Genomic DNA, 288,358 nt, shown 5'->3' on the forward strand with positions numbered 1-288,358 from the left:
AAGTAACCAATTAAAACATTATTTCTTTCAAGGGATGCAATAATCCATTGTCAACCTCCTAGCAGCAATTTCCTAGCAACTAAAACAAAAAAACAAAAAAAAACTATACTGTTGGAGTTTCTACTCTGTTTTAAATAATTTGGAAATTGAATTCCCTTGCTTTCTTATTTACATTTCATTCCATATTTTTTGACTAACCACTTAGTAAATGCAAGCTTGCACTCACAAGAATGATCTTTCATAGAATAAGTATTTCAAGCTAGGTCATTCTGTACAAAATTAGTTTTTTGGAGAAAAGTAACTGTTTCAAAAAAGACCCTATAAATCTATAAATATGATTACTTCTGTAACTATTTAAAAGAGCCTAATTTATTTATTTACTCTGAAGAAAATGAATCTGACATTATCTCAAAAGAATGATTGATTATTTTTTGGATGGCTTAAACAGAGACCCATGTGGAAGACCAGGAGCCATGAAGCTAGAAAAGCAGATGTTGTCATTTGATTTCTAATTAGTATATCTTGTTTGGAGAATAGTCTTTAGGCCGCTAATGGCTCTTGTCACATCTGGGACCATGAGTGAGAACAACCCCAAGTTCCCAGTGTCCTGAGTTGGCTTTTCAGAGCAGCGCACCACTGGGGTACAGACTACTCACTGAGAAAACTTAGTAAGACAACACACAGGGTCAAATATAAGGAAACAATAGCAAGATAGCTATATATTTTCACTGTACCATGGTTCAGTAAATGACAGTCTCATTCCAATTTAATTTTTCCATGAACAGGTAATTAGCAATGGAAACTGTACAAAGTTAGAAACAAGAAATACGTATATAGAGGGAAAATAAGTTGATCAGGAAAGTAATTGTCAGCAAGAGTAAACTGGAATAAAATACCAAGAATAAACAAACAATTCAGTGGTACTGAAAATAGAAAATATAAAAGAATAATAATATTTTAAACCATGAAAATACACATTGATTTTTTTAAGTTATAGTTTATCAATAAGTTGTGCACATGATGCTTATTCATGTACATTTTGGTTAAATGTCTTTCACCCAGGTATATCTCTAGCACTTAATACTTAGAGATGACCTTGCTTGAGTCTATGACATGAAAGAATAAACAGGGAGTTAAACTATAACTTATGTGGTCTTCAGGGTCAAGAACAAAATGATCATTAACCATTGAGTAATTTAGCAACAGTAATCAATAACAAATCAGTAACTAAGACTAATATTCTTATCTATAGATTTTCCACCAGAAAAGTAAAACATGTCACTCTGAGACGCCAGTTGAGAAACCATCTGGGGTCGGTTTTCCGACCCCAGGATCATATCTTGTTTTCAAGATTATGAACTGTCCCCTCTGGACTGGTTCCAAGAGTCACATGCCTTATAGCATCCAGTTTATCAATAATTGTAAATTTATTTTGCAGCCCTTGCTGGGGCCTGCTTTCCTTTTATTTTTCCTGTCTCCAACAATGACAGCATTTCAGTCAAGAGTTTCCACTGACACTGTGGTATGAACCATTCAACTGCGACTCAAGAAGTTAGTAAAGGCCAGGTCATTAAGGAAACACAATGCCAAAGTAGCAAGCAATTTCCAGTCCATCAATTTTCCTGAACCTTGGGCATTCCATAAACATAAAACTACATTTAAATTACAAGTACTTCGAAAATGAAAGACCAATTGTCACAGATCATATTGCAATAATTTCTTAATTTCTGACACATTAATTTTTTTTATTTCTTTGCCAACTATTGTATTATCACTAAACTCTAGCATCACCATATGGAGGAAAACACCACACCAAAATTCTAAAAATAGAAAAGACCAACATTTTATTCTGAAATGGTCTCTATGGGCAAATTAAATAAAAGTGGTTTATTCAACAAAGAGATTTTAAGGAAAAGACTTTCAAACAAACAAAACTTATTAAAAATAATGTAAAATAATTTTTCTATATAGTCATACATCTTCTCTCATTCTATTCTAAGTTGAAAAGTTCCATTCACCAGCCTCTTTACTGTACTTTTTCTGTAATGATATACATATATTAAGTCTTCTCTGAATGGTGTATTACCAAGTTTGTAATCTCTGTATAATAACTTCCATCAGAAATGCAGAAAACATGACCCTTTCATAAAACTCAAAAAAATGGGACAAAAGAGTTATTCATATTCTTGAAAAGAGTCAATTTTTATTGTTTCTGATCAAATTATCTACACTTACATGATAAACATTATATATTGTACATGAGTTAATGACTCTGATTTGAGAATTTGTAACTTTCAGAATTGAACTAAAGATCATACAAAGAGGAACAAGCTGATAAAACAATGCATACAATTTTAAATATATTTTCAGCATAGTTTCCTGAAAAATATGACATCATCTGGACAGGAAAGTAGACAGACATCAGACTCAGGAAGACGCATTTTAAATCTACAGAAAAAAATAAATAACACCATAGAATAGCTGTACTTTTTTTGGTAGTCTTTTAGACATCTTGGCTCAGGAATAATAAATCACTGTATATGACATTATAATAGTACATTGAAAATATATGGCACATTTTCTTTTCATTTTGTTTTCCACAGCAGGTTATATAATATTCATAGAAAGGCAGTCTAGTTCTATCTTTCCCAAGTATCATAATCTATCTTACATTAAAATACAAATTTAAGGAAAAGCCATTGCATAATTCATAGAGATGAAAGTGAAAGAGTGCAAAATTATTCAAGCATGTTCATTACAGTCTCACTCTGAACCTTTCCTGACCTTTGATCCACAGGTTCTTACTCTTCATTTACATTACAAGCCAGACTGAATAATGAATATGTAGTGGGTTTGCCTGAAGACACCTTGGCTAAAACCATCCCAGAAAAAAAAAAAAAAACAACAATTAAAACAACTTCATTCATTAAATTTTTATTATATTAATAGCTTTGCTCTGAAAATATTCAGTTCAGTTCAGTTCAGAAAATATTATGTTTGACTGATACAGTGAAAGTGTTAGTCACTGAATTGTGTCTGACTCTTTGAGACCCCATGAACTGTAGCCCACCAGGCTCCTCTGTCCATGTGATTCTCCAGGGAAGAATACTGGAGTATGGGACTTCCTTGGTGGTCTGGTAGTTAAGGCTCCCAATGCAGGGAACCCAGATTTGATTCCTAGTCAGGGAACTAGATCCCACATGCCACAACTAAGACATGGTGCAACCACATTTTAAAAAAGAAAAGAATACTGGACTGGGTAGCCACTCTCTTCTCCAAGGGATCTTTCCAACCCAGGGATCAAATCCTGGTCTCCTACATTATAGGCAGATTCTTTACATCTGAGCCACCAGGGAAGCCCCATTAGGGTTTTTTTTTTTTTTTAACAGATTGATATCATGAAATACATTGTTAAACACTTAATTGAAAATTATTGCCACATTATAGGAAAACATTTAAAGTTACTACAAATGATTTACATAGAATTTTATCAATTTCTATTTGTTGACAAAGATAATTTTAAATTTCATTGTTTTATGCACCTGAAGCATCTCATTGTTGAACGCAAGTGTATCAATAATTTACTTAATTTAGAATAAAGTTAGTGATAGGGGATTAAAAAGGAATATTGATGAAGCCGCCACACAGGAAGTAGATAGGAAAAAACACATGATGCACTGTCCTTAAGGGGATGGGGGAGACTTAGTTGCAATATATTAAGTAAAAGTCATTTCTTGATAAACTTTTTTTTTTAACTACTTAAAGCTGTGTTACAGTGGAAGAGGCTGCATTCAGAGTAATGAATTCTCTGTTGCTCTAAGTGTGTCACGAGAATGTGGATAATTTTGTACCAGGAATGTACCAGAGATGGTGAAGATTCTGACATTGGAAGGAAAGGTGAACTGAAACAACTCAAAGGTTTATTTTTAATTTTTAATTATAAGGATACAAATGAGAAATAATTACAATGAATATGAAGAAAGAAACATTATAAAACATTCAGTGATAAATTGAGTATTATATGAAGAATAGGTTTGTGTATGTTCATGTCAATTGTTCTCACTTGTGGAACTCTTGTCAATAACCCAGAATTCCATACTTACTCTGAATATACTGAATTCAACACTCACAACAATGCCAGGTACCTAGAAGGTACTTTAGGAATGTTTGTTAAACCAATGACTGAATTATAAACTCTCACGTTGAACACCAGCATGTATACATGTTCAAAAATGTGTGTAAGGGATATTAAGGTTCAGCCAGGAATCAAAATCACTATTTTTTAAAATAATACTCTACCACCATCAAAACCCTTTTAGTGTGTTTTATACGTAGTACTAGTTATTACTGATTGTCTTTTGGAAGAACTGTTTGACAAATATTTAGTCATTCTTCAAACACAGTCCAAGCAGTGTTTTAGAATTCTATCATTAATAGTTGGAGAAAAATTTGACCCACATAGCTTTGTTCTTATGTTGTTGAGCCAAAATATTCTGGTTTCATAAATAAGAGATGGCCAAATCAAATGACTACGCTGTTCGTATTTCCCACCAGAAATCACTGATATTACAAAACACATCACAGAATTAAGAGCATCCTCCTAGAAAAGCTGACTTTCTTTGCATTTCCAATTTGAAGACATTTATCCCACAGCAGCAATGATAAGTGTGTGTGCACACACACACGTGTGTGTTTGTGAGAAGGGAAGGAAAGAGATGAGGGCAACATAAAAATGGTAGAAGGAAAAATGAGTAAGAGTATCCTAGCAACTGGCTCAGGATTCTGTTTTTAGGCTGATTTCTGATAGAAGCTTCTCCAGAATATTTTCCCTGCCCAAGTTATTTTCAAATCCTTGGGGGCTATATTTTACACATGGACTCTAGGCATCCTTGTTATCAAAGAACACGTGCTTCACTTTTTTAGGTAATTAGAACAACAGCCATTTCCTTATGGAAGTTGAGGATATTTTTAAAGAGGAATGGTGGCTGGGATAAAAGTTTAATTTTAAAGTTATTAAATTAACACAGTTCCTTCCTACTGTGTCCTACTCGTTTATTCATAGAGAGTTTATATAGCAATAAGAATAAAACTAGATTGCTATATTTTATCACTCTTTGTTGGGCCTTCCCTCGTAGCTTAGATGGTAAAGACTCTGCCTTCAATGCAGGAGACCCAGGTTCAATCCCTGGGTCGGGAAGATCCCCTGGAAAAGGGAATGGCTACCCACTCCAGTATTTCTGCCTGGAGAATCCTGTAGACAGAGGAGCCTGGCAAGCTACAGTCCATGGGGTCTCAAAGAGTCAGACACGACTGAGTAACTAACATTTTCACTTCACTTTTCATCACTCTTTGTAGTACCTGAACCAGAAAATAAAAACCAATGCATCTGCTGAGGAAGGCAGATCAGATATTATGGGTATTTTTATTTGTATTCAATCAAAGGGGAACCTGTGTGTTCATATACACTGTAGTTTATGAAATATTTAATTGAAAAGCACCCCACTGTTTTCCAGACACAAACTTTAATTCTTATGATTTTTTAGCATACTTCATTAAAGAGATGAGTTGGTGAACTTCAAGGTCTAAAATACACCATGGAAACTGAGATGGTGACTGTTTGCTTAGTTAAAGTTGTTACTCACTGATCACTGGGATGGACAAGATTGTTTCTGCACTGTTAATGAATGGTCCCAAGAAGAGGATACAGTAAGGAATTATGTAGGCATTGTGGAGAGTAAGATTTGGTTGCCATTATATTCAAAATTTCAGTCTTTTTTGGAATTCTAAGCCTCATGGTCTTACCTTTCCACTGCCCATTGTTCAGGAAGGTTCAGCTAAGGAAAGTGGTCTTGTCAAAAAATATTGGAAAAACTGCACCAGAAAATCCTTTAGTTTTGCTTCAGCAAATTAGACAGTTCAGGATACAGCTTTAAGATATATTGAAACTTGTCACTAAAAAGTTGTGCAATTTTTGCAACTCAGTTCTTCTCTGAAATGCACATGACAGCGGCAAGCTTTTGTAGTCTGCCAGAGCTGACGATGGTGCTAAAATTCCAATACCTCCATAATCGCATGTAACTCAGTCCAAAAGCCAAGGGTAGGCAATAAAATGATCTAGTTTAAAACCTGAATACCCAAATGAACAAGCAAAATGTCATTACCATATTTGTGCTTGATAAGTAAATATAACTCAAAAGACAAATTTACAATTATACAGGTGCAGAAACAATTCTTTGAGTCACTGAAACAATTTCCAACTAATCCCTTAAATGAACCAACATAAATATTAATGCATAGGCTCAGTTTCATTGATGATATTTTCCTTGGATAGACTGTTAAAATTAAAATGCCTTGAGGTGGAACCTATACTTATTCTCTTAATGTGCTTCAGTCAAGTTCATTACCTTGAAGTCTTTGCCTTGTCAGCATTAATGAGTATGGACAGACAGACTATATAAAAGTCAGTGCCGTGTCCTTAGGGTGTTTTGCTTTTCTTTACTAGGTCAGCATCAACTAGATGAGAAATACAGATGGTATATGCTCGTAAATTTTGAGAACTTTTCCTGTTATCTATGTTTCAAGGTCTGTGAAATCTATTTAGAGTTGGAGACAGGACCTCAAAGATTAATAATGATTCATTGGTCTAAGAACTGTGGCTTTTATGCCTTCTGAGTTTCATTCTGAGAGGGCTCCAACAGGTTGTCAGGGGACATCTGTGAATGTCAGTGTTGCCCACTTCCTATTTATTTTATATTGAAAGAATTTTCTATGTTTAATATTGGCAAGTCCCATCTTTCCTTGAGTACTTTTCATGGAATGTGTACTTTGTAGATGAAAGAACGATTTAGCTGCCAATATAACTCAGTCTTCCAAAGTGAAGCAGGTTGAGGTATATCATGTTAAGAATAGAAAAGTATATTTTTAAAAACAGGGTGAAAGACATTCAGAAAAGGGAATGTATAGTATGGAGGATACACTTATTTTTCTCTTAAAATCTTAAAAACTACATAAGTTGCACAGAGTGCTAAAACAGTTAACAACTTTCTCTCTTCCATCAAACATGCAGCCTCATTTGCTCACTGTTTTGCCCTAAAATTTCCATTATCTTCCATAAGATCCTGGGAATTTATAAGCACAATGCATGTATCCATATTTTAGGGATATATAGATTGAAAGCATCTGTAATTTAAAATTAAAGTTGTTAGAATGAATATACCTATAGAATAGAAATTGACTATAGGATAAGTAGTCAGAACAGTCCCTTAAATTCAGCAGCTGGGAGTGGCATAGGCTCTCCAGGTGAGTAAGTGTTCTGGAGAAACAACCAAAAAGTATGGAGACATTTTAGAAAGCCTTGGCTTTCTGCTTCTACAGCAACTTTCTGGAATCTGTTTTAAATAGTAAAGAAAGCTCTAGGTCCTTACTATAATTAAACTCCAATTCTAATAGCTGGAAAAGAAAAAGATGTTACACAGTATATGCCAAGATATCAATACAAGGTTTCCTAAAATTCACATGCAACCACAGATTTCAGTGGTTGAGATACAAAATTAGAAAAAAAGTGAAGCAAACTGCATGTAGGAAAATAACAAACTTCCTAATGTGACTATTTCAAAATGCTTCAGAATATCCATATTAGAATTTCAACCTATGTGTGGGTACTCAGGGCATATGCACACATTTTAATTTGCACATCATTAACAGATTTGCAATTGGTTTAATTTGAAATATCAGGGTTTGACACAGGGCTCATTTAGGCAAATACTGCCTTAGGATGCTAATTACAATAAAGTTTCACCATTTGAAAGGGTATCTAGGAGTTCATTTTAAAGGGTATCTTCGGGAGTTGGTAATGGACAGGGAAGCCTGGTGTGCTGCACTCTACAAGGTCACAAAGAGTCGGACATAACTGAGTGACTGAACTGATCTGAATTGAGGAGTTCATTAAAGGGGACAGGTTCCTTTAAACCTTTTGCATTCAGATATATTTGCGATGTCACTGTTACCATATGAGTGAAACATCAGAGTATTTTATTTATTTATTTCTTGGCTGTACCATGTGGCATATGGGATCTTAGTTACCCTATCAGAGAGTCTTAATCACTGGACTGCCAGGGAACTCCATTTTAAATTAAAACAAATTTTTTTCAGAGTATTTTCTTTGCATAGGGAGACAATGTTAAGTATATATACCTAAGTAAAATTTAATTCTTTTGAGAAAGAGAGATTTCCACCATATCAACACCCTTGTGGCTAGTATTTTTATATTCCAAGTTTCAAGCTTTAAAAAAAAAAGATACTTTTAATATTCTCAAATGTAAAAACAAGTGATGTTCATAAATTTCTTTAGGGGCATAGGTTCATTGCCTATGTCTATGTATGTCTAAGCAAACACTGTACATTTGCTTCTGGCAGAATTCATTTAATTTAAGCAATAATGAAGAACTTTAAAAATAAGATGTATTAAGTATAGAAAAATGTGTTCAAGTATTTCAGAGATATGTTGAGACAACACATAGTTTATCATCGATTCAAACCCACTAGCTTATCCTCAGAGAACACAAACAACATATCTACCTTTAATCTACCTTTAGTACAAGAATATATTTCCATGATTTTGGTTCATAAACACTCAGTGAAGAAGGACATGTTTAACCTCGAGATGCAGAGTCCTCAAAATAAAGTACATAGTAGTATCTTCTGCTGTGGCATTTTCATTTAATGGCAACCCTTTTTTCCCCCTAATTGTACTTTAAAGTACCTACAAAGTCAGAAAATTTGGTGTTTTAGTAGCAAAAAATGCCAAATATGCATTATTTTTAAATTTACTTTTTTAAAAGTACAATTAGGTAGACCAAAGTTCAATAATATTGAAACATTTTAGCTTTAAATGGCAGCTCTTGCTTTTAGTTTAATAATAGTTAAAGATCAGAAAATAGTAGTGTCTTGTTCAAAAGTCTGTTATTTATCCCTCTTAAATCTGAGTTAGTTGTTTTTTTCATGATTAAACCCTTCTCCATCAGTAATTTGGCTTGAGTTTCCATCTAGAGAATCTGACCAGTAATTAAACATTTTTAAAAAGGATTATAGAGCTTTTAAAAAATACAATATTTATGATAAAAATAATGCAAAAAATAGCAAAACTGGAAAAGAATCAGAGCCTAGTTTAATTTAACCCCAAAACTCTGTCATATATTTTCACTTAATTACACTGCACGAAATGAGTTAATGCCCCATTGTAGTTGAAATAATTCCATGGGGTTGCTGATAAGTTTTAAGTAAAATTTTTATTTAGAATTATTCACCAACTAGTGGATCTCTTATAGATTGAAACTATTAATTCAGAAATACAAAACAATCAGTTCTTATTTATAGAAGTGATTTATTTATATAATTTAGAATTAAAATCTTCCTTATATTTAGGGCTAGGATTTGGAACGCATATAACTTTGATGGGAAGTCTGTTCTTACTTTAAAAATATCTGCCTAAATCTATTTTGATTTTTATTAAATTCATTTTTACCAAAATGTAAATACTATAATCCCATTGAATTTTCAAGTCTCATTCTAAACTAAAATATAAAAGTCTTACTGAACTTTGTTCAACTATATCAAAACAATAAACATAATTACTTATAGATGATTAAGCAACTATTAAAAGTCTAATAAAACAAAGATGCTGGCTTGAACTTTTTCAGTGTTTGGCAACAAAGAAAAATACATAGCTATAACACTTTTTTAAAACAATTATGTTTTTAGTATATCTACATTCATTCACAGATATATAAAGTTAAGAAAAGTAGAGTTTATGTATAATATGATTGCTTTGGCCATTAAAAACATTTCCAAAGAGGGAAATTTGATATTTTAAAGAATTAAATTTAGTACATAAACAATAAAAGTTTCTTACTTTAATCTTCTGATTTTAATTTTCTATTACTTAAGTTGGTTCTATAGCATTTGTATGTACAATTTCCTATTATAATTGAGTGAATTTGTCACTTAACTATCTATTTTTCTATTTTGTAACTACAAGTATAAGAAAATATTTTAAAGCCTGAAGCTACATTTTAAAAATCTTCAACATTTCCTGTTTTTTCTATTTAAAAGTTTTCTGTGCAAATTTTACTTTTGTGTTATTTAATACTGAATTGAAAAATCAAAGAATTTCAAAGCAGTTTTCACGTGTACTATTATGTGACATCATATTACATACAAACACATTGACAATAATATGTCCACTTGTAAAATTTACTGTGACAGAACAGATAATCTTAATGAACTAGAATCCCAATAATACATATATTTTGTATTCATTAAAGGAATCATAACTGCCTCATGACTTTGCATAGCAAGTCATAATAACACCTTTCTATATGTCACTTGAGCACAATGGTCATCATTTGTATACCACACACACACACACACACATACACACACACACACCCTTATGGCAAAAACCTTCCCTCTGAGTTGACACACTGAGTTTGTACACTTGCACACTCCCCGAGACTTAATCTTGCTGCTGATGAATATCCTCATGCCTAAGGATTTTATAGATAACCCAGTAGAAAATATTAAAAATCAAAAAGGCTAATGGGAAGCAGGCTCGTGAGATGGTGTCAATCTTCTTGGCCCGGTCGATAAAGACCTTCCTCATCTCATCTGGGCTCTTCGGCATTGCTTGGACAGGATGGCTGGGGCCCTTTGGAGTCACACCTTCTTTGGTTTGCAGACACGGCCCCATTCCATAAGCTGTGAAGCTGAACCGGCTTTCCCTTATCTCATCATCCTGTCATAAGAAAAATAGAAGCACTGAAGTCATAGAATCAGGCAAGGCATGTATAACAAGTGCTTCAGAATCATTACTGAGGCTTTATAATGATAAATGGTAACATTTTTATAATGAAAAGATAAAGCATATCAAGGTGAGTTGACTTTTGTTCCTATTCAAGTTTTAATGATTTATCCTGCTGTATCACATAGATGAGTCTATTCAATAAAACTCTCAAGTGTTATGTTTTAATGGAAAAACTAAATATTTTGGTATTCTCTACATATTGCCAGACCACCTAAATAAATTGGACAAGAAAAAATTCTATGTGGCTAATAAGTTATCCAACATCTGTTAGGTCACTGAAAAAGCAAGAGAGTTCCAGAAAAACATCTACTTCTGCTTTATTGACTATGCCAAAGTCTTTGACTTGTGTGGATCACAACAAACTGGAAAATTCTGAAAGAGATGGGAATACCAGACCACCTGGCCTGCCTCCTAAGAAATCTGTATGCAGGTCAAGAAGCAACAGTTAGAATTGGAAATGGAACAACAGACTGGTTCCATATCGGGAAAGGAGTACGTCAAGCTGCATAGTGTCACCCTGCTTATTTAACTTATATGCAGAGTACATCATGAGAAAAGCTGGACTGGATGAAGCTGGAAAGCTGGAATCAAGATTACTGGGAGAAATAACAATAACCTCAGATATGCAAATAACAACACCCTTTTGGCAGAAAGTGAAGAACTAAAGAGCCTCTTGATGAAAGTGGAAGAGGAGAGTGAAAAAGCTGTCATAGGGTGATGGTGGCCTCATAGAATGAGTTTTGAAGTTTACCTTCCTCTGTGATTTTCTGGAACAGTCTGAGTAGGATAGGTGTTAGCTCTTCTCTAAATTTTTGGTAGAATTCAGCTATGAAGCTGGTCCTGGGCTTTTGCTTGCTGGAAGATTTCTGATTACAGTTTCAATTTCCATGCTTTTGATGGGGTCTGTTAAGATTTTCTATTTCTTCCTGGTTCAGTTTTGGAAATTTGTACTTTTCTAAGAATTTATTCATTTCTTCCAACTTGTCCATTTTATTGGCAAATAGTTACTGATAATAGTCCCTTATGATCCTTTGTATTTCTGTGTTGTCTTTTGTGATCTCTCCATTTTCACTTCTAATTTTGTTGATTTGATTGTTCTCCCTTTGTTTCTTGATGAGTCTGGCTAATGGTTTGTCAATTTTATTTATCTTCTCAAAGAACCAGCTTTTGGCTTTGTTGATTTTTGCTATGGTCTCTTTTGTTTCTTTTGCATTGATTTCTGCCCTAATTTTTAAGATTTCTTTCCTTCTACTAACCCTGGGGTTCTTCATTTCTCCCTTTTCTAGCTGCTTTAGGTGTAGCTGCTGCTGCTGCTGCTGCTGCTGCTGCTCCTAAGTTGCTCCAGTCATGTCCGACTCTGTGTGACCCCAGAGATGGCAGCCCACCAGGCTCCCCCGTCCCTGGGATTCTCCAGGCAAGAACAACGGAGTGGGTTGCCATTTCCTTCTCCAATGCATGAAAGTGAAAAGTGAAAGTGAAGTTGCTCAGTCATGTCGGACTCTTAGCGACCCCATGGACTGCAGCCTACCAGGCTCCTCCATCCATGGGATTTTCCAGGTGAGAGTACTGGAGTGGGTTGCCATTAGGTTATTTATTTGACTTTTTTCTTGTTTCTTGAGGTAAGCCCGTATTGCTATGAATCTTCCCCTTAGCACTGCTTTTACAGTGTCCCATAGGTTTTGGGTTGTTGTGTTTTCATTTTCATTCATTTCTATGCATATTTTGATTTCTTTTTTGATTTCTTCTGTGATTTGTTGGTTGTTCAGCAGTGTGTTGTTCAGCCTCCATCTGTTGGAATTTTTAATAGTTTTTCTCCTGTAATTGACATCTAATCTTAATGCATTGTGGTCAGAAAAGATGCTTGGAATGATTTCAATTTTTTTCAATTTACCAAGGCTAGATTTATGGCCCAGGATGTCATCTATCCTGGAGAAGGTTCTGTGTGTGCTTGAGAAAAAGGTGAAATTCATTGTTTTGGGGTGAAATGTCCTATAGCTATCAATTAGATTTAACTGGTCTATTGTATCACCCTAATACCAAAACCTGACAAAGATGCCACACACAAAAAAAGAAAACTACAGGCCAATATCACTGATGAACATAGATGCAAAAATCCTTAACAAAATTCTAGCAAACAGAATCCAACAACATATTAAAAAGATCATACATCATGACCAAGTGGGCTTTATCCCAGGGATGCAAGAATTCTTCAATATCCACAAATCAATCAATGTAATACACCACATTAACAAATTGAAGAATAAAAACCATATGATTATCTCAATAGATGCAGAGAAAGTATTTGACAAAACTCAACATCCATTTATGATAAAAACCCTCCATAAAGCAGGAATAGAAAGAACATACCTCAACATAATAAAAGTTATATATGACAAACCCACAGCAAACATTATCCTCAATGGTCAAAAATTGAAAGCATTTCCCCTAAAGTCAGGAACAAGACAAAGGTGCCCACTCTCATCACTACTATTCAACATAGTTTTGGAAGTTTTGGCCACAGCAGTCATAGCAGAAAAAGAAATAAAAAGGAATCCAAATTGGAAAAGAAAAAGTAAAACTCTCTCTGTTTGCAGACAACATGATCCTCTAAAACCCTAAAGACTTCACCAGAAAATTACTAAAGCTACTCAATGAATATAGTAAAATTGCAGGATATAAAATCAACACACAGAAATCCCTTGCATTCCTATACACTAAAAATGAGAAAACAGAAAGAGAAATTAAGGAAAAAAATCCATTCACCATTGCAACGAAAAGAATAAACTATTTAGGAATATATCTACCTAAAGAAACAAGACCTATATATAGAAAACTATAAAACATTGGTGAAATAAATCAAAGAGGACACAAATAGATGGAGAAATATACTGTGTTCATGGATCAGAAGAATCAATATAGTGAAAATGAGTATACTACCCAAAGCAATCTATAGATTCAATTCAATCCCTATCAAGCTACCAACACTATTTTCAGAGAACTAGAACAAATAATTTCACAATTTGTATGGAAATACAAAAAACCTCGAATAGCCAAAGCAATCTTGAGAAAGAAGAATGGAACTGGAAGAATCAACTGCCCGACTTCAGGCTCTACTACAAAGCCACAGTCATCAAGACAGTATGGTACTGGCACAAAGACAGAAATATAGATCAAGGGAACAAAACAGAAAGCCCAGAGATAAATCCATGCACCTATGGACACCTTATCTTTGACAAAGGAGGTAAAAATATACAATGGAGAAAAGACAATCTCTTTAACAAGTGGTGCTGGGAAAACTGGTCACCACTTGTTAAAAAAAAAAAAGAAAGAAACTAGAACACTCTCTAACACCATACACAAAAATAAACCTAAAATGGATTAAAGATCAAAAAGTAAGGCCAGAAACTATAAAACTCCTAGAGAAAAACATAGGCAAAACACTCTCCGACATAAATCACAGCAGGATCCTCTATGACCCACTTCCCAGAATATTGGAAATGAAAGTAAAACTAAACAAATGGGACCTAATTAAAATTAAAAGCTTCTGCACAACAAAAGAAACTATAAGCAAGGTAAAAACACAGCCTTCAGAATGGGAGAAAATAATAGCAAATGAAGCAACTGACAAACAACTAATCTAAAAAACATACAAGCAACTCCTGCAGCTCAATTTCAGGAAAATAAACTACCCAATCAAAAAGTGGGCCAAAGAACTATACAGGCATTTCCCCAAAGAAGACATACAGATGGCTAACAAACACATGAAAAGATGCTCAACATCACTCATTATTAGAGAAATGCAAATCAAAACCACAGTGAGGTACCATTTCATGCCAGTCAAAATGGCTGCTATCCAAAAGTCTACAAGCAATAAATGCTGGAGAGGGTGTGGAGAAAAAGGAACCCTCTTACACTGTTGATGGGAATGCAAACTAGTACAGCCACTATGGAGAACAGGGTGGAGATTCCTTAAAAAAAAACTGGAAACAGAACTGCCATATGACCCAGGAATCCCACTGCTGTGCATACACACCAAGGAAACCAGAATTGAAGGAGACACGTGTACCCCAATGTTCATTGCAGCACTGTTTATAATAGCCAGGACATGGAAGCAACCTAGATGTCCATCAGCAGAAAAATGGATAAGAAAGCTGTGGTACATATACACAATGGAATATTACTCAGCCATTAAAAAGAATACATCTGAATCAGTTCTAATGAGGTGGATGAAACTGGAGTCTATTATACAAGTGAAGTAAGCCAGAAAGAAAAACACCAGTACAGTATACTAACGCATATATATGGAATTTAGAAAGATGGTAACGATAACCCTGTATGCAAGACAACAAAAGAGACACAGATGTAAACAGTCATTTGGACTCTGTGGGAGAGGGCAAGGGTGGGATGGTTTGGGAGAATGGCATTGAAACATGTATATTATCATATGTGAAACGAATTGCCAGTCCAGTTTCGATGCATGAGACAGGGTGCTTTGGCTGGCGCACTGGGATGACCCAGAGGGATGGTATGGGGAGGGAGGTGGGAGGGGGGTTCAGGAAGGGGAACACATGTATACCCATGGTGGATTCATGTCAATGTATGGCAAAACTAATACAATATTGTAAAGTAATTAGCCTCCAGTTAAAATAAATAAATTTTTTTAAAAAGCTGGCTTAATACTCAACATTCAGAAAACTAATATCATGGCATACAATCCCATCACTTCATGGCAAATAGATGGGGAAACAATGGAAACAGTGTCAGACTCTGACACTGAGTGCTCCAAAATCACTGCGGATGGTGACTGCAGCCAAGAAATTAAAAGACGCTTGCTCCTTAGAAGAAAAGTTATGACCAAACTAGACAGCATATTAAAAAGCAGAGACATTACTTTGCCATCAAAGGTCCGTCTAGTCAAAGCTATGACTTTTCTAGTAGTCATGGATGAATGTGAGAGTTGGACTCTAAAGAAAGCTGAGCACCAAAGAATTGATGTTTTTGAACCGCGGTGTTGCAGAAGACTCTTGAGAGTCCCTTGGACTGCAAGGAGATCCAAGCTGTCCATCCTAAAGGAAATCAGTCCTGAATATTCATTGGAAGGACTGATGCTGAAGCCGAAACTCCAATACTTTGGCCACCTAATGCGAAGAATGGACTCATTTGAAAAGACCCTGATGCTGGGAAAGACTGAAGGCGGGAGAAGGGGACGTCAGAGGATGTGATGGTTGGATGGCATCACCAATTCAATGAACATGAATTTGAGTATGCTCCAGGAATTGTTGATGGACAGAGAAGCCTGGCGTGCTGCAGTCCATGGGATCACAAAGAGTCCGACATGACTGAGCCACTGACCTGAACAAAAGATGTATAAGTAATTGACTTTTGAGTAAATAAGTCTGAAATGAACGCTGATGACCCTATGTACACGTAACTGTTGTAATCTTACAAAAAAACTGGAAACTGATTTTCTAGTAGTCTTTATAAAGGATGTTCATTTATACTGCCAATAGTTTTCACTTATGTGGGATTGTTTAGGGTAAATAACTGTTTTCTTTGATTTTCCTTTTTCTTTATGGAGAAATAATTGACACAGAACTGTATAAATGTAAGGTGTACTGTGTGATGGCTTGACTTACATATATTGTGAAATGATTACCACAGTAGGTTTAGTGAACATCTATCATCTCATATAGACTAAAAGAGAGAAAAAAATTATCTTTGTGGTGAGAACTCTCAGGGTCTATTCTGTTAAAAACTTTCCTATATGTCATATGTGCTATATCTTACAGCAGTGTTAACTACAGTTGTGTTGTACATCATGTCCCTAGGGCTTACATATTTAAAACTGGAAGTCTGTACCTTCTAACCCTCTTCCTCCACTGACCATCTGTTCTAGAGAACTGAGTATTTTCAAACCTTCAGAGAGCGCCCCACATAGACTCTTACCTCAAAACAGAGAAAATCCTCTTCAGATTTAACATATGTCATGAACAACTATATGTTTCTCATCGTGTCTTTCCAGTGAACTGTGAGTAAGGGGTTAATGCCAGGCCTGGCTGTTGAGGACTGCAGAGAAACACTAGTTCTTCCAGCATCATTTCCTTGGAAATAACAATGGCCTTAAGGTAACAGGAATGAGGAGTGTGTGCCCTGTGCTGTGGCTCCTGCCCTGGGGGAGCTGTGTGGTGGCCCAGAGTGTGGGGCCAAAAACGCTCTTGAGTGGCTGCCCCCACCCCCACTCCCGAGATGGAGATGCTGTGTCTGGTGTGTTGCCTGCCTTGTCTGCTCCTAGAGGACTGAGTAAACACAATATCAGGTTAAAGTCTATTGTGTCTGGAGGGTCTGACTGACAGTTTGAACGCAAAACCTCAGCGGTGATGACAGAAGGTGACTTGGCTTTCAGATCCTTTCAGCCTCAATGTGGCCCAAGTTTCTGGGAGGGAGTTCTGATGAGAACTTGACCCTGTCCTCCCTGAGTTTGAGATAGCAAACCCTGCAGGGAAAATCCTGGGGATAAATTGTACTGTTGGGAGACGGATGACACAGCTGTATGCCCCGTAGAATTGGCAGGAGGGTGATCATTGAGAGAAAACCAATGGGAAACTAAGTTATAAAACAGGGGAAAGTGGCTCAAGATACAACTGATAACTGATAATCTCTGTGCAACTTGGCTTCCCAGGTGGCTCTAGTGGTAAATAACCTGACTGCAGTGCGGGAGACATAAGAGATGCGGGTTCCATCCCTGGATCAGGAAGATTCCCTGGAGGAAGGTATGGCAATCCACTCTAGTATTCTTGCCTGGGAAATCCCATGGATAGAGAAGCCTGGCAGGCTACAGTCCACGGGAGTCTCAAAGTTCATTGCAGCACTGTTTATAATAGCCAGGACATGGAAGCAACCTAGATGTCCATCAGCAGATGAATGGATAAGAAAGCTGTGGTACATATACACAATGGAATATTACTCAGCCATTAAAAAGAATACATTTGAATCAGTTCTAATGAGATGGATGAAACTGGAGCCTATTATACAGAGTGAAGTAAGCCAGAATGAAAAACACCAATACAGTATACTAACACATATATATGGAATTTAGAAAGATGGTAATGATAATCCTGTATGCGAGACAGCAAAAGAGACACAGATGTATAGAACAGACTTGTGGACTCTGTGGGAGAGGGAGAGGGGGAGGGTGGGATGATTTGGGAGAATGGCATTAAAACATGTATAATATCATATATGAAACGAATCACCAGTCCAGGTTCGATGCATGATATTGGATGCTTGGGGCTGGTGCACTGGGACGACCCATAGGGATGGTATGGGGAGGGAGGAGGGAGGGGGTTCAGGATGGGGAACATGTGTATACCTGTGGTGGATTCATGTTGATGTATGGCAAAACCGATACAATATTGTACAGTAATTAACCTCCAATTAAAATAAATTTTAAAAAAAGAAAAAAAAAAGTCAGACATGACTTAGTGACTAAACAAAAATTAATAATAATAATAGAAGGAAAATAAATTAGATTCTTCAAGCCTTATCCTCTGACCTACACTCTGGTAGACATGGTAATTCAGGGACTCCCCTAGGCCTGGGTTCCCAGGTGGTTCTCCTTTGGGCAAAGAAGGAGGGTATGTATGATTTGTGGAGAGGTTTACCCTAGCAGTTGACATGCTGGGTTCCACTGATGGGAAAAAAAAAAAATCTGGGCCATTCAGAAGAAAGAGCTTGGCCAGAGGAGAATCTATCTATCAGCTCTCATGAGGTGACTTTTAAAACTCAGACTGAAAAGAACGAAAATTGACAGGATTCCTATGAAAGGTTTCCTGGCAGGTTGTCACCAGTCGGGAGGAAGGAAATGGTTTCAAGTTCCTGCAGCTGCTTCCCTTAAGGAACCCCATTCAATCTGCTATTTTCATCTCAGAAGTTAATCCAGCGATGCCAATGGGAATGCAAACAAAAGGGGCTGACAGGGTGGCTGAATTGACTCCATCTGCAGACAGAAAGAAGTCCGAAGGCCAAGTTCTCCTTGCCCAGTTCTGAGTGGGGTCCCAGGCTGTGCCATTGTTAACACAGAATAGCCGTGGGTGGTAAACACAGCTCTTTGGAACTGTGGAAGCTGGTATACCATGTGCAGTCAGACTGTTGAAAAATGAGAAGATGATATTAAGAATAATATTGATAAGCTGGTGGGGCACAGTGATGCTGGGTTTGTAGGCATCATGGTCATAGCAGAATGACCATGATGACACACAGATAGGAAAATAAGGAAATAAGATATGTCCACTGGGCTTCCCTTGTAGCTCATGGACAGAGGAGCCTGGCAGCCTATAGTTGATGGGGTCGCAGGAGCCAGACACGACTTAGCGACTAAACCACCACCTAGACATATCCCTGATAGCTCAGTTGGTAAAGAATCCATCTGCAAAGCAGGAGACCCTGGTTTGATTCCTGGGTTGGGAAGTTCCTCTGGAGAAAGGGAAAGGCTATCCACTCCAGTACTCTGGCCTGGAGAATTCCAAGGCCTGTATAGTCCATGGGGTTGCAAATAGTCGGACATGACTGAGCAACTTTCACTTTTCCTTTCAAGATAGGTCCAGTAGGTCGCATCAGCCAAAGACTAAATGTATTAATATAATTGGAAAGGATGTGACCACGGATGAAGGACCTGGCTATTTTCTGTCTTGAGCCTAATCTTGGGCTATTGTTCCTTGTGCCTGCTGTGTGCAGTCATATCCAGCTCTTTGATGGCTGAACACTTGAGTTCACTAAAGAAATTCCCCCAACAGCCTCTACCAGGATGGACATGGCAAAAACTGTTTAGGAGTTTCATTATAGGAATTCCAGTGTAGAATTAATTAGGTGATAGAGTCCCCATCTAGTTGCTGGCTCAGAAAGGAACTATGTGCCAAGGCAATGTCTTAGATTGGCCTTTGACATAGTCATGGTGGTGTCCAAACCATGAGGCAATGGATATAACATGTCCCTCTGTTGCCCTCTGAAGCCATTGATGTGGTCAGAACTTGTCCAGAATATTAACAAGATTAAAAAAAAAATTGCTCGGGATTGCTTTTGGGTTGAATCTCCCGAGGACAAGCGCTAACACAAAGCTGACAGATGGAATGCTACTAGGGTGTTTGCCCAGGGCTCTTGGAGGAGTCAACTGACTATAGAAAAAATAGGGCTTCCCTGGTGGCTCAGACAGTTAAGAATCTGCCTGCAGTGTGGGAGATCTGGGTTCAATTGCTGGATTGGGAAGATTCCCTGGAGAAGGGAATGGCTACCCACTCCAGTATTCTTGCCAGAAGAACTCCATGGACAGAGGAGTCTCACAGGCTACAGTTCATGGAGTCACAGAGAGTTGGACACAACTGAGTGACTTTGAGACAGAGAGTCCATATTTGGCTTTGCTTACACTATAACAAAAGCCACAGCCGAAAATACTATTTATGGCTTGAAACAGGTACTTTCATATCAGTCTGGGCCCCTGGAATCAATCTCTTTGGATAAAGGAACACATTTACAAATGATCAGTGTATAAAATGGCCCAAGAGCACAACATAGTAAGAGTATATCAAATTCCATCAGCTCACAGAGCAGTGGTTGAAACAGAAATTTAAACCTTACTACTAGGGACTTCCCTGATAGTCCAATGGATAAGACTCAGATCATAAACAATAGAAGCTATATTGAAACAAATTCAATAAAGATTTTAAAAATGGCCCCCACAAAAATATAAAAATCTAAAAAAAAAAAAGAAAGAAACACCATTATCACTAAATACAGGATGGTCAGGACATGAAAGGTTGCCTGGTTGGGTCACTGGATGAGTACGCAGACCACACAGTGACAGTAAGAAGCAAACGCCTTTAGAAAGGTTTCTGGTTTCTGGTAGTGGACATGTATGTGTTTGGCAGTGAGGGGTTGGGGGATAGGAAGGCTATTACTTAACTCTGTCCCACCTCACAGGTTTCCCTTTTCTATCCTTTTGTATCACCTGATATCATGGTTTTGGGTCCACAACTGTATTTTCCAGTTGAATGGCTCATTTCTACTCATCATACTATATGTATTTATTTAGACTAGAAAACCATTCATGCTCTCTGTGGAAGAGGGATCTAAACATCCTATGTGCTTGAGTAGCTGAAAAGCCTCCCACTTAGATGAAAACACTTCATCTGCTGTCTCTCTTGCTTCTTATCCTATTGAAGAGCTGAGCAAATGCCATATGAGATCAAAGCTTATTTCTGTCTTGAAAGTACAAATGCCTCCTCAAACCTGTAATCAGAGCTATGGAGCTGCACTGACAAAGCTACTTTACTTTGGATATTGATTTTAATAGAGAATGACACCTTTGAAAAATTGAAACTTCAACATCATCATGCAGCATTGGCCTGGCATGAAAGCTGGCCACAATTTGTAACATGACCACATTTTATGTGCATGCAATAATGACAGTCCAGGCCAGGACAAGACTTCTCACACTGAGGTCCATGCAACAGCTGTCTCAGAATCATCTGGAGTGCACAGATTTGCACTCATTAACATTTAGGTGGACTCTGTCATCTGCATTTCCAAATTCTCCAGGTGATCATAATGCTTAAATATGTAGAAACAAAAATTCCCAAAAGACACAATGCAGCTATCCTAGTTAGCTAGAATTCATGGTAATGTAACATTTTTTGAATTCCTCTAACACTTTCTAATTTAAATTTAAAGTGGTAGTTTACGAAAAACATACTCTGTAATGACATTTGATGCTTTTGAACTCCGGTGTTGGAGAAGACTCTTGAGAGTCCCTTAGACTGCAAGGAGATCCAACCAGTCCATCATATAGGAAACCAGTCCTGGGTGTTCACTGGAAGGACTGATGCTAAGGCTGAAACTCCAATACTTAGGCTACCTCATGCGAAGAGTTGACTCATTGGAAAAGACCCTGATGCTGGGAGGGATTAGGGGCAGGAGGAGAAGGGGACAACAGAGGATGAGATGGCTGGATGGCATCATTGACTCGATGCACATGAGTTTGGGTGAACTCTGGGTGTTGGTGATGGACAGGAAGGCCTGGCGTACAGCGATTCATGGGATCACAAAGAGTTGGACGCTACTGAGCAACTGAACTGAACTGAATGACATTTGGGCTAGTACTGAGGTATTATTTTATTTTTAAACAATTCTTGTTTTTAAGTAAGGATGTGTCTAGGAGAGGCTGTATGTGAGCCTATTTATGTGAACTATATCTTCATTCATTTTTAAATTTATGATGGACCAAAGAATTTTTTAAGAATAGAATTTTGACAGTCACATTTTATAATGTGATTTGGTGCTGCATTATTTTCAAAAGCAACTGGGATATGATTTCACTAACAAATATACCACCAGTGGCTTTTCTATTAATTTTGGAGGTGAAGAAATAGAAATACCCCATTTCAGTAAAAATATTTCCCTTGTTAAAACCTGTCATTCAAACATTTACGGGGGGCTTCCCAGGTGGCACAGTGGTAAAGAACCCGCCTGCCAATGCAAGAGACGCAGGTTTGATCCCTGGGGAAAGAAGGTCCCCTGGAGTAGAAATGACAACCCATTCCAGTATTCCTGCCTGGAAAATTCCACGGACAGAAGAGCCTGGTGGGCTACAGTTGATGAGGCTGCAGAAAGTCAGACATGACTGAACAACTACGCACCTAACTAAAAAGTACATCAAGTTGTTTTATGACAACTAATTTTTCTGCTTTGTAAAACTCAGTCAAAAGATTATCCTGTGTTTATGTGTGTTTACAAGTGCAGTGATATTATTTATTCCAATTAGCACTCAAATATTTTTTTAAGATAATTCAATTTTCTGGAGTTACCTTCAGCTTGGCTTTCTAATAGAGTGAAAGGCACAAAAGCAAGGTTTACACAAGCATCTAAAACTTTTGACTCACTATAGGTTAGCTAGTGTTTAAAGTTCATGAAATTAAGCCCCTTTACAACTCAAAATATAGACAATAATAAAGATTAAATAGAATGAATTAAAAATGAACTAAAGAACATGGCTGATTCAAAAAGTAAAATTGAAGAAACAGCTTAGTTTATCCACAAGTCAATCGTCTCAATATGCTTCAAGAAAGTTAGAAGGATAGGCAATAAAAAATATAAAAAGTCATTTTGTTGGTGTATAATTCTTTCTACAGAAGGACCTGTTTTCACTAAATATGGAAATGAGAAAAATGTTTCAGTAATTAAGCAACAATACCATACTGTGAAACATTCTCAGTGCTTTTCCACTTTATTTAGAGAATTATGCCAAAGATTGACTCATGTAACATGCATATTATAACTAGAATTATTACAGAAAGAAAATTCATGGGCAGATATAGTAATTCAATTGAATTTCTTCATCTTTATCATCAAACATGATATACTATCATATATATGAGAAAAGAATTAATTTCCTATCCTCTTCTTAGTTTTAAAATAGCAACAAAAAGATCTTATTTGTTTGCTGGCATGGTGAAAGCATGAAGATTGCTAGTGAGTAGTTACAAATCATTAATCATATAAGACAGCCTGAATGATGATTAATTATGGCAATTGTTGTGAGATACAACAGCATTAAATATGTTATTTTCATCCTTATGTTTTCCCTCTAGTGGATACCTTTGACGTATTCTTTATACAATGAAGATGCTAAGTAAATTATCCTAAAGGTTGTTTGGTTTAAATAACTTTCTGTAACTTTTAATTGTCAAGTAGGAAAATGATAGAAGAAGGAAAAGTAAATTGATATTAATTCACATTTATATGATTTCAAAGTATGCAGATTTTTTAAATGTTTTTTAAATTTTTTTTAAATTGCTAATTAACAAAACAATGGCTTGTTTTTGTTGAGAGAAATAAGCATCACTTAGAAAATTTTAAGGCAAGGTGAAGTATGTGAAAGACTTAAAAGTTGTTCTCTAGAATAAGTGTCAGCCTAAAACAAAAATCCTGTTTAATACATCTGTGTACATTTCTGTATCACCCACCCAAATATGGAAGGCTTAAAAGAAAACAACTATGTATGATGTTAAAAATACTTTAGACTTACAAGTCAATTGTCAATATAAAATTCCTTGAAATTTAGCTTCCAGGAGAACCTTGCATTTATTATAGATGACATATGAATTAGCTGGGCTTCCCAGGTGGCTCAAACAGTAAAGAACTAGCCTGCAATGCAGGAGACCCAGGTTCAGTCCCTGGGGCGGGAAGATACCCTGGAGAAGGGGATGGCTACCCACTCCAATATTCTTGCATGGAGAATCCCATGGATAGAGGAATCTGGCAGACTACAGTCCATGGGGTCATAAAGAGTCAGATACAACTGAGCGACTAACACTTCCACTTTCATTAAGTAGTTATAAATTAGGCAAATTTATGCTTGGTGTATTGAATTTAGATTCAGAAATGGTTTGGAGATTATTGAATGGTAAAATATAAGCTTAAAAGGATGAATATTTTAGGTGAAACTTTATGAAAATATGATATGTATACATACATAGGGGAATTGAAAAGTCAATGAAATAATATTTTTTAAAAATCTGTATATCTGTTTCTAACTTAACGTTCTAGATTCTTTCAGTGCCAACTTATCATCATAGGGTGACATAAGATAATATTTTATGGTAGATAGCATATATAAAAAGCGGTGTGCCTATTTTATTTAACCGTGTGATGGAAGTCACTATACAGCATGTGAACTTAAGTAGAGACTATATTATTGTACTGAATATTATTTTCCTAAACAGACATTTCAGAGGGGATAGAGCTCTAAGAAATAGTTGTATTTAACATACACTCGGAATACTTGTTGCAGGAAATAATCAAATTTTTATAATTTTTCTTTTACATAAGAAGAAATTTCTAACCCCTGTGCATCAGTCATTCAAGTAGAATTTAGTTTGAAATTGTTGAGAAACTACTTTTTTTCAAGTATATATCAAATACTTACCTATTGGAAGAATATCTTCTATTTTAGAATATAGCATAAACTGACCTCCAATGGAAACTTTCTAAAATAATTCCGTGTATACAGGTACTACATTGCTTCCAACCATGAAGCCTCATCCCTTCAACCAAAATAGTATACTTATAATTGGGCTTCCCTGGTGGCTCAGTGGTTAAGAATCTGCTTGCAATGCAAGAGATCCAGGTTCAATCTCTCAGTCAGGAAGATTCCCTGGAGAAGGGAATGGCAATCCACTCCGGTATACTTGCCTGGAAAATTCCATGGACAGAGGAGCTTGGTGGGCTACAGTCCATGGGGCCACAAGGAATCGGACACAACTGAGCAACTAACACTTTTTTCACATTTTTCATATTTATATCTGTCCTAAATTTATATTTCATATTTATATTTATATTCTAGACCTCACAAAGGGTATTAATACAAGGCAGAAAAATCAATTATTTGTTATCCTTAATAGTTACCTTGAGTTATTTTTTAAAGTAATACAGGACATAAACACATACATAAATAAGTTTTTGTACAGATAATCAATATGTAGTCAATTATTTTAAAAAGAAAACAAGCAAAAAAATACACTTGGCAATTAGTTTTTGAATCTAGAATTTGTGGTCCATTCTTATTTCATTTGCATACCCAAGTAACAATTAATATACAAGAATAAGTAGGAATATATACCAGAACACCACGCATATGTATTTTCGCTCAGCAAACTTTCATTATTACACTGCAAAGCAAAAGCTGTATGAAATGCATTAAAGCAATCCCATATCATCCATATTTCTCAACAAGTTACGTATGTTCAGAAATATTTCGGCATGTGTTTAAACCCTCTAGGACTAAAGTAATGATATCATACATGGGAAGAGCAACTTCTAACCAAAATGCTTTTGTATCATGCATACACCCACACACACACACACACAGCACTAGGGATAAGCATTTATGGCAAGGTGCAGTGGTGTGTGATTGGCACACAGCAGGCTAGAACAGTGTGGGGTGGGGAAATTTGCATACAAGTGCGAACGTGTATTCTTTCACAGTGTACAAAAAGGATCCCTTGTACCTTCAGGGGAAAAGGTAAGGCGTAAAAGATCGTATGCAGTGCCTAGGCCAAATGCTAAACCAAGTTAAAACTTTCCCTGGAATAATATGTTCATCAGTGTAAAGCCCTTTGTCATGTGAAGTTTTCTATAATGGGGCAATTTTATTTACTGCCTTTTCTGCCAAATTAAAATACTATGAAAAATATGCAAATCAGTACTCATGAAAAGAAAGGCTATTCGGTTAATTTTTAGACTTATCTTGGTTATGTTAATTTAATGATTTAGATTGCTTAGACTGTCATTAAGCAAAGTACATACTTTTGTTTTTAATGATGAATTCATTTGGCCCAGAAGACTATTAGGCTGAGAAAAATTGTTTTCAAAAAGTGAAAATGATCAACCTTAATTATCATCAACCTGAATGATAATTAGAATGTTATAAAAATAAATGTGATGCATATATTTCCAATCAAATGTATTTGCATTTATTGTATTTTTAAAATGTATTTGCATTTTCTTAAATAATACAGTTAGTAAACCATATTGTTTATTTTTTAAAAAATAAGTATTTATTGACTGTTAGCAAAAGGAAATCTGTATTTTCATCAGAGTTATTTTTGTACTGTTTTGTCAGGCAATATCTAATTGAATATATATTTCATACTAACATTCCTTATATACTGTTTAGTTACTGAAAATTTAAATATATACCTCTCCCAAAGAGGCAACTATGTGTTACTATGAAAATTCAAGGCAATGAATTTTTAAAGAAAATTAGTTAGGATAATCACATAAAACTAATTGGATCATGTGAATTTTGCCCCCAGGGATGAAAATTGAGGAAGTAGGTAGCTACAGTGGGAACAACTATGAAATTTTAGTAGAAAAGAAAAACAGTTGAAGAAGTATTATAATATAGGAATATAATTAATAACTGCTTTAAAATAATCTTTGGTCTAGATACTTGTTATGAAATAAAGATCACTTCACTATTCATCTAACAGTATGTCTGTTGTGTATTCACCTAGTTATGTCTACTTTTAACTGAGATTTGTGGTGAAAATCATCTGGAGAGGTATTTTTAAATACAATTTATTCCAGAAATTTTAATTTAGTAGACTGTACTGTTTGGATATTATTTCCCAAGCTAAATGCTCAGCTTTGGGTATATTTAAAATTTAATTAGAGTGATATATTGTGGATCTCCAAGTCAAATTACTAATATGCTCTACTGTAGATTACATTTCTAAACACAGCCATTCTAATTGAAGGTGTGTCCTTGTTATCTATTTTAAATCAAACATTTCCAAGAATGCTGAAATCAAAACCCAAATCATTCATTTACTCTAAAGAATCTCAACATATATTAACATTAAAAGTAGTTTCTAAAGATACATAAATTGGATAAAGCATTTTATTTTTGACTTATTTTTAGGTCTTTATTTTCTGGCAAGAGGAGCTGTTTTTAGAACTTATTTGTACAAATAAATGTCCCATCTATTTTGCAACTACTTTTGTCAAAGTGTATGATTATTTTCTCTACAGAGAATATTATAAGATACATGTGATATATCTGTTTAATATATATTTTTAAATTATTTCAACCAAACAAATAACTCAGTTCATAGAATGAAAGATAACATTTCAATTTTTTTTACTGAATGAAGAGAGACAAAGGGAATTATTAGAAAAAGAGAATATCCTTAGCTGAAGGGGACTGGTGGTTGTTCAGCTTCAAGTGTGCAGGGGTCTGTGTTTCCCCACCCAACACTGCCTGAGTGCAGAGGATGCTGTCTGCCTTTTTTTTTTTTTTTAACTGATGACCGCATTCTTCTACTTAGAGTTAAGAAAATGAATTTACCGTGTCTGAGAAACGGTAAAACTTCTCCAATGCAAAAGCTTCTGTCTGTGGGAAGGTAAAGTGGACCAACAGGGATTGAGAAACCAGAGAATCAAGTCATAGACGGTTAAAATATAATCGCACAATTGGCTTTCATTGCACAGATCATCTTAACAAACGTATATATCAATTAATAGTTTCTCACATACACAAGCTATCCAGCCCCAGAGTATGAAGTAAAAAAAAAAAATGAATTTCTTTACTGCACTATATCTTAATTACAATATATGTTCACTGAGTATTTCATATGGTGATTAGAAATATAATCAGATGTTACTGTTTTTGCACTTTGACACTTTTCTAGAGTGCCAATCACTAGAAAAATTCATCTTGCTGTCTTTCTGTGAGCTAAATAATAAAGGGTGTCAAATATCTTTATCCCAATACACTTACAGGTGGTAAACTGAATAAAGAGTTGGTATGGATTTTTTTAAGGAGGAACCAGAAATGAATGTCTAAGTTTGTAGAGCATTGGTGGGTGCAGAAAAGGTCTGAGCTCTCATCTCCCCTTGGAACACCACCTGTGTACGACTCCTCATTTCTGGGGTTGGCAGCACGTGGCTGATACATCCTACACTGAAGGAAGGAGGAGAAAGGTAGAAAAATGTAAAATAAATGTGAAAAAGTGAATCAAACTGAGAGGGGGAAATAAGTATTGCTTTACTTTTGATTCACGATGTTGGAAGGAAAAATTGTCTTGATGAGTCATTCAGCGGGGAAAAAAATGACCACACCTTCACTCCTGGGATACAGAATGTTCTGTCTTATCACAGTGTTTCAGCCTGTGCCAGGTATCATGAGAAAAAGGAGCAAATGAGAAGTAAGGGAGGTTAGAAAGAAGTGGAGGGGTAGAGGAGGGGGCAGAGTGAGAAAAGTGTAAGGACACCGCAGACTAGGAGAGGTTGGGGGCAGGAGATAAAGTTAATCTCTCCACGAAGATATATGTTAATATATAAATGATGTGCTTTAATGTTTATTAAAAAAAAATGGTCAAATACAAGCTCTGGCATTGTTTTTCTGTCAGCCGTCCACCCAGAGTATTGCAATGCTGAAATTTCTCCCATGCTACAGATTCACGGGATGTTTACTGGAGCAGGTGATGATTCTGAGGAGTCAATTAGACACTACTGAATAAATTATTGCTTCAGATGTTTAAATTGAGTAGACTCAGCACTGAGAGATCATGGCTTAGGGATTTTTAAAAATTTTTATAAATATATGAATTACAGCCAGTCCTTCAGAAATTCCTTAAAAATTAAATTCTTAAAAATGCATGCTATATATAAACCAGACTATTCATTTTAAGATTTGAGCATGTTTCGACTTAACTATCTCAGTATATTGGGTTCTGGTCACAGTTTCCCCTGTAATATATGACTTTGCCATTTCTCTATAGCTTGAGACCATTTGCTTTTTTAAAATGTCAGCTGGCACATTCACATTAAACGTAAACTCAAAGATAGGTTGGCTGATAGAAACTCTTTCAGAAAAGGATAAGGGTTGATTGAAATTATGTGCATATAAAGAGAGATGACATTATAAGTCTTATTAGAGGGGAACAACCTCATCCTGTACATCCAAATCCAATTAGAAGATTGCTTCTACAGTTTCCTGTGGTCTCCCAAGGATATTCCTGATTTATCAGGCAATAGCAAGGCAAAAATACACCTTACTGTGTTTCCAGTGGGGATCCAGAAGAAATGTCTCAAAAATACAAAAATACATATAAAAAAGAGACCACATAGCTTTATGTGAACATCAGAGTATTATAAAATAAATAGATAACATTTGATTTAAAAATTCAAGGAATTAGTTCAAAAAAAGAAAAAAGTAATAGCAATAGTTTATGACTTGTGTCAAGTAAAGCCATCAGAAACATTACAGTGATGCAAATAAGAAATGATAGATTTTACTAGTTGAAGCAAAAAATGATGTTGTTCCAGGACAGATATTAGAAAGCAGTCAATAAAGCTCTCATGTCACCAGATCTGCTGTGTAAAGTATTGTAAAGCAGCTAGATGTTATTATTTTCTCCCTGAAGCAATTTTTGACAACGTAAGTTTCAGTTGGACAAAATCAAAGAACAGTCATCTCTTTGAGTTTCTGTCTCCATTTTCTTTCTGTACATCCCTATTAAACATAACAAATTCACTTTCCAGGGAGAATTGTATCCCAAGGAACTTCATGCATTTAATCACTTACCTTACTCCTTCTCTTTCGTCGAAATCTCAGAAGTTCTTTGTGTTGTCTTGATACAAAATTTACCGCTGCATATTCCAGAAGTGCTGAAAACACAAAAAGGAGGCACACTGCCATCCAAATATCAATAGCTTTGACATATGAGACCTAATCAGGAAAGAGAGAGTGAGAAAAGTGACTTGTTACTCCATGGAGAACAAAAATGGACATCTGTTCCTAAATTATACCATTTATATACTAGTAATTTTTTACTTAAAATTTTTGCAAGTTTTATGTATTAGTCGTACATTAAAATGTGTATTTCTTGCTAACATTTTTTTTCAAATGAAGCACTAGACCAAATGTATGATGAAAGAAAATAAGATGAAAGGTAATTTTATCTTCAGGGTAAGATAGTATCATACTTGAAAAGTATGCAGTAACATTGAAAGATACCTGCAGAGTAGCAGAACGCTTGAGAAAGTCTGAAGCAATATTGAGATATAGAAAATACTATTGAACTTGTAGCTTCATATTTTCTTAAGTAAAATTTATTTTTTACTTTGAAATAATTTTAAACTTATAGACATGTTGATGGAACAACTGGGAGTAAAAAGAACTCCCAAGTTCAAGAGTTGTTAATGCTTGCTTGCATTTCTCTCCCCTCCCTTAATCTCGATCTCTTATGTTTTTCTCCCTGAATTATCTGACTATAATATGCAGACATCATGGCCTGATACTTATGTGTTTTTCTAAAAGGACACTCTCCTACACACACTCAGTTGACCCTTCAGGGCTCAGGATAAATTTTGCCAAAATCTGATGCAGAATCCTATGACGTCTGTGCTTACCTGAACACACTGCACTGTAATTGCTTATTTCTTGTTTTCTTTTTGTTTAGAGTGCGAACTCTTTGAGGACAGATGGCATTCGTTTTGTTCACCACCACAGGAGTGTGTGACCGATGTGTGCATATTTGCTGACTGAATGAGCAGATAAATGAAGGTGCAAAATGTTAAAACACCAGAGAGGAGGGAGCCATATATATTGGTTCATGTGGAAATTCACTATCTCGAGTGATGCTCTGTTAATACCTTGAACTGAATTGATTTTCTTTTAAAAAGAAGTGTCAACTTACACCACTTCCAATGGTGTCAATTTACATGTGAGATGTGCCAACATGCAGGCCCTTTGCATCTCCTCCTGTATCTTAAGTGTGATTTCTGCTGATCAGAAAGAACTCTACCAAGCAGAGATGTATGCCCTCAATTTATTCCATGGTTATGCTAATTGTCCATATGTTTGTAAAGCGTAGATTTAAATCTCATGAGTTCTGCAATTGTGTCAGAAATTTCTGGCTGCCCTCAAATGCATATGATCCCAGAAGATGTAATACAGTTTTTTTCCTTGGAAAAATAGGACTCATAAAGTGTGTGTGCATTTTTTTTCAACAACCTGGATCTATAATGACATGAACCAAGAGATCAAATAAGAAATTTGGTTTTCAAATGAACCTGACAACTGTTTTCCTATGACAATAGAACTATGCAAACATCATCTATACAGCCCACATTCTGCTTCTTGTGATCAATACTTGATTGCTGAGACTGAAAAGTCAGCTCTCCTCATCCTCTTCTCTGACTCCCACCAACTTCAATTCTCTCTCTCCTCCATCCTCACTGACCCTCCAAAGCCAGCAAGCACAGGCCCTGGAAGGCTTGGGACTCCTCTAGCACTAGTAACTTTAAAATAACACAGCAGTGGGCCTTCACTAGTGGTTAAGTGGTTAAGATTCTGTGTTTCCAATGCAAGGGGCATGGGTTTGATCCTTGGTCAGGGAGTAAGATCCTATATGCTATAAAGTGTGGCCAAGAAATAAAAATAAATAAATAATTTTAATAATTCTACCTGTTTAAAAAAATTAATAAAATAAAACAGCAGTTTCCTCACCAACACGTTGACAACATATTCATGACATACAACACTCATCGCCTGTGATTCTGGTACCACCTTGTTTCCACCCACTCCTGCCCCTGTCCTTTGTGCCAGCCTCATTCTAATCCAGCCAATCCCCCTGGACCACCTTGCCATGGCCCCATCGTTCACTGTGCTATTGGAAACTTGACCTTATTTTAAGTAACAGTCTCTCCTGGGTATTATTCCTTGGGTACAGGCATATGAGAAAAGGAAGCGTAATGTTTGCTGACTAAACACACTAGTCAGGAGGACCGTTGTCTTGGAAACCAACCCAAAGCCACGTGTGGAAGACTGCTTCCTTCCTCAAGGTCGTTCTTCCCCTGGCTCCTTGATCTGCATTCTCTGGGTTTCCTCCCTCCATCCCACCCGATTCGGCTCTCTAGGACTTTCCTCTTCTTCCTGAGATCCTCAGAGACAGGGCCTGGGCCCCTTCTGTTCTCACACTGAAACTTCTCATTTTCAGCCCTTAACTATTACTTTGGATCCAATTTCTCCTTTGCACTCAGGGCCTCCCACCTCCGTTTCCTGACTAAACCTCCCCCTAGCCAGTTTCTTTAGTAGCTTTTGGATGTCTCATGCTTTTCAGACTTCATTTGACTGAAAAAGAAGCTAGGAATCTCTACTGGACTCAACCAGCAAACACACACAACTGCCTCTTCCTCCTCATTAAAGGCTAGAATCTATTCATCTCCAAATCTCACATCAAAAAACCAAGTCTGGGAATCCTGATGCTGCTGCTGCTGCTAAGTCACTTCAGTTGTGTCCAACTCTGCGCGACCCCATAGACGGCAAGCCCACCAGGCTCCCCTGTCCCTGGGATTCTTCAGGCAAGAACACTGGAGTGGGAATCCTACCTTTTAGCTATTTCTGAAATTCATCGTTTTCTGTCCTTTCTTACTGACATCGTATTGTGTATTGATCTCAACCACCATAATCTGTTTCTCAGTTTCTCTTAGGGCTGAAGTTACAAAGATAGTAAGACAAACAAGCTATATCTTTTTTTAAATTGGGGTACTATTGCTTTACAATGTGGTGTTAGTTTCTGCTGTACACAACAAATGAATCAGCTATGCGTATACACACATGTATTCCCATCTGGGACCTCCCTCTTACCCCTCATCCCCCTCTAAGTCACACAGAGCACTGAACTGAGTTCCCTGTGCTATTGGAACCAACATTCTAGAGTGGGGAAATAAACAGCGAAAATAATCACATAAATAAACGTAAGTTAAGAGAACTGCAATAATGAAACCCCTGTAAGGTCATGGGAAAGGGACAGTGTGACGGGGGCTGTTAGGTGGGCACAGTTCCTGAAGGCCTCTCTGAGGGTGTGATACAATGACCATCTCAGGCCACTTTCTTACTTGCCCATCATTCTTCACGTTTCTTCCCCTAGTTCTTGGCAAAGAGACCAATGGACAAGCTCCATCCTGCCTCAGCAGCTTTGAACTCCCTATTACTTCTGTCTGAAACACTCCTTCCTCTATGGAAACCTTGTTAAATCCTTCAGACTTTAGCTTAAAAGCCGTGATTTCAGGGAAACCTTCTCCAAATGCTCAGATCAGTACAGCCCTTCTCACCTTCTTACCTCCACTTTCCTCCTCGAACCCATCTCTCAGATGACTCATTGCAGTTGTAAAGATATTCATCTGTGGGTAGCTCTTACAAGGTGACTACTGGAGAGCATCATTTAAATGCACCCCCCCCTTCAGCTAATTACTCTGTTCCACAGCCCCTAAGGGCCATTTTCCTAAAACTTTGGGTGGAGGAATGAAAAAATGAATATGTCCCTGAGGATTTCAAGGTGAAATATCTATACTGATATTTTAGCAAACTATGTGTTGACAGCAAACACCAAATAATTAATCTTATTATTGGCCTTGCCCCACTGTATCCTCATTATCCATTTACATATCTTTCTCCTTTTAGACTAATGTATCTTGTGAGTTTAGGCAAGGGCCAGGTCTTATTCACCTCTGCGTTTCAAGGACCTAACACAGTGCCAGTTATATGACGGGCTCTCAGATAATATTTAATTGATTGAATCCTGTGGAGTGATTTGCAATCACTGGCCATTTATTATTAGAGAAATGATTATAATAACTAGCATGCCAGGAATGTTCTTAGGAGTATCTGTAGAACTACTGAGTATTCTTAGTAATTGTCCGAAAGTAACACTTTTAACCCGCACAGCTATTCCTCTTTTAAAGGTGAGGAGACCGAGACATGTGAAATAACTTGTCATTATATACACTCAGTTCAGTTCAGTTCAGTAGCTCGGTCATGTCCGACTCTTTGTGACCCCATGGACTGCAGCATGACAGGCTTCCCTGTCCATCACCAACTCCCAGAGCTTGCTCAAACATGTCCATTGTGTCAGTGATGCCATCCAACCATCTCATCCTCTGTCGTCCCCTTTATACTACTCTGTGTAAAATAGATAGCTATTGGGCAGCTGCAGTATAACACAAGGAGCTCAGCTCAGTGTCCTGTGATGACCTGGAGGGGTGGAGTGGGAGGGAGGTTCAAGAGGGAGGGAATATATATGTAAGTATAGCTGATTCATTGTTGAATCATTGTTGCACAACAGAAATTAACACAATATTGTAAAGCAATTATAGTCCAATAAAAAAAATAACATCACATAGCTACTGCTATACACTGCATATGGTCCTTCAAAAATCCTGATGTTGAAATATACCTCTAAGGTGATGGTAATAGGAGGTGGGATCTTTGGGGAGTGGTTAGGTCATGAGGGTAGAACCCTTGTGAATGGGATTAGTGTTTTTATAAAAAGGACCCCAGAGTGTGTGTTGCCTCTTCCATTATGAAAGAACGCAGCCTGTAGATTGCCATCTATGAACAAGGCAGTGGGCTCTCACCAGACACTGAATCTGCCAGCACCTTGATCTTGAACTTCCCAGGCTCTAGTTTCTATTGTCTATAAACCACCTCATCTACGATATTCTATCATAGAAACCTGAACAAACTTAGGATGCTACTAAGTTGCAAAGCTAGGGTTTGAATACAGGTCATCTGGCTAAAAAACCTGTAAATCAACTACTATTCTACATCACCTGGTTATTAGGCTCCTTCTATTTAAGCTACCACCATAAGTTAACAACCGTGAGCACACTAAATAGAAATAGCTATCTGTATCTTAATATTCCAGGCTCTTCAATTTTTACATGATAGTTAAGGGTTAAGTCATTACATCGTATACACATTGGAGGGTTCTGTATGTTTGCTGATCCTAAAATCCGACAATAAACTTCCTAGTAGACAACGTAGAAAAGGAGTTGTGAGAATGTAATTACCACATTAAAAACCAAGTATTTGCTCTGCAGAAGCGAAACTATCAGGGAAACATTTTATCCTTTGAAATACAGTGAGAGTCCCCTCAACAATATTCTTACATTAGTTCGGGTGAAGTGTTTTTATGAGACAGTTGTCTACTTGCCACGTGATATTCTGGGAAGAGATCAGCTTGATAAATTATCACTTGAATGTACAGATAGCTGGGTTACTGCAAAGCCTTATCTTTTCCATGTTAAAAAATAAGTTTTATAATGTGAGGAAGGAATATATAAGCATCATTGATTCTACAGACTTCTTAGATCATGTGATTTTTTTTTTCCAGAAAAATTGTCTATTTATTTTAATCTGAATGAACTTTTTGGCCAACCCAATACTTTGCAATGTCATCATTAGAAAACAGAGAAAATCTGCTTCTGGAGTCCTGAAAAGATGCATATTGGATTTTATCATTATTACTTATCCTGGTTATAAAGATTGGGATCCAGTCCCCTTGACCTTGGGAAGCATTCATGTTCAGGAAACTTGCCTAAGCATGAATTTCTTTACATCTGTTTCCAATGATACAAAGAAGTGGGCATAGGAGGATTCAAGCTAGGATTTGATAAGAATAACAAACAACCCCAAATCTCACTGGCTTGAAACAGCAAAGCTCAACCTATGTCCACTCAGAGCTGATGGAGACTCTGGACAAGCGTCGTCACACTGTGACCTCAGCTCCTAGTGTGGTCACTCTCTGGAACACTGGTGGTGACCACAGCAGAGGAAAACTAGGGCACAGGTCATTTCACATTTGGTAATAAATACTCCAGGCCAGAAGAGGCACAGACCACTGGGCTCAAAACTCATTGTTTATGTGTTTGTGCCTATATGCTCAGTCATGTCAGGTTCTTTGGGACCCTATCGGCTGCAGGCGGCCAAGCTCCTCTGTCTATGCGATTCTTGAGGCAAGAATACTGGAATGGGTTACCATTTCCTCCTCCAGGGATCTTCCAGACCCAGGGATGGAACTGAGTCTCTTGCCTTATCATTAGCCAGAACTATTTATAGTCAACATGACAAGAACAGACCTGGGAGGTGCAACCTCATCGTGTGTCTGGAAGGAGACAAAGCTCATAGGTGGCAAAGTGAGTGGAGGTGGGGAAGGGTCTACTCTGTGCTTCTGAAAACAAACAAACAAAAAAAAAGGATTCTGACAAGTCCAGGATGGAAGACAAGTGTGGACTGTGATCTGCTCACTGTGATATCTTGAAGGGAGAACTGGAGCAGCTTTCTGCTCTGTTCAGTTCAGTCTCTCAGTCATGCCCGACTCTTTGTAACCTCATGGGCTGCAGCACGCCAGGCCTCCCTGTCCATCAGCAACTCCCGGAGTCCACCCAAACCCATGTCCATCAAGTCGGTGATGCCATCCAACCATCTCATCCTCTGTCATCCACTTTTCGTCCTGCCCTCAATCTTTCCCAGCATCAGGGTCTATTCAAATGAGTCAGCTCTTCGCATCAGGTGGCCAAAGTATTGGAGTTTCAGCTTCACCATCAGTCCTTCCAATGAATATTCAGGACTGATTTCCTTTAGGATGGACTGGTTGGATCTCCTTGCAGTCCAAGGGACTCTCAAGAGTCTTCTCCAACACCACAGTTCAAAAGCATCAATTCTTAGGTGCTCAGCTTTCTTTATAGTTCAACTCTCACACCCATACGTAACTACTGGGAAAACCATAATCTTGACTAGACAGACCTTTGTTGGCAATGTCTTTGCTTTTTAATATGCTGTCTAGGCTGGTCACCATCTGCAGTGATTTTGGAGCCCCAGAAAATAGAGTCTGACACTGTTTCCACTGTTTCTCCATCTATTTGCTATGAAGTGATAGGACCAGATGCCATGATCTTAGTTTTCTGAATGCTGAGTTTTAAGCCAACTTTCTCACTCTGCTCTTTCACTTTCATCAAGGGGCTCTTTAGTTCTTCTTCACTTTCTGCCATAAGGGTGGTATCATCTGCATATCTGAGGTTATTGATATTTATCCTGGAAATCTTGATTCCAGCTTGTGCTTCTTCCAGCCCAGCGTTTCTCATGATGTACTCTGCATATAAGTTAAATATGCAGGGGGACAATATACAGCCTAGACATATTCCTTTTCCTATTTGGAACCAGTCTGTTGTTCCATGTCCAGTTCTAACTGTTGCTTCCTGACCTGCATACAGATTTCTCAAGAAGCAGGTCAGATGGTCTGGTATTCCCATCACTTTCAGAATTTTCCACAGTTTATTGTTAGCCACACAGTCAAAGGCTTTGGCATAGTCAATAAAGCAGAAATAGATGTTTTCTGGAACTCTCTTGCTTTTTCAATGATTCAGCAGATGTTGGCAATTTGATCTTTGGTTCCTCTCCCTTTTTTAAATCCAGCTTGAACATCTGGAAGCTCACGGTTCACGTAGTGAAGGCTGGCTTAGAAATTTTTGAACATTACTTTACTAGCATGTGAGATGAGTGCAGTTTTGCGGTAGTTTGAGTATTCTTTGGCACTGCCTTTCTTTGGGATTGGATTGAAACCTGTTTCAGTTCTGTGACCACTGCTGGGTTTTCCCAATATGCTGGCATATTGAGTGCATCACTTTCACAGGATTTGAAATAGCTCAACTGGAATTCCATCACCTCCACTAGCTTTCTTTGCAGTGAGGCTTCCTAAGGCCCATTTGACTTCACAATCTAGGATGACTGGCTCTAAGTGAGTGATCACACCATCGTGATTATCTGGGTCCTTAAGATCTTTCTTGTACAGTTCTTCTGTGTATTCTTGCCACCTCTTCTTAATATCTTCTGCTTCTGTTAGGTCCAGACCATTTCTGTCCTTTATTGAGCCCATCTTTGTATGAAATATTCCCTTGGTATCTCTAATTTTCTTGAAGAGATCTCTAGTCTTTTCCATTCTGTGGTTTTCCTCTATTTCTTTGCATTGATCACTGAGGAAGGCTTTCTTATTTCTCCTTGCTATTCTTTGGAACTCTGCATTAAAATGGGTATATCTTTCCTTTTCTCCTTTGCTTTTTGCTTCTCTTCTTTTCACAGCTATTTGTAAGGCCTTCTCAGACAGCCATTTTGCTTTTTTGCATCTCTTTTTCTTGGAGATGGTCTTGATCCCTGTCTCCTATACAATGTCATGAAGCTCTGTCCACAGTTCATCAAGCACTCTATCAGATCTAGTCCCTTAAATCTATTTCTCACTTCCATTGTATAGTTGTTAGGGATTTGATTTAGGTCATACCTGAATGGTCTTAGTGGTTTTCCCCACTTTCTTCAGTTTAAGTCTGAATTTGGCAATAAGGAGTTCATGATCTGAGCCACAGTCAGCTCACAGAGCAGTTCTGTTAAAGGGCAAAACTCGCTGCTTTAGAGAGAGCAGCTGTTAAGTAATGAGAGGACGACAGAGGGGAAAAAAAAAAACAGTGCTGATCTTTAACTCCACATTTGTTCAAACCATGTCAGGTCAGAGTTCAGTAAAATTAGTCATAAGCAGGTTACAAAAGAATCCAGATAGGGCTCTGAAGCGTTGATTTAATCTACTTAATCTAGCAGAGATTATTCAGATTATAAAGACAGGCAGGCTGCCAGGTAAATTTAGGCATGTTAATGGTGTGCTTGTACCACACAGGGTCTCAAAAAAAAAAAGAAAAAGACTGTGCCTCCAAGTATGGACCACACCTCAGGCTGTGTTCCTCTTTGATTCAGAGGAAGAGATGGCTCGCACGTATCTCAGGCAATTCTTCATAAATCAATTTTTTAAGGCAAGTTTTTGGTGAAATAATTAAGTAGCAACAATTTTAGATTATATTTCTTTACAAGATCATTGACTGAGCTAAACTATATGAATGGCACCACCTGCTGTAGTTGAGAGGCTTCTTGTCAAGATACATAACTTTATCTTACCATGCATAGAAATGATCAAATGGATAGCCTTAGGACAAATACTGTCCTGGTGGTAGATGATAAGACATGAATGGGTAAATATTGATTAGACTATAAGCCAGACTACTAAATTATAGCAAATTATACTTACTAATTTATAAGTTATAACCCAGACTACTATTAATCAAGAATTTCTAGAAATAGAAATTTATAGTGCACTTATAAGAAGCACAGCTTTGAAGGATAAGAAACTGATTAAACCAGAAAGTGGTGTGAATCTCCAAATCCAATGCAAACCAACACACAGGCACTCTACAGGGTTAATATCCCAGGACAGTGAGCATTTTCTCAATTCTTCTCTCAGTTCAAATTTGCTTTTTATTTGAGAAAGAGGTATAACAAACATCACAGTATATTGCTTTTGATTAGTTAAAACAGTCCTTTCAGTAGGGTGATTCATTCTCCGTTGGATGATGACCAATCCTGGTAAATTCTCCCAGTTCCTGTGAATTGTCGAATCGATGAGTAATTCTGGCTGTGGAATGGGCAAGTGGCTCAAAGGATTTTTTCTGAGTTATGCTGAAAAATTCCCTGCCTGTGTCATGGCTTTTATCCAAGGTGGGGGGGGGGGTGTTTCAGATCACATTGGTATTTATTTATCTTTCGATCTGTAAAACCCTAATTGTAGTACACTTAATCCCTCATTTCTTCCAGTGTAAAAGCTGTATAAGAATTTTGAATATTGTAATGCTTATAGGAAAAATTATTATATTAGTTTCAAAATTATTTTGAGTTTCATTTAAGACTAAAAACCAGAGAGATGAAGGAAAAAAAATAACTTTTTTAAGTGTTAAAGTAAAATGAAGCAAACGGAAAAAAAAAATGAACTGTCTGCAGAACTGTATTCTTGGAATTCTAGGTGGTGAATCACACAGATTTTGTGAACTCTGATGTTTATCATCCTGGAGGGCAATTCACAACTGCAGAATCCTACACGTTATGTTCATACTAATTACGATCCTCATAAACTTAGTAAGTGAATGATGCTTTGCATAGAGTCTTTATTTGCCATGTAAAGGCTTTTGCTTTAACAAATGAAATGTATCAGAGAGTCATAATGGCAGAACTGCATTATATCCTAAGTCATGAACTTGACAAATCTTTCCAATCACCAGATGAGAAAAACACAATTAAAAAGGGTAAGGTATTTTGAAAGGTAACTCTGACTTTTGCTTCAGTTAAGGGAGCTTTATTGCCATCTTTTCTATAGGACATGATTCTTAAGACTAGCAAAAAAAATCTAGATGTTGCTAGAAATGCTACTTAGGTGCACATTGTTACTGACATTTGTTAATATTTTGTGTGCATGACCTGCTTAAGGAAAGTCGAATTATATTTGTGACTTCTCTCCCCTGTGCATTCTTGCACTGAAAGTTTTGTATTTCTAGAACATCATCTTTATTATACCTAAATACCTTTCCAATCCCTTTTCCCAACACCTCAAGATCTGACATTTTCATATTTAACTTCAACCAGAAATCAGGAAGACAGATAAAACTTGTAAGCTATGTCTAACACTGATTTGGGGACCAAATTCTTTATTCCCTTGGCAAAGGGGGAGTTTTACATCAGATTCTCTCTGTCGGCGGGGAGGGTGGGCCATGGTATGGACTGTAGGATTTATGCGAACACAGTAAAGGGAGTTTAAGACATTAAATAGGGTAAAATTGGCTCCAAGTTGCATAAACACCTTTTGTTTGTAAACTTAGTTTGATGTTAAAGCTCCTGTATTATATCATTTCAAACATTTTTAAACTTTGTGATTTGATCATGTATTTTCTCCCAATTGTGCCATCAGATTTAAGAACTTATGTCACGGCTCTGTCTCTATGTCATCCACAGAGAACCTGCTCGATAATTGCTAAATTCAACTGAATGAGACCTAGTAAGCCTATTAATTGTAGGCACTAAGATCAAATATAGAACCAGAGACAACTATCAATTTCTATTCTTACTCTGGGATCTACCAATGTTTAGGAATTACTTATTTACTGAAGATAGAAAAAGCAGTAATAAAATTGAATAATATTCATATGTGGTATATCTTTTGCTTTTAAAAGAAAGGGCAGGAGTAAATAATTTTTAAAATTTTTGCACCTTTTTTCTTTCTCTTTTTCCTATAGGAATAGGCAGGGGAAAAAAAAACTATTAACATATTCAATGAAAATACTTTTAAATTAAATATATTACATCAAATACTGTATTATAAACTTAAATATACTTAACAACTATTGTGTCATGTTAATGAATTAAAAATGAGCCCACTTGTATCATATTTGTATTGAACTTGATTGAAGTAATTTTTGTTAACTATACTTTGAATAGAGTCTTTTTTCAGAAGATTTTTTTTCTTTAATGTGGACCATTTTTAAAGTTTTTATTGAATGTGTCACAATACTGCTTCTATTTTATGTTTTGGTTTTTTGGCCCCAAAGCATGTGGGATTGTCACTCTCCCACCAGGGACAGAGCTCACATCCCCTTCACTGGAAGGTAAAGTCCTAACCACTGGACCTCCAGGGAAGACCCAATATTAGAATCTTATATTCAAATAGTGAGAATCAAAACATTATCGACAGTAATAGTTATCAATAGGAAAATCTGATTACTATACAACCCCTCTCCCCATTTAATTACTGCTGATATTTACAATGTACTCTCCTTTAAAACTGCAGGGTAGTTTTTATTTTTATTTTTTAGAAGAATGAGAACTAATTAGAAATGGCAATAGTGAATACGAATACTTCATTTTCCTTCCCATTCCCTGTCTTTTCAGTGTAATGCCAATAGACCTCTGTGTGCCCACATAATCACGGTATCCAATTATAAATATCTCAGTTAGATTTATTTTATGTAATCATCATAATCACTTCTATAGTTGATGATTTCAAAAATAAAAGTTAATATGAAAGCTATAGTAATGTTTTCTAAGAACCATCATTTTTATTATACTGCAAGGTAGATACATGCAATATTTAATACCTTTTTCATTAATTTGGTGATTCTCAGGGGCACATATGATTCTTCATAAATAAAAAGTAATTCAACTGAGTTTCTACATTCTTTTTGGAGGGACAAAAAATGGCATATTCTTGCTTTCTAAGTTAACTACTAAGCAAAGTTTAAAACCTCACATTGTCTTTAAATATCTGCATGACATTTACTCTATAGACCTATATCATGTTCTGAGGATAAAAATATGTAAAAATTTTGAGGCTATTCTCTCATAAAGCTACTCCTGGTGGGTTTCACAGACCGGAGAAGGGAAGATACCATTGTATACCTAGACTTTCCTGGAGTTTCCTAAAGCAATTCTTTCTAGAATCATAGTTTATAAATTAAAATTATATTTTGTTCCTCTTATTATTTTCTCTATTTCTACCCATCTCAATACTGAATAAAAAATATATTGAATAATTCCCTCGGTGTCAAGATCTTAACAACATTTTAATATAAATCAAATATATACTAAAAATAGTTTAATGACTAACACTACTCTCTCTTTCACCCAGGTTAAAATCTAATTCTCCCAAGCAGTATTGCTTTTCCACATCTAGAAAAAAAAAAAAAAAAATTCACAAAATGTTGGTAATCTCAAAGAGCTTGTGAGAAGGGTTTAGAGGTAATTGGGTCTAGGCTGTAACTAAGCTGTATAACCTTTTCTTGTGCATGGTGGAGACAGAGTGCTAGAGGAAAAAAGGAGGGAAGACACTTTGAATATACAGCATATACACTAAAATATACTTTGAATATACTTCCTCCTCTTTCTGGACTTTCATTTGCTCTTAGAAGAATCATCTCTGGTCTGCTTCCCTATCAATCTGTAGTTCCCTCCTTGTCTCAGGTCTGGATGGCCCTGGTCAGAACTTTGAAAGTTCTGACTTTTTGACAATTCAGTGTGGCTATCATACACATCTAAAAGTTAACAGGCTTAACCATAGACCTCTTTGACCTTCCTCATGAGTAAATATTACGACTACATGCCATTACCCAGCTGAAAGCCACTTTTGACTCCTGATTTTCCCTTAATCCTCAAAATTCAGTTCAGAAGCAAATCCTGTCTCTTTCACCTGCAAATATACTTTCTCTTAAAAAAAAACACTACATCTTTCTAACTCCACCTGCGATGCTTCATCTCTGCAGCTACTAACCTAGCCAGATCATCCTCGGCCCTGAACTATCGTTTTCATGGTAGCACCTCTGCTTCCATTTTTACCTCTTCTATCTGATCTTCACATAGAAATGAGACTGATCACTCCTCTCAATAAAACCCTTCCAAAATCCATCCAAAATAAGCTTTATGCTTACCAAGTTTTATAAAACCCTCCATGACATGGCTCTGTGATCACCACCATTTCTCCTCATTCATTCTACTCCAAATAGATAATGTTAGGAAGTATTCCTAAAGTTTTCTAACTTTGAAAAATCGCTGGCAGTAGGATGCATTGTCACCTCTTCTGGCCACCTACTGCAGGCCCTGCGGAAATGCCAGATTGCTCCAAGCTCCAAGAATGAATCACAGGAGTTTTCTTGCTTTGGGCTATCATACTCCTGATTTATGACACTGTTGAGGCCAGTGCAACAGGAAATTTCAGAGAGGAATCTCAGGTCTATAGTTCATGAGGTGCTGGCTCAAGTACATTCTCAGAGATTTTCTATTTTGACTTTTATTTGACATATTTCCAAGCTCTTTCTTATCTACAGGAGATGTACTGGCACAGTGCCTGACAAAACACTTAGCGATGATCATAAATTAGTGATTTATCATTTCTTCCTCCCATGTCTGATAATCCCCTATTGTTTTCCTGAATTTAATTTTGTTTTCCTCCTTCCTAGATTTCGTTAATAGGAAAATGGTGGATGTTTCCATGGCAAAATTTTCAGGCATCTGAAGGTTCTTTTGGGAGGGTGAGAATAGCAGGTCTTAAGGGGCATGGTTTCACACTTCTTTTCCTAAATCCAGTGTAAGCCCTTGCCCTTTGCCTTTCCAAATCACAATATCAGGAGTGCATTTTTTTCAAGAGACATTCTACCCTTTTGAATGATCCCATTCAATAGGAAAATTTTTGTTTATTCTCAGACTTCAGCGTATGCCATCCTGAATTCTAATGTACATAACTGCTGTACATCACCTGTGCCTTAAATATCACAAAGGCTAAGATAATTACTGACTCTTAAGATATCTGTTTGCTAATCAATTCTTTCTTATGGGTCAAAAATAAATCTGCTATCATATTTCCAGTGTCTCTATGATCTGAGAGATAGACTTTGTATACATCTATGTATGTAACGTAACTGACTTCATACTTGAAAATTTATTCCTTCCTTGAGATCATGATGAAATTAATGCCTTAAAAAAATTTCTTAAGAAAAAGAATGAAGTTATCTCAGACCTTTCTCCTTTAAAAAACACTCATGTCTCCATTCTGTTTCTTTTTAATTTACTGCTTGCTTTATTTCTGCTTCATCCACCCACCCCTTCATGCTCTCCTAATTCTGCCTTAATCTCTTTATCCAAATGTGTTTATGCTGTGCCTCATAGAATCCGTAGTTTCCTTAAACAGATCATTAAGTACCCCCACTTTCTGGATAACAACTTATGGAATGAATGAGCTTTCATTTCTGTTTAACTCAGTGAGGAAAATCAGTGAGTAAACTGGTAATTTCATTTACAAATCGACTATGAAACTTCAGTTATTACTCAGAGCCCTTGAGACATTTATACGTGTATAAATAAGCACCTAATCTTACAAGCAGATTTACAGTTTTCACTTGGACAATATTTTATAAAACACTAGTTGCTATGGATCATTTTGAAAATACAATTATATGTTAATAAAAGTAAACCTTAGTTTGAAAGACAGCCATTCAGTCTTAGCAAGGCAGAGTGAGCATTGCTAAATATTAATTCTTTCAATAGTAAATAACATTTTTAATGATAAAATATTCTGCCATCAGCTTTTATTTATTTAGATATTTAGCTGAATAAATAGTCAGAGATGCAATTCATAGTAAGGGGTAAAGGAAGCCGTGACAGCAGGTTTATAATTTCCTTGGCATGGTGGGAAAGTAGCATCGAACACGCAAGAAAAGTTAATACGATTTTATTACATTAGTGTACATTGTCGTAATGAAAAGAATAGTGGAGCTTGTTGGAGGCCAGACAGGATTACTTAATTTAGATAGTAGAAATTTCTTTCTTAGGAACCACTTAGGAAAAGAAAATAATTTTCTGTTGCTATGCTGCTAAATGGATATAAAGGACTTCTATGTTTTATTTCACCACATCTTTAAAAAAAACGGTACTGGGTCTTTTACAAACCTCATACAGGAATAGTTTCAATTCTGGCAGCTCAGCACAGACTGAAATATTATGTATTAGGTAAGTTTTTCTTTTTATTGACCTATGGCTGCTCAAAAGCCAAAGCAAACACACGTACAAAAAAAGTAAACACTGTATTTGGCCCAGGGCATTTTCTACATAGGGCATTTGACCACAGGCATCTTCATACAGTACTTGTGGAAGTATAATTGTTATAAATTTTTTGTCAAGGGTAATTTGGCAATACAGATCAATGCATAGAGCTATCAGTGCAACAATTCCAGTTCTAAGAATTAATACTAAGAAAATAATACAAAATGCATGCAGAGTTATATATTCATGTATGTATATGTGTGTGTACACACTTGCACATATATATTCATGTATATAACAATCATTATATAAATATTCATTGTTGTGTTAGTCCTAATAGAGAGTGCATAGATTATCATGGCACATCTATACTATGGAGTCATATACTGCCCTTTAGTTACTCTATAGATTCAACTTACATGCAAGTTTGATATACTTCTAAATATTTAAAAATCTGTAGATAATAAATTCTATCGAGCATAAGAGTATTATTGATGTTTAAATAATTGGGGGTCATAACACAAACTATGGATAAGAGATATTGTTTGGTAGAATTTTTTCCTTCACCTATGTCTCCATTTTATAATTTTTTTCTGCTCAATTATATATTACTTTAAAAACTGGTGATGAAAACAGTTCTTCCTCAGTTTATGATGGGGTTACATCCAGATAATCCCACTGTAGGTTGAAAATAACCTGAAGTTGAAAAAGCACTTAATACCCCTAACCTATGAACATCATAGCTTAAGCCAGCCTACCAGAAACATGATCAGAACACTTAGTAGGCAAAATCCCAAAGCCTGTGTGCTCAGACGCTCAGTCGTGTCTGACTCTTTGCGATGCCATGGACTGTAACCCACCAGGCTCCTCTGTCCTTGGGATTCTCCAGGCAAGAATACTGGGATGAGTTGCCATTTCCTCCTACATGGGATCTTCCCAACATTTTATAATAAAGTATTGACTATTTCATGTAATTTATTGAATACTGTACTGTCAGTAAAACATAGAATGGCTATCTGGGTACAGAAGGGTTGTGAGTGTATCCACTGTTTACCCCCCTGATCACATGGCTGATGGGTGCTGTAGATGCCACAACCCAGCATCCTGAGAGCAGATACCATGCAACATTGGCCCAGGCAAAGATCAAAATTCGAGGCTGGAGGTATGGTTTCTGCTGAATGCTTGTCACTGTCACACCATACAAAAGTCCAAAAAATTTAAGTCGAACTGTCACAAATCAGAGACCGACTGTAAATACACTGAAAAAGATCTGGCAAAAATAATGATACACATACAAATGAGTGCACGCACGTGTGTCTGCCCTTTCAGGGCACTCACCTTTGGTAAGGAAGCCCGTGATCCTGAACTCTGTGTGGTCATGGTCAGCACAGTGGTTATTCCCAAGGCTACCCGGGCTGGGGCAGCATCCATGTTGATCCAGAAGGAAACCCAGGAGAGAATGACAATCAGGAGGCTTGGAATGTACATCTGGATCAGATAGTAGCCCATTTGTCGTTCAAGATGGAATCGCACTTCTATACATGTAAACTTTCCTAATTGGTTGCAAAATAAATGCAGCAGTTGGTTAAAAGAGGTCTTCACTATTGCATCAAAGGTCACAATGTTGTTTTCTCAATAGTTTTGCCCTAAACACTATAATGTTATAATGAAATGGGATCCTAAGTCATATATGCAAATTGGCTTCTGAAAAATATTTTTTTATGTTGGCACCTAGAAACAATGTAATAGGAAAATGTGTTATTTCAGGAAATAATACATAAAATTATTATTTCACATTTTATTAGCACTTCATAGTTGTCTAGGTACTAAAAGGTCTATGATTTTACGTGATTCATGTCTGCTTTTGTACCTTCTTTTAAACACTGTACCTTGAGGTTCTAGCCAGGATAATTAGGCAAAAAAGTAAAAGGCACTTAGATTGAAAAGTAAGTAGCAAAACTATCTCTGTAAGCAGAAGCCATTTACTTTGTATTTAGAAAATCCTAAAAAACTCATTAAAAATCTATTTGAGCTGAAAAGTTCAGCAAGGTTACAAAGATACACTACCAATACAGGAAAAGCAATTGTGTTTCTGTACACTAGCAATGAACAATCCAAAAATTAAATTGAGTAAACAATTCCATTCATATAAGAACCAAATAAAATAAAACATTTAGAAATAAAGTTAACAAAAAGTGCAAAACTTATACAATAAAAAATAACAAAACAGTTGAATAAAATTAAAGATCATAAAAAAAGGTCATTGTGTAGCCATTAATCAGAAGACTTATATGGTTAAAATTGCAATATTTCCCATCCTGATTTACAAATTTATTGAAATTTCTATCAAAATCCCACCTAGTTTTTATGTAGAAATTGACAAGCTGATCTTAAAATTAGTATGAAAATGCAAGAGACCTACAATAGCCAAAATAGCCTTGAGGGGAAAAAATAACAAATTTGGTGAACTCACAGTTTGTAATTTCAAGACATGCTGCAAATTTACAATAATTACAAAGTGTGGTACTGTATGATCATTTATGGTCAATTGATTTTTAAAAAAGGATTAAGACTATTCAATAGGGAAAGAATGATCTCTTTAATAAATGGTACAGGGCTTTACTGGTGGCTCAATGGATAAAAAGCCACCTGCCAATGCAGGAGACAGGGGTCCAATCTTCCAATCCTGGAAGATCCCACATGCTGTGGAGCAACTAAGCCCACACAGCACAGCCAAAAATAAATAAGTAAAATTACGTTTTTAAAAAAGAAGCTAAAGTCAAATAAGAAATAAATGGTACAGGAAGAACTTTGCTTTGGGGAACTTTCTGGAATTTTTTTCCAAATATTTTCATTCCCCAGTCGGTGGAATCTTTGGCTATGAGCCCGTGGATATGGAGGACTGGCTGTGCAATGGAAGTCAGGTCACATTTCTGAAAGTGTTGAGCCCGAAAGGAATCAGTTACTCAAAGGATGTTAGTGGAAGGGCATTCACGCACCACATGGGAGCAATATTTCAGATGTGGGCAGTTTAAGGGAACTTGTGAGAGTAGGTTAGGAGTTAGAATAGATATTACAGGAGTATCCCATGCCAACTGGGAAAGGTGAACAGATGACATGAGTGTACAAGTTTTGCAGTCCTTGATGTTGATAAATGCATCTGATATTTATCCTCAAAGGTAACAGGCTATTGCATCAGTGTGAGTGGTAAGTGCTTAGTAAGTATCTTGAAATGTATGACATTGTGGCCAAAATAAAAAATTAGGCAAGAGAAGCCTTAAATATATATATATATATATATATATACATACATATATATCTTTCCTTTTGTTAGCAAACACAATGTTTATGACCCAGGGAAAGTTGAAAAGTACATTTTACTGCTCACATAGAAATTAAAGGAACTTTTTGGAAAAGAGCATTATTATTTAACTATAGGTATTTCAAAAAGAGAAATTATTTAAATATAACTGAATTCCAAGCATTTCTTTCGTTCCATACAAAGCAATTATATAGCAACATGCAATGAGTCAAAACTTCTGCAAATTTCAAAGATGTCCATTTTCTGCTCGATGACTATAAAAAACATTCAGCTATAAACTGCTGAAATAATTAGCCTAGCACTATAAGAAGCATCTGGAGAGCATATAACTACAAGCCATAGGTGAAATAAAGAACACTCAACCCCTACCTGTGTTGTAATGTTTAGTGCAGTATCGTAAATCTTTCTCTTCTTTCAACAAAAACTGGGGTAAAGTGAGTCCCTCTGCCACTTGTACAGGTGCCTCATCTTGCCATTCAAATATGAGATCATTCATTGTGTACCCAACTAGACAAAACATAATAAAAATATTTAGAATGTAACAGGGCATTAAAGGTGAGAAATTTTAACAAATCACTAGTAGATTTCCCATTGAATGAGAAGACCAAATAGTGTCATCTTAACTCTAGTGACTGAGCTATGCATTGCACAGTGTCAGGCTACTGAAGTCTATTTATATGAAATGTTTATCAAATAACATAAGAAAATGCAGTAAGCTATTAATAAGTATAGCATATATATCCTTTCCTTAGGATACGCAGATACTGCATTCACTCAGTGATTCATTTTGTTTCCAATACATTAGGTCTCCTTCACCTTTCCTCAAAGTATTCAGGGCCCTTTCAAACAAAAGCTGAAATTGTCACTGGTTAGGAAATGACCTGAACTATAACGTCCAGGGAGGGAATGTACAGTGCTGATCCCTTTCTTGGTTTAATCATTAACCGCTTTTGCTTATCGCATCTGTTTCTCTGCCCCGAGTCCCAAAGAGGACAAAAGAGTATTTTAGATAGAAATGTTTGCTATCCAGTGTACAAAAAAAAAATTCACAAGTTTGTGGAGGGATTAAATTCTTGTACATGCAATGACTCAATTAAGGACAGAATTAAATAATGTATTTTATAGTAAGCCAGAATGTTTTAGTAAATTAAAATGCCCTCTGTCTGTAGAAAGAAAAGAAAATGAAAGTGAAGTCACTCAGTTGTGTCCAACTCTTTGCGATCCCGTGGACTGTAGCCCACCAGGCTCCTCTGTCCATGGGATTTTCCAGGCAAGAGTACTGGACTGGGTTGCCGTTTCCTTCTCCAGGGGATCGGCCTGACCCAGGGATCAAAGGGATTGAACCCGGGTCTCCTGCAGTGCAGGCAGATTCTTTAGCAACTGAGCCACCAGGGAAGCCCTCTGTCTCTAATAGTAGTAGTATCTTTTTTTCCCTGTGAGTGAGAAGCTGTTGAAATGTACACGTGAAGCCTGTTGCAGAGAAGAAGTCAATGTGAAATGTAACTTGTGGGGGAAGATGATTGCCAGCATTCACAACAGCCCTGGAGGTAGGCCTCTGAACTAAATCAATCAGTTCAGTCCAGTCGCTTAGTCGTGTCTGACTCTTTGCAACCCCATGAACTGGAGCACACTAGGCTTTCTTGTCCATCACCAACTTCTGGAGCTTGCTCAAACTCATGTCCATTGAGTCGGTGATGCCATCCAACCATCTCATCCTCTGTCATCCCCTTATCCTCCTGCCTTCAATGTTTCCCAGCATCAGGGTCTTTTTCAATGAGTAAGTTCTTCCCATCATCTGGCCAAAGTACTGGAGCTTCAGCTTCAGCATCAGTCCTTCCAAAGAATATTCATGACTGATTTCCTTTAGGATTGACTGGTTTGATCTCCTTGCAGTGCAAGGGACTCTCATGAGTCTTCTCCAACACCACAGTTCAAAAGCATCAATTCTTCAGTGCTCTGCTTTCTTTATAGTCCAACTCTCACATCCATACACGACTACTGGAAAAACCACACTTTGCATAGATGGACCTTTGTTGGCAAAGTAATGTCTCTGCTTTTTAATATGCTGTCTAGGTTGGTCATAGCTTTTCTTCCAAGGAGTAAGTGTCTTTTAATTTCATGGCTGCAGCCACCATCTGCAGTGATTTTGGAGCCCAAAAATTCTCCAAGCCAGGTTTCAAAAGTAAATGAACCATGAACTTCCAGATGTTCAAGCTGGATTTAGAAAAGGCAGAGGAACTATGACTCAACTCGACTTGACTATGAGGGCTATTCCATTTCTAAGGTATCTTGCTGCAGTCATAGATATTATGGTCATCTGAGTTAAATTCGTCCATTTCAGTCCATTTTAGTTCACTGATTCCTAAAATGTTGATGTTCATTCTTGCCATCTCCTGTTGGATCACTTCCAATTTACCTTGATTTACAGACCTAACATTCCAGGTTCCTATGCAGTACTGTTTTTTATAGTATCAGACTTTACTTCCATCACCAGTCACATCCACAGCTGAGTGTTGTTTTTCCTTTGGCTCTGTCTCTTCATTCTTTCTGGAGTTATTTCTCCACTCTTCTCCAGAAGCATATTGGGCACCTACCGACCTGGAAGTTCATCTTTCAGTGTCCTATCTTTTTGCATTTTCATACTCTTTATGGGGTTTTCAAGGCAAGAATACTGAAGTGGTTTGCCATTCCCTTCTCGAACTAAGTCAAGGGGTCAGAAAAAGGAAGCAAAACTCTAGGTGGATGAAAACAGCAAACACGACAAACTCCCAAACAAATTCTCTGCTAGTTAATGTTGTAGCTAGGAGGCTGTGTGTGTGATAATAGTAGAAATAGCTGGTGATGCACAGATTAGACTGAACAAAGTGATGTGTCTGGAAGGAAACTGATCACCTTCCCTCCTCCCACAATACCTGGAATAGGATGTCCCTGAAAGAGCTGAATTACATCCAGCTGTGGTGGTGGCAACTGGAGCCTGACACCTACCCCACTCACCCGACCCGTGTGCACCCCTCAGAGCATCCACTCCACTGGACATGGAGAAGGTGGTACCAAGGGCATCCGTGGTGAGAGAGTCTGTGTAGACTGTCTGGGATCCTACTATCAAACTTTTAGCAGCAGCTGCCGCCATGTGATAGCTTATTACGGAGCAAGTGTGATTTGGTAGAGGTTGTCAAGTCCTCCAGATTGAAGGGGACATACATGAATTCTGGTTCCCAAACACACATGAGAACCTGCAGGACTGTCTTCCAGATGACTGGACTTAGCACAACAAAGACTCGCTTACACTGGGATATATTTCACTGAACCCTGCAATGAATGATTTGATGGATAATAATAAAAGGCTTTCAATTTTATTTGTAAGTCTCTTGATATAGCCATTGTAAATATCATTTTACCTAGAGAGGAAATAGATGCATGTTTCTCAAGGATCAAGAGTTAGCAAAATATACCTTGATTCTTATCTAGGTAAACAGGTACCTTATTCTTTCACACATGCAATCCCTAAACACAAAATATGTGATACATTTCCCAACTTAGATAAATGGAGAAATGAACTGAAACCCGGTTTTGTTTCTTACATTCTAAATTTTTCTTAGAGTCTTCTGTGAAAAGAAGGTAGCTCTCTGAAATTCCCTCAAATAGAAGCTTTAGTTAGTCTCTGATGCAGTTCACAGGCAGCATACATAACCCGCTCTTATAATAATCAGCCACACTAGGGAACTTGAGGCTTGGGTATATCCTAACCATGGGGCTTTCCAGGTGGCACAGTGGTAAGGAATCCACCTGTCAATAAAGGAGACACAGGAGACTTGGATTCAATCCTTGGGTCAGGAAGATCCCCTGGAGAAGGAAATGGCAACCTGCTCCAGAATTCTTGCCCGGGATATTCCATGGACAGAGAAGCCTGATGGGCTATAGTCCATGGGGTCGCAGAGTCAGACAGGACTGAGCACACACACGCTCTCCACATATCCTAATCAGAGTATGATATTTCCTTCAACTATTTAAGTTTGAAGTCAGAAGAAAAATAGTAAGATGGCAAGTTTAGTTGGGGGGGGGGGTAATACTTTTATTGAGTAATTTGCTGGGTGTTCAAGGAAAATAACTGAATGGTAATTTTGCCTCAATAAGCCTTCAAACGTAACTTTAAAAAGATCAATACTTTTCCACACAGTCCACAGTGTTTTAGCATTCTTATGTTTTTGGCTGGCAGAACTTTATACAATTCTGGGAATTGCCAAGGTGAACAGACTGGCTAATGAGTTCAAGGCAGTGAGTTGGATTGACTTGTATCATAATGAGTTTCACAGGAAGGAATACTTTATTGAGGGACCAAAGACATTAACTCTATATTCAGCCAACAATCTCATAAGGGATTTGCAGGGAAGCATGCAAACAAATGACTCAGTGAAACCAAACACTTGTTTCTTCAACAAGTATTTATTGGGCACTGGCAATATGTAAAAGCATCCTACTGGGAATGTTGGGCATTAGTACCAGGTACAAAGTAAGTGTCGTGGTTGAGATACAATGTGCTATGTGCCTTCAGAAGAGGGGTCTATGATATCCACTTAAACCTCATTTGAGTTGGACCTTGAAGAAAAGCAAGACCTGTATATAAAGAACATGAGAAAAAGTGAGACACGCATGCAAAGGAAATAGTATGACTGGTTGAAAGAAACCACAAACTTCCAAGGTTTATAATAGGAATAGCAATAGAAACAGTTTGCATGAGGAAGCATATGGAATGAAAAGATGAATTAATGTAAGATCATATAAAATTTAATCTCAAGGTTGAAAAGTTTGATTTTTTAAAAAATTTCCTGTGGGTAATGGTAACCAGTTGGAATCTTTTGAGCAGGGGAGTGACGTGACAAAAACTGTTTTAGAAACATTACTCGAGTAGAATCTTTTCATGGGATGTACAAGATCCAAACTGCTTTCATACTCATAAGACATTATCTGGCCTTTTTCATTGTATTGACATTTGCCCAGATGATTAAAAAGGAACACAATAAGCAAAACTCCTAGTGTTTAGCATAGTTAAAAACAGTGGCACCAAACTGTGCTAGTGGTTTTTGTATTCTTTACGGCCACATCTTGCATTATAAATATTACCACTTTTATTTAAGAATGCCCTAAATCCTAGATAAAAACAGTAACAATCACAATCTCATTAAACTTTGACCCCTCTGTCAATGTCCTTTTAATATTCTGTGTTTTAAAATGGAAAGTATGGATAAAACACTTCAGCTGCACACTGTAAACACAATGGTTGTTTTAAGGAAAAGCACTGGTGTGACTGATTTGCAAGTAAGGAGGCTGGTTTTGCTTGAAATCCTATTTTTACTTGAAAAAATAAATGACTGGCAAACTGTGGTTATTAACCTAGAGGGATGGGGTGGGGAGGGAGGTGGGAAGGAGGCTCAACAGGGAGGGGACATAGGTATACCTACAGCCGATTCATGTTGATGTTTGGCAGAAACCAACACAATATTGTAAAGCAATTATCCTTCAATTAAAAATAAATAAATTTAATTATTAAAAGCTATGGTTATTATAATTAGCTATATGACCACATATTTTGTTGAAAATAAAAGAAGTGAACCTCTCATGTTGAGGGAAACAGACACTATTTGTTGTCAATGGTAGATTTTGAGCTTTTTATTCAACATTAGACTTTGGGTAAAATTGTTTTTCCATCCCCTAAAAATTTTCTTTGGATGAGCTCAATGGTGATATTAACAAATGTGACTTTTCAATATTGTATAATGTTATGTGTTAATGTTTGGAATATCTGAGTAACTCATTAAGCCACTGTTTTCCAAATGATCAAGGCATAATTTTAAAAATCATGCATATGGTAATGTTACTCTTTCCATACATCTGTAAAATAGATAGCAAATGGGAATTTGCTGTATGCCTCAGGAAACTGAAACGGGGTCTATATCAACCTAGAGGCGTGGGGTGGGGAGGGAGATGGGAGGAAGGTTAAAAAGGGAGGCGACATACGTATACCCTATGGCTGATTCATGTTGAGGTTTGACAGAAAACAGCAAAATTCTGTAAAGCAATTATCCGTCAATAAAAAATAAATAAATAAGTAAAATCATGCATAGATAAGAGATCCATTTAATATTCAAGATGGACACACAGATTTTAACTTATAAGAGTCTGAAGAGTTCATTACAAGTATATAGCGAAATGATTCATACCACTTTGAAAAATATATATGCATTTTTTCAGATTATTTTGCTGAATTTTACTGTACACTTGAAACTAATACAATGTTGTAAATCAACTGCACTTCAACAAAATGAATTCATTGCAGGGGTTTCCGATTTCACATTGCAACCAACCTTTAAGAAACTACCACCTCTAGAAACTGAAGGACTTTCCCCCATATTACAGAATTGCCTTCTTTTTAGAGGTTGACTAGTACCCTCTTGTTATGTATATACTACATTTTCTTCATCCATTCATCTGTCAATGGATATGTAAGTGGTCTCCACATCTTGGCTACTGTGAACAGTGCTGCAATGAACACAACAGTACTAGTATTTTTTCAAGATCCTGATTTTAACTTTTACAATAAATGTCCAGAAGTGAGACTACTGGATCATATGATAGTCTTATTTTTCACTGTTGCAACCCATGGATGAAGCTTGAAGATATTGTGTCTAGCGAAATAAGCCAGTCAAAGAAAGGCAAATAGGGCATGATTTCACATACATGCAGTATCTTAAATTATCATATTCATAGAATCAAAGAATGGAATGGAGATCGCCAGGGGCTGAGGAATGGAGAAATGAGAAAAATCAACAAGCATAAAGTTATAGTCAAACAAGATGAATAAGCTCTAGACAACTGCTGTATGACATTGTACTTCAGTCAACAATAATGTATTGTACATTTAAAAAATCTGTTAAAAAGGGAGATCTCATGCAAAGTGTTCTAAACACAATATAAAACATTTTAAAAGATATGTTTGCATTCTTGAGAAGGTGAAGAAAAAACTCTCATTCTTCCTCAGTGTTTCTTCAGGAAGTCAGAGGTGATACTTTAGTAGACTAATTTGTCAAAATAGGGGAAAAATATAGACAGAAGGGAGAATAAGAAGTTATAGAACTTTTCAGTTTCAAGCCTAAGTCACTGACACATAGCTATGCCTCAGTTCTTTGCTGACATAGACTGTGAGTAGACTTCTCTGACCATCTTATAAAATATTTTTATTCAGTAAGTCTTTCCTGCTTATTTTTTCCATCGAACTTTTCTCTACCTGACAGTCGTGTCTCTTTGTGACCCCATGGACTCCATGGAATTCTCCAGGCTACAATGCTGGAGAGGGTAGCCTTTCCCTTCTCCAGGGTATCTTTCCAACCCTGGGATCGAACCCAGGTCTCCTACATTGCAGGTGGACTCTTTCCCAACTGAGCCACCAGGGAAGCTCTGACATGGTAAATAGTCACCAACTTTTTATTTGGTTTGTTTCCTATCTAACTTCCTAGAATTTAAACTTTAGAGAAGCAGAGGTTATTCTGTTTTAATCACTGGCATGTTTTTTCAGTACCTAAAATAGTATGTAGCATGTACCAGGAACTTGAATATATATATATTCACTGACATATATACACTACCATGTGTGAAAAAGCAGAAGAGCTCAGCTAGGTGCTTGGTGATGACCTAGCGGGGGTGGGATGGGGAGGTGGCGGGGAGAAAGGCTCAAGAGGGAAGGGATATATGTAAATATATTTATACTATGGCTGACTTGCATTGTTGTAATGCAGAAATCAACACAACACTGTAAAGCAATTATTCTCCAATTAAAATTTTTAAAAATTGAAAAGGGTTAATTACTGTTACAGAAGGGTTTCCCTGGTGGTTCAGCGGTAAGGAATCTGTCTGCCAATGCAGGAGATGCCAGGTTGATCCCTGGGTCAGGAAGATGCCCTGGAGAAGGAAATGGCAACCCACTGCAGTGTTCTTGCCTGGGAGATCCTCTAGACAGAGGAGCCTGGTGCGCTGCAGTCCATAGCGTAGCAAAGGGTCGGATACAACTTGGCAACTAAATAGCAACAACTGTTATAGAGACAGAAAGACTGATCGAAGGAAACAAAGATAAAGTTTAGGAAGACATCTAAGCATGTATAAACATGAAAAGTTCTGCCGCCTGCATACAGCACTGTAAGAGGTAGGGGGTCTAGAGCATCAAGTGTAATATAGCCATGTGAATGTCTGTGGGTTGGGGTAAGACATAGGTGTAATCTTGAGGCATTCAGAAAAAGCTTCTGGAGCCTGAACTTCAGGTAACTCCGGGGCTAGTCAAGAGTGGGCAATGCCACAAAAATGCCCAATGTTCAGCGTTTGGTGGTTTGTTGATACCCATAGGAGTAATTGTCTATTAGCAGTCTGTCTATTAGCCGACTGATAGTCAGTCTATCAGTAATAGTCTGATAGATTTTGGTTCAAGACTCCCATAGACCCAAGTCATGAAAGGTAGCAAATCATGAAAAGATATGGAGGAAACTTAAATGCTTGTTACTAAGTGGAAGAAGTCAATCAATCTGAAAAGGCTACATGCTATATAATTCCAACTCCATGACATTCTAGAAAGGGTAAAACTATGGAGGCAGTGAAAAACTCAGTGATAACCAGGGGCCTGGGGCAAGGAAGGAGTGAATAGGCAGAACAAAGAGGATATTTAGGGCAACGAAACTATTCTGTGTGTGTGCATGCTCAGTCAGTCATGTCCGATTCTTTGCAACCCCATGGACTATAACATGCTAGGCTCCTCTGTCCTTGGAATTTTCCAGGCAAAAACATTGGAGTGGGTTTCCTATTCTATACAATACTATAGTGCCATTTCCTATTCTATACAATACTATAATGGAATACAAGTCATTACAGACTTGTCAAAACTCAGAGAATACACACCATCAAGAGTGAACCCTAGTGTAGGTCCATGGATTGTAATAAGTGTATCTTTCTGGTGTGGGGTGTTGATACTGGCAGAGGATGTACTTATGTGTGGGGTCAGAGACGTATACAAGAAATTGTTGATTTTTGTTCAATTTTGTCATGAACCTAAAACTGCTCTTAAAAAGTCTATTTCTAAAAGAAGTTGTAGTTGTTAAATTGTTCATTTTTATGTGAACACCAAGTGACTGAACTATAACTCTGTGTGTGTGACAAAGCTGATGTTGAACCAAAAATTGTATTTCATCAAGGCATAACATGTTGTTCTATTTACTGTTTTTCATCAGCTAAATTTTTTTAAAAATTTGAACATTTGAAGAGTTGCTTTATAAATCATCTTATATATTCTGCAATGGTATTAAACTTTCAGTAAATAGATTCTCCAAATTTTTGTTGTATTTATTCAAAATCAGTCAGAAATGTTTAGTCAAATTATTTTACAAATGCAGCACAAAAATGTTAGATCCTGAAGCTTTTTAGCAAATGGAAGTTATAAATATGATGCTTATAAACAGTAACACATTGAGATTAATCCCTACAACAGAAAGAGAGAAACACTGAGGTCTCAAAAGTTGTACAATATTTACTTTTTTATGTATGTAATAAATCTATTTTGGAACATCTTATGTGAAGATTATATTGATGGGCTGTTTGTTTTTAACTGGATAATTTATACTGAAATTCAATGGAATTCAGAAGGCATATTTTCCAGCAAGTAAATTAGGTGGAGAATTTGAAAAGATTCCTAAATAAAAATGACTAGTTTGACTGAGTTTTGTCCTATAAAAATTTTTTTGATGACAGTTACTCATTGAAGAGAAAGGCAATATCTGTAAATATATATGGGTTGAACTAGTTAGCTATTAATATTTCAATACAAAGAAATTGAGTTCTAAAATCATCAAATACTTTAGCCATCTCAACTATATAGAGATTATTTTCTCAATAAGACCATTATAGTCTATACAGAAGGGTCCACCAATGGCATCAACAATTACAAATTTAGTACAAAAATTGCAGCTTTAAAGATGGCTCCAAATTATTTTGATTTGCTTTCATATACTTTGTATATTTCTTTAGGAAGGATTATATTTTATACATTAGAACTATAGTTATCCTCTAATATAAAAGACATCAGTTAATAGATATTACAAAGATACAGTAATTTAAATACTTGTAGTGCCCTTCATTTATCCTCATAAGCACCCCCATTTTGATGATAAATTACAAGGTCACCCTGATGATAAGGAGAAAGATAGAGACCGAGCTGGATGTAATCCAGCTTGAAATCGCCTGTTCTTAACAAACAGCTGGAATTTTAAAAACGAAAAGAAGAAAATGCTCACATGTGGCAGGTGCTGGCAGTCTTTGGCCAGAAGAGATGTTACGCCAGTAAATTTTACTGACCTGATATATGTGACTGCCATGTCAAAATGTACTTAACTAAAACATTATAATTCATAATGTGTACATTTCATTTGAATAATTTTACTAGAAACCAGACTGTTACATGTGGTTTTAGGTTCTTAGGCTTGTTAAATTATTTTCACTAAACTTCCCTGGTATAAATAACCTATAAGGATTATTCTGGGCTTCCCAGGTGGCGCTAGTTGTATAGAATCCACTTGCCAATGCAGGACACTTAAGAGATACATGTTCAATCCCTGGGTTGGGAAGATCCCCTGGAGGAGGGCATGGCAACCCACTCCAGTTATTCTTGCCTGGAGAATCCCATAGACAGAGGAGCCTGGCAGGCTACAGTCCATAAGGTCACAAAGAATCAGACACTACTGAAGCGACTTAGCACGCACAACCATTATTCTACTAGTATTTTGATTACATTTGTCTTTGAAGACCTGAAACACTTTATCATAGATCATCTGTGTAACCTTTCTCCCTTTCTCTCTTAAGAAAATGTTGGAAAAAAAATTCCTGACTCCTAATCTATCTTCTCAAATGACAATAACTTTGTTCACATTTTTCGAAACCTCACAAAATTATCACACATTGAATGTACCATGTTTTAAAGTTCTTATGAGAAATCTCAACTAAAGTCAGAAAAGGACCTAATTTTGATCCCATTTTAATGAGGAAAAGGTATATAATTGGTTCTGGCCTGGGAGAAGTATGAGAGGGCTCTTTGGAAAAACACTGTGTCTGCCTATCAGAGTGTTAGAGATTCAGATCTGCTCAAATTTATGAATTGATTAGTTTATTCACAGACCCAAACAATTCAAACAGACTCTGAGCCAACATCAGTTTTGCAACACTTAAAGTTTGTATAATTGGAGAAGGAAATGGCAACCTACTTCAGCATTCTTGCCTGGAGAATCCCAGGGACAGAGGAGTGGGCTGCCGTCTATGGGTTTACACAGAGTCAGACACGACTTAGCAGCAGCAAAGGTTGTGTAAGGTTTGAGTAAAGAATAGGAAGGCACTATAAACCTTTGATTGGACCAAAGTTTTCCTGATGCCTGATATGTCAGTATAACTAATCATTCACAAGAACCAAAAGCTAGGTTAACTTTAGAGAAGGAAGTCTTACATGATATTAGCAAGAAAATCCATTTCAGGATCTTAGTTCCAGAAGCATTTGAAGAGTGTCATTACAAAATTGCAGAAATTTTAACACGGCTAGAATAAAATTTAAAAACTTTAGTTCAACTTCTCTTCAAGGTGAAATATTATAAAATGTCTCTCACTACAATACATTCATTGCAGTACACAAGATAATATAACTAGCATTATGGTAATAAATGGATGTCAAATGTTGAAATTCATATCCAATACATAGAACAACAAAAATGAAATAATAGAATTATTATTTTACAATTTTCCATATAAACAAACTACATTTTTCCTCTCAGATATCTTGGAATTTATATATTTTTCCTATTCTTAATCTTTTTACTTATTTTTAGAACTTTAAACATTGCCAAATGAAGCAAAAGATAGCTGATGTTTTATATGCAATAGAAGCCTACATGTGAAAAAAACTTCTATCTAAAATGAAATGAAACTGGAGGATATAAAATGAAGAAACTCAGGCATGTATCCTCAGAAAGGAACTTAAGAACTGAAAGACTGATTTTCTGCAGAAGTCTGACTTACAGAGATGGAGACTTACCTCCTGACCAACAAACATCCACCAAGAATGTCTCCCCATCCCCAAGACAATGAACTTCCTGCTTGGACTCTGCCTGGACTTGTCCCTCTTTGCACTCCTTGCCCATAAATAGACTTCCAAGAACAGAACCCTCTATGGACGTGCTTGGAACTTGCTACAGCATGGATTTCTCGAATTGCATTTCCCCTGCTATTCCCAATAAACTCAATTTCTGGTCATTTGAGCTTGCTTTCATTTACTTCTTTACTTAGGTCAACATCTATAACATCAAATATACCTAAGGTGAAAGTGACATTTGTGCAGAAAAGTATCTGAATAACAGGAAGAAAATGACTTTATTCTTTTTCTCCTCAGATAAATTATGCAGTAAAATCAGCACTGACTCATAAAAGATAGATTTACAGGAGCCATAAATACAGTTGTGAGAACTTGCAATAATAAAATTTCAACTAAATTAGTATGTTTACAAATGGGATGGACTTTTGATGGACTCATCATACCAAGAGGTGTTGAGGGCTTTACAACTTAAAGTTGCATGTGTCTTAAATTGCTCATCACAAATGAACCAGAAGTTTAAAGCTTTACTCAGTGGGCAATATCTCTATATTATTTTAGATAATTAATGTTTGTTATTTAACAAAATTTTTTGTTAAATTATTCAATTTTATTGCAATCCATGCTACCAGAGTATTTTTGTGCTCTAAGTCACTAGTTGCTAGCTGAATGCTGATTATTTCAGGTAAACGTGAAAAACTAATTTTAAGAATTGAGGATTTTTGCATCCAGAGGATTATATCGTGGCTATTCGCTAGTGGAGATGAGAGAAACAGTGATCATTACAGGCTGAGAAGGAAGGTTTAATTACCATTGAGAATGTCAACTACTTCCAGAGCAATTTTTAGAAGACTGACCCAGGCTGTGTGTCCAGAAGTGTCCAGTGGAGGTGTGGGTCGACAGTGGACGGCTGCAGGGTCAGGAGCACTGAACACAACAGTGCATGCACAGGCCCTTTTGAAGGAGGTCGTGATTATCTTTATCACCCCTACCACAGTGTGGTCTCAGTCAAACACAGGGAGGGTACACAACCCTGCCCATCAATAGAAAATCGGATTAAAGTTTTACTGAGCATGGCCCTGCCCATCAAGACAAGACCCAGTTTCCCCCACAGTCAATCTCTCCCATTAAGAAGCTTCCAAAAGCCTCTTGTAAGGCCTCCCCACACAGCCATTTTGCTTGTTTGCATTTCTTTTCCATGGGGATGGTCTTGATCCCTGTCTCCTGTACAATGTCACGAACCTCCGTCCATAGTTCATCAGGCACTCTATCTATCAGATCTAGTCCCTTAAATCTATTTCTCACTTCCACTGTATAATCATAAGGGATTTGATGTAGGTCATACCTGAATGGTCTAGTGGTTTTCTCTACTTTCTTCAATTTAAGTCTGAATTTGGCAATAAGGAGTTCATGATCTGAGCCACAGTCAGATCGTGGTCTTGTTTTTGTTGACTATATAGAGCTTCTCCATCTTTGGCTGCAAAGAATATAATCAATCTGATTTCGGTGTTGACCATCTGGTGATGTCCATGTGTAGAGTCTTCTCTTGTGTTGTTGGAAGAGGGTGTTTGCTATGACCAGTGCATTTTCTTGGCAAAACTCTATTAGTCTTTGCCCTGCTTCATTCTGCATTCCAAGGCCAAATTTGCCTGTTCCTCCAGGTGTTTCTTGACATCCTACTTTTGCATTCCAGTCCCCTATAGTGAAAAGGACATCTTTTTTGGGTGTTAGTTCTAACAGATCTTGTAGGTCTTCATAAAACCGTTCAACTTCAGTTTCTTCAGCATTACTGGTTGGGGCACACACTTGGATAACTGTGATATTGAATGGTTTGCTATGGAGACGAACAGAGATCATTCTGTCATTTTTGAGATTGCATCCAAGTACTGCATTTCGGACTCTTTTGTTGACCATCATAGCTACTCCATTTCTTCTGAGGGATTCCTGCCCGCAGTAGTAGATGTAACTGTCATCTGAGTTAAATTCACCCATTCCAGTTCATTTTAGTTCACTGATTCCTAGAATGTCGACGTTCACCCTTGCCATCTCTTGTTTGACCACTTCCAATTTGCCTTGATTCATGGACCTGACATTCCAGGTTCCTATGCAATATTGCTCTTTACAGCATCGGATCTTGCTTCTATCACCAGTCACATCCACAACTGGGTATTGTTTTTGCTTTGGCTCCATCCCTTCATTCTTTCTGGAGTTATTTCTCCACAGATCTCCAGTAGCTTATTGGGCACCTAATGACCTGGGGAGTTCCTCTTTTGGTATCCTATCATTTTGCCTTTTCCTACTGTTCATGGGGTTCTCAAGGCAAGAATACTGAAGTGGCTTGCCATTCCCTTCTCCAATGGAAAGATATAAGCATCTGAATGCACAGTCCCAAAGAATAGCAAGAAGAGATAAGAAAGGCTTCTTCAGCGATCAATGCAAAGAAATAGAGGAAAACAACAGAATGGGAAAGACTAGAGATCTCTTCAAGAAAATTAGAGATACCAAGGGAACATTTCATGCAAAGATGGGCTCAATAAAGGATAGAAATGGTCTGCATCTAACAGAAGCAGAAGATATTAAGAAGAGGTGGCAAGAATACATGGAAGAACTATACAAAAAAGATCTTCATGACCCGGATAATCATGATGATGTGATCACTAATCTAGAGCCAGACATCCTGGAATGTGAAGTCAAGTGGGCCTTAGAAAGCATCACTATGAACAAAGCTAGTGGAGGTGATGGAATTCCAGTTGAGCTGTTTCAAATCCTGAAAGATGATGCTGTGAAAGTGCTGCACTCAATATGTCAGCAAATTTGGAAAACTCAGCAGTGGCCACATGACTGGAAAAGGTCCGTTTTCATCCCAATTCCAAAGAAAGGCAATGCCAAAGAACGCTCAAATTACCACAAAATTGCATTCATCTCACACGCTAGTAAAGTAATGCTCAAAATTCTCCAAGCCAGACTTCAGCAATACGTGAACTGTGAACTCCCTGATGTTCAAGCTGGTATTAGAAAAGGCAGAGGAACCAGAGATCAAATTGCCAACATCCACTGGATCATCAAAAAAGCAAGAGAGTTCCAGAAAAACATCTATTTCTGCTTTATTGACTATGCCAAAGCCTTTGACTGTGTGGATCACAAGAAGCTGTGGAAAATTCTGAAAGAGATGGGAATACCAGACCACCTGACCTGCCTCTTGAGAAATCTGTATGCAGGTCAGGAAGCAACAGTTAGAACTGGACATGGAACAACAGACTGGCTCCAAATAGGAGAAGGAGTACGTCAAGGCTGTATATTGTCCCCCTGCTTATGTAACTTCTATGCAGAGTACATCATGAGAAATGCAGGACTGGAAGAAACACAAGCTGGAATCAAGATTGCCGGAAGAAATATCAATAACCTCAGATATGCAGATGACATCACCCTTATGGCAGAAAGTGAAGAGGAACTAAAAAGCCTCTTGATGAAAGTGAAAGAGGAGAGTGAAAATGTTGGCTTAAAGCTCAACATTCAGAAAGTGAAGATCATGGCATCTGGTCCCATCACTTCATGGGAAATAGATGGGGAAACAGTAGAAACAGTGTCAGACTTAATTTTTGGGGGCTCCAAAATCACTGCAGATGGTGACTTCAGCCATGAAATTAAAAGATGCTTACTCCTTGGAAGAAAAGTTATGACCAACCTAGATAGTATATTCAAGAGCAGAGACATTAGTTTGTCGAAAAGGTCCATCTAGTCAAGGCTATGGTTTTTCCTGTGGTCATGTATAGATGTGAGAGTTGGACTGTGAAGAAGGCTGAGCACAGAAGAATTGATGCGTTTGAACTGTGGTGTTGGAGAAGACTCTTGAGAGTCCCTTGGACTGCATGGAGATCCAACCAGTCCATTCTGAAGGAGATCAGCCCTGGGATTTCTTTGGAAGGACTGATGCTAAAGCTGAAGCTCCAGTACTTTGGACACCTCATGCGAAGAGTTGACTCATTGGAAAAGACTCTGATGCTGGGAGAGATTGGGGACAGGAGGAGAAGGGGACGACCCAGGATGAGATGGCTGGATGGCATCACGGACTCGATGGACGTGAGTCTGAGTGAACTTTGGGAGATGGTGATGGACAGGGAGGCCTGGCGTGCTGCGATTCATGGGATTGCAAAGAGTCGGACACGACTGAGCAACTGAACTGAACTGATAAGCCTCTTGAACATGAAAGTGAAGTCGCTCAGTCGTGTCCGACTCTTTGCGACCCCGTGGACTGTAGCCCCCCAGGCTCCTCCGTTCATGGGATTCTCCAGGAAAGAATACTGGAGTGGGTTGCCATTTTCTTCTCCAAGGGATCTTCCTGACCCAGGGATTGAACCCAGGTCTTCCACATTCCAGGCAGAGGCTTTAACCTCTGAAGCTATGAACCATGCTGTGTAGAGCCACCCAAGACGGGTCATGGTGGAGAGGTCTGAAAAAAATGTGGTCACTGGAGAAGGGATTGGCAAACCACTTCAGTATTCTTGCCTTGAGAACCCCATGAAGAGTATGAAAAGGCAAAAAGATATGACACTGAAAGATGAACTCCCTAGGACAGCAGGTGCCCAATATGCTACTGGAGAAGAGTGGAGAAATAACTCCAAAAAGAATGAAGAGGCTGAGCCAAAGCAAAAACAGCACCCAAATGTGGAAGTGACTGGTGACGGAAGGGAAGTAAAGTCTGATGCTGTAAAGAAAAATATTGAACAGGAACCTGGAAAGTTAGGTTCATGAATCAAGGTAAACTAAGTGAAGTAAGTGAAGTCGCTCAGTCGTGTCTGACTCTTCGTGACGCCATGGACTGTAGCCTCCCAGGCTCCTCCGTCCATGGGATTCTCCAGGCAAGAATACTGGAGTGGGTTACCATTTCCTTCTCCAGGGGATCTTCCTGACCCAGGGATTGAACCCAGGTCTCCTGCATTGGAGGCAGACACTTTAACCTCTAAGCCACTAGGGAAGATACTGCTGCTGCTGCTAAGTCACTTCAGTTTGGAAGTGGTCAAATAGGAGATGCCAAGAGTGAACATAGACATTTTAGGAATCAGTGAGCTAAAATGAACTGGAATGGACGAATTTAATTCAGATGACTATTATATCCACTACAGTCAGCAAGAATCCTTTTGAAGAAATGGAGTAGCACTCATAGTCAACAAAAGTCCAAAATGCAGTACTTGAGTGAAATCTAAAAAATGACAGAATAATCTCTGTTCGTTTCCAAGGAAAACCATTCAATATCACAGTAAACCAACTCCATGCCACAACCACTAATGCCGAAAAAGCTGAAGTTGAATGGTTCTATGAAGACCTACAAGACCTTCCAGAACTAACACCAAAAAAAGACATCCTTTTCATCATAGGAGACTAGAATGCATAAGTAGGAAGTCAAGAGATACCTGGAGTAACAGGCAAGTTTGAGCTAGGAAACGTGAAGCAGGACAAAAGCTAACAGAGTTTTGCCAAGAGAACACACTGGTCATAGCAAACACCTTCTTCCAACAATGCAAGAAATGACTCTACACATGGACGTCACCAGATGGTCAAATTTGAGATCAGATTGATTATATTCTTTGCAGCCAAAGATGGATTAGCTCTATACAGTCAGCAAAAACAAGGCTGGGAGCTGACTGTGGCTCAGATCATGAGCTCCTTATTGCCAAATCCAGACTTAAATAGAAGTAGGGAAAACCACTAGACCATTCAGGTATGACCTAAATCAAACCCCTTATGATCATACAGTGGAAGTGACAAAGAGATGCAAGGGATTAGATCTGACAGACAGAGTGCCTGAAGAACTATGGACAGAGGTTCGTGACATTGTACAGGAGGCAGTGATCAAGAACATCTCCAAGAAAAAGAAATGCAAAAAGGCAAAATGGTTGTCTGAGGAGGCCTTACAAATAGCTGAGAAAAGAAGAGATGCTAAAGGCAAAGGAGAAAAGGAAAGGTATACCCATCTGAATACAGAGTTCCAAAGAATAGCAGAGATGAGAAAGCCTTCCTCAGTGATCAGTGAAAAGAAATAGAGGAAAACAATAGAAAGGGAAAGACTAGAGATCTCTTCAAGAAAATTAGAGATACCAAGGGAATATTTCAAGCAAAGATGGGCACAATAAAAGACAGAATGGTATGGACTTGACAGAAGCAGAGGTGCTTAAGAAGAGGTGGCAAGAATACACAGAAGAACTATACAAAAAGATCTTTATGACCCGGGTAACCAGAGTGGTGTGATCACTCACCTAGAGCCAGACATCCAGGAATGCAGAGTCCAGGGGGCATCACTATGAACAAAGCTAGTAGAGGTGATGGAATTCCAGTTGAGCTATTTCAAATCCTCAAAGATGATGCTGTGAAAGTGCTGTACTCAATATGCCAGCAAATTTGGAAAACTCAGCAGTGGCCACAGGAGTGGAAAAAGTCAGTTTTCATTCCAATCCCAAAGAAAAGCAATGCCAAAGAATGCTCAAACTACCGCACAATTGCATTCATCTCACATGCTAGTAAAGTAATGCTCAAAATTCTCCAAGCCAAGCTTCAAGAGCACGTTAACCAAGAACTTCCAGATGTTCAAGCTGGATTTAGAAAAGGCAGAGGAATCAGAGCTCAAATGGCCAACATCTGTTGGGTCATAGAAAAAGCAAGAGAGTTCCAGAAAAATGTCTGCTTTATTGACTATGCCCAAGCCTTTAACTGTGTGGATCACAACAAACTGTGGAAAATTCTTAAAGAGATGGGACTACCAGGCCACCTGACCTGCCTCCTGAGAAATCTGTATGCAGGTCAAGAAGCAACAGTTAGAACTGGACATGAAATTACAGACTGGGTCCATATGGTAAGGTTTAGGTTTAGTCACTAAGTCGTGTCCAACTCTTACAACCCCATGTAGCCTGCCAGGCTTCTCTGTCTATGGGATTCTCCAGGCAAGAAAACTGGAGTGGGTTGCCATTTCCTTCTCCAGAGTATCTTCTCGACCTAGGAATTGAACCCAGGTTTCCTGCATTGTAGGCAGATTTTCCAAATTGGTAAAGAAGTACATTAAAGCTGTATATTGTCACCCTGCTTATTTAACTTATATGCAGACTACATCATGTGAAATGCCAGGCAAGAAGAAGCACAACTGAAATCAAGTTTGCAGGGAGAAATATCAATAACCTCAGATACACAGATGACACCACCCTTACGGCAGAAAGCAAAGAAGAACTAAAGAGCCTCTTGATGAAAGTGAAAGGAGTGGAAAAAGCTGGTTTAAAACTCAACATTCAAAAAACTAAGATCATACTATCTGGTCCCATCACTTTATGGTAAATAGATGGGGAAACAATGGAAACACTGACAGACTTTATTTTCTTGGCTGCAAAGTCACTGCAGATGGTGATGGCAGCCATGAAATTAAAAGATTCTTGCTCCTTGGAAGAAAAGCTATGACCAACCTAAACAGCATATTAAAAAGCAGAGACATTACTTTGCCAACAAAGGGCCGTCTAGTCAAAGCTATGGTTTTTCCAGTAATCATGTATGGATGTGAGAGTTGGAGCATAAAGAAAGATTTGATGCTTTTGAACTGTGGTGTTGGAGAAGACTCTTGAGAGTCCCTTGGACTGCAAGGAGATCCAACCAGTCCATTCTGAAGGAGATCAACCCTGGGATTTCTTTGAAAGGAATGATGCTAAAGCTGAAACTCCAGTAATTTGGCCACCTCATGCGAAAAGATGACTCATTGGAAAAGACCCTGATGCTGGGAGGGATTGGGGGCAGGAAGAGAAGGGGACAACAGAGGATGAGATGGCTGGATGGCATCACGGACTCGATGGACGTGAGTCTGAGTGAACTCCGGGAGATGGTGATGGACAGGGAGGCCTGGCGTGCTGCGATTCATGGGGTCGCAAAGAGTCGGACACAACTGAGCGACTGAACTGAACTGAACTGAATGAATATAAAACAATTGTGACATTATCTTTTTGAAAGATTTGTGACTACATGGTCTTTTATTATATTGTCAAACACTCAGAATATCTGATAATTAGCAAAATTCAAATTACAAATATATGGACATATTAGAAGAGTTAAATAGAATATGTTAAATAAATGTGTTAAATAGAATGGACTATTTAATGTTTAAGCGGGAACTGATTTTCCAAGTAGTTAGTCAGTTCATTAGTGAATATTTTTGTCTTGCGAAAACTTGCTTTCTAACCACCATTGTAACCACAGAGGCTTAAGTAATAACTACTCAGAAAATAAGAACAATTTGTATCTCTAACTAGCCAGGCAAAAAGCATAATATTATTTTGAATAATATTCACACTTTTTTAAAGTTATGAAAGAGCTTGAATAACAATAGAGATTATTAGGAAATAACTGTAACCTTTTAAAAAATTAGTCTTAACATAAATTGCAGAGCAACCAGTCTGAATCTTATCGGACATGGTTTCAAAATGAATCTGAAAAATTAAATAACAAAGAACTCTAATCTATTTTAGACATATCTATTCGAAAACCTCATGAAAGCATATTTCAAAAGCTTCTTAAAATTTCAGTCAGTAATTTTTATTCATTTTAACTCTTATAAGTAACTTTTACTGTAATTTTAGGGACTTAAGCTGTCCTTTGCAGAAAGAATTCTTTCATCAATGAATTTTTTCCTCATATTTTCTTTTCCAAATTGAATAATTAAAATTTCTTTAACTTCTCTGGTGATGTTTTCCTCTTTTGTTACCTACATTCTTCTTTAGATGTGAAACGCAGAATTATACTGTTTATGGATATAGTGATAGCTTACGTATCCTATGCCATACTGTCTCCAACTACAAATTGGCACTTACCATCAGTTCCATTCAGTTCAGTCACTCAGTCGTGTCCGACTCTTTGCGACCCCATGAATCGCAGCACGCCAGGCCTCCCTGTCCATCACCATCTCCCGGAGTTCACTCAGACTCATGTCCATCGAGTCAGTGATGCCATCCAGCCATCTCATCCTCGGTCATCCCCTTCTCCTCCTGCCCTCAATCCCTCCCAGCATCAGGGTCTTTTCCAATGAGTCAACTCTTCGCATGAGGTGGCCAAAGTACTGGAGCTTCAGCTTTAGCATCATTCCTTCCAAAGAAATCCCAGGGTTGATCTCCTTCAGAATGGACTGGTTGGATCTCCTTGCAGTCCAAGGGACTCTCAAGAGTCTTCTCCAACACCACAGTTCAAAATTCTTCTGTGCTCAGCCTTCTTCACAGTCCAACTCTCACATCCATACATGACTACTGGAAAAACCATAGCCTTGACTAGACGGACCTTAGTCGGCAAAGTAATGTCTCTCCTTTTGAATATGCTGTCTAGGTTGGTCATAACTTTTCTTCCAAGAAGTAAGCTTCTTTTAATTTCATGGCTGCAGTCACCATCTGCTGTGATTTTAGAGCCCAAAAAAATAAAGTCTGACACTGTTTCTACTGTTTCCCCATCTATTTCCCATGAAGTGATGGGACCAGATGCCATGATCTTCATTTTCTGAATGTTGAGCTTTAAGCCAACTTTTTCACTCTCCTCTTTCACTTTCATCAAGAGGCTTTTTAGTTCCTCTTCACTTTCTGCCATAAGGGTGGTGTCATCTGCATATCTGAGGTTATTGATATAGGCACTTGCTATTTACCTCTGAAAGAAAGTGTTAGTCACTCAGTCGTGTCTGACTCTTTGTGACCCCATGGACTATAGCCTGCTGAGGCTCTTCTGTCCACAGAATTCTCCAGGCAAGAATACTGGAGTGGGTTACCCTTCTCTTCTCCAGCGGATCTTCCCAACCCAGGGATTGAACCCATATCTCCTGCACCTCCTGCATTGGCAGGTGGATTCTTTACCACTGAGCCACCTGGGAAGCCCTCTACAAAGATTAAATCATGTGCTGCTGCAGCTGCTGATCTTCAACACCCATTGAACGGAGTTCAGGGTGGAGAATGGGAATGAGGCAATCTGTGCTCAAGCAAAAACTGGCAGAACAGGTCTTCAGATAGATATTTTCAGGAGCCAATTTTATGAGCCCAATTCTCTGATTTCCTCATAACTATAAAAGCACTACAATCCTTCATGGAGATGACTGCTTCTTGTGACTAACAGAAACCTTCTATAAAAAAAATATGTGTTTGATTGCATGTATTCCCTCTTCACCAAAATTACATACATACCCATTCCCCCGCTGCCGCTTTGGCTCTTTGGAACAGTGTCTCAGAGCTCTCTGATATGTATTCTGGGCTAAGTCCTCATTTTGTCCCAAATAAAATTTAACTCACAACTCTCATGTAGTACATTTTTTAAAGTCAACACTGTCTTTTAATGAACAAGAAAGCTTTATTATGACTCAAAGAAAGTACTATCCAATATTCTTTCAAGATTAAAAATATCCTCTATTCCTTTTTTTAACTAGGGGGAAAAAATTGCCCATTTAGAAAGTTTCTTTATGACATAAATGAAAGCTGAAAACTAAATCTTTTTTTTTCCTTACCCCTATTTCTGCATGTTGCTTTGCACTGTAAATTCCTTAGGGGCGTAGTCTAAATTATAAAATACCTGTGTTTCCTTCCCTCGTAGATTAGCTACTTATGAAGGAAACAAGTAAGATGCTTTTATAAGTAAAACAGCAATATCAATGAAAATTTATTTTTTTAAAAGATAGCCCTAAGTTTTACTTCATACAGTCAATTAAAAATAAGTGAATCATGTATTGAATCTTAAACTTCAGTAAACTAAACTAGTACATCTCATTCTGAGAAGCAAAGTTAGTGATCACTTTAATATTTAGTTCATCTTCACTAGAAATGCCACTCAGTTTTATATATTGCCAGCAAAAATTGGGGTGCAAATTATAGCTTATTTTAAAATTAAATAAAACTCTTAGTGAAAAACAGGGCTTCATTGTAGAATGCTATATTTTATTAGGCTTCTTCTGATGTAAATTTTGGAAAATGCAAATTGTCAAAGTAACTGGCCTGTATTTTCTGGCTGGACTTGGAGAGTAAAAAAATGACTACTACAAAGAAGGAAAAATAAGCTAACACAATTTCTTTTCAACCCAAAGCAAGCATTTACTGTATTTATTTCAGAATTCTCTTCTGAGGTTGAAAGAAGGATATTCAAGACCAGAAGAAAATGGTAAGTTAAAATTTGGGGTAAATAAAAGCAGTTGGGTAAAACTCTGTTGAGATTTGAGGAATAAGTAGACCATGGCAGTGGTCTCCAACCTTTTTGGCACCAGGGACCATTTTTGAGGAGGACAATATTTCCACAGACCAGGGGGAGGAAGAGATGGTTTGGGAACGATTCAAGCTCATTACATTCGTTGTGTACTTCATTTCTATTGTTATTCCATCAGTTTTGCCTCAGATCATCAGGCATTGGATCCTGGAGGATGGGGACCCCTGGACTGTGCGACAGGCCTCTAGATTTCATAAAGGAAACATCTGAACTTGGGCCATATAAATGGACCACATTCTTCCTTTATTTCAATGGAATTCTCAGTGATAGGATTCAGCATTTCAGGTTAATCTAAGGGTACAGTTTCCATTTTTCCTTTTGATACTCTCCATGGGGTTCCCGCAGCAAGAATGCTGGAGTGGTTTGCCACTCCCTCCTCCTCACCATACAGTTGCGCTCATTTCACATGCTAGCGAAGTTATACTCAAAATCCTTCAAACTAGGCTTCCATAGTACATGAACCCAGAACTTCCAGACGTATAAGCTGAGTTGAGAAAAGGCAGAGGAACCACAAATCAAATTGCCAACATTCATTGGATCATAGAAAAAGGAAAAGAATACAAGAAAAACATCTACTTCTGCTTTATTGACTATGCTAAAGCCTTTGACTGTATGGATCAAAAAAAAAAAAAAACTGGAAAATTCTTAAAGAGATGGGAATACCAGACCACTTTACCTATCTCCTGAGAAACCTATATGCAGATCAAGAAGCAACACTTAGAACCCTACATGGAACAACTGACTGGTTCAAAATTGTGAAAAGAGTAGGACAAGGCTGTATATTGTCATTTTGTTTAGTTAACATATGCAACGAAGAGTCGGACATGACTGAGCGACTTCCCTTTCACTTTTCACTTTCACTCACTGGAGAAGGAAATGGCAACCCACTCCAGTGTTCTTGCCTGGAGAATCCCAGGGACAGGGGAGCCTGGTGGGCTGCCATCTATGGGGTCGCACAGAGTCAGACACGACTGAAGTGACTTAGTAGCAGCAGAGTATATCATGCGAAATGCCGGCTGGATGAACCACAAGCTAAAATCAAGATTGCGAGGAGTAATATCAACAACCTCAGATATGCAGATGATACCCCTCTAATGGCAGAAAGCAAATACGAACAAAAGAGCCTCTAGATGAGAATGAAAGAGGAGAGTGAAAAAGCTGGCTTAAAACTCAACATTCTAAAAACTAAGATCATGGCATCTGCTCCCATCACTTCATGGCAAATAGAAAAGGAAAAAAGTAGACGCAATGCCAGATTTTATTTTCTTGGGCTCCAGTGTCACTGTGGATGATGACTGCAACTATGAAATTAAAAGACACTTGCTCCTTGGAAAGAAAGCAATGACCAAATTAGAGAGTGTATTAAAAAGCACAGACATCACTTTGTCAACAAAGGTCCATATCGTCAAGCTATGTTTTTTTAAGTATTTGTGTATAGATGTGAGAGCTGAAAGAAGAATTGATGCTTTCAAATTGTGGTGCTGGCGAAGATTCTTGAGAGTGCCTTAGACTGCAAGGTGATCAAACCAGTCAAACCTGAATATTCATTGAAAGGACATTGAGACTCCAATACTTTGGCCACCTGATGCAAAGAGCCAACTCATTGAAAAAGACCCTCATGCTGGGAAAGATTGAGGGCGGAGGAGAAGGGGATGGCAGAAGATGAGATGGTTAGATAGCATCACTGACTCAATGGACATGAACTTGAGCAAACCCTGGGAGACTGTAAAAGACAGGGAAGCCTGTCTTTACCCCATGTTTCAGTCCATGGGGTAGCAAAGAGTTGGACACATATGAGCAACGGAACAACAGCAACCTCTAAATGTAGGTCTTTCTTAAGAGTTGGTTCTTCTTTGTGGGTTTGCTTGCATCTCTATACTCTCTCCTTTGGAAATTTCATCTTGTTGAACTACTCTGTAGATGGCTCATAACAGTACCTCTTCATAACACAGTGAGCTCAGCTCTGTGTCTGTGATGAACTGGAGAGGTGGGATGGGGCGTGGGAGGGAGGCTCCAGAGGGAAGGAATAATGTGTACACTTATAGCTGATTCACCTTGTGGCACAGCAGAGATCAACACAACATTGTAATGTAATTATCCTTCAATTAAAATTATATTACAAAAAACAGCACATCTTCAGTGCTAACTCCTTCCTTTGGCTTTTTATGTACCTTTCCCAAATCACAAATATATTAAGACTGGATTTATCAATATTCCTCTTAACATTTACTTCTCATTCTGTTTTTTCCTCTGTCAGTATTTCCAAAATGATTCTACTTATCTAAGCTCTTTGTCTCTGACTAACTGGGCACTCAGAGACTTTGCATTCCACTTTGTATTGAAGTAAATGAAAACAGTGGAATATGTACCCCTAAAATATGCCTCTTCGGCAGAAGAATGATTTTAAGCTAAAGGCACCTGGAAAACAGCAGGTGTGAGAAGGGCATTCTAATCTCTCCTTTTCTTTCTGAAAACAGTAGATTAAAAACGTCCATGTAAAGATGTACTCCTTGTACTAGGAGAAAAAGAAACACTCTTCAACAGGGGATCAAAGCCAAGAGAATTCTGTACAGATCTTGTTAAAATAATTCTCATCTTCCTTTCGCTTCCTCACATAGCATCACTTTTCCACAACCGTTTCTCGCTTTTCTTTGTTTAACCTGGTATAAAAGAATTTAGGCTTTGCCACTTCCTTGGCTATTCATTTCCTTCTGTAAAACTTATATTAGATAAATGTGTATCCTTTTCTTCTGTTCATATTTTATTTCTGCTTAATTTTCAGGCCAAGGCTGAGGAGCCTAAGAAGGTAAAGATAACATTTTGCTTCCTCTACAGCATCAATCTGTATTGTATATACCTTCCATACTGCTCCTCTTTGCTCCTACTTTTATTCTTTTTATTGGAATATTATGGAACCTTCTTAAATAACTTGGTTCATCTGTATGAGAGAATCTTCAAGAGCATAATATTAACCAACCAACTCATGTTCTTGCTCCTAAATCTTCCACAGCTCCTCACTATTGGATAATATTTAGTATTCTTAAATTAATAATTAGGGAACCAGTCTGTCTTAGACTATTTTTCATATGGTTTTTTTTCCTCCATACTCTCCATGTACCTAATTTTGCAACAAAGATACCTGTCTTTAGAATGCCTTCAAGGTAGAGTTACAAATCAACACTGCTAGGAATCCTGTATTGCTTCCTACTCCCAACTCCAACCTCCCATTCTTATTGCTAAATAGCTCTTCCAATTAAAACTAAATTTTTTTTCCTTTCATTTAATTTATCCATGGGTGTGATCAATATTTAAGTTGAAAGTGAAAGTGAAGTCGCTTAGTCGTGTCCAAGTCTGCAACCCCGTGGACTGTAGCCCACCAGGCTCCTCCATCCATGGGATTCTCCAGGCAAGAATACTGGAGTGGGTTGCCATTCCCTTCTCCAGGGGATCTTCCTGACCCAGGGATTGAACCCAGGTCTCCTGCATTGCAGGCAGATGCTTTAACCTCTGAGCCACTAGGGAAGCCCTATATTTAAGTTAATAAAATGTAAATATTAATTGAGTAAATTAATATATTCACATTAATTAACTTATATTAATGAAATTAATCCACTTACTTATATAATGTATTTAAATTTAACAAGAAGATATTATATTATATTCCTGCTAAATTTTATTACCAGAGAAATAGGTATTTGCACTTCCTTACTTTAAGAGAAAACCAGGGTGCAGGGTTGGCAGCAAGTCCCCCTATGAAGTAGGCATGCCCTCTAGTGGCAGATTCACCACACTACAGCCCTGGACTCTCGCCACCAATTCTGAAGTTCCAGCTGCAGTTTTTTTCTAAAAGAATATGTCAAACAGGCATTTTTTTCTAAATATGATTTTTCACAAAATCATTTTTCACAAATAATATTTTTCACAAAAATATTATATAATGTCGCCTTTGTGTATGGCATTAAAAACTTAAAACCAACCAAGTTTGGGGTAATAAACAGATAAGTTTAAAGAAAGAAAAGGACCTAAAATTTTCATGTGTTAATATTTTGGACAGAAAGAAGGACATTTTTGAGGGAAACCTGACAGAAGGAGATTTCTGACAGAAAGAAGGTCTTTTCTGGGAAAGAAACTTGACAGAAAGAAGGTGTAGTTTGTACTTACCACCTCGATAAATTGGGGTAAAAATACTCAAAGTAACAATTTATACAGGTGGAAACATGACAATAACAACAGTTCTGTTGTGTGTATGAGAAATAACACATAACAATGTTTGGATTCCAGCACACGCTTCATTTAAAAAAGTACCATATTTTTCAATGTTAGCATCCATTTTACCATTGATGAGTATAAAGAGAATAGATATTTCTTAATCTTAAAAAATGGCATTTCTAGTTTGAAATTTACTTTAAATAGCAATATAAAGTGTATAGAGTGTAAGACAGATACCAATCCATAACAGGTGCAAAATAACATGTCTTTCCAGTAAATGTCAGAAAAAAGAAACTAAAAGACAAATAATATATATCATCAATTGTTATAAATCTACTAATTTTTTACATGTTTTTTTCTAGAATATTTTTGGGGGAAAAAAAAAGAGAATTCAGATAGAAACTAGATAGCAAGGAGATTTCTGACAGAAAGAAAATGTTTTTCTGAAGAAACCCGACAGAAAGAAGGCTATTTCTGACAGAAAGAAGGATGCTTCTGAGGGAAACCTGACACAAAGGAGGAGATTTCTAACAGAAAGAATGTCTTTTTCTAGGAGAGAAACCTCACAGAAAGAGGGTGATTTCTGACAAATGACGGAAAGAAGGATGTGTCTAAGGGAAATCTAATGGAAAGAAGATTCCAGACAGAAATAAGGTTTTTTTTTTTTTCTTGGAGATAAACCTGACAGAAAGAAGACAATTTCTGACAAAAAGGACATTTCTGAGGGAAATCTGATGGAAAGAAGATGATTTCTGACAGAAAGAAGGATGTTTCTGAGGGAAACCTGACAGAAAGAAGGAGATATCAGACAGATAGAAGGTCTTTTCTGGGACAGAAACTTGACACAAAGAAGGGTATTTCTGACAGAAAAAGGTCTTTTCTCAGAGAGAAACCTGACAGAAAGAAGGCACTTTCTGACAGAAAGAAGGCCATTTCTGAGGGAAATCTGATGGGAAGATGGAGATTTCTGACAGAAAGAAGGGTATTTCTGAGGGAAACCTAACAGAAAGAAAGAGATACCTGACAGAAAGAAAGTCTTTTCTCAGAGAGAAACCTGACAGAAAGAAAGCAATTTATGACAGAAAAAAAAAGGACAATTCTGAGGGAATCCTGACACAAAGAAGGGGATTTCTGACAGAAAGAAGGTTTTTTCTGGGAAAGAAACCTGACAGAAAGAAGGAGATTTCTGACAGTAAGAAGGATGTTTCTGAGTGAATCCTGACTCAAAGATTTCTGACAGAAAGAATGTGTTTTGGGGGGGATAAACCTAAAAGAAAGAAGGGAACTTCTGACAGAAAGAAGAATGTTTCTAAGGGAAAGCTGATGAAAAGGAGTTTTCTGACCAAAAGGTCTTTTTTGGGAGAGAATCCTGACAAAAATAAGGCAATTTCTGACAGAAAGAAAGACATTTTTGAGCGAAACCTAACATAAAGAAGATTTCTGACGGAGTATGTTTTCGGGGAGAGAAACCTGACAGAAAGGAGGATGTTTCTGAGGGAAACCTGATGGAAAGAAGAAAGTTTCTGACAGAAATGTCTTTCCTGGGAGCAAAATCTGACAGAAAGAAGGAAATTTCTGACAGAAAGAAAGACATTTCTGAGGGAAACCTAATGGAAAGATGGAGATTTCTGACAGAAAGAAGGGTGTTCTGAGGGAAACCTAACAGAAAGGAGATATCGCACAGAAAGAAGGTCTTTTCTGGGAGAGAAATGTGGCAGAAAGAAGATAATTTCTGACAGAAAAAGAGGATGATTCTGAGGGAAACCTGACACAAAGAAGGTGATTTCTGATAGAAAGGTGGTCTTTTCTGGGAGAGAAACCTGACAGAAAGAATTTCTGACAGAAAGAAGGATGTTCCTGAGGGAAAACTGCCAGAAAGGAGATATCAGACAGGAAGAAGTTCTTTATTGACAGAAAGAAGGACGTTTCTGAGGAAAATCTGACAGAAAAAAGGAGATTTCTGACAGAAAGAATGTGGGTTTTTTGGGGGGGCGGGTGGGGCGGGGCGGCGTGGGAAACCTGACAGAAAGAAGAACGTTTCTGAGGGAAACCTGATGAAAAGAAGTTTTCTGACAGAAAGGTCTTTTCTGGGAGAGAATCCTGACAGAAAGAAGGCTATTCTGACAGAAAGAATATTTCTGAGGGATACTGAAAGAAAGAAGATGTTTTCTTCCAAAAAGAAGATTTTTCCTGCGAGAGAAACCTGACAGAAAGAAGCTGATTTCTGGCTAGAGAGGGACTTTTCTGAGGAAAGCTGACTTAAAGAAGGAGATTTCTGACTAAAGTAAGGTTTTCTTTGTGAGTGAAACCTGACAGAAAGAAGGCAATTTCTGACAGAAGGAGGGACTTTTCTGATTGAAGTAAAAGTTGCTCAGTTGTGTCCAACTCTTTGCAACCCCAGTCCATGGAATTCTCCAGGCAAGAAGACTAGAGTGGGTAGCCTTTCTCTTCTCCAGGGGATCTTCCCAACCCAGGGATCAAACCCAGGTCTCCCACATTACAGGCAGATACTTTACCAGCTGAGCCACAAGGGAAGCCTAAGAATACTGGCGTGGGTAGCCTATCCCTTCTCTGGCAGATCTCCTGACCCAGGATTCAATCTGGGGCCTCCTGCATTGCAGGAGGGTTCTTTACCAACTGAATATCAGGGTAACCCTTTCTGATTGAAACCTGATAGAAAGAAGAGATATGCCAAAAAGAAGGACTTTTCTTTGATGGAAACATGATAGGAAAAAAAAAAAAAGGGAGACTTCTGACAGAAAGAAGGATTTCTTTGTGATAGAAACCTGATAGAAAGATGCTATCTATAAAAGCTTCCCTGGTGGCTCAGATGGTAAAGCGTCTGCCTGCAATGCAGGTAAACCCGGGTTCAGTTCCTGGGTTGGGAAGATCCCCTGGAGAAGGAAATGGCAACCTACTCCAGCACTCTTGCCTGGAAAATCTCATGGACAGAGGAGCCTGGTAGGCTACAGTTCATGGGGTCACAAAGAGTCGGACACGACTGAGCGACTTCACTTTCACTTTCACTTATTTTATAGAAACCTAACAGAAAGACGGAGATTTCTTTCTGTCTTTCTTTCTGTCTTTAGACAGACAGAAAGTCTCTTCTAGGGGAACCTGAGAGAGAGGAGATTTCTGACAGAAAGAAGGACTTTTCTTTGAGGGAAATCTGACAGAATGAAAGATTTCTGAGAGAAAGTAGGACTTTTCTGAGTAAATTCTGAGTGAGGTTTATAGGAGGGAATTCTGAGTGAAGGAATTTTATACTTATTTCAGTCTTTCTGTCAGGTTTCCTTTAGTGAAAGGAATCCTGCTTATAGGTGAGTATGAGGGAATTTTTACACCTTGAAATTGAAATTCAATTTTGAGAAAATGAGATTTGAGATATTATTGTGAAGAATGAGATTCCATGTAATTCTGGGAGAAAGATTGAGAGTCAGGGAAATGTGAGAGATAGAAGGAGATTCCAAGAGAATTCTGAGAGTAAGCAGAGTCTGAGGGAATTCTGAGAGAAAGAGGGTCTGCAGAATTCTGAAAGAATCAGAGGTAATTTTTAGAAGAATGATAACAGAAATAACTTTGAGAAGTTTGGTGAAAGGATATCTGAGTGAGGGAGGGTTTGATTTCATTATCCATGAGAAAGAGTATAAGGGAATTCTGAGAGAAGGAGGGTGAGATGGTGTTCTGAGAATGATGTTCAGCGAGTATTCTGAGAGAAATCTATATCTACTATTGTTTATAAATATTAAGGAAAACTTATGTTATTCTTACTTACAGCTTTCCAGTTGCATTATACATGTTTGTACATCCATCGGAAAATTCTTGAGATCCATTGGACAGGAGAGTGTTAATGTCAACCTGAAAGAATTCAAAGTAATCATTTTATAAAGAAATTTATTATATCATGTTAATATTCTACTATTCAGGATACAATGGAAAACAATGCTGTTTAGGTTGTGGCTAACATCTACTCAAGAAAATTTGCTCCAGCTTGTATATATAGTGTGAAATAACCTTTAAATAAATCTAGTTTTGGAGGAAAGAAAAGTTGTATATATAAACATCTAATCACAGTTATTTATTTTTATATTTATGCTTTCCTTTAGATAGTACTGGAGATATCTAAGAGTGGTCTCTATTTCCAGAAAAGACCCTTTTTAAAAAGATATTTGAGAGTAAGCTTTATAAAATTGATGCCAAAGCCCCAAAGACAAAATTCCCCCATATCATAGGGAAAACATCATTGAGGCAAGTATTGGTTGACCAAAAAGTTCATTTAGGTTTTTCCATAAGATATTACCAAAAAACCCAAACAAACTTTTTGGCCAACCCAATAGATCCAAGGTTTGGAATCTGGATGTGAAAAGGCTGAGTGCCAGAAAGTAATTTCATGTGACATCTTTTACTGTCTTTGTAACTACACTGAAGATCTTCTCAGTGAACATCCAGCGGGAAAAAATCTCTGGATCTAGAGGACTCCAAAATTCTCATTATTAGGGCTTCCCTGTTGTGGAATTAGAGCATTTCACCACATTGTATTAGGTCCACAAAATAGCCCTCTCAGACACGTGTGACATATTCTGTGTTCAGCAAACAAACTTTTGATGTGACTTCACACAAAGTGAGATGACATGATGGTGAACCCTACTTTTCCTCATGTCAGAATGTATTATAATGTTGACTTTCCAGGTAATTCACTGCTCGATTTTTTTTTTTCCTTTAAAGAGTACATGACTTCAGGGATTATCTATCTTCATGGATTACCAATAATTTGTAGTTTCTGGATATGAGAAAAAGAAGTCCACATCCAAATAAATCCAAATTTATTCAAATGAAGTTCTTTTCTAAGAAATCTCTGCGGCTGCTGCTAAGTCACTTCAGTCGTGTCCAGCTCTGTGCGACCCCATAGACGGCAGCCCACCAGGCTCCCCCGTCCCTGGGATTCTCCAGGCAAAAACACTGGAGTGGGTTGCCATTTCCTTCTCCAATGCATGAAAGTGAAAAGTGAAAGTGAAGTCACTCAGTCGTGTCTGACCCTCAGCGACCCCATGGACTGCAGCCTACCAGGCTCCTCCATCCATGGGATTTTCCAGGCAAGAGTACTGGAGTGGGGTGCCATCTAGCCAGCCCCTTTTATTGAAAAGCTTTCCCACTGAAATGCAGTGTATTAGTGGACATCGTAGGCTGAGTCATTCATCTAAACTCTGTGACCAAAGAATTTATGGTCTCCAATTATGTCATTTCACTCTATTTCAGTTTTCACTTCTCCAAAAGGAAGGTAATAATAATACCTATTCTGGAGAGAGGTTGTGAGCAATATATTAGTTAATCTGTGAAATGCTCAGTCAAGTGCTTGACACCTAGTAAACAATCAGCATTAGTTATTAAGGATTACTAGCACATTCTCACTACCCCAGGCCTCCCCATTTCCTCCTCCCCCAAATTATACAGTATGCACACAAAGATGACAGGATTAAATCACTTATTTAAAAACTTAAGTTTTAGCAAAAAATAACCATCAGCTCTACTAAATGCAACCACATTCTCTGAAGTAGCATTTTTTATGTGGGCCATAGACATAAAGCTATAATGATGTACATCTGACAGTGAATACTCTTGGTAGGGTCCCAGTGACGTCATTTGAGAGGCATAAGCTGACAGAGGGTGAAGCTGCTGAATTTTTAAGAGTCCCAGGGGATCATCTGACAATTCATTCAAGTTAGAGTCCACAGCACACTAAAAGAACCCACAGAATTGATTCTTCAAAAGCAAGTTTTCTCCTAACTCAGCTAGGTTAAGTGATCCTGCAAGTGTGATATTGTCCATCTGCAAAATTCTCTCTTCAGAAGGCAATTGTAAAATCTGCTGGACACAATGTTCTCTGTCTTGTGAAAAGGTTTATTAGAAGTATATGCACAAGTACAATTTGAACGTACACTCATTAATTTCCCAAACATCCAAGACTCTCTAGCCAGCCAGTTTCAAATATTGGCTTAGAGAATTACTTCTGTGACCTTTTGTATGGAAGTAAATAGCATTCTTAGAATTTTTCCAGGCTCTCACCATGCATGTGATGTCAAATTCATATCTTTGGTATTTTTCTGGTGTAAAATAAAAAATGGACATTGCATAATTCTTTTTTTTAAAAAAAAAGATACTTAGAAGGAATTATTTGGCAATGAAAAACACTGTTTGTAGGATTTCTGTCATAAATCATACCCTGAATAAAAATCCATTTGTTGACTTTCTTTTTGTTTAAGGTATAATACAATAGCTTCTTTAACAGCACAGGGATGAAAAAATGTGTCACCTTGGTGAGTGTGATCCTGCATTTCTTTATTAAAACATATAAATTAAAGATTTGTCCTGACCACATCAAAAGAAAACTAAGTCAAGATGTAATTAATCACATTCTACGGTTTAGGAAATACTGTGTAAGAGAGGACATGGCGTTCTCTTTTCTGAAACAAGACACGCAAACAGGATGTGTGTTTCTTTCATTTTCCCTTAAAACATCTTGGCTTAGTTAAGCAGCAATGTCAAAAAAAAAAAAAAAAAAGACTATGACTGTAATCTATTCTAAACAATTCACCTCATTAAAATCAAGGTATTACCAATTTCAAACAAGCATTGCTTGTTTGCCCAGAGTATGTGGTCCCAACCATTAACTGAAGTATTTTGTAAAATGGCTTTTTGACTCCACTTTAGGCTTTATTTGCAAACAATAAGGATTTTATTAGTTTTTAATATTTCTAAATGTACTGTTATAAGGACAGTTGCCTCAACTATAAGCATTGAAATATTATCTGTAATATCATACTAGGTAACACTTTTTGCTTACTGTGTGGTAGGCACTGTTTTAAACACTTCATATATGTCTTAATTCATTTATTTCTTAATATGAATTTTCAGGTAAGTGATGCTACCTTTACTGAGAGATGAGGAGATTAAGACTTAACTCTCCTGATATGTAAAGCAGAAATTGATAGAGCTGAATCAATAGACCTGAGAGTCTAGCTGTAGATTCTATGCCTTTAACCTTTAAGTCTACTGCCTTTCAAGGGCATTAGAATGCTTTTCATGAAAATGAGTTCTCTAATTAATGACTTTGAAAATGTGCATTTCTGTAATGTAAAAAATGATGATTTTCATACACTATATGTTATTAAGGTAAAAGACATGCGGTTTGTTCAAAAAGAGAAAGATAAATATCATATATTAATGCATGTATATGGAATCTAGAAAGATGGTACCCATGAATTTATTTGCAAGGCAGCAGTGGAGAAACAGACACAGAGAACAGACTTACAGACACAGGAAGAGGGGAGGAGAGCGTGGGATGTATGGAAAGAGTAACATGGAAACTTACATTACCATATGTGAAATAGATACCCAATGGGAATTTGCTATATGGCTCAGGAAACTCAAACAGGGACTCTGTATCAACCTAGAGTGGTGGGATGGGGAGGGAGATGGGAGGGAGGTTCAAGAGGGAGGGGACATATGTATATCTATGGATGATTCATGTTGATGTTTGACAGAAAACAACAAAGTTCTGTAAAGTAATTATCTTTCAATTAAAAACAAATTTTTAGAAAAATTTTTAAAAGCATCAAGTGAAATAAGTTTGCTTTTTTATTTAAAAATAGATGGGAAACTGGTAACAGTGTCAGACTTTACTTTTGGGGGCTCCAAAATCACTGCAGATGGTGACTGCAGCCATGAAATTAAAAGACGCTTACTCCTCGGAAGAAAAGTTATGAACAACCTAGACAGTATATTCAAAAGCAGAGACATTACTTTGCCAACAAAGGTCCATCTAGTCAAGGCTATGGTTTTCCCTCTGGTCATGTGTGGATGTGAGAGTTGGACTGTGAAGAAGACTGAGCGCCGAAGAATTAAGGCTTTTGAACTGTGGTGTTGGAGAAGACTCGAGAGTCCCTTGGACTGCAAGGAGATCCAACCAGTCCATTCTGAAGGAGATCAGCCCTGGGATTTCTTTGGAAGGAATGATGCTAAAGCTGAAACTCCAGTACTCTGGCCACCTCATGTGAAGAGTTGACTCGTTGGAAAAGACTCTGACGTGGGGAGGGATTTAGGGCAGGAGGAGAAGGGGACGACAGAGGATGGGATGGCTGGATGGCATCACTGACTCGATGGACATGAGTCTGAGTGAACTCCGGGAGCTGGTGATGGCATGCTGCGATTCATGGAGTCGCAAAGAGTTGGACACGACTGAGCTACTGAACTGAACTGAACTGAACTGAACTGAACTGAAAGTTTCTTCCTGGTATTGGACGGTTAATACAATCATGCTTCTGTGGTATAAACAGTACAGTTGGATGTCTTGGTGTGCATTTGCAGTGTTAGTAAAGGAAGCACTGAACTGCCAATAATGTGCTTATTATCTAGTGATGAGGATTTACCATTCCCATTTCACAAGTGATAAAACCCAGGCTTAGACTGACAATTCACAAAAGTTCACAAATTTGCTCATTTATGGATTCTGGAAAAGACCAGAATTTAAACTTTTGGGGGTTTTATTTTCTCTTCAGAAAGATAAAAATAAAAGCTTTAGTGCTAATTGTATGCCTGGCACTATCCAGGTGATTTACGTAGATGACTGCAAATATTTTCACCATCATGCATGTAAGAAGAAAAATGACCCTTTCACAGGTAAAGAGACCTGTCCCAAACCACAGCCAGTAAGTAAATTTACCTCCTGTTGAGTCTATTAAGAATGGAAGGCTCTGACGATCCTTTCTCCTGAACCATTTATTTCTCAGGGTTGTTTGTGTAGCTGCTAATTCTGAGAGATGAGATCACATTCCCGTGGACAAAGAGAAGGCTTGCTTGCTGCTTGCTATGAAAGCAGTGGATTCCCCAGTCTCAGTGTCCACAATTGTGTGGCAGATCCCTGGATGTGTTGTGTCCATCTGTGTCTGCTGTGTTGTTCCCAGGAGACCTGAGGACAATGCAGAAGTTGGGCCAATGTGCTGAGGCGCATGCTGCTTGGCTGCAGTGAGTAATTCATTCCTGTCTCTGATCCCAGGGACCTGTGTTGGCAGTCAGTACCCATGAAGTACATACTAAGCTAACTCTGTAAGCAGAATAAAGTCAAATCCCAAACTTGACAATCCAAAATCATGTGTCTTGTCCCAACACCTTCACTTGAAAAGCATTTCACTCCAAGAGGGAGGGAATATATGTTTACATACAGCAGATTCACTTTGTTGTGCAGCAGAAACTAACACAGTCGTAAAGCAATTATACTCCAATTTTTTAAAAAAATTTGACATAAATGCAAAATTCTTCTCTTGCAAGTAAATGAGTAAAAATCATGTTTAAAAAGAAAAGAAAAATTATCAACATAATTAAAAATTATAATAGAAGTTATTAATATAGTTTACTTAAAATTTATCAATGTAATTCACAGATGTCATTTAGAAGCTTGAGAATTACATAAAACATATGGAAAAGAGCTTTGCCCCACCCATCCCTACCCCCAGTTCAGTTCTAGCTCCTCAGAGGCAACTTTCTTTGGAAATCTGTTTGGGACTTACATTCTGTATCTAAATTGCTATCACATTATGCTGGACTTTTTAAATATGTGAAGTTTCCTATTAATTTGCTACCAAGGAAAATAAGAGTATATTTCCCTTATATCACACTCTATGTACACTAAACGTTCCAGCAGAATTCAGAATTTAGTTATGCAAAAATTAACAGTGAAATTAATATTCAGTGTTTACATGTTGTGAATATGCAGAATATGTAATTAGTGTTCATAGTTAAGGTTAGTTGTTTGCCATAATTACAGCTCTTGGACAGTGCTTGTTTACCCTAGTGTTAATAACTGTCTTACTTTAATGATCACTTCAGTTTTTATTCCCTACTATTACTTCAAACTCAACAAACTGCTTATCAGAACCAAGTCCTTCTCAGTGATTAAACAGAGCAGACAGTGGATCTCTTCCTTATTTTTCATGGAGGTCTCTATTTCTTTTCAAGTCAGATATCAACCCTCTGTATTGATACTCCACTTTTCATATCCTTTCTTTCCTATTTCTCAGTATCTGGATTCTGCTTCTTGGCAGATTCTCCATTTCATCTTTCAAATATTCCAGTAATTTTTTTTTCCACTTCAGTTTACTATCTGTACTTTCTTGTGCTCTGAATGACTTCATTGCTCCTTTCCTGAAAGTTTCCTATTTCATTTCTGTCCAGAGATTTCTTTTCATGGTCTCTTCTGCTTCTTGCATTTTCTCTTGAGTAATTTTTTCTCTTTAATTCTCTTCTTTTTGCTCTTTATTTCCTCTGCATGTTTATTCTGACCCCTGCTTCTTTTTTTAATTACTGTTATTATTATAGGATGTCCTCCAATGTCTGTTTACATTTAAGAATGAGGTAATAAAAACTAGTTGGAATTCAATGAGCAGAAGATGATTCATTGAGTAATGGCATGATTCCTCCATCATAGGATGGCTGCTCAGATTTTTCACTGGTGGTTCCCCAACTGTCTGTAGACCGTTCCTGTTAAACATTCGGCAGAGAACAGGCTACACCACTCAGTGCGCAGACCTCACACCATCCTCATTTTCTTGATGTGATGCTTCTGACAGACCCAGCTGTGCCTGTAGTCCCTACTCCAGAAGCTCTGGGAACAACCTTGTTGGAGTTTTCTGTCCTCCTGCTTTCTGCCCAGATCAGAAGGCATAAAAGTAGATCCTAGTCTGAGAAACATGGGCAAGAAAGTGAAGATAAAGGGCTCACTGTTGTTCCTGTAAAGTTTACATTAGATTTTTTTTTTTTTAATTTTTAAAGACTTTTTGATGTGGACTATTTTTAAAGTCTTTTATTGAATTTGTTACAATATTGCTTCTGTCATTTATGCTCTGGTTTTCTGGCTGAGAGGCATGTGGGATCTTAGCTCCCCAACCAGAGATTGGACCCACACTCCCTGCACCAGAAGGTGAATTTTTAACCACTAGATTGCCAGGGAAGTCCCTCAACTCTTTGTTTTTTATGTCTCCTTTCTAGCCCCCTCTTTCTGATGTCCTAGCTATCTCAAATTTCTAAAAATTTGAGGACATTATTTTCATCCTTTTAGGTTCCCCCATTTTGTCTTAGGTTTTCTCTATCTCTGTGAAGTCAGTTTTCACAAGTGCATTCATTTTCAAGCTTCCTAAAATATCTTATCACTCATCTGTCACTCTTATTTCCCATTCCTCTCATCTTCCTGTGTGTTAATGTCATTTCATTCCTTATTCAGTTTATTTCTTTGTTTTAGTGGCTTTAAGGAGGAAGTACAGGGAAATTGTAAGTTCAATAGGTCAAGTTTGCCAGGACATTCTTCTTTCTTTGAACAAGCAAGAAAGCAGATCGCTCATGAAACATCACAGGTGCTCCATTTGTAAATCAAACAAGATTTTTTTTCCCAAGCACAACTTTTGTTAACAAAGAAACTGCTTGCCATTTGAAATTTCTAAGTCCTGTGAAATTTCCAAAAACAACTGAAAAAAACATGAATTTAGTCTTTGATCATGAGAGCCAGGATAGAGCAAACAAAAACTAGATGCCAAGAGACATCGTCTGTTTCATCAGAACTCATACTGAAAGAAAGACACAATTCTGAATTATTCTATAACTTTTCTCAAAATATTAGAAGAAATGTGGGCAATATATAATGGATGGCACCATTTTCCTAGTCCATTAAGACTTGATATAAACAACTAAATAGGCACAATCATACAGGATACAATAACACATTGTTATTTCAAGAAATCTAGATATTATAATTTTGCAAAATGATTTTCCAAGTTACTTGGTGATATATTCTTGCAATTTAACAAATTATGTCTTCCACAAAGTTTATTTTTAAGTTAATGGGAAAAGAAGTAACTTTGATTTGTTTATACCTGTTATGGATCCCCTGATAACCATCACAAAGCCACATCACAGAGGAGTCAAGGATCATGCCTTCAGGTTAAAAGCCTCTGTCACTTAAAATATATGTATTTAATTCATAAGTAAAATATAACTCTCACTAAAAAATTCAAATAATATAAACTTACATACAGGGAAATTTATAACTCATCTTTATTTCTACCTAAATTCTAAGGTTCTTTTCCATAATTGGTTATTTTTAACAAATTGTGGGTATCCTTCTGAACTTCCTGTATGGAATTAGATATATGTGTATTTTTTTTATATTTTACTTACTTTTTTTCAGTTAAGAGCACAATGTTAATTTGTTTTTTGTAACTGGAGGATAATTGCTTTACAGTGTTGTGTTAGGGAGTCAGCCATATGTATACATGTTTCCCTTCCTTCTGGAGCCTCTTCCCAATTCCCCCACCCCACCCCTCTAGGGCATCACAGTGCATGGAGCTGAGCTCCCTGTCTATACAGCAGCTTCCCACTAACTACTTACTTTATACATGTATATAGTAAGTGTATATATGTCAATACTGCTCTCAAAGTTTGTCCAACTCCCACCAGATATATGTGTATTTTTACATACACTGTTATGCTTAAATACATAGAATGTTTTAAACAAAAATAAGCATGAAACATTTCTAACCTTAAGGATATTTTGAAGGTATTTTCTTATGAATTCATTTAGGTCTAGATCCTGAAGAGTATTTCATGACTTGGGGCTATCATTTTGTTCTGCTTTGTTCTCATTAGTGAACATACAGAGTCTTTTATTGCTGTTTCAGTGGTGCAGTGTGTATCTTTGTAAATGTGTCTTGTTGTACACACGAACACATAAATAACATAAATTTCTAGAAGCAGAATTGTTGGGTTGAAGGATAAATGTATTTTACATTTTTCTATAACCCAACAAATCATTTTACAAAGTCATCTGCCTACAAAAGGGTATTCAGTTCAGTTAGTTCAGTCACTCAGTCATGTCCAACCCTTTGCGACCCCATGAATCGCAGCACGCCAGGCCTCCCTGTCCATCACCAACTCCTAGAGTTCACTCAGACTCACGTCCATCGAGTCAGTGATGCCATCTAGCCATCCCATCCTCGGTCGTCCCCTTCTCCTCCTGCCTCTAATTCCTCCCAGCATCAGAGTCTTTTCCAATGAGTCAACACTTCGCATCAGGTGGCCAAAGTACTGGAGTTTCAGCTTCAGCATCATTCCCTCCAAAGAAATCTCAGGGCTGATCTCCTTCAGAATGGACTGGTTGGATCTCCTTGCAGTCCAAGGGACTCTCAAGAGTCTTCTCCAACACCACAGTCCAAAAGCATCAATTCTTCGGCACTCTGCTTTCTTCACAAACCAACTCTCACATCCACACATGACCACTGGAAAAACCATAGCCTTGACTAGACAGACCTTTGTTGGCAAAGTAATGTCTCTGCTTTTGAATATGCTGTCTAGGTTGGTCATAACTTTTCTTCCAAGGAGTAAGCGTCTTTTAATTTCATGGCTGCAGTCACCATCTGCAGTGATTTTGGAGCCCCCCAAAATAAAGCCTGACACTGTTTCCACTGTTTCCCCATCTATTTCCCATGAAGTGATGGGACCGGATGCCATGATCTTCGTTTTCTGAATGTTGAGCTTTAAGCCAACTTTTTCACTCTCCTCTTTCACTTTCGTCAAGAGGCTTTTTAGCTCCTCTTCACTTTCTGCCATAAGGGTGGTGTCATCTGCATATCTGAGGTTATTGATATTTCTCCCGGCAATCTTGATTCCAGCTTGTGTTTCTTCCAGCCCAGCGTTTCTCATGATGTACTCTGCATAGAAGTTAAATAAGCAGGGTGACAATATACAGCCTTGACGTACTCCTTTTCCTATTTGGAGCCAGTCTGTTGTTCCATGTCCAGTTCTAACTGTTGCTTCCTGACCAGGTATTCGACAGCACTAAATATTACATCTCATTAATTTCTGCCAATGTAATTATAAAAAGTTCTCTTATTTCTTATTTGGCATTTTCCCTTACAGCAGTGTTATAATTCCTGCTTCAACTGTCAAGCGTAATTTAGAAAATTCAAGAGGAGAAGAAAAGTCTATCATATTTGCTCATATTTCTGATAACAGTCTCCTTTCTTCTTTCTTGATGCTTCAATGCTTCTTCTCTTATTGGTTCCTTTCTGTTTAGAAAACTTCCTTTAGCTGTACTTTCAGGGGAGATCTGCCCACCTACCTGCCTGCTAAGTCACTTCAGTCATGTCATGTCCCACATTCTTTGCAACGCTGTGGACTGTGACACATTAGGCTCCTCTGTCCCTGGAATTCTCCAGGCCGGAATTCTGGAGTGGGTTGAAGTGCCTTCCTCCAACTCGCCTCTCTTACATCTCCAGCATGGCAGGTGGGTTCTTTACCACTAGTGCCATGAAGGGGAGAAGGCAGTGGCAACCCACTCCAGTACTCTTGCCTGGAAAATCCCATGGAGGAGCCTGGTAGGCTACAGTCCATGGGGTCACGAAGAGTCAGACACAACTAAGCGATTTCACTTTCACTTTTCACTCTCATGCATTGGAGAAGGAAATGGCTACCCAGTCCAGTATTCTTGCCTGGAGAATCCCAGGGACAGAAGAGCCTGGTGGGCTGAGGTCTATGGGGGTCGCACAGAGTCAGACACGACTGACGTGACTTAGCAGCAGCAGTGCCATGAGGTCTATTTGTGACAAATTCTCTTAATTTTCTTTTATCCAAAAATGTCTCAATTTCCCCTTCATTTTCACCAGGTGAAAGTGAAAGTGTTGGTTACTCAGTCGTGTCTGACTCTTTGTGACACCAGGCTCCCCTATCCATGGAATTCTCCAGACAAGAATACTGGAGTGGGCTGCCATTTCCTTCTCCAGGGGATCTTCCCGACCCCAGGATGGAACCCAGCTCTCCCACACTGCAGGCAGACTTTTTACCAACTGAGTCGCCAGGGAAGCCTTTCACCAGGTACAAAGGTCCGTATAGTCAAACTTATGAAGTTTCCAGTAGTTATGTATGGGTGTGAGAGTTGGAACATGAAAAATTCATGCTTTTGAATTGTGGTGCTGAAGAAGACTCTTGAGAGTCCCTTGGACTGCAAGGAAATCAAACTAGTTAATCCTAAAGAAAATCAACCCTGAATATTCATTGGAAGGACCGATGGTGAAGCTGAAGTTCCAATACTTTAACTACCTGATGTGAGGAGCTGACTTACTGGAAAAGACCCTGATGAAAGTAAAGGGTGAGGGCAGGAGAAGAGGGTGGCAGAGGATGAGATGGTTGGATGGCATCATCAACTCAATGGACAGGAGTTTGAGCAAACTCCAGGAGAAAACAAAGCCTAGCGTGCTGCAGTCCATGGCGTCGTCAAGAGTCAGACACAGCTGAGCGACTGAACAACGAGATGCCAGGGGTACCGGTTCCTTTCCTTCAGCACTTGAAAAATGCATGTCTTCTTTTTGGTTTCTATGATTTCTGATCAAATTAGCTAGCATTTCAATTGCTTTTCCCCTACAGGTAAGGTTATGTTGTTCTCAATATTATCTGTCTTTTTATTTAGTTTCAGAAGTTTGCGTGTGATGTGACTTGGTATTAATATTTTTGGGATTTAGGCAGTATCTTGAATTCATAGGTCTATGCCTTTTGCAAAATATATACATTTCACCCATTAATTCTTTTAATATTTTTTGTAGCTCTATATCTTATTCTCTGTCTCCATCTGAGACTCCAACGACACGAATGTTAGATCATTTGTTATACTGCCACAGGTCCCTGAGGCACTGTCCTCCACTGGCCCAAAATCTATCATTTCTCTGTTGTTTAGAATGTGTAATTTCATTATTCTTAGAGTTCACTAGTTCTTTCCTCTTTTCACATGGAATAAAAACATATGAAAATCATACATATTGGGACAAGGAATTAGCATGATTTACAAAACAGCTTTGTATAAAAATGTTTTCAAAATCACTAAGGTACTAAGATTAAATTTTCATTCCTGTTGTTTCTATTTTATATTATTTCATGGAAAAAATAACAACTATCAAGACCTTTTAGAACTAACACCCAAAAAAGATGTCCTTTTCATTATAGGGGACTGGAATGCCAAAGTAGGAAGTCAAGAAACACTAAGGGTAACGGGAAAATTTCGCCTTGGAATATGGAATGAAGCAGGGCAAAGGCTAATAGAGTTTTGCCAAGAGAACACACTGGTCATAGCAAACACCCTCTTCCAACAACACAAGAGAAGACATTATACATGGACATCACCAGATGGTCAACACCAAAATCAGATTGATTATATTCTTTGCAGCCAAAGATGGAGAAGCTATATACACTCAGCAAAAACAAGACTGGAAGCTGACTGTGGCTTAGATCATGAACTCCTTATTGTCAAATTCAGACTTAAATTGAAGAAAGTAGGGAAAACCACTAGACCATTCAGGTATGACCTATATCAAATTCCTTATGATTATACAGTGGAAATGAGAAATAGATTTAAGGTACTAGATCTGATAGATTGAGTGCCTGATGAACTATGGACGGAGGTTCGTGACACTGTACAGGAGACAGAGATAAAGACCATCCCCATGGAAAAGAAATGCAAAAAAGCAAAATGGTTGTCTGAGGATGCCTTACAAATAGCTGTGAAAAGAAGAGAAATGAAAAGCAAAGGAGAAAAGAAAAAATATAAGCATCTGAAGGCAGAGTTCCAAAGAATAGCAAGGAGAGATAAGTCTTCCTCAGGGATCAATGCAAAGAAATAGAGGAAAACAACAGAATGGGAAAGACTAGAGATCTCTTCAAGAAAATTAGAGATACCAAGGGAACATTTCATGCAAAGATGGGCTCTATAAAGGACAGAAATGGTATGGACCTAACAGAAGCAGAAGATATTAAGAAGAGGCGGCAAGAATACTCAGAAGAACTGTACAAAAGAAATCTTCACGACCCAGAGAATCACGATGGTGTGATCACTCATCTAGAGCCAGACATCCTGGAATGTGAAGTCAAGTGGGCCTTAGAAAGCATCATTATGAACAAAGCTAGTAGAGGTGATAGAATTCCAGTTGAGCTATTTCAAATCCTCAAAGATGATGCTGTGAAAGTGCTGCACTCAATATGCCAGCAAATTTGGAAAACTCAGCAGTGGCCAAAGGACTGGAAAAGGTCAGTTTTCATTCCAATCCCAAAGAAAGGCAATGCCAAAGAATGCTCAAACTACTGCACAATTGCACTCATCTCACATGTTAGTAAAGTAATGTTTAAAATTCTCCAAGCCAGGCTTCAGCAATACATGAACCGTGAACTTCCAGATGTTCAAGCTGGTATTAGAAAAGTCAGAGGAACAAGAGATCAAATTGCCAACAACCGCTGGATCATCAAAAAAGCACGAGAGTTCCAGAAAAACATCTATTTCTGCTTTATTGACCATGCCAAAGCCTTTGACTGTGTGGATCACGAGAAAATGTGGAAAATTCTGAGAGAGATGGGAATACCAGACCATCTGACCTGCCTCTTGAGAAACCTATACGCAGGTCAGGAAGCAACAGTTAGAACTGGACATGGAACAACAGACTGGTTCCAAATAGGAAAAGGAGTACGTCAAGGCTGTATATTGTCCCCCTGCTTATTTAAATTCTATGCAGAGTACATCATGAGAAACGCTGGGCTGGAAGAAACACAAGCTGGAATCAAGATTGCTGGGAGAAATATCAATAACCTCAGATATGCAGATGACACCACCCTTATGGCAGAAAGTGAAGAGGAGCTAAAAAGCCTCTTGACGAAAGTGAAAGAGGAGAGTGAAAAAGCTGGCTTAAAGCTCAACATTCAGAAAACGAAGATCATGGCATCCGGTCCCATCACTTCATGGGAAATAGATGGGGAAACAGTGGAAACAGTGTCAGGCTTTATTTTGGGGGGCTCCAAAATCACAGCAGATGGTGACTGCAGCCATGAAATTAAAAGACGCTTACTCCTTGGAAGAAAAGTTATGACCAACCTAGATAGCATATTCAAAAGCAGAGACATTACTTTGCCAACAAAGGTCTGTCTAGTCAAGGCTATGGTTTTTCCAGTGGTCATGTACGGATGTGAGAGTTGGTCTGTGAAGAGGGCTGAGCACAGAAGAATTGATGCTTTTGAACTGTGGTGTTGGAAAAGACTCTTGAGAATTCCTTGGACTGCAAGGAGATCCAACCAGTCCATTCTAAAGATCAGTCCTGCGTGTTCTTTGGAAGGACTGATGATAAAGCTGAAACTCTAATACCTTGGCCACTTCATGCAAAGAGTTGACTCTTTGGAAAAGACTGATGCTGAGAGGGACTGGGGGCAGGAGGAGAAGGGGACGACAGAGGATGAGATGGCTGGATGGCATCACTGTCAACACACATGAGTTTGGGTGAACTCCAGGAATTGTTGGTGGACAGGGAGGCTTGGCGTGCTGCGATTCATGGGGTTGCAAAGTGTCAGACATGACTGAGCAACTGAACTGAACTGAACTGATCCCTGATATTGGGCAGATGAACTTAAAATCAAGTATATCCATTCCTGGTGAGAAGAAAAGTTAAAAAATAGAAAATAGAGAGGTAAGAGTCTAAGGAAATAACTTTCAGGCTATAGATCCAATGCCTAGTTTACCTTGACACTTTGAATGTATGTTACTGGTGATACACATATTTTTGAAGCAATTGCCTATTGCTATAAATAGAGCATATTGTCTCTTCTAAGAAATATGATATGAATTCTGATCCTAACCTTCTGTTCTTTTTAAAAATATTAACTAACTGACTAAAAATAATTATGGAAAATCAAGATTAAACTAAGAGAAAATTAAGATAAATTAATTTAAGAAATTTGAGATAAATTAAGATAAAATTGAAATAAGTAGGAGTCATTTTATTTTAGAATTTTTTCAAATGGAGCACAGTTATTCAAGTAGTTTAGTGTAAGTACCTATTTACTGAATTTATACCTATTTGATATTAGGTATAAATAGCAAAACTGAATTTGAATGAATTCTAAAGTTCAACTGTCAAGAAATGTTACTATTAATGTTTATATTTTGATATTATTGCTATGTTTTGGTATTAGCTTTGAAAGGCTACATGGTCTTCTGAGAAATGTATAGTAAATAACTAAAATGTAAATTAGATCTTTTTCTAAAGACTGACCACAGAAGTTCAAGGACATCTTTAAAAAATACATACACCTGATAAATAATTTATGGGAAATGGATCCCAGAGAAGCAAACCTAAATATTACCTCATGTATAAATATTTAAAGGAAGTATGCATACATTAAAATATAATCACAACATATGATTCAAACTACATTCAATTTACCTTTAAACCACCCACCAGTTTGGCTGATGCAAGAACCTGGGTCATTTATTTTAAAAAGTGGATTTCCAAGAATTACTCATATAGTTCCTGGATCTGGAACTTGGTGTCTTAATGTTGATTAAACATATTTGGGAAATGGTATATCATAGGAACTTGAGTGGAACAATGAAAGCACTTACTCAAACATTTCAAAACACTCACTAAAAGCTAAAAAACAAACAAACCACTACTCTGTTTCACTGAAATGCTCACCTTATTGAATAAAGAACATTCCCATTCTTGAAAATCCGTAACAATTTGTTGTCTGTAGTCACTTCATGAAAGTTGGCTCCCTTTTCATTGGCAAAGAACAAATCAGGTTTCCAAATGGAATCCAACATGGAAGGGTCTAGGTCTAAGGAGTCATCAGGGTATTCACTATATGCAAGACGCGGGTCGTTCCATTTCTGACGAAGAAAAATATTCACTCTGTAATCCTGTGACAAAAGAAAGAAAGAGGGGGAAAGGCCTGTTTTTAAAAGCTTTGAATTGTATGTGTTAGTCTTTCAGCTTCTCTGAATTATAGCAAAAACTGCTGACATCCTTGTGAGATTTCCATACCCCTCAATCCTTAGTCATTACCACCAAGAGTCTCTAGTTCTGAGGCTTTGCCCATGTTTCTACATACCTCCAAAGAAAAGGCCACAGAAGAGTATATTTTTATCCTGCTTATATTTTGCTGTTCCATTCTAATTTGACTCTCTCGAATAAAATACTGAATTGCTATTGGACACTCAGAATAAAATATTTTAGAATCACTTCTTTTAGTAGGTGTCTGTTAGCATCCAGAATGCATTTAGTAAAATTTTCTTGAAAGCTGCCTATTTTGTAAAAATAAACATATGTATTTTTTACAATAAAGCCCCATTTTCTCATATTTAACATATCACAAAGGTTCTATGAAACTGGTGAGTGGTAAAAATAAAAGGTGGTTTTGGAATAATAAAGGAACGTTATTGCCAGTAATCCTTTAAGATTTGACTTATGAGATTTCCCAGTTAGATCTTTCATAGTTATTAATGAAAGAAAAGTCAAAGATTCCAATCAAATTCTTGCTTATAGTTTCCAGACTAAGGTTCAGTTCAGTTCAGTTCAGTTCAGTCCTCAGCCGTGTCTGACTCTTTGCGACCCCATGAACCACAGCACGCCAGGCCTCCCTGTCCATCACCAGCTCCTGGAATTTACCCAAACTCATGTCCATCAAGTTAGTGATACCATCCAACCATCTTATCCTCTGTCATCCCCTTCTCCTCCTGCCCTCAATCTTTCCCAGCATCAGGGTCTTTTCAGATGAGCCAGTTCTTCTCATCAGGTGGCCAAAGTATTGGAGTTTCAGCTTCAACATCAGTCCTTCCAGTGAATATTCAGGACTGATTTCCTATAGGACTGACTGGTTGGATCTCCTTGCAGTCCAAGGGACTCTCAAGAGTCTTCTCCAACACCACAGTTCAGAAGCATCAATTCTTCGGTGCTTAGCTTTCTTTATAGTCCAACTCTCACATCCATATAAGACTACTGGAAAAACCATAGCCTTGACTAAGGTATAGATTGACAAAGATTGACAACCATGTGTTTGTGTTGTATTTGTACATAATACATAAGCAATATCTATGACTATAAAATTTTGAAATGAGCAAATAAACATGCAGAGTTAGTACAAGCATAAGTAAAATGAACATTTTTAAGAAAGCTTCATTTCCATGGAAGATAGCTAAGGCTGCAGATATTCAGAGAAACTGAATATCTGTTTTCATCTATTTTATCATTCTTTACATACCAAATTACCAGTCACCAGAACTGAATAACCAAACAATCAGAAAAAGTGCTTCCATAATATTAAACCCAAAGATTGTTTATCTTGCAATGAGGTCAAATTCAGAGTTTGAAGTGCATGTTACAAATATATATGTTCCCTTGATCATTATTTTTGCACTGGGACTCTTATATTCTAACTGGAGCTGAGGTTACACACCAGATAGTACTTTTCTGCTTTCTAGTTGCTCCATGTATCTTCCAAAGTGACAATGGAGCAGAGATCACTTCAACTTTCTACCACAAAACTCACATTGATGTGGAAATCTCACAAGCCACAAGGATGGGTCATCCTCCCCTAGCATAGGGCTCAGAGCCCAAGAAGTACAGTTTCATGGCTGGTGGTCAGTTCCCATATTCGTCACTGTCCTGTAATCCGTGCCTCCACCCTAACTACCACCAAACGCATCAGTGATGGGTCTAGAGTCAGTTTGCCTCTGCCTGATCTATAGGGAAAGACTAAAACAAGACAAGTTATGATGATATCGGCCAGGAAAAATAACTGATTATTCCTTTAAGACGGATTCTTAAGACATTTTTTTTAAAAGCTGACGAATTTTGACATGAATCCACCATGGGTGTACATGCGTTCCCAAACATGAACCCCCCTCCCACCTCCCTCCCCATAACATCTCTCTGGGTCATGTCAATGTATGGCAAAACCAATACAGTATTGTAGAGTAAAATAAAGTAAAAACAAACATTTTTTTTTAAAAGAGAGAGAGACAAAAAAATAAATAAATAAAAATAAAAAGAGAAATGATATAAGAATTTGATCATCACATAATATACAGAAGTATAGACATCTCAAACTCCAAAGTGAGTGGATTGTAGCCTTCGACACTCTATTCATGGAGGAGATAGAAATTTAATTTCTGCCAGACAATACTGCTTATGATTTTAATTAATGAATTTTGTTGCCTTTTGAGTTTTATGTCTATTCACTTTGTGAATATGAATTTATAGTTGTTTAACAAAGAAGTTATACCTAATTTAATGTTTGTACAAAACATAATAAAAATATATTAAGTCAAAAATTAAAAAGCTGACGTATTTTTATATTGTAACTAATTTATTGACGGAGTACTCTGCAATGCTAAGAGTACTTTCAAGCTGCAGTGTATGTGATAAGGCGGTGCTAGTGGTAAGGAATCCACCTGCCAATGCAGGAGACTTAAGAGACACAGGCTTAATCCCTGGGTTGAGAATATTCCCCTGGAGACGGGCATGGCAACCCACTCTAGTATTCTCGCCTGGAGAATCCCATGGGCAGAAGAGGGTCACAAGAGGAAGGTCCATGGGGTTGCAAAGAGTCAGACATGACTGAAGAGACTTAGCCTGCCCATATGTGATACAATTTCATTGCCTCTCCTCATCTTTATGTGATTGATTTAGTGATCAATTTGATACACACAATTGCAGCTTCTTCCAGAAACAATTTTTACTCCAAGAATGAGCTGAAAAAAGAGACATCAAGTACCCTTCAGTTTGTTTGTAAATCACACAAGGAAAACATCAACTGTCATCTGTCACCACAGCCAAATATTTTCCGGCACCCAGTGTGCTCCTTCTGTGAATAACCAGAACTATCTTTGTTTACTAACATGTCTAGGTCTATGGTTTAGAGCCAGAGTCCAAAGTATAACTGAAAAATGACCATTTCTTTATAACCCAGAAACTTAGGTTTTAACAGTCCACACAGTTTAGGTTTTGACCTGCCTGCAAATGAACGTTGTGATGGGAAGCTTCCCTATCAAACAATCAACTTCAGCTTTTTGAAAATAAACTTTTAAGCCCAAATCTTCAAGCCAATGCATCCCATCTATGCTCATCAACCTATTATATTAATTATTTTTGAATTCCGAAAAGAAGTTAAAGTGTAGTCTCTCAGTCATGTCCAACTCTTTGCAACCCCATGAACTGTTGGAGCCCGCCAGCTCCTCTTGTCCATGGAATTCTCCAGGCAGGAATACTGGAGTGGATTGTGATTCCCTTCTCCAGAGGATCTTCCCAACCCAGGGATCAAACTCAGGTCTTCCACATTGCAGGCAGATTCTTTATTGTCTCAGCCACCAGAGAATCCCTTATGAATCCTGGTCATATGTGAAAATGTGCAAAGACAAGGGTATAAAACAACGTATTCAAATAACACCACTCTAAAAGAAGAGTAACTCAACTTGTTATGCATGTAACTCAACTTGAAATAAATTGCTTATAACAAAAGATCATAGATCAAAGAAGGAAACATCTTCGCAAAACAGAGACAAATAAATGTGTATGCAGCCTACAGAGAAAAAAAAAGTTACATGGATTTACTAAAGTCAGTTTAGAAATTCAGTCATTCCTCGGATATACTTAAAGACTAAGTATCTTTGGTGTTTTGGGTGCTTTTCTGTTTTATTTATTTTTATTAACAATTTTGTGTTAGTTTCAGGTGTGTTTTGTTAATGGGATTTTCCCTGTTCTCCTGGCTCTGCTTCTATAAGGGAGAAAATGTAGAAAGGTCATATGTGAGTTTTTTTAAAAATGAGGTAATACATCATGAGACTAAAATCAATATTTTTATCTCACATTTCTAAAATCTACCCATTTAATAAATTCATTCCTAAGTCTTATAAGGCAGCTGAATTGACATTTACATGCCTGGAATCATATTTTAGGACAGAGACATTAATGATTCTTTTTCCCTAGAATTGTCTTTTGTAGTAATATATATACGCTTGCAATCTCTTCAGAAGTTAATTTTATTTTTTTCATCATTTTGCATGCTATATAATTAATGAGTTATTTCTAAATGTTATACCAGTGTATTAATCTTACACAACAGTGATAGAAACATTATGATTATTTCATAAATATATAAAAACTAATTTTGACATTTTGGAGTTCAAATTTATTATTATTATTAGAATAGAGTGCATCATGTTATTCTAACTACTTTAAATTAATTGTGCAGGAAAATATTCTGTTGACCAAGTAAAATTATATACCATGTTTGGATTTGAAAAGAAGCATCCATTAAAATGTGGTTTAAATTCCATATGTATGTCACATAGTAAATAATTATAGAACCACACTACACTTTCTCTCCTAGTATTTGAAATCTTACATTACGAGATACAAGCAAATAGTAATTCTATTAGGTAAATATTATAATGATTAATACACTAGGCTCAGAAGTAAATCTTCTTGCTATCAAATATCAGCTCTCCCAGAGAACAGCTTTCTTTTTCTAAATTAATTTTTACTGGAGTATGATTGCTTTACATTGTGTTAGTTTCTACTGTACAGCAAAGTGAATCAGCTATACATATACATATATCTCTTCTTTTTTGTATTTCCTTCCCATTTCAGTCACAACAAAGTGCTGAGTAGAGTTCCCTGAGCTATACAGTAGGTTCTCATTAGTTACCTAGTTTATGTCGACCCCACTCTCCCAATTCATGCCACCCACCTCTTCCCCCCTTGGGGTCCATACGTTTATTCTCTACATCTCTGTCTCTATTTCTGTTTTGCAAATAAGATCATCTATACCATTTTTCTATATTCCACATATATGCAATATTTGTTTCATATACAGTATTTGTTTTTACTTTCTGACTTACTTCACTCTCTATAACAGTCTCGAGGTCCAGCCGTGTCTCCACAAATGATAATGCAGTACATACACACAATGGAATACTACTCAGCCGTACAAAGGAATGAAATCTAGTGAATGGCTTTCTACTCCCCCTGTCCCTTGTCTGATCAATGGTGAGATGGGGATGATTATAACGCCACTTCCTCTGATAGCGCTCTTGTGAGCACTGGATTATCTATGTGAGGTACTTGGCACCACACTCACTAAATGTTAGACTCTCAAAATTAACAGCCATAGTAAATAGAAATTTGCTTATATTTTCTGTCTAAATTGGTTTTGAAGTACTAGCGGCATTTTTATTTGAATTTGGAATAACTGAATTTGCCATGGAAGAATACGGGATGGATAACTGTAATGCTGAAATCTGGTGAATAATATCTTTGAAAAATTGCAAGACTATTATGATAAACATCATTAACTTTTGTATTTCAACATTTCTGTATTTTTATGTTTTCTGTGTTTATTCCATTGCCCCTTCTCTCCCTTTATATATAAACATACATACATATACACATATTAAATCTGTTTTGAGTATATAAGGCCCTTTTCCATCACAGTAAGTACAGTTTACATTTCACTTTGTGTCGATGTTACACTAGGTGCTCCGTGGATTACTTCTACCATCCTCAGAGAAAATCTATAAAGTAAGTGTTATTAGGTGTACTTAACTGCACAGGTATGGAGAACAGAACAAAGACACATTAAGGAACTTCAGCAGGATTACAGACCTATCAAGGGCAGAGCTGTAATTCAGACCTAGAAGTTGTGTTTCCAATTTTAATGATGTACTTACTGACTGTGTGATCCATAGCCATTCATGATTCCCCTGCATGCAAACCAAACATTTTATAAACAAATACAGATTCTGCTCTATGTGGTTAATGGTGGGGATTTTTTGGTAAGGAATTTGGGGATTTACTGATCGACATGCTCTCTGATGGGAAATTACAAGCACTAAATCTAAGTGTGCCCAGACTAAATAATAGTTGCCACGTTGTCATTTCTCCTGGTGGGAGAACAAATTTAGTAGAAAACATAACCCTATGTATTAGATCAGCTAAAATGACATATAGAATACTATTTTCATCTTTTGCCTTCAGTTCAGTTCAGTTCAGTCCCTCAGTCGTGTCCAACTCTTTGCGACCCTATGAATCGCAGCACGCCAGGCCTCCCTGTCCATCACCAACTCCCAGAGTTCACCCAGATTCATGTGCATCAAGTCAGTGATGCCATCCAGCCATTTCATCCTCTGTTGTCCCCTTCTCCTCCTGCCCCAATCCCTCCCAGAATCAGAGTCTTTTCCAATGAGTCAACTCTTCACATGAGGTGGCCAAAGTATTGGAGTTTCAGCCTCAGCATCAGTCCTTCCAATGAACACCAAGGACTGGTCTCCTTTAGGATGGACTTGTTGGATCTCCTTGCAGTCCAAGGGACTCTCAGGAGCCTTCTCCAATACCACAGTTCAAAAGCATCAATTCTTAGGCTCTCAGCTTTCTTCTTCTCTGGCGTGCTGTGTGTGATTCATGGGGTCGCAAAGAGTTGGACACAACTGAGTGACTGAACTGAACTGAACTGAACAGCTTTCTTCACAGCCCAACTCTCACATCCATACATGACCACTGAAAAAACCATAGCCTTGACTACATGGACCTTTGTTGGCAAAGTAGTATCTCTGTTTTTTAATATGCTATCTAGGTTGGTCATAACTTTCCTTCCAAGGAGTAAGCATCTTTTGCCTTATAGGGATGTATATGATTGCTAGCAACTAACTGAAATGACCAATTAGAAAAAAAAAAAAATAGTAGAGAGAAATAATAGCTTAATGTTAACAAAGCAAGTTAAGTGCTTGTCTTTCCTTTGATCCATAATTCAGTTCATTTTTAAATTCCCTGGTGCTTCTGGAAATTTCTAACCCAGCAACTAAGCCTGCCCCCAACCCTTCCCTGCCTTCCTCTCTACTCCTGTTTCTGTGTCTGTCTCCTCCTTCATCTTTCTCCGCCTGCCCCTCACTCACACACACGCACAGGGCACACCCAATCTTACTACCTCTTTAGGACCTGCTGCCAAGTTTCTGTTTTGTTGTTGTGTGCAGGTGTTTTTACATTGTACTGTTACAGATTAAAAAAAAAAAAGATGTAAACAATGCTAGCACTGTTGATAACTTGATACTTTGCTTTTCTCTTTCTGTTTCCTACACACTGTCACACAGTTGAAATTCTCTCCTACCTGCACTTTTGCCTCTTTCATGTCATTCAATGTATTATAGCATTTCTTGGTATTCTTATTCATCATTCCAATGACTATATGATGCCCTTTTTTTACACAAATACTTTTTCATATGATTGAATAGGATCTAGTGCATATGCAATTATGAAAGTTGCGAAAAAACTTAAGTGCTCATTTATTTTCAATAGCCAAATAAATTTTTGCTCTATGTCTCAATAAATCTGAGCAAGAATTAGTAGTATAAAATACTTATAAAGAATCTGTGGAGCATATTATCAGAAGATAATATTTCTGAGAAGAAAGCATTTAAATGAGAAATTAATATCAAAGACACTTAAAAACTCCATGTATTTGGAAATTAAATGTTCACTTTTAAATGATGGGTTTATCTAAGAAGCCATTACAATGAAAATTAGAAAATATTTGTAACAGAATAAAAATGAAAGAAGAATTTATCAGAATTTGTTGCATGCAGCTGAAGCATGCAGTGTGGAATCTTGAATAAGGTATGACCCAGAGAGATGTTGTGGGGAGGGAGGTGGGAGGGGGGTTCATGTTTGGGAACGCATGTAAGAATTAAAGATTTTAAAATTTAAAAAAAAAAAAAAAAAAGAAAAAAAATAAATAAAATATCTGTCTGTCTGATAAAAAATAATAATAATAATAATAAAGGAAGAAAGCATTCCATTGGAAAAAATAAATAAATAAAGTCATATAAGATCAAAAAAAAAAATAATATACCTATATATACACATTTATATACATTATTTATATATATACATATATAAATTCACATTTATAAACACATGTAAACAGATATATATGTACATCTTTATCTAAATTAGCTATTAAAATAATAATTTGTGCAAGGGCGTTGGGCAGACTTATTTTAAAATAGTCTGTATCTTTAATTCTGTGGTTTAAAGTGGTTATCTGTATAACTTTGAATTGGAAGGGAAAAAATAATTCTATAATAACATCAGATTATAAAAGAGAATATACATAATCACCAGTACTTAACACATAAATACTGTTTAGTGATGCAATATGACATTCTTTTATACAGAACATCTTTTCACCTAGGTTCTTAATACTGTTTATGAAATCAAACATATTACTTTGTAAGCTCTCACACAAGATGTCAGAATCTTTACATATTTTGCTTTCTTCTTGGGTATTTCTCTATTCATTTTATTTGTGACGAATTTCAAGATTTACTTTAAGACTCTGCTCAAATAAAATCTTCTTTCAAGCTTTTCAAAAAAAAAAAAAAAAGAAAACAAATAATGGACACAAGCATAAAATTTTGTGAAATTTGAATAAAATCTATACTTTAGTTAATAATACTGTATCACATATTAATTTCCTGGGCTTTTTTTAAACAACATAGTATTTATATTCTCAGAATTGGATTATAAGCTTCAAGTCTTATTCAAAAATTTTTTAAATAAAAAAAATTACTTTTGGGAAACAAAAAGTTTTTAAAAAGCTAAAATAATAAGCTTTCTACACTTTTAGCAGTAATATTAAATGCCAAAGTAAATGGAACTAAATCAAATTTTCAGTGAATATAAATTGGAAATCTAGCATTCTGTTCAAACTTGTGGTTGTAGTTGTGGTTTAGTTGCTAAGTTGTATCTGACTCTTGCAGTTCCACAGACTGTAGCCCACCAGGCTCCTCTGTCCATGGGATTCTCCAGCAAGAATACTGGAGTGGGTTGTAATTTCCTTCTCCACTGTTCATGCTTAGTCTAACTTTATTGAAGCTTTCAATGGCTAAGTCAAAGATCTCTCTTGATAAATGTCATTTTGCACTTAAAAATATGTGGGTTATTCTCAAATATCTTTTGATATTGATTTTTAACATAATTCCACAGAGATAGGAGAACAGACTCTGTATGATTTCCATACCCTTAGACCATGAAATTTTTGCACCTTGTTTTCTGTCCCTGGATATGTTCCAGTGTCTCCTGGTATATAATCAATGGGAACTTGAATAGAATTTGTATTCTGCTGTTGTGTGAAAACTGTATAAATCTTATACATGTTGAATAAAGATATTTCTAAAACAAGACTTTGAAAATGGTGTTGTAAAAATAATCATCACAAAATAGAACAAGAAACACCAAACGGTATTTTTTTCTGGATCACTTGAATATTTCCCAATTGACTGTAAAACTTATCATCTAAAATTGAGTTTATAGTGGCAATTATCACTGCCTTTCTTATTTATAATTTGATTTAATGAGATTGGCTTGACAAATTATACATTTACATACTAAATTTTGAAAAGGATGTTCTTTCCCAGGTAAAAGAGCTCAGTTGCTTTGCTATCCCTATTTTTAAAGTTATTGATGATGTTATCAAAAATGTTGTTAGGAAGTGGTACTTAGCTTGATTAAACTATTGGAAATTTATTTTACATTCATATAATTTTTAACTTGATAAAAATTTTGCCCCAACATACCATTATTCAGTTACATTCTGCAAAAAGTAAGATGTGAATACTTAACGGTACATACATGTATTTGAGCATGTGTATGTTGAAAAGTTGAGATGGAATATATTTATTTTCTGTACGTTGAAAAGTTGAGATAGAATATAAAAAGATCTTAATGACCCAGATAATGATAATGGTGTGATCACTCACCCTCAGCCAGACATCAAAGACTGAAGTCAAGTGGGCCTTAGGAAGCATCACTACAAACAAAGCTAGTGGAGGTGATGGAATTCCAGTTGAGCTATTTCAAATCCTTAAAGATGATGTTGCACTCAATATGCCAGCAAATTTGGAAAACTCAGCAGTGGTCACAGGACTGGAAAAGCTCAGTTTTCATCCCAATCCCAAAGAAAAGCAAGGCCAAAGAATGCTCAAACTACTGCACAATTGCACGCATCTCACACACTAGCAAAGTAATGCTCAAAATTCTCCAAGCCAGGTTTCAACAGTATGTCAGCTGAGAACTTCCAGATGTTCAAGCTGGATTTAGAAAAGGCAGAGGAACCAGAGCTCAAGTGGCCAACATCTGCTGCAGCACAGAAAAAGCAAGACAGTTCTAGAAAAAAATCTATTTTTATCAAAGCTTTTGACTGTGTGCATCACAACAAACTGTAGAAAATTCTTAAAGAGATGGGAATACCAGACCACCTTACCTGCCTCATGAGAAGTCTGTATGTGTCAGGAAGCATTTAACAGGAAGCTTCCTCTGTGCTGTTTTGAATCTGTCAGGAATCCTCTGTTCCTTATAAATTCCTGAATATTCAGGAATTAAGAGGAGAGGCAAGCGTCTCCCAGGGCTGAGAGATCCAGGCATTTCCTTCCTTAGTTTTTCTATACGGTGATATGTACCCTCTTCCTTCTTGTGAACCATATGGTAAAAGTGATGATTTACAACTCTCTCTCTCTTTTTAATATGGATTGCTTATGTTTTGTAAGTCTGGAATTTTAATCTTTATCTTTGCTGAGAATAACTACAGTATATATGCCCACACCATGTTGATTAAAACACCTTTGCTCCATCAGAGCTCTGGTCTCCGCGTCTTTCTTTCTCTTTCTTTCTCTATCTCTCTCAGGCTATTTCTTTGGAGTGCAGAGGCCTTCTGAGTTCACTTTCCTGCCTGGGCTTCTAAGACCCTCTTGAGAAGGCGCTCTGCACCTTCACCCCATTGAGAGGGCGCCTGAGGCCTCTGTGAACAGAGCAAGCCCCATGTCAGGGGCTTTATTGGCTTTCTGCATAAACCAAGGAATATCAGCCTCTTTCTCTCCTTTACTTTCTTGTCAACTCCTGACCACCAGGTTCCGGTCCATTAAAGGACCACAACATGTATGCAGGTCAAGAAGCAGCAGTCAGAACCGGACATGGAACAACGAACTGGTTCCAAATTGGGAAAGAAGTATGTCAAGGCTGAATATTGTCACCCTGATTATTTAACTTATATGCAGAATACATCATGAGAAATAGCAGGCTGGATGAATCACAAGCTGGAATCAAAATTGCCGGGAGAAATATAAATAACCTTAGATATACAGATAACACCACCCTTAAGGTAGAAAGTGAAGAGGAACTAAAGAGCCTCTTGAAATGAAAGCGGAGAGTGATAAAGCTGGCTTAAAACTCAACATTCAAAAAACTAAGATCATGGCATCTAGTCCCATCATTTTATGGCAAATAGATGGGGAAACAATGGAAACAGTGACAGACTATTTTCTTGGGCTCCAAAATCACTGCAGATGGTGACTGCAGCCATGAAATTAAAAGACACTTGTTCCTTAGAAGAAAAGCTATGATGAACCTAGACAGCATATTAAAAGCAGAGACATTACTTTGCTGACAAAGTGCCATTTAGTCAATGCTATGGTTTTTCCAGTATTCGTGTATGGATGTGAGAGTTAGACCATAAAGAAGGCTGAGCACCAAAGAATTGATGCTTTTGAACTGTGGTGTTGGAGAACACTCTTGAGAGTCCCTTGGACTTCAAGGAGATCAAACCAGTCCATCCTAAAGGAAATCAGTCCTTGAGTATTCGTTGGAAGGACTGAGGGTGAAGCTGAAGGTTCAATACTTTCGCCACCTGTTGGGAAGAGATGACTCATTGGAAAAGACCCTGATGCTAGGAAAGATTGAGGGCAGGAGGAGAAGGGGATGACAGAGGATGAGATGGTTGGATGGCATCACTGACTCAATGGACATGAGTTTGAGCAAACTCCAGGAGTTGGTGATGGACAGGGAAGCCTGGCATATTGCAGTCCATGAGGTCACAAAGAGTCGGACATGATGGAGTGACTGAACTGAACTGATGTTGAAAAATTGAGGTAGAATATATTTATTTCAGCCAAAAACTCACAGAATTTATTCAAGTTAAAAATATGAAAAGATCGAAGTTATTTAGAGTTGTCCAATAAATATTTATTTATCATGTATTGCTAACCTGGAATTTAATTAAGGGCTGATGATACAATATTGAAAGATAATGTCTGCTCTCAATTTGTCCCCTCTATTATAAAAGACAAACTGTAAACATATTTTTTTCCATTAAAAGTGCTATGTTGAAGTGCACAGCAAGCTATGGAAACATAGGGAAGAGATAGCTATTTTATCATGACATTATTTTACTAAAGATGAAAACACACATGAGTATGCATGGACTTTAAGTGGAATACTATATCAAGAATAGAAAATAAACATATAAAATGCATTTTAAGAAATAAAAGAGAGAGTTGATAATAGGAAGCTATAATACCAGATATATTTTTAAAAATAATCAAGTAGAATAATAAATGAATGAAAATATACAATTGTTGATATTAAAGATATAGTGAATATGTGAAAGCATGTAAGAATCAGTTGAAAATAGAAGTTGAATTGAATCTACAGCTAAAGAAATATCCCACATTAAAACAGACAGAAAATAATTTCTTAGTTGAGGGGAAGTAGGAAGTGACATGAATTTTAGGGAAAAATAAATATCCAAAAATCTTTGTGATGATGGTTGCACAACTGTTTGAATACTAAAAATCATTTAAGTCTATACAATTTTAGCTAGATTAACTGTCTGGCATGTGTACAGTAAGCACTTATCACCTATACTGGAAAATACTTAGACTGGCAGCAGACTTCTCAACATTAATAATAAAATTCACAACACAATGGGTCAATTTACTCAAAATACTAAGAGGAAATTATAGTTAACTTTGAATAGTGTACTCAGTAATATAATCTCAAAATTGAAGGTGAGTCAGTAAAGAAAAATATACAGTTTAATCTTGAACATTTACAAAATGGACTTCTAATTAATTTACTTTAAAAAGACAGTACAAAACCCACAGAATTCTGTTCTGAAATGTAAAAAGAAATTATGAATGAGAACTGGTCCAAGTGGATATAAATTTGACACTAGTTTTTGAATTTATGGGGTTCAAATGAACTGAAAAATTGAAAAGATATTATCATATACTAAGACTAAAATCATATGTAGAGATACCTCTAAAATATGTTAAACTCTTTCATGCAGAACATTTCATAATTTCTTGACAATGTAAATATTTAAATGGAGAGAGATGCCATGATTATAAAAAAAGATTAAATATTATGAAGTGAGCAATTCTTTCTAAATTAGTTGTTAGATCCAGTGCAACTTTTATCAAAGTCCATCAAGTTTTTTGAGGAAATTGACAAGCAAATCTTATAATTTGTATGATTATAGATTATAAGATCCAGGAATAGCCAAAACATGCTTATAAATAAAGAACAAACATGGAGAGATTTCATGTAATAGATGCCTAAAATGACTAAAATACTTTAAGAGATTATGATATTGGTACAAAGATAAACTAATAGGACTAAAGGAAGAGCCTGAAAACAGTCCTTATTTGACAAAAAAAAAAGAAAAGAAATTTTCAGGTGAGAGCTGGGTGCTTAATAAATGATTCTGCCTAGGGCAAAAAGGTCACATTCTATGTCTACATGATACCACCCAAGAAAGCAAGTTTGGGTAGATTAAAAGTTCAAGCAGAATAGTAAAACTGAAAAAATAGAAGAAAATCTAACAGAATATTCTATGGCCTTGACGTGAGGTAGATTCATTAATAAATTCTGTGATGTCAAAATTAAGAAATTCTATTCATCAACAGGCTATTTAAGGATAATGAAAAAACAGATCACAATGGAAAAAGATAATTGCCACACTGGTAGAACTTATGATTGGCCATTGCCAGAATATAAAAAGTCTCACACCAATGTACGAGAAAAAGACAAACAACAGACAGAAGAAGAAATACTTCACTGGACAGAGATCACAAATGTCCAATAAATATGTGAAAAAATGTTTAGACTAATTTGTGAATAAAGATGTACTAATTAAGATATTGAGATACCACTTTAACCTGCTGGGTTATTAAAAATAAGAGGTTTGGTGACACAGATTTTGGCAAAAGCATAGAGCCAAATGATAGCTTATATACTGCAGCTGAAATAAGAAAAAGTGGGAAAAATTGACACTGTAATTTTTTAATTGCAAAAACTGTATTGTAAATTTGATATGTGAATCCTCAAGATACCAAAATTTTAGTTCTAAGTATAAATCTTAAAGAAATCCTTCCACTTGTGCACCAGGTGATATTAACAAAATATTTATAGCAGCACTGTTAGTGATAGTGAAAAACAAAACAAAAACCGAAACCAATTCAAATATTCATTGGCAGAAGAATGTATATTATAATATGTCCGAAAAATCAAGTACAATATAACAGTGAATATGAATTAATACTACTATTGGCAATGAGGATAAATCTTAGAAATGTTAAATTTAGTAAAAAATAAAATAAAAGATATGTTATAGCACCACTTTTGTAAAATTAAAAACCAAGCAATGTCTCTCTCTCTCATCCACCAGCCTACCTACCTACCAATCTATCTATCTGTGTCACTTTCCATCTCTCTAATAAAATTTTGAGGACAAAAGAATTATAAACACAAAATGGTTGACAGTGGTATCCTAGGGAGACCTTAGGAGAACAGGATTCGGGAAGTTTTATATAGGTATGCTTAGTATTGGTAATGTTTCAGTTTTGAAATTTGGTGGTGGTAGAACAGTGTGTTATTAAATTATACACTGACACTTACATATATGATTTATGTAACTACTTACCAAAATATTAATATATGAATATGAAATTAATCACTGGAAATGCTCATTGGAACTACCATGTTAATTCAGGGTGAATACCCTACACATTGTAGTGTGTTTCCATTTATATACTTTCAGTTCAGTTCAATTGCTCAGTCATGTCCAAATCTTTGCTACTCCATGGACTGTAGCATGCCAGGTTTGCCTGTCCATCAACAACTTCTGGAGCTTGCTCAAACTCATGTCCTTCAAGTCAGTGATGCCATCCAACCATCTCACCCTCTGTCATCCACTTCTCCTCCTGCCTTCAAATTTCCCAGCATTAGGGTCTTTTCTAATGAGTCAGATCACATGAGGTGGCCAAAGTATGAGAGTTTAACCTTCGGCCTCAGTCCCTCCAATAAATATTCAGGACTGATATCTTTTAGGATTGACTGGCTTGATCTCCTTGCAGTCGAAGGGATTTTAAAGAGTGCTCTCCAACACCACAATTCAAAAGCATCAATTCTTTGGCACTCAGCATTCTTTATACTTCAACTCTCACATCCACACATGACTACTGGAAAACCATAGCTTTGACTAAATGGACTTCTGTCAGCTAAGTAATGTCTCTGCTTTTAATACGTTGTCTAGATTCATCCATAGCTTTTCTTCCAAGGAGCAAGCATTTTTTAATTTCATGGCTGCAGTTAACATCTGAAGTGATTCTGGAGCCCAAGAAAATAAAGTCTGACACTCTTTTCATTGTTTCCCCACCTATTTGCCATGAAGTGATGGGGCTGGATGCCGTATTTTCATTTTCTGAATCTTGAGTTTTAAGCCAACATTTTCACTCTCCCCTTTCACATTCATCAAGAGGCTCTTTGGTTCTTCTTCGCTTTCTGCCAGAAGGGTGGTGTCATCTGTGCATCTGAGGTTATTGATATTTCTCCCAGCAATCTTGATTCCAGCTTGTGCTTCATCCAGCCCAGCATTTCACATGATGTACTCTGCATATAAGTTAAATAAGCAGGGTGACAATATTCAGCCTTGACATAATTCTTTCCCAGTTTGGAACCAATCTGTTGTTCCATGTCCAGTTCTAACTGCTGCTTCTTGACTTACATACAGATTTCTCATGAGGCAGGTAAGGTGGTCTGGTAGTCCCATCTCTTTTTCGACAGTTTGTTGTGATGCACACAATCAAAGGCTTTGCCATAGTCAATAAAGCAGAAGTAGATGGTTTTCTAGAATTCTCTTGCTTTTCTATGGTCCAGTGGATGTTGGTCATTTGAGCTCTGGTTCTTCTACCTTTTCTAAACTCAGCTTGAACATCTGTAAGTTCTCAGTTCACATACTGTTGAAGCCTGGCTTGGAGAATTTTGAGCATTACTTTGCTAGTGTGTGAGGTGTGTGCAATTGTGCAGTAGTTTGAACATGCTTTGGCATTGCCTTTTTTGGGGATTGGAATGAAAACTGAGTTTTTTCAGTCCTGTGACCACTGCTGAGTTTTCCAAATTTGCTGGCATATTGAGTGCAACACTTTCACAGCATCATCTTTCAGGATTTGAAATAGCTCAACTGGAATGCCATCACCTCCACTAGCTTTGTTCATAGTGATGCTTTCTAAGGCCCACTTGACTTCACATTTCAGGATGTCTGGCTCTAGATGAGTGATCACACCATCGTGAATATCTGGGTCATGAAGATCTTTTTTGTATAGTTCTTCTGTGTATTCTTGCCACCTCTTCTTAATATCTTCTGCTTCTGTTAGGTCCATACCATTTCCGTCCTTTATTGAGCCCATCTTTGCATGAAATGTTCCCTTGGTATCTCTAATTTTCTTGAAGAGATCTCTAGTCTTTCCCATTCTATTGTTTTCCTCTATTTCTTTGTGTTGATCACTGAGGAAGGCTTTCTTATCTCTCCTTGCTACTCTTTAGAACTCTGTATTTCAGATGGTATAGCTTTCCTTTTTTCCTTTGCCTTTAGCTTCTCTTTTCTCAACTATTTGTAAGACATCCTTAGACAACCATTTTGCCTTTTTGCATTTCTTTTTCTTTGGGATGGTCTTGATCACTGCCTCCTGTAAAATGTCACAAACCTCCGTCCATAATTCTTCAGGCACTCTATCAGATCAAATCCCTTGAAACTATTTGTCACTTCCACTATCATCGTAAGTGGTTTGACTTAGGTCATACCTGAATTGTCACCCTGCTTATATGCAGAGTACATCATGAGAAATGCTGGGCCGGAGGAAGCACAAGCTGGAATCAAGATTCCCTGGAGAAATATCAATAACCTCAGATATGCAGATGACACCACACTTATGGCAGAAAATGAAGAAGAACTAAAGAGCCTCTTGGTGAAAGTGAAAGAGGAGAGTGAAAAAGTTGGCTTAAAGCTCAATATTCAGAAAACTAAGATCATGGCATCCGGTCCCATCACTTCATGGCAAATAGATGGGGAAACAGTGGAAACAGTGGTTGACTTTATTTTTCTGGGCTCCAAAATTACTGCAGATGGTGATTGCAGCCATGAACTTAAAAGACACTTACTCCTTGGAAAGAAAGTAATGACCAACCTAGACAGCATATTAAAAAGCAGAGACATTACTTTGCCAACAAAGGTCCATCTAGTCAAGGCTATGGTTTTTCCAGTAAACATGTATGGATGTGAGAGTTGGACTATAAAGAATGCTGAGTGCCAAAGAATTGATTCTTTTGAACTGTGGTGTTGGAGAAGACTCTTGAGAGTCCCTTGGACTGCAAGGAGATCCAAGCAGTCTATCCTAAAGGAAATCAGTCCTGAATATTCATTGGAAGGACTGATGCTGAATCTGAAACTCCAAACTTTGGCCACCTGATGTGAAGAACTGGCTCATTTGAAAAGACCCTGATGCTGAGAAAGATTGAGGGCAGGACAAAAATTGGATGACAGAGGATGAGATGGTTGGATGGCATCACCGACTTGATGGACATGGGTTTGGGTGGACTCCGGGAGTTGGTGATGGACAGGGAGGCCTGGCGTGCTGTGGTTCATGGGGTTACAAAGGGTTACAAAGAGTCGGACACGACTGAGCGACTGAACTGAACTGACTGAATACCTGAATGGTCTAGTGGTTTTCCTTACTTTCTTTAAGTCTGAATTTTGCAATGAGGAGTTCATGATCTGAGCCACAGTTACCTACCAGTCTTATTTTTGCTGACTATATAGAGCTTCACCATCTTTGACTGCAAAGAATATAATCAATCTGATTTCAGTATTGACCATCTGGTGATTTCCATCTGTAGAGTCTTCTCTTGTGTTGTTGGAAGGTATTTGCTACTCAGGGATTGAACCCAGGTCTTCCTCATTGCAGGCAGATTCTTTAGCAGTTGAGCCACAAGAGAAGCCCTTTATATACTTAATGCAACATATTTTATGATTTATAACATGTTTTTATTAACATCTTTCTATGCACATCTTATATTACTTTGTAGGTAGAGTGGTAGCCCGAAGACTTTGAATTTCAATCCTCAGGACCTGTGAAGGTGTTAACTTTATTTGGCAAAAGAGATTTTGTACATGTGACTAAGAACCTAGAGGTGAGTTATCCAAGGTGGGCTCAATGTAATCACAAGGATCCACAGGAGTGAAAAAGTGGCAGAGTCAGTGTCAGAGTGATCTAGTGTGGGAATGGATTGGTTTAAGATAAGGGAATGGGACCATGAGACAAAGAATGTAGGCAGCCTCCAGAAGTTATAGAAGGCAAGGGGGTGAATTCACTCCTAGAGCCTCCAAATCATAGCCCTTCAGAAGCCTTGATTTCAGCCCAGTAAAACCTATTTTGGACTTCTGACTTCTGGAATCATAAGAAAATACATTTTGTTGTTTTAAGCCACTAAGTATGTGGCAGTTTATTACAGCAGCATTAAGATACATACATACATACATACATATATCCCTTAAAATCCCATACATTCTCATCCTCACTTTTTGAAGACAGTTCTAGAACAAGATTTTTTTGTTTGTTTTTTGGGGGGGGGTTTCCTTAGTCATTGAAGAAGGTAGGACATGTAAGGCAAAAAAATCGCTGGATTTATAGCCAAATGAAAGAAATAACTCAGAATGTTTTCTGTTTATAAAAGCCCTAATCAGAGGCCCTAATTTCAAATAATCAGAAAATAGCTTTTCTTCCTAAAAGAAACAAGGATAAAGAACAAACTCCCTAACAAATGTTTCTCTGGTTTAGTGATACAAGATTGTCTAATTCAATATTGCCAACATAGGTTACCATGCTTCACAAAGTTGGAACACAATAGGCAATAGTGGAATAATTGCTCCTAACATAAGCCCTTGTTGCTTATACCATCTGCTCTAGAAACCTCACCACAAGGGGGATGGTCATTTGGGGCCACTGATTCTGAAATAATGGCCCATTGGGAAAATGTTTCTCCATTCTCACTTGCTACACCAACAGGGAAGAAAGCAGTTTCATAAGAACTCTTCTGAGGCTCAGAAAGGTTATTTCTAATCTCCCCTTGGTGTCTTCATTATCCATATGTTTAGTTAAACTCTAGAAAAGGAAGAATTACTTAAAATTATAATTTTTAAGGAAACCTACTTATATACAATCCTGGAAACATAAAGTTAAGGGATTGATCTTTTTTGCAAAGCAGAAATAGAGATACAGATAGATATACAGAACAAATATGTGGATACCAAAGGAGAAAAGGGGGGAATGAGAGGAATTGTGAGACTGGGATGGACAAATATATACTGTTGATACTATTATAAAATAGATAACTAATGAGAACTTACTTTATAGCACAGGGAACTCTACTCAGTGCTCTGTGGTATCCCGAATCGGAAGGAAATCCAAAAGGGAGGGGAATATGTGCATACACGTAGCTGATTCACTCTGCTGTACAGCAGAAAATAACACAACATTATAAAGCAACTTATACTACAATAAAATTAACTTTTTTTAAAAAAGACTGCACAAAGTTAGTACTTCCAATAGTTGCTTCCTACCTATGAAAACCAGTAATTTACGTTGATCTTTGGTTGTAAGGTCACAGAGGAATCTTTGCCTTCGTAGCTCCACAAGGCTCCATTTATCCAGCAATGCCCTTCTGTCCCCAGGGTTCTCTTGCCTTCTTATTCTAACCCCTGGTATCTGCAAATTGTATGCCCAATGCTCAGCCTTCCCACAAACTGCCAGACAGTCAAGCAGAATGTTTTCTCTCCTTCACAGCAAGTCACACCAACAAATCTACAGATGGGAGAAAATGGCATCATTTCCTGCCTTACATTGCTGCCGAAATCAGCGCCTAAAATGTTTGTTCACTCCACTTTATACTATACCAAGTAGGAAGAGGAAGTTTATATGTTTCTGCCGGTTGAAGCGACATGGACACAGAAATGTTGTCACTACCATTTCCATTCGTGATCCAAATTTTCTATCAAAATTTACACCCAAGATAGAATGTGCTCATTTGTTTGTTATATTTCTACTTAATGTTGATCACAAAATTGGCATGTTAAAATTAACGGAACCCTTTACATATATTGCTTCTTAATTTTCAATTTGTATATTGAATGACATGTTGGCAGTGACTTATTATTAATTATCTTCAGGTCTTCCATTAAGTAATTGTTTCACTACTGGAAATATGACTTGGATTACAAAAAAATCAAAGTTGGGTCTTCCCCGGTCGTCCAGTGGTTAGGACTTCGTGCTTCCACTGCAGGGGGCCTGCGTTCCGTCCCTGGTTGGGGAACTAAGTTTGTGCAAGACTCATGATACAGTCAAAAAACAAACAAAAAGATCAAATTCTCCTGGAAAATGAACTGTCATTTGGTCTTCAGAACATCCTATTGTCGATCAACACTTTAAGTGAAAGTGAAAGTGAAGTCGCTCAGTCGTGTCCGACTCTTTGCCCTCCCCGTGGACTGTAGCCTCCCAGGTTCCTCCCTCCGTGGGATTCTCCAGGCAAGAGTACTGGGGTGGGTTGCCATTTCCTTCTCCAGGGGAATCAACACTTTAAGAGCTCCTCAAACCAAGCAAGAAATTCTAAGGAACCGCTAACAGGAAGAATAGTTTTCCGAGGATAGCTGAGGGACACTTCACAGTCTAAAAGACAGGTAACAGAACCATAGAATAATAATTTTCTGAAGATCTTCCATGTTTCCTTGAACATCTAATGTAAACTATATTATATTTTATGTGTATTTCTCTTTAAATTGTAGTCAAATAATACAATGTTTGACATCAATGACATGTAGTACATTCACAATATGGTGTAACCATCACTCTATCTAGTTCCAGAAACCTTTGTGTCCACTAAGGGGTCACTTGTCATCTTCCTTCCCTCCAGTGACCACTAACCTGTTTTCTGTGTCTACAGCTCTGCCTACTCTGAAGACTTCATACTAATGGAATTATACAATATATGGTCTTTTGCATCTGGTTTCTTTCACTCAGCATAATATTACCATGGTTTATTATATGGCTGTTTTAAAGTGTGTTTAAAAATACACAGAAATCACCTGTTTAATTTACAGAAACCTGAAGAATCTCATTGAGATAATTATATTTGCAAGGTGATATAATTTTAAAGATATAAATGTTTCTGGAAATGAATGTCATATAAATATATATATATATATATATATATATCCACAATAAACATAGAAGATGAAAAGAGCAACTATGTAAACTGAATGATTACTAACTTTCAGGTTTGAAACTAGATGCCTTAAATAAAATTTATAATTGAAAATAAATACTGATTAAAATCTGCCTTGCATACACAAGTCTTCAGGAATATATTTAACCTTGGAAATGACTAACAGTCTCACCTTGCATTTCAAGTATTTTTCCTGATAGCAGAGTCTGATGTTTTCAGAGCATTACCTAGTCACTTCCCAACAATCAGGTCTTATTTTATTGCTACCTGAAATTGGGGAGTAATGTTACAAAACAGACTAACAAAGGAAGGAAGATTTATTCTGAAACTATATAGCATTAAACACTACCAAAGTAGATAAATTATGCAAATCCTTTCTTTACCTTAACGTATTCCTACTTTAAGTATATTTAGATTTTTAGTTATACACCAACACAATTTTTACACTTATTATTTTGCAGTAATGTTCATACTTCCCTTCAGAATTTTAATGAAATTTGAACACAGCTTGGATTTGGGGAAAAAACTTGGTTTGATACATAAAAACTAATACATCTTATTTACAAAGGACTTTTATTTTGTGTTTTTACACTTGTCCTCAGTAGAAAAAAATTGGTCACGTAAACAAATTATTCCAATAAACAGTTTCAGTAATTTTAAATTGTTCTTAACACTGAAGCTTAAAATATAACACTTTTATATTTTAATGGATATTTAAATATTCGTGTTTTTTTTCTGAAAAACCTCCTACGACTTTGGTGAATCTTTTGATTAGTGAGGGCTTATGTTGTACATTATTTACTTTGAAATGGTAGATGTTGATTATTAAGAGAAAAAAGTTTCACTTTGGAAAAGTTTTAGTGAGACATATATTAGATGTTCAAGACAAAATTAAATTATATTTAGAACAATGTTTTCCTTCTGAGCAATCCAGATAATTCTCCACTAGCTGTTTGATGATTTGGAGATTGGCCAAGAAGCTGTGCAGAGGCTATTAACTGCACTTTAAAGCTGTAGAGGAATTAACTTCTTTTAGAAATGATTACAATTACAGCCTTATTTAGGATAGTTCTTAAGAGTAACAGATGAAGAGTTTGCTTCTTCTCTATCAAATGAAACAATCCCTTAAAAAAAAATCCACAAGTTACTATTAAGGCAACTACCTAAATATTATAACACATATGCAACCCACAAAAATCAGAAAGAAAATGTAGTCAATCACTAGGTATTTTGCTTCTTGGGCAGAAAACACTATATATTTCAATATTTTTATATTTACTAATATTTAGGATGATGCTTATATATTTAAAAGTATTCAGGTGTAGAGTAACATCACAGGCAAAATATAAATTGCCAAGTTTCCATGTGTTTTCACAATTTTGACAAAATGTTTGGCAACATATAGGTAGGCTCTTCTATTTGAATTTGTAAGCCCAAGGACACACATTCTTTATTAAATGCAAATTCTGGGGTGGGTTTAGCACAATTTGGATGTGAGAACTTCTAGGAATACTTATTTATGATTATTACATTTCCACATCTAGCTTTTTCCTGGCTCATTTTTTTTAATCTACTGGTGTATTATTTTCCCTTTGAATTAGCTTGCTACTGATTCTTGAATACTTTCATAACTGGAAAGTTACTTTTACTGGAAGTATGCATGGAATAAATTGTCTTCACTGATGCCATTTTATAGGGCAAGAACAAATGCTGAGATCTCCCTCGTTTCCATTCAGGCCTTCAGCCCTCACTGCATGATTCTCAGTCTGTGGCTTACTACAGACAATACCACCTCAAAGCCAAGGTGGTGGCTCTCTTCTATGGTGGCTGATTATTTTGTCTGCCTGGTCCATCCACCAGCACCATCCCACTGTGACTTCTGTAGAAATCATGTGAAAAAGGCCCAGAATAACTGCCCCAAACTTTGACCTACAAAATTATGAAATTATTGTTTTTGTACCAAGTTTTAGGAGAGTTTGCCATTTAGCAGTACATGAAATGGAGTTTGTTGTTGTTCAGCTGCTAAGCTATGTCCACCTTTTTGCAGCATACCACACTCCTCTATCCTCCATTATCCCCCAGAGTTTGCTCAAATTCATGTCCGTTGAGTCGGTGATGCCATCCAACCATCTCATCCTCTGTCATCCCCTTCTCCCCATGCCCTCAATATTTCCCAGCATTGGGGTCTGTTTCATTGAGTCGGATCCTCGCATTAGTTAGCCAAAGTATTGGAGCTTCAGCATCAGCATCAGTCCTTCCAGTGAATATTCAGTGTTGATTTCCTTTAGGATTGAGTGGTTTGATCTCGCAGTTGGGTAACTAGAAATGGGTGCTCTGGTGAGAAAAACTGTAAAGCACATGCAATTGACTTTGAAACCAGAGAATAAGCAGAAGTTTCAAGGGTTTTGGAGACTTACGCAAGGGCTGAAAGTATGAGGAGGAAATTGTTATTATAGGATGAAATAAAAAACCTTTATTTTGTAGCAGCAGAATGTTTGGTAATGCTGTCATCTCAGTATGTGGGAAACAGAAAATGTAACTAATGAACTGTTGCGTTGTTTTTAAAGGAAAAATAGGAAGAAAATATTTTAAAATTTTAAGAAACATTTTTATTAGGAAGCTGAGAAGCCAAAATTGAGTCAATGGTTCAATATCTGCATTCATATTGACCAGAAGCATATCTAAATAATTTGAGGTTAAGATAAATCATTCGGTGTTTTTAATATATATGTGACATATTGAGAAATATGATTTGAAAAGTAAGAGCAGTGAAGCTTGCTTCAACTGTTGACGTGGTCAGAATGGATTAAGTTTTATTACATAATCCTCAATAACTGTAGTACTAAAAATTGTCAAGGCAAACAATTTAGCCCTAATAAGCAATAAGAAATTAAAGCCCCAGGAAAGAAAGAGGATTACAAAATATATTGACTTTTGAATCTAATAGCCACTGGGCTTTTTACAGGGCAAGATACAGCTTCAACTGATGCAGAAATTTAAGAAGGTAAAGTATCTCTCTCCTGTTTGAAATGTTTGACTTTTCCTCTCTGTTTCAAGAGTTAAAAAACGTTAGACAGGAATTCGGACTTGCAGTTTAAGCTGTTTGCAAGTTGTAAAGTCCCCATGATCGCTGCAGAGGAATGACAGCTCGTAGAGCTATTTCATCAGCTTTCCCAGAAGGACATGAACTCCTAGAGGAGAATTTCTGTGAAGACATCCTCTTATTAAGACACCAAGTCCTAAGGAAACCCAATCCCGTCCGAAGGATCAGAGCTGATGGGAAGGAACAATGCCACATAGGAGAGATGGCAGCTGACCGGAGATCCACGCTGCTGCCTCTTCCCTGTTTTTCTGCATCTTTCTCATTTCACAGCAGCAAGAAAGAACAACCTGTTGGATTGTACAAACTTCCATATATGTTGTTGGATAAAAACATTTCCTTAGGAAATCCAGAAATGAATAAATAAATCCAGAAATAAATCCTTTCTGATTTTAGACTTGCTGATTTACATAAAGAGTAGAGAGTTCCCTGTACACTTCTGATCCACCTTCCCTTACTGTTATTATCTTCTGACAATATAGTGTTTGAAACCAGAAAATTAATGCTGATACCATACTGTGCTGTGCTGTGCTAAGTCACTTCAGTAGTGTCCAACTCTTTTGCGATGTTATGGACTATAGCCGGCCAGGCTCCTCTGTCCATGGGATCCTGCAGGCAAGAACACTAGAGTGGGTTGCCATGCCTTCCTCCAGGGGATCTTCCCAACCCAGGGATCGAACCTGCATCTCCTGTGGCTTCTGCACTGGCAGGCTGGTTCTTTACCACTAGTGCCACCTGCGAAGCCCCTTGATACCATGCTACCAAACCTTTTTTAAAATTTCGAGAATTCCCTCTCTAACGTTTTGCTTTTCCCTGGCCTAGGATCCATTGCAAGATCCCACAATGCATTCAGCTATCCACGAGCTCCAGTCTGTGAGAGGCCTTCAGTCTTTTCCAGGCTTTCATATCCTTGACACTTTTGAAGAATACTGGCCAGTGGTTTTATAGAATGTCCCTCAATTTTAGTTTGTCTGATACTGTCTCACAATTAGGTTGATATTGTTAATTTGTAACATGAAATGAACACTGAAAGAATATTGTTTTTTCCCCAAGTGCATGCCATCAGGGACAGTCAATGTTCCCACACCTCATCGTTTGTAACTTTAAGCTGAATTACTTAGGTAAGTGGTGTCTGCCAGGGTTATTCCCATTAATGCTACAGAGACGTTTATCTGTTACTGTGTGCATTATATTGGGGGTCTGCCCACCCCAAATCCTGGCTGATTTCAATTATTTGTCTGTTTTTTGCTGAGGTAAAACATTTACTGTGAATAAACCTGGCAAGTAAAAGAGTATCTTATCTTCTACAGCTTCATGGGTGAGGGGTGCATGGCTGAAAAATAGATGGAAAAGATGAACCCGTGGGATACTAAACCAGAAAGCACACACGATTCATTTCCTTGCAGAGTGACAGACGCTAATGTTAGGGCCTTGACTGAGAAGGGGCGAAGCTTCAAGCATATGCATGGGTTGGGAGGATTTAGAAACCTCCAAGTACGCTGAGCAACAAAACTCTACTGCTCCTGTGTTTGCAAAAGCTTCTTCTGGCCAGTGTGATGAGGGGTATGCCTGTTCTCACTGGACTCTATCTCTACCATCCAATATTCCCCCCTTGATCTTATAATTAAGATTAGATCTCAGAAAGCAGTCAGTTACTACCAATTCCAGAAGTTTTACACCCCAAGGCACTGCTAGAGGCTCCTAATTTATATGTGCATAAATATTTATATGTGGAATGGATTCTGAGAGTACTAGACCATGGAGCGTGAAATGAAATTTTAGAATCGGTTAAATTTATTGATCTGGGTGCACTTACTGAGATTCTGGATTTAGTGTGTTAGAGCTCAGGGAGTTAGGAGTGGTTCCAATTGCTTGCTGAGTTGGTTAATTAAAAGCTAGAACCAGCAGGGATATGTGCAGAATGAGGCTGGTATACTATACATTTGTTAGTCAATCATCAAAGATCTCTAAAGACTTAAGAATGGAGATGTAGCCAGTTCTGTACCCTTGAAAAATACCCTGATTAGTGACAGAACAGGGTCTTTTCCCATATTTTAGAAAGTTTATTTTGTGTGTGTGTGTGTGTGTGTGTGTGTGTGTGTGTTGGTTTCTGCCAAACATTAGCATAAATCAGCCATATGTATACATATGCCCTCTCGTTGTTGAATCCCCCTCCCACCTCCCTCAGAACAGTTCAGTTCAGTTTAGTTCAGTCACTCAGTCATGTCTGGCTCTTTGAGACTCCATGGACTGCAGCACGCCAGGCTTCCTTGTCCATCTCCAACTCCCGGAGCTTGCTCAAACTCATGTCCATCAAGTTGGTGATGCCATCAAACCATCCCATCCTCTGTCATCCCTTTCTCCTCCTGCCTTCAATCTTTCCCAGCATCAGGATATTTTCTAATGAGTCAGTTCTTCACATGAAGTGGCCAACGTATTTGAGCTTCAGCTTCAGAATGGGATCTTTTTAAAAAGCACTGTGATGGGTGTGCTCTGAAAGTTATTGCTGTCATAAGATATGGCCACTGAAAAGGCTCCTAGAGTTTAGTGGTGAGATAGTTGCCAGGGTGACAAGTATCACTTAGTATTACTTATTACACTTAACCCCAGAGACAAAGCAGGCTTAGTTCCCATAACTGGAGCAGAGTTGGAGTGCCTATTCAGAACAGGTGGAACACAGTGGTCTTTGATGGTAGATGGCTGATCACAAGGACAATAAGCTTGAGATATATGGGTAGCTCACCAAGGAATATCCAACTTGCCCTGATTAATCAAAAGAACTTTAAGGCTGAGAAATAGATAATTTATTCAAGTTATTGAGACACACAAATGTCATTTAAATAGAAGACATGAGTGAATTCAGAATCAAGGTCCCTTGGAGAAGGACCTTTAGTACATCACAGATGCATGCTGTGTTTCTTCTACAGAACTCAGAAGCAATATATTATGAATATATGCTGAGAAACAGGAGCTGCAAGGATCAATGCTTCTGAAAATGCTGGGCGACAGATCTTAGTTAACTCAATGCCTGGACATACAAAATATTACTATGTAAGCTGGTCAGAGTAGCAAGTTATGGGAGAGTCAGATAGTCATTAAATTTTGATGAGAGCTTGTCTCACATTGGTTTCAATGATTCTGTGAATTCATTTTGTTTTATGTTTTTGTTTCCTAAATGAATGGCTGTAGAGTTTATGTATATAAAACCCCATCAACTGCAGAATCCTGACATAATCTCTTTGACCTATGAAGTAAGAATTATTAAGATGAGAAGATGCACACGGAATCTTCTAAAGCTGTTTTCTTCTCAGTATAGCTAAGGAAAAGCAACATGGAATTTCTGAGGGAGCCAAAGAAATGAGTGACTCCTTCAAAGGTCTGTATCATGGTACAGCAGTGATTCTCTTCACATCTCCATCTAACTTTCCTTTCAGACTATGGAGAAGAGACTTAAATCTTGATAAATGACAACAGACAATCTTAATTTCATTCAGCTATTACTTCCATGATAGCTGTTGTTCTATATTTAATTTCTTTATTGGACCAAATTATTTTATATTCACTGGCACCTGACTTATGATTGATGAATGAGATATACTTTTTCTACATTCTACAGCAAAGAACATCAGAAGCATCAGCTTGCATCCAGTAGAGATATCTTTGCTGCTTTGCAAAAACAGAATAGATCCAATCCTGCAGCCTTGTGTCATAACTAAGTCTATGAGAACATTGATCTTCCAACTTCACGAGACACCCTACTGGTCTGCTATATTGAAGATCCCATGCTGATAGAATAGGTGAGTAGAAAAGAGCAGATGCCTTTGGAAGAGCCAGAGAATGGAAGATAGGCCCCAGAAGACTTCAGCAATGTTTTAGGGCATAGAGGGATTAGAGTATGACTGGATAACTCTAAAAACGAAGGACAGTGGAATATTATTCAGCCTTAAAAAGGAACAATACTGGGTCATTTGTAGAGATGTGGATTAACCCAGAGACTGTCATATAGAGTGAAGTAAGTCAGAAAGATAAAAATAAATATCATATATTAACACATATATGTGGAGTCTAGAAAAAATGGCATAGATGATCTTATTTGCAAAGCAGAAATAGAGACACAGATGAAGAGAACAAATTCAAGAACACCAAGTAGGGAGAGATGCTGGCATTGACTGGGAGATTGAGACTGACATACATATATAAATAATTGATACTATGTATACAATAGACGACTAATGAGAAGCTACTGTATAGCTCAGGGAACTCTACTCAACACTCTGTGATGACCTAAATGGGAAATAAATCCAAAAAAGAAAGGATATATGTATACGTATATGCATTGCTGTTCAGGGCCTCACTTTCACTTTTCACTTTCATGTATTGGAGAAGGAAATGGCAACCCACTCCACTGTTCTTGCCTGGAGAATCCCAGGGACGGGAGAGCCTGGTGGGCTGCCGTCTATGGGGTCACACAGAGTCAGACACGACTGAAGCAACTTAGCAGCAGCAGCAGCAGCAGAAACTAACATAACATTGTAAACCAACTATACCCCAGTAAAAGCTAGTTTTTTAAAAAATGAAGACTAGTTTTTTCCTTCCCATGAAGAATGAGAAGCAATATTGATTGATTGCACTGTTTTTAAAATTTATTTTTACTGGAGTACAATTGCTTTACAATGTGCCTGGGCCATTTTTTAAATTAATTTTTACTGGAGTATAGTTACTGTATGATATGCCTGGGTCCTTTTGAATCATGGCAGCAACATATACCACATTGTGTATGATGTTTGGCGCCATTCATTAAATAACCATGAGACTGCTAATTCTGAGTGATGATCAACCTGGAGCTGCCTTTACCAATCCTTCCAACACTTCTACAAGAATTTTCATCTTTGTACTGTATCCATTTCAACCTAAAATAACTAGAGTGTGCTTTGTTCTTATGCAATTTGATGTTGAAAGACAGGAGACAAAAAGAGATTTGAAATTAACATCAAAGGTTGAGATGTCTGAATCTGTTCAAACTTTCAAGTAGATTTCAGTTTTGACCAACTCCTGGATATCCATAGAGGTGGGTGATGGAAGTGAAAAAGGTGCTTACAGAAGATGAGGTCTGGGGGATGGAGGTGTTGGATGCTGCACCCACTTAGAACTAAGGCTGACCTGGAGACAGAGGACAGCTGCCAAAATCTTAGATGAATGGAGGGACCAGAGCCCTGGTGTGTAACAAGCCTACACAGGGAAGGAGTGTGAATGGTCAAAAATAGTAGTTTCAAAGCCAAATTGAAGAGGAAGTCTGGAAGGGAAACAATGTCACTGCCTAACACCGTTAAAGGGATGGAGGCAAGTCCAGAGGATAGAGAAGGAGATAAGAGCTCAGTAGGGTAAATGGAGGAGCCTGGTAGGCTACAGTCCATGGGGTTGTGAAGAGTCGGACATGACTGAGCGACTTCACATTCACTTTTCACTTTCATACGCTGGAGAAAGAAACGGCAACCCACTCCATTATTCTTGCCTGGAGAATCCCAGGGACAGGAGCCTGGTAGGCCACGGTCTATGGGGTTGCACAGAGTCGGACACAACTGGTGTGACAGCAGCAGCAGCAGGCTAAAGTGGGGGGGGGGGGTGGATTCTTCACTAATTCAAAGGGGAAAAAAAAGAATGGAAAGAAGAGTCCTAGTTGGGCTGAAGACTTAAGGAGGAAGCAAGCATTCCCAAATGTCTTCCCTACCCTATGGTGAAAAATAAGACTTTATTATCATCTACAGAAAAACTGAATAGGTTGGACAGATGATGGCTACCCAGGACTGATTTGTGAATATCTGCACTTTATCTTTTTAGTGTTGCTATATGTTGTAAGATCAATTTTGTTCATTAAACCTCTTTATATAAATGCCATGAAGAGGAACACCATTGTTGTGAACTGTTCTTGGACTCGGATCATTTCTATGTCTTGTTAGGTGGCCAACAAAAGTGCTTAATTGATCTTGTGACAGTAAATTCTATAGAATTATAGACATTCATTTTATAGAATGTCCTCCACTAGAGAGGACCATGTGCAAATAATAGTCACTTTCCACTACAAATTAGTCTACAGTAAGGCATGAAGAGGAGCTAAAAAGCCTCTTGATGAAAGTAAAAGAGGAGAGTGAAAAAGTTGGCTTAAAGCTCAACATTCGGAAACAAAGATCATGGCATCTGGTCCCACCACTCCATGGGAAATAGATGGAGAAACAGTAGAAACAGTGTCAGACTTTATTTTGGGGGGCTCCAAAATCACTGCAGATGGTGATTGCAGCCATGAAATTAAAAGACGCTTACTTCTTGGAAGAAAAGTTATGACCAACCTAGATAGCATATTCAAAAGCAGATTCATTACTTTGCCGACTAAGGTCTGTCTAGTCAAGGCTATGGATTTTCCAGTAGTCATGTGTGGATGTGAGAGTTGGACTGTGAAGAAGGCTGAGCACAGAAGAATTGATGCGTTTGAACTGTGGTGTTGGAGAAGACTCTTGAGAGTCCCTTGGACTGCAAGGAGATCCAACCAGTCCATTCTGAAGGAGATCAGCCCTGGGATTTCTTTAGAAGGAATGATGCTAAAGCTGAAACTCCAGTACTTTGGTCACCTCATGTGAAGAGTTGACTCACTGGAAAAGACTCTGATGCTGGGAGGGATTGGGGGCAGGAGGAGAAGGGGATGACCGAGGATGAGATGGCTGGATGACATCACTGACTCGATGGACGCGAGTCTGAGTGAACTCCAGGAGATGGTGATGGACAGGGAGGCCTGGCGTGCTGTGATTTTTGGGGTCGCAAAGAGTCGGACACGACTGAGCGACTGAACTGAACTGAACTGAAGGCAGAGAGAGCGGAGTTACATTAAGTGACATATGTCTTTGATACTACATTTACCCCTATAATCTTCTTCATTTTTTCCCAACCCAAATATTTCAAAACAAAATATAATTAATCTTTCAATCTACTCCACCATAGTAAAAGGAAACTATTAATACAAGAACACATGTTCAAAGGAAGGAGAGAAATTACAGAATTATGTGCCCGACAACTCCCTGCTCTGAAGAGAGTACTCTTTCTGTTTTCTTGCATCAGTTTCTCTTTGGCACTTCCCCCCACAGAATTGAAAATATGCTTTCAAACTTTGTGTTTCTTTTAACAATATGGTGGCACAACTGGACAATTGTATTCTTTGGGATATTCTTTATAAGAAAAATTTACCTGGGTGAATAGGATTTGTACACTGTCTTTTGGGGGGATACAGTAATTATAAGGATGGTTTGTAGATGACTACACTAGGCAGAGATTTATTCCTATTTCTATGGGGTCACAGGATGTGTGACCTTCATGATACCTTATCTTTCTGCAACCTCTCCCATAAATATTGCCTGTTTCTGATTCATGCTTATAAATGAGAGTTCAGAACACATTCATGCTGCCAGTCACTGGTTACTCATGCTTGAAATTAAAAATCTTTCAGACCAATACCGCTGCTGTATCTGTTGAGACTTTACCCATCTCTCAAAGTAAGAAAAAAAAGGCAGTGAGGATAAGATATTAGCAGACACATTGCGGAAAAGATAGCAGGATGCTTTCAGGTTATGCTTAAAGTAAGTGAAATAGCATTTGTCTAATTATATGTTATATTCAGATTATTAAATTTATAGATATGAATGAGACAGAACTAGTCACTGAACACTATTATGGCACTCATTAAATAACTTCTTTTACAATAACTGAATTGTTTGGCAAAAAAATTAGAGGACCCTTGACTCATTTGGGGAAAGGTTACAAAGAAAAAGAAAACAGGAAAAAATGGACTTTTCAAATTATACACACTTCATTCCTAGTGTCACGAAGAAAACATTACTGTGAAACATAGTTGATACCTGAAATAATTGCATCCCAATACTTTTTATTTTTAAACATTACTCTTCAAGTACCATAAGCACTATTTAATAGCTCTTATTTCTTATCATAGAGAACTTCTCTGTTGGTTACTACGAGTGAAATGACACAGAACATACAAGACATATGAGACGCACACAAGAGACATACACTCTGGCCAGAGGGACAAGAACTGCACCAGCAAGGAAGCTCATGGTTTATTTTTATATAGCCCCCTTGGGCAGAATGCCAGACTGTATGACCAAACTTGTTCAGTACAGCGCATGTGCATAAATGTTATCGTACAGCAAAAGGGAGTGAAATTCCGGCTTACTGCAGAGTCTGTCCAGAGCCCTTATCACAAGAAGGGAATGTTCCCTTATTTGCAAGCGACCATTAATCTCAAGGCTGGGTCCGTCTCCTTGGCAGAACATGCTGTTTGCAAGCAGCACATCTCCACTTTCCCTATTGTGGCTGCATTAACCCTTCACTTCTCACACTGTATTTTAGCATTCTTAATGAATTTATCTATCAATACAGCTAAAAAAATACATTTGAGAAAAGATTATAAAATTCCATGGGAAGTTGTGAATTAAAACATCAAGTTCATTTGGGCAGTAGGAGTCAGCATTGTGTACAATAGTTACTTAGCTTCTGTTTTAGAAACTTTAGCGCCAATTTAAGATGGCGACTAGGACTCAGACTGTAAAAACAGATCATACTGCAAAACAGGGAAAAAATAATAATTTATTCACTTGTGTTAAGTACACAATAGCAAAGTTCTCTTTTTAGAAACAATACTTCTGGTTAGCCTATATATGTGTATACACATATATAGGCTATATACATATATATATATATATATATATATATATATATACACACACACACACACACACACACACACACACACACATATCTATGGGGCTTCACTGGTGGCTGAGATGGCAAAGAATCAGCCTGCAAAGCAGGAGGCCTGGATTCGATCCCTGGTCAGAAAGATCCCCTGGAGAAGGGAATGGCTCTCCATTTAGTTTCTTGCTTGTAAAACCCCAAAGACATTTATATGTGTACATATATATTCAAAAATATATTTAAGAGCTACTTTGTGTGCTAAGATTAATCTAGTCATTAATGATATAATTATTAATTTATCAGAGTGGACTGTGCTCCTATAGCCTATAATCAACAACAAAAAATTTTAATGCCGATAGATTTAAACAAAATATTAAAAAGGAAAAGATGAATAAAACATAAAAGTAAAGTGGATAAAATATAGGATGTCAATGAAGTCAATTTGATAAATCAGTACAAGGAGTTAAATGACTTTCTAACAGAGACAAAGTAGCATTAAAAACAATCATATTGTAGTGTGTGAATACATTTTCTTTGTGTAAGTTGTTGAGTTATTTGTACTGAAGGAATCTAAAATGGGTTGATATGAAATTACAGCTCACAGTTCATGTATTGCTGAAGCCTGGCTTGGAGAATTTTGAGCATTACTTCACTAGCGTGTGAGATGAGTGCAATTGTGGGATAGTTTGAGCATTCTTTGCCTTGCAGAATAAAAATCCGTGTGTGAGTTTATGAAGAAAAAGGAGCTAAAACCAAATTATCATTAAGAGGAATGAAAATGAAGGCAGTATAAGTATTCCTCAGATGAAAGATTGTAAAGGATTGAGGTAGTAAATAAGTTTATGTCAATAATTTGAAAGATGTAAAGAAATGGACAAATTCCTCGGAAAACAAGACTTTTTCAAACTGTATACAATAGAAAAACTAAATAGTCCAATATTTGTTCAAAGAATGAAATCTATCATTTAAAATCTTTCAACAAATAAAATGACTGACCCAGAAAGCATTTTTGGTGAATTTTACTAAATACTTCTAGAAGAAATAACACTGGTTTTACACAAACTATTTCAGAGAGTAGAAGAAGGAACACTGCCTAATTGTCTGAAATACAGCATAATATTTTTACCACACTGTTCTCTTGGCACTGTAGAAAAAAGATATTCATAGTTCAATATCTTAAACCAGATGTTAGAAAATTAAATCCAGCAATAGACAAAAGGACAATCAATTGTGGTCAAGTAGGACTTAACCAAGGAGTACAAGATGATATACTGTTTGAAAATCAATTAATTTATTTGCATATATTCTATAATATTAACAGAATAAAAGAGAGAAGGCAATCATTTAAAATTGAATGCTGAGGTAGTACTGAAGAAAATTCAGTGCTTCTTCATAGTTAAAGAAAAAAACCTCAGCATCCAAGGAATGGGAAAAAACTTCCTCAATGTGATAAAGTTCATTTAGGAGAAACCTAAAATTAATACTATTCTTCATTGTGAAATTTTGCATGCAAACTAACTGGTATCAGAAAAAAGACAAAGGTGTCTAATCTCCATCCATTTTTTAGCATCATATGTAAGTTATGAATTAGCACAGTAAGATAAGAGGACAAATGGAGAGAGGATGAGTAGGGAAAGGAGGAGAGCAAGATGAAGCGAGATTTAAAGCATAAAGACTGGAAGGGAAGATGCACAAATCAAAGGTGTGTTTAGGAGGTATTAAATATCAAGTCTAATTTAACGCTATAAAAACAATATGACATTGATAAGCATAGACAAATTGGTCACTGGCACAGAACTGAGAACTTTCAAACAGACTCATTCAATTTAGGAACATATATGACAGAGGTATAGTTACGGATTATTGGAAATAATTACTCAATTGTGAAGTAAATGAAAATTAATGCTTCCTGCACATCACACACACACACAGAACTGCACAAAATTCCAAGTGAATTCAAACCTACATAGGAAAAGCAAAAGCCTTTTTAGGAGAAAATATAAGAAGATATCTTTGTGAGCTTAGGTGAGAGAAGAATTTGTTAAGACAAAGAAACACAAGTCAGTAAGTAAAACAAGGTTACATTTTGTAAACAAAAATTAAGATTATTTACACATCCAAAGACATCATAAACACATTGAAAAGAGCAGAACTGGTATTTATATGTATGCAATTGACCAAGTACTCACCTTTGGAATAATGCGTGTACGTGTGTGGGTGGGCTGGAGGTTACATTTGTGTGTATACAATAAAAGCAAACAAATATAAATTGGGAAGCAATGCATAGAGGCATTTTGCACAAAGAACACCAAAGTGACTCCAAAACACTCAAGAAAAATGCATAATCTCACTCGTAATCAAAGAAGTATATGATAAGAAACAATTAAATCCCAAGTGGGTAAATACTAGCTGTGGGAAACTTAAAACAGGAAATCTCATAAGTCTGCTAGTAGGTGTTTCAGACTGGCCACTTTGGAAAGCAGTGTCTAAACCAAGTGATTTTACTCCTAAGAATATCAACTTGGGCCAAATTATTCCAATTCTGGGTACATACGTTGTAGAAGAGGGCTTCCCAGGTGGCTCGGTGGTAAAGAATCCACCTGCCAAAGCAGGAGACACGGGTTCAATCCCTGGGTGGGGAAGATTCCCTGGAGAAGGAAATGGCAACACACTCCAGTATTCTTGCCTGGGAAATCCCATATACAGAAGCGCCTGGCAGGCTATAGTCTATGGGGTCACAAAGAGTTGGACATGACTGAGTGGCTGAGTGCACACACACTCACATACACCACTCACACATACCCTACAGAATATCCTACATATGTATATTGGAAGATAACGTGCAATAATTTTGAAGGCACAGTTTTTTATAGAGGCAAAACATTACAAACAATCAATAAGTCCAACAAATGTAAAACAGATAACTACATTATGGAATATTTGCTCAGATGAAAGTGAATATCGTAGTATAAGCCTAAAACCAAGGATTATCTCAAAAAATACACATTTGAACCAAAAAAATGAAGTTATATATGAGTATTACAGTATGGCAATCCTATTGACATTTTCAGTCATGCAGAATGAATTTAATATTAAATTCAGGAACAAAGCTTTCTTTGGGAAGGTAGAGAAATGCGCTTTGGGCAAGAGTTCATAGTCAATTTCAATTTGTCTTTGTAATGTTTAGTTTCTTAAGATGGTGACAGTTGCATGAGCATTATTATGTTATTAATAGCTATGCAAAAAGTGCATAACTTTATTTGATAAAAATACACTTAGGAAAAAAGACAGTGTCGGAGTTTTAAAGATTCCATTAAGAACACGTAAATGACACTATCAATTTTTTATGCAATATTAGCTTAGATTTCTCTGAGGAATCTAATGATCCAGTGATTTGAAGTAACACCTACATCTGCATGATTACTATTGCAACTAAAATGTGAACCTATAATTTGTGTGGAAAATGGAAAAGGCGTACAGTCCGACCATTCTGTGAGATCACAGCAGACCATCAGGCACTCTCACCCAGTCCCACTATACGTCTCTGTAGACAGGCATCTGAAAAAGCATTATACCAAACACCTCACCCTTTTTGTTTTTATTTTGTAAAATTAATTTATTCTATGGGCCTGGTGAAAAGCCACAGTTCACTGAGTAAATATTGAATTAAGGCACATAGCAGAGCAATTCTCTCTCCAACATATGTGTGGCAAGATGGAGAGCCATCTGTTTGCTGAAGATAGGCGGTTATGCCAATATATCAACTTTGAAATACTATGCTATATACACACCCAAACTGCTGCAGAGGTATATGTGAGGCATGCTTTTTATAAAAAGCCCAACTTACAAATGCTGTCATCCTGGCATATAATCCTTATGCACAACTCATCACAGGTTTACAGGAATGTGCTTACCAACATGCACTTAATGCAAAGATGTTAAGCTTCACCTCATCATAACAATAAAAACAATTACTATAAATACAGAATAAATTATTATTTGGGGAATTGAAAAAAAAAACCATTATGAGCCCCTCTTGTCACCACCATTTTAAAAGACAGGATAAATGCACCTCTCTCACCAAGGCCATGCTGTAAAATGGAAGGGTGACTCATGATAGTAAGCAAGTTATATTTTTAATTTAATCTTTTTTAAGAACTATGGTTTCTGACAATTGTTAAGTCATTACCTGCTGAAGAAGAAAGTGATTTTGGTAGAATAGAGGCTGAACAAATCCTTAGAGAATCTCATTATATATAATGACATCTGACTCTGAAAAAGTGAAAGTTCCTCAGTCGTGTCCGACTCTGTGACCCCATGAACTATACAGTCCATGGAATTCTCCAGGCTAGAATACTGGAGTGGGTAGCCTTTCCCTTCTCCAGGGATCTTCCCAACCCAGGGATGGAACCCAGGTCTCCCATATTGCAGGTGGATTCTTTACCAGCTGAGCCACTAGGGAAGTCCATCTGACTCTAACAGAAGGGAAATAAGGAACTTCAGTATTTCCACTACATACATGGAAAAATTTCAATGAGTCTATCTCAAGAATAATAAAATTATACTCAAGTGAGAATGATTGGTAATGTATTATTCAGACGAATCAACATTGGGAAAGGATGAACTTCACAGTTAAAAAGAAGTTTGAACTTATGCTATTGGGAAGAAATGCACATAAATACTAAGAAAAACGAAGTTGGGGCAAGAAGTAGATGCAAAATAAGTTAAAGATTCGAATTAACTTAATTTTCCAAAAAAAAAAAAAAGGCTAAATAAGCAGAATATCAGCTAGAGAAATTTTCTCAAAAATCAAATCATTACCTCAAATGGACTAATGTTTATTCTTAAATGGGGAGAGATACAATAGGTTAGAGACTAGATCAGAGAAGGGAGCTTCATCTAGTTGGTTGGTAAAAACACTGAGCATGGTTAAGGTCTTCGTTAAGCAAAGACATAAAGATTGGGAGAATTATTTAGTTTTATTTTAGATATGACTTCTCAGATGCAAAGATATCCATTAATGATTATAGGTCATTTGAAATTCCATCCTCTGAATGTAATACACTGTCTTAGTTGAATTCAGTTATTTACTGTAAGAACAAAAGGAAAGTACATTTGTACAAAAAAATGTGAATGTTGAGTAAAACTGGATGAACGAGTAAAAATAAGTTAACTTAATATTATGGCAAGTAAAGCAATGGAATAAAGTTTAGTTGCAAATCAGCGATGTTGGAAATGATGCAATTAATACATCAAAGTAATTAGGGGTAGCAAAAATAGTTTATGATTTTAAATTTAAAGATATAACAACAAGTTCTAATTTCTTTCTATGCCTGTATAGACAGACACCATATTTCAGATACTATATTTAATACCATTAATTTTTTAAAAAATACTGAATCTGATTATGTGGATAAAAATAATGTCACATGATTTAGGGGTCTTGGAGACTAAAGGGAAAGATACTAAGCTGGACTTAGTTAATTTTATAATATTTTACCTCTAGGATGTTTCACTAGTATTCACTGATGCTGCTCGTAACTGAAGAGGAAGATGATAGATGCTAAAAATAATTTGAAAGTGATACATTATGATAGAAGATGAAGGAATGGACAGGATTTCTACACTGGAGAAGGGAAATAAAACTGAGTGTCCCTAAGAAGGTGTATTTGTAATATTTTTAAAGCTTTGGGTATAGTAGTATTCTGCAAAGAAATCTGCCTAAAATTATTAAGGGTAAGAAATTTAGCAGGTACAGTCATCCTACGCAGTTTGTGTTATAACCACTTGGTGGGAGACTGATGAATTATGTCATAAAAAGCAGAGACCTTCAGGAACATGACAGTTCTTGAGGTTTTAATGAGGAAATCTGGCCATGTTCTCTCTTTTTTCCAAATCCCTTACTCCATCCCACAAAAACAAGTCAGGCTAGAAACCTTTCCAACTATTGCTGTTGAAACTGTTTTGCTGAAGTGATCTTGCAAAAGATAAAGTATAAACATATGTCCAAGCTTTCAGGATGACACAGTGTTGGATAATAGCAATTAAAAGGAGAAAGTTGCCAGGGCTAGAAATATAGTTTGGAAAGTCTAGTTAGAAAAAAAAAATCAGTAGAGTTTCCTTTATCTATGAATATGATTTGAACTGGGTATGGACAAATACAGGATTATAAATCAGGGCCATGCATTCAATAAGAATCCATAATAGGTCAACTTCTGAAACAGGATTATAGTGACTTCAGGGTCAAAACAACACCAGAACCACAGTATGCTTTTACAAGCAAATAATATAATTTTCTCTGTGTTTACACATATGTACATACCTAAGAGTTAACTTATATAGTCCAATGAAGATAATTCTATGCAATTTCCCCAAAATGAATTCAGTTCTTTTCCAGTGATGCTTTCATTGTAATTACACTGTATTGAGTTTTAATAGAACCACAGAGATGGTGCTAAATGACTAAATGTATACATGAGCAAAACAGCATTTTTAAAAGTGGTGCTTAAATAAAATCTCTTCCTGTTGAGAAAGATCTTCTATATACACATATATACACAGATGCCCACACACCCAACTCCACACAGCTCCCCATAAAATAATTTACATATTAGATTATTTTTCCTTAGAAAATTTGCTATCAAGTCATTCTGATACACGTAAAATAAGAATAATTGTCTTAATAATGGTTTTAGCTAATAAATCTTAAAGTTCTTCATATCATATTTTAGCTAAAAGCAACTCTGAAAATTAATTTGGATTATATTTGCTAAATTTAGGAATGAAGTATAACTAGGTAAATTAAGAAGCACAATACATAGTTTCAATTTTTAAAAATGTCCCTGATAATCTTAAGAGATATTCAGTGGTTCATGAGTCTATCTCTGCATTTTCATTTTCCCTAAAATGCACAGTGAAAACTATAGGACAAAGAAAAGACACACCATGATCTTTACAAAAAGTTATAAAATCCAAATCAGAGTCAGCTGGGCTTGGAATGATAATCTGTTGGGCTTTAATAACTTGATTAAGTTCTCAATCAAGCAGTAATGAAGTCTCAGTTCAGTGTGCTTAGTTAAATTAAAGCACACACCACAATTTGCAAAATATTTATGATATTTAAGCAGATACCATATTCATTTGGAAAAGTAATCAAAATACTTAAAATAACATTATAAGCACACTTAAGTATACAGAATAATTAAACATGACATTATTTACTCCTATGCTTATTTCTGCTTATTAAAGAGCATTGAAAATGAATAATTCATATGGCAAAATTTTAGTTTTTTTTTAATTTTAGTTTTAATGTGAGATCTAATAGTTACTGAAATGGGAGAGATCAATTGTGTTTTCACTTACATTTATTCTCTAATATATCATCTGTAAATGAAACATTATTACCTGCCTTGATTGTAATTTAATTATACAATCAAATTGTATCCTTTAAAATTTCATTATATGAATTTTAGCTTTAAATTACGTAACATTAGCAGAAAAAATTGACATGAACATTATTATAAATTACTCCAGTGTGCAATTCGTTATAAAGTCAACAGGCCTACCTACCATGGTTGTCTCAGCAATAGAACCAAAGCTGTTTATGAATATGTTGCATGTGACGTTAACTGCAGGACCTGAAAGAGAGATTAAAACAGAAGCGCTGATTGGATGCTTATCTAAAATATTTTCAAATAATTCCATGCATCTGATATGTCATTTTAAAAAAAGAATTCAAAGCATTTCATTATCTGGCTACAAACTTTGTTATTAGGCTTGATATTATATAAGCCTTGTTATTAGGCTTTATAGCTATATAAACAAAAAACACTGAAATACTGTGTGATAGGAGTTAAAATAATTCAGTTCATCTTGTCTAAGCTAGTCATATAAAATCACCAAAACTGATACCTAACCAAAAATTTCTTTTGTTAGTTTATTTTCACATAAACATAACTGAGTCTCTAAATCAGTTGTGAGAGCTGGACTGTAAAGAAGGCGGACAGCTGAAGAACTGATGCCTTCAAACTGTGGTGCTGGAGAAGACTCCTGAGAGTCTCTTGGGCAGCAAAAAGATCAAACCAATCTTAAGGGAAATCCACCCTAAATTTAGTTGGAAGGACTGATGATGAAGTTGAAACTCCAGTAGTTTGTTCATTTGATATGAACAGCTGACTCATCGGAAAAGTCCCTGATGCTGGGAAAGATTGAGGGCAGAAGGAGAAGAGGGTGTCAGAGGATGAGATGGCTGGATGGCATCTCTGATGCAATGGACACAAACTTGGGCAAACTTTGTGAGATGGTGAGGGACAAAGAGGCATGGCATGCTGCAGTTCATGGAATCACAAAGAATCAGACATGACTGGACCATTGAACAACAATGTGGGACCTAGTTCCCTGACTAGGTATCAAACCTGGGGCCCCTGTAGTGGGAACATGGAGTCTTAGCCACTGGACCACCAGGGAAGTCTCCAGTTTTACATTATTATGACAAGGTAAATAGTATCCCAACTAACCATATAATATACTATGATCCCTGTTTCTTTTCTGCAAAACATGTTCCTGAGGTGGATAATTGTTTTATGTGTTTCATATAGTTTCTTCCATATGTATCATCAGATTATCCACAAGTTCTGAAATGTCTGAACTGTGTTTCCATATCAGACTCATCACATATTCTGTTAACTCTCTCTTCCTTCAAGCTTACTCCATTCTAGATTTATTATCCTGGAGCATAACAGTCATTCATGCTCTCCCATCATCCTCCTATAGGAGATAATGGAAACTGAGAGACTCTACTTTGGGGGGCTCCAAAAATCACTGCAGATGGTGACTTCAGTCAGGAAATTTAAAAATGATTGCTCCTTGGAAGAAAAGCTATGACCAATCTAGACAACATATTAAAAAGCAGACAAAATCTTCTGTTATTTTGCTGACAAAGGTCCATCTAGTAACCGCTATGGTTTTTCCGGTAGTCATGTATGGATGTAAGAGTTGGACTATAAAGAAAGCTGAGCACCAAGAACTGATGTTTTTGAACTGCAGTGTTGGAGAAGACTCTTGAGAGTCCCTTGGACTGCAAGGAGACCCAACCAGTCCATCCTAAAGGAAATCAGTCCTGAATATTCTTGGGAAGGACTCATGTTGAAGCTGAAACTCCAATACTTTTGCCACCTGATACAAAGAACTGACTGGGAAAGATACTGGGAAACATTGAGGGCAGGAGGAGAAGGGGATGACAGAGGATGAGATGGTTGAATGGCATCACTGGCTCAATGGACATGAGTTTGAGCAAGCTCCGGGAGCTGATAATGGACAGGGAAGTTTAATGTCCATAGGGTCGCAAAGAGTCAGACATGACTGAGTGACTGAACTGACCAAAGGGAAGAAAAAGCACAGATATTTTATTCCATGGTCACTTTATCCCATCATAAGAGACATATAAAGTCACAATTAATGGTTAGAAGATACATTTATATAGTTAAATATGTATATATGTATTTTACTTAATGTAAGTGGTGGTGAACTCTAAAATATATACACAGTTACAGTTACAGTTTAGTCACTCAGTCTGAGCTCTTTGCGACCCCATGGACTGCAGTAAGCCAGGCCTCCCTGTTCATCACCAACTCCCAGAGCTTGCTCAAACTCATATCCATTGAGCCAGTGATGCCATCCAGACATCTCATCCTCTGTCGTCCCCTTCTCCTTCCACCCTCAATCTTCCCCAGCATCAAGGTCTTTTCAAATGAGTCAGCTTTTCACATCAGGTGTCCAAAGTATTGGAGTTTCAGCTTCAACATCAGTCCTTCCAATGAATATTCAGGACTGATCTCCTTTAGGATGGACTAGTTGGATCTCCTTGCAGGCAAGGGACTCTCAAGAGTCTTCTCCAACACAGTTCAAAAGCATCAATTCTTCAGTGCTTAGCTTTCTTTATAGTCCAACTCTTACATCCATACATGACTACTGGAAAAACCATAGCCTTGACTAGATGGACCTTTTTGGCAAAGTAATGTCTCTGCTTTATGCACCGGCTGACTGAAATCTTGAAAAGCTAAAAACCAATCTTTGATACTTTCTAAGTGTTAGTTGTTCAGTTGTGTCTGACTCTTTGCAACCCCATGGATTGTAGCCTTCCAGGCTCCTCCACTTATGGGATTCTCCAAGCAAGAATACTGGAGTGGGTTGCCATTTCCTTCTCCAGGGGATCTTCCTGACCCAGGAATCAAACCTGCATTTTCTACACTGAAGGCAGATTCTTTACCCTCTGAGCCACCAAGGAAGCTAAGCTATTCTCTTTTTCTCTTGAGAACTCAAAACTCTGCTATTTTCCTTTGCTGGTGATAGCCATGTGAATCTGGGGGATACCCTTTTGCTTAAGATAAATTCTGTTGTGCTTTATTGACTCAAATCCATTGGAAGAGGGAAAACACAAATGTTTTAGTATTGGGTTAATTCACCTTCCAATAAAATGCGGCTTCAGGAACATCCACATTGGATGTAACTTCTGTAACTGTTGTTACAGAACTGTCAGCCCAATCTGCAATTTCTTTGGCTGAAATTGGAATAAATAAAACAGTGGGAAGACGATTTTCTTATTTTAACTTAGCAAGGACCAGGGGATTTATTTATTTATTTATTTGGTCTCATCCTTTAAATTAATTATAATGCATAGAATCGTAGGTAAAATTGGTGAAAAACTGGATTAGTTGAAAATTCAGTGTAGGCTTCGGTAACCTGAAGTTAATAAAGTCTGTTCTGATGCATTCCTTGGGACCAGGCACTATTCAGTACCGCCTAATGACTCCAGAAAAACTCTGAAAGGAACAGTATTAAGCACTGTGCTGGGAGGAGTGCTCCTGGGGTACATTCGTTTTCTCTCTAAAATAGCATGTTTCCACAGAAGAGCCATGGTCACTCGTAGGGGAAGCGGGTACTGAGGACTGGCCCTAACAGTTGGGAGCAGGATGCCTCACATCAAATGAACAAGACTCTAGGTCTTGCTTCTCCAATATGCCTCCCACCAGATGCAAAAACATCTTCTTAACAACAGAAGGGCAACCTGGCTTCAAAATCTCAGTTTGATGTGTAGTAAAGTAAATCCCAGTGCTTTCATGTCTAAGCTTTATTGTCCAGTCCATCAGTTATCAGACGTGTTCCTCCCCTGGTTATTAGTACATACAAAAGAGCAGATCTGGTTTCTATTTTACTGCTTATTTGTTATGTGTTCTCTTCTTCAGCAGAAAGAAAGGCGAAGGGATTCGGGCACCAAATCTTAATTTCAAAAATAGAGCACTCCCTTGAAAGATATACATATATATACCCACACGATATGTATATATGCATATACCTGAAATACATATCCATAATAGAATCAATTTTTTAACTTAAAAAATATGTTAAGATATGAAACAATGTGAAAAAAAATGTCTATTGTTTCTAAAGATAGTCTCAGGCTAGATCATAGAAATTCTACAAAGTAAAATCACATTATTTTGTAATTTACTTCATGAACATGAAGGAGTCATTACAAGATTCTTTATCATGAGAGTGAAGTAAACCAATACAACATGGTGAATGGTTGAATGGATAGCAAAAGCTTAGAGACAGAAAAAAACCGGGATTTATTGTAACTGTTCAGATGGGAAATAGAATGACCCTGACCAAGGATAGCGACAATGGAGATAGGTTACCAAGAACAAGATAGATACACTACCATAATATTTACAAAGCAGATATTCTACATGTTAAGCTTCTGGTCCATGTCAGATCAGGGCAGGTCATGGAGAAGTCTTTTTACCTTCACTGTTATTATATATTGGAAGGACTGATGCTGAAGCTGAAGCTCCAATACTTTGGCCACCTGATGCTATGAACTGACTCACTGGAAAAGACCCTGATGTTGGGAAAGATTGAAGGCAGGAGGAGAAGGGGACAACAGAGGATGAGATGGTTTGATGGCATCACCGATTCGATGGACATGAGTTTGAGCAAGCTCCAGGAGCTGGTGAAGGACAGGGAAGGCTGGTGTGCCCCAGCCCATGGGGTCACAAAAGAGTTGGACACAACTGAACAACTGAACTGAACTGAACTGATTCTATATACAGCATTAAAATGTTGTATAGAAAATGATGCTCAGAGAAGACTGTAGAACTTCTATTGCCGTTATAGAGAGCACCTGTTTAGCAGTTGTTGGTCAATTTGTTACTTCTGTGCCAAAGCAAAAGCTATTACATCCATCTGATATACCTGTATGTTTAGCAACAAAACAAATAACTGCTATAGGATCTATATGGCAAGCTGTGCTTTAAAACTGTTCACTACATTAGCCATCACTGGCCTGAAAAGCAAATGACAGTAGCTGCAGATGTTTTCAGCAGCATGTTTTCTTTTAGATGTTTCTTAAATAGAATGTGGCTTTTAAGCTCAGAGGTGGACCAAGGCAAAATGGCAAAGTACAAAGCAAAGCCTTGGCAGTTACATTATTGTGATTCATGTTGGGGAAAAATTGTTCACCAGGAAGATACAGAGCAAACAAATAGACAAACAAAAAAAAATCCAAGTGTTCATGAAAATGACTCTAAAAATTTTTAATATAATGTTGCATTAAAGCCTCACCCTTATTAAAGATATAAGAATGCAATCAAAAGATTAAATTTTTAAAAAATCTGCTTAGATTTTGTTTTTATGTTTAATTTGTTTTTATTATATATATATATAAAATAGTCATGTCACAAGGAAAGATTTATTTTGATTGACAAAAGAATATTTGATGACTTTAAATCCATATTTTCAATTATGTTTCAGACACTAGAAAAAAGGTTTGAAAAGGATGGCCTGGATTCAGTTTATTCTTCCCCTTACCTTTTATTCCTGAAAAATGTAGCCAAAAGCCATTCACTTGGGCAGTGCACAACAGGCTTCAAGCTGGGGATGGCTGCGGGAGTGTGGTCAACTAGAGCAGGGTGAGAAGGATTTCACAGCACCGGGTGTTGAAGCCTGAATGAGGCAGCCAGGTGTGGGCTATTAGAACCAGAGAAGGGTGAGGAGCATGTCCACATGGGGGCATCCTGGCAAGGGGAGTGACCATCTGAACAGGACTCTCGGGCAGGAGAGGGAGTGGCAACAGACAAAGGAGATTCATTATGTACTGATCAAACATGTAATCAAATTAAAGATAATGGGAGTCAAGACTTCCCAGGTGGTCCAGTGGCTAACACTCCACGCTCCCAATGTAGGGGGCCCAGGTTTAATCCCTGGTCAGGAAACTAGGTCTCACATACTGCAACTAAGAGTCCACACGCCACAACCAAGATCCAGTGCATTAAAATAAATAAAGAAAGAAAATAATGGGAGCCTTACTGTCAAATGAAGGAGTTAAAGCATGGAAATTCAAAAACTAGAATAAATGTATGGTAGTATAGCTATCAGCAAGAACACATGGTTTTCAATAGATAGAGATATAAATACACAGATGTAAATTAACACGTGTGTGAATATTTACATGTATATGTGTGTATATAGGGACACATTCTATCAGGAATCCACTTATCCAGTTAATCAGAACAAACATCCTCAGTCATGGCAAAAATTTACAAGGTCCACAATCTAATAAGGTGCAATTAGAACACAGCATCATTTCTGTGATATTCCTATCAAGATGCATCATCTAAACTGAATCATGAGGAAACATTGGACTATTGCAAATTGAGAAACACTCTGTTAAATAAAGGAATAATATTTTTTAAATGCCAAGATCATGACAGAGGAAGGAGGGTCTGTTCTGCCTAAAGGAGACAATGAGAAATGACCCATGAAACATAAGACATGAGTCTAAACTGGATTCTTATGCTATGAAGCCATTATTTAGATAATTGATAAAATCTGAATGGGGGCTCTAAATTAAATGGTAGCAATATATCCCCTTGAGAAGGAAATGGCAACCCACTCCAGTATCCTCCTGGGAAATCCCATGGACAGAGAAGCCTGGCAGGCTACAGTCCAAGGGGTCTCAAAGAGTCAGACATGACTGAGCACAATATATCCATGTTAATTTGCTTGTTTCAGTGATCAGACTGTGGCTATCTAAGAGAATATTCTTATCTGTATGATACACCCAACCATTGGGGCATCAGGTCAACAACTTACTTTCAAGCAGTTTGGGGAAAAAATAGTCTGTGCTAGCTATACTTGCAAATCATCTGTTAGTCTGAGATTGTTTTAAAATAAAAAAGGGTGTTTTTCTTTCTGGCTTACTTCACTCTGTATAATTGGCTCCAGTTTCATCCATCTCATCAGAACTGATTCAAATGAATTCTTTTTAACGGCTGAGTAATACTCCATTGTGTATATGTACCACAGCTTTCTTATCCATTCATCTGCTGATGGACATCGAGGTTGTTTCCATGTCCTGGCTATTATAAACAGTGCTGCGATGAACATTGGGGTACATGTGTCTCTTTCAATTCTGGTTTCCTTGGTGTGTATGCCCAGAAGTGGGATTGCTGGGTCATAAGGTAGTTCTATTTGCAATTTTTTAAGGAATCTCCACACTGTTCTCCATAGTGGCTGTACTAGTTTGCATTCCCACCAACAGTGTAGGAGGGTTCCCTTTTCTCCACACCCTCTCCAAACACCAATACAGTATACTAACACATATATATGGAATTTAGGAAGATGGCAATGACGACCCTGTATGCAAGACAGGAAAAAGGACACAGATGTGTATAACGGACTTTTGGACTCAGAGGGAGAGGGAGAGGGTGGGATGATTTGGGAGAATGGGAATTCTAACATGTATACTGTCATGTAAGAATTGAATCGCCAGTCCATGTCTGACGTAGGGTGCAGCTTGCTTGGGGCTGGTGCATGGGGATGACACAGAGAGATGTTGTGGGGAGGGAGGTGGGAGGGGGGTTCATGTTTGGGAACACATGTAAGAATTAAAGATGTTAAAATTTAAAAAAAATAAAAAATTTAAATAAATAAATAAATAAATAAAATTAAAAAAAATAAAATAAAATAAAAAAGGGAAATAATCACTACAGAAAGAATATATTAAAGAATAATCAAACAAAATCTAAAAACATGGTGCAGAATTTAAATCTGTGAATCTTTCAGGTGTTAGTCTACAGTTCTAGAAAGATTTATTATTAGGGATTTTTCTTGTTAAAATGACCTTGCATGATATAAAAATGCAAATAGAAAATACAGCTTTTTCAAAAGAACAACTGTGAATTTTATTCAAGAAAAGCAGTGTCTGGATGGATAGGAATAATTCAAATGGATACAGAGATTCTAACACTTTCCCTGAAAAAAAAAATGGGCAGAAATGAGTACTGGGTACATATACCATTCTGGGGATAGAATGTGTTATAGCAGAATAGACTATATGAAAATTGGATTTATGAAATGGGATAAAAGGATTAATACAGAGGAATATCACAGATGAAAAGACAGAAAACACAAAGACATAGTGAAGGCAACAGTGTTATTCCTGGATAAAGGGTGTCGTCCCTGGAAACAATAAAAAAACACCAATGCGGTAAATGTCCAGGGGGAATACACAAACAGGTGACTGCTGGCAGTCCTTCCTGCCTGGATCCAAATTAGACTTAAGGTTATAAAGACCAACTGAGGGCCTAAACAATAGAGTCAAAGAAAAGCAATAAAATCTAGAAAAAGCAAGCAAAATAGTCTGGTGAAATAATATTTTATTGCCTATGGACATCCTCTTATTTGCTATTTGATTGCTTTTTATCTGTTAAACTGGCTTCTAGTTTCAAATGACTCCTGGAAGCTTCTCTTTCAAGAAGGAAGATTGAGCATGGTTGTCTTACTTTCCGAGGACATAAAAATATTAGTGAATAAAAATGAGACTAGACATATCACACCAAAGAGAATGACAGGAAAGTCAGCATTGGTTGAATGATATAAAATATAGAAGGCAGAAGAACACAATTGATATATGAAACAGAGAAAAGCCTAAATAAGTGATGATTAGAACAACATGGAGAAGGAAGCGAACACGCTAAGAGGCACAAAATTCAAAGTCGCCATCAACAGGAAAGGAGGTGGGGCATCAGAGGGAGTAGCAGAGGGCATGGATACCTGTCCCAAAAGGCTCCCTGCCCCCATCCATCGTCCCCTAGAGCAGGGCTGGCCTGGGGTTTCCATGGGTTTGAAGGATGCACTTTTTTTTCTCCTTTTTGCAGACATAATTTATGAAGGTGATTGGAAATAATATGAGTCTGTAAGCAATGCTAACTTTTTAAGTGTTTTCTTTTTCCAGCTTTATTGAGATAAAATTGACACACCACATTGTATAAACTTAAAATGTATTAATACAATGTGTTGATTTGGTACACTTATATACTGCAATAAGATTATGACTTTAGCATTAGCTAACACCTCCATCATGTCACATACTTACTATTTCATTTTGTGGTAAGAACATTTAAGATCTACTCTATTAGCAAATAGTATGGATGAACTTGGGCTTCCCTTGGGGCTCAGTTGGTAAAGAATTTGCCTGCAATGTGGGAGATCTGGGTTCGATTTCTGGGTTGGAACAATCCCCTGGAGAAGGGAAAGGCTACCCACTCCAGTAATCTGGCCTGGAGAATTCCATGGACTATATAGTCCATGGGGTCGCAAGGAGTCGGACACAACTAAGCGACTTTCACTTCACTTCATATCATAGATGAACTTACTTGCAAAACGGAAAACATGGACACCAAGGGGGATTGCGGAGGTGAGATAAACTGGGAGATTGGGACTGGCGTATATACATATATACACTACCGATACTATGCATGAAATAGATAATTAATGAGAACCTGATGTATAGTACAGGGAACTCTACCCAGTGCTCTGTGGTATACCACAAGGGAAGGAAATCCAAGGAAGAGGGAATATTCTTATACGGACAGCTGATTTACTTTGCTATACCGTAGAAACTAACACACCATTGTACAGCAACTATACTTCAAAAAAATTTTAATAAATTAAAATGTACTTCAGGAAAAAAAAATTTTAAGTATATAATACAGTACTGCTAACTATAACCTCAAGGTTATGCATTAGATTTCCAGAATTTATTCAACTTCTCTTTACAAAAAAAAACAAGATTGGGAAAAAAAGAGTTCCTGACAGTACCTCAAAACTAAAGTCATCTCTATTCTGGCATTTGGAGAACCCCAGACCAAAGCCTAGCAACTCAGCCCTCAGCTTAAACAAAGCTGTGCCCAGGGCAGAACCATCTCTGTCACACGTCCTTTCCCTGAGAGAGAAATAGCACAAAGCCACCTCCTTCCACACACACAGCAGACAGAACACGTATCAGCACCCAGGCAAAAGGACTTGGTCCCTCCTAAACTACAGAGCATTTCTATTACATGCAAGAAAACTAACAATCAAAAGAGAGTGAACAAGATGAATAAATATTGCTCCTGCAGGAAGAGAAATCATTGGCCAAAAAAAAGTAAAACAGAAGAGGTGGAATGCAAGAATGGAGACATCCAATTAGCAGTCGAGTTAGTGCAAAGAAAGGTCATAACACCTTCTTTGTAAGAGGCCTAAAAAGCCGTCAGAGATTAAACAGATGCTCACTGCAAATTGCCAATTTTCCTTTTGGAGTGTTTGCCTCTAAGAAGTAGAATTGTGCCAAAGGACTGTTGAAGCTATTCATCACTAATATTTTTGGACAATTTAGCTTTTACCAAGTTCAGGTACATGATATTTACTACCGTCACAAAACAACAAACAGATAAACGTATAAAGTAGCACCTGCCTAGCAACTTGGAGCACCATCTTTCTGTAGTTTGTGTGGCTTCTGCCTGATAAACTGTGCCTCTTCCATTTCTGCTTTTCCCTAAATAGAAAGTTCTACAGGAAACATTTCAAATCCCAGGAAATAAGTACTAGCATCTACCTATTATTTTTGCTTTTCAAAATGGAAATAACTGCTTCTATACACATCACTTCTTCTGCCTAAGACCAAATTTTTGAAATAATGATTTGTACAAAACTCTGATTTGTTTTGAATGATTAACTAATTTAGTGAGATATGGAGCTTTATTTACCAATTCTTTTTTAGTAGACTCCCAGATTATTTCTAAACCCAATTATAGTTATTAAATGCATTCTTTATAATAGTTCAAAATCATTATATTTAATAAGTCTAAGACATAACAGATTTCATACTCCAATTATGGTAAAGGCACAGAGTCTTTCTTGGAGAAACCTGATTCTCAGAAAGATTTAAGATGAATTATGACTATCCTGGAGGGAAAGAGAATAGTTGATTAACCCATGGAAGGAAAAATAATAATAATCTTAGTAAGTTAGACGTCTAAGTGTTTTAATGTCTTTAAATATTTAGTTTTATAAATAGCTAACATTTATATTTAATTATTTACTAACATAATTTTCAATGGAAGAGACCATCCTATCTGTCCTCAGGACCAATTTAAAGTAATTTAAGAGAATTATTTATTTCTACTTTTGTGTAATGCATTTTAATAACATTTAAAATATTTAATCTCAAGTAAATCAAAATTTTTAAAATGTACTATATTTTAGAGAAATTACACAAAATCATACAAATAAGTATCACAATTTTGTTTAAAGAAAAATGTCTACATCTAGGGTTTTTATTGATTGTTAATTAGATTGAATATTCTTATTTAATTTTTGCAAATTGTCTGAGAATGTCTCTACCGAGATTATTTCGTTTTCCTCTTACAAAATTTATAAGTTACTGAGAGGTCAAACACACAAGTTTTTCCCAAGAATTTTATATTTTAAAAACATTTTCCTATTGCCTAATCATCTATCTAGGTATTTTCTAAGAGTTTTCTTTTGTCACCTTTCTGCTTTAAAAAAAAATTATTTTGTATGGGGGTATAGTTGATTAACAATGTTGTGACAGTTTCACGTGAACAGCGAAGGGACTTAGCCATACATATATTCAATACATGTGTTCATTCCCCCACAAACTCTCTAAAGGTTTTTTTTAACTATGTCACCATGACCATCACTTCATAATGTATAAAAAATAGAATCATGAAGCTGTACACTTAAAACCAACGTAATGTTGTACAATCCAAAGAAGACAAAGTATGATAGCTATTAACACGAGAATATATTTCTTCTTTGACCAACATGGTGCTTGGAGGATTACTGGAAATAAGTATTAGAATTCAGGGGGGAATCAATTTGGAAATTTGTCTTGCTTAATCATATATATTGTAGTAAGCAGAACAATTACCTTTAAAATTGGGTCTGATTCTCGCATCATACCCCGACGTCCTCCCCATTAATTTATCTAGAAAGTCAGAAGGTGACATTGGGGCACTTCGAGACCTTGCACTGTCTGTTTCCTTTGTTGCAACCAAACTGCAAATGAGAGGAAAAAAAATAGATTTTTACCAAAAAGTCTTCCTAACAGTTGTTACCTTAAAATGTAAAATTAAAATGCAAAGCAAAGAGTACCTTTGAAATCAAACCCCCAAAAAGGTCCATATACTGTAGAATGAATATTATCATGACAGATGTTTATAGATTTACAATCAGAATTTACAAGTTTTCACATGTATTTAGCAGTGACAATATTTGTGTTAAGTCTGGAAACAAAGCTACTCCAAATTATTAGGCTTTCAAAATTTGTATTTACCCAAACTTTATTTCTGATTGCAATGTTTAGCTAAAATTACCCTTTGTGATTCAAGCATAAGAAAATGTGAATGTTCAGCTGTAAAATACAGCTCCTATAGCTTTTATAGAGGGAAAACACACCACCTTTTAGGTTTTGAGAATTTTTCTTAACAGCAATAAATTCTGCTCTAAATATTAAACAATACTGTTCTTTTCATCAATCAGAATGAGTGCTTCCTATATTAGTAACATGTTCAGTTAAATTTATTCTGTTTTCACTTTGTGTCTCTCTTCTACAATACATTTTGTTCAGGTCTAGAATGTGTGCATGGAGATTGAGAAATTACCATAAATGTGGTCTGTGTACTTGGCTATTATCCAATGAGAAGCTGTGTCTGGGAAAGGTAGAGGGTTGAGGGTTATTGCATTTTTTTTTTCATTCAAACATGTTCCTTAGACGCCCACAAGCGACTGCACCCCCATCCAGCTCCTCGTTTACCTAGGCTAGTCCCCAGAAGGTCTGGGCCTGCTTGCTAGTGTCAAATGAATCTTTTTATTTACAGAGCTTTGCTCAAGAAAGTGAAGCAGACTTTCTGAGGACACGTGTTTGATATATATATAAATATATTTGACCTGATGTTACTTCCTAGAGGTTGTCAGTCATCACATCCTCCCAGCTCTGTCACTCAGAGCATTATCAAACTCTGAACCTTTGTGGTCACTCTCAGAAGTATCAAGTTATTAAATTCCTCCTGCCAGAATTTCCAACAAGTAGTGAAAATGGGCTTAGAACCATAACCATTAAATTGCCTACTACACTCATATGAAAAGTGAAAGTGAAGTTGCTCTGTCATGTCAGACTCTTTGCAACCCCATGAACTGTAGCCTACCAGGATCCTCTGTCCATGGGATTTTCCAGGAAAGAGTACTGGAGTGGGTTGCCATTTCTTTCTCCAGGGGATCTTCCCAACCCAGGGATTGAACCTGGGTCTCCCGAATAGTTTGTATTCAGTAATTAATAAGCACAATTGTAAAATCTAATATCAATGATAATGTGAGAATAATATTTATAAAAGTATAGTATCACAGCTAACAGCACCTATTAACTCTTGTCCTGTTCTAGAGGATGTATCTAGTTCTGGACAGTCTAAGTCAGTTATCTTCCCAATAACTGTCTTTCTGTCTCTCTTGCTTTCTCTCTAAACAGAAGCTTCTTCTCTCTCTATTCTGTTGCTTCCATATTACTTTGTAATCCTTTATCTCTGATCATTACTGGTCAGTTGAACCCCTTGCCACGGTGATCTCTGGAAAGTTTATTCTAAAGTCACAATAATCATCATGAAAAGAAAAATAAAAAAACCTACTCTCTTCTCAGTAACTCTAGAACTTTCCCCTACCACCTGGCTTTAAGAAACTTTTGCCTGTCCTTCAGCATTTGCTCATTTTCCATAGCCCAAGAACAGTGGGCAGAAAAGGGCATTTTGAGGGCTCTCCTGGCTACATACTGTTGCTTCTAAACTATTCCCTGGGTTTCTTTTGCAAAACCCTTCCTTTCACTTGTCAGAAAATAAAATTCTACATTTTTTACCAACAAAAAAACCCAGCTTACCTGGATCTCGATACTCTGCCCATCAACTTTTAAAAAATAATACCCTGAACTGGCTAGCACTCACATTTTGCATTTGTGGAGAAGGTTGTCGTAGGTTATCTGGGTCAGCTCTGTATGCAGTGACATGTAGCCTTAGAAGAGAAATGCAGTGGTATGTTTGATTGTGAGTGGAAGAGGAAAGGCCGTGTGGCCACAGAGGCAGACATCAGAGCGGTGTGCCCATAGCCAAGGAATTCCAGTGATCAACAGAGACTGGAAGAGGAAGGAACAGATTCTCCCCTAGTGCCTCTGAGGGTGGGTGGTCCTACTCACATCTTGTCTGGAGCCCAGTGAACTCATTTCAGACATCTGGACTCCAGAACTGTGAGAAAATAAATTTCTGTTGTTTTAAGCTACCCAATTTGACTTGTTAACGACAGTCATAGGAATCTAACAGAAGCCTTCTGGTGAATTTTTTTACTCTACTTTTCAACTGAAGAATTACTCTTCTGTTCTTCCTGCAATTCGTTTTCTTTATTATTTGTTTTAATTGGAGGATAATTACAATAGTGTGATGGTTTTTGCCATACATCACCATGAATTGACCACAGGTACACACGTGTCCCCCACTTCCTGAACCTCCCTTCCTCCTCTCTCCTCCCCACCCCACCCTTCCAGGCTATCCCAGAGCACTGGCTTTAGGTGCCCTGCTTCATGCATCAAACTTGCACTGGTCATCTATTTTACATATGGTAAGGTATATCTCTCAATGTTATTCTCTCAAATCATCCCACACTCTCCTTCTCCCAGAGTCCAAAAGTCTGTTCTCTACATCTGTGTCTTTCTGTAGTTTCCATCTCTCTGTTGGTATTTTGTATTTGGTGAGATACTATTGTCATGACTTTCTTTCCAGTTCTTTGGGCATGGTATCCTTTAGTTCTTTGAAAGTACTTTAAAAAGCTGATTTTATGTCTTTGGCTATTAATTGACTTTTCTGAACTAATTCGGTAAAATCTACATTCTTTATAATATGACTGTGGGAATATCTGTTTAGTTCACTTAGAGACCACCTAATAATTAGATAGTGATTTTTTTAAACTCCTAGGGCCAGTAAGTCTCCCAGTATTTTCTGGGGGCCCTAAGCTCATGGGGCCATTCTTCAACATTGAGTCATGCAGTTGATGAAGCTGCTGTAGCCTTACTTCCTATTTGCACAAAAGACCCAAAGACACTGGAGGGAGCGCAGAGTCTTCTTGGTATTCGTTTGCTAGGGCTCTCTTAACAAAGTACCACTGGCTAATGGTTTAAACAACAGAAATTAATTTTCTCACAGTTCTGGGAGCTAGGAATCCAACATCAAGGTGCTGGCAGGGTTAGTTTCCTTCGAGAGTCTCCCTCCTTTGCTTCTAGGTGGCCATCTTCTCTCCGTGTCTTCACATGGTCCTTCCTCTCTGTGTATCTGTGTCCTAATCTCTTCCCAGAAGGACACCAGCCACATTAGGTTGGAGTCTACCAATATGACCTCATTACACCTTAATTATCAACAAATAAAGTCACATTCTGAGATACTGGGAGTTAGAACTTCAACATGCAAATTTTGGAAAGATGCAGTTCAGCCCACTATACTGGATCTCATGACCACAGACATATGTGTGGACTTCTAGATGCCCAGGAATATATGGGACTTTTCAAAACCCCTAGGGATATTTATCATTCCACTGCTTTTTCTTTCAAGCTTCTTGGTTAGTCTGTTGTTTACACTTACTGATCTCTACTGCCTCAGGTACCTGTGAAGTTAAGAAATACAAAAGCAAATGGAGTCTCCCAGAAAACCTCCAGACAGGTAAAATCAGGGCAATTTCCCAAGAATATGATTTTAAAGAAATTCAAACTCCATTCTGTCCCCTCTGGTAACTACCAGGCTGCTGTTTTGACTATGACTGTGTGCTATTGGCTTACAATGCTACTAAGGAGCTCAGGAAAAAGAAAGGGAATACGGCAAGTTACAAGCCAGAAATCCCATTGTTCTTACCAAGGTTCAGACGTTTTCCTTGATTAAACTACTTCATGGATTACTGCAAGTCTCTAATTACCAGAGTTCTGGGAAAGCTGATTGTCACTTTTTTGGGACAGTTTTCTCATTCCTTTCATGGAGGAAGGAGTTTACAGAAGTTGGTATTCCATTAATTTTGCTATCACTGTTCTGACACTATCTTCACAGATTTCTTTTTGTATTTGTTTTATTGTATTTATAAGTTAAAGAACCACCATGGATAGAGCTCACAGTTCCATCCATTTTTCTCTGCTTGGTACTTACTTGTGTTTACTCCCATGGTAACAGCTAATTCCCATAATACTATTTTGTAGAACTCTCTAAAAACTCTTTTCTTGTAAGTAATGTAAAGATTTGTTTTTAAAAGAAAAGATACAGAGTTTACCTTTTGGGTTGCCCCATAATGAATAGTCAACAATTTTAATTAACTAACAGTAAATATTCTACCAATAAGAGAGAAGAAAGGGGAATCATAAAGAGAGAAATATCAACATGAGTTAAATATCAACATGACAAATGTTAGTTGATCATTTTCAAAATTTGGCTACCTATATTTTCAGATATATTAAGTATTATATAGCACATTAAAGAAATAAAACTGTGAAGGGCAACAAATGTAATTAAGATTCATACTGCATGCTTACAGTTTTAACAAAATAGAAGCAATTTGATTTTTTTAGGCAGATAAATGCTAAATTTTATTGACAATTGCTTGCATTCATACAGTACCTACCTTCCAAAAGAGTCTGTCTTTTCCTAACACATTTTATTACCCTACTTATAAAATAATTTTTGCAAATGTTACATCTAACATTAATCTTAAAATAGAATAAGAGGCTGGGAAGAAGATGGAAGAGGAGTAAAATGGGGAGATCACAAGCCTCCCCCCAAATACATCAAAAACTCATCAGATACAGAACAACTCCTAAAAAGCAACCTCTAGGTGACAGCAGAAGACCCCAGGCCTCCAGGGGGACAGGCTAAGCTCCCTGAAATGAGAACACAGGCACAAGTCACCCTCAGCAAGAAATCAACACACACCACCCAACCAACGTTTCCCTCCAAGGGCAAAAATCAAAAGGAAGAAGTACCACAACCCTAAAGCCTAGGAAAAGGAGACCACAAGTGGAGCAAGTTAGAGAAAAAAAAAAAGATGAAAATACAGAGAAATACAGCACAAATGAGAAAGCAAGGTAGAAACTCACAAGACCAAATAAATGAAGAGGAAATAAGTCATCTCCCTGAAAGAGAATTCAGAATAATGATAGTAAAGATGCTCCAAAGACTTGAAAATATAATGGAGAAAATGCAAAAAGCATTTAACACAGTTAATACAATCACCAAGGACATAGAAGAAATAAAGAATAAGCAAACAGAGATGAACAACACAATTACTGAAATTAAAAATACTCTAGAAGGAACCAGTAGAAGAATAACTGAGTCAGAGGAACAGACAAGTTAGCTGGAGGATAAAATGGTGGAAATAACTGCTGAAGAGCAGAATAAAGGGAAAGGAATGAAAAGAATTGAAGAAATCCTCAGAGACCTTTGGGACAGTATTAAATGCACCAAAATGCAAGTTATAGGGGTCCCAGAGGAAGAAGATAAAAGAAAGGCACTGAGAAATTTTTTGAAGAAATTATAGTTGAAAACTACCCCAACATGGGAAAGGAAATAGTCAATCAAGTCCAAGACGTGCTGAGAGTTCCCTACAGGTTAAACTCAAGGAGAAACACATTGAAAGACATATTGATCAAACTAACAGAGATTAAGCACAAAGAAGGAATATTAAAAGCATCAAGGGAAAAGCAACAAGTAACATACAAGGGGAAACCCATACAATTAACAGCAGATCTTTCAGCAGAAACTCTACAGGCCAGAAAGGAATGGCAAGATATATTTACTAAGTACTGAAAGAGAAAAACCTACAACCATGATTACTATAACCATCAAAGATCTCATTCAAAATTAACAGATAAATCAAAAGCTTTACAGACAAGCAGAAGTTAAGAGAATTCAGCACCACCAAACCAGCCTTGCAACAGATACTAAAGGGACTTACATAGCCAGTAAACACAAGAGAAAATAAAGACCTACAAAAACAAACTCAAAACAATCAAGAAAATGTTAATAGGAACATACGTATCAATAATTACTTTAAATGGAAATGGATTAAATGCATCAACCAAAAGATATGCACTGACTGAATGGATACAAAAACAAGACCCATATATATGCTGCCTACAGGAGACCCACTTCAGACCTAGAGACACATACAGACTGAAAGTAAAAGGATGGAAAAAGATATTCCATGCAAATGGAAAGCAAAAGAAAGCTGCAGTGGCAATCCTTATTTTCAGACAAAATAGACTTTAAAATAATGAATATCCTAATAGACAAAGAAAGACACTACATAATGATCAAGGGATCAATCCAAGAAGACATAACAATTGCAAACGTCTATGCAACCAACATAGGAGCACCTCAATACATAAAGCAAACACTAACAGGCATAAGAGGAAAAGCTGACAGCAACACAATAATAGTAGAAGACTTTAACACCCTACTTTCATCAATGGACAGATCATCAAAACAGAGAATCAATAAGGAAACATAAACCTTAAATGAAACATTAGACCAAATGGATCTAACTGGTATTTTCAGGACTTCCCATCCAAATGCACAATACACTTTCTTCTCAAGTGCACATGGAACATTCTCCAGTATAGACCACATCTTGGGCCACAAATCAAGCCTCACCAAATTTAAGAAAATTAAAATTGTATCAGGTATCTTCTCCGACCACAATGCTATGATACTAGATACCAACTACAGGAAAAAAACAGCAAAAAACAGAAACTCATGGAGATTAAACAACACGTTACTAAATAACAAAGAGGTTACTGAAGAAATAAGAAAAGAAATCAAAAGATTCCTAGAAACAAATGGCAATGAAAACAGGGTGACCCAAAACCTATGAGACTCAGCAAAAGAAGTTCTAACAGGGAGGTTTATAGTGATACAATCATACCTCAAGAAGCAAGAAAAGCATCAAATAGACAGCCTAACCTACATCTAAAGCAGCTGGAAAAAGAAAAACTAAAAACCCTCAAAGTCAGCATAAGGAAAGAGATCATAAAAATCAGAGCAGAAATAATTGAAAGAAATGATGGAAACAATAGCAAAGATTAATAAAACTAAAAGTTTGTTCTTTGAGAAGATAAACAAAATTGACAAACCACTAGCCAGATTCATCAAAAAAAAGGAGAAAAATTGAATCAATAAAATTATAAATGAAAAAGGAGAAGTTACAACAGACAACACAGAAATACAAAGGATCATAACAGAATATTATGAGCAAGCATATGCTAATAAAATGGACAACCTAGAGGAAATGGACAGATACTTACAAAAGATCAGCCACCCAAGACTGAACCAGGAAGAAACAGTAATTCTGAACAACCCAGTTACAAACACTGAAATTAAAACAGTGATCAGAAACCTCCCCCAGAACAAAAGTCCAGGGCCAGATGGCTTCACAGGGGAACTCTATCAAACAATTAGAGAAGAACCAATGCCTATTTTTCTGAAACTCTTCCAAAAAATTTGCAGAGGAAGGAACACTTCCAAACTCATTCTACAAGGCCACAATCACTATGATACCAAAACCAGGAAAAAATAATACAAAAAAAGAAAATGACAAGTCAATATCATGATGAATATAGATGCAAAAATCCTCAACAAAATTATAGCAGACAGAATCCAACAACACATTAAAAAGCTCATACACCATGATCAAGTCAGGTTTATTCCAGGATCCAAGTATTCTTCAATATACACAAATTAATCAATGTGATACACCACACCAACAAACTGAAAGATAAAACCATACAATCATCTCAATAGATGCAGCAAAAGCCTTTGACAAAATCCAGCATCCATTTATGATAAAAGTGCTTCAAAAAATGGGCATAGAGTAATACTCTATTGTGTATATGTACCACAGCTTTCTTATCCATTCATCTGCTGATGGACATTGAATCAGTTCTGATGAGATGGGTGAAACTGGAGCCAATTATACAGAGTGAAGTAAGCCAGAAAGAAAAACACCAATACAGTATACTAACACATATATATGGAATTTAGGAAGATGGCAATGACGACCCTGTATGCAAGACAGGAAAAAAGACACAGATGTGTATACCAGACTTTTGGACCCAGAGGGAGAGGGAGAGGGTGGGATGATTTGGGAGAATGGGAATTATAACATGTATACTGTCATGTAAGAATTGAATCGCCAGTCCATGTCTGACATAGGGTGCAGCTTGCTTGGGGCTGGTGCATGGGGATGACCCAGAGAGATGTTGTGGGGAGGGAGGTGGGAGGGGGGTTCATGTTTGGGAACGCATGTAAGGATTAAAGATTTTAAAATTTAAAAAAAAATAAAAAATTAAAATAAAAAAAATAAAATAAAATAAAAAGTATGGAAGGAAATGTCAGAGAAATGCAAATTAAGACTACAGTGAAATTTCATTTTTTTACCCACTAAATTAGCAAAAATAAAGAAATCTGACAATAGCTACTATTAGGAGGATATGAATCAATAGGAATACTTCAACACTGCTGATGAAATGCAATGCATTACAACTTTGGGAATGAATTTGGCATGATTTTGTAAAGGTAAATCTTTGAAGATCTCATGGCTCAGCAATTCCACTTTAAAATATATGATGACTCATAGTTCCTCAACATAACAACTGGAGACAAGTAGAAGAAAATTCAAAAGAGCACTGTTTGCAACAGACAAACTGAAACAATCCCACTAAGCTTATTCTCACAAAGGAATATTATACAGCAAAAAAAAAAAAACTACAGCCAAATGAAGTAACATGTGGCATTTAGAAACATGATATGGAGTGAAAAAAAGCAAACCCCAGAATATTATATACAGTCTAATATTTGTATAAAGCTCAATAAAGCAAAATAAAAAATATGTTGATTATGCAAAAAAAAAAAATGGGCATAGAAGGAACCTACCTCAACATAGTAAAGGCCATATATGAAAAGCCCACAGCAAACATTATTCTCAATGGTGAAAAACTAAAAGCTTTCCGTCTAAGATCAAGAACAAGGCAAGAGTGTCCACTCTCATCACTATTACTCAACATAGTTTTGGAAGTCCTACCTATGCAAATTAGAGAAGAAAAAGAAATAAAAGGAATTCAGAACAAAAAAGAAGTAAAAGTCTCACTGTTTGCCAATGACATGATACTATACATAGAAAACCCAAAAGAAACTATCAGAAAATTACTAGAGCTAATCAGCAAATTCAGCAAAGTCACAGGATACAAAGTCAATACACAGAAATCATTTGCACTCCTATAAACTAACAATGAAAAATCAGAAAGAGAAATTAAGGAATCAATACCATTCAGCATTGCAATAAAAATAATAAAATATCTAGGAATAAATCTACCTAAGGAAACAAAAGACCTGTATACAGAAAACTATAAGACACTGATGAAAGAAATCAGATGATATAAACAGATGGAGAGATAGTCCACGTTCCTAGGTAGGAAGAATCAATATTGTGAAAGTGACTATACTACCAAATGCAATATACAGATTCAATGTGATCCCTTTCAAATTACCAATGGCCACAGAACTAGAACAAAAAAAATTTGCAATTCATATGGAAACACTAAAGACCTCAAATAGCCAAAGTAGTCTTGAGAAAGAAGAATGGAGCTGGAGGAATCGACCTTCCTGACTTCAGACTATAATACAAAGCTACACTCATCAAGACAGTATGGTACTGGCACAAAAACAGACATATAGACCAATGGAAAAGACAGAGAACCCAGAGATAAACCCATGTACCTATGGGTAACTTATTTTTGACAAAGGAGGCAAGAATATACAACATGGCAAAGACAGCCTCTTCAATAAGTGGTGCTGGGAAAACTGGACAGCTACATGCAAAGGAATGAAATTAGATCACTACCTAATGCCATACATAAAGATAAACTCAAAATGGACTAAAGACCTAAATGTAAGACCAGAAACTATTAAACTGTTAGAGGAGAACATAGGCAGAATACTCCACGACATAAATCAAAGCAAGATCTTCTATGACTTACCTTCTAGAGTAATGGAAATAAAAACAAAAGTAAACAAGTGGGACCTAACTAAACTTAAAAGCATTTGCACAGAAAAGGAAACTACAAACAAGGTGAAAAGACAACCTTCAGAATGGGAGAAAATAATAGCAAGGGAAACAACTGATAAAGAATTAACTTCCAAAATATACAAGCAGCTTATACAACTCAATATCAGAAAAGCAAACAACCCAATCAAAAAGTGGGAAAGGGAGCTGAAGAGACATTTCTCCAAAGAAGACATACAGATGGCTAACAGACACATGAAAAGATGCTCAACATCAGTCATCATCAGAGAAATGCAAATCAAAACTACAATGAGATACCACTTCACACCAGTCAAAATGGTCAACATCAAAAAGTCTACAAACTATATATGCCAGAGAGGGTGTGGAGAAAAGGGAACACTCTTGTATTGCTGGTGGGAATGTGAACTGATACAACCACTACGGAAGATGGTATGGAGACTCCTTAAAAGGCTAGGAATAAAACTACCATAAGACCCAGCAATCCTAGGCATATACCCTGAGGAAGTCAAAACTGAACAAGAAACATGTACCCCGATGTTCACTGCAGCACTATTTACAATAGCTAGAACATGGAAGCAACCTAGATGTCCATCAACAGATGAATGGATTAAAAAGCTGTGGTACATGTATACAATGGAATACTACTTAGCCATAAAAAGAAATGCATTTGAATCTGTTCTAATGAGGTGGATGAAACTAGAGCCCATTATACAGAGTGAAGTAAATCAGAAAGAGAAATATAAATATCGTACACTGACATATATATGGAATCTGAAGAGATGGCACTGATGAATTTATTTTCAGGGCAGCAGTGGAGAAACAGACACAGAGAACGGACCTATGGACAAGGTGGAGGACAGGAGGAAGAAGGGGGGATGTATGGAGAGAGTAACACAGAAATTTACAATACCATGTGTAAAGCAGATAACCAATAGGAGTTTTCTGTGTGACTCAGGGACCTCAAACAGGAGCTCTGCAACAGGCTGAGGGTGGGGTATGGAGAGAGATGGGAGGGAGTTCTCGGAGGGAGGGGACATGGGTGTACCTGTGGCTGATTCTTGATGTATGACAGAAAACCACAAAATTATGTAAAACAATTATCCTTCAGTTAAAAAAAATTTTTAAGGGTTAGAATAGAATAAGAACATTAAATAAAAAACTTTTCATCTCCTATCAAGCAATCATTTATTCATTGTAATGGGTTATTATAAAAGTTTTATATTTGGACTAATGTGCAGAATAAGACAGTGAATATTTCCCAGTAGTTAGAGATGTCCACTGTATATTTTTTTCTCTAATTATTACCCCACATTCAAGCTAGTGGTCAGTGCTATCATGCTAAAGACATGTTATGTCGTAGTTTGTATAGTGTGTCATCACATTACTTAAGAACCCCAGGAATTCTGCACCCCTAGGGGAAGATAACAGGATTACACAATCAGCATATAATATTTTCTGTGGTTAATGTATGATTCCACTAATGGTTATTTCTGCACTTGACTTTTAACATAAAGAAATATAGAGTAGAAACAGTATGCTGTGTTCTACTTGCTTCCTCTCTGTATGTATCTGAATAGAAGCAAGATGACTCACCACCATCTTACTAGATAGTAACTGAGCCTCTTCCACAGAACACATACACACACATTATACCTGCACTGTCCCAAATTCCCGGTGGAATATCTTAAACTCTATTACCAAGAACTATCTGCTCTCACCCATCTCAAATTATTTGAATAATTAAATAATAAAACCAAGATTATTATCTTTGGATAAGATGAAATTTTTAATAACTGAATACTAAAACCAAGAATATTGTGTTTGAATAAAATGAAATTATTTGAATAAATAATGAAATCAAGAATACTATTGTTTGAATAAGATGAAATAGTTCTTGATTCTTTTAAGATTAATAAATTATTGCTTTAATCTTTTAATATAAATTTAAATTCATTTTAATTTTAATCTTTTACTTCTAAAGATTCATAGTTTTAACTCAAAAGGAATTATCAGCAAAATTACATTGATTAATTTGGCTTAAAAGCATTTCTACACAGGCTATCCCTTCACTTCTGAAAGTGATGGAGGCTGTGCATATGGGTACAGCTTCCAATCACCTACTATTCTTGCTCTGGTATATTTTTTCTAGATCTTTCTTCCAATTACAGTAATATGTGAAACAGCACTGTAGACTGTAGTAGACTGTCTTCAAAGAACTGTAATCATTTAAGAGAGCCGATGGTAATAAATACATGCATGCATAGTGTGACACTCCGCATGACCAATCTGGGATCTTAGTTTGATTTTTAAATAGTCAGCAGCATCTCTATATACATATTCAAAACTATGTTTCTTAAGTTATTAAAACTCCTATTAAGTAGAGGGAGCTGCCATATGATCCAGCAATCCCACTATTGGGCATATATTTGAAAGGATATATGCACCCTAATATTGATTGCAGTGCTGTTAACAATAGCCAAGACATTGAAGCAACCTAAATGTCAACAGAGAAATGGATAAAGAAGTGGTACATATATACAACGGAATACAACTCAGCCATTAAAAATAATGACATAATGCCATTTATGGCAACATGGATGGACCTGGATATTATAATATTAAGTGAAGTAAGTCAGATGGAGAAAGACAAATATTATATGACATCACTTATATGTAGAATATTAAATAATGATACAAATGAGTTTATTTACAAAACAAAAACAGACTCACACAGGTAGAAAAAAAACTTATGGTTACCAAGGGGAAAGGGATGAGGGAGGGATAAATCAGGAGCTTGGGATAAACATACATCCTACAATATAAAAAACAGATAACCAACAAAGACCTACTGTACAGCACAGGGAACTCTACTCAATATTCTGTAATAACCTAAAGGGAAAGAATACATACGTGCATAACTGAATCACTGTGTTGTACACCTGAAACTAACATAGCATTGTAAAGCAACTATGAAAAGTGAAAGTGAAAGTCACTCAATAGTGTCCAACTTTGTGTGACTCCATGAACTATAGTCCATGGAATTCTCCAGGCCAGAATACTGGAGTGGGTAGACTTTCCCTTCCCTAAGGGATCTTCCCAACCCAAGACCTGAATTGAATCTAGGTCTTCTGCATTGCAGGTGGATTCTTTACCAGCTGAGCCACAAGGGAAGCCCAAAATAATCCAATATGAAATAAAAATATTTTTAAAAAGAAATAAACTCAGGGTAAGGGGAGGCAGTAAGAAGAAATCTAAGATGTATTTAGAATGAATTTTGCATAGGAACCTTTTTTTTTTGTCTAAACCTCATACTTTCAACACAACTGTTGTATTTACAGCAAGTTACTAAGTTGTTAGCAAATCACTCATGATCAATACTTTTGAAGGAAGTATCTCTGGATATTTTAGGAGTCTTCTGTTTATGAAAAATCTCTGCACTGATCTGCCTGCCTCCCACACTTGGCTTATCTTTTCTATGCTGTACCAAATACTAAATTTACTATTAACTTTCTCAGAAATTCTATGTGGGCTCATACACATTCACATCAATGAACACTTTTTCACTTAAGAATCTTATATATTCTTATTTTTATAATGATATGCCACTTGAAGTTCAGAGACTTCAATTTCTTAGAGACTGACAGAAACTTATTTTCTTAGGCATTAAAATCAAATATCAAAATTCATCAAAAAGATAGTCTCTTTCCCTTCTCTTGTATTCCCTCCCTTCCTCTTTCATGAGACAAGAAAGTAAAATACATCCAAGTTTGGAAAACAGAAATAACCACTAAATACCACTAAATATAAATGTTTTAAAGATGAATATTAGTTCAGTTCGGTCGCTCAGTCGCGTCCAACTCTCTGCGACCCCATGAATCGCAGCACGCCAGGCCTCCCTGTCCATCACCAACTCCCGGAGTTCACTCAGACTCAAGGCCATCGAGTCAGTGATGCCATCCAGCCATCTCATCCTCTGTCGTCCCCTTCTCCTCCTGCCCCCAATCCCTCCCAGCATCAGAGTCTTTTCCAATGAGTCAACTCTTCGCGTGAGGTGGCCAAAGTACTGCAGTTTCAGCTTTAGCATCATTCCTTCCAAAGAAATCCCAGGGCTGATCTCCTTCAGAATGGACTGGTTGGATCTCCTTGCAGTCCAAGGGACTCTCAAGAGTCTTCTCCAACACCACAGTTCAAAAGCGTCAATTCTTCAGCACTCAGCTTTCTTCACAGTCCAACTCTCACATCCATACATGACTACTGGAAAAACCATAGCCTTGACTAGACAGACCTTAATCGGCAAAGTAATGTCTCTGCTTTTGAATATGCTGTCTAGGTTGGTCATAACTTTTCTTCCAAGGAGTAAGCATCTTTTAATTTCATGGCTGCAATCAGTTGCCTGCTAAAATGCACCTTAAAATTGAGAGGAAAATATGAAAGCTGTAGCTAGGAAACATAATGTGGGTTTGAGACAAGTCTTGGCAGCTGGGGTCACAAATCTTTGTGCCTCTGTTTTCTTGAGTTGGTTTGCACAGACGAAAAAGTGACCTGTGGGGAATAAATCATGCTCAGACTTCCGAGTAGAGAAGGTTCGGGGTATATGAGAGAAAGACAGTTGGACATGTATTCTTTAGCTTTAGAAACCAGTCCCATGGGATTACAATTCCTAATGGGGGCAAAAAAAAATATCACACATCATTACTTGGAAGTTTCTGAGTTGTCAGAACAAGCAATTGACACTTCAAGCCTCGGTTTGAAAAATAAAACCCAGAATGGGAGAGATGAGCCAGTTCTTCCCGGTTCTTTATGGTTTTAGGCCCTTTACAGGAGAACTAAAGAGAAACAGACATCTGAGAACACGTGGAGTTTTGAGCATTTTGCACTAAGGCATCATTCCGTCCTCAAGAGAAAGCACTGTTTGCTGTGATGACACAGGAAGTTTAGAAAATCTGGAAAACTCAGCAGTGACCACAGGACTAGAAAAGGTCAGTTTTCATTCCAAAGAAAGGCAATGCCAAAGAATGCTCAAACTACCGCACAATTACAGTCATCTCACACACAAGCAAAGTAATGCTCAAAATTCTCCAAGCCAGGCTTCAACAGTTCATGAACCATGAACTTCCAGATGTTCAAACTGGATTTAGAAAAGGCAGAGGAACTAGAGATCAAATTGCCAACATCTGTTGAATCTTCGAAAAAGTGAGAGTTCCAAAAAAACATCTATTTCTGCTTTATTGACTATGCCAAAGACTTTGACTGTGTAGATTACAACAAACTGTGGAAAATTCTTCAAGAGATGGCAATACCAGACCACCTGACCTGCCTCCTGCAAAATCTGTATGCAGGTCAAGAAGCAACAGTTAGAAATGGACATGGAACAACAGACTGGTTCCAAATCGGGAAAGGAGTACATCAAGGCTGTATATTGTCACCCTGCTTATTTAACTTATATGCAGAGTACATCATGAGAAACTCTGGGCTGAAGGAAACACAAGCTGGAATCAAGATTGCAGGGAGAAATATCAATAACCTCAGGTATGCAGATGACATCACCCTTATGGCAAAAGGCAAAGAACTAAAGAGCCTCTTGACAAAAGTGAAAGAGGAAAGTGAAAAAGGTGGCTTAAAACTCAAATTCAGAAAACGAAGATCATGGCATCTTGTCCCATCACTTTATGGCAAGTAGATGGGGAAACAATGGAAACAGTGACAGACTTTATTTTGTCGGGCTCCAAAATAACGGCAGATGGTGACTACAGCCATGAAATTAAAAGACACTTGCTCCTTGGAAGAAAAGTTATGACCAACGTAGACAGCATATTAAAAAGTAGAGATATTGCTTTGCCAACAAAAGTCCATCTAGTCAAAGCTATGGTTTTTCTAGTAGTCATGTATGGATGTGAGAGTTGGACTATAAAGATAACTGCTCACTGAAGAATTGATGCTTTTGAAGTGTGGTGTTGGAGAAGACTCTTGAGAGTCTCTTGCACTGCAAGGAGATCCAACCAGTCCATCCTAAAGGAAGTCAGTCCTGAATATTCATTAGAAGGACTGATGCTGAAGCTGAAACTCCAATACTTAGGCCACCTGATGCAAAGAACCTCCTTATTGAAAAAGACCCTGATGCTGGGCAAGATTGAAGGCAGGAGGAGGAGGAGACAACAGAGGATGAGGTGGTTCAATGACATCATCAACTCAATAGACATGAGTTTGAGTAAGCTCTGAGAGTCGGTGATGGACGGAGAAGACTGGCGTGCTACAGCCCATGGGGTCGCAAAGAGTTGGACACAACTGAGCGACTGAACTGAACTGATTGAACAGATTCTAGAACATCTTTGGAGATTCAGAGATATAAATAAAAATTAACAGAATACTGGGATCTTAATTCTTACCATTGTGAGCAATGTGCCAGTGGAATATGATTATCATTTTAAAGTGATCTTGTTTCCCCCTGCATTTTGGTGAGGCCTGGGATATTTTAATTAACCTAACTCTGCTTATTTAACTTATATGCAGAGTAGATCAAGAGAAACCCTGGGCTGGATCAAGCACAAGCTGGAATCAAGATTGCCGGGAGAAATATCAATAACCTCAGATATGTTGATGACACCACCCTTATGGCAGAAAGTGAAGAGGAACTAAAAAGCCTCTTGATGAAAGTGAAAGAGGAGAGTGAAAAAGTTAGCTTTAAGCTCAATATTCAGAAAACTGAGATCATGGCATCTGGTCCCATCACTTCATGGGAAATAGATGTGGAAACAGTGTCAGACTTTATTTTGGGGGGCTCCAAAATCACTGCAGATGGTGACTGCAGCCATGAAATTAAAAGACACTTACTCCTTGGAAGGAAAGTTATGACCAATCTAGATAGCATATTCAAAAGCAGAGACATTACTTTGCCGATTAAGGTCTGTCTAGTCAAGGCTATGGTTTTTCCAGTGGTCATGTATGGATGTGAGAGTTGGACTGTGAAGAAGGCTGAGCACCAAAGAATTGATGCTTTTGAACTGTGGTGTTGGAGAAGACTCTTGACAGTCCCTTGGACTGCAAGGAGATCCAACCAGTCCATTCTGAAGGAGATCAATCCTGGATGTTCTTTGGAAGGAATGATGCTAAAGCTGAAACCCCAATACTTTGGTCACCTCATGAGAAGAGTGGACTCATTGGAAAAGACTCTAATGCTGGGAGAGATTGGGGGCAGGAGGAGAAGGGGACGACAGAGGATGAGATGGCTGGATGGCATCACCAACTCGATGGACATGAGTTTGAGTTACTCCAGAAGTTGGCGATGGACAGGGAGGCCTGGCATTCTTCAATTCATGGGGTTGCAAAGAGTCAGACACGACTGAGTGACTGAACTGAACTGAACTGAACTGAACAGTAAAAATGGAGTTGCTTCCTGATCTTTCAAGCACAAGATTCATATAATTATGGTATCATTTTTTTCTCATAACAACTTTTCTAGCAAGATATTATTACTTGTGTATTACAGATGAAGAAACTGCAAGGTGTTTTCTCCCCAGGCCAGTCAGATATTGAATTTATAACCCAATATTTTAAGTCAAATTAAACTTTGCACTGAAAACACTAGACTCAGTTCAAAAGAAAACGAAACAAAACCATGCATTAGAGAGCTAAAAACAAAGTGGAAAAAAAAATCATATGGCTAAGATCTAAGACAGCTTTCTCTGGTGGGTGACTTAGAGGTAAAGAATCTCCCTGCCAGCGCAGGAGACATAGGAGATGGGGTTTGATCCCTGGGTGGGGAGTTCCCCTGAAGGAGGCCATGGCAGCCCACTCCAGTATTGTTGCCTGGAGCATCCCATGGACATAGGAACCTGGTGGGCTCCAGCACAAAGAGTCGGACACAACTGAAGCAACTCAGCACAGCACAGCACAAAATCTAAGACCAAGTAAAGTCACAGAAGTAAACCAGGTATTTTAGTGATGGGAGCAAACTTCAGAGTATCAGCTGAGTGGTTAGCAATCTGTGCACACATTTTGAAAGCTTTATGGATTTTAGGGACATAAAAAGGAGTGAATACCTATGAGTTGGTTTGAAAGCACAAAGAATTACAACTGTTGAGGACGAATGAATCAAAAGTACAGAGGTCTTAGCAGGAAGCTAAGCATCCCTTGAAATCCTCACTATTTCTGAAATTGGAATAAAATAGTCACAGATTGCCAGCAGCCTAGCTCTCTAATAAAAGCAAACATAAAGCAAACTCTTACTATTCTCACAAAAGCTTGTTTCTTTTCCATTCTCCCCAGACTTTGCTAATGGCAACTCCATCTTTACATTTTGGGGGAGGAAAACCTTTGATAACTCGACTGTTCTTGGATTCCACATATCATATTCATATCCATCCAGTTTGTCCTACTTTCTAATTTTATCAGTAATCCAACCACATCTCTATCTTCTTCAGCTCCTTTGGTACAACCTTCCAAACTGTTTACTCAAATTTTTTGACACTCTTCTCTTCAAGGGTGGAGCTTAATCTTCCTCTTCTTGAATGTTCCCTATGCAAAGTAACTGCTTGATGATGCGAATCCTGTAATTCAATCATAAAATTTGTTGCTATTTCCACTCAGCTCTCTTTTGGATTATTCACTCTTCCTCAGCCACACAAGCAGCTACATGGAAGAAAATGAGAGTTTCTATCAGTACAATTCACCAACTCACCAGTTATCTGACTGAGACACCTTGAAATCAGATTCTCTACTTCAGTCAAGCCTTCACATAGCTACAACCAAAGTTGACATCTTGACAGCAGCCTAATGAAAGATTCTTACCTAGAATAGCTGTTAATACTTAAGCTGTTCTTGAATTTCTGACCCATGGACTAAATATTCATTTTTCTTTCAGCCCACTACATTTCAGGATAATGTGTTACACAGCAGTAGTTAAATGACATCAACTCTTAGCTTTCTGGCTTGAGCAGCCAAATGGATGGAAACACCATTCACCAATATAAGATAGTGTGTAAATGGAGACCAACTTTGAAAGTTATGATAGTGGGTTCAATTTTGGACCTGTTGAATTAAAGTATGGTTTTAAAACATCTAAGAGAAACTTACCCAGTATAATAGGTCATCTCTATTGAGAAACAAAAATTTGGGATGATTTTTTACTGGATGGTTCCTTTGAAAAGTTTTAATAAGCATGCTGGCATCTAAGAGCCCTCACACTTGCCACTTCTTCTGCTAGGGCACTTTCATCTAGAATCTACCATATTGCTCCTTCATCACCTTCAAGTCTTCACTCAAATGGTCTCCTTGAAACTGTCTTCCCTTCTGCATATATACACTACTACATGAGCTTCCCTGATGGGTGAGTGGATAAAGAATCTGCCTGCAATGCAGGAGACTTGCAGAAGACCCAGATTCAATCCCCTGGGTCAGGAAGATACCTTGGAGTAGGAAATGACAACCCATTCCAGTATTCTTGCCTAGGAAAATCCCACAGACAGAGGATCCTGGCAGGCTACAGTCCATGTGGTTACAAAGAGTCAGACATGACTGAGTGACTAAGCATACTACACATATGAAAAACAAACAATAAAAACCTACTGGATAGTACAGAGAATTCTACTCAATACACTGTCATGGGCCATATGGGAAAAGAATCTTTAAAAGCATGCATATGTACATGTATGTGTACAACTGATTCATTCTGCTGTACACCTGAAACTCACCCAACATTGTAAATCAACTATACTCCAATAAAAATTCATTTCAAAAAAGAAAATGTCTTCCCTTCTCACATATTCTCTCTTGCCTTTCTGTTTCTCTTTTACTTTTCTCCATAAAATATATCATGAGCTAAAATTACTATTTATTCCCTCTTAATTTGATGTTTTCCTCTAATAGAGGACAACATCATAGGGATCAGAGCAGGGATTTTTGCTTACTTACTACTGTATCCCCAAATCCTAGAACATTGATTGGTAAATAGGAGATATTATATAATTTTTTGGAATAAATGAATAAATAGTACTTGAAATATGTCATAAGATGGATAAACTATATATATAACCAAGAAGACTTGGAACTCAGTAAGCTTTCAATAAATCATATAATGTGTTATTATTTTCACAGACATTAAGTCTTCAAGAGAGCAGTTCAAGTAAGGATATGTTTTCCCAATGATGCTATCTGATAAAGTCAGTGATTCAGCTCTTTCAACTTTACTGTAGCTCCAGAGAGCAATAAAGGCACCCTTTATTTGATTTAGAATATTGCTGTCTCTTTGGGAAGTAGAGCACATAGAGCCTTTGTCCAGATGCTACTTTGTATGTTCTTTCAAAAAAAAAATCTCCCTTGAAAAGATCAGGAGCAAGCTCCAGCAAAAACTTCTGAAGATTATAGTTCATGCTCTTATTCCCTTTAAATACTCTTGGTAAATCATTTTATTTAACCTGAGAAGTGCAAAGTTGTGAATCGGGCATTTACAATAATTAAGTTTAAAATTATAAACTTAAATCTTTAGTTTTATACACATATATCATTACACGAATCACTGTAGGCATAAGTGTTTCAGTAAAAGTACACTGAATTTCCCAAATAACAACAAAAGCACGTTTTTAGGAATCTAAGAATAAATCAACAAAAAAATTTCAAAAATTTGATAGAAGAGTAAAATGAACAGGTTGCCAAGTTAAGACAAAGGGGATTTGTTCTTCTGTATTTTATTTAGTATGTAACATATAAATGTATATATGTAAACAGACAAGAAAGGAACACGTAAGTAATCAAGATGATTAGAGATTGCTCCAAGTTCTCAAGAGAAAATAGCCAGGATGACAAAACAAAATAAATGAGAGCAGCCATGCTGGATGGCACGGTGGATGAAGACTTTCTGAGAGGCTGAAATGTGAGCTGAGTGGGAGCAAAGGCAAGGATGTCTCAGGCAGAAGGAACAGCTTCAGACCACCAGCACAGCAACAACCAACCGTATATTATTGGCAAAATAACATCAATTTGATCTATTTCATAGCATGAATATAAACTACTTTCAGATGGTTAAAGCTCTAAGTATAAATATGTAAATAATGAAATGTATATTTTTAAATAGTTTAAGAGCAAGCCTGTGTATTTATTCCCGCTTTCTTGTAATATTTTTTAAAATAATACCAAATGTACCAAAAGAGGTATAAACTTTAATTACAAGACAACAGGAAGGAGATATCAACAAATAAGAGATTCCTACAAGTTCTGCAAGATGAGAAAAGAGGAATAAATAGAGAGATAGATGGAGAGACAGAGGTGAGGGAGAATCTTCAGAAATAGATAAAAACAGAGTGAAGTAAGCCAGAAAGAAAAACACCAATACAGTGTACTAACGCATATATATGGAATTTAGAAAGATGCTAATGATAACCCTGTATGCGAGACAGCAAAAGAGACACAGATGTATAGATCAGTCTTTTGGACTCTGTGGGAGAAGGTGAGGGTGGGATGATTTGGGAGAATGGCATTGAAACATGTATATTATCATATGTGAAACGAATCGCCAGTCTGGGTTCGATGCATGATACAGGATGCTAGGGGCTGGTGCACTGGGATGACCCAGAGGGATGGGATGGGAGGGAGGTGGGAGAGGGGTTCAGGATGGGGAACACATGTATCCCCATGGCAGATTCATGTGAATGTATGGCAAAGCCAATACAATATTGTAAAGTATTAGCCTCCAGTTAAAATAAATAAATTTAAAAAAACATATATTTTCAAAGTGAATGAGCCCACTGAGTCCAAATAGAGAATTATGGTAGACCTATTATTGAAAAATTGCCAAACATTAAGATTTAAGAGACAATCCCAAAGGAATTTGAAAGAAAAAGGAAAACACAAAAGAATGAGACAAGACTAGCTTTAGGCAAATGGGCATTTGTATATGCTACCAGACAACAAGAAAAAGCCAGCAAAGTTCTTGCCGGCTTGTTCTTTCATTCCATATACCCAATCCAGTATTACAGCCAATCTATGGATCAAAGGAGAAGTTGTTAAGCAGCCACAAATTCGAGGAATGGAGCAGTATACCTGCATAAATGTTCTCTTGAGAAAATCATGGAGAGGATACTGTAGTGAAATGAGGGAGTAAACCAGGAAACAGAACCGTGGAAGGAGCTGACACAACTTAGAAAGTAGCTGTGGGATTTCTTCAGATGAGTTCTCTGTGAAAAACATCAGAAAACAATCTCATTTTTATTGGAAGTAAGAAATTTAGGAAGGTCGTTTTGCTATCAGGCTCACCGGGGCGTGAAGTTTAGAATATGTGCGTAGAATTAAGAGTGTGAGGGAAAAGAAAGTGAGTCTTTCAAGAAGCATTTCTTGTAACTAAAGGCAAAGGAAACAAAACATAAAGCAGTAATAATAGAAGAATATTGTTCAGGTTATGGGAGAGGCCTTCAGAATAAGTAAAACACATTTAAAACGGATTGTTCTTAGGAAGGACAATTAATTGCAGTGAAGATGGGATGGAGATGGGCTATGAACAATGTTTCAGCTCTCTGTCCCATTTGATTTTTAATCCATGAGCAAATTATATTTGGAAAAAAAATGATTATAGTAAAGGATTTTAAAAATACAAGAATTTGTTTAAAACTTGTCATGGACAAGGCAAGACAAAAAATGAAGGCTGATGCATTTAGTACTCACACTTACTTTTTCTCTTTGTTAGATGCTGAAAACTGTACAATATGCCTAGCATTGTTTGGAGGCTTTGAATTCAGCAAAAACCAAAACAGACCAAAATCCTTCATTTCCATGAGCTTATATTTCAGCAGACTGGGACATAATTAACAAAAACTATTACAAAGTAGTAAATTCTTTACTATTTTGAAAGGAAGGAAAATTTAGAACAAAGCAAAAGATAATCAGAAGTGACAGGTCTTGGGGGACCTGTGAACATTTTACATAGAGTTGTTAGGGTAAGCTTCACTGAGGAAGGGTCGCTTTATCCACGTGTTGAAGGAGATCACGGAGGTGGCCACTTAAAGCAAAGTATCTATTCCAGATAGAAAGAGCAACCAGTGCGAAGGTCTAACTAAGCCAGGGATACACTTGATATATTCACAGAACCAAAAGGGACCAGATTCAAGTTAGAAGGAGGGGATAATAGCAAGAAATCAGATCAAAGGATTAAATGGAACAACAAACCATTCGTGAACGTAAGAGTCTTTATAAGGAAATTGCTTTTACTCTGAGTGAAATGGAAATTGTTAAAGCAATGGGTAGGAACATGGAATGGCTTGCCTTTCATTTGTGAAGAATCACCATGACTGATTTATTAAATCAGACTAGAGTGGGGCCCAGATGTTTGGCAGAGATCAGTTAGATTATCATCAGAATTCAGGTGATGGTGGCTCAGACCAAGTCGTCATATTGGAGGTGATGGAAACTGGTCACATTTTGGATGTATTCTGAAGCTTGAGGTAAGATGATTTTCTAACAGATTAAAGAGAGTAGTCAAGGAGAAGTTCATATTTTGGGCCTACACAACTGAAGAGATTTGATGAACTGAAATGGGGGAAACAGTGAGTGAAGCAAGTTTACAGCAAGACGCCGGAGACTGATTTTGTAAGAACATCTTTTTTTTTATTGTTGAAAAGTGCTATAGACAAATATATGATATTTGAAGCCTTGCGACTAGAGGAGGTGACCAAGGAAGTAAGTACAAATGGAAAGAGAAGAGATGGGGAAGGAGAGAAGAAAACAGCAACGCTGTTTAAATGCAGTCTCTACAATACATTGAAAGGCAGCATAAACAGTCATTGGAAGAGGGAACTTCATGGTCTGTATTTAAATTACTGACACATCTTCCTTATGAGCCACCACTATCTGATGTACCATTGTTGGCATCAATAAAAATTTAAGATCACCTAGATAGCTGTCAATGTGTTTTTTCTTAAATCTCTAATGTAATCCCACTTCAGATTTGTACAGCCTTAATAAAAATAAGGTTATTGTACATAAAGTGTTTAAAGAAATATCATTGAGTGAAACAAATAGCAAGTACAAAATGATAGTTAGTTATTATTCAATATAACTCTCAGGATCCAGAGACTTCAAATTAGCATCCTCTCCTCAGCTCCTCAAAATACGAAACAACTCAAGAAATTTTTTCAAAAAGAGTAAAAAAAATTGGGATCAAATTGATGTTACAAAGATGACTTGGCGGAAATTATCTGATATCCAAAGACACACTGGCTTCCTAACATTGAATTGAAAATGATGCCTCCGTGTCCCACATCACTCAAAGCCCCACATAAAAAGGACAAAGACGGGCACCAGGCTACACTTGCCCAGATTTTCCTTCCAAACTCCTCAGATAGAAGACTCAGTTTTCTCCTCTAGGGTAGAATGAATAAGAAGATGGTGAGAGGTCAGAAGAAATTCTCGATGGGACCTCTCATCTCCTGAAAGAAAACACACAAAGTGGGCAAACTGTATAGCTGCTCTAATTAAAACTTTTTTCTTTAAAAAATGTAAAAATCACTCTGTGTTTCTTTACGTGCACATCAGTTCAGTTCAGTTCAGTCGCTCAGTCGTGTCCGACTCTTTGCACACATACATTTATATAAACATATGGAATATGATCTGGGGGAAAAAAAAGCACACCAAATTATTTCAGTCATTCTTCTAAGGAAAGGACTAAGCAGTGGTGACCAAGGTGGGGGAGGGTGTTGATTTACCTGAAATATTTGAATTTTCACACTGAAAACACAAGCATGTATTACTTAAGTAACATGAATTCACATAAACACCTGGAAACTGGTTTTAACTAAGTATCTATAATGATTAAATTCACAATTATAAATACAGATGTGTGGGTTTTGAACATCAATTGCTACAGAAGTTGCATACTTAAGCATTTCAAAAAAAATGCTAGTTACATTCTAAAGTCCAATAGCAAAGTTCAATGGAAAATATGTTAGCAACATCACCTTTTGTCAAATCAGTGAAATACCACTTGATTTATTCAAGCCAATCATGAATCTCAAAAATAATGTTGACCTCTCTTCCTTCTGAGAATAAGCATTCTTTCTTTTCACTCTGACTTATCCTAAAAAACTTCCTTCTTTAGCCTGATTCTAAACCCTAATCTCTACAAACGATCTTTTGAAACCCTCTTATTCAAATTGTGTCCACTTAACACACACACACACACACACACCCAGAAGGCATAAAGCACTTCACCACCTCTAAACTTTATTTTTTGCAACTGAAAAATGACCAGGGATTTTTATCTGACTCCAGAGTATGGTGCACTCTTGGACGATAAAGCCAATAAAGACACTGAGTCATCAACAAAACCAAAATTAGAAAGGTAAAATCTCCTTGGAAGAACAGACTTAATTTTCCTTCAGTCAGGAAAGACTCAGGGCACCCTAGGAGTTTCATTGGTAATCCTTCAAAACCCAGAATGTGCCCCAATCACTTGTTTGTCTTAAAGAAGTTTATTAGTTATTTTGCTTAAATGCTATGCCCTCCGCACTGCCTTTATTAGCTTAACTGAGTGGGAACTGGTCTCTTCTCCACTGGATTCTTACAGGCCATCTGTTCTTATCAATCACTGGTTTCCACTGTGGACGTCTGACACTCTCATGCCATGATCTCCCCTGCTAGCTGGAAACTTCGGGTGTGAGGCAGAGACTGGATCCCATCACTCATCATCTCACTGGGACTAAATCAACAATCACACTAACACGCAAGCTCGCAGGCTTCCCTGGCGGCTCAGTGGCAAAGAATGTGCCTGCCAGTGCAGAAAGACGCAGGCTACATCCCTGGGTCGGGAAGGTCCCATGGAGAGGAAAATGGCAACAGCTCCAGTATTCTGGCCTGGGAAATCCCGGGACGAAAGAGCCTGATGGGCTGCAGGCCGTGAGGTCATGGAACAGCTGACATGACTTAGCAACTAAGCAACAACAGCTCGATTTGATAAAGTGCGAATATTCTGAAATTCAATCCAAGAGTATAGTGTTTCTTATATTCCAAATATACCTCACCCAGTTTAACTTGTCCAAACATCACTGCATGTGGTTTCAGAACTATTTTTCTAGTGATAATTAAGAAGTGATTACATCAAACCAATGTAGGGGGAATGTTAAGAACTGTATTTCTCTTCTGAATCTTATTTGACAAAACACTTATTAAAATGTGGATAAAACTTGTTTTATAAAATTTCATTTTAGTCTATGTCAACGGTACCCAAAATTTCATAAAAATATCGTAAAAGTAAGGGGGTAAAATCCCACCAGCCAGAAGTGAGTGATACACAAATCATCCTTTTACTTGAGATGTTTAACTGAGTTATACTTACAAAGGAAATGATACAGCAGAAAGAGTACTGCTTGATTTTGAACTGATCGTGCTTGCGTCAATGAAGGCTTACTAATAAAATGTGTTTTTATAAATCCCCATATTAATCAGATTGAGGGCATAAAAGAATGATATTTTAAAGCATCAATCTCTGGGTCTCTGAATCTGAAAATAAACGTACACAGAATATTAAAACGGAGCCATACTCAGGTTTTTTCCATAATAATATTGAACCAGCAGAGCACTGACTTATTCAGGTTATGGTAGCTATTCCCTTTTGTGTGACTACCGATGTTTATGTTAATGTCACCTTTCAGTGGAATGTGTTCTGACTTAAGCATATCTGAGTTATTGGACACTTTTCTTCCGTGGTGAGGGAAGCCCTACATTTACCGGATTGTTACCTTCCTTTAAGGACAGAGAAATGATGCAGAATGAAGAAGGGAATCAACAAAACAGCCAAAAGGAGTTTACAATTGGAAGTGGTGAGGAAAGGTAAATAGAGTGGTGAGTACGTTGCTCAATTCCCTCTAGTGAAAATGAGACTATATATCAAGGTTTTATTGGATTATATTTTTTCAAAATTAAGAGAGAGTGTGCACCCATGGCTGATTCATGTCAATGTATGGCAAAAACCACTAAATATTGTGAAGTAACTAGCCTCCAATTAAAATAAATTAATTATTTTTAAAAAATTAAGAGAGGGAAGATCTTAGCAAGATACAATCAGTGATTGTACCTTAAATCAGTTGGTTACCTTAAATTAATTAACTATATCAATTAGTTAAAGCTACTATTCAGCTGAGGTTGTATACATACATCCTTCTCCCCTTTTTTCACTCAGCCTCATCTCCAGTCTTTCTTTCCCTTTCCATCAATCATTTTGGGCAAAACGTTTACAGTTTCTCAGGAAACAAAAAGATTATAAAAGCTTCTGGATTATAGACATGATTCCTTTTCCCATAAGAACATATGTTTTCCTTTAATCAAGCATAACAAGATCCCTGGAGATAATGCCTCATAGGAGAAGACTACCTATTTTCAAGATGTAAAAGAAAAAGGTCAGAGATGTGCGTGGACACACCTACACTGTGGGCATGTATAGATCTCTGAGAAGAGCAGAAAGTTTGAAAGTGGGTCTCATTCTTAGATTTTTTTTATGAAACTGTTAAAACTTTTACTGTGATTTTAACTGAATGAGTCACATTTCACCTTTTAAAGAAGGGTATGATCTTTTCTTTTTCTGCTGTAGGAGAACATAAATCACTGTGCTCTTCTGGAAAAATAAGCAGTTCATTTGAATTAGGTGATGTGGGTTCTGTCTCTGGCTTTGCCGCCTAAATGAATGAGGCCTGAATAAAGATCACGTCCTAAGTGGGTAATGCATGTAAATGGAATCTAGGGTGGTACTGACGAATCTGTTCACAGAGCAGCACTGGAGATGCAGACACAGAGAACAGACTTACGGACAAGGGTAGGGGAGAAGAGAGGGTGAAATGAACGAAGAGCAGCGTGGAAGCATATACACTAGCACAGGCAAAGAGACGGCCGATGGGAGTTAGCTGTATGACTCAGGGAACTCAAACTGGGGTTCCGTAATAACCTAGAGCGACGGGAATGAGTGGGAGGTTGGAGGGAGACTCAAGCGGGAGGGGACATATGTACACCTATGGTTAATGCATGTTGATGTATGACAGAAATCAATATTGTAAGCCCATCATCAGTCGATTAAAAAAACAAAGATCATGTCCTAGAATTCATCCCCCTCTTCTGCAGGGTGAAGGGGGCTTCTGCTGTAGTAGGCTGGACCGACCCTTCTAAGAGAGCTGGGAGCACAGCCTGCCTTGTAGCAGAAGTAACACGGACTTGGCTCTAGTCTATGTTTTGTAACCACCAAATCAGCCTAAACCTGTCTGCTTTGTTGTTCATCTTTATTCCAGACTAATGACCTTGTCTCCTACTTCAAAGAGATGACTGAGTGCTCAGCCGCTGAATTACGAAATCTTAGTTCCCGTCTCCACTCCTGTCACATTCTGCATCTAGTCCCAGCGAAAGACTTACACTCTTCTGGTTCAAAAGCCACCCTTCAACTACCGCTCTGAAAACTCTTTCTTTTCATCTCATCAGTGATATTGCCTCTTCTCTTCTAAACCTTCTTGTGTCTTTGTAAGTATTTCCTAATCTACTGACTTTTTTCTCCAAGATGTAAGCAAGCTCAAATTCCCTCTCACTGTAAACACAAAATTAAACAAACAAATCAGGAACTATCAATCTCACTGTGTCCACTGTTACTTTCCCTTGTTATAGCCTCTTGGAGATAAGGATTGACATATTTACACACTTGATACTATGTATAACAGAGATAACTAATGAGAACATACTGTATAATACGGGAACTCTACTTAAGGTACTGTGGTGACCTGAATGGGAAAGACGTCCAAAAGGGAAGAGATATGTGTATATGCATGGCTGATTCATTTTACTGTGCAGTAGAAATTAATACAACAATGTCAAGTCACTATATGCCAATAAAAATTAATTTTTAAAAAGGGACTCTTTTTGCCTTTTTCTTTAACTCACCATTCATGTTATGATAACATATTTGCACATGTACTTTTGTACCTAGAGTGTTCTCGAAAAGGTGACTAATAATCTTCTGTACTTCTTTTTGTTTTTATGGCATTTGATATTATATTACTGATTATTCTTTTATTTCCAAACAGACTCTAGGGTGAAAATTTTTATTCTTCTTAACATGTAAAGCACAGATCTATCTCTATGTATTTGTATCTATATACCACACATGAACAAATATATAATACATAGTGATATTATAATTTCATACAGTCAATTAGAAAGTCTAAAAATATCTCTTAAAAAGCTCTCTAGGAGGCAGTGATGGGAAAAAAAGGTTGAGAAATAATGCATTATACAATAGAAATTTCAGTTTCTCATGGTGATAAGAAGTAAATCCATTATTTTTCCACTAGGTGCTAACAATTTTTATCTGTTTTACAACTTCTTCTCAGAGCAGGTAATGTCTTCCAAGCCATCTTATTTGACTTTATATCCTTTGTGGCGTCTAAAACACAAAATTCCCTTCTCACTCCAAGTAATAACACAGATCTAAATAAAATTCAAATCTAAAATTAGAGATAAAGAGAGACAACAGGTGTGTCATCTCGGTATTTATTTGTTGTTTATGGAGCATCTACTCCATGCATGACATTGAATTAAATATTATGGCAGTAAAGCAAGACCAAAAACAATCCAGTCCTCGTGGGACTAACAATTAAGAGGGAGAGACAAGACCTGCATGAAAATCTAAAACATACATGTGAAGGTGATGTGCACACACACACACACACACACCTGCACAATGGTATATTATAGAAAGTTGAGATTCTGTTGCTCCAGCACAGTGCACTCTTCCTAGAATGTAGTAATTGCTGAATAGATGTTTATAATGCTACAAAGAAATTCTAGAGCTATAGGCACTGCTAGACCTGGAGCATATAAGCATCATGCAAGGAGCAACCACATGGAAAAGGCTATCGATTCAAAACATGCCTCAAACAGAAAACACACTCTCCAAGGGTCATTTTCAGTAAAGAGGCAGCATTAAAAAAAGAAGAAGAAAAAAATACACAAATATTGGCAGGAAGGGGGAACCACAGGTGGCAAGAAAAAGTTTCCTATGGCCAGGAGAAAATAAAATGACATTTTGTTTTTTATTTATTATTAAAATGGCTTAATAAATATTTTCCTTTTCAGGTAAAGAGGCCCTTATTGCTCGAAATTTAAATGTTCACAGGATGACTACCTGTTGTAGATATTTTTGAGATATTTTCAAATTTAGGTAGGATATTGAGTGAACTAGTTATCTCTGATGTTAGCCCAACCATCCTATGTTGGCAATGTTTGTAAAGTAGGATCAGAAATATCTGAGTTTATCATTCCTAATTCGTTATTTTTGTCTGTATGCAAATTTTGCATGAACTCCTAGGAATTCTTCATCATTCGCATTAGAACTTATTCCATGCAATAAACTATTTCAGATGATGTTGGTAATATTTCCATTTTATGATATTCTTAAATTTTCCACTGAGGTTATTGCCTCTGTGTATTAAATTGTCTGAGAGGTAACTGGTAATACTTCCTTCTAAAAACATCTCTAGTATGGAGATTCTGAATTTCAGGAATGCTTTATAGTGAGGCTGCTTATTAACTATTTTACTATTGTTTCTTCTCCTGCCAACGTCTAAGGATTTCAAACTTTGTTTCCTAAAGTGTGTGTGGCTGCCTTGCAGTTGTTAGAACAGCTTCATTTTCTGTGGCTGAACAGCTCATTCTATTCATACACTTTCTGCTTGTTACCAAACAGTTGGTCCTGTCTTAGAATGCCTGCCTTCACTCCAGAACCAGTTCTCTGAAGGTGACTCACTTATCTCTCTACTTGATGTATTTTCCTAAGCAAAACAAAGCTATAGCTTCCTTCTAGTGGAGGAAGACAAACCATCCATGTTTCAACATGGACATTTGCATGCACGGGAGTTCGTTTTCAATAAGCACGGTTAATCCAAGCATCAGGATAGGAGAAGAGTTTTGGAGAAGAGTTTAAGAGACAGATTTGCTGGGAAAATCAAACAGGCTCCATGTTATAGGCTTCATGAAGTAAGGGAAAGTTAAAGATGCATCTTCATCAAAACAGTTTCTTTAAAAATCTCCTCAGAGAACTTGAGTGGGTAAAATATACCATACATGATTGTGGACTAGTTTATGAGGTTAGTTGAAATTAGAGCATTGATTCCCTGGTGGCTCAGACAGTGAAGAATCTGCCTGCAATGTAGGAGACCTGGGTTCGATCCCTGGGTCAGGAAAATCTCCTGCAGAAGGGAATGGCTACCACTCCAGTATTCTTGCCTGGAGAATCTTCCCTGGACAGAGGACCCTGGAGGGCTACAGTACATGGGGTCACAAAGAGCTGGATATGACTGAGTAAATGACATACCTACCGAGCATTTGAAGGCTCTATAGAAAAGTGATAAATATACGCTATCGATAAAAGCAAGTCCTTGGGATCGACAGTATAAAATTATGATGAATCTGTTTATTTGTCACTTATGATCAGTCCCACCACCACAGTTTAGCTCAGAACTCTCTCCGAGTATTTCTCTGTGCCTGCTCTAAATGTTCTACCGTCATTTCAGATAAACATTTTTCTGTTTTTTTTTTTCTTTTTTGCACACAGTGTGATCACCTTTGTAACAATTTAACTATTCAATCTACAGTTCAAGCAGGGTCTCTGCATTCTCAGCTGACAGCAAGATAGAACAGATCTACTGCCAGCATCTCAGACTCTAACCACCCAAACCCAGTTCACTGGCATCCTTTCTTCCAACAATCCAAATCCTCTACCTGATAGTCTTTTTTAAGAGAGGTCATATTTTGATGATAAATTCAAACATGATCTCCAAATTCTAAAACAAGCAGACTGTCATTGTCTTCTAGTAGTTTTGTCATTGTTCTCTGTCTACACATTATAGTTTTTACTATTCCTGATGGTTATGAGCACTCTTCTGATTAAGTATAATTTTGAGGTAAACACTACCTCTGAGAGAGAAGGATTTGTAGAGCTTTTTTGAGCCAAATTACAAGGCCATTCCTATAATGATAACTATTCAGTGATAATTAAATTATTTGCTTCTAAATTTTATCCATATTCTATTATGAAAGGAAGCTGCAACTCCTCTACCTTTCAGCAGGTTTATTATTGTAGTGAGCTCTATAGTTGTTGCTAGCAGATGTGAAATTAAACAATGAACTGGAGATATTTCAACTGAATTTGACCATCACCATTCCCTCAGCATACTATAGGATTGTATCATAGGAATGATTTTACATTCCTATACATTTCCTAGTGATAGGAAATGGAATAGAAAATAGAATATTTTCTTTATATCTCACTTCTGCCCATTGAACAAGCATCTTATAAGATCCATCACAAGTACCAGTTCTCTGGAGAACTTCCCTGTTTCACAGTCCCTAAAACGTTGCCACTTCTGTCGCTCTTTTGTCACTTGGGCCTTTGTATTTTCTTTCCTTCTAGGCTCTAAGTTTCACGACGAAAAGGTGATAATTTCTTGATCACCCACGGCCAAACTGTACCTAGCACAAACATGTGTGCACAGAATGTGGTGAAAAATCTTACTGAATTGCTTAACATTACACATTAAACACATACTTGGTGATTGACTGGCCTCAGTATATCAAGGGATCAAGGGAGAGAAAAATTATATACAAGAGGAAATATTTTACAAGCTGTTTCCTGAATCGGCAGGGCAAACTGCTTGAGGCATTGACTAAAGAACTGGGCCATGAGCCTTCTATACTTAGGAAAATGTATGATTATTTATAGAAACAAAGGAAAAAAGCATATATTATGTACAGAATCCTGCTACAGTACCTACATACAAGAAATTATCATAACAGTAGGAGTTTATTCCTTAAAGTACATTTTTCTTCAAAGTCTTACATAAGAAAATAGACCCAACATTAAAAAGAATTTTCCCCATCTTCCAAAACATACCAAAAGAAAAAAAAAACAAGACATTCTATGCCAAAATGTTTTTCTTAGACTTTGAAGTCAATCAAGAAAATATTTTATTTGTGATTATCATAAAGCCTGAAATTCATACATTCAGTTTTTGACACAATGTACCATAATTTATCCAAATAGCAAGTCTGTGTTGCTATCAAACTATCAAGATGAAAAACAAAATTGCATGTTATGAAAATAATTAATTTAGATGGAATACTTTTGGCACTTTTCTTGCTTTTGGAAATTGCTCTGCAAGCTCTTCATAATCATCACTTATTTACATTTCAAAGAAAGCTGAACACTGGTGTTTTGTTCTTTATTTCACTAGTATGAGAACTACAATTCAAAGGCCAAAGAAAATTTTTTTTCAAAAACTGCAATATCTGAGCAAAGGGTGAAAATTTAAAAAACTTCACTACTAGGAAATTTAGATTTCTTATGTCTATTTCTGACTTGTATTTATTAAAAGAATTGTCCTCTTTAATAAGTCCCTTTTAAGCACTATGTTTCTAATACCTGGTGTATTCTGATAATGAATATGCCTAATTGCACTATAGTAGTAAATATTTTTGTTCTGCTGTTTGCCTTAATAAAACTCATTTACTAAAATGTATAAATTATGCCAAAGTAAACCCTTCAATCGCATCTGTGGGTTTGCAATAATAGTCTAAGAAAGTGCTACAAATGTTTATAATAATACTTCACTGATAAAATTTTTTACTAGTAATAGCAATAGGAAGTTTCATATATTACTAACAGAAATGTAACTACGTACAACTGTGTCAGAAAACTTGCAGTATCTACTAAAGCGAGACACACTCATATCCATCCTCCTCCTGCTGCTGCTGCTGCTAAGTCGCTTCAGTCGTGTCCGACTCTGTACGACCCCATAGAGGGCAGACCACCAGGCTCCCCCTGGGATTCTCCAGGCAAGAACACTGGAGTGGGTTGCCATTTCGTTCTCCAATGCATGGAAGTGAAAAGTGAGAGTGAAGTCACTCAGATGTGTCCGACTGTTCGCCATCCCATGGACTGCAGCATACCAGGCTCCTCCGCCCATGAGATTTTCCAGGCAAGAGTACTGGAGTGGGTTGCCATTGCCTTCTCTGAATATCTATCCTATATTACAGCAATTATTTGCCCAGTGAAACTCTTGGACCCAACTCACATAGTCCCCAGAATGCACATATTCACAGGTACTCACCAAAAAAAGCAATCTCAAGGAGGATCATAGCAGCACTAACCAAAAACTTTTTTTAAATACCCAAATATTCCTCAGTAGGACAAGGGATAAATTGTTATGTCTTCATATAATGGAATATGCTGGGCTGGGTTGAGTAACTCAGTGGTGTCCAACTCTTTGCAGCCCCATGGGCTGGAGCCCACCAGGCTCCCGTGGGGATTCTTCAAGCAAGAATACTGGAGTGGGTTGCCATGTCCTCCTCCAGGGGCTCTTCCTCATCCAGGATCGCACCCAGGTCTCCTGCTTTGCAGGCAGATTCTTTAAAACCATTTGAGCCACCAGGAAAGACCAAGAATACTGGAGTGGGTAGCCTATCCCTTCTCCAGGGTATCTTCCCAACCCAGGAATTGAACCAGGGTCTCCTGCATTGCAGGTGGATTCTTCACCAACTGAGCTACCAGGGAACCCCTCACATAATGGAATACCATACAGAAATGAAAATAAGTTATTGCTACGTGCTACAACATAGCTAAAACACATACAATTCATAAAATAAAGCAGACCCAAATAAGTATTTCTAGAAAGTTCAAGAGCAGGAAAAAATGTTATTGTTGCATAAGTCAGGATAGAGATTATCTTCAGGCAAAGTAATGCTTAGGAAGGGATATGGTGGTAAGAGGGAGCAGGGTGAACGCTTCTGTGATACTGAGAATTCTGCTTCTTGATCCATGGTCTCTTTACATGAGAGTGTTACATTTGTACCACTTTATACAGAACTTTGCTATTTTTGTACTTTTCTGTATGTATTCATAATCTCAATTTAAAAGTTTTAAACTAAACCAAAAAAAAAAAAAAAAACACTTCTACTAGTATGCTATTTAATCATAACTATCTATGGTTTCTGGTTGTTGTTCTTACTTCCAAATTTCCCTGGAAACAGTATTTTTAAATTAAAAAGATATATTTGTGAGCTTAAAAAAATACTTGTTTGAATTTATTTTTTCCTTTACTTCTTTTCCTTTTTTGCTCAATACCTCACAAATAGGCTCAGTGAGCAGAGTAGAAACTGTATTTTATAAGATATTTCCAGTAGAGGGAGCTTTACTTTCAAAAGGAAATTTCTATAGGAAATTTTCCTTCAAGGACCATCACTGAAAAATTAAAATATTTGATTTTTTATGTATGATTAAAAATTCTTCAGAGTGATGAGCTACTTTTATCTAAGAGAAAAAAGAGAAAATTTTTATTTGATTTGTGAAAGAAAATGATAAAGAATATATGTATTGCACAAACTTCTATACTGGATATATCTTTTTTGAGTGATTACATTTCTGAAGTATTCATAAGAAGGATTTTAAACTAAATTATTTAATATTAATTAACATGAATTCTTTCTAAGAATATATTATAGCAAATTCATGGTGATTTTCTATTATACAAATTTGACCTCATCGATCAAAATATTTTAGTTATCAACATTAAATTTCCTAAATCTAAGTATCAGCTAGGCTCTTCAGATTTCTTTGAGAAAATAAGTATGCATATTATCATCTAAGATACTAAAAGATAATTATAATAAAATAATCAGCTTATCTTATGACATGAATTTTGCACTCTTTTCTATAAAATTTACATAAATGTAAAAGCTCTACATTCTTTGCTTTTATCACTATATATGAAATTTGTACCAGCTGTAAAGTTACAAAAATTTACTATGTTAAAATATTTTTCACTGAAAATATTCTCATTTACAATGGTTCAGCTCTTTACTTCAGGAAAAATTAGTAATTTCAGAAATATAGTAGACTTCACAATTAGTTCCTGGTTCCTAAAGGTAGTTTCTGTGAGATATGCTATATTTTTCAAGGTGCCTAAAGATGAAAAATTGACATAGCAACCCAGAGAGAATATTTACATACATCAAATGGAAATCATTATACATGTAACTTAGCACTCAAATTTTTTATTTCAATCTTTTTGAAAAGCTTGTGAACCATAAAATGGAAATGTTAAGGTAATTATAATAGTAAAATAAATTTTACATTGGCTTATATATTGTTTCATTAAGAACGGGGTTAAATTAACTGATCTTGTGCTTAGTGTCTCTTCTCTTTTAATTAAAAAGAAAAACAGCCTACCAAATATGACTGGAGATGATAAGAAAATAGCACATCATAGAATAATTTTGCTGTTCAGTAGGCTTTATTACTTTCTACAAAATGATTTTTCTTGGCATAGAACATACCTAGTGATTTATTTATCACTTTGTCTCCATGAACTAAGTTCTTTAGGAAACAGTACTTTCAAAGCCTTTATTATTTTATTCATTTAAACTTAACCTCTGGATATATAAATAATATTCAGAATTTCTCTCACCACTAAATGCTTATGTTCTGGATATTTTTTGTCTTCTAAAATGTACGTAATGTTCCACTTTTAATAACTAAATGCTTTTTAACTTTCAAAACGAGAGTAACACCCAGAATTTATAATTCACTTAGAAAAAAAAGAAACTATAAACGCAATTTGAGAAGGAAAATCCTAGGCTTTGGAAATATTTTTTTCCTAGGGTAACCTCAGTTGCAAATAACAGAAGATGCCAGTTAATAAAATACATTAATTAGTGAAAATAAAGCAAAGTTACATATTTCAGAGGTCTCAAGAGACAGACTGCTAGATAGAAAACAGACTGTTAGATAGAAAGCAATACTATTTAAGGGACACTTTCAACAAGTCAACCTCGAGTTGCATCCTTGGTTTCAGCAATGACAAGTGGTTGTAGGCTTGAATGAGTTCTCCAACTGTTAAATACAAGTGGACTCACCTGAGTAGCAGTGCTGCTTCCCAGAAGTAAAATCCCGAAACTAAAGTCCGAAAGTGTCTCACGTAGGCCATGATACGGAGGGATATATTCACGGCTCTGAAATGAGTCTTATCCAAGGCATGGGGAAGCCGTGAATGAGCCGGGAATGAGAGTGTGCTGCCTGACTCCGTGTCGTGTTGGCAGGGACCAACGACTGGAAAGCTTCAGCACCTGAGACAGCTCCCCACGGTCCAAGGAGACCCTCTCTTTCAAACTCTTGAAATTCCCTTTCGACACCTTCTCTGAGCATTGAGCTGCGGGGAGATTCACGGGATTATAAATGTGCAGGTGATTTATACAGTGACCGCGCAATAACGGATGAGAGATATCTGAGGTGCCTAGGTTCTGGGCAGCAGTTCCTTGGAGCTCTAGCGGCAAAGGAAAAATGCTAGTCCTTTCCTGACTCAGACTCACGACTGGAGGAGAAAAAACAGCAACTGCGGAACAGGAATGCGTCTGCACCTGCTCCAGGCGCCGCCCGCTGGAATCCCACTTTCCACCTTTGGGTAAATCCCGAGCCACTAGCGCGGCAAAGGGAAGCGGGGGCGGCGCCAAACGACACCGCCTTGCCAGCCAATCACAACTGCACAGCGGGGCAGAGTGACGGGCCACTCACGACGGAAGGCGGTGCTTAGCTAGCCGTACTTCAAAAAAAGCATTGAGTAACTGGTGCAGAGCCTAAAGCGCGACTGGAGGGAATTGGGGGAGGGAATCCTCAGCGCTGAGAACTGAAGGAGTCAGCAGCCTTTATGGATTAGGTAGCAGAATCGCACTTTGAGGGACCCTCCATTTTTGCCTTCCGGGAGAAGGCACAATTTAGTAATAAAAGGTCTTTTCGGATGTGACCCTGTCTCTCTGACCTTACATCAAAATGCAAGAGTCAGCAGTAAACCCAGACCCTTGGAAAGGGCTAAGGAAGAGTAGAGAACGTGGTGCGGAATCAGTTGCTTCTAGAATCATCTCACAACCCTGGCCAGCTTCTGGCTGAGAAGCGTTGCTGACTTGTCAGTTGAGTTTCCTTCAGTCACAATAAGGGTCCAAAAAAGGTGAAGCTGGGAAATCTAAAGAGATGGCTACTAATGGGGAACAACGCTACACACCATTTTTCTTATGCATTTTCCATGTCTAAACATTAACTTCAAGTGAAAGGGACAACTAGGTCATATGGTACATCTTTTATTGTCTCATCTTTCTCTTTCCTCTCCCCTCCATGACTAACTTGGATTGGAAGACTGGAAGGAGAAAGAGTGTGTGTGTGTGTGTGTGTGTGTGTGTGTGTGTGAACTGGTGTTGTGAACACACACCACGCGTGTGTATGTATGCAAGTGTGTGTGTGTAAGTGTGCGCATGTTTCTGTGTTTGTTCATGCATCTCAAAATGATGGGATTTTTAATAATTAAAACATGTTGTTAGAACATTATAGTGGCTTTTATTTACTATCAACTAGGGTCAAAATTACTTTAAAGCAGAGACATTACTTTGCCGACTAAGGTGCGTCTAGTCAAGGCTATGGTTTTTCCTGTGGTCATGTATGGATGTGAGAGCTGGACTGTGAAGAAGGCTGAGCGCCAAAGAATTGATGCTTTTGAACTGTGGTGTTGAAGACTATTGAGAGTCCCTAGGACTGCAAGGAGATCCAACCAGTCCATTCTGAAGGAGATCAGCCCTGGGATTTCTTTGGAAGGAATGATGCTAAAGCTGAAACTCCAGTACTTTGGCCACCTCATGTGAAGAGTTGACTCATTGGAAAAGTCTCTGATGCTGGGAGGGATTGGGGGCAGGAGGAGAAGGGGATGACCAAGGATGAGATGGCTGGATGGCATCACTGACTCAATGGATGTGAGTCTGAGTGAACTCCGCGAGTTGGTGATGGACAGGGAGGCCTGGCTTGCTGCGATTCATGGGATCGCAACGACTCGGACACAACTGAGGGACTGAACTGAACTGAACTGAACTGAACTGTAGTGAATCAGCTTATTGGATATAATGTCATATAAGAGGGTGGCTAGAATCCCCATATTACTTGTTTTTCATATCATTGTGATTACTTCCTTCAAATTACTTGTAACAACCTACTGTTTCCCTCATTTATTTGTTTGGCTTTTGCACCAGAGTGAAGTAATGGCTGTTATTTAGTATAGCAAGTAGCATATAGTTGATAAACAATATTTGTTAAATGTATCCTGCTGCTAAGTCGCTTCAGTCGTGTCTGACTCTGTGCGACCCCATAGACGGCAGCCCACCAGGCTCCCCTGCCCCTGGGATTCTCCAGGCAAGAACACTGGAGTAGGTTGCCATTTCCTTGCCCAATGCATGAAAGTGAAAAGTGAAAGTGAAGTCGCTCAGTTGTGTCTGAACTCTTAGCGACCTCATGGACTGCAGTCTACCAGGCTCCTCCATCCATGGGATTTTCCAGGCACGTGTACTGGAGTGGGTTGCCATTGCCTTCTCCTAAATGTATCCATGATCATATTAGAAACATGATACTTTTAATTAGTAAGCAAATAAGCTTGTTACAGCACATTGGTTAGTAGATTAACTTTGATTAAATAATTAGAAATGAATCAAAGTGGGTTGTAGTGCCTTGCTTAACATTTGAGGATTAATTTACCAGTTATTTAGCAATTTCACTTGTTGCCTATGGATTTTTATATTGTTCATTCTTAATTTCTATAAAGTCAAAATAAATTTTATGCGACTACATATGTGATAGCCATTCTTGTAAATTTCACTCTTTTGAGACTAAAATAGTCCTGATTTTATGGGTAGGTGACAGAGTATGTTTGCAGGGGAAAAGAAAAAGCATTTTATGGCTGATGAGTAACTGACCAGCCCATTCATGTAAAATTAAGCTGGATTCTGATATGGCCAAGTCTCTACTCTTCTTCAAGTCTTTATTATATCCTTCTTGCACAAGCATTTTATTTCACATTGGACGAGACATGGACTTTTTGAACTAAATGAGATATTAATCATATTTAATATCTTCCTTTTACAAGGAAGTAATTATAGCCTAAAGTGGTCAAGTGATGGTTACTAACCTTTGAGATCAGCAAGTTGACAATATCAAACTTGAAATTGGTGCTTCTGGCCCATTGTCCACTATTTTGCATACTATCACAGAGCTATCTTTAATGTTGTATTTTCACTATTAACTACAGAAAAGTAGATCGATTTTGATGTAAAGATAAAGCTTTTTTCATATGCTCATTTGTTACTACCAGTGAGCTAAAATATACATAATATTTTGTACATATTGCTAAAATGACCTATTTAATGAAAACTTTAGTTTTTGAATAAATAATAAATATTTTTTCAATGTAGTATGAGGTTAAAAGCATTTACTGAGATTTTATCATATTCAGTAGAATTAAGTCATTCTATCATCTCATCAAAAGCTTGTATATGAGTGAAGTGTCAGTTTTTAAACTTATAAAAAGCAATGCCACTTTTAGAATAATTAGAACAGTCATTTCTTTGAATTAACAGTCTCTGGGAAGATTTTAAAAGTCTTAATTTAAAAAATCAATCAGAAAATCACTTGTTTAATACAAATTAGGTAGAGGGAAATTAATCTTATGGTGGCAATAGATATCACCTCCAAGTATGAGTGTCTAGTGAATTTATCTTTGCATAGAGATCTACCTACTGAACAGACTAATTGTGACTGGCTAGCTGATCAAATGACCCTCTTTTTTTTCTGAAATACTACCAGAAATATCCATTGATTTATATCTATTTTTTTTGTTCAGTCCACAAGTTTTTTCACATAGATCTCAGCAATAGTCTCCAAATAGTTTCTCTTGTTTGACCTCTTAGTCCCCTTGATTAGCCCTCCATTGTGAATACTAAGGGGTTTTTGTTTGCTCTTTGTTGGTTTTACTAAATCAAATGATACCTTTTCTATTCCTAAAACACTGCAATGCCTTTCCATTACAGATTGAAATACACATTCCTTTTCACAGCTGGTTCTAAAAGGCTGACAATCTCCTCAGCCTCACTGTTCACTGGTGCTCTTTTTCCCCATAATGCACTAGTCACATGAGCTGTTTCTTATCTCATGATTTCTCTACTTAAAACTTCTTCCTTTGGACTTCCTATGTCCAGTCTCTTTCTAGCCATTAACTCACAGTTTAAATATCTCTCTTTCTCTCTCCTTTCAATAAAATTTCCTCCATTCACTTTTATATCAGGATTTATTTCCTTCACAGATCAAATTATAATTTGTCTTTGTTTAATTCTGAAAGATGGGGAACTTGTATTATGCCTGGCACATGTCTGGCAGATATTAATGATCAAGAAATATTTGTTGAAGGAGTGAACAAAGGCAGACACTTTCTCTGCTCCTTATTTCTTTCTTTTCTAGATGTCATTCCTAGTAATCTCTTTTAACCTATTCTTTTTCCAGAAAATTATTTAGATTATACTTCCAGACATATTCTTTGGCCATCTAAAAGTAACCTTTGAGTTTATATGTGTGTCCTTGGTTCACTCTGAGAGTGCCTTATTTATAAATAAGACAATATAACCCACTCTATTGTGATATTTACTTTTTAACTCTCAGACTGTCGTCTTTTCTCCAAATTATAGTGATAATTTGCCATAATCTCCTAAATAACTTCAAATATTGAGATATTTGAAGCACCTAATTGACTTGATTTGATTTAGGTCATACCTGAATGGTCTAGTGGTTTTCCCAACTTTTTTCAATTTATGTCTGAATTCAGCAATAAGGAGTTCATGATCTGAGCCAAAGTCAGCTCCCGGTCTTGTTTTGGCTGACTGTATAGAGCTTCTCCGTCTTTGGCTGCAAAGAATATAACCAATTTGATTTCGGTATTGACCATCTGGTGATGTCCATGTGTAGAGTCTTCTCTTGTGTTGTTGGAAGAGGGTGTTTGCTATGACCAGTGCGTTCTCTTGGTAAAACTCTGTTAGTCTTTGCCCTGCATCATTCTGTACTCCAAGGCCAAATTTCCCTGTTACTCCAGGTGTTTCTTAACTCCCTACTTTTGCATTCCAGTCCCCTATAAAGAAAAGGACATCTTTTTGGGGGTGTTAGTTCTAAAAGATCTTGTAGATCTTCATAGAACCGTTCAGCTTCAGCTTCTTCAGCGTTACTGGTTGGGGCATAGACTTGGATTACTGTGATATAGAATGGTTTGCCTTGGAAATGAACAGAGATCATTCTGTCGTTTCTGAGATTGCATCCAAGTACTGCAACTCTTTTGTTGACTGTGATGACTACTCCATTTCTTCTAAGGGATTCCTGCCCACACTAGTAGATATAATGGTCATCTGATTTAAATTCACCCATTCCAGTCCATCTTAGCTCACTGATTCCTAGAATGTTGACTTTCACTCTTTCCATCTCCTGTTTGACCACTTCCAATTTGCTTTGATTCATGGACCTGACATTCCAGGTTCCTATGCAATATTCCTCTTTACAGCATCAGACCTTGCTTCCATCACCAGTCACATCCACAACTGGGTATTGTTTTTCTTTGGCTCCATCCCTTCATTCTTTCTGGAGTTATTTCTCCACTGAGCTCTAGTAGCATATTGGGCACCTACTGACCTGGGGAGTTCATCTTTCAGTGTCCTATCTTTTTGCCTTTTCATACTGTTCATGGGGTTCTCAAGGCAAGAACACTGAAGTGGTTTGTCGTTCCCTTCTCCAGTCGACTGACCACATTTTGTCAGAACTCTCCATCATGATCCGTCCATCTTGGGTGGCCCCACATAGCATGGCTTAGTTTCATTGAGTTAGACAAGGCTGTGGTCCGTGTGATCAGATTGGCTAGTTGTCTGTGATTGTGGTTTCAGTGTGTCTGACCTCTGATGCCCTCTCTCAGGGCCTACCATCTTACTTGGGTTTCTCTTACCTTGGACGTGGGGTATCTCTTCACATCTACTCCAGCAAGGTGCAGCCACACTTCTGACCTTGGACGTGGGGTAGTTCCTCTCGGCTGCCACTCCAGATCTTGGATGTAGGATAACTCCTCCTAGCCGCCGCTCCTGACCTTGGGAGTGGGGTAGCTCCTCTCTGCCGCTCCTGCACCACTTCTACTGCCTAAATCAAATTCCTATTATACAGTGGAAGTGAGAAATAGATTTAAGGGACTTGATCTGATAGAGTGCCTGATGAACTACGGGCAGAGGTTTGTGACATTGTACAGGAGACAGGGATCAAGACCATTCCCGTGGAAAAGAAATGCAAAAAGGCGAAATGGCTGTCTGAGGAAGCCTTACAAATAGCTGTGAAAAGAAGAGAGGCGAAAAGCAAAGGAGAAAACAAAAGATATACCCATTTGAATGCAGAGTTCCAAAGAATAGCAAGGAGAGATAAGAAAGCCTTCTTCAGCTATCAATGCAAAGAAATAGAGGAAAACAATAGAATGGGAAGGACGAGAGATCTCTTCAAGAAAATTAGAGATACCAAGGGAACATTTCATGCAAAGATGAGCACAATTAAGGACAGAAATGGTATGGACCTAACAGAAACAGAAGATATTAGGAAGAGGTGGCAAGAATACACAGAACTGTACAAAAAAAGATCTTCATGACCCAGATAATCAAGATGGTGTGATCACTCATCTAGAGCCAGATATCCTGGAATGTGAAGTCAAGTGGGCCTTAGGAAGCATCACTACAAATCAAGCTAGTGGAGGTGATGGAATTCCAGGTGAGCTATTTCAAATCCTGAAAGATAATGCTGTGAAAGTGCTGCACTCAATATGCCAGCAAATTTGGAAAACTCAGCAGTGGCCACAGGACTGGAAAAGGTCAGTGTTCATTCCAATTCCAAAGAAAGGCAATGCCAAAGAATGCTCAGACTACTGCACAATTGCACTCATCTCACATGCTCGCAAAGTAATGCTCAAAATTCTCCAATCCAGACTTCAGCAATACATGAATCATGAACTTCCAAGATGTTCAAGCTGGTTTTAGAAAAGGCAGAGGAACAAGGGATCAAACCGTCAACATCTGCTGAATCATCAAAAAAGCAAGAGAGTTCCAGAAAAACATCCATTTCTGCTTTAGTGACTATGCCAAAGCCTTTGACTGTGTGGATCACAATAAACTGTGGAAAATTCTGAAAGAGATGCGAATACCAGAACACCTGACCTACCTCTTGAGAAATCTGTATGCAGGTCAGGAAGCAATGGTTAGAACTGGACATGGAACAGACTGGTTCCAAATAGGAAAAGGAGTACGTCAAGGCTGTATATTTTCACCCTGCTTATTTAACTTATATGCAGAGTACATCATGAGAAATGCTGGGCTGGAAGAAGCACAAGCTGGAATCAAGATTGCCGGGAGAAATATCAATAACTTCAGATATGCAGATGACACCACCATTATGGCAGAAAGGAAAGAACTAAAGAGCTTCTTGATGAAAGTGAAAGAGGAGAGTGAAAAAGTTGGCTTAAAGCTCAACATTCAGACAACCAAGATCATGAAATCTGGTCCCATCACTTCATGGAAAATAGGTAGGGAAACAGTAGCTGGCTTAATTTTGGGGGGCTCCAAAATCACTGCAGATGGTGATTGCAGCCATGAAATTAAAAGACAATTACTCCTTGGAAGGAAAGTTGTAACCAACCTAGACAGCATATTAAAAAGCAAAGACATTACTTTGTCAGCAAAGGTTCATCTAGTCAAGGCTATGGTTTTTCCAGTAGTCATGTATGGATGTGAGAGTTGGACTATAAAGAAAGCTGAGCACCATAGAATTGATGCTTTTGAACTGTGGTGTTGGAGAAGACTCCTGAGAGTCCCTTGGACTGCAAGGAGATCCAACCAGTCCATCCTAAAGGAGACCAGTGCTGAGCATTCATTGGAAGGACTGATGTTGAAGCTGAAACCCCAATACTTTGGCCACTTGATGTGAAGAACTGATTCATTTGAAAAGACCCTGATGCTGGGAAAGATTGAAGGCAAGAGGAGAAGGGGACGACAGAGGATGAGATGGTTGGCTGGCATCACTCTCTCAAAGGACATGAGTTTGAATGAACTCCAGGAGTTGGTGATAGACAGGCAGGCCTGGTGTGCTGCAGTTCATGGGGTCACAAAGAACTGGACACAACTGAGAGATTGAACTGCACTGAACTGAACTGCCTTGATATTTCATTCTTTCTCTGAATGTTTGGTTTGAAGTAGACACAACTTGTTAAAGTACTTCCAAATATTTTCCTTAAGTAGTTTCTTCACTAACAATACAAGGTTTATAATATGCACAATTTTAGGAGCTTTCTGTGATACACATGTGAATGGGAAACATCTTGTCTTAGAGACTACAATTCCACATAGTGTGTAAGATATACATGAATATTCATAGTAGCTCATAGAACGTAAGTATTGAAGGAAGCAATGGGAATTCAAAAACATTATTTCAGAATAGAAAGCATGAGGAGATTAGAAAATGTGGATAGAGTGGGGAATATTTAACAAAGCTTTGAAACCAGTTCACTGTTCATTTTGAGAATTTGAATATATGAAAAATATACTGGAAAACTTTGTAGAGGGGTAAAAAAACTTCAAAGCATAGAAGCAGAAAAAATTGGGGTGAATGAGATTTTAGTAATTTTAGTAGTTTGTGCAGTTAACTATTGGATGTTGTTATTTATAGTTGCCAAGTTGTGACCGACTCCCTGCGACCCCATGGGCAGTAGCCCACCAGGCTCCTCTGTCCATAGGATTTTCCAGGCAAGAATCCTGGAGTGGGTTGCCATTTCCTTCTCCAGAGGATCTTCCTGACCCAGGGATCTAATCTGCATCTCCTGCACTGGAAGCAAATTCTCTACCACAGAGTCACCTGGGAAGCCTAACTGTATTGGATACGTTCCATCTTATTTCTGCTCCCAAGATTCTAAGGTATACATAATCCTATTCATGTTTTAATCATGTGTTCCCATGAATTTAAGAAGCTTTTCCAATATCACACTATTATTACGTTAAGGCAGAAATTACATTCAGATTTTATCTAACTTCTAAACAATTTATATTATTGGTAGGGAAAAAAAGTGATGACTGAAGGAAAATAGCAGGAAATGGGTTTCAGGCATATCATGGAGGACTGTAGATACTGGATCAAATAATGAACAAAATTAAAAATTGTTACTAAGGGAATGTGGTTGTAATGTCAGGAGATACCTTCATTCACTTGTTAGCATGTGTGTATGTGCTATCACTTCTGTTGTGTCTGACTCTCTGCAACCCTATAGGCTATAGTCCACCAGGTTCCTCTGTCCATGGGATTCTCCAGGCATGAATAGTGGAGTGGGTTGCCATGCCCTCCTCCACCACTTATTAATACATCAACCAATGAAACCTCCATTTCATATCTGCACTCCTGCAGAGGTTTCCCTATCATGTAGATTTTTTTCATCACAGGCCTCTTATATAAATATAAGAAAAATAGAAGAGCTTTAAAATATACAAAACCCCAAATGCCACAACCTTGACTGTTCTTTTCATTTTTCACCTGCAGTGAATTTTGAGTCTGATACTCATTCTCAGTATTATATATGTGTCTTATACGCTAAATGGATTATGGCCGGCAGCTGCAAATTGGAGTATTTTACCATATGTTATTTCTAAATGAAGTAACAACACTACTTTCAGAAAAATTCCATAGAATATTTTCTCCAAAATTCTGACTTAATTTGAAAATGAATACTCATATATAGTATTAAATTTCTAAGCTAGAAAAAACTGAAAACTTTAGCAATCCCTTCAGTTTAGTTCAGTTCAGTCGCTCAGTCGTGTCCGACTCTTTGCAACCCCTTGGACTGTAGCACGCCAGACTTCCCTGTCCATCACCAACACCCAGAGCTTTCTCAGACTCATGTCCATCAAGTTGGTGATGCCACCCAACCATCTCATCCTCTGTCATTCCCTTCTCCTCCTGCCTTCAATGTTTCCCAGCTTCAGGGTCTTTTCCAATGAGTCAGTTCTTTGCATCAGGTGGCCAAAGTATTGGGGTTTCAGCTTCAGCATCAGTGTTTCCAATGAATATTCAGGACTGATTTCCTTTAGGATGGACTGGTTTGATCTCCTTGCACTCCAACGGACTCTCAAGTCTTCTCCAACACCACAGTTCAAAAACCATCATTCTTCAGTGCTCAGCCTTCTTTATGGTCCAGCTCTCACACCCATATGCGACTACTGCAAAATCATTGCCTTGACTAGATGGACGTTTGTTGGCAAAGTAATGTCTCTGCTTTTTCATATGCAGTCTAAGTTGGTCATAGCTTTTCTTCCAAGGAGCAAGTGTCTTTTAATTTCATGGCTGCAGGCACCATTTGCAGTGATTTTGGAGCCTGTCACTTTTTTATAAATGCTCATTTATTTTTCAACTGGTAACACATAGGATGTACATGAAATTTTAGACTTTCTTATGGTAATGATCTTATGGTTCTAACAATCCCCTCAGGTCCTTTGGACTAGAACCTTTTTGTTATTCTATCTATCTCCAGAATTTCGTGCTGAAACTTGCCCTCCTTAACGGCTTCTGAGGTCATCACCAATCTAGAGCTTAACTAATATCTTCAGTAGAGTATCAGGGACAGACAACTGACTTAAACATGGCCATTGTGGACTGAACTAAATCCCCTAAAGAGAGGTATAGTTGAAGTTCTAAGCTCTAGCACCTCAAAATGTGACCTTAATTGGAGATAGGGTCTTTATAGAGATGATGAAGTCACAACAAATCATTTAGGATTCTAATCCAATATGACTGATGTCCTTTTAGAAAGCAGAAATCTGGACACAGAGATTAGACTCATTTAGAAGGAAGATAATGTAAAGAGACACAAGGAGAAGATGACGATCTAACAATTCAAGGAGAGAAGCCTGGAACCAATCCTTCTCTGTCAGCCCTCAGAAAGAACCAACTCTGCTCACACCTTGATGCTGGGATCCTACCCTCCAGAACTGTAAGACTATAAATTCTGGTTGTTTAAGCCACCCCATTTGTATCATGTTTTTATGACAGCCCTACCAAACTAATAATGTGACTCCCTACACCTTTTCTCCAAATTTCTGACTACTTCTCTTTTCCAAGTCAAATTGCTGTTGAAATTGGTTTATATGGTGGAACAGATGAAGGTTTAGTCTTGGAGGAGATCTTGATGGAGAGAACTGGTACAGAGTCTTTCTTCCTTTGTTTCTACAAAGCAAGGGATTTGTTGTTGTTGTTGTTGTTGTTGTTCAGTCATTCAGTCATGTCCGACTATTTGCAACCCCATGGATTGCAACACACCAGGCTTGAGATAGAGTAAAGTTAGCCACAGTCATGGAAAATCCTAGTACAGAGATTCTCAGAGGAAATTTTGACATGGCTGGAAATTTGTCCAGTAAGTGTGACCTTGAGGACGAGGGAGGAGCCAGACTAGGTCCTCTGCTCCTGAAGTTGAGAATATGTTTATAGTTCTGGGAACAGGAAAGCTTCATCCCTCTATTGCTCCTCAGCAGGGGACCCGCAGCCCTTCTACGCCGCACAACTGGCTCAGTGTTGTAAAGCTCATCAGACTGTCTCCACTTGTTTACTTCCACCAGATCTGAGGGCTAATATAGAAAACACAAACTATCTAAGGGGTTCTAACAGCCAGAGAGAGGAAGATCCAGTCAGTACAAACACATTTTATTCCAACAAAGTAGAGCTGCTGCAAGAGAGAGAAAGCCACTTGAACAAACAAATAACAAAACACTTAAGGAAACTCAAGTGTATCCCAATCACAAACTGTTTCTGGAACTAAAATCACATGACTTTCCAACTAAATACTTCAGTAGGTAAACTGATAGAATTATACTTAAACTGTGAACCCATTTATAGATATGAAAGATCTTGTAAAGAAATGTTTCAAACACAGACAAATAATGTAAACAGGTATAAATTATAATGGAAAAAAACTAAACAATTCTTCATTTTGAGGCTGCTATATCCATGGAATTCTCCAGGAAAGAATACTGGAGTGGGTGGCCATTCCCTTCTCCAGGGGATCTTCCTGGCCCAGGGATCAAACCCAGGTCCCCTAATGCAGGCAAATTTTTTACCATCTGAGCCACCAGGGAAGACCAAAATTAAGGGGGGAAAAGGACTTCCACAAAAAAAAAAATGACAGAGTTTAAGAAAGTAACAAATATATGAAGGAAATTCCAACTGAGTTGAATAAAGAATCAAATTATCACCAAATTATCAAATTGATGAGTCTAAGTTTGAGGCAGATTTCTAAAGAAAATAAAGTTAGGCATACTCTGCTATAATTAGTAAGTTTCACTTCATTCATGTCCACCTCCTTGTGACCCCATGGACTGCAGCACACAAGCCTTCAATGTCCATCACCAACTCCTGGAGCTTGCTCAAACTCATGTCCATTGAGTTGGTGATGCCATCCAACCATCTCATCCTATGTCATCCACTTCTCCTCCTGCCTTCAATCTTGCCCAGTATCAGGGTCTTTTCCAATGAGTCAGTTCTTCGCATCAGGTGGCCAAAGTATTGGAGGTTCAGCTTCAGCATCAGTCCTTCCAATGACTATTCAGGACTGATTTCCTTTAGGATGGACTGGTTGGATCTCCTTGCAGCCCAAGGGATCTCAAGAGTCTCCTCCTACACCACAGTTCAAAAGCATTAATTCTTCAGTGCTCAGCTTTCCTTATAGTCCAACCAACTCTCATGTCTATACATGACTACTGGAAAAACCATAGCTTTGACTAGATGGACCTTTGTTGGCCAAGTAATGTCTCTGCTTTTCCATATGCTGTCTAAGTTGGTCATAGCTTTTCTTCCAAGGAGCAAGTGTCTTTTAATTTCATGACTGCAGTCACCATCTCCAGTGATTTTGGAACCCAAGAAAATAGACTGTCACTGTTTCCATTGTTTCCCCTTCTATTTGCCATGAAGTGATGGGACCAGATGCCATGATCTTAGTTTTTTGAATGTTGAGTTTTAAGCCAACTTTTTCACTATCCTCTTTCACTTTCATCAAGAGGCTCTTTAGTTCTTCTTTGCTTTCTGCCATAAGGGTGGTATCCTCTGAGTATCTGAGGTTATTGATATTCTCCCAGCAATCTTGATTCTGGGATTAATAAGCTTAAAACCAAGAAATAAGTTTAAAATCAAGAAAAAAAAACACTATGAGCTTTCAGATTCTAATGCAAAAACCTAAATAAGCTATTAGAAAAATAAAGAACTCATTAATTTATCCAAGGAAAAAGGTCTTTCTAACCAAGCGGAGTTTATAGGAAGAAGACAAGGGTTTTTCTGTATAAGGAAATGTGCCATTATAATCAATTATCAGCAAATTTAAGAAGTAAAACATATCATTAATCGAGTTTGGCAAGATTTAATAAAATTTCTGAGTTTAACAAATAAAGCAGTATGCTTTTTTGAATACAATAAATATCACCAAATATGCTGCAGAAAATATTATGCTAAAATTAAAACATTATACATTTTAATGAAATTGGTAAATTAAACCTATTATAGAATTTATCATAAGTATTTCAAGTTTTTATTTACTTGCTTGGTTCTTCAGCTGAATTGCAAGTCCCTTTAAGGAAATATTCAATATATTTTTTGGTCTACATCACAGCTTTGAAACTTATTGATGTACCTGACACAGAATAGAGGCTAAACAAATATTTAAATGAATGAATGAGCAAAATATGTATTTTTATTAACAGTTATATAGCATCTTTTTTGTAATTTGGAATTTTAGCTAGGGTGACTGATTTGCCTTCACTTAGTAGTAACAGAACTAATAAATGGTCTAAATATCAATTCAGCCTATTCTCATATCAAAGGATATTTTTCTTATTAAACAGATTCTATTTAAACAGATGTTCCTAAATTAGGTGCCCAAAACAAATGAAACAGAGCTTTGATGCCACAAAACCAAACGTTTCACACTTGCAGTTTAGATCTATGATCATGATAGTTAGTATTCTATTTGTGTGCAAAGAATTTTTATTAGTCATTTTCTGGACATTTTTGAAATGTTCATTATCTAAAATACTTAATATGCATTTTCCCTTTCTTATGCCCTGGAGGAAATTTGTGAGAGGTGTAAATATTTTAAAAGGATTTATTTTTAACACCTGATAGATTTTTTATTGTTTGTGTTCTAGAAATATGATCTTTTTTTTTTTTTTTTTTACACATTTTGGCCTTGCTGCGTGGCATTTGGAATCTTACCCACCCACCAGGGACTGAAGCCAAGCCCCCTGTGGTGGGAGCATGAAGTCTTAACTACTGGACCACCAGGGAAGTCCCCTAAGAATATGACTTAATATGAAAAAGATATTTACCTGCTGAGACGCTGGAATTTTAAGGAAACTTCAAGATCAAAAAAAGATTTTTAGCAATGGATACTCAGGTCCCAGGACCGTCACTTAACCTCTGTGTTATCTTGGACAAAGTCCTTTTGTTACTTATTATAAAATTCAAGTTATAATGTTTTATATATTTTCCTTTACTCTTCAGTTTCTCCAAATAATTCTGACTTCTTTAGAATTTCTCTTGAAACTTCCATACTTATTAACAGAAACTTTTGTAAATCTATATTATTATTTGATTTTATCTACTTAAAAGGTCTTCCCTGGTGGCTCAGATGGTAAAGATGAGGAGTGCAGGAGACCATCTGCAGTGCAGGAGACCCAGGTTCAATCCCTGGATTGAGAGGGTGAAGGAAATGAGCTACCCACTCTGGTATTTTTGCCTGGAGAATTCCATGGACACAGGAGCCTAGTTATTAACTGAAAAGTTTGTAAATCTATGCTACTATTTTTTTTTATCTACTTAAAAATGTTTTAATGTTTAAAGGTATTTTTATTTTATTAATATTTTTAAAATAGCTTTATTAAAATATAATTTATTGTAAAGTAAATATAATTTACTGAAATATAATTCATATTTTACAAATTCATCCTTTAAAATTACATGCCCTTTAAAATGCACACTCTTCTATGTGTATTTCAGTGGTTTATAAGTGTGTTTATGTAACTATGCAACCATTTCCACAATCCAATTTTGGAACATTTTAACCACCTAAAACAAAACAAAAATCCATACCTATTAATAATCACTTCCCATTTTCCCCAGTCTTCTGCCCTTGGGAGCCACAAATCTACTTTCTGCCTCCATAAAATGGTCTATTCTAGACATTTCATATAAATGAAATAATACAAGATGTGTGCTTTTGTGACTAATTTCTTTCATTAGCATAATGTTGTTCAGATTTGTTGTATACAATACATTGACCCTGATATCTTAAATTAGTCTGATGTCGAGCAAATATAAGTACTTATGGCTCTCTTTTTTTTATTTAATAGACTTTGTATTTATTTAATAGACAATTTGTTTTTATTCAGTAGACTCTGTTTGTATTTAATAGAGTTTATTTTTAATAGCTTTATGTTCACAGCAAAAATGAGCAGAAAGCACAGAGATTTTCCATTTACCTCCTGCCCGTACAAGTGCATAGCCTCCCCATCATCAATTCCCAGACTAGTATACTTGTTATAATTGAGCCCACATTAAGCACTTTGTTGTCACCCAAAGTCCAAAGTTTACCTTAAAAGTTTTTAATATTTTTTTTTGATGTGGATCATTTTTAAAGTCTTTACTGAATTTGTTACAATAACGCTCCTGTTTTATGTTTTTGCTTTTTGGCTGTGAGCCATGTGGGATATTACCTACCTGACCAGGGATTGAACGGATACCCTCTGCATTAGAAGGCAAAGTCTTAACCACTGGACCACTAGGGGAAATCCCTACATTAAGGTTTACTGTTGGGCGATTACATTGTATGGACTTGGACAAATGTCTTAAGGACATGTATCCACTATTATAATATTATACAGAATAGCTTCACTGCCCTAAAAATCAACTATGCTCTGCCTATTCATTCTTCCCTTCTTGCCTCCAAATCCTGGCAACACTGACCTCTTCTTGTCTCTAGTTTTGCCTTTCCAGAATTTCACACACCATGCAGTATGTAGCCTCTTCAGAATGACTTCTTTTGCTTATTAATACACATTTAGGCTTCCTCTATGTCTTTTCATGGTTTAATAACTTATTTCTTTTTAGAACCAAACAATATTCCATCCCCTGGATATACCATAGTTTATCTATTCATTCACCTACTCTTTCAATTCCATTGATTTCTTCTCTAATTTTTATTATTGCATCTGTTTTGCTTACTTTGAATTGAATTTGCTCTTCTTTCACTAGTTTCCTAAAGTGGAAACTTTAGGAATAGACCTTTTAGGCCTTTTTTTCCTAATATATTCATTCAGTGCTCTAACTTTCCCCATAAACATCACTTCTGCTGTGTTCCACCAATTCTGATAAATTGTGCTTTTACTTTCATTTAGTTCAAAATGGTTTTAATTCCTCCTAAGATTTCTTTTTGACCCATGGGCTATTTAGAAGTATGTTGTTTCATCTTCATGTACCATGGGACATTCCTATTATCTTTCTGTTATTGATTTCTATTTTAAATTCCATTGTGGTGTGAGAAGAAATAGGGCTTCCCAGATGACTCAGGGGTAAAGAATCTGCCTGCCAATGCAGGAGATCCAGGTTTGCTCCCTGGATTGGGAAGATCCCCTGGAGAAGAAAATGGTGACCCACTTCAGTATTCTTCCCTGGGAAATCCCATGAATAGAGAAATCTGGTGAGCTACATTCCTTGGGGTCGTAAAGGAGTTGTACATGACTTAAGGATGAAACAACAACAGTGAGAAGAGATATGCGGTTTTTATTATGTTTAAGTTTGTTAAGAAGTGTCTTATGGCCCAGAGTGTGGTCTGTCTTGAGGATTGCTTCACGTGAACTTAAAAAAAAACAATGTGTATTTTGCTTAAGTTAAATGAAGTAGGCTATAGAATCCACTATATACAGTTGATTCATGGGGGTGTTAGTTCAGTTATGCCCTTGCTGACTTGCTCCCTGCTGAAACTATTTCCTGATAGAGGTCTGCTGAACTCTCCAATTATGACAACGAATTCAGTTGCAATAGTGGAACTACTTGTGCCCAAAACTCTAGCAATGTCATGAGCTGGGGACACATTTCAGTTCTATGCTTAGTTCTCATTCTCAGTCTTTTAATGAGCCTATGCCTGTGGATGGTGAACTTCACCAGTGTTTCTCACTTTTTTCTTTACTCACCCTTGAGGTGGTACAAGATGGCTAGAATGGTCTGGAGTTGGATATCTCTCCTCCCTCAGATCAATTAGGTTCTGATAAAACCCAAGCAGCTTAAGTTAGGCTATACTTAAGTAGTGTCTCCAGAGAACAGACCTTGATAAGAAGTACAGAATGCTGTGATGTATTTCAAAAAGGTTCTTTCCCCATCACCCTAATGAAAGCAGGAGAGGATTTTTCTCTGATATTCACCCTAAGAACCTGGTAGAGTTCCAGGTTGTAAGCTTCACAGAAGTGTGAGACCCTGCCAATGACTCTGGGTCCTCTGGGGTTTCTCTGTCTCAGACTTTTCTACACAGTCTCCATCAATTCATCATTGAGCAAATTCAGGTTTCCCTCCCCTGGCCCTGGTTCCTGTGATGGTGTCTGCTAGTGGGTTTCTGCTCAAGTAAGTTGTGATCCTCTGTAGTTGCCTATTAGTCTATTCAGTTTGATGGCACTGGCTTGCCCTGTGACTTCACTTTTCTCTTAAGAATTTAAGAAGAGCTGTTGATTTTTCAGTTTGCTCAACTTTTCACTTATTGTTGAGATTAAGTGACAGGCTGCACAAGAAACCTGAAGTTTATTATAGTTTTGAAGAATTTTAAAAGCCTGACCTGATCTTAGGTTTTGGGGATTTCCATATCTTGGGGAATTTCTTGACTTTTTCATTACTGCATATTTTGTCCTGTAGAGAAGACTTCAATTGAGAATAAATCATATTCACTATAAGATGTAAGTATATTTAGGACATTTCAAGAAGGCAGTAGGGCCTACGTACATGTGTAAGTGAATACCAAGGGGGGAAAAAAACTTATTTTAAAGTCAAGTCAAGTCATGTAGATTCTGTGATAGATTAGCGTCATTTTAGTTCTTCAGTATACTTAAATAGACTTAGCTCTCTATTGCCTAAAGAATTTAAATTTATCATTGCCTCTAAATGGAATATTTACTCTCTGCATTATTAACTTCTCTTGTCCTTCATGTCTCAGGGAAGGCTTTCCTGACTAGACTATGTAAAGCAGACACTATACCTGTAATTTTCTATCACATAAACAACTTTATTTACTCCACAGGTAATGATTATGTATGTATGTATGTATGTATGTATTCTCTGTCTCTCCTCCCCTAAGGTAAGATCCAAGAGGTAAATACCCTCCTTGACTTTTCACCTGCATTTTCCTGTGTCCTAACATGCAAGGAAGACAATGAAAAAAAGAGACAGACTAGGACAGAGAGAAGGGAAATAGATGTTTTTCTCTAATGTGGGACACAAAAATCTGAGCACTCAGATCAGAGACAACATTTATGCTGATTAGTGAAGATAAAGGTGAAAGATGGCAAATTTGGGAGTACTCCTGGGCTAGGCTGTGCTCATCAACACTGTCAGTCACCAGTAGTTGGTGCAAAGGTCAGCACGAAGGCCAGCTCTGGGGCCCCGTTGTGACTCTGCAGCAGCAGCAGGAGCAGTCGTGTCTCTGGTGGGTATCGGTAGCATAGTTGACATCTGGGGAAGAGCAACAGCTGAGATACTCAGTGAGCAAAAGAAGAAAGAGGAAAGTGCTGAAATGCATGCAGTAGCTACGGAGACGACTCATTTCTTGGAGCAGTAGGAATGACAATTCCAGGAACGTCCCAAGATTATCTAGGGGGAGACTGGATTTCCTGAAGAAGAAATAAGAACATGCAGGGCCACAGAAATTTTACTTCGCTTGCTTTTAATCTTTTCTAATTGTCAAATGACATCTAAGAAATAAAGGTTTCCTTCAGTAAGTAATTAACCTTATTTGTCCCTTCAAGAGAGAAATCAGGAAACCAACCAAACAAACAAACAAACAACAACAACAACAAAACACCTATCTCTAAGGATTTTCTGTACACAAGAGAATATAAAAATACAAAACAAGTAATTGTTCTTTCTTTAGCCATATAAATTAGGGGGAAAATAGGTGTTTAGAGTAATTGTTTTTTTCTAGTGCCTTGAGCTCAAAGCCAAGTTCTCTCCAACTCAATGCAGGAAACATTACAACTAATATTATTATTCCAAATTTTCTCATATCCCAATCATGCTATGTAATTTTTCTTCCAGGAAGAAGCTGATAGAAACACTTTGCTTGGGTGGCTTAGCTTTCCTGTAGCACAAAATGAAATTTCTAGCAACCCAATCTTGTGAGTATTGCTCTTTGCTGTCTCCATCCCTAAAAATGGAGCACTGGTGGTTACCTATGTTTTATATGTCAGCTTTTCATATTTGTGAAAATTATCTCAACTTGGTCACAGAGTTTCACAAATAAATGTTGAGTTGATCCACTTTGATCATTGCTCTTGAATTTTTTTCCCCATACTTTGTGTAAATTCTTGTGGTGAGTTGGTAAGTAATGTGAGTTGTCTTGTGTCTTACTCTAATCTATATCCTATAGAAGACATTGTTTCTTACAATGACTTTATAGTTAGAGTAAGCTACCATTTCTCTCTACAGATAATCATTTTAACAGTACTTGAACGTCATGCATTACCTTTAAGGTCCAGGATCCTTAGTCATAATTTTTCATCCAAGTCTTACAACCTGCATATAGGTTGTATTAAAACTGCATGCTTTCTTGGAAAACCTACGGGCTAACAAAATCTTAAAACATTTTCAGGTAAAATTATATTTTGTGTTTATAGGTGAACACTAAAGTCAAACTTATTGTTTGATCTTCCCATTTATCCAAGAGTGAATTCAATTTAGAAATAGCTAAAGGGCATTTATGAACTTAGAGATGAGATCTGATGGTTAAAAATAAAGATGATGCCTTTTATTTTTCAATCATTTTTTTTTCCAATGTTGCTCTGGGTAAAACAGGTGCATATTATAGTTATTATTGGATTCTCTCCAATTTATGACATTATGTATTTTATATTCTTGTAAAACTGTCTAAAAGAATACAGTTTCTTATATAAAGAAAATAGGAATGATATTTATAAAGTAACTTATAGAGGATTTATAAAGTAACATATCTAACAGATCTAATAAATTATATATTTATATATATAGTACATAATGAAGTTATTTTCTTTCCTTTCAACTATACTCACATTAAAACATGAATCTTTAGCTTTCTTTAATTTTTCCTCAAAATCTTTAGTATAAGATATTAATCTATAATGGACTTCCTGGGTGGCGCTAGTGGTAAAGAACCTGCCTGCCAATGCAGGAGATGCAAGAGACACAGGTTCGATCCCTGGGTCAGGAAGATCACCTGGAGGGGGGCTCAGCAACCCACTCCAGTATTCTTGCCTGGAGAAACCCATGGAGAGAGCAGCCTCATGGACTACAGTCAACAGCGTTGCAAAGAGTCAGACATGACTAAAGTGACCTAGCACAAGGGCATATTAATAAATGTGTGTTAGTCACTCAGACGTATCTAACTCTTTGTGGCCCCATGGACTGTAGCCCACCAGGCACCTCTGTCCATGGGATTCTCCAGGCAAGAATACTGGAGTGGGTTGCCATTCCATTCTCCAGGTGATTTTCCCAACCCAGGGATTGAGCCTAGGTCTCTTGTAGACATTTTAGGAATCAGCGAACTAAGATGGACTGGAATGGGCGAATTTAACTCAGATGACCATTATATCTACTACTGTGGACAAGAATCCCTTAGAAGAAATAGAGTATCCATCATAGTCAACAAAAGAGTCCAAAATGCAGTACTTGTATGCAACCTCAAAAATGACAGAATCATCTCTGTTCATTTCCAAAGAAAACCATTGTATATCACAGTAATCCAAGTCTATGCCCAACCAGTAATGCTGAAGAAGCTGAAGCTGAATGGTTCTGTGGAGACCTACAAGACTACCTAAAACTAACACCCAAAAAAGATATTCTTTTCGTCATAGGGGACTCGAATGCAAAAGTAGGAAATCAAGAGGTACCTGGAATAACAGGCAAGTTTGTGCTTGGAGTACAAAATGAAGCTGGGCAAAGGCTAACAGAGTTTTGCCAAGAGAATTCACTGGCCATAGCAAACTCCCTCTTCCAACAACACAAGAAAAGACTCTATACATGGACATCACCAGATGGTTAATACTGAAATCAGATTGATTATATTCTTTGCAGTCAAAGTGGAGGAGTTCTATATAATCAGCAAAAACAAGACCGGGAGCTGACTTTGGCTCAGATCGTGAACTCCTTATTGCCAAACTGAAACTTAAAGAAAGTAGGGAAAACCACTAGACCATTCAAGGATGACCTAAGTCAAATCCCTAACGATTGTACAGTGGAAGTGACAGATTTAAGGAATTAGATCTGGTAGAGTGCCTGATGAACTAAGGACAGAGGTTCATGACATTGTACAGGAGGCAGTGATCAAGACCATCCACAAGAAAAAGAAATGCAAAAAGGCAAAATGGTTGTCTAAAGAAGGCCTTACAAATAGATGAGAAAAGAAGAAAAACTAAATGCAAAGGAGAAAAGGAAAGATATACCCATTTGAATGTAGAGTTTCAGAGAATAGCAAGAAGAGATAAGAATGATTTCCTCACTGATCAACGCAAAGAAATAGAGGAAAACAATAGAATAGGAAAGACTAAAATTCTCTTCAAGAAAATTAGAGATACCAAGGGAACACTTCATGCAAAGATGGGCACAATAAAGGACAGGAATGATATGGACCTAACAGAAGCAGAAGATACTAAGAAGAGGTGGCAAGAATATACAGAAGAACTGTACAAAAAAGATCTTCATGACCCAGATAACCACAATGGTGTGATCACTCACCTAGAGCCAGACATCCTGGAATGCGAAGTCAAGTGGGTCTTAGGAAGCATCCAGCTGAGCTATTTCACACCCTCAAAGATGATGCTGTGAAAGTGCTGCACTCAATATGTCAGCAAATTTGGAAAACTCAGCAGTGGCCACAAGACTGGAAAAGTCAGTCTTCATTCCAATCCTAAAGAAGGGCAATGCCAAAGAATGCTCAAACTACCACACAGCTGCACTCATCTCACACACTAACAAAGTAATGCTCAAAATTCTCCAAGCCAGGCTTCAACAGTACGTGAACCATGAACTTCCAGATGTTCAAACTGGATTTAGAAAAGGTAGAGGAACTAGAGATCAAATTGCCAACATCCACTGGATCATTATAAAAGCAAGAGAGTTCCAGAAAAAGATCTATTTCTGCTTTATTGACTATGCCAAAGTCTTTGACAGTGTGGATCACAACAAACTGTAGAAAATTCTTCAAGAGATGTGAATGCTAGACCACATTACCTGCCTCCTGAGAAATCTGTATGCAGGTCAAGAAGCTACAGTTAGAACTGGACATGGAACAACAGACTGATTCCAAATTGGGAAAGGAGTCTTTCAAGGCTGTATATTGTCACCTTGTTTATTTAACTTATATACATACATGTATATACATATATACATTTGTATATACATATATTTAATTTATATACATACATGCAAAGTGCATCATGAGAAATGCAAATACCAGGCTGAATGAAGCACAAGCTGAAATCAAGATTGTCAGGAGAAATATCAATAACTTCAGATAGGTAGATGACACCACCCTTATGGCAGAAAGTGAAGAGGAACTAAAAAGCCTCTTGATGAAAGTGAAAGAGAAGAGTGAAAAAGTTGGCTTAAAACTCAACATTCAAAGAACTTAGATCATAGCATCTAGTCCCATCATTTCATGGCAAATAGAAGGGGAAACAATGGAAACAGTGACAGTCTTTTATATTCTTAGGCTCCAAAATCACTGGAGATGGTGACTGCAGCCATGAAATTAAAAGACACTTGCTCCTTGGAAGAAAAGCTATGACCAACTTAGCCAGCATATTAAAAAGCAGAGACACTACTTTGCCAATGAAGGTCCATCTAGTCAAAGCTATGGTTTTTCCAGTAGTCAAGTATGGATGTGAGACTTGAACTATCAAGAAAGCTGAGTGCCGAAGAATTGATGCTTTTGAACTGTGGTGTTGGAGAAGACTCTTGAGAGTCTCTTGGACTGCAAGGAGATCCAACCAGCCCATCCTAAAGAAATTCAGTCCTGAATACTCATTGGAAGGATGGATGCTAAAGCTGAAACTCCAATCCTTTGGCCACCTGATGTGGAGAACTGACTCATTGAAAAGACCCTGATGCTGGTAAAGATTGAAGGCAGGAGGAGAAGGGGCCAACAGAGGATATGACATGAGTTTGAGAAAGCTCCGGGAGTTGGTGATGGATAGGGAAGCCTGGTGTGTTGTAGTCCATGGGTCACAAAGAGTCAGACACAACTGAGCAAATGAATTTAACTGAACTGAATGTAAAATTAGGATATTTGCATTATGATGGGAAGCTTCATAATCTTAACACATACACAATAAACTATTTTTTAAAAAGCAAACATTAATTGTGTATGTACTCAGGTACTGAGGTATAATTTCACATTCTTTATCTCTCCTGTAATTCTATCAAGGACTGATAAAGGAGTTGCCAATTTTATTTCTGTAATATAGAAGAAGAAATTGACACTTAATGATTTTAAAAACAAGATGATAGATCCAAAATGGAGTTACCTGTGCTAAACCCTATGTCACCAACTTAAGATTTAAGCTAACTACAGTTTCTGCTTGTAATGGAATCTTAAACCAGAAAATCAGGAATCACCTGATTAAGGAATCACTAGTTAATCCACCTGACAGATCACCTCCAGCCTCCAAAGGAAAGTAATATTGCAATAACCAACCTGCTTTTGGCCTGTTATCTTCCTTATTGCCACTCCATTCTGCCCGTGAACGTCCTTCACTTTATAAAGCTCCTTGGCACCCCTTTCTATCAGCCAGATTGGATTCTGCCCCATTCATGAATCATTGAATAAAGTCAAAAAAACCTTTAAATTTTTATTCAGTTGAATTCCGTTTTTTAACAGAAAAATTATGTAACTTGTTTATGGCCAAACAGAAAAGAGCAGATGTGACTCAGTCCTATGCCTGTCTGACTCCAAAGGCCATATTCTTACCTACATTACACTGACTTTTGTGTATGGAATAGTAATTAAATTGTACCCACCTCTGAGTGGAGAGGTAAGGAAGATGACCTGATTTCTTGCTGCTTTCAACAGGGTATATTGCCTTACCCTCTGAATATACTTTAGAGTCATAAGAGGTTTAATTGATTTTCTGTTTTAAAATCATATTCAATGTGTACGATAGTCTATAGCTAGTTAGATAGGCTATTACAACTATGCTGCTAATAAATTTTCATTTCAAGTGGATGTTTTACTAACCTTGGCTAGCCAATCACAGACACATTTAATTGGTCTCAAGGAGCTCTGAGGATTAGTGCTGGTCCCTCACCAAAAAATAGAAAAAAAGTAGCAAAAGCTGGTGTCCTAGAATATGGTAGTAGTTCAAATAACTTCATGAATCAATTTTTATTTTATTTTAAACAATTGAGTTTTAATACTATATAGCTAGCCATTGTGTTTAGCATTATGAAGTGCCAAGATAAATGATAGCACCTCAGTATAATCTACATATGATACATTGACATCATGAAATAGCATCAATAAATTGAGACTATAAAGATAAGAATATTTTCCTGATTTTGTAAATAATTTTTTGAACTAAAAATCTTAAAGCTAATTGGTTAGAAGTAGAATGTACCATTTCACCTGCCAAGAGCATTGCAAGAATTTCTTCACATTGGAAAGAATGGCTAAGAATCTAGAGTCATCTCCTGTGTTGTGTTCCTAGGATGAAGAGTTCCTCTTCCTGGCACAGGAAGAGGAGACATCTTTACAAATTTAAATTTTCTTTATAAAAATAAATTTCCTTTTACACAAAGAAAAGGTATGCTCTTCTTTAGAGTTTTCCCTGTGTCCAATGTTCCTCAATTGCCATCAACTTAAAGTAATCATTATGCAATAGTAGTATGTTTTAGGGTCACATATTCTGGTCCCCTTCCTTGGTTAACCAGTAGGTAGGGTAAAATCTCAAACTCTTCACTGCACAAGGTGGCTCTCAAACTCCAAAATCACTGAAGATGGTGACTGCAGCCATAGCTTGGAAGTCATAGCTTGGAAGAAAAGCTATGACTAACCTTGATAACATATTAAAAAGCAGAGACATACTTTGCCAACAAATGTCCATCTGGTCAAAGCTATGGTTTTTCCAGTAGTCAGGTATGGATGTGAGAGTTGGACCATAAAGAAGGCTGAGCAGCAAAGAATTGATGTCTTTGAACTGTGGTGTTGGAGAAGATTCTTGAGAGTCCTTTAGACTGCAAGGAGATCAAACCAATCCATCCTAAAGGAAATCAGTCCTGAATATTCATTGGAAGGACTGATGCTGAAGTTGAAGCTCCAATAGTTTGGCCACCTGATGCGATGAGCCAACTCATTAGAAAAGACCCTGATGTTGGGCAAGATTGAAGGCAGGAGGAGAAGGGGACAACAGAGGACAAGATGGTTAGATGGCATCACTGACTCAATAGACACGAGTTTGAGCAAGCTCCAGGAGATGGTGAAGGACAGGGGAGCCTGGCATGCTGCAGTCCATGGGTCGCAAAGAGTTGAACACAACTAAGCGACTGAACAACCGCCACAACAACCAAGGTAAAGTCTCAGACTCTTCACAGTTCTTGATGGTTCTGTCTATGGCGAGGGGCTGCTGAAGGAGAAAGGACAATGACCCCACACTCTGAGATCAGTGGCTTGATTACCGGGAACTCATTACTGAGTGGTGTCACCCATGTACTGAACGGTGGGAGGATGAGGGGGCAGCAGTGCCCTGCCTGTTAAAGAAGTTAAAGAGGCTGAGTGATGAGAAATATGATTCAAACTGGTCAAATGGTGCCTTGGTCATTTCCACTCTTATCTGGGTAAGTAGAGGAAGAGGTATCATCAGGAAGATGGGGTGGCCCTCTCCACAGTTCCACAGCTCCATGCAAAAGACGATGCAGTTGTGGTACCTGAGCCGAGGAGCTCCTAAGCTGAAATGATGTTGGCAATGAGGATCTTGCTATATAATATGGAACTCTACATGTAGTAACAGCATTAGAAGTTTATTTGGTTGAGGGAGTTCCCTGGTGGTCCAGTGGCTAGGATTTCCTGCGCCCAGTGCAGGGGGCCCAGGTTCGATTCCTGGTCAGGGAAATAGATCCTACAAGCCACAACTAAGAGTTCACATACTTCAACCTCAAAATCCCACAGGCTGCAATTAAGACCCAGCGCAGACAGATAAATGAAGAAAAAGGCTTCATTTGGTTGAGCCCTGAGTGGCTGACAGCTGAACCTAAAAACAAATGTGCCCTGCCAACCAATGTGAAGCTGTGATCTCTCTCTTCACCCACTGGACCCTCACTCCCATTCTATTCCAATTTCATTGGCTGTAAGGATAAAGAGAATTTGTGGTAGGGCCAAGGTCTCTCTGGTCCCAAGGAGGATCAAAAGCCATATACACTCTGAACTTTGGGATATGGAGGGTTTTAAACTTCTGTGACTCTACAGGATCAGCCACCCAAAGGGCCAACCTTCTCACTTTCATGGAAATGAGAAGAGGTGTCCAGGGGTGCCCAGGGAAGACAAAATGCCCAAATACAGTTAATGCAGTTTGGATAGGGTTCATAGGGGTCAGGGCTTCCCTGGGCTCAGATGGTAAAGAATCCACCTGCAATGCAGGAGACCTGGGTTATGTCCCTGGGTTGGGAAGATCCCCTGGAGAAGGAAAAGGCTACCCACTCCAGTATTCTAGCCTGGAGAATTCCATGGACTGTATAGTCCATGTGGTCACAAAGAGTCGGACAGGACTGAGCGACTTTCACTTTCACTTTCATAGGGGGCACAGTAAGTGAGGAAAGCTGATGTGACCTTGTGGGTGGGACCTGTGAACCAATTTGATGTATTTTTTTTTTTTTTTTGGTTGCTTCTACAATGGCAACCCACTCCAGTATTCTTGCCTGGAGAATCCCATGGACAGAGGAGCTTGGTGGGCTACAGTCCACGGGTCACAAAGAGTCGGACACGACTGAGCGACTTCACTTTCACTTTCGCTACATCTAATGTATAGTAGGAATTGGTATATTATATTGGTATACCTCCCATCCCAATAGTGTCAAGGGATTCTCCCATGAGTTGTAGGAAAGTTGCTTCTAACTTTGGCACTGCACACTTTTTGAATTTCAGTGACTAATGAATTGGTCTTCAAAGGGCTTCCCAGGTGGCATTACTGGTTAAAAAAATATGCTTGCCAATTCAGAAGATACAAGAAACATGGTTCAATCCCTGGGTCAAGAAGATCCCCTGGAGTAGGAAGTGGCAACCCACTCCAGTTTTTTCTTGCCTAGAAAATTCCATGGACAGAGGAGCCTGGCAGGCTAAAGTCCATGGGGTCACAAAGAGTTGGACACAACTGAGCGACTGAGCACACACACACAAAGGGATTTAGGGGGGGCTTAGTACAATAGCTGGTGGCCTTGTAAGAAAAAGTACATTTGGACAGACACACAGGAAAGGGACACCATCTGAAGGTGTAAGGCAGGCAAGAAGACTTCATGATGATGGAGGTTAAGAGTGGTGTGAATCAGCAGGGACACCAAGTATAAGTAGTAATATTAGGAAAAAGCAATGAAGGATCTTTCTCAAGAGACTTCAGAGGAAATGCAGCCCTGCTAGCACCTTGATTTCAGATTTCCAGCCTCCAGAGCTGTGAGGGAATAAATTCCTCTTGCTTTTAGCTACCTAGTTTGCGATATTTTATGACGGTCCAAGGGAGCTAATATAAAGGCTCTATCCATGGGATTCTCCAGGCAAGAATCCTGGAGTGTGTAAGCCTTTCCCTTCTCCAGGTATCTTCCCTATTCAGGGATTGAACGGGGTCTCCTGTACTGCTTGCAGATTCTTTCTGTCTGAGCCGCCAGGAAAGCCCCTCCCTAGGCTGAGCCCTGAGGAAACTCAGGGTGTGAGAATGCAGGAAACTGGCCCCAAATAGCTGAGGTGCATATCAAAGGAATGATTTCAAAGAGCCCAGACTCTTGTATCTTCCCATAAATATAAAAGCAACAAATTCCATAACTCGAGATACCTGGCTTTCTTTAATTAACAATCATTTTTGGATGTTTAGACTACCTTCCCTTCTAAATAACCTGACTCCTCCTCCCCTCGCTTCCTCAGAGCAGTTCTCTCAGGGTTACTTGAGATGCTGCCTCAGAGGCTTGAAGTCCTTAAAATTCCCACTGAATAAAACTTAATGCTCTGGGACTTCCCTGACGGTCCAGTGGTTAAGACTCTGCACTTACAGTGCAGGGGTCATGGGTTCAATCCCATGTCAGGGAACTAAGATCTTGCATTTCATAAATAAGTAAATATTTTCCAGGGGTAAATATGCCACCTGTTTCTTCTTCTGCTTATAAGAGGGAGAAATTGAGGGTAAACTGTTAAACAAAAAGGATCCAGGACTTGATGAATTTGGACAGCCTCAGGTGTTAAGATGGCAAAGAAAAAACCAAAAATGTGACTTTTTAAACTTCTGCTGAAACTTCAGAAAAAAAAAAAAAGAAGTATTCACTCACACAAAAAAAATCCTTTAAAAGATGAAGAGTGTGCCTGTTAGATTCTGTTAATCAAACCAGGGGCCTCCAGGAGGTTTAAGGGGCACTGACCCTTATCCATCTCAGTGGGAAGCTATAACAGAGAAGGCATTAATTTGGAAAGATCTGTAGAAATGGGTTTTATCAAATGAAGTTAATTCCACTGAAGTCCAGGGGAGCCCTACAAAGTTCTTGAAAAGCTTAGCTTATTTTTTTTTAAAAAGGGTGGGGGGGAAAAACACTGCTTATTAGACTGAAAGGGCAGACAGAGTGCAAGATGAAAGGGAGTTGTCAGATCTCCAAAATTCTGCGGGCAGGAAGAGCACTGATAAAATTATTCAGCTTTAGAAGAGTTAGGGAAAACACTGAAACCACTCGGCCTGGACAGGCACCATAGTAACAACCACTTGAACAAGTTATCTTAAAAAGGAGGTCCTGGTAAGGAACACAGAACTAACAAATTACCAGAAGAATTCAGGAAAACTCAAGAGAGGAGATTCCAACCCATATGTCCTACCACCTCCCAGGATTCCCCTCACGAGAATCCACCGTGACTGAACCATGGGAGTGCCCTCAGGAAGGATGCGGAATCAGAGTGATTGGCCAGAGACAACCCGGAAACTAATCCCATCACCATGAACCCCAAGGCTGTGCTGTGAGCCACGTGGCAGAGCAGTTCTCCTGGGTTCCCTTACCCTTCTGCTCTCCAACCGGGCACCCCTTCCCCACAAGTCTTTTGCTTTGTTAGCCCGTGTCTCCTCATATGATTATTTCTAGTGTTCGACAAGAGCCCACTCTTGGACCGTGGAAGGGGTCCCCCCTCCTGCAACAGAAGTGTGTTACCTGCCATGAAAAAGGAGAAAACCAGAGTGGAGCTGAATGACACGTAGGGTTAAACCCAGATTTTGAAAACTAATCAAGAGATGTGAAACATGTGACCAGCTGTATTTCAGAGCTGCTGGACCCAGTGACCCCTTTGAACCTCCTAGTGTCCCTCTTTTTGACTATTGAAGGGCAGCAGAATATGTCACCCCAAAACATGGAAGGTAGCACACTTCTGCTGCAGGAAGGGGGACCCCTTCCATGGTCCGAGAGTGGGCCTTCTTGGCATAAGGATCGTTTTGAGCTATTAAAAAAAAAAAAAAAAAGCTGCAGACATAGGAGAAACTCTGAAAACAGAGAGGTTACCCTTTACTAAAGGAAATCTACGTTTATTTTACATTAGAAAGGGGACCTGTACTAGCAAGGGGCCTGTGTACCTGCCAAGTCGCTCAGTCATGTCCAACTCCTTGTGACCCCATGGACTGTAGCCCACCAGGTTCCTCCGTCCATAAGGATTCTCCAGGCAAGAATACCAAAGTTGGGTTGCCATGCCCTCCTTCAGGGGATCTTCCCAACCTAGGAATTGAGCTGGCATCTCTTATATCTCCCGCACTCGCAGGTGGATTACCACTAGTGCCACCTGGGAAGGGACCTATTATCAAAGATAACTTTTCACCTGAGAGACTTATCTGCAGGGCAGGGCAACCTCTGTTTACCAAACATTTTCTACACTCATCTTCCCTTGAATTGAATTTCCTCTCCTCAGTATCTTTCATCTTTAGCTGAAGACGATATTTTGCGGCTCACTTGGACCATTTCTGGAGAAGGAAATGGCAACCCACTCCAGTACTCTTGCCTAGAAAATTCCATGGATAGAGGAGCCTTCAAGCTTTCCTGTATATCTCCCATGCCAAATTTTATTGATTGCTGAAATTCCCTGGTGACCCAAGGGTTGGCCTTCCCTGGTGGCTCAGAGGGTAAATAATCTGCTTGCAATACAGGAAACCTGAGTTCAATCCCAGGGTCAGGAAGATCTCCTGGAGAAGGGAATGGCAACCCACTCCAGAACTCTTGCCTGGAGAATCCCATGGACAGAGAAGCCTGGTGGCCTACTCACTAGTCCAGTGAATCACAAAGAGTAGGACGTGACTGAGGGACTTTCACTTTTTTTCACTTTCCAGGGTTTGGACTCTGAGCTTCCCCTGCAGGGTGCACAAGTAGAATCCATGGTCCAGAACTAAAATCCCTCAGGCCACGCAGCTTGCAAAGTTTTTGTCACTGCTGGGTCTCCAAATCATCACCTGTGTGACTTAAATATAGTTTGATCATCGACCTCCTTGATAACTCTATTGAAACTGCAGAAGACAGCCCAAAACTCTTTACCTGCTTTGGGGTAAGTGATAGACTGTCCACAGTTTCTGACTCAGGAATCTTGTGCCTTCTGTCTGCATTCATGAAGCTGCGGCAGTCTAACCTGTTGATCTGCAAGTAGTGAAAACCCTCAGACCTTTAGTTCTCAACAGGTGATATATATTACATCTGGACCAAGACAGAGGAGGAAGTTAAATGCATGTTCTGTCCTCTCACCCACCCCACCTTTTTTTGTTTGTTTGTTTGTTTGTTTTTCTTACCAGATTGTACCAGGTTTAATAGTGGTCCCCAAAATGTATGTCCAAATTGTAATCCCCAGAACCAGCAAAGGTGACCTTATGTGGAAAAATGACTTTTGCACATGTAATTATGGATTCTGAGATGAGATCACCCTGGATTCAGGGTGGCCCCTTGTTTGTGCTCACTCAGTTATGTCTGACTCTTTGCAACCCCATAAACTGTAGCCCAGCAGGCTCTTCTGTTCATAAAATTTTCCAGGCAAGAATACTGGAATGGGTTGCCATTTCCTATTTCACTCCCCTCCTGCCTCCATTTTTTACCTCTATCAGCCAGAAGCACACAATGAAAGAAATTGTTTCTCTGAATTGTTTCATGGAAGACAGTTAGGATAAGCGGAAAAACCAGCCATTCTGTTAGATAAGAGAGAAATAAATTTTTAGTATATTGACAGAAATGTTGATATTTATTTGTGATAGTGGTGGGAGATGTGCTTTAATTTGACCAAAAAAATGACAGATGAACAAATGTGAGTGGCTGGACAGTTCACACATGAGGATTCCTGGAAATATTTGTGGAAACCGGCTACTACTGAGTGCAGAAGCCAGTCCATTTTAGTGGGCACCAGAGGGAGTTATTCTGTTTATTCATCTGCCAAGTTACATAAGCTGTTATTTCAGAGCCTAAAAGTCCCATAGAGTGAAGGGTGTTGGGGAGAGGAACCAAGAGAAAAGACAGGCTTGAGAACTACTTCTAAGAAAGAAGTTTGGTATGGCTCCTGGTACCCTGAACTGGCTAGAAGCAAAAACCTTCCCAAGTTGTACATTTGTATTAAGTTGCTTCAATTATGCCCATTTCTGTGCAACCCCATGGACTGTAGCCAGCCAGCCTCCTCTGTCCATGGGATTCTCGAGCAAGAATACTGGCGAGGGTTGCCATGCCCTCCTCTAGGGGATCTTCCCCACTGAGGGATAGAACTTAAGCCTCTTACATCTCCTGCTTTGGCAGATGGCTTCTTTACCGTTAGTGCCACCTGGGAAATCCACCCAAGTTGTAAGGGATTTTCTTGTCAAAGAAACCAAATTCCGGCACAGAAAACCTTTGACATTTATTGCTAGAACTGCCACCAGATCCCCTAACTTGCCTAAGCAGAAAGCAGTCGGCCAAAACCTTACAGCCAGCATGGAATGTATAACTCCAGGGCTATCCAGGAAAATGAAGTAGGAAAAACCACCCAGAATACAGTTGAGGTTCATAGAGGACAAAGTTCCCAGGTGCTAGTTCTCAGATGAGAACCGGGATCTAATCAAGTAACTTTCCCATCTCTGCCAGGGCAGGTCCTCATGGTGCTCCCACCCCCACCCACCCCCCATATCTACCCCTCTCTGAATGTTCAGGTATTTTTTATAATGGATATCTTGTAACTGTACAATGGAGGGGTGAAGGGACAAGGGCATATGATCATCTTTTATTTAATAGAGAATAAGACCATGACAATGTACCTGACAGCAAGATCCTGGATTCTGAGCTCAGAGTTCCCAACTTTAAGGCATTGAGAACTGTCTGAACCCAAATTTAGAAGCAGTGTGTGCTTGAATCAAGTGGAAGAAAGCAAAGCTACATGAACATATTAATGAGAAATGTATTGCTGTTAGGCCACTGAAATTGGAGAATTATTAAGAAATAACAGGACTGGTGTTACCCTAAGTTGATGGTTCTCAAACTTATACTCATTTTCGGTCCTTAGAAAGTTTTTATTTAAGACATTTTTTTCCTAATCATGGTCTCTGCATTAAATTATAACACCATAGATATAATCTATACCTATTAATTTACTGTAAGTATCTGTGCTTCATACAGTAAGATTCACCTCCTTCCTGACCCAAAACCAATTTTTGTCCCCTTGAGGGCACTGTTGCCCTGGTTAAGAAGGAGTGCTCTCCATGAGACTGGTATCTGTCTCATTCCCAACTCTCTCACCTCAAATTTCCCTCCTGTCTCTGCATACTGATCATTTATTTTAGCCTTCTTTCAATTCCTTGAATGTGCCAAGCTCTTCTGAACCTTAAGACCTCTTCTCCTTACTTCCTTTTTTTCCCCTTACTTCCTTTTTTTCCTGTCCTCTAATTTTTCATATTTCTTAACATTTTCTCAGTGATACTTTTGCCCAGAAACCTGGTTTTAAAGTAGTTCTCATATTTCTCTCTTAGTGCTCTTGTTTTCTGTAAGACCACTTAAGACAATTTATAATATTTGACTAATTTGATACTTAATGTCTGTTTTACTCACTACAAGACACTCCATGTATACTGAGAACCTAGTGTCGAAATAAGTTTCTAAGCCCAAGATGGAGCTGCTGTTACTTGGGGTGCTGTGTCAGAAAACTGAAATTCAGATAAATTTAGTGTCCCTGTAAATGGTCTACTTGACCAGAAATGCGGTATGTGTATCCAGGCAGCTGATTCTCGATTGCCAATAATCTGTGAAGATTTCCTGGTTCTAAACAAGGTCGGATATACAACCCCAGCCAACCAGCTTAAGTCAGATCTCTTTTCCTTATTCCCCGACTGACCTGCTAGCTTTTAAGGAAACTCCTGACCTTCAAGCCAATCATGCCCTGTTTCCAAATGGCCATTTCCAACATTTTATAACACTTACTCTTCCCAAATATTCAATGACAAATTTAAATTATAATGGAGTGATCACAGTTCAAGCACACAAAAATAGAGGATCTGGTCTCAAACACGTCTCTGTACCACTGAGAACTTGAACTTTCTTTGAACTGCTCTGGGTCCAAGGACATTCCAAAAGTGTATTCAGAACACCTGCCAGCTGCAACCTTGTGGTCTTAAGGTCTCCCTTGTAACTATGCAGCATTTTTGGATCCCAACCAATCCTTACTTAACAAGCATCCTAATTCTTGCCAGCTCCAATTATAATTCTTGATTAACAAGTCATGTAATTAAATGTAACTTTGCAACTTTTTTGCCTTTATAAGCCTCCCCCATTTTGCAGTCCGAGGGAACACAATTCAAGTCCTAGAATCTGTGTTTCCCCACGTTGCAGCCCTAGATAAGCCCCAAATAAACACCTTTTAATTTCAATCAGGTCTCTGTTTCTGAAATTTTGGCTAACACGTCCACTGGGAAGTGTTCCACTGTTTGTGAGACACTGTACTCATCCAATCCATGGATTGTTTTCCCTTGAATAAAGGATATCAAACTCACTATGAAACTGAGCAGAACATTATGGAACCTTCCCAGGGCTTCTCAGGTGGCGTTAGTGGTAAAGAACCCACCTGAAATTCAGGAGACATAAGAGACTCTGGTTTGATCACTGGGTTGGGAAGATCCCTTGGAGGAGGGCATGACAATCCACTCCAGTAATCTTGCCTGGAGAACTCCATGCACAGAGGAACCTGGTGGACTACAGTCCATGGGGTTGCAAAGAAACAGACATGACTGAGCAACTTAACACACATATACACTTAGGTATAAGCCCCTCTGTATCCTTCACTTCTTGTTCGGTTTTCCTGGAGCTTCAAAGAGCAGACTCAAACACTAGATGATTATAGAAGTGGAAAAGGCAGAAACAAAGGAAAGCAGTCAAGCAAGAGACGTAACAGAAGCTTGAACAATAGTCACATGATTCCTAGTTCCTCCTAAAGGGATATAGTAACAATCTGATGCAGATCTTTGAGTTGTTCTGTGAAACTAAGACCCTCACCTGGTGGGGAATGGTGACTCCATGCAGATCACAAGCATGTAGATCTCAGACTGGTTGGAACCATAAAGTCAATGATTAAAGTTCTCTAAACATCACCCTGTTACTTCACCACCAACCAATCAGAAGAATGTCCATGAGCTGAACACACATTCTCCAACTCTTACTCCAAATGTTGCCTTTAAAAACTCTTCCTTGAGTATGTACAACTGAATCACTTTGCTGTACATCTGAAACTAAGACCACATTGTGAATCAACTATGTGCTATACGTGCGCTCAGTCGTTCAGTCATGTCCATCTCTGTGTGACTCCATGCACCATAGTCTACGAACCTCCTCTGTCCACAGGATTCCCCAGGCAAAACTACTGAAGTGGATTGCCATTTCCTTCTCTGGAGGGTCTTCCTGACCCAGGGATCAAACTCAAGTCTCTTGTATTGGCAGACGAATTCTCTACCACTAAGCCACCTAGGAAGCCCCAGCATGTTATAGTCCATGGGCCAAATCTCACTCAGGGCCCATTTTTATAATTCAACTTGTATGGGGACACAGCCATATCATTTACGTATTGTCTGTGGCTGTGTCGGCACCACAACCGTAGAGTAAAGTGATTCTGCTTAATAACAGGGTTGAATAGTTAGACATCAACAGTGTTTAGCAGTGGCATCAAATGACCCAAGGGCCCTCAAAGCCTAAAATGTTCACCATCTGACTGATTGCAAGACAGTTCACTGACTCCTGCTGTATAACATCACTGAAGCTGCTAGATCACATGACCCAAGTGGTAGCATCTACAAACCAACAGCAACCCCAGGCCAACAGCAAGGAAGAAAAGTGGACCTCAGTCCTGCAACTGCAAGGAACTAAATTCTATCAACATTTGAATGGTTTGGATAAGGACCTCCTACATCCAGCTGAGAACCCATTCCTGGCAAACGCCTTATTGTCAGTCTGCAGAGACTCTGAGCAGAGAACGCTAATTTATGGCAATTTGTGATGCAGAAATAGAAAACAATGAATGCATGTCACTCATTTAACAAGTATTTATAATATTCTTGCCAATAAACTAAACAAAGTGTTACAAAATTTTGTGCTTAATATAACCAAAATGGGTCTGGCACTCTATGTATTGTAAAGAGAGAGAGGGAGTGTGTGTGTGATATTTTAATTACTTTTCTGTTTACGAAAAAAAAAATTTTTAATTAATATGATTGCTATAGTCTGAGTGTTCATGTCACCACAAAATTCATACATTGAAATCTTAATCCTCAAAGATAATATTGTTAGGAGACGGAGACAGTGGCAGGTGCTTAAGTTATTAGGGAAAAGCCCTCTGGATGGGCTTTGCCCTAATAAAAGAGCCTTCAGAGAGGTCCCTAGCCCTTTACACTCTATGAAGACACAGCCAAGAGGTATTCATGGTAAAACAGGCAGAAGAGTACTCACCAGAATATGACCATATTGACTCCCTGATCTTGGACTTCCAGCCTCTGGATCTGTAAGAAATAAATATCTGTTGTTTACAAGCTTCCCAGTTTATGGTATTTTGGGATAGCTGCCCAAATAGATAAAGATGATGACCATAATCAGAACAATTGGGACATTTCTTTGTAGTGGTCTTTATGAGCATATGAAATACCTGGTTTTTACTTGTATACATCTTCTTTTTATTCATATGTATATAAAGTAATAATGTCTAAAGATCTATTTTATATTTTAATTGCCAGCATTTTCCTGTATAATGAGTGCACTTTTTTTTTTTACTGTTATGCTTAACTATGAGTCAGAGATAAAAATATCTACTTGTTTCAAGGAAATTATTTTTCCTCCTCACTTGTTACAGACACAGTTAAAAGAAAACCTGGTATTAGTCTATTTGTTCTAATTTGGGGAGTAAATGTATATTTTGGGCTTCCCTGATGGCTCAGTCAGTAAAGAATCTGCCTGCAAAGCAGGAGATAAGAGTTCAATCCCTGGGTCAGGAAGAACTCTTAGAGAAGGGCATGGCAACCTACTCCAGTATTCTTGCCTGGAAAATCCCATGGACTTAGGAGCCTGGTGGACTACAGTCCATAGGAAAGAGTCAGACACAATAAAAGCGACCAAGCACACATGCACACATATACTTTACTGACCTTAATTTAACTTATAATTTCTATTCTACACTCTATTTATATGCTTGGTTTTTTATTTTGTTTTTACACAAAAATTTACTTAAAGATTGTTTATCTTTTATCCTTAAAGATTCCTCTCACCAACAAGCAGTAAAAGAGAAACACTTACTCCTTGGCTTCCCCTACCAAATCTCCTGTCTGGTTGATAGGAGCAATACTGAGTCAGGCAAATTGCCAGGGTAACACAGCAAGTCAGTGGCAGAACCAGACTGTCTTAAACACAGTAAGTAGTGTATCACTACTTAAACACTTGAGGAGTGTCTTAAAAACTACTTTTACACTTACTCAGTGACATTTTAAAAGCTAGAAATGGCACAAATGACAGAGTAATGAACTTATCTATCCCTAAAAGTCAGTATGCCATATAAAATAAGTTGTGGGATGCTGATACAAGACAGAGAAAAAAAATTTTTTTTTAAAAACAGAATTTTTAGTTTCCAGGTAATAATTAATCAGATTATATCATGTAAAGTACCTGAGGTGTCCTGGAAACTCAGAAATATTAAATATTGAGTATATAGAGCGTCTCTCATAACTTTTCATTCATTATCCTCTACCTGCATTATATGCAGAGTTTTCTTAGTTCTTCAAGCAGAATAAAGTAGGATAAAGCATCACCATGTTTGAAAGTACTTTGCTCACCATTTTTGCGAGTCTGGGGGTACTAGAGAGAGGGACTGTTTTTGGAAAGGAATTTTTTATCTCTGTCAATTGGAGGTACTCAGGCAATCTGAAGCAGCAGCTCATCAGAAGCAAAGCAGTTGAATCAATGGTGTACTTGGGCAGGCTCATCTCAGCTTGCAAGAGCACACTATTACATTTTTAGAAACACTGTGAACTTGTTGGGATTATGATATGTGTGTGTGTTTATATGAATATGTTAAAAATATATACATATATATGTATAACATATGTAGTATATATAATGTTTATCTGTGTTATGTATGTATATATAACATGTGTATATATCATATGTGTGTTTATACATAGTGTATACATATGTATATACAAAACAAATAAGTTGTATTGAAAGCAAAGACAACAATTTGGGAAAATACTTTTCCCTTTCTACAATACAACTGGGCTTCCCTGGTGGCTCAGGAGGTAAAGAATCCGCCTGCAATGCAGGAGACCCAGGTTCGATCCCTGGCTCAGGAGGATCCCCTGGAGAAGGGAATGCCAACCCACTCCAGTATTCTTGCCTGGGAAATCCCATGGACAGAGGATCCTGGTGGGCTATAGCCCACGGGGTTGCAAAGAGTTGGACACAACTGAGCGACCAGCACTGCCCATAATACAACTAGACAGAAGTACAGATATAAACAGAATATTTATTAGTATGTATATATATTTATATATGTATAAAGCTTGTTTTACTGTGTCTCAGATAAGAATTCCAGTGGCGAAGCTTTTATAGATGCTATGACAGCCAGTGTAGAATCGAACTGGAAGTGACTGAGAGAAAAGACATTCAGAGTAGGAAATACATAATTCATGAAGGCACAGACGGGTTCATAAACTTCAGAGACAATAAACAGCTTTGTTGACTTCAGTGTGAAGTCAACAGGCATGTGGACTCTGCAATCCCATGGACTGTAGCCCACCAGGCTCCTCTGTCCATGGAATACTCCAGACAAGAATATCGGAGTGAGTAGTCATTTCCTTTTCCAGGGATTCTTCCCAACCCAGGGATTGAACCCAGGTTTCTTGCATTGCAGGCAGATTTGCTACCGTCTTAGCCACCTGCCTGGAGAAAATTACTTAATCGCTCATTCCTTACCTATCAAATGTGGATTATAGGATCTACCTCACAAGAGAATCAGTTCAGTTCAGTCACTCAGTTGTGTTGGACTCTTTGGGACCCCATGGACTGCAACACGCCAGGCCTCCCTGTCTATCACCAACTCCTGGAGTTTACTCAAGCTCATGTCCATTGATTCGGTGATGCCATCCAACCATCTCATCCTCTGTAGTTCCCTTCTCCTCCTGCCTTTAATCTTTCCCAGCATCAGGGTCTTTTCAAATGAGTCGTTTTTTCACATCAGGTGGCCAAAGGATTGGAGTTTCAGCTTCAGTATCAGTCCTTCCAAAGAATATTCAGGACTGATTTCCTTTAGGATGGATTTGTTGGATCTCCTTGCTGTCAAATGGACTCTCAGGAGTCTTCTCCAACACCACAGTTCAAAAGCATCAGTTCTTCGGTGCTCAGCTTTCTTTATAGTCCAACTCTCACATCCATACATGACAACAGGAAAAACCATAGCTTTGGCTAGATGGACTTTTGTTGGCAAAGCAATGTCTCTGCTTTATAATATTCTGTCTAGGTTGGTCATAACTTTTCCTCCACGATCTCTGTTCATTTCCAAGGCAAACCATTCAGTATCACAGTAATCCAAGTCTGTGCCACAACCAATAAAACTGAAGAAGCTGAAGCTGAACGGTTTTATGAAGACGTACAGGACCTTTTCAAAATAGCACCCGAAAAGATGTCCTTTTCATTGTAGGTGATTGGAATGCAAAAGTAGGAAGTCAAGAAATATGTGGAGTAACAGGCAAATTCAGCCTTGGAGTACAGAATGAAGCAGGGCAAAGGTTAACAGAGTTTTGCCAAGAGAACGCACTGGTCATGCAAACACCCTCTTCCAACAACACAAGAGAAGACTATACACGTGGTCATCACCAGATGGTGAATACCGAAATCAGATTGATTATATTCTTTGCAGCCAAAGATGGAGAAGCTCTATACAGTCAGCAAAAACAAGACTGGGAGCTGACTGTGGCTTGGATCATGAACTGTTTATTGCCAAATTCAAACTTAAATTGAAAAAAGTAGGGAAAACCACTAGACACAAGCTAAGTGCCACGTTAATTATTGAATGCTGCTTAAGGCACAATTTTGTTTCTGTGATTTAATTATAGTGTGTTGGTTGATTTATTTTGACTAGTACTGTTGGGAAAATCTAGAGTTTATTTTGTAGTATTCTCTTAAAAACTTGTATAACATTATTTTCTCGTAAATTATCAGTTCAGCTCAGTTCAGTCTCTCAGTCATGCCCAACTCTTTGCAACCCCATGAATCGCAGCTCGCCAGGCCTCCCTGTCCATCACCAACTCCTGGAGTTCACTCAGACTCACGTCCATCGAGTCCATGATGCCATCAGCCATCTCATCCTCTGTCGTCCCCTTCTCCTCCTGCCCCCAACCCCTCCCAGCATCAGAGTCTTTTCCAATGAGTCAACTCTTTGCTTGAGGTGGCTAAAGTACTGGAGTTTCAGCTTTACCATCATTCCTTCCAAAGAAATCCCAGGGCTGATCTCCTTCAGAATGGACCGGTTGGATCTCCTTGCAGTCCAAGGGACTCTCAAGAGTCTTCTCCAACACCACAGTTCAAAAGCATCAATTCTTTGGCGCTCAGCCTTCTTCACAGTCCAACTCTCACATCCATACATGACTACTGGATTATAACTGGAAAAAATATATTTGCTATGGATGGGAAATTTATTTAGAAGAATTACATAAGACTTTCAAAAACTTAATGAAAATAAATGCTTTAGGTTAGTAATAATTGTACTTTCTTGACATGATAAAACTGAGCTTACTTATAATATGTTTAAGGAACAATTCTTCATTGAAAATTCTTATAAATTACAAAGCATGTCTGTACCATAAAACTCATTTGAATTAGACCTTGTAAATAATTTCTAATACTGAAAAAAATGATAAACTTTGAAATGTTCTACATTTCTCTGTCCATTTTATGAGTTCATTTTATAATTTGAAAGTTTATCTTTGTTTATACATGAAAATTAAAAAAAGAAAATTATTCTAAATGATGTAAATTATTACTCTTCAATACCATATAAATTATTGAACAGCTATAATTAATGAAGGTAATAAATTTAAATAGATCATAATGTATCAATAAATACTACTCTTTTGTATTATAAATGTATAATTGTTTAATTTTTGTCACAAAAACCTATAATTGACTTTTGACATTTTATCTCATAACTGCAAACTAAAATCCCTTTCTATAATGATAATGACTACGATATTTTTCATGCTAGCAAAGTTTTCGTTACTATGTTCCTGAAATACTTATTGAGATCCTCTATTATAAGGACCAAAATATTTCTGTTATCTCAACATGTGTTCTTAACTTTAAATTATAATTTGAGGATTGTAAATATTATATACACATACATGTATGTGTTGTGCCAACATGTTGACTTAATCACAACCAATAGATCAGGTTGGTGCTGTCAAGTCATATTTGGATTTATTCTTCTATATTCCTACTTACTCTCTGGGATAAAAGCCCTGTTCTCTGTTACCTAGGAGTTATAAGCTTTATTTTTCACATATCTACATAGAAAAAAAGGGAAAGTGGCTACATTAGGTGATCTAATCCAGGTCAATATCCAGAAAGTTGTTCTTAGAAAACCTACACTTGAAGATAAAAGGAAGAATAACTCATAAAAGGTTGCCTTGCCTCTGGACACAACAGGCACTTTTTGATTGACAAAGAAAGGTCTACAGGAACCATATTTAACAGTACACATACTCAAGAATTGGGGCTCCCTGACAATAACCAGATTTTTCTACTTCTGAGGCAACTTGGGCCAGCTCAGAGACTTTTGTACTGTTATATGCAACCCCTCCTCTGAGTTTTAATTCCATTCCCTTCCTCTCCACTTGAAGTCCTCTCTTTTGGATGCTCAAAATATTTTTTGAAAGTAAAAAAAAAAAATTTAATTTTTTCTATAACAATCTTAATTTCTCCATAAAGTAGAAGCTGAGTTGACCTGTGAGAAATGACCTTGCTAAATACCAAACTCATGAATTAGCTGATGAAACTCAGTCTAGAAGAGAAAGGAATGTTAAATTGGGTCACAGGAGTTAATTGTTGGAGCAGCTACAGAATAAATAATGCACCCCTCACTGTAAGTCTTGCCATTTTTGTGATGATCCTGGACATAAATGGTTTCTTTTTTTCTTTTTTTGATGGATTTGAGTGTTTGAGAAGAGGCTTTTGAGGGGAGTAGTATTTATCAGTCTAACAACTGATCACTGATGCATCTGTTGCATTGTGATAATAAAAATGTGTTTATATGGAGGCTTTTTACTCTTTCTTCCTGTAGGAGAGCCACTAGTGAATTTTAAACAAGAAAGAAATCCAGGATCTTTCATCTGGAATTTAAATGGGGAGTTTTAAAAATTTTCTTGGATAACACATCATAAGCGCTTAACTAAACTCAGTGTTGCTCTGGGTCAAATATTATAACAAGGAAACTATATAAACTCTATCTTTTAATATCATAACAGTATTAACTAAAATATTTGACCTCTTAAACAGTTTCCAGCTTCACAAAACAACATGACACATAGTTTGATAATGAACATGATCACACACACAACACTCTTTGATTTTTTAGATAAGCTTGTGGGCTAGTCAAGTTTGAGAAATAAGATGACAGAGTTTAGTTCCTCTGAGGACTTCTTACACTTCAAATTATTTAAGAAATGGGAAATATAACTTGCTTTGTTTAACCTTAGAATACCCATTAAAAAAGACCCAGATAGATATGTTGAGACTGAGCTATAGACCTATAGATATTTATATATAGATAAAAACATATATATAAATAAAATCCACTGGTAGAATTAGTGGGAATACCTCTCAGTGTCTTGCCAAGTGTTTTGATCTGAAATGACACTTTCCCCTCTGATACTAATATGAATTATTAAGTTTAGGATTTTCGTTAAACTCTGGTTTTATAGTATCATTCATTTTAAAAGTTGATTTATAATATTATATGAACTTATGGTGTCATAAATAGAGCCGTTGCTGACAAATTATCCACTGCAAAATATGGGATACATAATTAAAGTATAAAATTATTATTTCTGGACTGTCTAAACAAATACATTACTTTTGAAATTAGTGTTATGAGTCATATAATTAATTTTTAAAAGTTAGATTTTTTTTAATTTATAAGCGTTCTGTTCATGAAAATTGATTACATTAATCCTACAAAGATGAAAATAGGAACTTAGAACTCAGCATTATTTTCTAAATTTACTCTCTGCTTGATTATAATTTCAGCTAGTGGTCAGCTGACTTTCCAGAGAAAAATGGCTGTGTTTAACACACAGTACTGGAAAGTGCTTTAGATTCTACCCAAATAGAAGGAAAATTGCATAAAAACCAGCTGCTGTGTTCTGATGTCTTCTCAGAGGTTTGGAGAAATAGAGTTTCTCCCTCCCTCACCATAGGAAAAAAACCTTGAAGATGCAAATTAATAACTTCAACTAGATAATAAAAACTTCCATGGGAAAAAAAATTGAAAATAAAAACAGGAATGTGAAAGCGCACTGCATCCACCAATCTGCTCACCCAAGACATAAGATGCTGAGTGGCATATAAGCTGGTAGGAAGAATCAACCAGAGTTGAACTGCCAAATCTGAGAGTAGGTAAGCCTGAGAGAGACACAGGCAAATTAAGTTTACACCCAAGAACCCCCCACAAGTACTTTCAGGGAAAACTGGAAAAAATCCTAAGAAAGTTTCCCTCCAGGTGTTGCCTGGGAGTGAAATGGCAGATACCGATGTGCTGATACCAAGTACCTAATGTCCACCCAATCTCATCTTCCCTATCAGCCCTATGGAAATAAAGCCTTAATACACAAGGCCCTCAAACTCTGATGCCCAGGTACACAGATGGGAACACACCATACTTAGGAGAAAAATGAGAAAGAAAAAAAAAACCCTATCACTTGTGAAGGGTGAATACATATCTAACACTAAGCAGTCATTCCCTCTGGAGGAGGGCCAGGATCGCTTGTGAATCAGACCTCACATCTGGGTCCCACTCTCTACATTTACCTGCCTAAGACTGAAACTTGGGATAACTTCAGAGACTGTACCTTCCTGCCCGCCTCCCAAATCCCAACATCCAACCATCATACCACAAGATTTGAGTAAAAATAAAGGTGGAATAAAAGTGAGGGAAAGTGAAGAGTAAAATGTGAAATTTCAAAAAGAAAAAAAAGTAAAGCTAGAATTTTACAGTAAAACTGTATTAAATCCTGCTTAGCAAAGGCCAGAGAGTGTCCTTGAAAAATCTTTCTTATCGACTCTTCCTTTCTTTCTCAATAGTATACATTTTTAACGGAAAGGCTTGCACTGATTTTTTTAGCTAAGACACGAAAGGGAAAAAAAATAAAGTGGGGCAATTAATGAAGCTTCTCCAAGGGGGAATCAAGTGACCAATTTTCTTTTATTTCAAGGTCCAATTTCTCTAAATACTAAAGAAAAACCTTGCAGATTTTGGATTGATGGGCTGTATGACAGGACTTCCCTATAGCTCAGACAGTAAAGAATCTGCCTACAATGCAGGAGATCTGGGTTCAATCCCTGGGTCTGGAAGATCTCCTGGAGAAGGGAATGGCTACCCACTCCAGTATTCTTGCCTGGAGAATTCCACGGACAGAGAGGCTTAGAGGGCTACAGTCCATGGGGTCACAAAGAGTCAGACATGACTGAGTAACTAACACGTAACACGTCATATTTCCTGAAACTCTTATCCAACCTCTCACTGGGAAAAAACAGCTATCAAGTGCTAGGTACTTTTAATAACCTTCAAACACTTTGCCTGGCCCAGGCGGTCACCCTCAGACCTTTCAGAGAGAAACATTCTTCTCTCCTTGTGACATCACACCCACTATCTAAATGGGGTGGGGTAGGGGATTTACTCTAAAATAGATGCTCTCCTGATGGCGTATTCCTGGACATTCCTGAGGACTCCTTAATCATTATCAGGTCATAGATAATTTAAACATTGATTTACTTGTACTCTTAATAGAAGTTACATGTCTAAGGAATGATCATACTTCTGGGTATGAATAATGCTGATTTTCCAACATTATTTGAGCTGAACTCCCCAAACATCTCCCCAGGCTTGGAACACACCCTCTAAAACCAAAAGAAGTACTGAAATGAGTAGCAAGATAAAAACCAAACAGAGAAATGAGTCATTAACCTTGTATTACTCTTCGTAATAGTTCTGTTTTCTAAGCTAAGAAAGAAAAGGAGAAAAAAAAATCCAAAGGGCAGGGATATGGATTTGTTCAAAATTTCAGGAGTAGAACTCTAATAATAAATTCCTACATCCTAATTGTTCAATTCAGTTCAGTTCAGTTGCTCAGTCGTGTCTGACTCTTTGCAACCCCATGGACTGCAGCATGCCAGGCCTCCCTGTCCACCAACTCCCGGAGCTTACTCAAACTCATGCCCTTTGAGTCAGTGATGCCATTCAACCATCTCATCCTCTGTCATTGCTTTCTCCTCCCACCTTCAATCTTTTCCTGGATCAGGGTCGTTTCAAATGAGTCAGTTCTTCACATCAGGTGGCCAAATTATTGGAGTTTCAGCTTCAACATCACTCCTTCCAATGAGTATTCAGGATTGATTTCCTTTAGGATGGACTGGTTGGATCTCCTTGCAGTCCAAGGGACTCTCAAGAGTCTTCTCCAACACCACAGTTCAAAAGCATCAATTCTTCGGCACTCAGCTTTCTTCACAGTCCAACTCTCTCATCTATACATGACTACTGGAAAAACCATAGTTTTGACTAGATGAACCTTTTTGGCAAAGTAATGTCTCTGCTTTTTAATATGCTGTCTGGATTGGTCATAACTTTCCTTCCAAGGAGTAGGCATCTTTTAATTTCATGGCTGCAGTCAACATCTGCAGTGATTTTGGAGCCCAAAATAATCAAAATCTGCCACTGTTTCCACTGTTTCCCCATCTATTTGCCATGAAGTGATGAGACCAGATGCCATGATCTTAGTTTTCTGAATCTTGAGCTTTAAGCCAACTTTTTCACTCTCCTCTTTCACTTTCTTCAAGAGTCTCTTTAGTTCCTCTTCATTTTCTCCCATAAGGGTGGTGTCATCTGCATATCTGAGATTATTGATATTTCTCCCAGCAATCTTGATTCCAGCTTGTGCTTCTTCCAGCCCAGCGTTTCTCATGATGTACTCTGCATATAAGTTAAATAACCAGGGTGACAACATACAGCCTTGATGTACTCCTTTTCCTATTTGGATCCGATCTGTTTCTCCATGTCCAATTCTAACTGTTGCTTCCTGCCCTGCATACAGTACAAATCCCAAATATTCTTTTATTTTTGTTTATAATTTACAGCTATAAATCTGTTTTCTGTTATTTAACATCTTTCTTATTCAGTCATTTCTTGGCTTTCTCTTAGGAAAATCGGTAAAGTCCTCAACCAAGACCTGAGTTACCTGCCCAAATTTTGTTTTTATTATATATGTTGACCATCTTTTTTGGACTCAAGTTCAGCTGAGCTCTAGAACTGACTCCATCTCTCTACTTACTGTTTTATCTCCAATAAGCTATACACTTTCTGAGGAGAAGCAAAATTTCGTCAAAGCATAGTGTATTCCTTGGGGCATAATTTATATCAAGGAGGTGCATTTCTCATTCCTGAAAAATTGTAACAATTCAAAATTTTTCCAGGTGAGTAACTAAAAGATCATCAGATGACTCCTGGCTCTCATTGGCTATAGCAGGCAATGGGTCCCCAAATGTATTAATTTTCTATTGCAGCAACAAATTAGCACACACTTAGGTGCTCAAAACAACATACATTTATAATGTCACAATGCCCATGGGTCAGGAGTGGAGGCATGGCTTAGATGAGTGCTTTGCTCAGGGTCTTACCAGCTGAAATCAAGGTATCTGCCACATGGTAGTCCCGTCTAGAGTTGGAAGGATTCTTCCAAGATCATTAGCTTTTTGTGCTGATAGCATTGATGTCCTCAGCTCTGGAGACTGGTGCTCTCCACTGGTGCCCTTCAACTTGGCTGTTTCTTTTTCTTTGAGGACAGCAGGAGAGCTTCCTGCTCTTACAGCTTTCATTTGATTAAGTCATTCCTACCCAAAATAACATCCCTTTTGAATCACTCAGTCAACTAATTAGGGATCTCAGTTATGCCGTAAAATATTTTCACCTTGGCCGTGTAACAAAATCTAATCACACAAGTGCTATTTATCATTTTCACAGGCCCTTATCTACACACAAGAGGAGACGATTATACCAGGGTTATATCAGGAAATTTGGGGGACTCTTTTAAGCATTCTGCCTACCACATCAATTTTCAGAAATTGCCAATACTGTATGACTTAACCACATCTTTGTTAACCAAATCTCTCATCTGGGAGTTTAAACATGAATAGGCGTTTTGTGCTTTAAAAAATTAGCTCTTCAATAACCTCTCACAAAGGGCCTTGTTGCTGTTGTTTAGTAGCTAAGTTATGTCCAACTCTTTGTGACCCCATGGACTGTAGCCCACCAGGCTCCTCTGTCCATGGAATTTTCCAGGCAAGAACACTGGAGTGGGTTCCTTCTCCAGGGGATCTTCCCAACCCGGGGAATGAACCCACATCTACTACATTGGCAAGCAGATTCTTTACCACTGAGCCACCAGGGAAGCCCCACTATAGGCCTACCTTGTCACTAATCTCACTACCTATTCATGCATAAGAGACCTGAACAAGCCCTCAGTGTTCTGACTCCACTTTATGGAATTATCACAGATCAGTATCAGGCAACTGTTTTCCATTAACCCAGTATCAACTCGTAGAGGCTTCTGCTAACATAATTTCTTTTAGGGTTTGTCTGAAACTTAATGGTTTAAGCTGCTGAATTTTGCTGCCCACCAAAACTATGCAATATTTGCCAGTAAGTAGGTAGGCTACTTCCTATCAAGTCATATTACTTACTGTATTTTCATTCACCATTGTAATACTTTAGATCTACTTTTCTTGCACAGAAGGAAAGCTCATTAGTCCCTAACTGCTGGTATTCAAATATCTGATAGAATTATCAAGACAATCCTAATAACTTTATTAAAACATGCCTAGAAACCTAGAGTTAATCTTGTTTGTAGATCATATCTTCATAATGGGACCAGAAAATATTAGGCAGGATACATTATAATGGATCTCAACTCACCACTAGAATATGATCCCTTTCCAGAAACAAAATTCACCCAGATGACAAAGTTGGTTCTGATCCCCATAAGCTTCCTGGCTAAATGAAAAACGTAGGGTGTTTATACACACACGAATGGTAGAAACCTTTTGGAAATAGTCTATTATTTTTAAAAGCTTTAGAATAGAGATGCTTAATCTACGGAGGAACCCTGATTTAGAATGGTCAGCATATTAGGGACATTTTAATAGCTCTAATTTTTTTTTTAAGGAATTGGCTATTTTCAAGATAGACACCCATTCATAAAGAGATACTCAAGCCAAAGGAAATGACCTTGTTGATCATTGTGCCAAACAGGCAGTCACTATTAAGACCCCAAACCTCACAATACTAAAGAGACCATGTCTTTGGAGAATATCAAAGCGAATATTATGAAATATTATACAATGTCAGCCTTCAGTCCAGAGTAAGAAAAAACATATTTATTAATGCAAATAACTCCTTCCACAGTTAGAGTGGCTGCTTATAGCCTCAGATAAAAATCTTGAAAATTTTTACATGATATTAATTACCCACACATCTAGGATAAATTAGTCATTGTACTCACTCAACATTAGTGAGGAGATATTTATTTCGTTGACTTTTGTTAATAAATGGTACCCAAAATTTAAAATATTATTGGACAAATCCACAAGGTCGTTTTGATCAAAAATCTCACTGGGTGCCCTCCAGCAACTGATAATGAGTTTGGAGTACAAAAGCCTACTGGCTATTATCCAAAACTGGACAGGGATATGTTACCTTTTCACACTGATGTGTGCCTTAAGGGTGTAGGTGAGGCCGTCACCTAGCACCCATTGCCACCCTTCAGTTTCCACTCTCGGCAAAAGAGTTAGTTAAATGAATTCTCAAGTGAGATCATCTGGACCTGGATTTTAGGTCCAAAACCCTAATCACCTAAGGAGAATTTTGGAGTTTTTCCTCTGCTTCAGCCTCTTCATGTTTTACAAAACAATCAGAAATAGGGTGAATTCTGCATGCTATGGTCCAGAGACTTGTCAAGGCCAACTAGAAAATGCCACCAACTCTTGGCCCAAAATGTCACTAAATTAGACAGGTAGTTAGTAGTTCAGAGCAGAGTAACTTTAGATATGATGTTGGCCTTTCAGAGTGAATCTACGTGACTTTACAAGAAAAATATTGTGCTTGAATCCCTAAAAATATCTCTGGCATTTTTCATATTACTAGAATAATCTGAATGAATGAAATCCAGCAATTTAGTACAGAGGATCCCTGATTTATAGGGATTCAACTTAGGATTTTTCAATTTTCCAATAGTAAGAAAGCCATATGCATTCAGTAGAAACTGTATTTGAATTTAGAGTTTTGAGCTTTTTTCAATATTTTGTCTGATGCTTTATTGTGATGCTTGGCGGTGGCAGCCACAGCTTCCTGTCAGCCATGCAATCACAGGAGTGTGTGTGTGTGTGTGTGTGTGTGTGTGTGTGTGTGTGGCACTCAGCTGTATGTGACCCCATGTACTATAGCCCACCAGGCTCCTGTGTCCATGGGATTCTCCAGGCAAGAATACTGGAGTGGGTTGCCATTCCTTCTCTAAGGGATCTTCCCAACCCAGGGATCAAACCTGGGTCTCCTGCATTGCAGGCAAGTTATTTACCATTTGAGGTACTAGGGAAGCCCCAATCACAAGGGTATGTGTGTATATGTGAATGTTCTTAGTTGCTCAGTTGTGTCCAGCTCTTTGCAACCCTATGGACTATAGCCTGCTAGGCTCCTCTATCCATGGGGGTTCTCCAGGCAAGAATACTGGAGTGTGTTGTCATGCCCTCCTCCAGGGGATCTTCCCAACGGAGGGATCAAACCCAGGTCTCCCACATTACAGGCAGATTCCTTACCTTCTGAGCCACCAGGGAAGCACAGTCACAAGGGGAAACAAGCCTAAATCTACTTACCACCATTCTCTACCCATATGCCCATTCTGTTTTTCACTGTGCAGAATTCAATAAATTACATGAAATATTCAACAAACAGACACTATGTTAGATGATTTTGCTTCACTGTAGGCTAATGTAAGTACTCTGAGCGTATTTAAGGCATCCTGGGCTAAGCTATGATGCTTGGTACATCAGGTGTATTAAATGCGTTTTGACACGCATATTTTCAATTCATAATGTGTTTATAAGGACATAACCCCAGTGTAAGTTGAGGAAGATCTGTATTTCCTTTGAAGTGAAGTGAAGTCGCTCAGTTGTGTCCGACTCTTTGCAACCCCATGGACTGCAGCCTACCAGACTCCTCTGTCCATGGGATTTTCCAGGCAACAGTACTGGAATGGATTGCCATTTCCTTCTCCAGGGGATCTTCCCGATCCAGGGATCAAACCCGGGTCTCCTGCATTGTAGACAGATGCTTTACCGTCTGAGCCACCAGGGAAGTTTTATTAATATATATGAGAATGCTCTGGAAGGAAACCTATTATTTTTAACAGTGGGGGTAATTACAAAGTGAATATCCTGGCATTGTTCAAAATAAAATTGTTAAAACGAAGTTAAAATAAGACTAAAAATAGCGGAGAGCATACATGTTAATGTGATGTCATTTTCAAACATAGGATATTTAACTTCCAGAATCCACTTTAAACAGAAATCATTAATGGTCTTCAAAATTCACTTTTACATAATGTTACATTATTATACATGTAACTTTAATACTTCTTTTCCATATTAATATATGTTACATGGTGCTGTTCCACTGATCACTAAAAGAAAGAGAGTGACATCAAAAGACAAAGTCATAAAAGTTATTATTGATTATGCTAACTACATACGTGTCCCTGTAGAAGTAGCAATTGTGTTTTAAAAACTATTTATTAGAAACTAATGTAAACCATAGAGCAACCAAGACTCTCCCCAAGTGTTCCTCTGACTCATTCTGTAGCCTGAAATTGCCTAAAGCCAGCACCTAATGCAAAGAGCTGACTCATTTGAAAAGACCCTGATGCTGGGAAAGATTGAAGGCAGGAGGAGAAGGGGATGACAGAGGATGACATGGTTGGATGTTGTCACTGACTCAATGGACATGAGTTTGAGTAGGCTCCGGGAGTTGGTGATGGACAAGGAGGCCTGGCATGCTGCAGGCCATGGGGTCACGAAGAGTCGGACACAAGTGAATGACTGAACTGAACTGAGCACAAATTCTGTTATTGTCATACTCAAATACTTTTCAATTTTATATTCTTCACCTTTTTTATTATTAAGGCAGACTTTTAAAAACAATTTTATTTATTCATTTGTTTGCGGCTGTGCCGGGTCTCTGTTGTTGTGTGGGTTTATCTCTAGTTGCAGCAAGCAAGGGTTGCTCTCTAGTTGTGGTGCACTGGCTTCTCATTGTTGTGGCTTCTCTTGTTATGAAGCATGAGTTCTAGGGTGTGCAGGCATTAGTAGCTGTGGCAAGTGGGTTCAATGGTCGCAGTTCCCAGGCTCCAGAGCACAGGCTCAGTAGATGTGGCTCATGGGCTTAGTTGTTCCACACTATGTGAGATCTTCTCAGATCAGGAATCCAACCCATGCCCTCTGCATTAGCAGGCAGATTCTTTACCACTGAGACTCCAGGGAAACCCCAAGGCAAATTTTTATTATTTTTAATTGAGATAGAGTCGACACAAAACATTAGTTTCAGGTAGGCAAAGTAATGTTCTAACTCTAAAAAATAATCACCTCAATAAATCTAATTAAAAGTGGTTGCCATCAGTTCAGTTCAGTTCAGTCGCTCAGTCGCTCAGTCTTGTCCAACTCTGCAACCCCATGAATCACAGCACGCCAGGCCTCCCGGTCCATCACCACCTCCCGGAGTTCACTCAGACTCATCCATCGAGTCAGTGATGCCATCCAGCCATCTCATCCTCTGTCATCCCCTTCTCCTCCTGCCCCCAAACATAGTTGCAAATTATTTTTCCTGTGATTACATGTACTCATTCCAAATGTAAGCTAATTTGATTCTTGTAATAAACTCCTTTTGGGGACATGCCATACTACCACCTTATAGATTTGATTGTTAATATTTTGTTCAGATTGAGGCTAGGTCTGATAATAACTAATAAATTTACTTCTGATATCTAATATCTTTGAAAGGTTTTGATATCAGAGTTCAGTTTGCCTCATAAAGCAAGTTGAGATATAGTCATTCTGTCCTCCTTGTGCGAAAGGAGTTTCACTGGTATTATTTCTTCCTGAAATGGTTTTAGAACACTGCAATGACATCATCTGTGCCTGAAATTTTCTCGGAGCAGATTTATAAATTCAGTTTCTTTGAAAGACTAATAGCAATTGATATTTTCTATGTAATCTTAGATTACTTTTGCTAAATTGTTTGTTTTCAAGGAAATTATTCAGTTCATGAAGTTATTCATAATATCCCTTATATCCCTTTAATGTCTGTAGGATCTAAAGTGATATCACTTTTTTTTTTCTTGAAATTGGTAATGTATGCTTTCTCTTTTCTGATTATTCTCACTGGAGACATACCATTTTTATTAGTTTTTTCAGTGAAGAAAATTGTGCCTTGCTAATTCTGTTTCCTTGGTTTCCACTCTTTATTATGTCTTTCCTTCTGCCTACTTTAGATTTAATTTGCTCTTTCTCTTCCCTGATTGTCTTGTTATTAGAAAATTTCTAATGATAGCATTTTCTGTTTTTCTAATAGCATGTGTTTAATATTTCCTAATAAAAGAATGGCTTTAGCTACAAACTCCTGATTTAGATGTTTTATTATTCATTACCATTCAGTTTGAAACAGTTTTTAAATTTCTCTTGAAATTTCTTTCCAACATATAGACGATATGGGAGTGTACCGCTCAGTTTACAAAGGTTAAAGGCTTCTCTAGATATCTTAGCACTAACTTCTAATTTGATTCTGTTATGTTAGATAACATACTTTGAACTATTTCAGTACTTTGAAATCTACTGAGTTTTGGTTTATGATCCTGCATGTGGTATACTTTACCGAATGCTCCATGCACACTTGAAGAGAATGTGTGTTTTAGACAAATAGGGCACAGTGTCCTACCAGTGGCAGATCAAGATGTTTTATAGGATCATTCACATCTTCTATGATTTTACTGTTTCTCTGACTACCAATTTCTCAAATAAAGCATGCTTTCAAACCATACCAGAGTTAAGCTAGAAATAAAAAATAAAATGGAACAAGAGCTGGAAAATTTCCAAATATTGGAAATATAAAAATTTGCCAGTAGTTCAAAACTATGGAAAAAAAGACATCAGTTTGAGTATAACAGAATATATGCAGAATCTAAGTGTGAAAAAATATAAAATTCTGATTTAAAAAATCAAAGAACATTGATATAAAAAGAGAAATATGTTTACGGATTGAAAAACTAAATATTATTAAAGTATCAGTTCTTCTCAAATTGATCTATATATTCAACACAGTTATAATCAAAAACCCAGGAAGCTATTTTATAGATAATTATCAACAGGTTCTAAGTTTTAAGGAAAGGCCAAAGACTTAAAATAACCCATATAATTTTAAACAACAATAAAGTTGGAGGACTATTCTATCTGGCTCAGTATAAAGTTATTGTTTTTTTTAAAAAAAAGCATGGCACTGGTGAAAGTGTGCACATTAATGAAACAGAATAGAGAGCCTAGAAACAAACCCACACAAATATAGTCTCCTGATTTTTGTCGAAGTAATACAGGCAAGTCAACAGAGAAAGATGATCTTTTGACAAATGATAGAATATTGAACAAAGACACAGTGTTATAACTTTCATAAATATTAACTCAAAATGGGTCATAGACATAAATATAAATCATGAAAATGTAAAATTTCCAGAAGAAAACATAAAACAATGTCTGGATGCTCTGACAACAATTTTTTAGGTTTAACACCAATAGTATGATTCATAAAAGAATAAAAATGATACACTGGATTTTATTAAATTAAAAATTCTGCTCCGTGGAAAACATTGTAAGGAAAATTTAAAAAGTGGTCACAGACTGGACAAATCGTATGCAAAGTATATATATATGATAGAGGATCTGAGCCAAAATATAAAACAAATCACCCTTAAAACTCAACAATAATAATACCAACTCAACTTAGAAATGCAAAATAATATCTGAACAAACACTTTATCAAAGAAAATATATAAATGGCAAATAAGCAGAAGGAGGAATCCTCAAAATCATTTTTCATTAGGAAACTGCCAATTAAAACAACAATGAAATACTCCTACATACCTGTTAGAATGAGTAAGATCCAAAAAGCATACAATAAAAATTCCTGCTAAGGATGCAGAGCATTCATTACTGGTAGAAGCACTATGGTACAAACACTTTAGAAGATGGCTTGTAAGATTCCTGCAGAGTTAAATATAGTTTTACCATAAAATCCAACAATCATACTCCTCAGTATTTATGCAAATGATTTGAAAACTTATGTTTGTACAAAAACTAGAACATGTTTTTGATAATAAAAAATTATTATCAGCTTTATCCACAATCAAAAAAAAAAAACGAAATCAAAATGACTTCCAATATGTGAATAAATAAACATGCTGATTTTATTAACACATTGGAATAACATTCAGTAATAAAAAGAAGTGAACTATAAAGGAAATGGCAGACCACTCCAGTATTCTTGCCTGGGAAATCCCATGGACAGAGGAGCCTGGAGGGCTACAGCCCATGGGGTCACAAAGAGTTGGACATGGCTGAGCAAACACACAGACACAGGAAGCAACAACAACAAAAGAACATGCGTGAACTTTAAGTGCATACTGCTAAGTGAAAGAAAACAATCTCAAAAGCTACATAGTATGATTTCAGTTACATGACATTCTGGAAAATGTAATAAAAAGGCAATAAAAGAACTAGCGTGTGTTAAGAATCTAGGGTAAGTGCATAATTCCCCATTCCTTAGATATGGGCTGCACAAAATGACATCTTTCTAAAGAGTACAATATGAAAAAATGAAAAAAAGAGTAACTTTACAGTAGAGAAATTGGACAACACTACCAAGCCAGAAAAGACTGGGAAAGATTGAAGGCAAAAGGAGAAAGGGTCAGCAGAGGATGAGACGGTTAGATGGCATCACCTACTCAATGGGCATGAATTGGAGCAAATCCAGGAGACAGTGGAGGACAGAGGAGCCTGGTGTCCTACAGTTCATGGGGGTCTCAAACAGTCAGATGTTTCTTGGCAACTGAGCAATGAACAACAAAAACAACCAAGCCAGATGATCAACATCAACAGTGATATCAGTTGTTAGTAGGCACCCCGATATACTGTGATGAAATGGAAATTTACGTCTGTGACCTTCTTTACAAAAATTTATAATCTCAATCTAATCGTTTTTTAAAAATCAGATAAGCCTCAATTGAGGGGTATTCTGCAAAACAACTGCCCAGAGCTCCTCAATATGTCAAGGTCACCAAAAACAACAATGTCATAGCCAAAGGAACCTGAGAAGACACAATGGCTTATCATAATGTGGTGTCCTGGATGGGGTCTCAGAAATAAAAACAGGCATTAGGTAGAAAATACGGACATCTGAAATAAATGTGGGCTTTAATAATGTGTCAATACTGGTTTGTTAACTGTGAAAAGGGTAATATAACATATAATTATATAATATATTAATATATAAGATATAATTATATAAAAATATATATAATATAATTAAAATATTGAAAATTTAATATAAGATGTTACTTATGAGGAAAATGGGCATGAGCGTATATGAGAACTATGTACTATATTTGCAATTTTTCTGTAAATCTAAAACTGTTCTAAAAAGCAGTTTTGCTTTTTTTCTTTTTTGCTACTAAAATACCTTGGTGATCTTGCTCCTTTCCTATGTTCAAGCCTCCAAGGCTAAAAAATATATCATTGAATTAACTAAATGAATCTTCAGTCAAAAATAAGATGAAGGGAAATACCTCACAATGAGATGGGGGGCAGAATACTTTAAGCAATTTTCTCTTTTAAAACTGTTCAACTCAAGTGTTTAAACTGTTCAACTCAAATGTTCACAAGAATATTTTGTTTTAAATCACTAAATCTGAAAGAGTTTTCACACCTCTTGCACTTACGCCAACAGAAAGGAACCAGGAAAAGTATCCATTTCAAAGGAAAGTAGAAGTGGCTATTCAGTTCATTATGCAAAATCTTGTGCTCCCAAAAAAACGGAGAAGTGAACCAAACAGAAGATAAAATATCAAGAAAATTGATGACAAAAATTACTTTGAAAGGTTTAGAAAAAAGCTGAAAATTCTTAGTACGTATTTTCTGTTTTCTTGCTTGCAGAAAAACAAATAGAATCAAAGTATTAAGGTGCAGATGTGTCTAAAGATATGGAATCACACAATAGAAACACTGCTTCAAAGACACTCTTTAATGAAAATCAACTTCCCTCCAAATGCATTTCAGAAAATTACTTCCTGTTTAGTATAAAAGAAAGCATCTTTTGTAGATCATTAAACAGAATGAACTGGAAACTTGTGAAAACATTGTTGGTTTTATTTAAAAATAATAAAACTATTATTTAGCAAATATTTAACATGGTAGGCATTGTCCAAAATATTTAACTTCAATTATCTCATTTAACCACCAAAACCATCCTAGGAAGTATACATTTCATTTCTATTTTACAAAAAAGAAACCAACTCTGTGATAGTTTAATCAATACATCTAGTAAGCATAAGTACTAGTACTACAACCTAGCAACAATGCTTCAGACTGATATCCACTTTATAACACTGCCTCCTAGTCATAGGTTACGTAGCCTACAGAAGCTTTGCTTCAATCCAAAGAGGATATAAATTTGTAGATATATATGTTGGGAAGATCCCTTGGAGAAGGAAATGGCAACCCACTCCAATACTCTTGCCTGGAAAATCCCATGGACAGAGGAGCCTGGTGAGCTACAGTCCACGGGGTCACAAAGAGTTGGGCATGACTGAGCGACGTCACTTTCTTTCTATGCACACACATAAATGTATAAAGCAAACATTAACAGACCTAAGGGGAGAAAAAAAGAGCAACACAAAAATAGTAGAGGACTCCAACACCACACTTTTATCAACGGGTAGATTATCCACGCCAAAAATCAAAAAGGAAACATTGGACTTAAATGACATATAAGACCAATATGTCAATATCCCCTGCTTAAGATAGATGTCAAAAGCCTCAACAAAATATTAAAATCAGAAAACTGAATTTAGCAATACATTAAAAGGATCATAAGTCATGATCAAGTAGAATTTATTTCCAGAATGTAAGAGTGATTCAACAAACACAAATTAATTGGTATTTTTATACCACATTAACAAAATAAATGATAAATGATAACAAAATAATATGATTGCCAATAATCATTCAATCAACTTAATAGATGCAGAAAAATCCCTTGACAAAATTCAGCATCTATTCATGATAAAAATGCTCAACAAATTGGGTATATGGAGAACACTCTTCACAATAAAGGCATAGTTCAACACAATATATGACAAACCTACAGCTCTTCCCACACTCAAGGTTAAAAAGTTGAAAGCTAAAAGTATTTTTGCTAAGATAAGGAACAAGACAAGGATATCTAGTCTTTCCACCTTTATTCAACTTAGTATCAGAAGTCTAAATCAGAGCAAACAAGCAAGAGAAGAAATGAGGCATCCAAATAAGAAAGGAAAAAAGAAAACTATCGTATTTGCAGTTAACACATTATATATAAAAAATCCTAAGTACTCTACCAAAAAACTGTTGGAACTAATAAATTTAGTAAATTTTCAGGATGGAAAATCAATACACAAAAATCTGTTGCATTTCTATATACTAATAATGAACTATCAAAATGAGAGGTTAAGCAAACAATCTCATTTTCCACTGCATTTACTAATGAATAAAGATACTATCTTTATACGCTTATTTGCCATCTCTATATCTTTTGGGTGGAATGTCTGCTGAAACATTTTGAATATTTTTTAAATCTGGGGGTGTTTTTTTTGTTTGTTTTTTGTTATTAAGTTTGAAGAGTTCTTTATATAAACCAGGTACAAATCCTTTAGCAATTATTTGCAAATATTTTCTATCAATCTGTGACATGTGTTTTCATTCTCTTAAGACATTCTAGAGCAACTGTTTTTAATTTCATTAAGTTCCAATTTATTGTATTTTGTTTTATTTTACAACCGAGCTTTTGTTATATCTAAAAACTGTTTTCTAACAAACAACCCCAATCAAAAAATGGGCAGAAGATTTAAACAGACATTTCTCCAGAGAGGATATACAGATGGCCAACAGGCGCATGAAAAGACGCTCATATCACTAATTATTAGAGAAATGCAAATCAAAACTATAATGAGGTACCATTGCACACCAGCCAAAATAGCCATCATTTTAAAAGTCTACAAATAACAAATACTGGATTGTGTAGAGAAAGGACAACCTTTCTGCACTGTTGGTGGGAATGTAAATTGATGCAGCCACTATGGGAAACAGTATGGAGATTCCTCAAAAAAACAAAAAATAGGATTGCCATGCATGCATGCTAAGTCGCTTCAGTCACGTACAGCTCTTTGTGACCCCACGGACTGTAGCCTGCCAGGCTTCTCTGTCCATGGGGTTTTCCAGGCAAGAATACTGGAGTGGGTTGCCATGCCCTCCTCCAGGAGGTCTTCCCGACCCAGGGATGGAGCCTGCATCTCTTTATGTCTCCTGCATTGGCAGGCAGGTTCTTTACCACTAGCATTACCCAGGAAGCCCAGAGCTGCCCTATAATCCAGCAATCCCACTTTGGGCATATAGTCAGACAAAAGTATAATTCAAAAAGATACACGCATTCCTATATCCATAGCAGCACTATTTACAATAGCCAAAACATAGACAAAACTTAAACATCATTCATTGGCAGGTGAATGAAGTGAAGAAGATGGGGCATCCTCACAGTTACATCCTACATGGTCTGAAGAAGAGTCAAGAGAACAAAGCACATCGATTCATATAAAATGAGTGGCCAGATTGGGGTTAGTGGGTTATACGCCAGGTGATCTCTGCGTGAGCAGGAGGAGAACAGCAGCCACCAAAGGACAAAACTCATTCACAGAACACAGGCTTTGTTCTCTCCTCACTGTGCTTAGAAGACATACAAGCCCCTTAAAAATGGGAGAAATTTCCAGAGAAAAGAAAGGCGGCTAAATATTGAGTCCTCTGAGTGTAAATTCAAGCTGAGAGAAAACACTGAGAAGGCTAAGTGTAATTTGAGTTGCTGACAAGTCTGTCTCTAACACAAGGGAGAAAAAAATCCTAGAGATATTAGTTCAATTACAGAAAATCAAGAAGATACATGCCTACCATACCATTCTTTCAGTTCAATTTAGTTCAGTCGCTCAGTCATGTCTGACTCTTTGCGACCCCATGAATCGCAGCACTCCAGGCCTCCCTGTCCATCACCATCTCCCGGAGTTCATTCAGACTCATGTCCATCGAGTCCGTGATGCCATCCAGCCATCTCATCCTCTGTCATTCTTCTCCTCCTGCCCCCAGTCCCTCCCAGCATCAGAGTCTTTTCCAATGAGTCAACTCTTCACATGAGGTGGCCAAAGTACTGGAGTTTCAGCTTTAGCATCATTCCTTTCAAAGAAATCCCAGGGATGATCTCCTTCAGAATGGACTGGTTGGATCTCCTTGCAGTCCAAGGGACTCTCAAGAGTCTTCTCCAACACCACAGTTCAAAAGCATCAATTCTTCGGCACTCACAGTCAATTCTTCTTCACAGTCCAACTCTCACATCCATACATGACCACAGGAAAAACCATAGCCTTGACTAGACGGACCTTAGTCAGCAAAGTAATGTCTCTGCTTTTGAATACACTATCTAAGTTGGTCATAACTTTTCTTCCAAGGAGTAAGCATCTTTTAATTTCATGGTTACAGTCACCATCTGCAGTGATTTTGGAGCCCAAAAACATAAAGTCTGACACTGTTTCTACTGTTTCCCCATCTATTTCCCATGAAGTGTTGCGACCAGATGCCATGATCTTCGTTTTCTGAATGTTGAGCTTTAAGCCAACTTTTTCACTCTCCTCTTTACTTTCATCAAGAGGCTTTTTAGTTCCTCTTCACTTTCTGCCATAAGGGTGGTGTCATCTGCATATCTGAGGTTATTGATATTTCTCCCGGCAATCTTGATTCCAGCTTGTGCCTCTTCCAGCCCAGCGTTTCTCATGATGTACTCTGCATATAAGTTAAATAAGCAGGGTGACAATATACAGCCTTGCGGTACTCCTTTTCCTATTTGGAACCAATCTGTTGTTCCATGTCCAGTTCTAACTGTTGCTTCCTGACCTGCATACAGATTTCTCAAGAGGCAGGTCAGGTGGTCTGGTATTCCCATCTCTTTCAGAATTTTCCACAGTTTATTGTTTAGGGTCATAATTATAAAGTTCATCATCCTGTATTTCTCTTTATTATGATAGTGCTGTTGTGATATAATTCACATTAAGTTCAGCCTTTAAAGTGTAAGATACAACGGTTTTGAGTATATTCACAGTTATACAGCCTTTACCACTAACTATCTGTTGCTTTGTTCTTCTAGTTGTTTAGTTACTAAGTCATGTCTGACTCTTTGTGACCCATTGAGTGCAGTGCGCCAGGCTTCTCTGTTCTTCACCATCTTCCAGAGTTGGCTCAAACTCAGGCCTGGAAAATCCCATGGATGGAGGAGCCTGGTAGGCTGCAGTCCATGGGGTCGCTAAGAGTCGGACACGACTGAGCGACTTCACTTTCACTCTTCACTTTCATGCATTGGAGAAGGAAATGGCAGCCCACTCCAGTGTTCTTGCCTGGGGAATCCCAGGGACGGGGGAGCCTGGTGGGCTGCCGTCTATGGGGTCGCACAGAGTCGGACACGACTGAAGCGACAGTGCAGCGCAGCAGGTCCACTGAGTTAGTGATGGTATCCCACCACCTCATGCCCTGCCACCCCCTTCTCCTCCTGCCCTCAATCCTTCCCAGCGTCAGCGTCTTTCTAACAAGTCTACTCTTCATGTCAGGTAGCCAAAGTATTGAAACTTCAGCTTCAGCCTCAATCCTTCTAGTGAAGATTCAAGGTTGATTTCCTTTAGGATTGAATTGATTTTGTTGTCCAAGGGATTCTCAAGAGTCTCCTCCAACATAATTCAAAAGCATCAATTCTTCAGTACCCAAGCTTCTTTATGGTCCAGCTCTCATATCCATACATGACTACTGGAAAAACCATAGCTTTGACTACATAGACCTTTATCACCAAAGTGTAGTCTCTTCTGTTTAATACACTGTCTAGGTTGGTCATAGCTTTTCTTTCAAGGAGCAAACGTCTTTTAATTTTGTGGCTGCAGTCACCAAGAAAATGAAATCTGCCACTGTTTCCACTTTTTCCCTATCTATTTGCCATGAAGTGATGGGACTAAAGGCCATAATCTTAGTGTTCTGAATGTTGAATTTTAGGCCAGGCTTATCACTCTCCTCTTTCACCTTCATCAAAAGGCTCTTTAGTTCCTCTTTGCTTTCTTCCATTAAAGCAGTATCATCTGCATATCTAAGGTTGCTGATAGTTCTCCTGGCAATATTGATTCCACCTTGTACTTCATCCAGCCCTGCACTTCTCATGATGTGCTCTGCATATAAATTAAATAAGTGGGGTGATGATACTTGACATACTCCTTTCCCAATTTTGAACCAGTCTGTTGTTCCATGTCCAGTTCTACTGTTGCTTCCTGACCTTTATACAGGTTTCTCAGGAGCCAGATAAGGTAGCCTGGTATTCCCACCTCTTTAAGAATTTTCCAGTTTGCTGTGATCCACATAGTCAAAGGCTTTAGTGTAATCAGTGAAGCAGAAGTAGATTATTTTGGAATTCCTTTAGTTATTAAATGATCCAGCAGATGTTGGCAATTTGATCTCTGGTCCCTCTGCCTTTTCTAAACTCAGCTTGTACATCTGGAAGTTTTCAGTTCTGATATTGTTGAAGCCTGTCTTGGAGGATTTTGATCATTACCTTGCTAGCATGTGAAATGAGCGTAATTATACAGCAGTTTGAACATTCTTGGGCATTGCCCTTCTTTGGGATTGGAATGAATACTGATCTTTTCCAGTCCTGTGGCCACTGCTGAGTTTTCCAAATTTGCTGACATGAGTGCAGCACTTTTACAGCAACATCTTATAAGATTAGAAATAGCTCAGCTGGAATTCCATCACCTCCACTAGCTTTGTTAGTAGTAATGCTTCCTAAGGCCCACTTGACTTCACATTCCAGGAGGTCTGTCTCTAGGTAAATGACCACACCATCAGGGTTATCCAGGTCATTAAGACCTTCTTTGTACAGCTCTCTGTGTATTCTTGCCATCTCTTCTTAATCTCTTCTGCTTCTATTAGGTACTTGCTGTCCTTTCTGTGCCTATCTTCGCGCGAAGGTTTCCCTTGGTATCTCTAATTTCTTGACAAGATTGCTAGTCTTTTTCATATTATTGTTTTCCTTCATTCCTTTGTATTCTTAAGAAGGCTTTCTATCTCTCCTTGCTATTCTTTGGAACTCTGCATTCAGATGGGTATATCTTTCCTTTTCTCCTTTGCCTTTAGCTTCTCTTCTTTTCTAAGCTATTTGTAAGGCCCTCCTTACACAACCACTTTGCCACCTTGCAATTTTTTTCCTTGAGGATGGTTTTAGTCACCACCTACTGAACAGTGATACAAACCTCCATCCATAGTTCTTCAGGCACTCTGTCTACCAGACCTAGTCCCTTGAATCTATTCATCACCTCCACTGTACCTCCACTATATAACCATAAAGGATTTGATTGAGGTCTTCTTATATCTAAAGTAAATGTTTTTCCCACTGGACAGCATATAATTGAGTCTAATTTTTTTATACCCATTCAGTAACTCTCTGTCTTGATTAGAGAGTTTAACCCATTTATATTTTGTTATTATTTGATAAAGAATGATTTGATGTTGTCATTTTATTCATCGTTTTCTATTAATCCTTTTTGTTCTTTTATCTGTCTTCCTCCCTTGTTGCCTTCCATGTCGTATTTTGTTGATTTTTTGGTATTTTACATATATTAATTCCTTTCTGGGTTTTTTTGTGTGTGTATGTAACTTCTATAGCTATATTTTTTTGTGGTTAACTTGGGGCTTACATAAAATATCACTGTTAAAGTATGCAATGTTTTTAAGTGCAATTGCATATAAAAACTCTACACTGTAACTTCTCTTCAGCTCACATTTTATGTTATTGTTGTTATAACTTAGATATCAGTTTTACTGTGTAGGTTTTTTAGTTTTAGTTACTTATAGTTCTTTCATCTTTTACTTTGATGCATGCATGCTAAGTTGCTTCAATTGTGTCCAACTCTTTGTGACCCTATGGACCGTAGTCTGCCAGGCTCCTCTGTCCATAGGATTCTCCAGGCAAGAATACTGGATTGGATTAACATGCCCTCCTCCAGGGGATTGACTTTGATTCTAAAATTAAAAGTGTTCACCATATGAACACCCACTGTATGAATATCCAACATATGAAAATCATATGTTCACCCACCATAATTAAAGTAATAATGTATTCTAGTTTTGCTATAGATGGGTTTATATTTATGTGTTTTTGTAAGAAATATGTACATATATTTCATACTTTTTTATACTACCATGTTGTTCTTTAGCATTCTTTCAACTTGAAAAACTCCCATTAGCACTGCTTATAAGGCATTTGTAGCAGTGATAAACTCCTTCAGCTCTTGCTTGTTGTTTGGTGATGTCTTTGTATCCTCTTTATTTTTTTCAAAGACAGTTTTGCCAACTATGGCATTCTTAGTTGATAGGTGTTTTCCTTTCAACATTTTGACAACACCCCACTCCCTCTAGACTTGCAAGATTTCTGCTGCAATAGCTGCTCACAGTTCTATGGTGGTTCTTTTGTATGTGACATGTTTGCTCTTACCGCTTTCAAATTTTCTTGTCTTTGACTTTGCACAGTTTTAATGAGTCTTCATTCTGGATTTAACTGTTGTCACTGGGCCCTATTCAGATCTGGAGATGTGAAGAACAGAAGCCAATAGGCTATGTCTCCTATGTCATTTGGTGAAGGGGTGGGATATTTCAGGTTCATGAATGATGCTGCTATGTTTAATATAGGGTTCCATTCTCTGTCATAGTGTTGAGCTGAGGTTGGATCAAATTGTTGGGGTTTTACTGCTGCCTCTGAAGGCAGATGTGTTACCTAGATGTTGAATGAGGGTTAGGCTGGCCTGCCAGGGCTTCATATTGCCAGTGCAAGTGGGCTGAACAGCCCACTAGTTCTCTGATTGTGGAATGTGTTTTGAGTTGGCCTACAAATATCTGAAGTTGTCACTCGGGGTGAATCAGTCACGTTTGACTTGCTCAAGAGTAGATGCTGGAGCATCTTACTGGTTCTTTGTTGAGGTTTTCATTCTCTGTCATTTTTCAAGAGAGAGGAAAATTATTTTTGAGGCTTTTTTTCCTGCTTTTGTCTATGCCTAATGGTGATTCTGTATTAAAGACCTCTCTAGCACTTAATTTGCAATAAATATGAACTATGGCACCCTACTGCCATTCCTCAAGTCTGGAGAGCTCTAGTCAGTCTGTCTTTTGCTTTTTAGCTTTCAGAGGTATTTTTTGTCTTCCGTTTAATTATATCCAGAGTATTTAGTTGTATTTAGAGAAAGTAAGCAGAAAAACGTGGGCCTACACCACTTTGTTCCAAAAGCAAAATTGGTTACAGATATTGAACAGTGTTCTACATTAAAATGTAATCAAATGTAAATAGCTTTTCAGTAACACTCCAAGGAACAATAAAAGTCAAGTTGACCATTATTTACTATATAAAGAATTTAGTTAGGCTTTATAGGAGATACTAACATTTATGAAAGACATAGATAATACTGATAATACTCTTGAGTATTACTAATATGACAAGTGTAGTGAGGAGAGTAATGTAGGAAAGATAAAAGAAAACTAAACATTTTATTGTAGGGAGGGAATGGTAGGTACTATAGAACAGATTTTAAAATAACAGGAGACATTTGCTGAGTTTTTGTGCTGTTGTTGCTTTTAATATGTATCTTAGGTAATTGAGTAATTTATGGCTTGAGGCTGAAAAAAACAGGTGTTACTACTTATATCAATTTAACATATGTAAATTAGGATAATCCCAGCAATCCAGGACTTATGGTCACCTTATCCTTAAAATTTTTTTCTTTGAACTATTTATTGTGGAAATATTTACATATATACATATATTTAGAGAATAGTATAATGGATCCTTAATTGCCCATCATCCAAGTTCAATAACTATAAATCTATGGCCAGTTTTCAGTCTTATAGACTCCCCCAGTGCCTCTCTGCCTTATGAATATTTAAAAACAAATTCTGTGCAGATTCTAGAGTCATTCGTGATGAAAACAGTAATCACTTTTATTGTATGTGTTTCCTTTTCTCTCTTTCAGGCCCTTTTCTAACCATCCCCATCCATATGTTGTATTTTGTTTTACTTATAGCGCCAATGTTCTAATGATTCCACTCTTCCAGAAGACAAAGACTTAATGATTAGCTCTGCAGTTCAGAATAAGGAGCCAGACCAACTGCGACTCCCAGCCCTGCCTTCCTTCCTCTCTGAACCAACAATGGTAGCTTCATAATGACTGTGATCAAATCTCTGTTGTATATGAGGATCGTACCCCTGCTACACTGCCTTGGAGTGTTTCTGTTTTTTACAGGACACGCTCAGGCTGAGAATTTTCAATATCGCAGTCCCCCAGAAGTGGTCATTCCTTTGAAGATAACTGGCACTAGCAGAGGCATGAAGCCTCCAGGTCGGCTCTCTTACAGCCTGCATTTAGGGGGTCAGAGACACGTTTTCCACATGAAGGTCAAGAAACATTTGCTGTCCAGACACCTCCCAGTGTTCACCTACTCAGAAGAGGGTGCTCTCCTGAAGGACCAACCTTTTGTCCAGAATGACTGCTACTATCATGGTTATGTGGAGGGGGACCCAGAATCCCTTGTTGCTCTCAGTACCTGTCTTGGTGGCTTTCGAGGATTATTACAGATAAATAATGTTGTTTATGAAATTAAGCCCATGATTTTTTCTACCAAATTTGAACACCTGGTGTATAAAATGGAGAGTGAAGAGACCCGATTCCCAACTATGAAACCTGGTTTTGTGCAAGAGGAAACTGTAGAGCATTTTGAGTTTCAAGAGACTGGTAATTTTACTCTGAAACAAAGTCATTTTGAAGGCTGGTGGATCCATTCATTCTTTGTTGAAATGGCAGTGGTGGTAGACTATACTCTATATAATTATTTTAAAAAGAATGTCTCAAAGGTGAAGGAAGATTTATTTGCTATTGTAAATATAGTGGATTCCATTTATCAGGTATTTGGTATGAAGGTGCTACTAATTGGTTTGGAGTTCTGGACTCAAAGAAACCTTGTTGAAATAGATGCTGTTCAGAGAGCTCTGAGAGATTTTTGCGTCTGGAAGGCTAATAACATTGATGCTCGCATAGAACATGATACTACACATATTTTTATGCAGAAGACATTAAGAGGACTAAGTGGTATAGGCTTTATCGCAGGAATGTGCAGACCACACTTCAGCTGCGCAGCTGTTACTTTTGCAAACAAAACCTTGGCCATTATTGGAATTGCAGTGGCTCATCATTTAGGTCATAATTTGGGAATGACTCATGATACTATATTGTGTGTGTGTTCAGCAGGTTACAATAGATGTATAATGCGTCATGACAACCCACCAATAGCGAAGTTTAGCAACTGTAGTTATTCTTTTTTTTGGGGATATGGTGTACAGAAGGCAAAATGTTTGCGGTACACTATATACACAAAGGACATATTTTCAAGGAAGCGCTGTGGAAATGGTGTTGTTGAAGAAGGAGAAGAGTGTGACTGTGGATCTTTTCAGCAGTGTTCAAAAGATGCCTGTTGTCTGACAAACTGCAGTCTGAGTTTTGGGTCTGTTTGTGCTTTTGGGCTTTGTTGCAAGGACTGTAAGTTCTTGCCATCAGGAGAAATGTGTAGAAAGGAGGTCAATGAATGTGATCTTCCAGAGTGGTGCAATGGATCATCCCATATGTGCCCAGATGATGTATATGTAGAGGATGGAATTCCCTGTAATGACATTTCTTACTGCTATGAAAAGAGATGCAATGATCGCAATGCACACTGCAGGCAGATTTTTGGCCACACAGCAAAGAATGCAAACGACAACTGCTACAGACAAATAAACACTCAAGGTGACCGTTTCGGCAATTGTGGAACCCAGGGCCCTACCTATCTAAAGTGCAATATGTCGGACATCTTCTGTGGAAGAATTCAGTGTGATAATGTGGCAGAAATTCCTCTTCTGACAGAGCATTCTACAATGCATGGAACTCGCTTTAACAGTGCCACCTGCTGGGGTACAGACTACCATTTTGGGATGGGCATACCTGATATTGGCGAAGTGAGAGATGGCACAGAGTGTGGCCCAGAACATGTCTGCATTGGAAGGAAGTGTGTCCATATCTCTCGCCTGGATAGTAATTGTTCACCTACGTTCTGTAACTTGAGGGGGATCTGCAACAATAAACATCACTGCCACTGCAACTATAAGTGGGACCCTCCTAACTGCGTAAAACGAGGCGATGGAGGTAGTGTTGACAGTGGCCCACCACCTAAGAGAAAGAAAATACCCAAGATTTACGTGGCAATAGCATTATTTATTTCATTGTTAATTTTATTATGTTGTCTTCTGTTGCTTTGTATGAGGAAAAAGCCTAAGGGAAAAAAGGGGGGAAATCAGCCTCAAGAGGAAAATCCGAAGCAAAAAACTCCGAGTCAACGTGGGAGATAAAAACAGTTACTACCCAAAAAATGTATCTGAATAGATATGCATTAAAAAACGTAACTCCTATAACGTTCCTACTTATTCTCCTTTATTTTAAACAATTAGAAATTTTATTTTTCTTGAGATTTATTTCTGTATATTTTCTAGAAAAAGGCATGACACATGGATGGTTTACCAGTTTTTAAGTTACTGCTTTTCAGCTCCAAAGCTGCTTCCCATTTTGCATTCTGCATTATAGGAACCACATTTATGCAGTATCAGCCCTCAGATCTGTGGTAGGGTGAATGCCAGGGACTTGGAAATCTGGGTGACCTGCTTCCTGTATGTCAGTCTTATCTCAATAACAGATTTTACAGTGGCAATTATACTTCATTTCAATATCCTTTTAAAAAATTCAATCCAAAATAAAGGGAAAATAAAACAAAACAAAATTCAATCCAGACCAACCTCACTGTGGGTCTAAAACAAGCTAGCAGAGCTGGCTAGGACTGAGCCCCAGATCTTTGATCTTTCTACCAATGTCTCAAATTCTTTGCACTAGCCTAGCAGTACCTGCAGCAAGAGCTTTGAGTCTCATTTTTGAGATCCATGGAGCCAGTCCTACAGTTCTCTAGATTCAAGTATCTCAATCTCTTATCTTTACTCTTTGGCTCCATGAATGAAATCACCATCTTTAATTGGTATTTTATGGCTATTAACCAGTTACTAGCACAATGCCTCCCTTTACTTGCTGTGTTCCTAAGTAGCTTTGGTACCTAATTTCTTATATTCAATTCTGTCCCCCTACAATCACTAAGTATTCTTTTCTGACTGAATTCTGTTACAGTACTCATCTTGGTACTCTTGAGAAACCTGTATGCAGGTCAGAAACAACCATTAGAACTGGACATGGAACAACAGACTGGTTCCAAATAGGACAAGGGGTACGTCAAGGCTGTATATTGTCACCCTGCTTATTTAACTTATATGTAGAGTACATCATGAGAAACACTGGGCTGGAAGAAGCACAAGCTGGAGTCAAGATTGCCGGGAGAAATATCAATAATCTCAGATATGCAGATGACAACCACCCTTATGGCAGAAAGTGAAGAAGATCTAAAGAGCCTCTTGATGAAAATGAAAGAGGAGAGTGAAAAAGTTGGCTTAAAGCTCAACATTCAGAAAATTAAGACCAAGGCATCTGGTCCCATCACTTAATGGCATGGGGAAACAGTGGAAACAGTGTCAGACTTTATTTTTTTGGGCTCCAAAATCACTGCAGATGGTGACTGCAGCCATGAAATTAAAAGACGCTTACTCCTTGAAAGGAAAGTTATGACCAACCTAGATAGCATATTCAAAAGCAGAGACATTAATTTGCCAACAAAAGTCCATTTAGTCAATGCTGTGGTTTTTCCAGTAGTCATGTATGGATATGAGAGTTGGACTCTAAAGAAAGCTGAACACCAAAGAATTGATGCTTTTGAACTGTGGTGTTGGAGAAGACTCTTGAGAGTCCCTTGGACTGCCAGGAGATCTAACCAGTCCATCCTAAAGGAGACCAGTCTTGGGTGTTCATTGGTAGGACTGATGTTGAAGCTGAAACTCCAATCCTTTGGCCACCTGATGCGAAGAGCTGACTCATTTGAAAAAGAATTCATTTGAATCAGTTCTGATGAGATGAATGAAACTGGAGCCAATTATACAGAGTGAAGTAAGCCGGAAAGAAAAACACCAATACGGTATACTAACACATATATATGGAATTTAGAAAGATGGCAATGATGACCCCGTATGCAAGACAGGAAAAAAGACACAGATGTGTATAATGGACTTTTGGACTCAGAGGGAGAGGGAGAGGGTGGGATGATTTGGGAGAATGGCATTCTAACATGTATACTATCATGTAAGAATCGAATCGCCAGTCTATGTCTGACGCAGGATACAGCATGCTTGGGGCTGGTGCATGGGGATGACCCAGAGAGATGTTATGGGGAGGGAGGTGGGAGGGGGGTTCATGTTTGGGAACGCATGTAAGAATTAAAGATTTTTAAATTAAAAAAATTTAAAAAAAAAAAAGAACTGAAAAAAAAAGAAAGAAAGAAAAGGCCCTGATGCTGGAAAAGATTGAGGGCAGGAAGAGAAGGTGATGACAGAGAATGAGATAGTTGGATGGCATCACCAACTCGATGGACATGAGTTTGAGTGGACTCGGGAGTTGGTGATGGACAGGGAGGTCTGGCATGCTGCGGTTCATGGGGTCACAAAGAGTCGGACACAACTGAGTGACTGAACTGAACTCATCTTGGTATAATGAAGAAAGTGGGACTGAAGAAATATCCATTTTTTTGGTTTGTTCACTTAAGTTTTTCTTTACCACTGCCCTCAACTATTTGGGGGAAATTACTGAAATCTACCTCACGTTTCCAACAAAATTTTTAAAATTACAGAATGGTAGTAACAGTTGCCTCTAAATTTCTGGGTTTCTTTAATTATAAAATGGAATAAGAAAGATACTTTCAATTTTAGGTAAGTCTCTGTAGACAAGCAATTTTTCTGAAAATAACACCCGTACAATGCCAAGTACATTTCTGAAAATGACATATATTTTGAAATAGTCACAGAAATGTGGAGGAAATGAAGATTAGAAGATTTAAAAATTACAAGGAAGAGAAAACAATTTGAATTGTCAGTACGTTTTTCCCTGGAACAGAAATGTTTGTTCCATGTAACTTGATGACTTGAATATTAATTAATGATCAAGTTTGACCTATCCAGTTCTAATTCCTCTGTTGAAGAAAAAGAAACCTGAAAAACTCTTGGTGTGTGGAATACACTAGATTCATAAATTAGGCACTTAAAGGCATCAAACTCACAATCAGTTTTTCCCACATCACTTTTGCTGAGTTTAGATTCATTTGCTGGGCAATAGGTTGAAGTCTTTAAGGACAGCGTTATCTGCAGTCTATTGTAGTTAGGGAGAGAAGACCTAGTGGAACGGAGTTTGACTCAAGAACAGGTAAGTTCTTCCCTTTAAAACATTTGGCTGATTTTGAAGGAGCTTGAGGTATAAGCTAGAGAATTTAGTTTTGAAGATTTGAGTATTAGAACACAGTCACCCATTGGTTTTGCAGCTGAGAAAATACAGGCTTATGGGTTCCCAGAGGAAAGTACAGTAAGGTATATATGTCTTTCCAAAGCTACACTTATTTCTGACCAAAGTCAATTCTCTGTTGTATTAAGTTATCATTCAGCCTATCTTCCAAACAGAGAAAAAATATAAACTTCTCAAGTTGAAGGTACGTCTACTCTGAACTCCTATGGTTCCTTATATATGGAACATGTGTGAAGTGAAGTGAAAGTCGCTCAGTTGTGTCTGCCTCTTTGCAACACTATAGTCCATGGAATTCTCCAGGCAAGAATGCTGGAGTGGGTTGCCATGCCTTCCTCCTAGCATACAATAAAGCATTATTACACATATTAAAGGAAAAAATAAGGTCAATAATAAAGAGAAAACAACAACAAAGAGTAAAAACAAAGACAGAAGCCAGCTAAAGGATGATACAAAGAGTGGAAAAGACGATAATGAAGAAAAATACCTATGACTACTATTTCAGAGAAACTAGAAGAAAAATGAACAAGACCACATGAAATACGGTAGATTCATTTCACCAGAAAATTGGCATCTATGCAGACTTGTTATATACATATTCTAGAGCTTAAAAATAAAATATCTAAATTCAGAAAATCAGTGGACAGTTTGAATCATAGACTGCATTGTAAAATTACCTAAATTAGTTAACTATAAAAAAAAAGTTGGTAAAAAAAATCAGTGACTAACAACATAGAAAAAACATTAAAATACAGAAATGATGTGTGAAACATATCAATAAATCTGAAAACACTAAAAAGGAGCATCATTTGAGGAAAAAGAATTGAAGTAATAAAAAACATATAATGAAGGAGAGTTTCCCCAAAGTATGAAAATATATTAACCTACTGCTTTAAGGAAATCAATGAACCTCAAGCAGAACAAGCACATGGAAATACACACGTAACCATCATAATAAAACTATTGAACAAGAGGCACTGAGAAATCTTAAGAGCGGCCAGAGATTCTTAAAAAATCCATATCTTAAATGACAATAAAAGAGATGATTAACTTCAACAAAAATGATTGAGTGCAGAAGACACTGAAATAACATATTTACTCAGTCACTTGCAATTGTGTGTGCTGCTGTGCTCAGTCATCCAGTCACGTCTGATCCTCTGCGGCCTCCTGAACTGCAGCCCACCAAGCTCCTCTGTCCGTGAGATTCTCCTGGCAAGAATACTGGAGTGGCTTGCCATTTCCTCCTCCAAGGGGGCTTCCCAACCCAGGGATTGAACCCACGTCTCCTGTGTGTCCTACATTGGCAGGCAGATTCTTTACCACTGAGCCACCTGAGAAGTTACTAAACTGGAATTCTTTTGTTTGTGAATAAAAGCTCCCGTCCCTGGGATTCTCCAGGCAAGAATACTGGAGTGGGCTGCCATTTCCTTCTCCAATGCGTGAAAGTGAAAAGTGAAAGTAAAGTCGCTCAGTCGTGTCCGACCCTCAGTGACCCCATCGACTGCAGCCTTCCAAGCTCCTCCGTCCATGGGATTTTCCAGGCAGGAGTACTGGAGTGGGGTGCCATTGCCTTCTCCGAGCCAAAGTTGGGAGGTATGTAAATAGAGATAAAAGGTCTAAGCTTCTAGCGGTACTGGGAAGAGGTAACTTAAGGATGTGGATTATACTATATGATGTAGATGCATGTTGCAAATCTAGGATAATCATTCAATAGGATTACACACTTAAGAAATGTATTGTAACAAGAGGCATAATAAATGACATTTATTTCTACAAATACAGGCAAGTGAGGGGAAAACAAGCATAATGCAGACATGTGGAATAAAAAAATAGATGACTGGTGGATACAAGATCTGTGTAAAATGGATCACATTAAACAGGTAGAAATGGAGAAGGAAATGGCAACCCACTCCAGTATTCTTGCCTAGGAAATCCCATGGACAGAGGAGCTGCGAGCTACAGTCCATGGGGTCACAAAGAGTCAGACATGACTTAGAGACTAAACCACCACACCACCACCCAAATAGAAGATTGACATATTTCAGAGTGAATAAAGTATAATTTCTAGCATTATGCAGTTTATTAGAAACAATTTAAAAGCAAAGACATAGAGTGTAAAACTTTAAAAAAATTTCATGCACATGTTAACCAAATTAAATTGGTATAATCCTTTTAATGGGCTTTCCCAGGTGCTCACTGGTACAGAATCCACCTGCCAAGCAGGAGACTCAGGTTTAATCCCTGGGCCAGGAAGATCCCCTGGAGAAGGAAATGGCAACCCACTCCAGTATTCTTGCATGGGAAATCCCGTGGACAGAGGAGACTGGTAGGCTATGGCCCATGGCGTTGCAAAAGAGCCGGACATGACTTAGCGACTAAACAACAACAATAACAGTTCTTTTCATATCTGATGACAAAGACTTTAAGGCATAAAGCATCATGACAAAGAAAGGGCAATATTTTGTGATGATAAAAGGTAAATTAACAGGAAGATATGACAATCTTAAATGTATATGCATCCACTAATAAAGACAGGGAAGTACAGAAATAAGCAAATCTACAATCACCAACAGGGGCACTTTTCAACCAGTTCTCTCAATAGTAACAGAAAGAGTAGAAAATAAACCCTGCAGGCCCAGGAGATTTTCAATACATAGTTAACAAACTTGATATGATAGATATACAAAGCTGTACAAGGGCTTCCCCATCTGCAATGCAGGTGACGCAGGAGAGATGGATTCGATCCCTGGGTCCGGAAGATCCCCTGAAGGGGTACGTGGCTACCCACTCCAGTATTCTTGATTGGAGAATCCCATGGACAGAGGAGCCTGGTGAGCTACAGTCCATGGGGCCAGAAAAGAGTTGGACACAACTGAGATGACCAAGCAAGCACACAAAGATACTCAAAAACAAACTTGATAAAATAGGTATATAAAGATCAGGACATTTTCAATACATAATTAACAAACTTGATATAATAGTTATATAAACTTGATATAATTTAACCAAACATGGCTAAATTCACTTTAATTCATCTGCATATGAGCTATTATCAAGGTCAGCCTTATGATGGGCCAAAGAGAAAGTCTCAACAAATTTCACATGGTTTTAATTTTAGAAAGTATATTTTCTCTAAACATTATAGTTAAGCTGAAAGTCAATAGCTTTAAGTGAAAGTGAAGTCGCTCAGTCGTGTCCGACTCTTTGCGACCCATGGACACTAGCCCACCAAGCTCCTCCGTCCATGGGATTCTCCAGGCAAGAATACTGGAGTGGGTTGCCATTTAACCCGGGTCTCTCACATTGCAGCCAGACGTTTTAACCTCTGCACCACCAGGGAAGCCCCTAATAGCTTTAAAGATAACTAGAAAAACTCCAACTGTCTGAAACAGTTCTGACTCTAATCCCACATCTGACCTCAATTAACATTCTGCACCCAAATTCAATGCGTGTAGGGGGTGGGCTGTTTCTTACAACATCAAGCAATTCTCCTGGGCCAGTTGGGTGTTCTACAATTCAACTCAATTCTAATACTACCTTGAGATGGTGTCAGATCCCAGAGTTAAGGGCTTAGTCCTATATGATTGCTCTTCCCTCCTTCAGATTCCAATCATAAGTCTAGGCTGTAACCTGTGTTTCTGACCAACCAGCTGTATATATGTTGGACGTTCCAATGACCACTTCTTTGAGATCAGTTAATTTGTCAGAACAGCTCACAGAACTTGGATAAAAATTTCACTTACTAAATTACCAGCTTATGATCAAAAGATGTACCTAGAAGCAGACAGATGGAAGAAATGCATAGGGCAAGATACATGTGAAGGGTGAAAGGCTTCCATGCCTTCTCCAAGTGCGCCTCTCTCTTTGAATCTCTATGTGTTCAGCAACCCAGAAGCTCTTTGAACTTCATCCTTATGGAGTTTTATGGAGGCTTCATTACTTAGATATGATTCATTAAATTATTAGTTACTGATGATCGATCTCAAGCCCCAGTCCCTTTCCCTTCCATGGAGGTGAGAGGCAAGGGAGATTGAAAATTTCTACCTGGTAATCACAAGGTTTGCTTTCTGAAAGTCGCCCTCATTAACGAAACAAAGGGCAACTTTATTCCTCTCAACCCTTAAAAAATTCCAAGGTTTTTAGTAGCTCTGTGACAGAAACAGGGAATTAAGCTCAAATATATATGTCTTATGTCTTATCATAAATCACAATATCAAAACTGGAAATAAACTATATATTTCCAAATAATTATATGTCAAGGAGGAATTAAAACAAATTAAGGAATAATTTGAATTGAAATCCAAATAACTACAATATATGTAAGTTACACAGTATTTACACTAAAGCAGTGTTTTATGGGAGATGTACAGTAGTATATAGCTCAGCTGCTAAAGAATCCGCCTGATGCAGGAGACCCAAGGTTGATTCCTGGGTTGGGAAGATCCCCTGGAGAAGGGAAAAGCTACCCTCTCCAGTATTCTGGCCTGGGGAATTGCATGGACTGTATCGTCCATGGGATCACAAAGAGTCAGACACGACTGAGCAACTTTAACTTTCACAGCCTTATATACACATGTTGGATAAAAAAAAAGGAAAAGACTGAAGATGCATTGACTTAACCTTATATGTCATGAAGTTAGAAAAATTACACTTTAGATTTAAGGCAATTAGAAAGCCATAATAAATCAGGAGAAGGAATCAATGAAATTAAAACAAATGCACATGGAGAAAATCGGCAAGCAGAAAATTTGGTTCATTAAATGAACTTAAAATATCAAAACTCATGAAGAAAATAAAGAAAAAACACAGGTTACCATGAGTATAAATAGAAAGGGGACATCACAAATGAACATGTATAATGAAAAAATGAAAACTTGACAATTTAGATAAATAAAAAAGTTTATTGTACAAGTCAAACTACCAAATCAACATTAGAAATGAATATATTAAAGAGATTTAGTTAGTGTTTCAGAGAATTGGTCAAATAACCTTTTCAGTGAAATCTTCAAAAACATAAGAAATATATACCATTACTTTCACAAGAACTTTATGAAAAGAAATAGTTAAAATTGCTAAAATGATGATACACTCCAAAGTAATCTAGAGATTAAATGTAATCCCTATCAAAATGCTAATAGAATTTTTCACATAAATAATTCTAAAATCTGTATGAAAATATGAATGATCCCAAACAGCAAACACCATAAAAAAGAACAAAACAGGGGTTATCACACTCCATGACTTTAAACCATACTCAAAACTATGGTAATCAAAACAGTATAGTACTGGCAAAGAAGCTGATACACAGATCAATGAAACAGAATATAGAGCCCAGAAATGAATCTACACTTATATAGGCAATTAATCCACGACAAAGGAGGTCATACAATGGGGGAAAGATAGCCCCTTCAATAAATGGTGTTGGGAAGACTGGAAAGCTATATGCAAAAGAAAAAAACTGGACTACTTTGTCATATTATAAATAAAAATAAACATGGATCAAAGACAAATATAAGACCTGAAACTGTAAAACTTCTAGAAGAAACATAGGCAGTACACTCTTTGACACAGCTTTGGCATTATTTTTTGCATCTATCTCCTCAGGCAAGGGCAACTATTTCACTTAGTGTAACATCTTCAGTTTACCCATGTAGCATGTGTCAGAATTTTATTTCCTTTTAAAGTCTGAATAATTTTCCATTGTATGTATACTCCACATTTTATTTATCCATTCATCCTTTGAGAGACATCTTCATTTTTCTAACTTATTAGGGTGTTGTTTTTTTACATCTAACAAATATTTAAAAGGAGATGTGAGATATTCAGCCAAAATGATTCCAGAGGTTAAGTGAAAGATCAGGCATGAAAACATAAATCTGAAAGTCCTGGCATAGGCCTTGATGATGTCATACTGAGACAGAGTGTGGTCACGGGGATCAAGTTCAAGTTACCAGAAATACCTTCCCTTGTTCCTGATTTCACAGAAGAGAGACAAGATATTTGTGTGAATACTGACCAACAAGGACTGATCCAGTCCTTTAGGAGATTTCACCTGTGTGAATACTTTGCCTCTCAACCGAAGGAGTCAGATTTCACAGAGATTGTCCTAGTCCTCATGCAAGGTTATTATTATACAAAGATGATGCTGCTTGAGCCAAGAAATGGGAATAATTGGTTGTATTTACTGTTGTTTCTAGAAGTAATTGTGGTTCCTAGCAAACACCTGTCATATCTGCTAGAGCTAAGATTAGGCAGCATCAACTCCTGGCCAGAAAGAGACTCCAATCCACCATTCACGGACCAACTGAACACAGGTCCCCTCAGAAGTAGAGCAAATTTTTATGTCATTTTTGTGTACCTACAATACACCAGGCACTCTGTAACAGTTATATCTAATTATCACAAGGGTCTTGTGAAGTAGGGATACTGTCTGGTGTATTGTAATACTTGGGAAGATCCCTTGGAGATGGCAACCCACCCCAGTATGCTTGCCTGGAAAAACCCCATAGACAGAGGTACCTGACAGGCTACAGTCCGCAAGAGTGCAAAAGAGTCGGACACAACGGAGCTACTAAGTTGCCACAACAATAAATACTAGTAAATAAAAAGAGACAGAGACAGGAAAATAGAATGTGGTCAGCATACAAGGGTGGTTTGCTAGGAATATTCAGGAACTTCAACATGAGATCAAGAAACAGCTATTATGGCCTGACACTGGTGGGCACCACTTTTGACATTCATCATCTACCTTGCTAGCACTGCTCACTCTACCCTGGTGTTCCCCTGCAGACTTCCCTGCCCTGACCACCACCTCTCCAAAGCAGCATCCACACAGACACATACAGTGTGTGGTCAAAGACGCTCCTATCCCACCATTTCTGGTGGGTAACCACAGCTGGAACCGGCACGGCCTCTTGCTCAGCCCCACACAGCAGACAGTCCAGGCTAGTCAACGTGCCTCCAAAGCAGCTCTTATTTTCCAAGGCAGGTAACCTTACCTAGGACTGGACCCCTCTCAAGGTGGCTCCCACCCTACCTAGGGCACCCAAATAAAATACCTGAGACAAATGAAAATGGAAATCCAGTCTTCTAAAAATCAATGGGACACAGCAAAAGTGGTTCTAAAGGGACAGTTTATAGAGATATTGACCTATCTCAAAAGAATAAGAAAAATCACAGGTAAACAATCAAACATTACATTTAAACAATTTGAAAAATAAAAATAAACAAAGCCCAAATTTAGAAGAAGGAAGGAAATAATAAAAATCAAAGTAGAAATAAAAGAAATAGACACTAAAAAAGAAAATATTAATGAAACTGGCTTAAAAGCCTGCCCTTTGTTTGAAAAGATAAACAAAATTGACAAATCTCTATCCAGACTCATAAAGAAAAAAGAGAAAGGGCTCAAATAAAATCAGAAGTGAAGAGACGTTATAAGTGATACCACAGAAATAAAATAATCATAAGAGACCGCTGCAAACAGTTATACAACAACAGATTGGAAAACCTAGAGAAAAACAGATAAATTTCTAGAAACACACAAAATTCCAAAACTGAACCAGGAAGAAATAGGAAATATGAATAGACCCAATACAAGTGATTAAAGTGAATCAGTAATCAAAACAATCCCAACAAACAAAAGTCCAGGACTGGATATTAATAATTTCACAGGTGAATTCTATCAAACATTTTAAGAAGCATTAATACCTCTGCTTCTCAAACTATTCTAAAAAACTGAAAAGAAAGATTTTCAAACTCATTCTATAAGACTGATACTATCCTGATAACAAAACCAAGTTAGTAAAGAATCTGCCTGCAATTCAGGAGACTGTTTATATAAGATATATTATACATAATAAATTTATTATATATATAAATTTCCAATATCTTTGATGTCACTGATGCAAAATTACTCATCCAAGTATTAGCAAGTGGGACTTCCCTGATGGTCCAGCAGCTGGGGCTCTTGAGAAGGGGGCACAGGCCCAGTCCCTTGTTTGGGAACTAGGATCCCATATGCCGTGTAGCGAGGCCAACAAACAAACATTAGCAAGCAAACTTCAACAACACACGAAAAGACTCATACACCAAGATTAAAGTGGAGTTTATTACAAGGATGTAAGTATGATTTAACATCTGCAAATCAATCAATGTGATATACCAGATTAACAAAACAAAGTTTAAAAGTAATATAATGCTCTCAAAAGATGTGAGAAAAGAATCTGATAAAGTTTTATTGATAAAATTCAATGTCAATTTATGATAAAAATGGATATAGGAGGAATGTACCTCAATATATTAAAGGCCATTTTTGACAAAGTTACAGCTAAAATCACACTTAACAATGAATAGCTGAGAGTTTTTCTTCTAAGATCAGGAACAAGACAAGAATGCCCACACTCATTGCTTTTATTCAACATAGTATTGGAAGTCTTAGCCAGAGAAAATAGGCAAGACAAAGAAATAAAAGACATCCAAATCAGAAAGGAAGACGTAAACCATCACTGTTTACAGGTAATACGATACTATACACAGGAAACCCTAAGGACTTCATCGGAAAACTGTTAGAACTAATGAATTGAGTAAATTTGCAGAATACAAAATTAAGATAGAGAAATCTGTTGTATTTCTATACAGTAATAATGAACTATCAGAAATAGAAATTAAGAAGTAATACCACTTATAATTACATCAAAATGAAGAAAATACAGGAGTGATGTCAGTATCTTGGTGGCATGAGATGTTCCCTTTGTCTCTCCTCTTCTATCTATAAGCAGTAAAACATCTGTAACTCAACAAAGGCACCTCTGGCCCACACACCCCATTATGAGAAAACCCTACACATCGTGTATCTAAAGGTAGGTGACCTGGACCATACAAAACAGCTGGAAGCACAAAACAATGGAAGTGGTGACCCCCAGCAATGGTGGCTGAGCCTCCAGTCCCAGCGAGCCGAGCAGCGTTAGGACAAGCCACCCGCACACACCGAGTGTACAGCCGAGCGGCGCCTGCAGCCGCAGGAAGCCTGACAGCAGGGGTGGTGGAGCCTGCAACTCTGCCCCGCCCGTTGTGGAGGTGCCCATGATTCCACCCCTGCTGCTCATCACGGCAGTTTCTGAGCCCGAAAATCCTGGTCATGGCTGAGACACCTGTAATACTTGTTTCCACTCCCTCTATTCCCCACCTTGCAGTGGCAGAGTCTGTGACCAAGTAGACCCCAGATGTGGTTGGGAAAAACCACCATCCTGGTAGCCCAGTCAGTGACAGCATTTGTGGAGAGGCATCACTGGCCCTGGGGGCACAAACAGCAAGGAGGGCAGCAGGCAACACATCTGACAGAGGTGGTAGAGGGTAAAACATGCCAATTCTAAAATATAACCAGAGGCAGCACAGGTAAGAGAAAATAAAAGCTTGTGCTATACAGCACACCTCAGTTCAGTTCAGTTCAGTTCAGTTCAGTCGCTCGGTTGTGTCTGATTCTTTGCGACCCAATGGACTGCAATATGCCAGGCTTCCCTGTCCATCACCAACTCCAAGAGTTTACTCAAACTCACATCCATTGAGTTGGTGATGCCATTCAACCATCTCATCCTCTGTCATCCCCTTCTCCTCCTGCCTTCAATCTTTCCCAGCATCAGGGTCTTTTCAAATGAGTCAGTTCTTCACATCAGGTGGCCCAAATATTGGAGTTTCAGCTTTAGCATCAGTCCTTCCAATGAATATTCAGGACTGATTTCCTTTAGGATGGACTGGTTGGATCTCCCTGCTGTCCAAGGGACTCTCAAGAGTCTTATCCAACACCACAGTTCAAAAGTATCAGATCAATTCTTCAATAGCACCACGTATTGGAAAACAAAAAGGCATCTAATTCTTAATCTGTTGACTCAGTAGAAGCAAGTTTAAAAAAAAAAAGATTTACTTTAAAAGAACATTATTTACTACTTCACATGTGCTGGCAGAAGAACAACTCATCGAGCACCATGAAGAACCTGCATAACCCAGTGTCACAGAAAGAAAATGACAATTCTCCAGAAGCCAGATTTAAGCTCAAACTCATGGAATACTGCAATCTGAGAGAGAATTCAAAGCAGCTGTCACAAAAAAAAAAAAAATCATAGAGCTACAAGAAAACTCAGAAATTTTGTTCAAGGATAAAATTACTGAACAGAAGGAATACTTTACTAAAGAGACTCAAACTAGAAAAGAGAGCTAAACAGAAATTTGGAAACTGAAGAATTCAATAAGTGAGATGAAGAATGCATTGGAGGACTTCCCTGGTGGTCTGCCTGCCAATGCAGAGGACATGGGTTCAAACCCTGGTCTAAGAGGATCCCACATGCGGTGGAGCAAATAAGCCCATACATCACTACTACTGCAGCCCACGCACCCTAGAGCCTGTGCCTCACAAAAGAAGCCACTTCAGTGAGAATTCATGCGCTGCAACTAGAGAGTAGCCCCTGCTCCCTGCAACTAGAGAAAGCCCACATGCAGCAGTGACAACCCAGTGCAGACTATAAATAAGCAAATAAATGTTTTAAAATAAAGAATGCATTAGAAAACATTAGAAATAGCACAGACCATATGAAAGAGAGACTTAATGAGCTAAAAGATAGAAATCTAGAAATTATACAGATTGTAGAGGAGAGAGAATTAAGATCTAAAAAACATGAAGAAATTCTATGAGAACAATCAAACTCTATCAAGAAGGGCAACATTAGTACATAAGGAGAAGGTGGGGAGAAGAGAGCAGAGAAATGAAAGAAGTAAACACTGAGAACTTCCTAATCCTGAGGAAGGAACTGGATATTCAGGTCTGTGAAGCTAAGAAAACAGCTAATTATTACCTCAATGCAAAAAGACCTTCTGCAAGAAACACTACATTAAAAAAAACTGTTAAAATCATCCATATGTCTTCTTTGGAGAAATGTCAATTTAGTTCTTTGGCCCATTTTTCTATTGGGTCATTGATTTTTCTGGAATTGAGTTGCATATGGATGGCTAACAAACACATGAAGAGATGCTCAACATCGCTCATTATCAGAGAAATGCAAATCAAGACTACAATGAGGTACCATTTCACACCAGTCAGAATGGCTGTGATCCAAAAGTCTACAAGCAACAAATGCTGGAGAGGGTGTGGAGAAAAGGGAACCCTCTTACACTGTTGGTAAGAATGCAAACTAGTAGAGCCACTATGGAGAACAGGGTGGAGATTCCTTGAAAAACTGGAAATAGAACTGCCATATGACCCAGCAATCCCACTGCTGGGCATACACACCAAGGAAACCAGAGTTGAAAGAGACACGTGTACCCCAATGTTCATCGCAGCACTGTTTATAATAGCTAGGACATGGAAGCAACCTAGATGTCCATCAGCAGACGAATGGATAAGAAAGCTGTGGTACATATACACAATGGAGTATTACTCAGCCATTAAAAAGAATACATTTGAATCAGTTCTAATGAGGTGAATGAAACTGGAGCCGATTATACAGAGTGAAGTAAGCCAGAAAGAAAAACACCAATACAGTATACTAACACAAATATATGGAATTTAGAAAGATGGTAGTGATAACCCTGTATGCGAGACACCAAAAGAGACACAGATGTATAGAACAGATTTTTGGACTCTGTGGGAGAGGGAGAGGGTGGGATGATTTGGGAGAATGGCATTGAAACATGTGTCAATGAAATGAGTGAAATGAGTCACTAGCCCAGGTTCAATTCATGATACAGGATGCTTGGGGCTGATGCACTGGGATGACCCAGAGAGATGATATGGGGAGGGAGGTGGGAGCGGGTTTCAGGATTGGGAACTCATGTACACCCATGGTGGATTCATATCAATGTATGGCAAAACCAATACAGTATTGTAAAGTAAAAAAAAAAAAATTAAACAAAATAAATTTTTTAATAAAAAATTTAAAAAATAAAAACAAATAAATAAAAATTTAAAAAACTGTTAAAATCAATGGCAAAGTCACCTCAGATTAAAAGCTGTCAAAGTCAATGACAAAGAAAAATATTTAAAGGCAGTCAGGGGGAAAAGGGAAGTAACCTACAAAGAAACTACCACTGGGCTATCAGCTGATTTCTCAGCAGAAATTCTACAGGCTAGGAGAGAGTCGTTCCATGTAGGGTTCGAACTGTTTCTTTTTGACCTGCATACAGGTTTCTTGGGAGACAGATAAGGTGTTCTGTTATTCCCATCTCTTTAAGAATTTTCCATATTTTGTTGTGACCCACATAGTCAAAGGTTTTAGTGTAGCCAATGAAGCAGACATAGATGTTTTTCTGAAATTCTCTTGCTTTTTCTATGGTTCCTCTGCCTTTTCTGAATCCAGTTTGTACATCTGAAAGTTCTCAGTCCCCATATTGTTGAAGCCTAGCTTGAAGGATTTTGAGCAATACCTTGCTAGCATGTGAAATGAGTGCAATTGTGCGGTTGTTTGAGCATTCTTTGGCATTGCCTTTCTTTGGGATTGGAATGAAAACTGACCTTTTCCAGTCCCGTGGCTACTGCTGAGTTTTCCAAATTTGCTGACATACTGAGTTCAGCACTTTCACAGTATCATTTTTCAGGATTTTAAATAATTCAGCTGGAATTCTGTCACTTCCGCTAGCTTTGTTCATATTAATGTTTCCTAAGACACACTTGACTTCGCACTCCAGGATGTCTGGCTCTCTAGGTAAGTAACCACACCATCATGGTCATCCCGATCATTTAGACCTTTTTTGTGTAGTTCTGTGTATTCTTACCACCTCTTCTTAATCTTTTCTGCTTCTGCTAGGTCCTTGCCATTTCTGTCCTTTATTATCCCTATCTTTGCATGAAATGTTCCCTTGGTATCTTCAATTTTCTTGAAGAGAATTCTAGTCTTTCTTATTCTATTGCTTTCCTCTATTTCTTTGCATTCTTCACTTAAGAAGGTATTCTTATCTATCCTTGTTATTCTCTGGAACTCTGCATTCAGTTGGTTGTATCTCTTTTGCCTTTCGCTTCTCTTCTTTTCTCAGTTATTCATAAGGCCTCCTCAGACAGCCATTTTGCCTTCATGCATTTCTTTTTCTTTGAAATGGTTTTGTTCACCACCTCCTGTACAATGTTATAAACCTCCATCCATAGTTCTTCTTTCATTTTTATTCTGCTTGAAATATTTTCTGATTTTCCTTGTTATGGTTTCTTAAGTACACTTATCATTTAAAGGTGGACATTTAATTTCCAAATACATGGGGTTTTTTAAGTACCTTTGATATTAATTTCTCATTTTGATATTAATTTCTCACTTAAATGCTTTCTTCTTTGCCATCACCCTCTGTTTTTTCAGTCTTCTAACTTTATTGAGGTTTTCAATGGCTAAGTCAAAGATCTCTCATGGTAAATGTCACATTGCACTTGAAAATATGTGGGTTATTTTCAAATATCATTTGATATTGATTTCTAACATAATTTCACGATAAGAGAACAAACTCTATACGATTTCAACACCTTTAGACCATGAACTTTTTGCACCTTATTTTATGTCCCTGAATAAGATCCAATGTCTCCTAGTTTATAATCTATGGGAACTTGAATAGAATGTGTGTCCTACTGTTGTGTGAAAATTGTATAAATCTTAATTATGTTGAATTGGTTCATGATGCTTTTCATGTCTAATATATCCTTCTACCTTTCTGTATATTCACTCTATTAATTTTTAAGAGTTTGATAACAAAACTCCAACTAAAAATATTAATTTATCTACTTACAAAATAACTGTAATATATAGTGGAATTATATGTAATTTTGTTCTGCATTTCCAAGTCTCCTATAAATGTGTTACCATACTTTCATAATTTAAAAAAGGAAAGAGGAGAAATAACAATAGTTTCCACAGATATTCAAAGGCTTATAAGAGAATATGATGAATAGCTGTAAGCTGACAGACTGTATATATGACTGGTTTCCTAGTTAAAGAAATAGTTTTGGACCAGGAGAGAGCATCATATGAAAACTGAATTATGCAGCCTCAAGGCAGGGAAATTCCAGAACCTATGAGAGAAGGGTAGGATAGAGCCTTCCCTAGTGCCTTCAGAAGGCATAGAACTTTGTGGTTCTATTGATACTGATATCGGACTATTCACTGATACTGGACTTCTTGTCTCCAGAATTGTAAGGCAATAAATTTCTGTTATATCACTCATTTTGCTATACTTTGTTAGAGCAGACCTAGTAAAATATTAGAGAGATGAACAAAGTCACAGCCAATTTGGCCATTTTTAAAAGTAGTTGTGATGAAAGCCAGAGAGAAAGTGAAATTTTCCAATATTGGAAATAGTACAGATATAGACATCCTAATGTGGAAAGGTAACAGAAAGAAACTAGCAGACTCCAGACTTGTAGACCTGCCAATGACCTTCTCTGGGTCCCAGACATAAAATCGCAAGGATTATCAATAATCTTGCTTCCCTGGTTTACTCCAGCCAACCTGCTATTTACCATTAATTTATGACATCAAGTTTTAACTGCCATTTAGTAAATTTGCCTGTTAAATTTATTCCCACATTGTTCCCTTACTCAACTCTTTCTTCTTCTAAATTTAGCTGACCTTTTTAATGACAATGTTTCCATAAGAGATTAATTATGCACACACATGAAGTGTCTCTGAGTTATTCAGTGACCTAAAAAGAAGTAGGGGAATGATCAAAGTATTGAAACTAAAGTGCTTATAATGTATGTTTGGAGCTCAGTGGTTGAGAGTCAGGAATACATACCAATTTATTCATACTGAAGAGTAATTAAAATTAAAGTTTGAAAGAAATGTTGGAGCCACAGTGAGGATAGGCTTTAGCTAGTTGTCACCATCTGTAGAACTAGGAGACTCTTGCTACTGAGCAGCTAAATCCAGAGTTTAATCAAATCAGAGTCAAAACAGAAAGGGGTTTAAATTTCTCTTTGTCATATGAGGTCTGGAAAAAAAACACTCTGTCCATAGAAATAAGCTTTACAAACTCTATGGACATGGCTATAGCTAGAAAAGACCACGGGAATTACTAATTCATCTGATAAGTCATGCAAAGAATTTGACTGTATAGATCAGTAGCACCAGCATTTATGTATGTCTGAAGACACACACACATGAGTCTTTACCAAGCATTTAGATCGTGAGAGGGAACTATGGCACTGATTATTTCATATTTTACTCTGGTTCGTTTGGTTGAGAGCCACAAAACTATGTTATTCATATTCTGGATAAGAGTGGATTAAGCTATACATGAAAGTGAGAAGGGATGTGATAACTGGGGTACAAAAGATAGATGAATTTGGTCAAACTGTGAGGAGACAAAAAGAATTTATGAAAAATGATGCACAACAGCCTACTTGGCAGGCTCTGTACCACTGTACACCTCAGTGCGTCATTAATGATACTGTTATATTCTCTCAGAAGATGTGGCCTCTCTACTCACTGTATGAATAATGTAATGGGGGAAATGTAGTATTGCTTAAATATTCTTTGGAATTTGTTCTCCTGCTGCCTGCTTGTAAGATGAGATATTAGGAATAAATTCTGATGATATCATGCTACTTAAGTTCATGCTCAACAGTACTCTATCACTCACAAATACTTCATTTTTTAATCACAGTAATTCATATTCCATAACAATTCTAAAATATATACCAAGACAGACATGGAGAATAAACCAGCATATTAGGACTATACTTACCGTTTAGAAATACCAGCCTCAAAAATTTCATTTAGTGACCATGCTTTCTTCTCCTAGGTTCTTAAGATTTTGTGAAATATTCCTCCCATTTAGTACTAGAAAAGTATCCAAGTACCCTAGGAACTCAGGTCACTTTAATGGTGACAATAGTGTTTGGCCTGAAACAAGTCTCCCACCAAGAATTTGCAACAATAAAGCAAACACAAAGTATCATACCAGATCCTGTATTAAACACCACCAAATGCAGAATTATTGGAATTACAGTCAAAACTAACATTTTTGAAATGTGATAATTACAACTTGAGAAAACAAAGAAAATGGAGCTTTCAACTGAAAGCCCTATGTATTGATGAAGGAATTTAGAATCAGAAAGTGAAGAATATGAAAAACAAAACTCAAATTATTGCAAGCATAAAGAGTTGAAATATTTTTTTTACTTCATTCTTTAAAGTATCAGACTATGTCATCCCAATTGGTAATTTCCTCCTTTGACGCATCCCCTCACTAGACCTCTATTTTCCAGCAGTGTTGACAGTTTGTTGTAAGAATAAGGAAAGTAAGCAAAAAGGTTTAATCTAGTTTGAGTTGAGGATTTTAGGTGACAGTGGTTGAAAGTGATGGAGCCTAGAGGTAACCATGAAGATTAAAAGTAAAATGGAAAAAAAATTGGAGAAAATTAGAAAGATTGAATAGCAAACAAACATATTGAGTAATAGTTACGATTAATTTTTTATATAAGCAGCAATACAGTCATGGGTGCTAACAAGATAACGTCAGAGCTGAAAAGGAGTTGCAACCTGAGTGTTGTATGGGTTGTCTGCATGCTTGCTTAAAAGAAGATATGGCTAAAATTAGACAGTAAAGAATCTGCCTGCAGTGCAGGAGACCTGGGTTTGATCCCTGGGTTGGGAAGATCCCCTGGAGGAGGAAATGGCAACCCACTCCAGTATTCTGGCCTAGAGAATCCCCAGGGACAGAGGAACCTGGTGGGCTGCAGTCCAGGTGGTTGCAAAGAGTCAGACACGACTGAGTGACTAATAAATCAGTAAATCAGACAGATGTCCAAACTCTGACATTTCCATAGGATTGACTGAGTTAGTTGGTGTAAGAGTGAAAAAGAAAGATAAATAGCGGTGCAATGAGACAGCTACTGGTTTAGTGGATTGAAAGTGGCTTAGGTAATCCAAGCAAACTGCAACCAGAACACTAGTGCGTGTATCATACAAGAATTCTAAACACAAAAATTTTCTTTTTTGCTGACTTCACATTGTTGACAGGTTTAACAGAATTGGGTAGGAATAAGTATAGAAGTGTGAGGAGAGAGGAGGTTTCTGTTTCTTTTCATGAAAATAAAATTCCAAGAGGAAAAGAAAACTGATTCTAGAGAAAAGACATCAAGTGTAGAACCAAGGTTTTTAAAAAATTGGGCAGAAATGGGCACATGGTCCAGGATATGACAGGTCCACCTGGAAAATCCCACTGAGGGAGGGGCCTGGTGGGCTGCAGTCCATGGGGTCGCTAGGAGTCGGACATGACTGAGCAACTTCACTTTCACTTTTCACTTTCATGCATTGGAGAAGGAAAAGGCAACCCGCTCCAGTGTTCTTGCCTGGAGAATCCCAAGGACGGCGGAGCCTGGTGGGCTACCGTCTATGGGGTCGCACAGAGTCAGGCACAACTGAAGCAACTTAGCCACAGCAGCAGCAGCAGAATCAGGCAATTAACATTTCTATAGGACCTACTATCAGAGAAGGCAATGGCACCCCACTCCAGTACTCTTTCCTGGAAAATCCCATGGATGGAGGAGCCTGGTAGGCTGCAGTCCACGCGGTCGCTGAGGGTTGCACATGACTGAGTGACTTGACTTTCACTTTTCACTTTCATGCATTGGAGAAGGAAATGGCAACCCACTCCAGTGTTCTTGCCTGGAGAATCCCAAGGATGGCGGAGCCTGATGGGCTGCCATCTATGGGGTCGCACAGAGTCGGACACGACTGAAGCGACTTAGCAGCAGCAGCAGCAGGACCTACTATGAAGTCTGTATTTGGTCAGGGTGTTCTACAACCCTCAAAGGTGACTTCATTTTCTTCTGTTTTTCCAGTTTGTCCAGCTGTTCTTGATATCATTACTTCAGGCAGTCTGTGTACTTTAATGATTTGACAAAGACGGTTGGATATTCATTAGATAAATAAAAATGGACATTTTATGTGAAATGGTGAATGCAATTTTACAAATACCTACTGTGCATCTTTGCCTCAACCCCTCTGTCTAAATTTGTACTCAAGACCATCAGATTATTTAGGCTTATTTAGTTCTCTTATGTCTCCTAAGTGTGTAGAACAATGTCAGCAGATTATGTGCTTTATTAATATTTTATTCAAGGAAGAATGTAACATCAGTGTTGATAAACAGGCATTGTGCTAGTACCAGTTTCCTCATTTTTACAAATGTGTGATATTCCTGTAAAACTTTGTGTATAGGTATTCTTCATATAGGTACATACTTTTTATAAAATTTGTACATAGGAAGGTTGAACTTGGGAGTTGGTTACCTTGTAATCCTAAAAATGAGGGAACTTAGATGCCTTTGCCCTTGTAGAAAATAATACCTGCCCCAACATTTTCCTCCCTCTTTTAGTAACTGACTGATTTTCCTTGCATTTCTGCATTTATTTGGCCTTCAGTATATGGTTGTCCCTTGGGGAAGTGGTTTGAATACCAAAATCCACAAATGCTCATGACCTTATGTAAAATGTTGCAGTGTTTGCGTATAAGCTACTATGCACATCTTCCCATATACCTCAAATCATCTCCAGGTTACTTAAACTAACTAATACGAATTAAATGTTATGTAGAAAGTTTTAGATAGGATGCAAATGTTACATAAATTTCTGTCAGTGTGCAGCTCAAGTCTTGCTTTTCAGAACTTTCTGGATTTTTTTCCTACATATTTTTGATTCACAACTGGTTTAATCTGGAGAACTGAACTTTGTAGATAAAGAAGGCCACTGTGCTCCCATCTCTAACTCTTACTTTCTGAGCAAGCTGGATTTCCTTCAATTATATATTTCCAGATGATTAGAAAATGTTGTCCTTCTTTAGAGAATAATCAAATACAAACGTATCTGAGACACAAAAGAGCATAGTAAGTTACCCAGGGCCAAGCAAGGAGTAGGTGAGAGTGTTGGGGTCTGAACCAGGCTTATGTGTATCCAATGTCCTTCAACTAGCTAAACCTTAGTAGAGTCAATACAGCACTCCTGGTTAAAGGGGCCATCCTCTAATAAATAAAATCTGTATGCTTGATGAAAATATTTATTTCAGAACTATATGAAAAAAATCCAAAATGGCATAAACTTTGCAGAGATCTTTTGAAACTGCCTTAATTTTTTTTCCTTAAAAACAAATAACTGAACAACACCCATCACAATCCATGGTCCTCCCATCCCAAACATAAAACTGCCTATTATTGAGTGACCCCACTACTCTATGTGTAAGACAATTGATTCTTTGATCCTTAGAGTTGGACAGAATTAAAAGAAAAAGCAGAATATATTAAGAGGTGGCAAGAATACACAGAACTATACAAAAAAAGATCTTCATGACCCAGATAATCACGACGGTGTGATCACTCACCTAGAGCCAGAAATCCTAGAACGTGAAGTCAACTGGGCCTTAGGAAGCGTCACTATGAACAAAGCTGGTGGAGGTGATGGAATTCCACTTGAGCTATTTCAAATCCTAAAAGATGATGCTATGAAAGTGCTACACTCAATATACCAGCCAATTTGGAAAACTTCACAGTGGTCACAGGACTAGAAAAGGTCAGTTTTCATTCCAATCCCAAAGAAAGGCAACGCCAAAGAATCAAACTACTGCACAATTGCACTCATCTCACACGCTAGCAAAGTAATGCTCAAAATTCTACAAGCCAGGCTTCAACAGTACATGAACCATGAACTTCCAGATGTTCAAGCTGGATTTAGAAAAGGTAGAGGAACCAGAGATCAAATTGCCAACACCCAGTGGATCATCTAAAAAGCAAGAGAGTTTAAAAAAAAAAAAAACATATACTTCTACTTTATTTATTGAGTATGCCAAAGCCTTTGACTGTGTGGATCACAACAAACTGTGGAAAATTCTTCAAAAGATGGGAATACCAGACCACCTGACCTGCCTCCTGAGAAATCTGTATGTAGGTCAAGAAGGAACAGTTAGAACTGGACATGGAATGACAGACAGTTCCAAATCAGGAAACGAGTAAGTCAAGGCTGTATATTGTCACCCTGCTTATTTAACATATATGTAGAGTACATCATGAGTAATGCTGGGCTGGATGAAGCGCAAGCTGGAATCAAGATTGCCGAGAGAAATATCAATAACCTCAGATATGCAGCTGACACCACACTTATGGCAGAAAGCAAAGAAGAACTAAAGAGCCCCTTGATGAAAGTGAAAGAGGAGAGTGAAAAAGTTGGCTTAGAACTCAACATTTAGAAAACTAAGATCACAGAATTTGGTCCCATCACATGGCAAATAGATTGGAAAACAGTGGAAACAGTGACGGACTTTATTTTCTTGGGCTCCAAAATCACTGCAGATAGTAACTACAGCCATGAAATTAAAAGATGCTTGCTCCTTGGGAGAAAAGTTATGACCAACCTAGACAGCTTATTAAAAAGCAGAGATATTACTTTGCCAACAAAATTCCATCTAGTCAAAGCTACGGTTTTTCCAGTAGTCATGTATGTATGTGAGAGTTGGACTATAAAAAAAGCTGAGCACCAAAGAATTGATGCTTTTGAACTGTGGTGTTCGAAAAGACTCTTGAGAGACCCTTGGACAGCAAGGAGATCCAATCAGTCCATCATAAAGGAAATCAGTCCTGAATATTCACTGAAAGATCTGATGCTGAAGCTGAAACTCCAATACTTTGGCCACCTGATGTGAAGAACTGACTCATTTGAAAAGACCCTGATGCTGGGAAAGATTGAAGGCAGGAGGAGAAGGGGAAGGAGGAGGCAGAAGGAGAAAGATTGAAGGCAGGAGGAGAAGGGGACGACAGAGGAGGAGAAGGGGATGACAGAGGCTGGTGGCATCACCAACTCAATGGACATGAGTTTGAGTGAACTCTGGGAGTTGGTGATGGACGGGGAGGCCTGCTGAGCTGCAATCCACTGGGTAGCAAAGAGTCGGACACGACTGAGCGACTGAACTGAAAAGAAAAAGGGAAAACAGAAGGTAGGACAGGTAATCATTAGTTACATGAATGAGAGAAAATAATGATATATGTATTTTTTTAATATCTGTCCTAAGTAATGTGATTAATTTACCATTGAAATGGAAAAGAATCACTATAAAGTGGTAATTATACTCAGTCAATATGTATAAATAAAAATTCCCTTTTTTTTTTATAAATGAAAAGAAGATCTATATACTCCTTCCAATAAGGCCTTTTTGTCTTACTTATTTCTGCAGACATGTCCACACAGTGTCGTATATTTAGAGGACAGAACAATGAAGCACTATCTGTCCTTCCTCAAGGTTCAACAAGTGTCACCCTAGGCCAATCACCACTGCTTTGGACACCGACAGCCTCACTCTGCCTCACCTTACTTGACGGCAATGCAATGCAGTATCATGAGCCGTGCCTTTAGCCAAACTTTTAGTTATTTTAACCCGTGCCCTTCTCATCACTCTCTGCCTTAATTTGCTCCTAACTCCCAGATCTGTCTCTGCTCTTGTCTTTTTTTTTTTTTCAGTGTTATGGCCCTGGCATGGTGACTCTGACAGAAAACAGATCAAAGGCTTTGCTGTACACCACCAGCTCACAGTGATGTGGCCTGCTCTGTTCTTAGGTTCTCACCACTGGCTCCACATGATGTCATAAATGGCTGGGGGTAAGACCCTGGTGTATGTGAGGATCAGTCTCCTGCTGCTCTGGTTGGGGGTGTTTCTATTCCTTTCCGGATCATCCTACATTGAGCACTCCCAACACCATGGTCTTCCAGAGGTGGTGGTACCCTTGAAGATAACATACGCTGGCAGCGGCGTGAAGCCTCCTGGATGGCTCTCTTACAGCCTGCGTTTTGGAGGCCAGAGACACATTCTTCACGTGAAAGTCAACAAGCTTTTGTTCTCTAAACACCTACCAGTGTTCACCTACACAGACCAGCACGGGCTAACAGAGGACCAGCCTTTTGTCCAGAATGACTGCTACTATCAGGGTTACATGGAAGGGGATCCAGAATCCCTGGTTGCCCTCAGCACATGTTTGGGGGGCTTTCAAGGAACATTACAGATACATAATGTTGTTTATGAAATCAAGCCCAAAAGTCTTTCTACCTCGTTTGAACATCTGCTATACAAGATGGTAGATGATACAGAACTTCCACCCAAGAGATGTGGATTAACAGATGAAGAAATAGCACGACAACTGAAATTTCTTCAAGAGAGTGTTAATTATACTTTGAAGCAAAGTGGGTATGTTGGCTGGTGGACTCACAGGCATTTCCTTGAACTGGCGGTGCTGGTTGACCATGGTCGGTATCTTTATCACCAAAGTAATACCTCAAGTGTACAGTCTGAAGTATGCATGGTTGTCAATGGAATAGATAACTTTTTACAATCACTGGATGTTAATGTGGTTTTGGTTGGAATTGAGATCTGGTCTAAAGACAACCTCCTTCCAACAACAAACATAAGTATTCTCTTGGAAGAATTTTGCAAATGGAAGAAAAATAGTTTTAATACCCGCTTACCACATGATATTGCACATATTTTCATTAAGGAAAATTATGGTCGCCTTCTTGGCTTAGCCTATGTTGGAACTGTATGTAATCAACTTTATAACTGTGGGGTTGACAGCTTTCTGAATGACAAAGTGCAAGAGTTTGCATATATTGTATCACATGAGATTGGTCACAATCTGGGTATGCGACATGATGATAAAATATGTAAATGTGGAAGTAAAAAATGCATAATGTTTCCAAGTAAAACTGTGACAACTCGATTCAGCAACTGCAGTTATGCTTCATACTGGAACGTTGTTGGAAAAGTGAGCTGCATGCGCATTTCACCAAATCCAGAGAATATCTTCAGGCAGACACGCTGCGGGAACAGTGTAGTTGAAGAAGGAGAAGAATGTGACTGTGGTTCCACATATACATGTACAAAAGACCCCTGCTGTCAGTCAGACTGCACTCTGAGAGTTGGGGCTACTTGTGCTTTTGGCCTTTGCTGTGAGAACTGCACGTTGATGCCATCAGGCACCGTGTGTAGGAAAGTAGAAAATGAATGTGATCTTCCAGAGTGGTGCAATGGGACATCCTATCAGTGTCCAGAAGATGTGTACATGCAGGATGGGACCTCCTGCACAGGCGGTGGTTACTGCTATGAAAAGAGATGCAATGAGCGCAATGAACAGTGTAGGAAAATCTTTGGCAAAGAGGCCAGGAATGCAAACGAGAATTGCTACAAGGAAGTAAATAGCCGAGGTGACCGTTTTGGTAACTGCGGTCTCACAGCCAGGTCATATATACCATGTGGAATCCCAGATATTCTGTGTGGGAGGGTTCAGTGTGAGAATGTGACAGAAATCCCCCTCCTGAGAGATCATTCTACTGTGCATTGGACTCGAATAAACGGAGTCAACTGCTGGGGTACGGACTACCATCTTGGGATGACCATACCTGATGTTGGTGAAGTGAAAGACGGTACAGAGTGTGGTGCAAATCATATCTGCATCGACAGGAAGTGTACTTTTATGCCCAATTTCCAAAATGAGTGTTCACCTGAGACCTGCAATATGAATGGAGTCTGCAACAACAGACAGCACTGCCACTGCAGCTCCGAGTGGGACCCTCCCCACTGCCAGGAAAAAGGCATTGGAGGTAGTGTGGACAGTGGCCCACCGCCAGGCAGAGACGTGCAAGACCACCATTACCTGCTGCTACTTCGCTTGACTCCTTTCTTTTTTATGTTATTTTGTTTGTTAATTTGGCTGCTTAAGAAACTAAAAGAATTAATTGGGCAAGAAGAGAAAAGTGCTCCAGCTGAACCTCAGTGAGAAGGACAATGTGTTGAGACGATACTTAAGGAAAAAGTACCAAATGTTCTGATTTCACCTAAGGAAAAAGGGAAAAAGTTCCAACTTCATCTTAGAAATAAAAGCCTAGATTTGTGATTAAAAAAAAAATTCAAAATCTTTGAAATTTCTCACTTTTTTGTTTTTAGGTTAGTAGACATGTTACAGAATGTGTCAGAGATCATAGAAAACCCGAGATATTTCAGTATTCTGGATCATAAATATCACCAATTAAACAACGAGTAAAAATATGCTAATTCCAGAACATTTTGTTATTTTAAGCAATTGAATGGTTAATTTTTCATAAAATTATGTGTGTTTCCTGAGCAAAAGCACAGCTCACACAGTGGGTATGTGTGTGTACTTTTAATTTGCTATCTCTGAATTCTAAACATCCTTCTCCCTTGTACTCTGCTTTGTCACACAGTGAATGGAAACCTACGAATCTCATTTCTTCTTTGCCAGTCCTCTTATTATTCATTTCTGCTAACAGAACTAGAGGGAGCCTGGGCAGACGGGAAACCTGGGAAAATTTTCAGGGCTGTTCATGTCAGTATTGTATCATTAATAGCTCTCTCTTTACAAGAAGGTAAATTTCAGTCTGTGTTTTATTACTATATACTCAAATATACATATACTGAGTTTTCATATCTATATATAATAGTACATTACATTATATTTATATATTAGTGATTCCTTAACAGACATTACTTTTCAGCTTCAGAAATACTGGCATGGCCACCAAGCATCTTACCTTTCTTTGTTTTCAGTCCCAGGTCCTTGAGTTATCAAATACCTGAGTCCTAGAGGGAGGCCTAGATCCATGGGCCCTATTCAAAACATGTAGGTTTATTAATACTACCTCTTCCCTTCAAGCCCCAGCCCAAGCAGTAACAGCTACATCTTCTTCTTCATAACTCATTGCTATCCCCATGGTGTGCATTCCTCTCTGAACTCTGAGTGATACAGTATGTGGCATAATGGAGAACACAGAAAGGAGTCTGACATCAGAAGATTCAAAATATTCACACTACAGTGCTTGCCATCTTGGGGACATAATTTAAACTTAGAATAACTTTAAAATCAGAAAAAAAGAGGAAAATCATAGTTGACACTCAAACTCCATAACTTTTATTTCTAAAATGGATGAAGAACATGCTTGTAATTCTCTTTAGGATATGTAAGTCATAGCAACCATCTTTCCTCTAGAACAACCCTAGATAATACCAATTATATTTTACGAACCAAATTTAAGGACATCGGAGAGCTGAAGTAACAACATAGAGTAAAAAAAAAACTAAAACTTCAGGCATCAAAAAGAATTTCTGAAAATGTGGACACTTGCTAGCTATGTTTTCCCCTGAGCCCTTGCTGATACTGTATGTGATTTAAGCATTCGGTCTGGCCCAGTGAAAGGACATCGGCTGAAGGAAGAAGCACCCAGTGCTCTTAGTCACTAGCCAGGGCTAGATTCACAAGTTAGACACTGAGGGGCCGCTAAATCATAATCATTTTTTCCCATGTCTCCACCACAGCTGACCTCCCTACTCATGCTGAGAGTCCATACAGACACCTGCCAAGCCCACAGAGCAGTTCCACAATGGTTCTGGAGCAAGGGGCGGAGCTAGGGACAGGGGTGCAGTTCTTGGCTGTGAGAGACAAAAGGGGCTTGTGATCATGGCTGCATCTGAACAGAGACACGGATGCTTACACAATCAATACACTGGGCCTCCATCTGTTCATGGGTCCTACTCGCTTCATATCCTCTTCCTTGTAGGCAAAGGTCCTGGGGCAATGCAGAGGGAGAGAAAAACACACACTTGATGGGAACAGAGCCAGATCAATTCTGGCTCTCAGGGCTTCTGCTCCTGAAACTTGCTATCAGACCCCCACCTCCGACAGGGTGTTGATGGCCGCTAGGCAGAGATGAAGTCTTGCCTCACACAAGGCACTGGCTCTAGCCCCTTCATATGCAGCCCCATCACCTGCCAAGGCTGTAGTAAGCAGGAAAGACATGTATCTACATCAAGTCTGTACTATCATCAAAGGTACTGGACACACACAGCCCATATAAGGAAGCTCACATGTAAGAACCTCAAAAGGTAACTGTTTTACCTAAATTATTAGAGGCAGAGAAAGTTAAGCAAAGTGAAAAGGCAGAGAAACTACTCTCAACTGAAAAAAAAAAAAAAGGAACCACTGAAAATAATGAAACAGAAATCAGCAATTTATCAGATAAGGAATTCAAAATATTGGTGGTGAAAATGTTAACTGAATTAAGAAAAATTATTTAAGCAGTGCCTGTTTTAACAATGAACAAGCAGATATAAAAACTATGCAATCAGACATGGATAATTCAATTATTGAATTTTTTAAAAAATTGTGTAAAGAATGAATAGCAGAATGAGTGGTGTTGTTATTCAACTAAGTTATGGCCAACTCTATGACACCATGAACTGCACCAACCAGGCTCTTCCATCCTCCATGATCTCCTGAAGTTTACCCAAATTCAGATCCATTGAATCAGTGATGCTATCTAACCATCTCATCCTCTGCCACCCATTTCTCCTCCTGCTCTCAATCTTTCCCAGCATAAGGGTCTTTTCCAATGAGTTGACTCTTCGCATCAGGTGGCCAAAGTACTGGAGTTTCAGCTTCAGCATCTATTCTTCCCATGAATATTTTAAAGGTGCCTTTTATTCTCTTATGTCATGTAAGATCTCAAATAAAAATCTTTGCTCAGCGATCAAGTTACTTCCTATGGCTACTCCCTATGATAGGGCTGCTGCTACTAAGTCGCTTCGGTCCTGTCTGACTCTGTGCGACCCCATAGATGGCAGCCCACCAGGCTCCTCCGTCCCTGGGATTCTCCAGGCAAGCACACTGGAGTGGGTTGCCATTTCCTTCTCCAATGCATGAAAGTGAAAAGTGAAAGTCAAGTTTCTCAGTCGTGTCCAACTCTTAGCGACCCCATGGACTGCAGCCTACCAGGCTGCTCCATCGATGGGATTGTCCAGGCAAGAGCACTGGAGTGGGTCACCAGTGCCTTCTCCTATGATAGGGCTAAAGCTAGAAAAGACCATGTGTGTGTGCTCAGTTATTTAGTCATGTCTGACTCTTTGTGAACCCATGTACAGTAGCCCGCCACTCTCCTCTGTCCACAGGATTTTCCATCAAGAATACTGGCATGGGTTGCCATTTTCCCCTCCAGTGTATCTTCTGACCCTGGGATCAAACCCAAATCTCCTGCATTGGCAGGCGGGTTCTTTACCACTGAGCTTCCTGGGAAGCCCCGTGGGTACTATTAATCCAATTCCAAGGAATTCAAGGCCTTAACAAGTTCTTGTTTATTTTCTGATGCACAAATGATGACTGTTTCCCCAAATCCCTCCTGGAATCAAGCAGTCTTATTAATACAAGAGTGTCAAATTAACTGTAAAATGAAGGGAGAGAAAATGGGAGCAACCTATGCCACTACGATGCCATCACCACCCACACTCTACTTTCTTCATCTCTCTCTTCTTTGTAATCTCTTTGTGCCACTTCTTTACTGACAACAGTTCTTGCTAATGGATGAGGCACACTTATTTACACATGTGAAATGTCTCTAAGTTATCCTTGACCTTAGAGTGAAAGTCATAGATGGTTACTGATGCCTCAATCCTTGAGCAATGGTTTAAACCAGGTCAAACGTATTTCTGGAACTTGAAGCAATTCAACTGTTTCATCATGAGGTTCTGTGCTGACGAAATAATCTGAGATGAGGCAAACAGTATGAACAAAAGCTCTAAAGTGAATAAAAAACACGAAACACTTATACCACGTGCAGGGAATACATGGGATGGGAATAAGGTCTGTAGTCAGGTTTATTCATACCGAGGAGTAATTAGACTATGATGGAGAAGGCAAAGCCAGAATGGGGAAGACCTTTATCCAATTGCCATGGTCTTTAGAACTGGAGGAGCCTTGTTGCTAAGCACTTCAATCTGGAACATAAAGAATGAAGAGATGAAAGGGGAGAGATTTTTATTGTTCTTTGTCATGTGATGTTTCAATTTAAATCTTTGTTCACAGACCTTGGCGGCACAAACTATCACAAAGTTATAACTAGAAAATACCATGGTAACCGTTAATTTTACCTGTGGTAAGTCTTTCAAGAATTTAACTGCGAAGGGAAAAGTGCTAGAATTTGTGCATGCATGAATTCACAAACACACATCCATACAAACACAACGTGATTCTTTGTGAATTTTTCAAAACTAGAGGGGTATCTATGACCTATATTATGTCCCATTCTGCTCTATTCTACTTGATTGAGAGTTGAAAAATAGTGTAAAAATGCATTTTTGCAGTTTGGGAAATACCGAATTGGGCTGTAAATGAAAGGGAGGAAGCAGGTGATAATTATGATACCAAGATGACTGAATTTGATGAAGCTATGGAAAAGGTGAAAAAAGGAATCTATGAGATAATGTGGCAGTCTAGGTTGAAGTGTGTGTGCTAGTGCACAGCCCTGTACCGCATTACTAGTGAAAGTGTTATATTCCCTCATGAGCAGGGCCCCCAGAGTCCCTGACTAGGACTACATAATGACTACCATCCTTATTCTCATCCCATGTATTCCCATACGTAAAATGTAGAGGTGAAAATTGCAAGGATTCTACTCACAAGTTAGAGGTTTGTGTCCTAAAAAAGATCCCATTTAAGGATTCCATTTAAGGATCTTCCTTCATTATGGAGCCTTGATATTTTGTGAAATATGCTCCTCTTTAGTATCAGAAAAGTACCCTAGTACCCCAGGATCTCAGGTTACTTAAATGGTGAAAAAAATAATAATAATCTAAAAAGTTAAGTCCCCCACCAACTAGCTGCAATAAAGGACAGAAGTATCAAATTCTGCATTAAACACACACAAAATAAAAATTTTGTGGCTTTATGGTTTAAAGTACCATTCTTTAAATTCAATAATAACTACTCGTGGAAATAAAGACAGTAGATTGCTAAGCTGAGGGTCGTAGGTGCTGAAGAGAAAATTTAGAAAGCTAGCGTGTTAAGAAACAACATTATTATATCCAGGCAGAAAAGAAAATTTAGAAAACTAGCAAGTTAAACAATATTACTATATGCAGGCAAAAAGCTCAATGTATTAAAAACAAAGTGTTGAAGAAAGTATCAGTTCATTATTTCATCATTTTGACTGAAATATCAGGGATCTCAGGCTTCCCGGGTTGGCTCAGTGGTAAAGAATCCACCTACTAATGCAGGAGATGAAAGAGAATACAGGTTCAATCCCTGTTCAGGAAGATCCCCTGGAGTAGAAAATGGCAAGCCGTTCCAATATTCTTGCCTGGGAAATCCCATGAGCAGAGAAGCCTGGTGGGTGACAGTCCACAGATGGCAAAGAGCTGGACATGACTCAGCACATAGCACACACACCAGGTTCCTCATGCCAATTTTAGCCTGGATTAATTACCACAAACATACTCTGTGATTTACTTCCTGATGAGTTCTGCAGTTTTTGGTAAGAGTGTGAAAGCAAGTGCAAAAATCTGCACTTGTTTGGGTTGAGGATTTTACTCAACAGTGGTTGAACTGATGGGATCTAAAACAAGACTACAGTAGTAAAACGTCAAATAAAGGGCCCTGAAAAGGGGAGAAATGATGAAAAGTTATCTTCATCCTTTATAAATCTGAGGGGAGAATTTTTATTAGGAGTAAGGTTGTGGTTGCTGCTGCTGCTGCTGCCAAGTCACCTCAGTCGTGTCCAACTCTGTGTGACCCCATAGACGGCAGCCCATTAGGCTCCCCCGTCCCTGGGATTCTCCAGGCAAGAACACTGGAGTGGGTTGCCATTTCCTTCTCCATGCATGAAAGTGAAAAGTGAAAGTGAAGTTGCTCAGTCGTGTTAGACTCAGTTTCATAATATGTAGGAGTTAGGGCAGTTAAGGTGATATTAAGATACAGGCCATGTCCTTAAGCCAATGTCTAAACATTGTTGAAAATTAGCTATGAAATTAACCTAAACGTTCACTCACTTGGTACCCAGAAGATAAGTGAAATTATTGGTGGATAATACCTTAGTAAATCAGATGCCCAGTTCTTTGAGGTTTGTGTAGGACTGATTTGAGAATTGGTGTAAGAGTAAGAATGTATTGTAAATGGTAGCTTGGTGAGGGGCTTCCCTGGTGGTTCAGACAGTAAAGAATTTGCCTGCAATGCAGGAGACCTGGGTTCAATCCCTGGGTTTGAAAGATCCCCTGAAGGGACAGCCTGGCAACCCACTCCAGTATTCTTGTCTGGAGAATTCCATGGACAAGTGCCAGGTGGGCTACAGTCCATGGGGTCACAAAGAGTCAGACATAACTAGACGATCAAGCACAGCACAGCTTAATGAGATGGCTAGCTGTTTAGAGGTCTGGAAGTATGTTTGATCATCAAAGCAAATTACTAACAAATGTCTAGTCTGTATGGCACATGGTGATTCTGAGAATGGAAATCTTCTCTGCTGGGCTACGCATTGTCCCCTTATCCTTTTGATTTAAAGGTTTAGCAGAATTAACTAGGAATAAGAGGCTTTCTGTGAAGAAGTGTGAGGACACAGGACATTGTTTCTTCCTTTTATGAAATGAAAATTCCATAAATGACAGGAAAACGATTCCCGAGAAAGGAAGTCAAGGAACATAGAAATGAAATATTTTCTAATTAAGCAGAAATGACTACAGGATCTAGTAGATGGTAGGTCCTTCCTTAATCACGCATCTTTCATTTTTATACCTAGTGTGGGAAGTAGACTAGATCAACCTGAATTAGAATCCTCAGAGCTAGCTTTTCTGTGTTTTTTTCAACTAGGCCAAGGGTTCTGACTGTAAACAACAGAATTATTTTCATGATCTGATAAAGACAGCGGATACTTCACTAGGTAAGTTAAAGCAAGCATTTTAAATATAAAGTATTGAAAGCACTTTTAAAAATTCCAAATGTGCTGTTTCCCCTAAAACCTCTGTTCAAATTAGAGCTCTAGACCAGTTAATAATCTTGATCTGTGTGTTCATGTATGTTTTCTAAGTGTATACCATCATGTATGAACATTACATGTTTTTGAAATGCTTTATTCAAAGAAGAAAGCAGAACATCAGCATTGCCAGCCAGGCATGTTATCAGATTTCATGCTAATAAATATATGATAACACATTTGTATTATGGAGATCATCATAGATGGTATTTTCATATGGTATATGTATTATCTGTTTTTATTATGAAATAATACAT

General features: G+C 37.8%; 4 protein-coding genes across 5 annotated transcripts in view; 3 read left to right on the plus strand and 1 right to left on the minus strand.

Moving 5' to 3' along the window:
- On the minus strand, window positions 10,337–186,219 carry GLRA3 (glycine receptor alpha 3). 2 transcript variants are annotated; one of them, XM_018052791.1, is made up of 10 exons: window positions 186,134–186,219; window positions 148,998–149,125; window positions 137,294–137,361; window positions 96,127–96,350; window positions 80,361–80,443; window positions 49,339–49,476; window positions 46,986–47,200; window positions 30,000–30,143; window positions 27,759–27,803; window positions 10,337–10,792 (listed from the first exon to the last, which is right to left on the minus strand). In XM_018052791.1, the coding sequence occupies exons 1-10, from the start codon at window positions 186,202–186,204 to the stop codon at window positions 10,514–10,516; spliced, it is 1,395 nt and encodes a 464-aa protein (XP_017908280.1). In that variant the 5' UTR covers window positions 186,205–186,219; the 3' UTR covers window positions 10,337–10,513. The 2 variants fall into 2 exon arrangements, with proteins under 2 accessions (XP_017908280.1, XP_017908281.1); XM_018052792.1 differs by lacking the exon at window positions 27,759–27,803 and having other exon boundaries at window positions 186,134–186,204.
- On the plus strand, window positions 252,028–254,214 carry ADAM29 (ADAM metallopeptidase domain 29). Its single transcript, XM_005683573.1, has one exon. The coding sequence runs from the start codon at window positions 252,028–252,030 to the stop codon at window positions 254,212–254,214; it is 2,187 nt and encodes a 728-aa protein (XP_005683630.1).
- LOC102186306 (disintegrin and metalloproteinase domain-containing protein 20-like) lies at window positions 278,894–281,335 on the plus strand. The gene is made up of 2 exons (XM_005683574.2): window positions 278,894–280,983; window positions 281,239–281,335. The coding sequence occupies exons 1-2, from the start codon at window positions 278,894–278,896 to the stop codon at window positions 281,333–281,335; spliced, it is 2,187 nt and encodes a 728-aa protein (XP_005683631.2).
- The window catches only part of LOC102186590 (disintegrin and metalloproteinase domain-containing protein 20-like), a 6,559-nt gene continuing 3,282 nt past the window's right edge, over window positions 285,082–288,358 (plus strand). The window contains exon 1 of the mRNA XM_005683575.3: window positions 285,082–285,233. The gene's annotated coding sequence lies outside the window, so the exon portion shown is untranslated. The remainder of the gene's footprint in view (window positions 285,234–288,358) is intronic.

This window comes from Capra hircus, chromosome 8 (assembly GCF_001704415.2).
Source record: "Capra hircus breed San Clemente chromosome 8, ASM170441v1, whole genome shotgun sequence".
In the NCBI taxonomy this organism is placed as follows: Eukaryota; Metazoa; Chordata; class Mammalia; order Artiodactyla; family Bovidae; genus Capra; species Capra hircus.

Bases quoted from the DNA above. Each gene is read 5' to 3' on its own strand.
- ADAM29 (XM_005683573.1), top strand. From the start codon at position 252,028: ATGAGGATCGTACCCCTGCTACACTGCCTTGGAGTGTTTCTGTTTTTT.
- LOC102186306 (XM_005683574.2), top strand. From the start codon at position 278,894: ATGGCTGGGGGTAAGACCCTGGTGTATGTGAGGATCAGTCTCCTGCTG. The intron at 280,984-281,238 runs GTTATTTTGTTT...TTTTGTTTTTAG, and splicing joins TTGACTCCTTTCTTTTTTAT to GTTAGTAGACATGTTACAGA.
- GLRA3 (XM_018052791.1), bottom strand. From the start codon at position 186,204: ATGGCCTACGTGAGACACTTTCGGACTTTAGTTTCGGGATTTTACTTC. The intron at 149,126-186,133 runs GTGAGTCCACTT...TCTCATTTGCAG, and splicing joins GAAGCAGCACTGCTACTCAG to TTTGGTTGCAACAAAGGAAA. The intron at 27,804-29,999 runs GTAAGTGATTAA...ACCTTCCCACAG, and splicing joins GACGAAAGAGAAGGAGTAAG to ACAGAAGCTTTTGCATTGGA.